This window comes from Grus americana, chromosome Z, assembly GCF_028858705.1.
Source record: "Grus americana isolate bGruAme1 chromosome Z, bGruAme1.mat, whole genome shotgun sequence".
Taxonomy (NCBI): Eukaryota; Metazoa; Chordata; class Aves; order Gruiformes; family Gruidae; genus Grus; species Grus americana.
Genome location: NC_072891.1, coordinates 62708987 through 62948820, shown reverse-complemented (window position 1 = coordinate 62948820; position 239834 = coordinate 62708987). Strand labels below are relative to the sequence as shown.

At 38.0% G+C, this 239834-nt stretch overlaps 1 protein-coding gene across 10 annotated transcripts; it reads right to left on the bottom strand.

Annotated features, from left to right (window-relative positions):
- Positions 1 to 44903: 44903 nt before the first annotated feature.
- Positions 44904 to 231680, bottom strand: FER (FER tyrosine kinase). 10 transcript variants are annotated; one of them, XR_008574637.1, is made up of 21 exons: positions 231560 to 231680; positions 217647 to 217754; positions 212151 to 212409; positions 207825 to 207998; positions 204387 to 204486; positions 189540 to 189723; positions 186925 to 187062; positions 185928 to 186047; positions 176638 to 176760; positions 174383 to 174572; positions 150751 to 150843; positions 143778 to 143981; positions 139775 to 139897; positions 119733 to 119789; positions 116061 to 116176; positions 114363 to 114457; positions 96386 to 96509; positions 61274 to 61428; positions 57690 to 57812; positions 49001 to 53532; positions 44904 to 47605 (listed from the first exon to the last, which is right to left on the bottom strand). XR_008574637.1 is itself a non-coding variant. In XM_054809463.1 (21 exons), exons 4-21 carry the CDS (start codon positions 212355 to 212357, stop codon positions 53390 to 53392), a joined length of 2469 nt encoding a protein of 822 aa, XP_054665438.1. In that variant the 5' UTR covers positions 212358 to 212409; positions 213734 to 213902; positions 217647 to 217754; positions 231560 to 231680; the 3' UTR covers positions 44904 to 53389. The 10 variants fall into 10 exon arrangements, 8 of the variants coding, with proteins under 8 accessions (XP_054665438.1, XP_054665436.1, XP_054665435.1 ...); XM_054809463.1 differs by adding an exon at positions 213734 to 213902 and having other exon boundaries at positions 44904 to 53532; XM_054809461.1 differs by adding an exon at positions 220793 to 220902 and having other exon boundaries at positions 44904 to 53532; positions 231560 to 231591.
- Positions 231681 to 239834: the final 8154 nt, after the last annotated feature.

The following is a 239834-nucleotide window of genomic DNA, read 5'->3' as shown; positions in this document are numbered from 1 at the left end:
TAGATATTCTCAAACCTGATCTTCTCCTACAGTGGGCGGTTCTCCATTCTCCCAGTCCCTGCCTTCTGTGACCTGGGCAGTGTGGCTCAAGCATTTGCCAGTGAAGACTGAGGCAAAGAAGTCATTGAGCACCTCAGCCTTCTCCATATCCTGGGTAACCAGGTCACCCATTTCATTCTGGAGGGGACCCACATTTTCCCTCATCCTCCTTTTCTCACTGACATACCTATAGAAGCTTTTCTTGTTGTCCTTGACATCCCTGGCCAGACTAATTTCTATCAGGGCTTTGGCTTTCCTAACCTGATCCCTGGCTGCTTGGACAGTTTCTCTGTATTCCTCTCAGGCTACCTACCCTTGCTTCCACCCTCTGTAGGCTTCCTTTCTGTGTTTGATTTTGCCCAGGAGCTCCTTGTTCATCCATGCAGGCCTCCAGGCATTTTTCCTCTTTGTTGGGATGCATCGCTCCTGAGCTTGGAGGCGATGACCCTTGAATATTAGCCAGCTGTCTTGGGCCCCTCTTCCTTCCAGGGCTTTGTCCCATGGTATTCTACCAAGCAGATCCCTGAAGAGGCCAAAGTCTGCTCTCCTGAAGTCCAGGGTAGTGAGCTTGCTGCGTGCCCTTCTCGCTGCCCTGAGGATCCTGAATTCCACCATTTCGTGGTCACTGCAGCCAAGGCTGCCCCTGAGCTTGACATCCCCTACCAGGCCCTCATCATTGGTGAGAATAAGGTCCAGCATGTCACCTATCCTCGTTGGCTCCTCTATCACTTGGAGGAGAAAGTTTTCATCAGGAAACTTTCCTGATGTTTCCAGGAACTTCCTGGATAGGTTGCGCTCAGCTGCGTTGTCCCTCCAGCAGATGTCAGGGTGGCTGAAGTCCCCCATAAGGACCAGGGCTTGTCAACGTGAGGCTGCTCCTATCTGCCTATAGAGGGCTTCATCTGCTTGGTCTCCCTGGTCAGGTGGCCTGTAGCAGACCCCTGCTATATTGTCCCCTGCCCCAGCCCTCCCTTTAATCCTGACCCATAGGCTCTTGGTCGGCTCATCATCCATCCCCAGGTGGAGCTCCATGCACTCCAGCTGGTCACTGACATAGAGGGTGACGCCCCCTCCTTGTCTGCCCTGCCTGTCCTTCCTAAAGAGCATGCATAATTCCATCCCAACACTCCAGTCATAGGAGCTATCCCACCACGTCTCTGTAATGCTAATAAGGTCATAGCCTTTCAGGCGCACACATGTCTCCAGCTCTTCTTGTTTATTCCCCATGCTCCGTGTGTTCGTGTAGAGGCATTTCAGTTGTGCCCCCGATGAGGCTGACTTATTGGCTGGGGTGGATGGAATTGTTTTGATGTATCTTCCCAGTGTTGGTTCCTGTTGCATCTGGAGCCCCTGGCTCGTCTCCTCTAGGCTTCGAGCGTGCTGTAGTGCATCCAGCACATCTCTGAGCAATAGGCCAAGGGCCCTTGCCAGCGCCCCCTCCTTCCAACCTGGGCACATCATCCCACAACTTGTCTCTGGCAAGCCTGATGTTATCCCCCTCCCCCTTCAAGCCTAGTTTAAAGCTCTGTCAATGAGCCCCGCTAGTTCCTGGGCGAAGATCCTCTTCCCCCTTTGAGAGAGAGGAATCCCATCAGGGTTCATCAGGCCTGGTGCCGTGTAGGCCACCCCATTGTCAAAGAACCCAAAGTTGTGGCGTTGACACCAGCCACGGAGCCATGCATTTATGGACTGTGTCCGCCTGTTCCACCCAACATTGCTGCCCTTAACTGGAAGGAGGGAGAACAATATTACCTGCACCCCCGAATCCTTCAGTGACTGTCCTAAGAGCCTGAAGTCCCTTTTGATCGCTTTCGTGGTATGTGTCTCTGCTTCATCCCCACCCACATGGAGGAGCAGCAGTGGGTGATAGTCAGAGGGCTGTACTAGGCTGGGGAGTTTCCTAGTGATGTCCTTGACACGGGCCCCAGGGAGGCAGCAAACTTCTCTGAGAGGAGGGTCTGCCCTGCATATCAGGCCCTCTGTACCTTTCAGAAGGGAGTCCCCTACAACTATAAGTCTCCTTTTCTTCATTGTTGGGGTGGTCATGACCCGAGGCATGGGCCTTTTGGGCCTAGCTGCTACCTCTGGAGTAGCTTGACTGTCAAAGGTTTTACTGAAGTCAAGGGAGGCAGCATCCACAGCCTTTCCCTCATCTACTAAGCAGGTCACCTTGTCATAGAAGGAGATCAGGTGAATCAAGCAGGACCTGCCTTTCATAAACCCATGCTGACTGGGCCTGATCACCTGGTTGTCCTGTACATGACATGTGATGCCACTCAGGATGATCTGCTCCATAACCTTCCCTGGCACCAAGGTCAGACTGACAGACCTGTACTTTCCCAGATCCTGCTTCCGGCTCTTCTTGTAGATGGGCATCACGTTGGCTAACCTCCAGCCAACTGGGACCTCCCCAGTTAGACTGGACTGCTGATAAATGATGGAACGTGCCTTGGTGAGCACTTCCACCAGCTTCCTCAGTACCCTTGAGTGCATCCCACCTGGCCCCACAAACTTGTGTGTGTCTAAGTGGTGTAGCAGGTCGCTGACCATTTCCCATTGGATTATGGGGGCTTCATTCTGCTCCCCGACCACCTGTGTCTTCCAGCTCAGGGGGCTGGGTACCCAGGGAACAACTGGTGTTACTGGTAAAGACTGAGGCAAAGAAGGCATGAAGTACCTCAGCCTTTTCCTCATCCTTTGTCACTATGTTTCCAGTGACATCCAACAAACCATGGAGATTCTCTGTAGCCCACCTTCTGCTGCCAATGTATTTATAGTCACTCCAATTACACTCTGCCTGGCCTGCACATAAGCAGAGCGGATAAGCTGTCTCTTTTTGCCTATGTTTGAGCAAGCTGTACCAAAGTAGCTGGATAATCACAAAACCAGTTTTGGCAAAAACTTCATTCCAGAATTTCAATGACAAGTAACAGTAGTGGCTTGCTTGTTTATTATGAAGCTCATTAGATTTTGTGGAAACATGTATGACACCATTTAAATAAAAAGGGAATTCAAATATTACTTTTAATTCATATTAATCATTGGAAACAGTTTGGCATCTTATGGATGAAATTATCAATTGTAGGTTTTTAGTTGTTAAAAACCAAGAAGATCTATTTATTCTGTAACCTCCCAATAAAACTGTTGCCACTGAATGAAGGATACTGCTATTGTTGGTAGACTTGTTCTTGTCCAGAAAGCTAAGATGACAACTAAAACAAACAAAAATAAGCTTCCTATTTGATTACCCAGCTGCTCTTTTACCTTGAAAATATTTTTTTCCTCTTCTTTTCTTGTTGAGGCAGATGTAATAAGGTCCTGTGGAACACTGAAGGTATACAAAGAGAGCCTTCTTTAAACTGAGGCTTGATTGATTAAGGCGGGGAGTTCAATTAGTGAATTGTAGAACAGCTGGCAAATACTAGTGGATAAGGTTCCCTGTCCTGTGTTAGACAGGAGACAAATGGGCTGACAGTCATCTCTGTGTAGCCTTTGGATGTATGAAATGGATATCAAAGGTTAAACCGGTGTCCAGGAGTCCTGAAGTGCCTCTGACTGTTGCTACTGTGTCATTGAAATACTATCCAGACTAACCAAAACAAAATTTGGTACTTGTCAGAACCAAGGAAGTACAAGGCTTCAACATGAGCTCACGTCACATTCCTCACATACAGTTTAATAAAATAATTTTTTAAAAGTTCTCTTACCTGGGTTTGAAAGCAAAATCTGTCAGATGATTTTAGGTGGAGAGAGAGGAGGAAATTTTGCTGAGAAAATGATATATTTGGTATGGATGTAATTTCAGTATACACTCCCAAAGTATATTTCCAGATGTGTTATCTTTTGCTTTGAACTTGCAATGACATCAATCCTGAAAAGGCCCATTCTCTTTTAGTGAATTTAAGACTACTGCTGTATGTGACACATTTTGAAGCAGCAACATCAAGGTTACACTTTTTCATTTGTAAACCAAATGTATGCAGCTGTAGGAATCCTGTTCCACATTCTTCTTTTAATAGGGTAGTCTCTCTGTGGTGGCAGAGTAACTTTGTGAGTACATCTGAATTGATACTGTGAATGTAGCGCTTCTTGCTATAGGTATCCTGTTCTGAAAAATGTCAAAGATGGGAAAAGAAAAACAACCTGAGCTCAGTAATTTGCGATTTACTTTATCTGCATGTTTTCGGAATCCATGCTCTTTCCCCTGTATTTTGTGTTGCTGAGTGTTTTAGGATATCCACAAGGGAAAAGGGATAGGAAAATATGTTGGTTATGTGCAATCCTTTAGTCATTATGGTGCACACAGACAGCTAAGATGCACAATTATTTAGATAAGAGAAGAAATATCACTATGTGGAGAATAAGCCTTTATTCTTTATAGGCTAATAAGCAAAATATATAATTACAGATCCTTGTTGTCCTAAAATTCCACATAATTGTGGGGTTTTTTTCATGGTTAAGCCTCTCCATAGATAGACAATTACCTTGCTCTAAGCCATATATCATAAATAATGATAGACAAAACAAGTAATGATGGTTATTAATGAATAAGTATGAGGGTTTAATGATGTCCTGGGGCCAAAATGTAAAGGGCATGATTTCATGATTTTCATTTGTAACAGAGTTGGTTTGCCCTCCTGAGGCATAAGAAAAGGCTTTCAAGAAGAAGTAAAGGAGTATTAGGTAACAAAAAGGAAGGATCGTGTAAACAGGATTATACTCCAACGTTTCTTCAACAACCTTTAAAGCACAGTAAAAACAACCACAGTTGTGAAGGCGAATTGTCAGACAGGAGCCTTTGAAAAGACCTCAAGGAAATCAATTAAAATTAATATGATGGGAAAGATTATATTTTCCAAGTCAGGTTAGGTATTTTATGTCCCATTTTCTAATTGAAAAGAAGCGAGAGCTACAATTTTAGTGTTGTGACTGTGGTGGTACTGATCAATAATAGCTAGGACCTGTTGTTGTTTGATAGCTTTACAATAGGAAAACCTGCTGAAATAAATACTCTAAGTCAAAGTATTTCTTTATTGTAAATTGAATACCATGACTTGCTAATGTGGAAGATCATCTCTGTCCATGGGTAGTAGAGCTTTCCTGTGTATAGTGGAACTCCCTCCTCTTACTGAAAACAGAAATACACAAAACACTTTTCTAATGCTGCTTTAATGCTGCAGGAGGAAGATGTCAGCTGCAAAACTCTGACACAGATTTGAAAATGCTGTTTGCTTATTCTAGCCAGTGTGGTAGTAGTTGAATCCTATTTAAAGGTGGTAACTTTTAGTTTGCTAGTCAAGGAAGATATTCTTGTCAGTAATACTGTAAACAGGCTCCTCTTAAGCTATTATAGTGAAATGCATTGAAGCCTGTATAGAACCAGTTCTGTATATGCATATGCCTATATCTTCTTTATTGTTTTACATGCCTGAATCACAAGCCACATAAGAACCTAGAAATTTTTGCTTTTATATAAAGAAGAGGGTTTAGTCCTTGTTATTCCAAAGCAACTGTAAAATCACACACAAAAATAGCAGAGCCTAAGTAAAGAGATTGCTACTGAATGGTGAGCATTTGGGACATGAATAGCATTGTGTAAATGGAGAAGCAATGCAAAAGAACAGGCGATTTTCAGCAGTGTTTGCTGCTGGTGTGATAGCCACGGTGCATCTTCAGTTCTCTTTCTCCCTGTAAGACGGCAAGTATTTTGCTTGGAATTTTTCAACAAGTTTCAAATGCACTGGTTTTTTGAACTCTCAGTGAAGAAATGCCCTTCTGGTCCTTTCACTTCATGGTGATTTCTTCTGAAAGTGGACAATGGGAAGCGGAGAAATTGGAACAGAGAAAGTGTGGTCTTTTCAGTGAATCTAAGCGACCCACCTTATCAACCAAGGCCAAATCCAGTAGTGAATGAGGGAGGAGGAAGCCAAAAGAGGAGTGTGGGGCACAATAGTGCTTTTGGCAGCCTTGTCCCACAGCACAAAGCATGCAAGCTCCCCAAGCACCACTGTCTGTCCCAAAGCACTCTCCTAGATCTTCAGAAAAGATGGAGCCTGATCACTACAACGCATTCAAAACTCTCTGGGTCTAAATCTCATGTAAGCCGTGAGACAGTTTTCTTTCCGATGGAGAGGAATAACTTGCATGCATTTGATGTTGTGGACACAGACAGGCCTACATGCCCTGCGGGATAGTAAAGGTAATCTAGTACTGTGTTGATCAGTTACACGTCACCTGCAGAAGGGTCTCTATCTTGAAATATCGCAGCTCCTTCAGGCTGTTTTACTGTATGCTCTCCTACTCTGAGTCGGTTAGCATATCTAATCAAAAGAAAGAAGCATTATTTCATTTGTTGGGTTTTTTTTTCTGTTCTGTTACTGAAAATAGTTTGATGAATGACAGTAAATAGAGGCATATTATTACTAGCATAGTCAGTGTGTGTTAGTGGGAAAGCGTATGAAGACAATATTTTCTCCTTCCATATGTTTCAGGGTAAAGATATCTCTCTGTGCATAATTCAAGCACAGAGTATCAGGAGCAACTTCTGCATGTTTCATTTTCAGAATTAACAGATATTCAAATAGTAACTTATATTTCTGAACAACTATAAATTATTTTTTCTACGTTTTAGGGTTTGTACTTGGAATGCTCATATCTTTAGCAAGTGTTCATCTTCAATCCTTTGTTATGCATGACACCATACATCTGAGGCAGATGACTATATTCTTTCCTGTCCACCTTCTGCATTTTGAACTTATCATCAAGGTAGTATAATCAGTTAACTTGCATTAACATTCTGTTTGCCTTGTTATGCTGCATTTTGGAGCACACTGGAGAGTGCTAGCTAGTCCCGATTCCTCTGGAGTACCAGAAGAACAGATGCATTCAAGGAACATACTGCAATGCAGGGTAGCAGCTCGTCAGAAAGATATTAGACATTATTTCCTGAAGGAAAAAAAGGGGAGCATGTAGTGCTGATCTTTTCCAGGTTTCCATAGTTTTTGCTGCATAATTTCAACACTCACTGGATAATCATCTGAATACTAAGAGATAATACCACAGGTCTAGATTTAAGTACAACATCTGAATAAAGTTTTTTTTCACAGAATAACCTGCCTTCAAAACTGAGATTGCACCCATGTACAACATACAGTGGAATTTCTAGTTTGTAGAAATCCATTCAGGATTTGCATAATCCAACTGAAAATACATCAAATATTGAAGAACTTCTTGAAACATTGTGATCTGTCATTGCATCATGTTAACAACCCCCCCCACACTTTAAAAATAAAAGTATATATGTATGTATACATATATATGTATATAAATGTATATTTATATTTGCTACAGTTAGAACTGATCTCATGCAACTTTTAGCTATCATTCTTATTAACAAACACTATTTATGTCTTCTTGTATTATACAAATTAAGCCTTTGATAATCTAAATCTTCAAAACTGTTGCCACTCTTTCCATGCATAAAATTCAAATATGTTTGCAAACCCCAAATGCAAAAGGCCATTGCTGTTATATGACACACATCCTCATTCAGAGGAAAATTACTTTTTTTTTTTCCTCAGATTGAGTGGTGAGAGCAAAAAAGTTGCTGAGACTTTGTCTGTTTCCTTAAATCAGTGTCTTATCCTCTGTATGTATGACAAATTGATGTATGAGGTGATGATTAATTTTGCAAAATATCAGAGTATGACTTAGAATGGCAAAATGTGCTGAAAAATGTTGTGAAAGTTCAGTTTGAAATCTTAAAAGCATATTCATTGCAAAGACGCTTATATGCCTGCAAGCATTTGCATTCTTTTCTCTGCTACTTAAAAAATTAATGAAGGGAGGATAGCGTTAAATGCTTAAGTGTTAGCCTTCCAGCCTGTAAATGTCTTCATCGTGGACTTATTATGTGTTCTTAACCATGACCACTATCATTATTATCTTTTTTTCTGAGAATCTAATACAACTTGGTAGTGATTTATAGTTCAAAGTGGGGAAGCAGGAGGAGATTAAAGCCTGTCCCTCTGTAACAAAATACAGACTGCAGTGTGGAAGGGAAAATTAAAAGCTTGGAAATTTTCCAGAAATTAAAATAACAACATCACTATCAGTTTTGTGCCTCCTTTTTCAGACAATATTCCCATTGATGTCAGTGAACTAGTGTCATATTAAATATATTTAAATTTTTCTTCACAGTTGTATTATACAATGCAGAAGCATGTCAGTTCTTCTAAAAGCATTTATTTGCCACTAACTGAAGGCATATGCCATTAGTTTTCTTTAGCTACTCATAAAATTTTAGGTTGTGGCTTTTGTAATTTTGACCTGGTAAATTCTAGAACACTTGATAAAGCATTAAGGATCATTGTAGGCAGTACTTTCAGGAAAGAAAAACATTCCATCTCCTACATGCTTGTATAAACTAATGTAAGATTACACAAAACATCAGGCAAGAACCGTTCAGCAAGAGTGGATGGACTGTGTGAGACGGAAATGCCTGCAAAACAAACATGTTTTCAATAAAAATGGGCAGTCTTCGCTTGCCAGATGTCTCTGTGTTATCAGATCACAGAGCAGTAGAGTCATCTTGGCAGAGTTTTCAGGGAGGATGTGAAGGAAGATAAGGCAGAGGCTTTATGAGGTTTGTCAGGTAGCATTGCAGAGGCATTATTATATGAGAAGGCATCTTGGCGCTGGAGGCAGATGTCTCTCTGGCACTGCACAGTAGTGCACTTTGCATGTATTTGCTGCTGCATTTTGTCTTGCAAAATATTTGATTTCAAAAGTCATACTGTTTTAAGTCTTAAGTCTATTCTGTTTTAAGCCTGGCTTAAGTCATACTATTTTAAGGACAGCCGCCTGAGTTGGGGCTTCTGGCTTAAGTTCCCCTAGAATATCTCTTTTCTTTGGTATTTGGAAGCAGATGGTTTGTGCAAAAAGAGCCTCAAAGGTGGCCTCTATTGCTGCACGTAGCCACCAGGAACTTAGTGTGCATCATTACGGAATAATACACTCTTAACTGGTAATCACAATATACTGCTTTTATACTGTCCAAACCATACCTCAAATGTGTTTGGGAATCACCAAACCAGCATTTATTTGAAGAGACAAAGAATGATGGTGAGAGACCATATGATCATGGGTGCAGCCATATGATCATGATCCCACAAGGAGGATATTCACCAAGGTCTTTGCAGCCCTTCTGCCAATGCTGCCCCCCTTCTGAGTGCTGCCTGTGCAACAGCATTCTGCAGGTTTGGTTGGAGATGGCTCATGTGGAGCAACAGGGCTTTGCCTTATTGCCGAATGCATAGAAGGAAGGAGAAGATTTTGCTCCTTGGTGCTCAAAAAAGGATTTGAGCCAACAGCCAGTTTTGTGACTTCCAGTCAAGAATATCTGTGCCCTTCCAAGAGTATTAAAAGCCACAAAAGTTGACTTTGTCTCAGTACTATGTTGTCATACCTGGAAGGATGCAAAAATCATATTGTTTTGGAGGTCATTAAGCAGATGGATTAGTGTTTAGATTTGTGTATTTAAAACCTGGTGCAATTCTACGGTGGCTGTGTGGACTATGTAATTCCAGAATAACTAAATGCAATCTATTATGTTTTTACAAGTGCAAGTAAGTCACAGCATCTGCTTGCACTATTACTAATGTACAGTGTGCATCTGTGCATGTATGTAGACAGGAGAGAAAAGTAAAATGTCGACATTAAGATGAGAGCACAGTGGAAACAGATGGCTCATTCACTTAAACATATACTCTAGTCAACTTCAGTAGAATAAATATCCCTAATAAACTTTCATTGTTAATTATATATGTGACTGAATGTGTATGATAGAATATCCGCATTTTTTTATTGGCTGTAGTCTCAAATTTTTCTCACCAGGGCATACATTAAATTTTATATTTTAAATGAAGAATGAGTACAGTACAATTTCAGACAGCAATTATTTTATTTGTACTAAAATATCAAGATACAGTAGACTTATGTGTTCTTGTTTAAACTTTTATGGCTAGAATGTATACCTGAGTGTCAATCTACATGAATGCACTTGCAACTTGTATATGTAAATACTTAATTGACAATTAGAACATATGTGGGATAACTTCATCTTGCTATATTTTTGAAATGTGTTTTTCATATGTGTTTATTCCTCCATGCTGTCACTTCCATATTTGTCTATTCATCTGAGTAGCACTAAGATCCTGAAACTGAAATTTATGGTAGACAGGTGTCAAAATCAGGTATTGTCTTGATTTCCCTACTTATTGGATAGTTTTTCTATGCATTTGCCTTAATACCAAGACTAATAATAGGCAATAATTGCACTGTCAGACAAACTTGCTTTTGCCTGGTGTCTCTGCCTTAGAAGTAAGGATAATGTCTGCCAGCTGTATATGTCTCAAAGACTGGATTAGTCATAGAGAATTTGGGCTTTTCCTCTAAAGGAGATGACTTGGCCAATAATCTTTAATGTATTTGAATTTATATGATTTACCAAGTCATCTAAATTAAGTAGCAAAATCAAATTCCACTCTCACAAATCTCTGAAAGAATTACCATCTGTGATTTGCAGATCTGTCAGCAAACAGTAACCATGTAACAGCAAACATGCAACCATGGTTAACAAATGTGAAACTTGGTCTTCAAGAGATTTCAAAACCTCAAGCATATGCACAACATACCCTTTGACAAGCTGCTTTTACAATCTGCTGGAAACCGGGTGTAATAGTTGCACAGTATGCCTGCAAAGCCAGCGAACAAAACCCAGTGCTGCATTGAATTAAACAACAGGAACCAGAAATTAGTGTGGAATCCTTGTCTGAAAAACGTGCAATAGCCACAGGCCACTTCATCCCAATTCATAAACGTTTATGAAAGCACAGCTTCACCAGGAATAGAAAGAAACTGAGAAAACTTTCAAAATGGTTTTGCATATGAAAATTAGCATTTTAAACACAATGATGTAACATGAAAACATTTGAGGACAGCTGCATTTTCCTGCACGATGAACTTTGAAAGGAAGTTTCTATTATCTGTTTTACTATCAGGTTAACAGAATAAGTTGCTACAGTGAACACAAAAAGGTCCTTACTAGTGCTTCAGTACTGGTAAATCATAACATTTTGCATACTTTGACTGAGAAAAATGTAGTTCATAATAAATGTGTGATAAAGGAAGAATTTTGCATTTTATTGAAAGAATATAATTGTGTTTGAATGCAGGAAACTCCAAGCTTGAATTTGTTCTGAGCAGTTCGGGCATGTTGATTACAGTATTGTCCTGGTTTTCTGATTTTCAGCTGCGGTAGAGTTAATTTTCACAAGAAGCTGGGAGGGGACACAACCAGGATAACTGACCCAAACTAGCTAAAGGGGTATTCCATACTGTATGATGTCATGCTCAGTATATAATGGGGGCTGGCCGGGGAAGAGGAGTCACTGCTCGGGGATGGGATGGGCACTGGGCTCTAGGGGTGGGCAAATAGCATTGTTATCAGTACTGTTGTTGTTATTTCCCTCTCCCTTTGCTGTCCCAGTAAACTGTCCTTATCCCAACCCACGAGTCTTCCCACTCTCCTCCTCATCCCACCGTGGAGGAGGGGTGAGTGAGCGGCCGTCTGGTGCTCAGCTGCGGCTGGGGCCGAACCACGACAAGTATTAAGAATGTAAATATAATAGACCTACTTGGTAATGAGGTTTGTTGCACGGTACTGAGCAATATTGTTTAGCTTTGGTTTTAACCTTTGCTGCCAAACACTGTACTCACAGAAACAGTCCATGGGGTCTGTGTGTGGTTACGTTCTCCTGCTCCAGCACTCACACTGTAGTTTATGCCTCAGTGTGCATTCCCGTTTGACATGGTGAATCTCCTTTCCACCGACAGGATTGCTCTTGCTTGGAGGAATTAGCAGTCAATACCTCCCTTTTAGCCGTCCCTTACATTAGGATTGCTTACAATGATGGGATTTTTCCATCTCCGTGCTAATGTATTTCAGTCTTTCACAACTCAGTTTGGACTAAATTAATCTCCTGTTAACTATGAATTTATGGGGTTCACAGTAGGGTTTACTCTGGGCCAGTATTTGTAAATTGGATCTGCATAGACACTGGTTCTTTTTTTTCTGTTTTCCAGCTAAACAGCTTGATCCAATGTCATACTGGTCTAGCTAATGTACTCCAGGCTGAGAGCTCGTTGCAGCAGTCGGTTGCTGTCTGACAGTTTGATCCTATTCCAGGTTACAATGTAGGGATATTTAAACTGATGCTGTACTTTCATTTCCTTTTTTTTCTGTTTTGCACCATTGGCAATGTCATGTACATTAACACTGTGTGCAAGAGTGATGTGTATCCAGTAAAAGAGGCTTTCTAAATGACATGGTTTCAGTTGTCAATATATGAACCATTTTAACTTAGCAGTTTTCATAGTCATTTTAGGCATTACAGAATGGAAATGCTTTAAGGAATTTTGACATTAGAAAATCTGCAAAGTGTGTAGCAATTACTTTTCAAATTCACATACACTTAAATATTCACTGCTTTGTTAAGTCAGGGGTATAAAAACAGTTATTTGATACAAGCTCCTTTCTTCATTCTCTAGGTCTGAGAGAGCACATTACTCTTTCCTGCTCTCCCTGTCATCCGGGACCGAATACTTCATCCTCTGTTTCATTCTCATTTGTACCATTCAAGTACTGACTCGTTAATTGGATCTGCATTTACAGAAAGACTGTACTGCAAGTATCACCTCATAAGAGTGCCAAAAGAGAAGAAACTACAATTCCTTCTTCCTCCCTGTTGAAAATTACATTCATCACTGCTTCGAAGTAGCTTGAAGAGCAGGGATGCTGCACTGCTGCACAGCGACACAAACTGAAGTGCTTGACACCCCTTTAGCCTAAAATTACTTTCAGCTATGTTTTCCTAGGCAAATCTCATCATCTTTACTTTCCAAGCCATAAAATGAGACTAATGAGGCTTACTTTAACATGTAAAGCATGGTGTCGGTCCTATACGAGTTATAGTAGACTATACCAACATTTCTACAAGAAATGATAGGTCATGTTCATTTAGAGTTTCACAAAAACAATCAAAAAGGCTTCTTTTTACAGATGTAAGACATTCTGTTAATGACATTTCAGATCTGTGCCTAACATTATGACAAACTATGTCACTTGTATCTGAAAGCCATTTTGAACTCAGTACGATTCCTTTTTTTTTTTTTTAATTTCTGAATACTTTATTTTCTCGCAGATGCCTCATATCTATTTTCCTCCTAATTACTTTAGACCAAGATCATTTCAGAGGCATACATTTACACATGCATAAATTAATTCTTCAGAGTATTAACCTCAGCAACATTATCTTTAAGCCTCACTTAAAAGAGAGCCACCGCTCTGGGAAGGGGGTGGGGACAGAAACCAAGGTTTTCTCTCTGATGTTTTCTGGTTCTTCAACATTTTTATTCTTCAGCACTTAAAAAAACATTGAGCTGAGCTTTGTGGTACTGAGTGATGTATTATCAAGAGGAATGCCTTGAACAAATGGACTTTTGTATGGATGGTTTTTGTAATGATGAGTGGCAAAATTCATAAAGGACCAGGTCTCTTACTGTTTGCTGGTTTAAAGCCGACTGTGGAGGTTCCTGAGTCACCTCTCCATAGGCTCCCTGCATGTTCAGTGGAGAGAGAAGCTGCTCCCAAGGCCCTCTTGGGTGGCTGCTCTCCCTCTCCACTTTTTCCCCAGGTTAGCCTAGACTAGAGCAACTTCATTTAGACATTGAAATGAGGTGCTTAACTATAGCTTCAAACTGGGGTGAGATGGGGAAAGTGCTGTCCTCCAGCTGTGCATCTCTCAGAGCTGCCAGGAATGTGCACATTTTGGGTGGGCTCTACTTTCTTTCTGTAAAGGTGTTTTGATATATTGTACTGCTGGTGTCTGTTAGCATTACATATGAAGATAATGTAGCATCAGCCAGAACAAAAACTGAAGAATGTGTCACTGGAGGTGTGCATTTCAAATAGCTTTAGATCCAAATTATTCTTCTGTTTAGGCCTTCTATTGCTGTAAGCCAGTTGTCCCACATTTGTTTTCAGAAAAGGAAATTTAAGATTAAAAGTGGTAATGGAATCTTGCCCAGAGCTGAACATAGTTACAGGATGCTTAATCCCAGGTTCATGAAGATGTCCTTCTTTTCTATTGCTCAATAAAAAAATTCAATAGCTCGTTTAAAAGTCGGTTGTCCTTTCTGCATCCATGGATTTTTACCTCCACCATTCACCTTCTCCTAACATCCCAGAGAAAAGTAAAAGGCTGTGGCAGTGATTGCTAGGAGGAAATACCAAGAGGGTTAGGGGGGGAAAAAGTCTCATAATAAACTGCAGTACAATTTCTCCTCGATAGGAGACAATTTAGATAAAGTTCATAGAATCTGAAGAACATGATTGGATACAAATTTATCTCATGCACCGATACGTGTTTCCAAATGTTGCATCCAGTGAGAGATGTATGTAAATATAAAGATTCACGGTTATATGTATAAAATATAACTATAACCTTTAACAAATACATACTCTTTTCTCCTGTTATTATTATTTTGCACATGACTGTAATGTTCTGTTCATTGTACCTATGTCTATTTTTTGCTGCTTACATGTGGAAGTGCTTTCCCACATAAAATGAAATCATTTGTATTTTTAAACAGAGTGCACATGAAAATACAAAATTTCTATTATTTGCTTACTGCAACTTTGTTGTTGCCATTGGTCTGGTTGATCTTAAAAAAGAATTTAGATAAATTGTTCTTATATTTCTAATGAAATGAAAAAAAAAAAACCCCACAACCCAAATTCAGCAGTGCTTTAACTGTATTGATATCAGTCTGCTTATCCTTTGTTTTGGCATATTATGTCCAGGCAATGCACCATGTATTTATGCACTAGACAAATAAGTCTCTGCAGCTGTAGGAGAGAGATCATACTGTCCTTCTCAGAACCAGTCCTGTGGTGAGCATCATCAAGAAAAGGAAGAAATCATTGTGCTGAAATGTGTAAAACATTTTCGCTGCAAGCAATGAAAATCAAAGATAGATACATACCTATTACAACTCTTGTAAAAGTGGCAGAAAGTTGAATGCTTTCTATTAACCCTTTGGTTGTTATCACGTTTCTGAGCACTCAGGTATGAGGTGAAAGTATTTTTTGAGAGCAAAAGTGATCTCTCAGGAAAAATGGAAGACATAAGATAGTAGAAACATGGGTATATTATTTGTTTTTCACTGTTCTCTAATCTTCCCATCTTTCCACTATACTGTACGGTGCAGCAATTTTCAGTACTGGATTTCCTTATAAGGTCCTTGAAAATGCATTCTGGATTTGATATGTAGGTCTTATTAGTTTGGGGTCGATACGATTTTTTACTTTTTTTTTTCCAGAAATAGTAAAAAAGGACAAAAAGTAATCTTCATATTAATCTTTGCATAAAAATATATTATCCTCAGCTGTGGATAAGAGGACAGTCATTGGTCCAGCGCTGCTGCAAAGGCAGAGAGGAAAGCATTGCTTTAATCCGTTGTTTTGACACCCACTGCACTATCTATCTATTATTTTGGATTTTTCTCCAGCCAAGTACTGATTTCTTCCTCCACTCTTCCAGTGTTGTGCCCAGTCATGAGATTTTTTGGGGCCTGCTGTTTTCTTAACTTTTCCTCTGCTGTTCCACTAGCTTTTTTTCTTTCCCAAACAGCATTTTTTCCCCCACCAAAACATTTCTCTCCAACTAGCTCACAGAACAGCTGCCCCTTTAGCGTGTTCCCAGGGGAGGCAGAAAGTAGGGGGTTGGCTGCAGCTACCCTGGGCATGCTGCAGCCCCCTGTGCCCACCTGTATCCCTGGCTTCTGCTCCCGGCTGCTCCCAGACAGATGTGAAGCAGAAGGGAGAAGCACAGACAATACTGCCGGTGCCAGCAGCAGCTCCAGGGTTTTTACTCAAACATAGGTGTCTGCAGGCCTTGTTAAGTTTCTGGGAATTAGTTGGTTGGACAGGTGACTCTCTAAATTTTCCTTACTCTGAAAATACTGAAAATAATGTAACAGTGGTGTTTCAGTGTGATTTAAATCACTTCACAGTAAGAGAGTTCTAAATGTCAAATCAAATGTCTCAGTCCACTGTGTGGTACCATACTTCAGTCAGCAGAGCTTTTATGTAGAAAATGCAGTTAAGATTGCTCTTCCCATGAAAACTCCCAGCCGGGATGTGGGTGAGGAAGCCAGTCCCCTTTGGCTTAGAAAAGGGCTGTTGCCGGATGCAGGAGCAGGGGGGGCCCAGACCAGGGGGCCCTTGCCCAGCCTGAGAGACACTGAGCAGTGTGCAATGCCAACAAAAAGTCACCTTCAAAGCTAATAAAAGGAGGCAATTCCTCATGCAACAAGCAGCAGCTTAATCCTTGCCAGGGAAACTTGTGGCTGCAGCATGTGGCCCCATTTACCTGTGCTGTTAATCAGCTTGTTGGCGCTTCCTCACCTTGTCAGATGCTTTTCACAGTTCCTCTCCGGCATGTTGGATTCCCCCCGGGGTGGAGAGTGCTGGCCCTGCTGCCAGCTGCTGCTTCCCAGAGAGCAGCGTCCAGATGTTGAATACATGGGTGCCTGCTCATCAGGCAGTTCTTTTGACTCTGAAATGGAGGAAATCAAGGGGAAAAAGCAAAGAATAAAATTTTCATGAAAAAAATGCAGAAAGATATCTCAGATAAAAATCTGGGCAGCATTAATTATCGCTGTATTTATTTATTAATGGTCTTGCTCATTAGACCACTGATCCACCAAGCGCAGCTCCCCTCTCAGTACCAGGCAGCTGGAAGGGTGCTGTCAGGGGGGGCTGCAGGTTGGGGGTTGGAGCTGGTCTGCATCAACCCCTGACAAACCTGGGGACGGGACCTGCTCAGATGCCTCAGCAGCTGCCTTTGGAAAAGTAAATCCTTTCAAAATGTACTCATGGGCATTATGTCGTAAAAGATTTCAGTGTTGAGAAGTGTAGCACAAGGCTTTTTTTTTTCCTTTGGGGGGGAAAAAGGGATTTTCCTCCAGTTTTCTATGTTTTTGTGCTTCTTTGCTATTAGGCGGTCCTAGAAAAATGAAAATAACTTAGTGTGTAGTAAAATTATTATTTGCTTGTTTGTAAGTTGTACATAAAGTACTGGCTGGTAATAAGGAATGCCTTCTAAGCAATTTGAAGGGGGAGGGGAGAGTCTTTGGAGGGTTGTATGTTTATTGAAAGATGTTTTGGAGTGCACATGCCAATGGTAGTGAAGGAGGTGTAATGTGGTGAGCATAAAAACAAACGTTGCTTGGCCTTGAGAAATCAAAAGCCTCATGTATGAAGTGCTGTTTCTGGCTTTTGCTGATTATTTGTTTTGCACAAGCAGACCAGGGGAGGGAAGTATCCTGCAGATGAACAAAGTGGAAATAAAATCTTAAATATATGTGAAATATTTTTTTCCTCTCTCTCTGAGGATGGTGAGGCAGTGGCCCCGTAAGAGTGGAGCAGCTCTCGCAGGGCTAGGGAGGTGCCCCCGGACCCAGGAGTTGCCAGCAGTGTTAGTCTCATAAAAGTGAACCGCTCACCCTGTTAGGGGCAAGGCAATATCACAGTTGTCTCATGCTGGGTTAAATGAAGGCAACTGCCTGATTTCAGAGCAGCAAGAGTAAACCTCAATGTTGCTCACTGCAGCTCCTGCAAGCACCCAGAGCTCCCACACAAATAAACGTGTTTATTGAGCAGCCTCTTGTACCATGGCCCCCAACAACAGCAAACCCCGGGAAACTTCTGGGAAATTATTTCATAGAATCATAGAATGATTTGTGTTTGAAGGGACCTTTAAAGGTCATCTAGTCAAAGCCCCCTGCAATGAGCAAGGACATCTTCAACTCGATCAGGTTGCTCAGAGCCCCATCCAGCCTGACCTCGAATGCTTCCAGGGATGGGGCATCTACCACCTCTCTGAGCAACCTGTTCCAGTGCCTCACCACCATCATTGTAAAAAAATTCTTCTTTATATCTTGTCTGAATATACCCTCTTTCAGTTTAAAACTATTACCCCTTGTCCTATCGCAAGAGGTCCTACTAAAAAGTCTGTCCCCATCTTTCTTATAAGCCCCCTTTAGGTATTGAAAGGTGGCAATTAGATCTCCCCAGAGCCTTCACTTCTCCAGGATGAACAACCCCAACTCTCTCAAGCCCTTCCTCATAGTAGAGGTGCTCCAGCCCTCTGATCATTTTTGTGGCCCTTCTCCAGACCCGCTCCAACAGGTCCAAGTCCTTCCTGTCCTGAGAGCTCCAGAGCTGGACACAGTACTCCAGGTGAGGTCTCACCAGACAGGAGCAGAGGGGCAGAATCACCTCGCTCAACCTGCTGGCCACTGTTCTTTTCATGCAGCCCAGGATACAGTTGTCTTTCTGGACTGTGAGGGCACATTGTCCAGCATATTAGACCCTCTGTTCCCCTCAGAAGGGAGTCATCTACAACTTTCTTCCTTGATGAAAGGAGGTGGTTGTGATATGGGGAGCAGGTCTTTCTGACCTTGGTGACACCATCATCCACATCATCAGCTGTCTGGCCTTCCACATCCAGAGCCTGTTGTGTAAAGGCGCCTAGGAAGGTGAGGTAAGCAAGGACCTGCCACCCTGAGCATGGGCTTGCCTGCATTCACTCCTTTCCTTTAAGGTCCTGCCTTCTGCCTGGTGGTGGGGGGAGGAGACATGATCCCCTTGATCTTGTTTTTTTTCTGGTGTCTGTCCCTGTTTCTGTCTCAGGGAGGGCAGAGCATGGTTCCAGTAGTCTATCTCTTTCTCAGCCTGCCTGATGCTCCTTAACCTGTCCGCTTGCTCTCATAGCTCTGCCACCAGGCTGAGCACATCATCTACTTGATCACACCTTACACAGCTGTTCTCATTACTGCCAGCTCCTGGAAACTGGGAGTAGAATATGTCAGCAACAACAAAAGCAGCCATAGCTGAAAACGGTGATGAATTACATCATCCGGCACAGGAGGACTTCTCCCTGTTGTAGTCATCACTGCTCTGACCTCAACGCTCACTACTGTGTCTCACTAGCTTGTTAACAGAAAATCGTTAGTGGACAAGGTCTCATAAGGCAAGTTACAGCACAAACTGCTCAGAAGCATAATAAAGACTTTGAAAAATATCAATGGGCCACAAATAAAATCTTGTTATTGATCCTCGACACATGCACATGCGTACACACACACACACACACACACGTATAAACACATTTCAACATTAGCGGGTATTGTATTGAAATGACTAAATGCTACATTTTTCCTTCTTTAAGATGAAATACATTAAAGTCACTTGCTGAGTTCAGGCAGTTTCAGGTTGTAAATAATTGTAAAGTGCTCTGCTTTTTTAAAAAAAAACAAATCTAGGAACCTTGGAGCTTTTTTTCCCTTTTTTTTCCCTTTTTGTTCATTATGGTTTTAAAACAGGTACTGGAAAAGAAATTCTTTTCCCCTTTCATTACTGAACTTGCTAGTTAATGCTACTGTCTGGCAATAATTTCACTTTAAAAAACCCACAAAAACCTTTCTGCTGTAATTCCAGAGACTTTAACATGTTCATTTAATCTCCAAAGACAGAAAGAGTGATTATGATTAGGAAAAAAAATAAAATAGTCCACTCCTATTTTAGTTAAAAAGATGCTGTGTTTGTGCTGGAAATTACTTCAACAGTTTGAATTAAATATGAAATTAATTTCTTTAATGAAACTTATAAAATTTATATTATTAATTTGAATACCTAAAAAGGAGTAAAATAGATTTTTGTTCTAAAACTTTGTGAGGACTGAAATGTGTTTTGTTTCCCATATCACTTATGGTAGTTTTCAGCATGTAACTCACAGGTGCTGTAACATGAGTTCTACAATAAAGCTTCCTCTTAATCTCACGTCACCATCATCTGGGTATTTCTACTTATTTTCTTTTCAAACTTTATCTTGCAGAGATTAGCTGTTGTAATTGTTTTTTTGTTTTTTTTGTTTTTTTTTCCGTTCAAGGAAAGACTTTGGCAAAATATGTGGCATAACATCTGAAGTTTTGAGATACTGTTTCCTTATTTACAAAAGCTAGCCAAGCCGTATGGTCTAGAGATGCTTTATCAGTACATGCTGCAGAGGTAGCCTCTGAGGAGCACGCAGGGGTAACAGCTCTTTTGCCTCATAAATCAACCCCCTTAGCAGCCATTGCAGTTCATTTTTCCCCACATGGGAGTCTTCAGTCTGAAGCTGTTCCGTGCAATGACAGACAAACCTGGACTCTGACCCAGACAGTGTCTGCGTCCCTGCAGTAGTGAATCTGGCGCAAGTCACCTCAGCTCTTTTCTTGTCTGCCTACTTCATTGCTCTTGCCAATAACCAACCTCAGCCCTGGGTGCTTGGCAGCTCTCACTACTCTACTGGACATCTGCAAATTCCAGAGAAGCATCCTCTCTGCAGGAGGGAGTGAGGGAAAAATCTGTGCTGCACTTACGACAGGTCCAGCACAGCATAGAAGCATTATGTTTCTTATTGTGAACTTGAAAAACCATAGTCAGTTACATCTTTACTTATGAATTGCAAACCCTGATACAAAAGCTCACATGCTCTGTTTATCAGTGGGTAGCACACTGTGGAAAGGCCAGTGGGATAAAATAATCCATTAGCAATATGTACTTCTGAGATACTGTCATTCCAGTTTTAAACAGAGGAGAACTGAATCATGGGAGAAACCATTTCCCCAAATCCATACACTGAATTGTGACAGAATCAGAATTAAAACCTCCTGGTCTTCATCATCTTAAGTGTTGTTCCTGCCTTTCATCTGCATCTTTTCTTCTTCCTGCACTGCTGCAGATTTCCTCCACTTTGCGTTTCTTGCTGTTGTGGTGTTCTTTGCCCCAAAAGGTGCAAAACTGTGCTTTGTCCCTCTACTTATTACCTCTCCTTCCTCCAGGTCCCTCATCTCCCACCTTGGACCAATTGACTCATTCCCTTTTCCAGAATTTAGCACAATTAAAACTAAATAGTATTGTACAGCTCCCTGTATGTTTTGGGCTGAAATTGTGACTTATTAGTAATGGCACATCCAAACTGACAAGAGAAAACCAAAATACTTAACAAGCTGACGTAAGGTGATTAACTTTTAAATGGATCTCCATTTCATCTTTCCAGACTGTCAAAGACACCAGGGAGTCTTGCTAGGTAATATTTTTTTCTACATTTTCTTTTCCAAGCTGGAGGTACTCTTGTTCAAATGCTTTTGACTTGTCTTGTGGCTTTTTTTTCCTTTTCTTTTTAAATTATTTTTAAAAAGCAAAAATCTAGTGGTATCACTTAAAGGACAGTTTGGACAAAGTATTGAAAAGGTTCTAATGCAAAATGATGGCTTTTACACTGCTTACATACGACATCCCCTCCTCTCTAATGTTTTCTGGTAATGGCAGTCCTAGAGGGCACAGAATAAACCTGCAATCCTAGAAGCATATTACCCAAGGACTTTTAACTTCAAACCAGTTCAATTGTTGAAATATTGAGAGCTAATGTAATGTGTCTTGTGTTCAAAACTTGGTGCAGCTTATCAGCTTCCATATGGCTTCTTCCACTAATGTTCTTGTCTGAAATCACACCCTGCTCTAAATGATTCTGGTGGGCATGACAGTAAGTGCTAAAGCTGTACCTCATGATATTTGCTAGTACACATTTTGATCAAATGCAGGAAATACATAATCTACAAAGAACTAAACCTATAGTTTCTTACACGTCCAGCTGAAGCATACTTTGGACTAGTGAAAAGTGTCTGCGTGTTTCAGGATAACAAATTGGTGATTTGAAGCACAGGTGATTGGTTATTGCTTTGGAAAAAGTAGCTAGACTTGATTAACAAGACTTCATATAATCTCTAAAGTAAATGATGGCTTTAAATGGTAATTTTCACCTGAGCTGTTGGGCAACTTACTAGAAATAGCTTTGGGATGAGGTAAGGTGTGTGGAAGTGTTACATGTCTGAGTATGTTTCTAATGCTGTCTTTCAGCCTAAGAACAATATGCTGGATTCAGGAAGAAGGCCTTACTTTATCAGAAATGAAACACCATGAATTTGTCTTGCCCGTCATTTCTTAGGGTGGATTTGAGGCCTTTTTGAGGATATGGATCCTCTCCTTTAAGCCCTGTCCTTACCTTGAAGAACCTGTGGTATAAGCCATGTGCCACAGTGACAGCATCCCTTTTTTTTTACTTTGGGTAGTCATGCTGATATCGTTGCAGCTACTTAACCAAGAAAATTTGTGGGGTTTCTTAATTATTATTTGGTTTTGTATGAGGAATGGAAAGAGAAGCTGGTGCTTGCATACATAACAAGCATGACTGAATCCTACCATGCAATGAACAATTCTGCTATCTTTGTCTAACTTCTCCTCCACCCCATCCCAAAACAAAGTCTTCACCAAAGTGGTCCAAACTTAGGCCTTGGTAACAAACATTATTGTCATCTACTATGTACAGCTTATGTTGCAGCAGAAGCTTTTCTTTTCATCTATTTACCAGCACACTTACTGCATAGGTTTAAGTCCTGGAATATGCATACAGAGGTTGTTTTCCACAGCAAAATTGCAATAATCTCCTCATACAGTGGATTTTTTTCCCCCCAGTATTCCAGTCGACATTAAAACTTTATCAAAAGTTAAACAGCACCCTAGCAGCTGTGATGCTGCCAGTCATTGCAGGCTGCATAGGGGTGATGTTTAGTACAGAAATCCTTCTGTACCACCTCCCTGTGCAGTGATCTCCACCAGACCACCCGTTTGCTTTGACTAATGATGGTATAGCCTTTGTTTGAGAATAAGTTGACAAAACTAGTTTTTAAGAGGCAAGAAAATGAGCAATTGCGTTATTTGATGCAGCAAGTTCTTAAACTGATATGGCAAACCCTAGGCCACAAACAGTACCTGAAATCCTAATTCAACACTTCAGACATGTGAACACTGGATGATGTAAATGCAGCAAAGAGGCTGTTTTACTGTTCCTTCACAATCTAGGATCAATGGAAAACAAAAGCAGAGGACATGCATCACAGTCAGAACAACCAGTAATACTTTATGAGGAGGAGGAAAACTTGTGCAGGAATATTTCTGTAAACATCCTGTGCAGCACAGCTGTCACATATCTGGATCAAATAATGTTACAAAGAGACAACAAAAAAGAACATCTGTTTTCATTAACTTGATCTTATCCTCAAAAAAATGGGTGCTTATATATCTCCTATCTTAGCCATACCTCCTAAATATGCAACTACAGCTTTTAAAACAGGATATTGGCCTCTAACACAGGTAAATCATGCTGACCTTCCTTAATGCTTTTGTCATGCTGTAACAGTAGTAGTGCTGATGTGGCTAGAGCCACTATGGATATTGAAAAGGTTGTATCACAATATTAAGCACAGAAAATATTTATTATTAGATAAAGTTAAGAGGCTGTGCTTCTAGACATGCACTTTACTTCTTTCATCCTTCTAACCTGCGCTAGCTCCTCTTGGTTTAGTGCTTTGCTGCACCCAAAACAGCTACTTCTTTTCCCAGGTGAGCTAGTGGGATATTTTGCTTTTCATTCTTCCTTCTTATTTTGCATTTTAAAATCTTGTTCCTGAATCCTCCATAGGATTGCTCATTGAGTTGCAGAGCTAAAATTTAAGCTGGCTATATAGTTGGAATGCCTCTCCTCACATAGAAAACAATCAGCAGAGAAATTAGTTTTTAATCAGAATTTGTGCTGCAGTTGAGAGGACATAGAATTGTAGGATCATAGAATATCCTCAGTTGGAACGGACCCATAAGGATCATCAAGTCCAACTCCTGGCTCCACACAGGACCAGCCGGATCAGAGCATATGACTGAGAGCGTTAGCCAGACGCTTCTTGAACTCAGTCAAGCTCGGTGCTGTGACCCCTTCCCTGGGGAGCCTGTTCCAGTGCCTGACCACCCTCTCAGTGAAGAACCTTTTCCTGATATCCAACCTAAACCTCCCCCCGTTGCAGCTTCATTCTGATTCCTCGGGTTCTATCACTGGTCACCAGAGGGAGGAGATCAGCGCCTGCCCCCTTGCTCCCCCTCGTGAGGAAGCTGTAGGCCGCGATGAGGTCTGCCCTCAGTCTCCTCTTCTCTAGGCTGAACAAACCAAGGGACTTCAGCCTCTCCTCATACATCTTCCCCTCTAGACCCTTCACCATCTTTGTTGCCCTCCTTTGGACACTCTCCAATAGTTTTATGTCCTTTTTGTACTGTGGTGCCCAAAACTGCACGCAGTACTCGAGCTGAGGCCGCACCAGCGCAGTGTAGAGTGGGACAATCACTTCCCTAGACCGGCTAGCAATGCTGTGCTTGATGCACCCCAGGATACAGTTGGCCTTCCTGGCAGCCTGGGCACCCTGTTGACTCCTGTTCAACTTGCTGTCGACCAAGACCCCCAAGTCCCTTTCAGCATGGCTGGTCTCCAGCGTCTCATTGCCCAGTCTGTATGTGTAGCCAGGGTTGCCCCTTCCCAGGTGCAGAATCCGGCACTTGCCCTTGTTAAACCTCATGCGGTTGGTGATTGCCCAGTTCTCCAATCTATCCAGATCTCTCTGCAAGGCCTCTCCACCCTTGATGGAATCGACAGCTCCTCCCAGTTTGGTGTCATGTGGCCCTTGATTAATTTTGTAAGACAGGCAATAGGTTTGCTCAGAAGCTCCTGTGTATTTCTGGGGAATTGCTACATTTATCTGCAGTGTACAGCAGCTATGTCCAGAATAAGGGATGCTTTAGCTTTCAGGGAGGGATGAAGGTTGGTTTTGGAATACTGTGTTGGTTACAAGGGATTGTGCCTCTGGTTGTTTTGCTTTGTTTTGTTTTCAAGAAAGCAATATTTTACTTAAGAGATGCTATTTTTTTTTTTTTCCCCTCTACAGATCTGTTCTGTCCCTGTTGGAAGGTGGAAATGTGTATTTCCAGAAAAGAGAACTTGGAGGATAACTGACAAGTAGCTTTGTCAACCAGAATGCAAAAAACTTGCTGAGCAAAATATTTTCATTGCTAATTTTTAAAAGTGAGGAGGTGGGAACTGAAATGTTCTGGGTAGCCAGAGTTGCCCTCTCCTGAAGATGCTGCAGGAGCAGGGAGAGGTGAAGTATGCTCTGAAAAACATATAGTGAGCTATAAAGAAAAGTTGGGAATGATTCAACAATAGCAGGGGATGTTTTTCCCTGGTTCAAATACAGAAAAAAAACCCCCAAACAACTATTTTATTCCTTCTTCACATAAAATAGACCTTTAGTAGATCAGTTAGATTGTAGTTACTGTAACATCGATTTCAAGCCTTTGCTTCCTGGAAGTACTTTCTCATGTTCTTACAAGGATCATTCCAAAGAACTAACGAAGATTGCATGAAATTTATTTATGAATTTGACAACTTTTTATGTATACGTCTTTCCTTATTTGTTTTCATGTGTGGAATATTATTTTCTTCCTATTTCAATGCCTGTGTTAATGTCCCATTATTCTGGACATTGCATGTAAATATGTAGATGTAACCTTCTCAATGAGAATGCAGGCAGTGGTGGAGGAAACAAGCTGTTGAGGGTCTCAGGCAGAACACTGAGGTGGGAGAAATTAATGTAAAAACAGTGTAAGAGCACACAAGTTGCAAGTTACTTTCCATAAGAAGGGCAGTCTGCCATTCACTTTTAAGTGCATCATTGCTGTTTACCCGCGGGTGGAGAACATCTAAGATCCCTCTTATGTCACATCTAAAACCAAACTTCTGGTCAAGTGTGTTTTGCTTTGTTTTTCTTTTTGAATTTCATCTATCACTCTGCAGGTCTTGTTGGTATCTCTCCTCAGTTACTCAAACCTTCTTCAAAAACCTATTGGCTTGAAATATTATCTGCTCTTTTCCTGTCTGAAAGTGTCTCACAGTCTTTGATGGAAATCTGTAGCAATAAAACTGTTTAATTCTGTACTTCCTGCTGGAGCCTTCAGGCCCCTGTGTCAGGCACCGGACACCTTCAATTTTCAGTGGGAATGTTCAGTTCAGGAGTGACTAACTTTGCCCCACGCTACTGTAGCTGGACTGCAAGTATTTCCTGTATCAATCAGCTAGTGCTAGATCGTTATACAGTGACTGCAGTGCAGTGTTTCTTCCTCTTTTCCCACCTGAATTTGGGTGGTTATTTCCCTCTCATTTTCTTTTCCTTCCTGTCCTGGATTCAGCTGGGATAGAGTTAATTTTCTTCCTAGTAGCTGGTATAGTGCTGTGTTTGGGAATTAGGATGAGAATAATGTTGGTAACACACTGATGGTTTGGTTGTGGCTAGGCAATGTTTACACCAAGTCAAGGATTTCTCAGCTTCTCATGTCCCGCCAGTGAGGGCGCTGGCGGTGCCCAGGAAGCTGGGAGAGAGACACAGCCAGGACAGCTGACCCAAACTGGCCACAGGGATATTCCATACCATAAAATGTCATGCTCAGTATATAACTGGGAGGAAGCTGGCTGGGGGCATGACTGTGGCTTGGGAACTAGCTGAGCATCGGTCAGTGGGTAGTAGGCAATTGTGCTGTGCCTCACTTTTTTTGTATATTCTTGTTGTTGTTGTTATACTTATTATTAATACATATTTTATTATTTTCCTTTTCTGTCCTATTAAACTGCCTTTATCTCCACCCACAAATTTTATCTTTTTTTTCCAATTCTCTCCCCATCCCACAGTGTGTGGGAGCATGAGCGAACAGCTGTGTGGTTCATTTAGCTGCCTGCTGGGTAACAACACTCCCTCTTTGAACTTTCATTTCTCTTCTGTTCTTCCCGTTTTACTTGCCCTGCCTTCCATCTCCCCCTTGCTTTCTTCCTGACTAGATTTAATCTCTATAATGACATTAATTTTTCTTCCCTGAGAAAGCAGGCAAGGGGATCTGGTACTGTAGAAAGGGGGTCAAACATTGGTTTGCATCTGCTGCCTGGTTCTGCATATACAGCGTTCTCCTCTTCCCAACAGCGGGGAGCAAAGCCAGAGCTGTGGTAGCTCCTCTCCCCATCACTGTGTGGGCAGAGGTGCTGACATGGGGATTTGTGTTCTGCGACTCCCAAATCATACGGGAACACTTTCTCCACTGGGCCCAGAACAAGACCATAAGAGCAGGAATGTGGCTTACACTGGAAAAGCAAGTGATGGATCTGTTAGAGTGGGATCTTATTTTGTTCTGCCTTCTTTACTCAAAAAAGTGCAGAAATGTTAGCCCTTTTAACCCTAAACAATGAAAAGATGCCAATCTAACTATTGTCTTGAATTCTTGTGAGTTTGTACAGGGAACAAAACTAACCCTGCAAGAAATGGAATTACATGATTACATAGGACAAAACCATTCTTGCTGTGAGTTTTGGGGAAGTTGACAGCATGCCTTTCTAGAGTACATGTGTTTCTGCAATTTTGCATATGGACCTTTCAGATAAATCAACAGTGAAATCAACTTATGAAACTTTGTACTTTGAAAGCTGGTATTTTGTGCTAGAACATTTGAATACTATTTCCTTTTTCTAAGTTGCTTGTCAATTGTGGCCATAAATATAGACTGAGCAGAATTGGGTGAATAGAATCATTTAATACATTTCAAACAATTTATATTTTATAATGCATGTTCTCGTGTTCTTTTCCCTTTCTTTCTTGTTCATTTTGGCTGTTATGTTGCCTCTTGCATGCTACAGCAGAAGTCCACATTTGTCAGACAGAGTCTTTGGCAGTTCAATGGTCTGTAGATGTTGCTGCTACTGGCAGTGTTTCAGAAGGACCTTTAGGTGTAGCAGGGAAAGATGATTGTGCAGTGTACCGGAGATCAGAGGAGATTTCATTTGTCTCAGTACTTTTGAAGTGCTGCATACATTTATAGCAAGCCTTCTGGAGGCTTTTGCATGTTTCATCATTTTCTTCTTTCAAAAACAGGATGTTCTTTCAAATACTGAATGGTAGATGTTACCAACTATGCATATTGCAGTAACACAGCACCCTAAAATATCATTCCATTTGGCTGTAAGTTGTGTGTAATGAAGAGGAAGACGACTGATTGGTAAGGAAGAAACATAGCAGACAAGTCACTTTTTCTCTGTTTATTACAAAGCATTGTTCCAATTTTCTCACTGTGCAACACCTACCCTTAGGAAGTAACAGGGGTCTTGCCCTGAACCTTCAAGAATTCAGTTTCAATGGATCTGAAGAGGGGTTTTTTGTGTATAAGATCTATTTTAATCTATTGTTATATGAGGTGTATGAAGCCATGTAATTTTTTTTTCCCCAAAAAATATATGACGTAAAAGGAAAAAAGTTGAAACACAAAAGAATTAGGCAAGACTGCTAACCCGCTGCTTTCACCAGCTTGTTCTTCTGTGTGTTGGTAACCTGTAGAAGGGGGAGTGTTTGAATTGCTGTTCAGCTGTGCTCGCAGGAGCAGACACCTCAGTATCACTGTGAAGGACGGCAGGGAAAGGCCAGCCCTCTATCCTGTCCACCTCTGTACCTCCAACGCTACAGACCTGGCATAGCTTTCAAGGAACAGATGTTCAGGATATCAGAAGCCATTTATTCCTACAGCCTGCACAATGTGTATATCGCAGAAAAGTATTACTTACATGGGAACTTGAACTACTATTCTCTGCTATTCTTGATTGGTGGTTTAATGATGCTGGATCACCCTGATGAAGGAAACTGGCCAGGGTTGGAGGAGAGGAACTTTTTCAAGATGAAAGGCAATACTAGCACAAAAATAAAAGAGGATGAATTTGGGAATAGCTAGGAAGCACCTTCTAATCAGAGCAGCAGGTCCAGAAATAAATTTCCCGATGAATAGTGAAGTGTTTAAAAGCATTTATTTTTTAAGAGAGACCTTGATCAGTTTATGAACCAAACTAATGTTTCGTGTATGTGGGAGCTGAAAGTCAGAGTCAGGAGGGCCTGAATTTTTTATTCTTCTTTGTGCTTTCAGTGCAAAGGTTTTAAGACTAATGTGTCCTTTTAAAATTTCCAAACTCTGCACATAATAATATTTTGTTGGAGGCAATTGTTACAGTTTATATTTGGATTTGATTATAGTGCAGGTGTATGTTCTACGATGGTGTTGATGGATATAGCCTAATTGTGCAGGACTTGAAACAATGAACATAAGGACATGAAAATTTTCATAATGAATACACTAAACACTATAAGCAGTGTTTAAACAAATATTCAAAAAGAATTTTAATACCTTATCCATGGTAGCACTATCATAAGAGGAGGGAAGAAAGAGAGAACATACTGATTTGGATGTTGTTTTGTATTTTAACGTGGTTTTCTCAGTAGATCTTCTCTAGTCTCAGAAGTGTAAATTTACTTTTTCAATTTGGTTGTGTGGGATCTGAGAGCTTTTGACTAGTGCTGAAGCAAGGGATGGTTGTGACAGCACTTGCTCATGGTATCTCTATCTATTTTAAAAAAATAAATTTAAACTTCTGTGTCTTTTGGGTACCTAAGTGCAGCATGGATATGGGAAGGAAGGGGTTTCCTATTTGCAAGGAAAATGGTTTCTGGTACCACCAGTAGCTGCTAGGGCATATGGATGGGATGAGTGGGAAGTTACGGGGGTAGTGACAGGGGTAGTGACACATCAACTGCCTTCAATGGTCCTTGCCAAATCAGAGCCTTTGTTTGCCTAGGCTCTAAGAAGAATCTGTAATGTATTTGCAAGACTTGAAACCTGAGCCTGAAGGCAACATAAACATTGAAATAACTTGCCAACAACAGCCAGGCCAATTCCAGTGACAGCAAGGGACAGTCAAAGGGACACAGAAACAGAAGATCACTTGGTTACTTTACTCTTGCAGTTACCAGATATACTGTGTTTGAATGCTCTGCCTGATTTTAAGTGGATTTCTAGTGTAAATGAGCTCTCTGTGATCCTCCTGACCTCAGCTGCTTTATCGGCACCAGCAGCAGCGAGGGACGCTGACTGGCAGCCTTGCTAGGACTCGCTGCTAATGACACCACTTTCACCTGAACCACCTTGGTCACAGCATCCTTAGAAGACCCATCCAAAGCATCCTTAATTCCTGGATGCTACTGCATTTGAAGGTCGTACAAAATTTACCCTTTCCTAAATTCAAAAACAACTAAACTTGTAATGGCATTTTTTATGGAAGAGTTGCTTGCAGCATCAGAGAATGAATGTTGTTTCAGGGTGGAAACTAGTCCACACTGGAACTAGTCCATATAGATTTAATGGTGACACTGAAATGATAACAGAGTTGCACCTTCCCTCCCCCTGCCCCCCCCAAATTTTTCTAACCAGAGCTTACTAAGAAACTCACATGAAGTGCTTTCCTCAGATAAAACTTTGATCTTCATGAATGAGAAATTAAAAAAAGAGAAGACACAGAGGTCAGTTACTGTAAAACTTATTCCCGGTTAAGGTTTCTTTTCTGCAAATGTTTCACTACTCTTTGGAGCCCCATTTTACTGCCTCTGAAGTTGGACATCTGTAAAATCTGTCCCCACAAATTTTACAGATGGGTGAGGGATGTGTGATGAAGAGCGATGGATGAAGCTATGAGTACATCTGGAGAGCAGGCTGCTACCTCGTTGCTGTGAGCCTGGGTGGCCCTGATGGGTGAGTGCCAGCTGCCTGCTAAGCTCCCTGGCCCTGCAGGCTGGCCTCTCCTCCAAGGGCCCTGGGCAGCCCTTGGACGGGGTCTGATTAGCAGGAGGCTGAGCCCCTGCCTGTGGCAACCCAAAGTAAAGGCTCTGCCATCAGTTGCCTTGATTTGGTGTGCGCTGCTGGTCCAGTGGCATCACCGTTTGGTTGGATACTGCTAGTAACAGCGCTGCTCATGCCTAGGTTAATTAAGGCAGGAAGTACAAATTTACAGGGAAGATAATATTATTTATTTTTAAAAAACCCTTTATATTATTGCACTTTTTCTCCCTCATTCATGTTCAGTGTCACTGAAGCACAGTCCAATCATCTGAGCTTGATTTAAAATGTTAGTGTTTGGACAAGAAGGTATTACAGAAGCTCTGTCTCCTCTTGCTCACCTCTATTAATAATTTGCTCTATGCCTTTTTTTAAAACTGGATATGGAGCAAAGTGACAGCCGTGCTCTGTGTGAGTGGGATTTCTCTCAAACAGAAATAATAAGCTGTCACAGAGCTCAAGCACTGTAGCAGAGACTGAAAGAGGCGTTTCAGGAAAAAATGCATATAAAATAAACAAACTTGGAGACTGAAGCGAAGCCTCTTTTTGAGGGAAGCAGTGCCTGTGTTTTGGGAAAGAAGAATAGACAAAAATTGTTGCATTTGAAGATTTCAATAATATTTTTTTACTGAGCATTCATTCATTTTTTGTAACATTAGGACAAGTGAGGAGGCAGTTGAGATGTGGAGGATTTATGGAAGCAGGGTGGGCCATCAATGCAGTGCTTCCAGACTTGTTCCACTGCAAGCTTTGAGAAGGGCTGAGCTTCAGGTGGCTGTGCTCTGGTGCTGATACACCTCTTCCCCCTCCCTCCCCACCGATTTACACTCATGAAACTTAACTACCTTCCTTTTCAGCTCCAGTAGTCACTGAGCTCACAGATAGCAATGCAAAGCCTTCAACATATTGCCCACTATGTGATCAACAGAAAGAAAAGTCAACCTGCATGCAGTGACAAGGGGGAAAGAAAGAGTTATGGGAAAGGAAGGAAAGGTAATGGCTGTAACACCCCTGGCCTACTCTCTCTCCTGGCTGTGCTTGCCTATGGGATGGGATGCCTACAGAAGAAAAATGCCTGATTGAATAATGTTTGCACAGAAACCAACTGTGAAACCCTTGGGCAGCACAGTTAGGATGGGGTTTGTCAAGTGAGTCTCTCGTGATTGTAGTTCTAACGAGAGTTCTGCTGATGTGTTTTTCATCTAGAAAAAACTACGTTGTCTTGTATTCTCCCTCTGTGTGAAGACTGACTGTGAGATTGCACTGAACTGTGGAATAATCTTTGCGAATGCATAAGTAATACGTGCTGACTTAACTTGACAGTTGGTCCTATTTCTTACTAAAAAAAATTTAGTTTCGTTAGGAAAAAATAAAGAAACTGTACAACTGTAAAAGTTGTAGTAAAGACTACAACTCAATACAGGGTTTCACTTTCATTTTGCTTTATTTCTTCTCACAATCATGTAAATTGGTGACTGCCACCTTAAAAAAAAAAAAAAGAAAAAAAAAGCTTTCCCACCACAAAGCTATCAGTAATATCAAACATTGATTGCTACTTGCAACTGGTTACACCTCTTTCTGATTGGGAAGAAAAGATTTGGTGGTGGATACAGGTAGGCTTCTGAGGAGAAGACCTAAATATTAACAAAACCATGAAGATGCTTGAAGAGGTGGGGAGTGGGTCCCTATTGCAATGCTCTGTTTTTTCATGTTGCTGGAATATTTTCCCCTAGCTTTTAACACAAACATTTTGTACAGAGCCACCTAAATCCTTCAACACGTAGTTTGGCATACCACCCATCAAAAGTAGCAGAGTACAGCTGACCTCCTGCATGTGCAGGCAGTGTAGTCAGGAGTTTTACTTGGGTGCATAATTACGAGCTTTTTGATACGCTTGGTGTAAAACAGGTCCATTGCCTTGGAGGGCAAGGTGCCACATGTGTGTTTTCCTCCCCTCCCCTGCCGTCCCCACAACATGGAGCAGCTGTGCAGGTAGAAATTGGGTTTGAGCAGTAGCTCTTACAAGGAATCCTGTGGCTCACAGCCCTGCACTCCTGTGTGGCACTGAGCTTGCCTATGCACTGTAGATTGCTTATGCTACCAGCCCTTTTTCTTTAAAGCTCTCGTTGTGCCTGAGCTGCCTGTCTATAGGCTGTTTCATTAACTTAGAAATTTTAAAACTATATGGTGGCTGTTTTTTGCTCCTCAGAATTTGTATAGATGAGCAAATAAACAACCGTAAGCATGTAATAGGTCCTTCTTCAAAACAAGTAAAAGCATCTCAAATGTCTGAAAATTTAACATCTTTTTAACCTCTGTGTGTGTGTGCGTGCAGTTGCATTTACACAGTTGGAGAAGAATATGGGGGGGGCTACAAAATCTTTTGTTCATGTCACCAACCGCTGTCAGACAGAATGATGAAAGAGCAGGTATTTTCAGGTTTTACTGGGAAGGTGAGGTTGGTGTTACTTTTCATGTCCTGCATAATGCCTCTTACTAGCTTGCACTAGTTTGCTCCCTAAATCAGTATTAAGGACCAGTGCTGGCTATTCAGGATCCTTGTTAAAGAGAGGAATTAAAATCACACAAGAAGCCATTTTGATCAGGAGGACTAGCCAGGCACCTGTCCCTAGGTATCCCTAGCCATTGAATAATTCTGTCCTTTCTTCTGAGGACTCAATCTCCTTTCTCCAGCTTGGTGAGGTCGCTGTGAAGTGACCTGATCTGAATGGCCCAGCTCGTCATCCTTCTGTAATGTTTCTACTTGATATGCTGTAGTGTATTGTCTGTTCTCAGAAACAAGAGCAAAAGAGTACGACTTGGAAGTGTGTTTTCTGAAATACAAATTGCTCTCCCTTGGGAAAAGAATCTTGCTTTCAAAAAGGAGAATGCAAATAACTGTCTGCTTGCTGCATATAGAGTGTCAGTGACATGTGAGTACCGTAATGCCCTCTTCAATCCTAGATTATGGAGTATTTCTTCAGAGGCTCAGCAGAAAACACAGAAAGAAGAGACTCATTCCTAATGAGGCTGTGTTATTATTTTTGAGGGAAAGCAAACTTCCCACATCAAGATAAATCTTTAAGTTTTAGCAACAGATTAGTTCTTGTCTGCAGCTCCCTTTAAAAATATATTTATGACCAATTACATAGTAGGCATGGAATGAGCTTGTTTAGAAATTTAGAAACAAATTACTTCATGACATTTTAGTGAAGTCCAGATGTTAAAAAATTGGCAGGTGATCTGAGAACAAAAGACAAGCACAGTTTAATAATCAAGAAGCAGAATGCAGAAGTGAAGGGGCTGCCTGCTGAGATGAACACCTCTGTGTTGCTCTCAGTATGAGGCAAATGAGATCCAAGCATTGCCTTGAATGTGCAGAACTGAGCTCTGGTACTTTCTGAGAGGAGCAACTGCTGAACCCCATGTTTGGATCCCATGTGCCTTGTCTTCATACCTAGGGCAACAAGAGGAAGAGAAAGGATGCTCAGAGCTAAAAAGCAGGCGCTTTTACCCCCGTTTGGCCACCCCATCTGCGATGGCTGCCAGCTGTAAGGCAGTGTTGCAGTGATGGTCATCGCCAGTTTGGGAACTGCCACTAGAACAGCTGCCATGCTTGCTTGGGGTTACAGCTGTAGGTATGTCAGTAGCATAAAGCTCTGTTTCCCAGCAGTGTCTTGCCAGCTTTTGGCAACAACCAGGACCCTTAACTAAATTACTAGATGGCTGCTCAAGTGTTGGGGAGACCTGAAAAAGGCAGTGTTATTCCACATGGTGTTGCCATCTGTGGCCTCAGTGCTGGAAACAGAACTAGGTGCCAAGATCTCTGCATGGTTGTCTTTGGTTTATATACAGATGTGATGATCCAGGTCTTCAGTGACTTTATCACATCCCATGTAGTGAAAAGAGGGAAGTCACAATATGAACAGTGATAGAATAGGATTGTTGGGTGCTGCATTTAATTTTGCGTCTCTTTAGCATCAGAAGCTTGAAGTTGCATGTTAAAACCTGTGCAGAGAGGATTGTTGGTGTTTTGCTGAACTCATTAAAAAGTGCAGGGACACAGCAGGCCTACAGCAATGTCATGAGGCTTGGGGCTGCGTGCCGAATGTCTGCAGCACACAAGGAGCATGAGGCCTGGCAGTATTTCTATATATTCCCACAGGTGCACTTTTTCTCCTAGCTTATGTTGTTGCTGAATATAGTCTACAGCCTCCATCACTCTTGTCACAATTCTCTCCTCAATGAAACCAACACTATCAGAAAAAACAAAATGCACAGACATCTTTGTACCAGATCAGAACAATGATGCCACTCTCATTCCTTCCTGCTGTTTTCCAAGCATGTCTGGTAATAAGTAATTGAAATGTAAATGCCAGTGAAATCTGATCAGGCACACCTGGGAACCTCAGGAAAGGCTCCCTGGCATTTGGTGCGGGGAGGAGGAGGGCAGCTGAAGTGAGATTTATTTAGAGACTGTTGTCAGAAAAAAATGTACGTCTCAGTACGAATGTGCCCCTGTAAAGAAGGTGGGTGCTTGGTCTTGTAGTTTCCACATTTTCTTCCTTTCCTTTCTGCTTGCTTTCTCTGCTTTGTGAGGAACCACAAGAAATGTAGGTATAACATTCCTGCCCATTTGAAGCATTACAGTAGCCTATCTGACCTCAAAAGACTTGTCACAGTGCAGCTTTTGCTGGAGGCTATATAATGGATGGGTTATTTTCAATGGGAATATGAGAGTCACAAATCATTTCCACACAAAGACCTGAGAAATCACATTATAGACTGAAAGGCCAGTGGAAAGTCAACAAAATGCCCTTGGGCCTGAGCAAACTTTTGTCCTGGATCACAGAGTTTCAGAGAAATAGACTTGGCATTGGAATTTGTTTTTCTGATCCTGCAGTGAAATACTTTTGTTCGATATGAAAATAAATACTTGCTTGCCATTTTGTCGAGATTATCCACTTGTTGGGCCAGCGAAGGACAAAGTCCAAGGCTGGAGCCTCAGACTTACTGGTGGCTGTCGCCACTGAAGGCTCCACAGGGTCTGGGCAGACCCATACTCACAAACTGCTCCTGACTCAGGCGCCTGAGCATGGCCCATGTTTGGGAGCCACGTCACAGACATTGTGTCTCTGTTGGTGCTTGGGCAGCGGTACTGTGTGTAAAAGTTGGGTACGTTAAGCAACAACCAGGCATTAGTTTGTTCTTTAACATGTGAAAGAAGCGAAACTCTAATGAAAGAAAGAAATTCTAAACAGTTTCTAAGAGGAATGCCAATCTTCTTAATGCAGGGTATATGTAATTCATTATGCATTTTGGTGAAATGCAGAGTTCACCTTGCTGTGCAGGCCAGCTGCTCGTTTATAAAATTGATTACGCATTCTCTAAAGCCATCTCTAGGGAGCAACTAAATTGCATCCATCGCTGCCATAGACTTTGATACTGCGGTGGCTGAAGAATATTAATAATAACAAAGAATAAAAGAAAGACAGGGTATGTTCTGATTTCTGATGGTTTTGTCAAATTTTGCTTGCTTCAGAAACTCTTAGAGAAATGTGTTTCTGGCATGTAAGCTGTTGCTAATCTCACAGCCGAAGCATCCCAAGATGTCTTGGAGAGTCAAGGCTACTTTTACGTCAAAGAAGGTAATAATTACGCTGCTTTAAAATTTTCCCCCCATAAAAATTAGGTGCTTGCTTCAAGTAATAATATATTGGCTTTTTGTTTGTGTTGCTTCAGTCTAACTTCACCGTAGCTCTGTGAAGACTAAAATGGAGATGGAGGGGAAGGAACATTCTCTTTGCTCTGCTTAAGGCACCTCCTTTTAGGTGTAAGGTACCAGGGGAGGGGGAGATGTCACAGGCAGGGCTGAGGACGGTGGGCAGCACCTGACCCCGAGCTGTGGCAGAAGCCACCGAGTTGCCCATCTTGGGGTGCCAGGGGCTCATACCAGGGGCAGGGGCATTGTCCCCCACCGGGCTATGACTGCGGCTGTTGAGCTGGGTGTACACATCACCTTTCTCTGATGAAAAGAAGCTGCAAGAGGGGAGGAGAAGGGCTCCTGGCCACCTGGCAGTGCTGTGAGCACCTCTGACACAGACGGGTCTCCCACCTCCTCTTCCAGTCAATGCATAGACTGAGTATTGAAATCAGGCTTTAAGAGATGTGTGTTTGCAGGTAACCATCAGGGCTTAAAATGCCTTATGAATTTGTGGTGATAACACTGTATGACAGGCAAGATCCAGCAACATAGTGTTCTCTCTCTAATATCAAATAGCTGGGTGTAAAACTGCCTGAACTTTGGCTTTTCTGCAATTGTATGGCACAATTCTTTTTCTGAAACATATCCTTAATGAACTATTCTCCACCTCCCCCAGTAAAAGCTCCTGTAAACTAGTGTAGATGAACAGCAGGCTGCAAAGCAGGTACTGCTTACAAGTGGATCATGAACAAAGTGCAAAAAAATTAAAAGGCTGCATGGATTTTCCCATTTCCTAGTTTTAAATTCACTTAAATCTTGTATTTCACAGTGATCTCGTAATTAAAGGAGTTCTAACACTAAACCTAATAATCCCTGAGTGACAGACTGTGGTATATGTTGTTTATGCTTTCCAAAGTCATCTATAGTCTCTGGCTTTCAGGAACTGCTTTCAGGTGGTGTCTTTCAGCTCAGAGGAGAGTGGGACAAACGCGTGGAAGGATGCAGGATGCTGGTGGGAGCCACCGAGGTCCAAGGCAGTGGTGTGCAGGCTGCCGATGGCTGCAGATACTGGGTGTTGAAAGGGGCCAGGTTGAACCTGCTAGGGGAAGGTCTGGTGCTGCCTCCATGCTAGCCGAGTGTCTCACACGTTTCTGGATGTGTTTCCCCATCTAGGAGTCCCAAAATGTGGCTTGTTGCTTTCTCCAGTTTCCTAGCCATAGCTGGAATCGGGTCTGCAGGGAGAGATTATTTGCTTTGTTCACAGAGCCTTAGTAAAGCTTCCCTTGCAGACATGGAGGCTGAAAAAGCCAAGGTCACAGCAGCTGGACAAGGACTTTTGTCCCCACTGGCATCCCCATGCTGTGAAAATAAAAGTTTCATGGGGCCAGAGGAGGGAAGTGTTTGTGCCTGGGCCTTCTGACAGGGATTTTGTTTCTTGTGGGAGGACTGGTTAACCTTGAGGCCCAGTGATTGTCCCAGGGATGTTTAGCATTTGTGTGCTTTACTCCAATGACTGTTTAATGTAAACTCCTACGGGATGCTTACCCAGGGACAGCAGCTGCCACTGCCCTAATCCCTACAACCCTGGGGAGCAACCTTGTCTGTCTGCTGCTCCCAACCAGCGCCTCGGCAGCTATTTCGCAACGCAGGAAAATGTCAGATTTATGAGCGCGGAAGTGCGATTGGTCTCGTGAGCTCCACCCTAAGGCACTTCATGTGCGCAGCCTCGCATGTAACATTTCTGCCTGTGCCCTCTATCAAGAGCCTGGTGTACCCTTTTGAAGGGGCCAACTTTCCAAAAATAAAAAAAAGGGAGGGCAGATGTCAACATCTCTGTTCCTGTCTGGATTAGCTCAGCATGTTTTAGAAGATCAAACAATTTCAAAGGTTTCTTGCCCTGGATAATTTTTTTTTTGTAATTGAGTCTGTCTAGTGGTTACAAGGAGGAGGTTGTTGTGCCATACCCAGCCCCTGCTCTGCAGGCTCTTTACGTACAAGTGTAATTGGTGGGGATGGGAGCTGGTGAGGTTTGGGGGGTGTCTGTGGATAACACTCCACTGCTCAGCTTGTTCAGGAAACCTCAGAAATGGTTACCATAATATGTTGAAGACTTGTCAGAAAAATGCATTTGTGTTCCAGGAGTCTCATATAAATGCCTGTATAAAGAGTGAATCTATCAGGATCAAAAGACAGGTGCTTAGACACAAGTTCAATGTGAATTATTTTCTGTCCTGGAAAGCAAGGCAAACCTGTGTTCCTGTAAAGAAAAAGCGGAGATGAAACATGCTAACTTGTACAAATAACAACTGAAACTCATTGTTTGAGACTATTAAAAGCATCGCTTGTATCTGAAATTTCAGTTACTGTAGGAAAAGGCAGCCATGGCTGACACCCTCTTAAAAGCTGGCCAATTGCTTTTAATAGCAGAGGTCTTTCATAGTTTTCCTCCTTAAACATTATTGCTGTTTAAAAAGGAAAAATAAAAAAGCTTGACAGAGCTGCCAAGTCCGAGGGAGAGCTGGCTGAAGTACATATGGAGCAGGAATCCTGCTATGTACATCACAGCAAGAAAGCAAAATTGTCTGTCTTAAACGATGCTGTACAAAAACTCTGCTGGGACAGCAGTGTCACAGTGGACTGACAGAGAAGCTCTCCTTTTTTAAAAATAGGAGATTTTGGGGTTGGCCCTGTTGCTGCTGATCCACATATGCCCGAAGTGCATGGGTTGCCTGTTTGTGATGAAGTACTCTAAATGACTCGTAACTTGATGTAATGGAAGTACTCACTGTCCTCCCCATTCACTGTCAGCACCAAGTTAGGGCTTTATAGTACGGAGAGTAGGAAGGCATTGCCCTGGTCACAAGAGGGCGTTGGGACCATGCACTTGCTGTGACTTACAATGAAAGAGATGCTCTAGAAACACATCAACTTCTGAAATAAGCTCACTGAAAATATTCCTTACCTCTCATCCTGGACTTCATGCTGTCTTGATTCTAAGCTCAGTGAACACTCCTGTGTGAAACAGGCTGTGATTTTAGAGTCTTGGCAACTTTACTCCCAAATATCCACAGCTAGGGAGAGATGCTAGCAGCCCCACCGTGTGGGAAATGCAGCCCGCAGCCCAAAATCAGGGCAGGTTGCACAAGGGAAAGGCCGGAAGCTGGCTAGCAGGCGACACTGGGCCATACATGTGGCAGTAGGAGAGAGAAGTCATGTCACTGGCTGGGTTTTGGATGAGGCTTACTCAGGAGATGTGCTCTGAAGACCCTCTGTGGTTAGCCCTGAAGGTGAGAGGGACATGGACATGTCTTATTTCAGAAGCATTTGGAGTGCCTGGGAGGGCCTGAAAATGAAAACCTAGAGGGCTTGCTGTACTTCCACCAGTGGAAAATCTGCATGCAGTAGACTGAGTAAGGTCAGATCCAAGAACTAAATCTGCAAATTTGGTTTTATATAAAAAACAGCTTACTTCTGCTTCAAATGCAAGATCAACCACTGAGGCTTCTAAGTGAGGGAGCAGTTTGGTTTCAGCCTGCTTGTCAAGTAAAATTTAGTCTTTGCCTATTGTAAGGACTATAACCAAGCCATGTATGGGTAAAACTTGGAATTGCCCCATTTGTATCACTTGTTGATTGATTATTTTTTTTTTTTTTTTTTTGCACCTGGTTTTCTGTGAATAGCTCTATTTTTGTGTTATGCACCTGATTGAGAGACTGACTTTCTATCCTTCCCCAGGCTTCAGGTGGACTTGACCACCCCTGGTCCACCAGGTTACAACCTCCAGGCCAGGTCCACCTGAAGTCTAGGGAAAGACAGAAAGTCAAGCTATCTCAATAAATCAGCTGTATAGCACAAAAATGATACCTAGTCAGGCCCAGACATTAGAGACCTGACCCTCTGGGTCCATAACTATGAGTGAAATGGAAACTTCATATCTAGCTCTATCATATTAGAATGTGCTCTGATTATATCTGGCTAGATCTAGGTCACTGCCTTTTTTTTCATTTCAAATTCAGGGTTATAGAGTATTGGAAAGAATTTTTTGAACCCACAGTTCAGAAATTTAGATGAGCAAGGGTCTTTAGGAGTCAAAATTTTTATGTAAGGGCTTAGTATTTGTTGAGCTAATATTATAGTGGCTTAACTTCTATGTATTAGTTTTAACAGGATGGGCTTCCATGGCTCCTGATTGCACAGACTAAATTTTAGCAATTGGGTTATCCTACTTACCCCTTCTTTGTGCCTTCTCTTTAGTGAATTACACTTAGCAATGCAAGCTTTTAACAGGAAGTAGAAAAATATTGCAATATACTCCAGCTGTTGCTAATGCAGTCTTGTTTTTCCTTCAGCTGTCAGAGAAATGATACATCATGTGTCGAAAATGTGTGTCAAAGATGCCTGCTTCTTTCCATTACAGCATGGCCAAATGCCAGTCTGTTCTTCTCAGGATTCAAAGCTAGCTAGTAGTTTGATTTTACTCTTCCCTGACTTCTCTTTGCAGAATATGAGGTCATTGAAAGCTGCAGGAGCTTAGTTATTAGAAAATTAGAGCGCAGTGTCTCATTATTCTGAATTCTCAACAGAAAGCTATTTCTTTCGTCCAGCTGTATTTCTGCAGAGTGTGTAGCAGCAGTGCTTTCAGTGTGGCAGACTTGCAAGGAACTGAGGGGGATGGAGGAGGAGATGAATAGTAATGAAACTGCATTAAAGAAGAGCTCTGTGTGTTGCAGGGTTAGTGGTGTCTGCACATCACTGACTTGCATTTTCTCTGTGGTTATCTGTATCATGTTGTTTGAGGTTAAAAATGTACTACTGCAATTCAGCCCATATCAGTGATAATGTATTTTTGCAGTTCTTAAGACTTGAAGGAGGACTGAAATCTAGCTTCAGAGTAGCCTCAGCGAGTGTGTGTGATGGAGACCACACAGTCCTTCAAACTATTTTCATATCAGAAACTTGTAATTCTGGCACTGCCGGAACTTCATACTCAGTGACCTGTGATGGTCCCTAGGCTCCAAACTGGGCAAGTGTGACCTATCGCAGGTTTCCTCAGATCTGTTTGGTTTTGGGGGGTAAATCCACCAAACATCACCCAGGAGCAACATTCATGGAAGTAGACCCAATGGCCCACTAAATTGAAAATGCTGGAAAGGAAACAATCCCCTTCCCAAAACAACTCTCTCCCTCCCTGCTCTTCTGCTAACTCCCCAAATCCCTTACAGCAGGCTGAAGGCAGGCGCACACTTCTGCCTGGAGTCCTCAGCTGTGAGCTTCTTCTGTGTCTCTGAGCAAGATTAATGTCTCTCCCTCATTTAACAAAAACAATATTTCTGCCAAACTTCAAGGGAGGTTTTGTACCTGACTATCAAAACATCTTTGCATGTGCAGTATTTGGATCTGAAAGGAGGGAAGTATGTCTGTCACCTGCAGAGAAGAAGAACTGATCTAGCTTTGACATGCAAACATTGGGTAATTAGAAGAAATTGGACAGATGCAAGCACTGCTATCCAGTATCAACACTTCTGTGCCCAAATGTCTTCTGTGTGGAGTTTTGCCAGTTGTACCAGTTGTACAGTACCCACACGGTTAGGACTCACAAGTCAGCTCGGCAGGAAAAGTCCCAAGTGGAAAACATGAACTGAAATATGAAACGAGGTGTTATGGTTGTGTTGGAATTGGGGCCATTTTGCTACTGCAGACTGCTAGGTTTGTTAGAGGAAGATGTGCCTCAGTGGGTAAACAAGAGCATCTCAAGAATATGGAAATGCTGTGATCTGCCCTTTAAAATGGTCCTTAGGTGCCTAATATCCTTTGAGATCTTCTGAGAAGTCTTATCAACTTAATTGTTTAAACTCCAAGTCCTTTAAATCTACTTCTGAACTGTAAAAAATGTAGGACTGTACAAAGGCCCTTATCACCTTGAAGGCTACTTTCTTTAGCCTCATTCCTAATTAACTGCTGTGACACATCAAATTTGATGACCCTGTGCTGCTCAATGTCTGGCAGTAGCAGGTTTTCCAACAACATGTTTTTATTATTTGGAGGCCAGGCATCAGTGAGCAGAACAGATTTAGTTGCAGTAATCTTTCTAAAATTATCTTGCTAATAAATTAGTCTCTCAGCAGAACTGTACCAGAGCTATGTGCAATCCCACGCTGTGTTGTCTTCTGTTTCAGCACAATCTGGTAAATTCAGGGGGTGAGCTTTGGACTTCTATCTTTCCCATTCATGATTACGGGGATATGGTGGGGAAAACTACTTGAAAGTTTATAGGAGGGAAAATAATATTTTATGTAAAAAAAGATGACCCAAAAACTAGGTACCTCAGGCCTACTTATGAACCATTGCCATAAATTTGCTTCTTTGCTAACTCCTTCTTCAGTCAGGCATCAAGTCTTGCAAATGGCAGTGCTGTGCCAGCACACAGTGTGCTTAATAACACTGTGTAAGGGTACAGGCACACAAACCCCTGTTGTTCTACTCATTGTTGGGTGTTTAAACAAAGTGCATCTGCAGGGAGCATAAAGCTGTGGAAGAAGTTCTATGGGGTATTCATACTTTACGTTAGCCATGAGATCTCAAAAGATCAGTTTAAAATTTTTTAAGGCATAATAATTCTGATTTTTTACCTCAGTCATAATTTTAGTATCACAGTCTTTACATTAAGAAGGGATTATGAAAATCAAAGAAATTGCATCAGTGTGGTGAAAATGGCAATTATTACAGAGATTGGTGTCATTCAAAGTAAAACATAAAGTAGCTTTAAACAATCTGTTTTAAAATGCAACTTGTGTTTAGAATGCGAGTAATACTTTTTTTTTTTTTTTCTTATATAAAGGGAACAGAGCCCTATATTATGTAAAAGAAACAGCATAAAGCTTGGATATGCCTTTAGATTGCTGCATTGCTCTTAACTGGAAGTGCTTGTAGCTTTTGCTTTGCTGTGGGGGTGCAGAATATGCATGTTTGCTCTTCAGTGCTTAGCTTCTTAACACAATTCTGACTTGAAGAGAAACACTTGGTCTAACATCCTCAAAAGTGCAGAGCTCCAGCCCTGAGGTTCTCTGCCTGTTCCAATATGCTGGTCAGTACTGGGACCGGCACTGTTTAACATCTTTGTCGGCGATGTGGACAATGGGATCGAGTGCACCCTCAGCAAGTTTGCTGATGACACCAAGCTGTGTGGTGGGATCGACATGCTGGAGGGAAGGGATGCCATCCAGAGGTACCTTGACAGGCTGGAGAGGTGGGCCTGTGTGAACCACATGAAGTTCAACAAGGCCAAGTGCAAGGTCCTGCACGTGGGTCAGCGCAATTCCAAGCAAAACTGCAGGCTGGGCGAGGAATGGATTGAAAGCAGCCCCGAGGAGAAGGACTTGGGGGTATTGATTGATGAGAAACTCAACAGTGGCAGTGTGCGCTTGCAGCCCAGAAAGCCAACCGTGTCCTGGGCTGCATCAAAACAAGTGTGACCAGCAGGTCCAGGGAGGTGATTCTGCCCCTCTACTCCACTCTTGAGAGGCCCCACCTGGAGTACTGCATCCAGCTCTGGGGGCCCCAGTACAGGAGGGACATGGAGCTGTTGGAGCGAGTCCAGAGGAGGGCCACAAAGTTGATCAGAGGGCTGGAGCACCTCTCCTGTGAGGACAGGCTGAGAGAGTTGGGGTTGTGCAGCCTGGAGAAAAGAAGGCTCCGGGGGAATCTAATTGTGGCTTACCAGTCCCTGAAGGGGCCTACAGGAAAGCTGGAGAGGGACTGTTTATCAGGGAGTGTAGTGACAGGACAAGGGGTAATGGGTTTAAACTGAAGGAGGGTCGATTTAGATGAGATGTTAGAAAGAAATTCTTTACTGTGAGGGTGGTGAGGCACTGGAACAGGTTGCCCAGAGAGGTTGTGGATGCCCCATCCCTGGAAGTGTTTAAGACCAGGTGGATGAGGCTTTGGGCAACGTGGTCTAGTGGAGGGTGTCCCTGCCCATGGCAGGGGGGTTGGAACTAGATGATCTTTGAGGTCCCTTCCAACCCAAACCCTTCTATGATTCTATGATTCTATGAATATGTCCTTTCCCTTCTGTCCAGTAGGTTACTCCAATACCTTCTGATACATAAAAAATAAGCAAGAGTGACAGCCAAACTGTGAGTGAGAATCACACAGATAGTAACTCCAGAAATTGAAAAAAAAAAAAAATCAAATAAAAATGGGTTTTCATCTTTGTGAAATAGAGTATTTTGAATTGTACCTATTCCCAAGAGCAATGTTACTAGAGCTGATCTTCCACTTGATTACAGAAGCAGATGAACAAACACAACCTGTAAATATCAAATAAAATGAGACAGCTTGATACAAATATTTTACATTTATTGGAAGAGTACAGTAAAAAGGGGACTGCAGATTTGTTAGTGGTAACTGGTCCATAGGAAAAGACAAAGGAATATTCAGAAATGATCTGCAGTTTACAAGAATATGGAAATTCTGGTTTTTAACAGCCCAGGAAAATCAAAAGTTAAGCTTGAGTTCAAAAGTGTAACTTTAACGTATATAAAAAATTGGCAAATAAATAAAGTTAAAATGCAGTTCTATTTAAAATTATAAAGGATAGACAACTGGCAACTGTATTACATAGTTATCATTTTCAGACTTGCTTAAAAGCCAGATAAACTCACAAATGTTATTTCCTTTTTTTTTTTTTACATGTGTACTTTTGGGAAGAAGCACCCATTTCCAGTGTCATGTATTATCAATCTGTTTCACAAATATATTATTTTTAAACAACAAAGAGTATAAAAGGTGCTTTACCTGATATTAAACTTGCTGGTGCATGCTTTGGCACAAAATTGAATAGAAATCTAAACACGTTTGCAAACGGTATCTGTGCCCTACTCAAGGTTACTGGTGTCAAAAGTCTTGGGTGTGCTAGTGGGTCAGTGAACCAACCTTCCCTCCTTCCCCAGTGCTCCTCCTCTGTCTCCAGCTGCCTACAATTATACAAAAGAAAAGTAACACATGCAACTGAAAAAACAGCAGTCCTACCAATCTTAGTCCAAGTTTCATCTCTGGAAGTCATTTGAACATGCATATAACCACACACTCCTTTAACAGAAGGGACAAGACAGGTGTTTATTGTTGGCTTTCAGTCCTCAAAATTTCTTTGTAGGAATCTGCTTGCCTTTTGTGTCCTATGTGACGAGCTTATATCATGAGCTTTTTCCTACTACATTTTTTTAGCATTTTAGCAAAAATTACGTGGGATGCTTGGTGGTAAAAACAAGTTAACTTGCCAGTTACAGGTAATGATACAACAAACAGCGGAAACAGATAGGTTTCTAGTTGTTCCATCTATTGAAGACTTTGAATCTGTGACATGACCAAGCAGGAGGTGGAGGGAAGGAAAATAATGCAGAGACTCCCCATTTTACATCACATTTCTGCATTTCGTGACAAAGAAAAAAACATCACTGTTTCTCCTTAAGCGCTACAACTTCAGGTGATTTAAGGCATCAGCCACACTCAGATATGGTAAAATTCCAGTCTCTGGTGGATTAATTGGAGACTCATAGTGAGCGCAGGTGTATTATAGAGGAGCCATGCAGACTGCAAGACCTTCTCTATGGCATCCTGGTTGCATCCACGTGACGTATCAGAATTGCTGACAGCATCTGAATTGGCTACTTGAACTCAGCTGTTCCCTTCCTTGATAAACTAGAGAGGAAGGAAGGTAGTTTTACCTTCCTGTTAAGGTCAAGTCAAATACAAATATTGCTATTGCTGAGATATCTTGAACAAGGAATAGTGCTGTTCTATAAGAGATTTTAATTGAACCAATTACTTTAGTGATATTTAAAATGCATTAAGTCATATCAACTCAGACACCTAGTGAAAGATCAGTTCCCTGTAGACTTTTACTGACTTAGCAATGCTTATCTTCTGAAGTTGCAAGTCTCAGCACTTCATGGTGGTGGTGGTGGGGTATAATTACCATTATAAGTAAATGTTTTATAATGTAAAACATCAAATTTCTAAAAGCAAAATGGATAACAATAATGAAAATTAACATTATTTGGAAAGGTTTTTAAGAAGGAAGTTTATAACAAGGCTTAGTTGGAATTAAGTTGCTGCTTTTGAAGATATTGTTTGGATCTGGTCTGACAGCAAAATAATTTCTTTTTCAAGGAGCATATTTAGCTTTATATTGTTCCCCAGTGGGAGCAGGATGCTCTATATTATAAACTAGGCAGTCAGGAATGTTGCTTTTCTAATGTCTTTTATGATGTGGACAATTCACAGTATATTTAGGGTTTGAAACTTGATTAAAAACATGATTTGAACAATATGTGCTTCACCTCGATTCATAGTTACTTCAGTTTTCATACAAACACATTACCTGTCAAGGTAGAATGCCACTACAATATTTTTGAGTCAAACAAAAGTAGGGATATATTTGAACTTTTCTGTCACAAGAGTAACTTTTCTGAAGTAAATGAAAGGGCACCATCTATGGTACATGGAGCCATCAGAATTAGGAAATGTTTGGGAGATGCAACAGGCCAGATTATTACAGCAGAGCTCAGCTAGAACTGTAAGTTTACTGTAGCCCTTTTCAAAAAGCAGAAAGATTCTTTAATAATTGAAGCAAAAGATCAGTGTGAAATAGTTTACATATCAGTAATCCAAGGATTTTTTCATTACTACTGCATTTAACAATTACGGAGTTCTTTGTATGTTGAGAAAGACCGAGCTGACTGTATATAAAGACAGTAGTGTGGATCTTTTTTTTAGTGGTGGTGATTTCTGGCTCATACTTTCAACATGTGTAATCTAGAAGGAATCACTGATCAATCTGATTTTAAAACATAATTGCCTTAAGTCAATAAAGGGTTTCAACGGAAAAGCATGCGCTGTCTCTCTTACTGTACTTACAAAACTTATGTACTTAACGATAAACATTTGTAGTTCTACAAGTAGGTGACTGTTCCAAATAGTAGCAATTTAGGAACACTTTTTTCCAAATCTTCTTTGCTAGTTGCAATGTGAGTACGAGGTTATCATACTGGTTCACAATTCATATTTACCTATAAACACAAAGCCAGTTATTCCAAGTTTTATTTACAAAGCATTCAATTCTGGAAGGATAGAGGATGAAAGAATGTATTTCTATGTTTTCACTTTATGACCTCAGTCAACTATACTTGAGGGCTTTATTTATCCATTTTTTTGTAAGTATGGCTAACAGTTTTTAATTTGGAGAATGCATACATGATCTGAGATCTATACATGAACTACTCATAGCTATAATCTGAAATAGCTGCAAAATAACAATGCATGTAGCTAGCAATCTAATTAGTCCTTCATCTCACAAAACCCACCCCAAGCCATTGAAAATTCTAATTTAAGTCCTGCCTAGATGATGTCTGAGAAAACGGTATTCAAAAACCAGCTAATAATACCCAACTACCTGAAAATGAAACAACTCAGAGTTAACACCCAAGTTCTACAGGTGGACATACGTTCGTTAGAATTTTATGCCAAAGAGACAGAGGGACATAAGGGTAACATGGTTATTGGTGGAGGTAGCATTCCCTTGGGGAGAATAGTAAATATGTCTCTGAACCTTCCTGTTTTATAGATTAGTAATAGGGCTGAAATACAGAAATTGCTTTTGCTTATTTGACAGAGAATCAAAACGAAGTCAGCTTCTTGAGCCAAATGTGTGAAATTTTGGGGGGATTAGCTGCTGATTTAAAGATAACATCTAGCTTCCAGCTCCTGTTCTGTGTGCTGCTTATTATAATGAACGCACTGACTCTGATAACTGAATGTGGAAGTTACGGAAAATGTGGGAGCTACCATGCAGAACTTGCTGCACTTTTCAATGAGAGAGTCTTCCCTTCCTTGGTCTGAAAGTAAAGTTGGGTGTTAATAATGCGCTAATATACAATGCTGAAAAATATGTAAGAGCTGGAAATCACAGGTACATTATCAGTTTCAGGAAAGAAACTGTGGCAATACTTGAAAGACTGTTCAGAATGTGACAAGTGAAAGGATTCTTCTGTTCTTCTGTTTCAACTTGGAGCTTTCAGCTTGTTAAGCTTTCTTTTTTACTATTTTTAGATTTTTTAGAAAGGAAAGCTATCCTGCGTGAATTCTAGTACAAAATTACAAAAAATATTCTTTGCTGAAGTTACTCAGAAAGAAGCTTGATAGGTTTCTGAGGTTGATGCATTTTTCCTGTAAGTTGTCACTGATGTTTGTTTAAAGACTCCTTTTTTTTTACAGTAAATCTGCAGAGGGAAACTAGAAGAAAACATTTTTTAATAGAGCTGATGTTCCAAATTTACCAGATCACTCTTAAAAATTCATGGTTGCTTGGAACTTGCCCTGTACTTTCCAATTACTAATTAAAATCGTGTATTCCATAAAGTGAAGGACTGCATGAATACAATTCTAAGAAGAAAAAAAATATGTACCATGATTGGCAGTAAGGGTATTCTTCCCTCCACATATGCTGACTGCCTAGCAAGAATGCTTCCAACAATATCACATGTCCTTTGTGCCTGAGGGAAAAAAAATTAATTGGTAAACTGTCTTTTAATAGCAAACTATCTTACGCTCAGTCATAAAAATGTTACAAATCCAAGTGCACTGGCATAACAAACATTTCTATTGCCTACAAACAGGACAGCTGTTATAGAAAGTGGATTCTCTCAATTAGCCTTTCTTTTTATTCCATCTTTATAATGAGTTATCATTACTTGTGACAACCAGCCATTTTCAGAACTACTGTTCTTGAATATCACGTTTGATGACACTATTTACACACTAACTCATCTCTTCAAATATTTCACTATTTCAAATGTGTCAGTGGCACTGCCATTTAGAGGACATGACGGCAATAATAGTGGAAACAAGGCTAGTAGTTAACCAGCACTGTTAGTATCCATGCAGCAGCACATATGGGAAAATTTGGGGAGGAGGAGACATTTTAAAATGCTTCTGAGAGTTGGTTACTCTGTAACCTCATAAAAGTGTTTTTTTTTTCTTTAGTATCTTTACAATGGGTGCAAAAAGGATAACAAAATAGTTATAAGAGATAACAAAAGGACAACTTCATAGTCAGTTTTAGCAATGTGCAGTAATTTTTAGTTATGTCCTTGCAGGATTTGAGTAAGCATAACAGATGGTCAAAGACATGGATGAAAAAATACTTAAGATGAATAACCTAGTATTTCCTTAACCAGTTTTCTGTTTCTCATCAGTAAGATCAGGCTTCCTATTCAAACTGCAGTCCTTACTGATAGCCTTCTGGTGATGCATGTTCCAATAACAACTTCCAATAAAAGTATTTGGCAACTCTGCAAAAAGGCAGATTTTTGTTAAGAAGAAATGCAACATAACTGTATTTGCTAAATGAAAAACTAGTTCATTGGTTTAATTAGAAATTAATGAAAATGTAGATGCCAAAGAGAATGTCTTGGTGGGATGCTGACTATACAAAATCACACTTTGCTGAAGCAAGGTTTGTTTTCAGACAAGACACTTTCCACTATTTTATTTTCCATAAAATTGAAATGCTTAGGAATTCTCATGATTTCGCTGATGACTGAACTCTGAAGCTAACACTTATGCTTCATTTCTACTGACAGCAAAGTAAAGGATGCATTTTTTGCCCACAAACCAATCTTTCTTAAAATGATGAATGCAATTCCTTGGAAAAAGATGAAAATAAGAGAGAAGGTGTTGAATTCCATCTCACGTAACAGGCTGAGGTATTTCTACCTGACCCTTAACAGTATTCAGAGTTTCTCCCATTTAACAGCATAAAAAATTCAGGATTCCCTCAGGCTCCCCCTGGTTGGGACAATGGCGGGGTTAGAACGTACCTGAAACACTACACTTGCAAAAGAGACTGAGTTTTAATTTTTGTGTAATTTCTCTAGGATAAACACAGTACATGACCCAAATGACAAGTATCTGGCTAACCTATGAATAATGCAAGACTAAGTCATCAAAAGTCCACAGAACTCAGATATGGTGGATTTGGTACTTGAATACCACGTCTTTTAAATTTCATTGTATGGCAGGTTTTTTTGTGAACTCCCCTGTAAGAAATTTAAAAAAGCTTAAAACCAGTATCTATAGGTATGGACTTCACTTCCTAAATTGTATAACTGCAATAATTACAAGTGAGGCATGATGAACAAGTTCTGCCACAAACTGCCAAGTTAATGATAAGAAAACTGTTTAAAAATTGAAGAGACATGCACCTGTGTTTAATTTTATTCTATACCTATAAATTCATTCTAGTATTGTACCAAAGAGTTATTATTTTTGAACTGAACTGATGCCTACCTCAGGAATAATAATAAATTTTCTTGCTGCTGTAGAAATCCCATGTTTTAAAAAGTCTTTAAATTTAAACAGAAGTGTGATATGAATTACAAGTGTTAACTATTTCAGAATAAAATATGAGTACAATTTTTATCTTTACGTGAGAGTCTGGATGGTAACTGGTTAATTAAGACAAATAAAACAGTATTTTATTTTATAAAAATAAAACAGTATTTCTTTGCTGTCAAGAGGGCATATAGCAAAGAAACAGTTCATCTCTTTCACAGAAGAAGAATATTAACTCTCCAGAGAAGTTACGAATGCTGACAGAGGAGATACCATTATCCTTAATTGCAGACATTAGTGATGCTTACATAAAGACCTGCCGTTGGATTTTCCGAATGATTATGGAACATTCCTTAAAACTTAGTATACTTGTATTTGCATTAGCATACTAGCAAATTAAGGCACAAACTTTGTGTACTACTGAAAAGCATAGAAACTAACAAGAATGTTGCCCCCTGCTCTTGAAAAATATCTTTGGGCTACTTGGAAGTAGAGAATTAAGTAAATATATCCAGTATGCTTACAAGGAAGCTTAAATTTATGCCACCAAGTTTTCCAAGCACTATACCTTCATGGGTATGTATATGCTTCCTTAGCTCCAAGAAAAAAAATCACTTAAGAAATTCAAGAAGCACTCACCATTCCTTATACTTGGACAGTTACACCTCAAATACAGCTGAAGTGCTCCAGCACGATCATTCATTCTTTTATTTGGACACTAACTCCAATGTAACAGACAAACTCTTCTAGACTACAGATAATTTGGTCACACATGGCCCTTCAACATTACCACTCAGTACTACTATAAATACACTTTAGAGAGCAAAAATGTTGTGGACAACAGAAAAGTCACCTGAACAGAAGTAAAAATGTAATGTAGCCACTGACTTCACTACATCTCAATCCCACTGTAACAATAAAATACAGGGCTAATTAGTATTCCAGACTGTGTCACTTACAGTCCCCATTTCTTACTTGCATTCGCAGCAACTGACATCCCTTGATCCAAAAAAATTTAGTTAATTATTAGAAAAATTGTAAGCACCTTAACTCTGGAACTCGGGCCAGGATACTGTAACTTGTTCTTATTTCTGTGAAGGGCCCTAGAAAATAATTCCTGCAAAGAGGACCCATAGTAACAAACTGTGCCTTTCCTCCCTCCTCTATCTAGTAATTTTTTATTCTTTCTAGTGGATTTTCTCTTTTTTTTTCTTTTTTTTAATATATATATCTATATATATATACACAAGGTTTTTATTCTTGGTGGCATTTAAAACTTGCCTATCCCCAGTCTTTTGAAATCTGACTGCAATGATTTAAAAAAAGCTAGAAGGTTAGTATTTCTACTCTGCCTTGCTCAGCTTGTCAGAGGCTTTAAACATACATCTTTATTTTGGTTTCTTGAACAATTTCCTATAGCCATAGAGAAGTAGTATTTTACTTTGGACACTATGCATGGAATGTACTTTTGCTTAGCATAAACTTTTGTAGATTCCAGCTACATTCTGAGAATTATTACCAATTTAAGGAAAACATCAGGATCAAAAGCAAATCTAGCAATTCACATTCTTTAACTCCTCTAAGATCAATGATATTTGTTATCTGCTGCTATTGTTAGTAAACCTCTTCCTGCTGACCTACTGCTTTTACATGTTCTTTGGAAGGCAGATGATTTGCAGTATACTGTAACGTGTAGTCAAGACTTGGTATTGGGTTTTTTGTTTCTTAAATAAGCATAAGTCATTGTAAAGGAGAAATATTACTGAATTCTGTTGGCTTCGTAGGAAGAAAAGCATTGGCTTAAGTAAATCACATAAAAAATCAGAAGTACTTACTACAGTTTGGTAAGAAATGCACAAGTAACTCAACTTTCTACAAAACAAAACTCTGGATTTCACTGTTCAGTAAGCACGATTGCATCCAGAATCTAACTGACCTTCATCCTTAAAGTGTCAGTTAAAAATATCAGTTGCAGTAAGAATTCAAAAAATATAAAAGTTTCTAGTTGAAATACTTGTCAAAACTGTCTTCAGTTTTAAGGCCAACATGTATGACAGTCACCACATTATAGTACTGCTGGTGATGACATATGGGACAGGGATAGCAGAGCGAGAACACAGGTTAAAGTAGAAAACCTCTGAAAACTGTCACTAGCAGTTACTTGCTGTAAAACAGATAGAAGCCACAGTCCCTTAAATCTATAGTGTGTGCTTTTCTATTTACATGTAACCTAAATGACAATATTACTGTGACTGGATATATAGCATTTTGCAGTATATGTCTTTAATGCAGGTGTAGACATCATTCAAGATGGTACACATGTATATAAGAAAAAGTTAATTTCAAAGTAATCCTAGAAGAATATTGCAAATAATGTTGTATAAACGCATAGTGTTTGAGGGGAAAAAATTATTTCACTGGAAAATAAAGTCCCACACATTGAGTTTGGCACTTGTTTATCACTATGTCACTTTCTTTTTGATTGAAGACAGCTCTTTTTGAACCTCACTGAATTTTGGCCGGTTTTCTGGTTTGTAGTCCCAGCACCTCTGCATTATTTTATATATTTCTTCTGGACATTTTTGCGGTGCTGACATTCGGTAGCCTGGTACACAAAAAAAGGGGAAAATGTTTAGCATTGAAAACTGATGCATATTAACAAATCTAAAAATGACTGAAGTTCAGGATCACTGCATTAAAAAGATCTTCAGGATATGAGGAAAGTCTTCAATATATAACCTATACAAGACAGATAATTATTAAACTAATCAAAGCTCAGGTACCAATGACATTTAAGTTGGGCATGGTAAATTGTCGGTATGCTTCTCAGCCCTAAGGCCACAACCTGCATAGATTTGTTTTCTGTATCTTAGGAGGTAGCTACCCTCTAGGTTTTAATTCTGTTCCCTTTTTACCCCTCACTGAAGAAATTAGTAATAAACATTAAGATGAAAATAAATTTCTTTGCTCTTTTTCAAAATGGATCAACTTTTATTCTCATACCTCTTCCCTTTTTTTGTCTCCTTAAGGAGTTTCCTTCCCACTTGCACTTTATCCATTTATTTTTGCTCTTTCCTGTTTTCTTAACTTACTTCTATATTTTTGCATCATCTTAACTCTCTTACTCTTCTGGTTTGTTTAGACAGGCAGAGGCCTTCCACACCTCTCTTCTGCCAGCAACTGAAGGAGGTCTCTGATTTGGTGATGAGCAGGAGAATGAGCAATCAGTTAAGTAAATTAGCAGCTAATCATGTAGAAGCCACAGACAAGTGGCCGTTCCAGCAATTCATGCATACCCTGGACGAAAGAGATGTACACACAGCAATGAAGGCAACTTCCCAATGAGTAGGAAGCTGGGCAAAAATGCCAGGAGGACTGCGTGGATCAACAAGGATTTCAGCTAGGAATAAAGAAGGAGGGAGAGAGTCACCAGCAATGCTGTTGTGATGAACAGGATGGATGTACAAAGAGCCTGGGGTGATGGGACAGGATGAATGCTGCCTTCAACTCAGCCTTTACTAGCAAGACTGGCCTTCAGGAATGCCAGGCCCCAGAGACCAGGGAGAAAGGCTGGAGCAAGGAAGACGTATGCGTGGTGGAAGAGGACGTGGTCAGGGAATGCTTAAGTAAACTGGACTTGGATAAATCCATGGTCTCCGACAGGATGCACCCGTGAGTGCTGAGGGAGTCGGCTGATGTCACTGCAAGGCCACTCTCAATGATCTTTCATCCATCATAGTAACTGGGAGAAGTGCCTGAAGACTGGAGGAAAGGAAATGTCACTCCTATCTTCAGTAAGGAGGACCCAGGGAACTACAGGCTGGTCAGCCTCACCTTGATCCCCAGGAAGGTGATGGAGCAGCTAATGCTGGAAATGATTTACAGCCATATGAAGGACAAGAAAGTCACAAGCAGTAGTCAGCATGGATTCTTTAACGGCGAGTCATGCTTGACCAACTTGAGAAACTTCTATGATGAAATGACTGGCCTGGTAGATGAGGGGACAGCAGTGGATATTGTCTACCTCAGTCATCGAAGTAAAGGCTTTCAACACTACCTCCTGTAAGATCCTCAAGAAGAAGCTGTTGAAACATGGGCTGGATGAGCAGACAGTGAGGTGGACTGAAAACTGGCTGAATGGCTGGTCCCAGAGGGAGTTGATCACTGGCACAAAGTCTAATTGGAGGCCAGTAACTAGTGGTGTACCCCAGGGGTCAATACTGGGTTCAGTCTTGCTTAACGTCATCATTAATGATCTGGATGATGGGGCAGAGTGCACCTGCAGTAAGTTTGCTGATGACACCAAACTGGCAGGAGGGGCCAATACACCAGGGGGTGGTGCTGCCATCCAGAGGGACCTGGACACGCTGGACACATGGGCTGACAGGAATCTCAGGCAGTTCAACAAGGGGAAGTGCAAAGTCCTTCACCTAGGGAGGAACAACAGTTCACCAGTCACCAGTATATGTTGGGACCACCCAGCTGGAAAGCAGTTTGGCAGAAAGAGACCTGGGGGTCTTGGTGGACACCAAGGGCTAAGCATGCAGCAGCAACATGTCCTTGCAGCAACGAAGGCCAATGGTATCCTGGGCTACGTTAAAAGAAGTGTTGCCAATAGGTTGAGGGAGATGATCTGCCCCCTCTGTTCAGCACCGGTGAGGCCGCACCTGGAGTAGTGCGTCCAGTGCTGGGGTCCCAAGTATAAGAGAGATTTGGACATACTGGCGAGAATCCCACAAAGGGCCACCAAGATGATGAAGGGATTGGAGCATCTCTCACATGAGAAAAGGCTGAGAGGGCTGTGAATGTTCAGTCTGGAGAAGAGGAGGCTCAGGGGAAATCTCTTCAATGTATATAAATACCTGGAGGGAGGGTGCAGAGAAGGAGAGTGCCAGGCTCTTTTCAGTGGTGACAGCACCAGAGGCAATGGGCACAGACTGAAACACAGGAGGTTCCTCCTGAACCTCTGGAAACACTTTTTCCCTGTGAAGGTGACCAATCACTGGCACAGGTTGCCTAGAGAAGTGGTGGAGTCTCAATACTTGGAGATATGCAAAAGCCATCTGGACATGGTTCTGGGCAACTGTCTCTAGATGGCCCTGCTTGAGCAGGGGGGTTGGCACAGCTGACATCCAGAGGTCCCCACAGACCTCAGCCATTCTGTGACACTGTGATTGTATGACTTCACATTTCTATGTGAAACTATGAACTGTTTACCACATGCAGCTCTCTGAGGAAATGACAGGCAGTGGACAGCAAACTGAGTTGTAGGACTCCACAGCTAAATGCAGCTCTGTGACTCCAGACTTACTGCGTAAGTCTCTGCATCTCTCTTTCTAAAGCAGAGTATATATGACACTGGCCTCATACAACAGCTAAATCTGAGAAATAGTTTTTCTTTTTTATATTGCATGCACCTGCTCTAGGTACTGGATTAATGCATGTAACTTCAAAGAAAAACGGATGGGATCTAGGACACTTACAGACAAGATAATATGAAACTATCTACAAATCCTTTTCTTCGCAAAGTTTCCCCTAGAAACTGGTTCTTCAAAACAGTGACAGCAGCAACTACTTTTTGTCCTTATAGTGAAGTGATTCTATACAGTTACTTAGAATTGAAATTATTCTTGTTTAAAGCAAGCATTCAAGTGACTAAATTCACTGAAGGCTCTTACTGATTAGGTAATTGAGATAGATAAGATCAGGAAGAGAATCTGGAGCATCTTAGCTGACTATCCTAAAAGAAAAGCTATTATATACTGAAAACCAAGAAAACAGGCTGATAAAAGAAATGACAATTCCAATTTAAAAAAAAAAATGCTGATGGGCTAACAGGACTATTTTCCCCACAGTATAAATAGCTGAAAAAGTATAAACATACTTCCAGCTCTTTGAATTTTATCAATTTCAAGAGATTATTATTCTCAGTGGATTAAAACAGAATCTCAGTACATAGGTAGTAAGACTTAGTTTTAGAAACACTTCTCAGCTCTCGAAAACATTGGATTTTTTTATTTGGCCTTTTAAGGAGAAACTTTGATGGTCATCCACAGTGATAAAAAACACTGGCAATCTGTATAAATCAGCCAAGTAGTTGTTAGCATTTTTAAAAAAATTGTTTAGCATTTTTGCTAGCTTAGAACCTGTTTACAAATTACAGAGTAGTACTTGGTAGAGGAGGAACAGTTCTGAAATGCCACTAAAGATGATGAAAATAAATCAAAGTCCTGAAAACTTGCTCACAGTTATTTGCTACTTTAAATAAAAGCCTTTTGATTGTTTTGTAGAAGAAGAATGTGGCTTTCAATGCTCAACTAGCTTACTATTCTCCACCATAATTGCTAAATTTTTGTCTGAAATGCTTTAATAGAGAAGATGGAATGATACAGATTTTTTGTTCTGGCAGTTTAGAATATTTATACCTGCATTAGCATAATCTTAAATAATTCATTCTGGTCAAGCCTCTGCTTTGCACAGCTGTAAATCCCTCCTCTCCATCTCACCTTTTAGTTCTGCAACAACAAAAGTCAGCATGCTATAAATCTTCCATTCTTTGAGTCACTGGTCAGTATATTCCTTTTTTGCAAGAAGCCTTTTTATCACACTATTCCTCCCAGAAAGCTAGATTCAGCAATTAAAAAATCTCCTAATATTTTTGGTAAAGTTGCTGGATAATCCATATGTTATTTCTTTGCTATTTAATACTGTATGTCCTTAAGGATCTATACAGTGTTTCTTTGACTCCCTACGAATAATCACCTTTCTCGACTTGTTCTCGTGCTTGTTGGTTGGTCATCCCAGGGTACGGACATACTCCTAAACTGAAGGTCTCCCACAAAAGGATTCCAAAGCTCCATACATCACTCTCAGATGTGTATCTCCCTAAGAAAAGGAGAGAAAACCCACAGCTTAACATGCAGAAAAAGTCTCAGATAATTATGGCTCCAAATTTTCTGTAAAGTATTACATTGGCAAGCTTTAAGCAGAACAAAGCTACTGCTACTAATAATACATTCTGCAGATATCATAGTCTCCTGTATTTGAAATGATAAACAAATTACCTTCAGGTCAATACCTAGGAATAATATAAGCTAACTTAAATTTCTACAATTTGACAGACCTTACCATGTCAGTTATTTTTCATGCAAGCTAAGAATTTCTTTTCTTCATGTACAATTTTTAAAAAAATTTTAATATAAAAGGACAGAAAAAATGTCACACCACGCACCACACTTCCCCACTTTCAATTCAAAAGATATTTTTAAAAATTAGTTTTCCCAGATCCCTAATATAGCATAGCAATGAGTATTCTGAGAGGAGCCACCTTCAACATAGTTTGTAACTGCGAAGAGGCCTTGGTATTATTCACGCTTTGAGAAACTGTTCTCTGAAAATGAAAGCATAGTTGCTTCAAATTGTTTAATTTGGACCCTGAGTAACAAGAAAAAAAATCTGGGCTGCTGGTTCCATTATATTCAGCTATGCTTCAGAGAGAGCAAAATAGATAACTGATAGATAATTGAATTCCAAACCTCTCTGTGTAATGAGAGCTTTATATTATGGTAGAAGGAGAGATCTTGGAGCAGATATTCCTATTGTACCTGATGGATGCACATTAGGAAGGATGGATTCACATCAGAAAGTTAAGGCTCCTAGCCCTTTGCAGCAGCATCTGTGAAAATGTTATCTTAAAAATCCATTTTCAACATTACTTTCATCATTTTTCATGACTCTTTTTCTTTGCTCCATACTATTGCATTGTATATATGTGTCTTTATTCTTTAAAATATACACATGCTTGTGAATGTATTGTTTGTTCATCTCTACTCACTAAACGAACCAAACTAAGCCACTTCTGACTACAAAAAAGGAAAATACATGTAAATTATAGTGCCAGTTGGTGATCTGACAAGTGTTCTGACATCAGAAAGTTCAGTTTACTGTTAAACTAAGTACCACTTACAGCTGTGCTACATTAGCTTGTGCGCCTTGTGGATGGCAATTATGGACATTCACTATCCTTTTTGTAGTAAGATTAGTTTTCTTGTCTATGTATCAATTCTTTTCAGAGTTTGGCATCCAGTAATTAAACACTTTTCACTGAAATCATTCAGAAGATACAAGATAGGTGATTAAGGTTTTTTTTAGAGAAAATACAAGTACTGCACAGTTAATTATCTTTTCCACTATGACATTATCTGGGCAAAAAAAAAAAGGCCTGTTCATTGACAAAAACCCCCTCCACACAGTAATTTATTAACATGACAAACAACTCAAAATCTTTTACTGGAAAAACACACATAATAAATGTGTATTTTAATTTTGAGCGAACAGGAAGCAAAAATACCCTACCTTTGGCCTAAATATGTAATTTTAGGACCTTTTCAAGCATTTTTTTCCACTTGCTGAAGTGATGGACATCATACTGCTCCAAGCAAAAATAATGGTATGGAATGGCACTGAACAGCAAAGGTTCAATCTCTCACCGCACCAGTAGCATCAGGATTTCGTTTATGACTTTAGACACAACTCCCTAGCCACTCCATTTGCCCTAGTCTGGTTTCTAGACTTCATAACTTGTGGTTTTTTAATTTACAGTCTTTTTGTGACTGCTATTGTTTTGTCATATGTAGTGAATCCAAAAGTGACTAAAAAAAATGAACTATTACGTAGTTTCTTAAGCACTGTTTCATTCATGTAATGGTCAAATGACCCTATCTCTCATTTTCTTCCAACCCTTAAATTAAGAACTGACATGGGCAGTGGTTACCAACTAGTTGTGAAATATTGCAGATTTAGTTCCATTTCACTCTGATATCCTTAAATACCTTCAACCTTACCTACACAAATTAATGCAATACTTATAACCATATTATTAGGATGGTAAATAGTAAACCACAAACCAATTATTTTTACTCATGTCTTTCAAGGGAGTGGAAAAAATGATCCTTCAAAAACACACAGAAACCTTCTATGACGTTTTGAAAGTTGAATATTAGACTGCTGAACACATTAACAAATGTTTGAGAGAGCTTATTTTCCAAACACTACAGAAAATCACTTAAAGCTGCTTGAGTAGGCATGCATTTTAGGAAACACAAAATTAGTAAATGTTAAGCAACTATCCTCTCCTCTCCTGTACTATGCAGGAAAAAGAATCAAAAAATACAAAGTGAAGGTGTTGCCACAAGAGCCTCTTTCCTGCTAATTGTAGTCCACTGGAATGCATATGGCTGTGTAGGATACATTTCCATTATATATCAAATAAACTGTATGCATTTCTGAAACAGCAAAAATAAAAATTCAAAACACATTTTATAGTGGAACAAACACTCAAAATAGAAACGTGTGTTCCTCTGTGAACACTAGCAACACTAACACCTCCTAGAATACTTGATAACAAAGGATCAATTACTATAACTAAATTTATTATTAGCCTTCCAAAGGGAAGATCTGCTTTACTGTGTTACTGTGTTATTAACTCCTGCAAAAGTGCTAATGAGAGGAAGCATTTTGCTTTCAATCATAAGTCACAAACTTATGATTTCCAATGCATGATTTGAAAAAAAAAAAGCTTTAAGAGATGGCAGAAATATTTATAGACACTTCAAATGAAGAATTATTTTTTTTCCAAGTACTCAACTAAATAACTGGTTGAGAGAACTACATCCAAAACACAGCATTGTTCATTTAACACACTGCTTCTTCACAGCCCACATTACTTAGAAGAATTTATTTTTTAATATAAGCTAAAAAGCTAAATACAGCACCTTGTGGAACTATTACCCACACAGTATGGACCACTTCCCTCAATAAGAAATAATGGATTATTTTCCCCAAGATAACAGCCTAGCAATATATAAAAATGCAGGAAAAGAAAAGCTGCAGTTAAAAAAAATATAAATCAGTGACTGTACTTTTCTCCAATGCAATGATTTATGTAACAGAATGTTCTAGTGCATTAAAACTTTCTACCATTTTCAAAGAAGTGCTGGAACGAGGACTACCATAAATATGCAGAACTTGCCATTCATTTTGCTAATGATTATGATTTAGATGACTGGTAGTCTACTAGAATGAGTCAGCAACATAACCAAAAGCATTATTTTATTGCTGCATAATAGTAATTTTGATGTTGCTGCCTTATTTTTTTTGAAAGCAAACCAGTATTTTATACATTACTTAGATAAGACTGAAATATTGAAATTATTTTAAACATTATTGATTTGAACTGAACACTAGGAATATGTATACATACTCAAATATTGCCCATGGTGTAGTCCTGGTGATACTTGTGTGGTTTGGGGTTTTTTTTTTTCAAGAACATACAGGTACGTCCTTACCATAGTTGAGAGCTTCTGGAGCAGTCCACTTGATAGGAATCTGCTTTAGTCCTGACGATGAGTACACACCATCATCCTCTTGCCGGGACATTCCAAAATCACTTATTTTCAGAATGTTGCTTTCACCAACCAAGCAGTTCCTTGCAGCCAGGTCTCTAAGTTAGAACAAGAAATAAACCCCCATATTTTTACACATTTGAAAGTACTTGAAGCCATTTAAAATGGCTGAGCCCCTCAGCCAAGATGGTGGTCCCCATTGGAAAACATATTTAAGAAAGGGTAAAAACCACTGCACAGCAGTTGTGGAAAAGAGGAGTGAAGGAGGAAAAAAAAAAGTATGAGAAATAATCCAGTGATTATTTCACCAAGGTCGGTGAAGAAGTGGGGGGAAGAGGTGCTGGAGATGTTGGAGATGCTCCAGGCACCAGAGCAGAGATTCCCCTGCAGCCCGTAGAAGGACCCACGCTGGAGCAGGGGAACAGTGTGAGGAAGGGCAGGCAGCAGAACAGAGCCGTTATGGAGAGATCTCAACCTCCATTCCCCATTCCCCTGTACCTCTTCGTGGGGAGGAGGTGGAGGAGTCGGAAATGAAGGAGTGAAGGTGAGCCTTGGAAGAAGGCAGGGGTGGGGGAAAGGTGCTTCAGTTTTTGTCTTTATTTCTTGCCATCCAACTCTATTTTAATTGGCAATAAATTAAATTAATATTCCCTAAGTCAAGTCTGTTTTGCTGTGATGGTAACTGGTGAGTGATCTCCCTGTCTTTATCTTGACCCACAAGCTTTTCTGTCTTCCCCTGTCCTGTTGAGGAGTGACAGAGCAGCTGGGTGGGTGTTGTGCAGCCAGCCAGAGTCAACCAACCCACCACAACTGCCCTCTGAGGCCACGTAACTAAACCTGCAGATTAACAAATCAGATTTTATGCAAAATGAAACAGAAATTGAAGCAGCACCCTGAAACATGTTCCTATAATTATGAAAGACAGTGAGAAGCAAGAGAATTGACTCCATCTTCTCTCTGCCCATCTTATCTTAGCATTAGAGTTTCCATCAGAAATAAAAAGCTACTCAGTATTACAGGAAAAGGAATTTTGGCTCAGTGATAGATGAGAAGCTCAGAAAATCAATAGCCTTCCTTTCCCTCCCTCCATCTCAAACACATTTTCTTTAGATTAGGAGACAGCCTGTAGTAATACCTGATAAAAAGACCTACTGTGGCTTCTCTATAGCTTACATTTGGAATAATAATACATGCTAATAATCTGTAATTAATATATGTATATTACATTTCATTGTTTCACAATGTATTAAAATACTACATAATAAAATATATGTTATTATTCCCATCTTAATGTAATAAAATACAGGAAATTTTTGAAGGGAGAAAAAACGTTAAACAACAGAATTATATCTATAACATTATGAACATTATGGGCAAAGTATTTTTAAACTAAATTTACAATGTTTGTTTTCAGCTTAAATAGCTAATATGCTTGCAAGTGGCTTGTCTTACATAAATATTCCAGAATAACTACATTAATGTTAATGTTTTGGATTGGAGCTGTAGCATAGTTTTGAAGTAAATCCCTTGAGCACTTAATGCACATTCATTGGTTTTGAAGAATGATTTTGGTGCATGCAAATTAGCTTACTCTTGGAAGAAACTAACCTAGAACTCTGCTCATGGTGTATACCAAGTTTATTTTTACAGTTAACGCAGAAAGAAAGATTTGAACCAATGACAAACAGGTTCAAACACTATGCATGGTGACTATTCATGACAAAAGACTGAACTATAGTTAGTCTAAAGTAAAAGTCCTGAGCCATATATAAGGATGTTAAAGCTTGTACATCTACATCTAATTTGATCAACTAATCCATGTTGATATTGCACTACATTATTTGGTATGTAGACAGAGCTTGTGCTTGAGTGTAAATACTATAATTTGATTTAAGAATTTTAACATGGTGAATTCACACGACTTTTCTGCCACTAAGAACATTTATTGCTCTTGAGCTTCATGCTACAGTGATATAAATGCAGTTATTCTTGCAGTTAGAGAAGATGGACCACTTAAAAACAAGTCTGAAGTCACAGTCTCCAGCTGAAGATATGCACAAATGTATAAAAATGCTCAATAAGCACTATGTTACATAGTTTGATGTTAGCATGTGGTATTGTTTGGTGAAAATAAGAGAGCTGCAAAACAAAATTGAATTGTTATTACATGTACTCAATTCTGTAAAAAGTATCACCATGAAACCTCAAGAATTTATGGCTTAGGTTCCAATCATACTTTAGTCATTAGGTTTTTTATTGTTTTACTCAATATAGTCTAGATTTTGTGACAGACGCACATAAGGAGTGAAAAAAAGTGATGAGATTGTATCTCAAAGAAAATTTACAGAGTTAATTAAAATCATGGACATCTTCCTACCCGAGTCTGACAGCATTTAAACATGTTCTGAGTCAGATTAAGAAAAAGCTATATACTGAGCTGTTTTATATTTATTTCTCATACATAAGTCTGATATTTAGGGAAAATATGTTGTAAATAGTACATTCCACAGAATATCAATAAAATTTTATGAAATAGTGAGCGCCAAGCTATTAACAATAAGATAGAAAAGGATGCATTATGATAAAAATGACTAATACAGCTACAAATAGCAAAGTAAAAGTAGTAGTGCTAGTTATGAGTCTCACAGAATTAATACCTTTTTCTGCTTTTAGCTAAAACTCTCACATTTTTGAAGCTTTAATGCTATGTATTACTTTTAATATATTATTTGTGTTAATAAAGCTTTTTGGGCACTTAATGTTTACTTCTGACTTAAGCAAATTTGCTTTTTCCTTTCTCATGTGTAAGGTAGGCTCCTTCTCTCACTTACTTAGAAAATACGTTAGATGTGATCTTCTCTTTCCCTTTTTCCCTCACTTTAGTCATAGTCTTTTTAAAAGCCTTTTCTAATCCCCCTCTCTTAGACACTTAGTTTTTCACAGATTCACAGAATGGTAGGGGTTGGAAGGGATCTCTAGAGATCATCTAGTCCAATCCTCCTGCTCAAGCAGAATCACCTAGAGCAGGTTGCCCAGGATTGCATCCAGGTGGGTTTTGAATATCTTGAGAGAAGGAGACTCCACAACCTCTCTGAGCAGCCTGTTCCAGTGCTCTGGCACACTCACAGTAAAGAAGTTTTTCCTCATGTTCAGGTGGAACTTCCTGTGTTCCAGTTTGTGCCCATTAACCCTTGTCCTGTCACTGGACACCACTGAGAAGAGTCTGGCCCCATCCTCTAGGCATCCACCCTTCAGATATTTGTAAGCTAAGATATTACTAAGACCCCTTCTCAGTCTTCTCTTCTCCAGGCTAAACAGACCCAGCTCTCTCAGCCTTTCCTCATACGAGAGATGCTCCACTCCCCTAGTCATCCTCGTAGCCCTCTGCTGGACTTTCTCCAGTAGTTCCCTGTTCTTGTACTGGGGAGCCCAGAACTGGACACAGTACTCCAGATGTGGCCTCACCGGGGCAGAGCAGAGGGGGAGGATAACCTACCTCGACCTGCTGGCCACACTTTTCTTCACACCCCAGGATACCATTGGCCTTCTTGGCCACGAGGGCGCACTGCTGGCTCATGGAGAGCTTGCTGTCCACCAGGACTCCCAGGTCCTTCTCCGCAGAGCTTCTACCCAGCAGGTCAACCCCTAACCTGGTATTGGTGCCTGGGGTTGTTCTTCCCTAGGTGCATGACCCTACAACTTGCCCTTATTGAATTTCATATGGTTCCTCTCTGCCCAGTTCTCCAGCCTTTCCAGGTCTCACTGAATGGCAGCACAGCCTTCTGGTCTGTTGGCCACTCCTCCCAGTTTAGTATTGTCCGTGAATTTGCTGAGGGTACACTCTGTTTCTTTTCACAGTTCTTGTGAGAAAACAGAAACCAACAATGTTCAGCAGATCCAGCGATATTTAAAATCATCCTAAATCCTGCCAAAAGTTCTTTTACTTTACACTTTTAATAACTTGCCATTCAGTGGGGTGAAACAGTATGTGTACAATTTCATTCTCAGAGCTCCACCACCAGCCACCTCAGATTCTGCAGTTATACCCATTGTGGGTATATTTTGCACGTTCTTCCCACCCCCCTTCTTTTACTTGTAATTTCTTCACAATGTTTATTTGACTAACATTTATTATTTCATCCCTCAGGCTTATAAATGTCCTGAAAGTTAGAGTGTCTTGTTAGCATTTCTGCTGTCACTTTATATCTGTTTCATCTCTTCAGTGATTTGTTGCTGAATTTTCCAGATTTCCTTATATGTATTTGCATGCTTAAAAGTATTTTTAAAAACATTCCTACACTGAAGGCTACAGCTACATCAAGGGGTTTTTTTTAATTTTTTTACTTTTTTTTATTCTGAGGGTTTGGTTAAGATTTTTCAATATTTTTCAAACAATTTTCCACTGTTTCTCCTCATGTCTGACAGACTTCTTTAAAAGGATGTTCATATTTTTCAGTTTAGATAGATACAAGAGAAAATTACCAAAAAACGCATTTTGGTTACTGTGACTTATTACAGAATTTATAGCCAGCATCTAAAAAAAGGGGGCATTACTTCCATTGCTTCAAATTAATAGCCAACAGCTTTCATTTTCTTCTAGTTTCCAGGATTCTAATTCATTTCAATTTGCTACAGATAGAATGAAATAGCTCTAGTATAACACTGTTAAGACACTTATAAAAAACCCTGTACGTCTTAACCTTCCATATGAGATACACACAATGGGGTTTCATTCAAGTATGTATGATAGATGATATAAGTGAGGGAAAACAAGAAACTGTAAACATATAAGGCTGATGACCGAAAACAGCTATGAGGAGTCAACATTACAGATGACTTCAGTGTTAAGTATTTGTAGTAAATCATGACACATTCTAGATGGCCTTTAAAAAAAACCAAAACCAAAACCAAAACCAAAACCCCAAACAAACAAAATCAACTCTCTTCTACTTGTCTTCTTTTCCCTAAAAAACCAAGTATGTTCTACTTGTTTTCTCTTCTTTCTCCTTAACATTCCCTGAAGCCAACATCCTGAAGAAGCACAGATATAATTGTATAGAATTAGGTGTCTCTGCTTGTGGCATTATTTTTTTCCCTCATACATCATTTGCTACTTGCTGCAGTAATTCCATAAAATCAGTATTTATCTTTAACATAGAAAACAAGAAAATATTCCTTATTTCACATTGTGAAAGCTGTACACATTGGGCACAAATTACACTGAACTGCTATGGAATGAGTTCATTAGTAAAAGAAAAGCTGACTCTTACTATTTATTATCAAGATTACATTGACCAGGAATCACTAATATGGGTTGAATATGCTGAAACTGCAAGAGACAGCTCATAAGACTTTTGCGAAAAATCCATTAGCGAGTTGGAGAGCAAGTAGAGACAATTCGTCTGTGCTGGGAGTTGTACCACCTGGATTCATGTCTGTCAGTAAAGACATATACCTCATAAACTTTTCTCTAAGGACACTCTTATATGCCCTCCCCGCTTCCTTCCACCACCCCAAAAGAACTACAGAGCAAGTAATACCTACTATTTTAATGGAATTCCATCAATTAAAGAAATCAAAACAAGAAAGTAAACTCCTCATTACTAAACCAGCAGGACAGACTGCCTCACTGAACTAATTAGCCATTTTATATCCCCTCTGTGGATCATGCAATTAAAACACTCTCAGGTGATAAAAGCCAGTAATTAATTAGTGAACAGGATCAGTTTATCTACTCTGCACATTTAAGTCAATGAAACTAGTCTATTACCTGATCAAAAAAGAAGGGGCAGCAGGTCTACAAGTGAAACTGTTCTTTTTTTTTTGTGGACTGTAAGACATTACCTCTCCTTCAAACACCTAAGGTACTTTCCAGTGGTGTCTAAATCAAAACACATCTCCTTCAGAACTTTCTTCATATGTATATGCAGCTATTTTTGCTATATGTAGAGAACATAGCAAATGGTATGTGCCTAGTAACAGACTGGGAAAATATTAGAAGGTCAGAAGCACATCCTTCCATGCATTCTATGTTCTCTTCTTCCCCCTTTACACTTTGTTTTACTTCTTTCTTCATATTTCTTCATGTTCCTCAAACAAACCCCAAATGTATTCGGTATCTGAACACAAGCACAAAAACCAGTGTGTATCTAAAAGTGCATTTTATCCACAGAACCTTTATTTCCTCCACCTGTAAGAGTAAAATGTATCCTACATTCCAGAAATAGACTGCATTGCACTGCTCACTGTTATTGTTATGATGGTAAGAGCTATCATATAAAATGATTTATAGCAACTTGGTGAACATATTCCTGTGAACTAAGGCTAGTAAGATCACATTAATCAAAAGGCAAGATTGAAGTAATATAGGCCAAAGAAAAAATAAGAAAATATAAAAGCCCAATAAAGCTTAAGCATCTAAGTTACTTTAATATACTATAACATGGTCAAATTAAAAATTGGTTGGTAAGCTGGAAAACAAAGAATTTACTCATACATGTCAGATGTCTCCAAAATAACAAAACTATGTTCAAATACAAAATATGCTCCTTAGATACTGGAAGGAGTTGTTAACTGTTTTTAAAAATGCTGTAAGGATAAACACACTGTTGAGGATCACAGTGTTCCTACTTCAAAATTCCAGACATTTACGATTATTGTCATCCCCACCCACAAAAACCGTACTTGGTAACTGTTATATTCCTGATTTTCTCTAAGTGTTCTGCTCAGTACATGATAGATTGTGTCATGGTTCACAGTAGTAGATGACAGAAAGCTACAGCATCCCAGTTGGAACTGCAGAGTGGGATGCATTTGGTTCACAAGGACAAAGCATATTGCTTCATCTGTTGAGGACTGCACAGCTTAGTAAGGAAACTACTACTTGCAGTGAACTTAAGCCTCAGTGTCACCCGACAAACCTTCTTGCTATTTACATTTCTACCACTACATTTTTTGAACAAGTGACAGCTGTCCTGGACTGTACAAACACAGTAGGAAAAAACTTCTTCATGAACTGCAGTACAGAAAAATATATTCACATTTTCTGTACCACAGTTTGTTACTGCAAATGCCTTCACACACATACTTGAAAATAAAAATAAGATAAAGTCAGATAACAAGTTTACTTATGGTACAGTCATTTCTGATGAACAAGTATAGTATGAGAATCAGCATTTTTATAGCCTGAAAAATGGTCAGTTACTAATGAACAAATGCACAATTACAGTAAGGTATACCTTGAGGTAGATACAAATATTGGGCATACTAAGTTAGCTACATTATTTAATTATTTTTGTAGAGGAGTAGCAGTACTGACTTTAAGACTTTGAACAGAAAGAACAACTTTCCCCAATATGTTTAAGTTTCAGAGTAAAACTTTGTTTTACTTTTTGAGCAGGAGAGAGATCACTCATATCTCAAAGGGCATAAAGTGTCCCTTTGGAGGTAAAAAAGTGAAGCACAAATGCTATATAATGTTATCATTTCTCACAGCTGTAGTTCCTAATACTTGGTGTTTGGTATAAAGAAGTCTAGTTCTTACATTTGAATAACTGCATTAAGTATGAATCTCAATTTTCATTAAAAAAGAAACCGTTTGAGATGGATGACTGTGAAGAAGAGACTGGAAATGCGTCTGAAGATAAAAGAGGAGTAAAAAGAAATCCATGCTTCCTATTTTCTGAATGTTTTGCCTTTTTAAGTGATGCAGTATTTTTTTAAAAAATGACTGGTAATTCTATATGGATGTGTTGGGTTTGCGTGGCAAAGTTTTGGTAGCAGGGGGACTACAGGGGTGGCTTCTGTGAGAAGCTGCTAGAAGCTTCCCCCATGTCCAACAGAGCCAATGCCAGCCGGCTCCAAGACAGACCCGCCGCTAGCCAAGGCTGAGCCCATCAGCCACGGTGGTAGCACCTCTGGGATAGCACAGTTAAGAAGGGGGAGAAAAACCTAGTGGGAGCTAGAGGAGGAATGAGATGTGAGAAACTCTGCAGACACCAAGGTCAGTGCAGAAGAAGGGGGAGGAGGTGCTCCAGGTGCTGGAGCAGAGATTCCCCTGCAGCCCCCGGAGAAGACCATGGTGAAGCAGGCTGTGCCCCTGCAGCCCATTGAGGTTGATGGTGGAGCAGATATCCACCTGCAGCCCGTGGAGGACCCCACGCTGGAGCAGGTGAAGGCACCTGAAAGAGGCTGTGACCCCGTGGGGGACCCACACTGGAGCAGTCTGGTCCTGAAGGACTGCACCTCGTGGGAGGGACCCACACTGGCACAGTTGGTGAAGAACTGCAGCCCATGGGAAGGACTCACGTTGGAGAAGTTGGTGGAGAACTGTCTCGTGTGGGAGGGACCCCATGGGAGTGAGGAGTCCTCCCCCTGAGGAGGAAGGAGCGGCAAAAACAATGTGTGATGAACTGACCACAACCTCCATTCCCCGTCCCCCTGTGCCACTGGGGGGGAGGAGGGAGAGAAATGGGGAGTGAAATTGAGCCCGGGAAGAAGGGAGGGGTGAGGAGAGGTGGATAATAAATTGGATTGATTTTTTTCTAGGTTGAGCCTGTTTTGCCCATGACAGTAATTGGTGAGTGATCTCTCCCTGTCCTTATCTCAACCCAGGAGCCTCTCATTATATTTTCTCTCCTCTGCCCAGCTGAGGAGGGCAGTGGTAGAACGGCTCTGGGGGGCAGCTGGCATCCAGCCACCACAGTGGAATAGAGTTGAGCTGATCCAGACACCTGCTCTGAAGAGGGACAAGATCACTCCTGCATCTTGGAGCCTTCTCACCTGCTTGCTCTGCATACATTTTTACTAGGAAGAAACCCAGGTTGCTGTCACACATTACAAGGCACTTGTCACTTATCTAATAATGGAGGAAAATTAAGCAATTGTAAACTTATCTGCAGCCCAGAGATGGCTCAAGGAACTATATACATCTATTGACACATTATAAAACTTACACCTTCTTTGAGTTTTAGTCAGCTAAGTTACTATATGTCCTCCATTTGCCTAGTAGGACAAGGTTTCTGTACCAGCTATATTAAAGGAAAAAGTATGGGCATAGTACACAATGAGCAGTTTCTGGAGAGAATCAAAGTAGTACACTGTGAAGATGGAAATGAAGCAATAAATCGACACATCATCTATTCCTCCCACCTCTTTCCTCTTTCTGAGGTTTTCTTCACAACGCCTGCTTCTGGGACAGAAATGTTCCTATCAGCAGCGTCTAAATGTTTTTCATCTGCATGGTTTCTTAACTTTTTCAGAACTTAACAGCTATTGTCTGTATTTTTCTGAACAATTATTTTGAGGAACACTGCATCATAGTCATTTTAGCCTACAAGTCTTCTTTGCATCAATATTCCTGTAGATTTTTATAACCCGTTTTTCCTGTGCACTGCTGATTACCTGTAATGAGCAGCACATTAGGAATGACTAGACTTAGAATGTCTACTGTTCTTTTCTTCCTTTGTACTTTATATCTTGAAACAAAGGTTTGCAATTGAAATTCTTTTGTGTGTCGATTTATTTCATTTGTTCGGCAAGAAAGTTTACCTTATCTTTGTCCGGTGTGAGTAACTTAACAGGGTACATTGTTACTTACTAATTTTGTAGTAATACTCCACCTTCTATAGATAGCTATTTTTCCTTTCTCAAGTTATGGAAATCAAAGATTTACATAGCATACATTTTATAGCCATGAGAAAGCCCTATACAAATTAAGTTTGTACAACCGCGCAGTAACCTGTCCAGCCTCCTCACTTCTCATAAGGTGATGGTTCACACCATGAGAGTGAACTCGAGAAAAAAAAATTACAAAAAGAAATCCTAGTGATAGTCTTAATGGAAACTAAGCATCTGGATAGTCCTAGGACTGGTTGGTAAGTAACTTTAATCCTATAATACTAGGGCAACTGGAAAGTGGAAAACACCTTCTAGAAATCCCCATCAACATGACACACACAAGAATAATACCACTGCTTGATCCCATGCAACCACTCCTACGCTCTTGAAGTTTTTGACAGAAAATTACAGAACATAAGCATAAATATGGATACATTTATGAAATGCATAAGATTTTTAATATTCCTTGAAAATCTATTTGATATTCAACTGAATTATAGGGGAAATGAAGTGTCAAAAAAGTAATTATCCAAGATGGCCCACAACTCAAGTTTACATTTTGTGCTCAAGAAAGTTGCAGTGGACTTAATTCACAATCATAGATGTCTTCCATTTTCAAAATGAGTCATACAAGTAGATTGTACTATTCACAGTAAGGCAAATACCTTTTTCAAGCAAAAATTTCCACAAGTACTGTATCATTCACAGAAGCAACTAAAATGAAACGCAAGAATAGAACATATTGTATTAACAAGTGTATTTTTGTGATAATATCATGGCATTATTCAACCTGTGTGATGACACAAAACTTGCTACAATAATTGTCCTTGCCCTTTTATATAAGGAGGATGCCTCAATTTAGTTCTTAATTCTGAATTTAGTTCTGAATTAATCTCTTCCTTTTTCTATTCTATAGCATAATGTCAAAATATAATCAATTCCTCTGTACAGAGGCATTAAATATTGGTTTAACTTACTAACAAACTTTGTAACATCTGAAGAGGCAGACCAGATATGGTCAAAGATCATATTCCCTTGTGCATTATACATCAGTGATAGAAAAGCTTGCATGCTGAATTTAAAGAAAATGTCTAAAGCAGGGTTGCTTCTAGTGCTGACTTTCTGAAGATTAAGTTTTTTAGAAATTAAATTTCTCATTTTACTAAACAAAGCCATTTTCTAGTCTTAATATTATTATATATTGTATTAAGTTTAAGAAACAGTTGAAGACTTGTAATGAAAAGCAGAGCATGCGAAGTAGACAAAAAACACTGCAAGTGCCCAAGAAACCAAGAAATTCATAAGCATAATTATAATACAGGTTAGCCTTTTCCACCTTTTTCATTAGAATAAAACGAACTAGCCCAATAATACGGTATTTGCAGGGCTTTTCAGGTCTCATTGAAAAAGAAAATATTTTAGAATCTTTGTCTATCCTCTCATGTTAGAATTAAGTACTTACAGCTGCTGTATATCAAAGTTCCCTGCTGAGGCAGGCAACAATTTTAGCCACTACTGATTTTTCAAAAGCTAACACCAACAATATTGTATTCTGGAATAGTTCAAGTTAGCTCTAAATGCATTCCTATTACTTAAATCTACTTTTGCTCCTACCAGCAGACAGGCTTGCATTAAGATTTCAAAAGTAACAGACAAGCATGGACATTTCATTTTTTTTAGGAGATAAGGTATTAAATAGGTACTAGATTGCAAGACACTTTAATGAAGTTAAAAAATGAAAAGCTAATAACCAGGGTACAAAGAAATGAAGCATCCAGCATAATTAAGGTACAAGAGACTACATATTAATGAAAATAATACACAAGGAATACAAAAGAAACCAAATAAATCAGGTCTGATTACAACTCAGGAGGAAAAAACAGCAGAGAAGCAGTAGAATCAAATAGTGTGAGACAAGAGGGTTATGTTGTAGTTCTACACTTTGTGGCTAGAATATAAAAAAAATTTAAAAGTAAGTTATAAAGAAAACCAATAACAAAGAGAGAAGAATCAATGAGGATTTAAAGCAATTATTACATTTTGGGGTTTTCTTACTTAGGAAGGGAAAATTTAAATGAATGGCACAGGTAGCATATGCTAGCTAAGCATTCTTAGCAATGGAATCCAGTTTGACAAAGATACATAATAACAGTTCACTAATTCATAATTTTCTAATCAGTATAAAAACCATTTTGTAATTTGTACCTTACAATATCTACTTTTAGTCAAAAATGATCAACAAATAATTACAGGCATGTTAAGATATTTTAGTATTCCAAAAATAGTCTGTTTTGTAACTGTCATAAAAGAATCTAAAGCAAAGATGAATGAAAATGAAGATGGGTAATAATTTACTAATTATCCTAGACAGCTAAGTAAGATTTGCAGTTAGCATACAGAAATATATAAGAAATTTTACGTGGCTAATATATTGTAGAGAATTATGTACAGAAATTGAAAGGAATAAAATTACCTATTCGTCTTCTGTAAATTAATGAGTTGTTAGGAAATAAATTGAACACCTCTCCCCTTTTTTGTTGCTATTACTTAAAATCTACAATAGGTTTTCTACCAAAAATAAAACATAAAGGTGGAAGAAAAAACTTTGCAATTTTTTGGTAACAAGAGGAAGTAGAAAGTGATGGGATTCTGACAATCTGGGTGGGGTACCTGAAGTAGGAAATGAATCATGATTACATCTCATATTGATAGCAGCAGATGTAACAGGACTGCCGTTGCTTTTGGAAGAGCTGGAGGAACTCACATGTACATGCACGTTCATCCATCATGGTAAGATCTGCCAGCTGGGAAAAGTCAAGGAATGTATGTTAATAAGCCCAGGGGCTCTGGTTTCATCACCCACTGAACTCCATCCTTTTTCTCCTATTAAAACTTCATGCTATCTCATGAAGTCATCTGTTACAAGACTGTCCTTCCCCTGGAAAATCCAGACTTCTATATTTAGAAGAAGCCACCCTGCCTCTGGCTGTTATCTGTCTCCGTTGAAGCATGCTTACTCATGCACAGTGTTGATTGCCCATGGGTCTGGAGTGCTACTGCATCCTCTGTGGACTCAGAAGTTTGTTGGAAGTGCAGGAAACACTTTCCTGTGCTTAATTGAAAGACAGGAATACAATGAACTATTAGAAAACTATGCAAAGCTATGGATTTACTATACCTGGCTACTATTTGGAAATATTTCCACCCACAAAACCATTCTAGCACTACCCTGTAGATACACAGGATCCTCTTTGCTATTTAATGTGTTACATTTAGTTTAGCATTTGCTGTGGGCAAAGGTTATAAAATAACAGAAGTTTAGCTAGTCATTTGCTAAACTCCTAAAATCTTCCTGCATAAAGAGATTATGAATACAAAATTTCTTAAAAGATAAGAGAAAGTGTTACAATACATGGCAACATGCTGAAGTTGCCTGTTTTCACTTAGCAGCTGTGTTAATGATCTGAAGGAAAAATCAAACAGCAATTTAATTAAATTTCCAGATGATATCAAATTAGGAGCTGCTGCAAACAACAGTAAGGGGGAGGGAGGGAGGGAGGGAGGGGAAGGAAGGAAGGAAGGAAGGAAGGAAGGAAGGAAGGAAGGAAGGAAGGAAGGAAGGAAGGAAGGAAGGAAGGAAGGAAGGGAGGGAGGGAGGGAGGGAGGGAGGGAGAAATGTGTGTTGGAAACAACAAAATTAGACTTAACCTGTAAAACAGAAATTAATATATTTTGAAAAATTAAGCCTAAATACAAACATTCGGTAAAATACAAATACTAGTAAGCAATCACGTGGAAAGAAAAGAGAAAGGTATGGACTCTGATTAAATACACGTAATGGAATTAAATTGAGTATAGAAAAATAAGAGCTCATTATCTACTAGATTGTGAGAAAGCTGCCTAGGAAAATTAAGGAATTCTATTTCATTAATGTAATTATTTTAAAAAAAGAAAACCAGTTAAATAGTTGTACAGACCAATGTCAGTTTCAAAGATAAGGACTAAATAAGCTAATACAACTTTTTATTGATTTAAAATAAACATTTGAATTGTCAGGTGTCCTGGAATCTATTTTCATACTATCTGGTATATGGTACACCTCAAAAATGTAGTAAAGTAGGAATAATCCCATGAAGCATTCATTTTCTGAGTGATTGCATTTGTTCATTTTATCATATATGAAAAGATTACTTTTTCAACCAGTCACATACATGCAGACTCTGTATCTTATAAAAAGGGATTGAAGTATATAGTTTTTCCACTTATAACATGAATTCCCCACAGCTCACAGCAAAACAGCTCTAAAATCTAAATAATAAATTAACAAAATCTAAAGAATAAAATCTAAATAATAAATCTACAGATTTTTTATTGTGCATTTATTTCAGTTTAAAGTAGAATGCACAGAAACTGGTATAAACAAAGATAAGATGGCATTTTATCATACTATAAAATAAATCAGGTAACTGCTTGCTAGCGGCTAATTAATTGATAACTGGAGAGCAACATTTTTTGAAAAAAAGCTTTTAAAATAAGTTTAATAATGGACAAAACAACAAAAGTTCAAGTGCAAATTCATGACACAAACTGCTCATTTCTGTACAGAAAAGTAGTACAGATGTTGCCAGCTGGGTGGAGGTAGGTTCCTACAAAGTCAGATGTCAGAATTTTAAATCACTGCCACATTGCCTATATTATTTGTATCAAAGCCTGCATGCACTGCATCTTTACTGTAATGCAGCTCCTACACTCAAAATATTGAGCTGATGTGAAATCTGCTTCTACCAAAAGCATGCCATTTATGGAATCTCAGCATAAGTACTAAAAACTATAGAGAATTCTAAAAAGCTGCTATGCTACGTGGTTGTAATGTTGTGAATTTCCACTGTCAACTTGAATACAATACTGATCATAACCTACAGAAAGTTCAGCAAGCGTGTACTCACAATTAGTGCTTCAAAGCACTAAATCCCATATACAGTCCTTGTAGTACATCAGACTGCCAAGACGTCATCATGAGTTGCTCACAGCATTATTTGCAAGGAGGTGATGAAGCAGGAACTTGAAAGATGGAGGTTTTATTTTAATTATTTTGGATCTTAATCTAAGATCTTTAATAACATGCCACATTCAAAAGGTCATTGATCATTATAGGACAAGAGAGAAATCTCAATGCTTAAAGTAAGAGCTTCCACACAGACAGAGCTTCAGATGGTGGATGCAGGCCTCCAAGCCCCAGGCTGCAGGGCGCACCATCTCTCTGTGCCAGGAGCGATGGCCCTCTGTCCTGCAGGAGGACTGCTGTCTTGAAGGAGCTGTGCTGCCAAGTGGAGGAGTTACAGGAGGAAGTGAGCTATGCAGCATCAGAGAAGATAAAAGGGAGGTGGATAGGATTTTCTCCGAGACGCAACAGCTGGAAGAGCCCCAGATTCCACCTGCAGCAGATGTAAGCAGTGTCTATTGGGCAGTATTAAGGTAAGTGCAGCCTCTGGAGAAGATGAAGCTCTTGAGTTCTGCCTCCAACAGGAATGCTCCTGCCCTACCTAAGGGCTTACAACAACAAACTATGGTCACCAGCCTCAGAGTGGAAGAGTAGCCAGAAATGCCCTCAAGTAAAGGCACTCTAAACCAAGCAAGATCACCAGGAAGAGGTGGTGAGTGATAGTAACAGGCAACTCCCTGCTGTGGGGGACAGAGGCACCCATCTGCTGACCTGATCTATCATTGAGAAGTCTGCTGCCTGCTGGGGGCCAGATCCAGGATGTTGTGGAGGAACTGTCAAAGCTTGCCCAACTCGTTGTTCTTCCATGTGGCCATCCATGATACTGCCAAAGACTACCTGGAGAGTATTGAAAGTGACTACAGAGTTCTGGGGGCAGTAATCAAGGGCATGGCAGCCCAGGTGGTGTCCTCAGTCCTACTGATGAGGAAAAAGGGTACAAGGAGGAGGGGATTGTACTGGTCAATAATTGGCTGTGGAGCTGGTGCTGGTGACAGTTTTGGGTTCTACAACTATGGGACCCTGTTTACAGATCAGCTTCTGCTCGAGACAGATGGGATCCACCTCACTAAGTGGGGCAAAGCTATGTTTGAGAATAGGATGGCTGACCTGATAAGGAAAGCTTTCAGCTAGGAATAAAGAAGGAGGGAGAGAGTCACCAGCAATGCTGTTGTGATGAACAGGATGGATGTACAAAGAGCCTGGGGTGATGGGACAGGATGAATGCTGCCTTCAACTCAGCCTTTACTAGCAAGACTGGCCTTCAGGAATGCCAGGCCCCAGAGACCAGGGAGAAAGGCTGGAGCAAGGAAGACGTATGCGTGGTGGAAGAGGACGTGGTCAGGGAATGCTTAAGTAAACTGGACTTGGATAAATCCATGGTCTCCGACAGGATGCACCCGTGAGTGCTGAGGGAGTCGGCTGATGTCACTGCAAGGCCACTCTCAATGATCTTTCATCCATCATAGTAACTGGGAGAAGTGCCTGAAGACTGGAGGAAAGGAAATGTCACTCCTATCTTCAGTAAGGAGGACCCAGGGAACTACAGGCTGGTCAGCCTCACCTTGATCCCCAGGAAGGTGATGGAGCAGCTAATGCTGGAAATGATTTACAGCCATATGAAGGACAAGAAAGTCACAAGCAGTAGTCAGCATGGATTCTTTAACGGCGAGTCATGCTTGACCAACTTGAGAAACTTCTATGATGAAATGACTGGCCTGGTAGATGAGGGGACAGCAGTGGATATTGTCTACCTCAGTCATCGAAGTAAAGGCTTTCAACACTACCTCCTGTAAGATCCTCAAGAAGAAGCTGTTGAAACATGGGCTGGATGAGCAGACAGTGAGGTGGACTGAAAACTGGCTGAATGGCTGGTCCCAGAGGGAGTTGATCACTGGCACAAAGTCTAATTGGAGGCCAGTAACTAGTGGTGTACCCCAGGGGTCAATACTGGGTTCAGTCTTGCTTAACGTCATCATTAATGATCTGGATGATGGGGCAGAGTGCACGCGCAGCAAATCTACTATGGCTCCTTTCAACAAGCAAAGCAGTAACTTCCTGTCAGTTCTTACTGGTAGCAAATGTTCCTTTCCTGTACATGGTTTAGCTCTGCTGACTTCTTTTCCAAAGTAAAAAGTTTACTGTTCCTGAGCAGAGGATTTATAGGAGGTAAGAAATATTTTGCCCTACTGTTGTAACTAAGCATCTCTGCAATCTTAACCCTGACAAAGTAATTGCAGTAATACAGTATCATCAAAGGTAATCATAATTATTTATAGCTTTGACTTGGGAACATGACTATCTCCTGCTTATTAACACCATTTCTTACAATTATTCTATCTATAAACAGCAGAGAAATTCTGCAAAACTACTCTGCATATCAGTTAACACAGGGGAGTGACACAGAAAAGCGGGACTCAAGAATTGTCTTGGTGACAGGACAAAGTAAATTCCCTTTTTCCATAAAGAATAAAAATATGAGCCTCCTTTAGAAGCACATAGTCAGTAGCTGCAGTTAGTAACTTACTCCACAGGGATTTGAATTGTGTCTAACAGGCACCTCTACATTAGCAAATAATTCAGTGTAAGAGAAGCAGATAAACAGCCTGAAGTAGCTGGTGCTGAAGTTCCTCAGATTTCCATTACATGCAGTTACAGAGGTTTACTTGGGATTAGATGTAGTCTGGTTTCGCATGCTAAACATGGTCCCACACTGTGTGCAGCACAGCTGTCATACAAATTTTGGCTTACTAGCTGCAGGCTTCTTTAGGGAGCAGCATTTTGTCCTTTTCCCTATCCCATCCAGATGTCAGTGGCACATCAGAGCCCCTGCCATTATTGCTCATGGAAGACTCCTCATTATTTCTGCTACTCCTCATAGCATTTTTGAGTTATGTCATTACGCCTGATGACTGTCCTACCTTCCAGCTCCAGGTTTAGACAACATCTACTGCAAGGGGCTCAAAACACAGTAGAGGTGAACTGTGTAGTTTTAAAGAATAGGTTAAAACTATCACAGAAAAATACCTGTTCACTGTCAAATCTAAAAGATTACCAAGCACTGTATCAGTTGCTATAAAATATTCCCCAAAAGGAAGCTGAAGCACTTCAATTCAATAGCTATTTAATAGTTAAAAAAGCAACAACTGCCCATTTAAGGAAAAAGTATGTCTTTCTATTTGACATAGAAAAATCTTCCAGAACTTTTACAGTCTTCTAAGAGTTCTGTCTGCCTCACTCTCTCTGAAGGTTACAATGCTCTCTTGTGGTAGGAAAGATGGTTATTGAGTTAAAAACTTATAAACAACAGTTTCAATTTACAACTGAAGTTGAGCAGTGTTATAGAAGAATAATGACATATACAAAAGTTAAACAAACCCTTTCAAATTAAAATAGATTAATAAATAACCAGGATAAATAAATATATTTGTAACCACAGTAGTATTATTTCGCACTTGAGTTCAGCTAAAATAAGACAACAGGAGCATGGGAGATCCTGTCATCTCAATTATGCCATCTGTTTATGATACTCAGAATTTCCATTCAGGAACATGATAATCTCTAATCATTTCAAGCTAGACAGAGACATTAAACTCAGATCTATAACTAGTTTTTTATCTAAGCAGTTACACTAGCTCCAATAAGGAAAGGGAGGCAAGGGTGGTCTCAGTAAAAGAAAATGAGGAGGGAGTGGGACTTCATGATTCCATCCATGACCCTGCAAAGAGGGTAAGAAACTAGTCCAGGAAATCAAGTGCAAGAGAGGATGGTGTGCACAAGCAATAATGGAAAGAAAGGGTGGCTTCCTGGAAGTGAATGAGAAGTCAGGAAGGTCTATGATACCAAGCAGGAAGGACAATCAATTCATTTGTTAGTGAATGGGAATGGAGATCTTCATAACCATTTAACTATTAAGAAGCAATATTAATAGCAGGAAAGTTTAAAAATTCCTTGCATAAGCATTTGTAAGCTTACTCATCATACTGATCTCCAAAATCCTGACCAGAAATTACTCCAAAAGCAGGAAGCCTTTCGAATCAAGTATTTTTACTTACTCTGCCATCCTAACTCCTATACATATATTTTTAAAACTGGGACTTGGCCCTTATTTCACTGATCTATTTTTATTTCCCAGAATGCATGAGACTTGATGAAGCATCTGACATCCAGTTTTGCCAGGAGCTTTTTCTGTCAGGCTTGAGTGACTCAGCTTAAATCTGTGAACAACAAAATACTGCAACATTGATTCAACAATTCTTACAGCTCCATGTACCTTGATGATCTCCCTCAATCTTCCAAATCAGTTAACATGCTGATAAGGCTTTCTTCACTGCCTGCTGCCTTGCATAAGGGATTTTGAAATAGCCTTTGACAAAGAGTAAGTCCCTATTTCAATCAATACTCACAGTGATATAAAAATGTTTCATAAAAGCATTATTCTTGCACTGTAATCCTGCCAAACAAGATAGAAGGAGGATGAAAACTACAGAGCAATGACAAAAAGTGAGAGAAGGTAACATGCACTTAACTTACTATATGTTTTATTTTACTCATTCTCAGCAACTGTGATTCCTTTAAGATGCATTAAGTTAGCTCTGAATGTTTCTGTGAGCAGTACCTATTGGAAATGAATTTACTTTCAAACTGAGCTGAACGTGCAAAACTTCACCTAAGCTTCTCCCAGCTTTATGAGAAAAATGTCTTGATTCTCAAAGAAAGATCAACAATAAGCTGGAAAACAGCACTTTCTTCATTATTTAATATGTAGAACTATATGCTATCTATGATCATGCAGACGTAATATATTCTCTAAAACATAATGTTTTTCAGTTGCATAAACTTTACAACTAACTTCTTTCATGAATGCACACTAAAACCCTTTCCACATTCTTCCTTCATCAATTTTTCAGTATGCACACAGCCACGCACCTACAATGAATGCCATATTTCGGTGATAAAACTACAGCAATGTAAAGCTCAGAGGCACTTCTGAAAAACCTCGTGAGGCATTGGGAAGAGCTACATTAGAGTAAGGTATATCTTCACTAGTACTATCTGAAAAACATAGTGGACAAACATTTTGTCAAATCCATAAAACAGGTGTAACCTAGTATGCATATATAAATATATATGTGTATGTGTATAAAAATTTCAGAAGGGAAATATGTTTTCCTCATAAAAGCAATTTTGGAATTTATTACTCATTACCATTGACATACAGCCTAAGAATTTTTTATTAAAATGAAAGTAGTTTCCTGTTTGAGACAACTTGGGTGCATTCCTCTTTGGAATGTCAAGAATCAGTATCAGGAATCCAATAAAATATTGAACCAATACATTGTATCTTTGTGCAACATATATTTCCTTTTCTAGAAGCACTAATTAGAATTTTCTGCTATACAAAATAAACCAGGAAAAGTTCTACACCCTAAAGGAAAGAAAACAGTGTACATGAAAGCATGCTTTGGCTTTACCAAACAAACATTGACACACATGCTTACCCTCTGGTCAATCATCTATGCTCAAAGAACTCCTTACCTCATTTCTGAGGTTAGTGGCATTTAGTTGAACGCATTCCTTTTCTCCACTCCAATCCATCTTCTGCTTTTGTCTTATGCTGTCATCTAATTTGTTGTTTATTATCTACCACTAATGCCTTCTTTACCCACTGCAAAAATTAAATCCTGCAGTCCATCTTTCTTTTCGGTACAGACTATCAAAAACATCATTTAAAGATTCTGTGGAAACACCACCAGTGGTATGGTCAGCCACAAACATGGTTTGCATCTCCTGGTTGTGAAGTATTTGGTATCAGACGGTATCTGATAAGGGGGTGTCTGAACTTTCTGAGTAGATTTAATATGAAACTTTGAACTCCAAAATACACTAAATGGAAAAGAATTACTGCTGTAGCTTCATGGCAATGACCATAACAACTTGTTAAATAACATGCACTGAAGTATAGCAAAAGCGGTCATTATGATCTAAGGCCTTATTTCTTTTCCAGTTCAATTCAATGACAATTTTTCTGTTGATTTCAGCATGGCAAGTTGTATTTAATACACTTAGGTAAACACATAATGTGGGTTTTGGAATGTCTCCTGGACTTAGACTTCACATTGTGGCACCAGTTCATTTTTCACTGCATTTTAATAGTAAAATTCTTACTTCAAAGATGGCACACAAACCACTATTTTATTTTAAATAACCAGATAGCCAATGATAACAGCAAATTAATATACTTCTAATTCATGGAATAAAAGTTCATCTGGCTGTAAAAAGTTGCAGTTTTTCATTTACTATTGAATTTCAGCGGGAGGTTAGGTCTCTTGGTGGAATAATGACTTCCCTTGATACCTCTTGATACTTTCAGATTCACACCTTACCATTTCCTTCTAATTATTATTATTATTAAAGCTACAATGTTCTCCAAACTTCACTTTTAAATCCATTCAAAACACACTGTTCAAGGAATAGAGAGTTCTTCAAGAAAGTGGGTAATGGACCTATTCCTGAAACACTATGCAAATATTTACTTTGTTCAACTTTAGGTTGCATTTTTCCTCTCTGGAAGACATTAGGGAATTTCAAAGTTATTTGCAAATTATGTCTTTTCCTACTCAAAGAAACTAGTCTACACAAACTAGCAAAATCTGGAGAAACATGTCTGATGGCATACTGGAACTTCTTGTTCTACCTCTTAAAAGTTCAATAGGTAGTCACAGAAATTAAATTTCTTGTTGAGAGTAATGAAGTCTAAGAGAACACGGAACTGTTAAAAATTAATCCTCTGAAACTAAAGGTAGAAATGTCTAGATGTTGTATATGATAGCAACCTAATTAGTGCTGCACACATATCAAAAGTATATTATTCTTTTTTCTGTACTTGCTTCTGCATAAAGTATATAGGTATGTCCTTTGTCAACAGTTCCAGAGTACACGCTTTTATTGACCTTGTATAACACAAGACAGAAATTCAGAGACTGTGAACTTACGGCTTGTTATTTCCCCAAACAGCAGATGTCACCAAACTTTTTACATTTAACATAGAAAGTAATTACATTTCATCCACTATTCTCCGTTGTAACAAGACTATGAGAGTAGAGAGTACATTTATACTATGTAGGAAAGCTATATGATTTTATGATCACAACAATAGCTTTCACAAACTTTTTTAGAAGTATGCTATTTTTATCTCAGTTTCAATAGCCTGTACTCTCATTTTTTACTTTTTACTTCTTAATTAGACAAAGCCTACTTACTGCGCTCTCATGCAGTAAGTAGATTTATTATTCTAAAAAGATGTTATTCAAATGATTTTGTCTGAATAATATTTGTAAATTCCTAATATTTTTCAAGAAGAAAGTGGTATTCCAGATAAATATAAACAACCCTAACACAATATCATAACATGGAAACACTACAGTTTGTTAAATAGAATAAGGGAGTCTAAGAAAATATGCTTACATTTCTTTTAAACCCATTTGCTTTACTTCTAGTAAAGCTTACTCATTTTTAAGAGAGAATTTTCTGTATCAGGGATTTCTCATGAGAAAAAGCTACACTGACTCAGCTCCACCAAGGCAAAAATTTAAATATTTTTTCATAATACGCATCTTCTATAACAAGAAAAAAATCTACACTTCCTCTGAAATTTCCTATGAATTCCTAAGAATTTCTTCTGATTTCTTACAATAAATATCATCTTTCTATAACTAGCTTATGACATTTAACTTTGCTCCCCACTGTCTATAAAACACTAAGTTTTCTAATGAAAGAACTTTATTTTGGTTTTACACACAAGAAGAACAACCATCTCACAAGAATAAAATAGATACTTCTAAAAGAACAGATCACATAACTATATGCATCATATACAATATTTTACTACAGTTTCTCACAGTATTGTGAACATATACTATGTGTTCTCCTTTTGGACCCTCTGATGAGCCTTGGGACCCAAACATGAGTTCAGCGTGGCAGAAAGACCAGACCATTACCTGAGATTTCTGGGAATGGAGTCATTGTTACTTACTCAAACATGTAAGAGCAGAAATACCAGCTAGCTAGTAAAACAGCTGCGCTCTACCTATGCTGCAACAAGAACAAACAATATTTCATTCCTAATGAATTTTCCTCTTGCAAATTTTTTTCCTCATTCAAGTCTTAGCCAATTATGTAGTAAAACCTAGAAGCGTAGGGACAATGGAAAGGAAAGGTATGGAATCTCAGAATGAGAAGCCCCAGACCATCTGAAAATAAAGAAACTTTTTAAAGTGGGTTTAGGCTCATTCTCTTAACAAATACTATCCCAAAAATGGCACATTTCCTTCCTGCTATATTTGTATACAGTGTATGCTCCTTAGCAAGGATTTCTCAAGTCTCCCCTTCATGATGCCAAATCATCTTCCCATTCTGTCTGCCCAGGAACCCAGCTTCATGCTCAGCCTCACTCCCTCCTATAAATGGGCAGATGCCTGGAGAGTTATCATCATCTCCCATCTGTAAACCGCTCCTACAGCTCCCTCCCCCCAAATATTCTGATTATAGAGCTTCCTTCTCACTGATTTTCAGTTACATTATCATTCAGGCATTGAGGTCCTTGAACGAGGAAAGCTGACCATTTCATTAGAACAAGCATGTGTATTATATGGATATAATTCCTTAAAATTAGTTAATACTGCAAAATACTTAATTTACAAATGAACTTGGATACCATGTTAATACTTATGTTATTAATTCAATATTATTATTCTTATTTTCATTAATCACATCAAGTTACATTAGGTAAATTTTGGTCTGGCAATGTGCCCATGAATGCGCTGAATGGAAACCCCAAGCTATGACCTGGCCCCCCGCCTCAATAACAAAACCTGAGTTAGTACCATGAACTTTCAAGAGAACAAGAGTACTTTTTAGTATTATAAAAAATAGATGTTTTCAGCTACAGATACCACCTCTGGAAGGCCATTCATTTCAGTGCAGACCAGTTCAGAAAGAGGCAAAAGAATGTTCCCAGTTAAGTGGTATATAATAACTTCCATCCAATATAAATTCAGTGAGTGTCATTTCCATTTTCAACATGGCAAACAATATATTATGCTTTCTTTAATGAAGACAGAGCAGAGAGGCCAAAAAACTCTAGTGGCCATGGAAGCCCTGAAATCTAAGGAAATCTTTGGCATGATAGGACAAGACATCAGTTGTGGTGGACTGGCAGGGGCAGTCTGAAGGGAAACGTTGTTCTGCTCTCATCCCCAGTCAAAGGACTTCATTCACCAGGGCTGCTGTATTAGTTTCTTTCAGAAGCACAAAATCTGCAAGTGTTAAATTAAGGTCTTAAGTCACATGTAAGTTACATAAAAATACATGGAACGCTCACAGTGTATACAAAAATACAAAAATTCAGTTCATCGGAATGAAGAAGTTACCTTCTAATGGTAAATCTAACCTCTAATTGCTAACTGAAAGCTGAGCTGTACCAAAACGGAAAGCTAAAGTGGAATCTGTCATACACTTCTAGCTATTGTGAAAAATAATAGATTTGCAGTTATTAGTGAATTCTGTCACCATGTATATTTTTATTACAATAGTTTACTGTCAATATAAGCATTACAATTTTTTTAAAATAACTAGGCCTACAAAATAATTCTGCAATAACACACCAAACAATTTATCTATTACTATCTTTAGTTTAACTCTTCATGACATTTTAAATCATCATCCTAGGAAAAGTGACATACTGAGATTTCAAAGGTCTGAAATAATTGGGATGTTTTTTCCCCATTTTATGGGGAATATATGAAGGATGATATTCAAGCACAAGCTGAATAGGGAGCACTACAGAAAGTTTATTGTAAAATGAAAATATCACCCTCACTGAAACCTTTAACAGACAATTCAAAACACTAATATAAAGAACTATCTTTGGCTGATCATACTGGATCATCCCTGATGCCATTCAGCTGATACATAGACTGTGTATAGGCTAGATATAAGATGAAACCTAAAGGAAATTTCAATTAAATAAGACGAAATGTTGTAACTGCCTTATCAAAAGAAAACTCAATCACAGAAAGGAAAAGTTAATTTCTCTTTGTTTATTTCATATGAAGAAATTTCAATTTGCCATTCCAAACTAAGAAACACCAGAATCTAATATCCTATACTAAACTGGCCTCTGGGAACTATTAATATCAGCCTCAGAATAACCACAGTTAAACAACAACTTTGTTTTGCACTTGTGTTAATAGATGTCTTGATAATTTAATATTTAAAAAGAAGAGTAGCAAATGGTAGAGATAATTGGTACTGCAAATTCCCAATGGCAAACAAAATCTGCCCTAATAGCAGATGATAAAGTAATGTGTTATTCTTAAAAAACCCCAAAAATCCAAGACACCAGAATTTCCAGTTCTATCATTAATGTGTCGAACATTAAGATACTATAATCATAGGTGTAGTCTACTGCTTATTTACATAACACAATAACATCAAAAAGCCAAAATTCAAATATGTATTTCCTATACACTGTGATCACTGACTCCTCTGATAACAGGAATGCATCAAGCATAATTCAGGAATATATGAAAGACAGCATACTGTTATTGAGATAGGATGGTATGCTGAGATTTACAGTAAACAAAAATGTATTCAGACAATTCTTATAACATACTCAGACCATCCAAATCCATGCACCTGTAAGTTTAATTACAAGTCTTCTGCAGCTGTGGCAAAGCTAAATCTGAGATAGCTAATTTGCTTTTAATAGAGGTTGGGGTGAATTTCAGAAAAAGCACACAAGGAGAAACAGTATCAACCTCTACAACAAATACACAGAGTCTGCAAGGAAAAATTATATTCCCGTCCCTTTTAAAATCTTTTGTTTTTCAGCCATGCCAGAATTCAATAGCTGAGGGAAACAGGTAATAGATTAGAAGGGAGTTCACTTTTTATTCAGAGGCAGCTTTTCATCATCATTCACATCCACTTATGTTACACCATACTTAGAATTCAATAATACCTCTAATTTATTAAAATGAGTTTAAAGTATACAATATTAATAATATTTAATTTAATGGGTTTGGATACTTACGTTTCCCCTGGGTTTTTCCTTAATACTTACAGATCAGAATGATACAAGCTCATGAAAGGAAAAAAATAATCATGTTGCTCAAATAAGATTTCAGACAACCAGAAGTACCAATTCAGAACTGATACTGATACAACTTTAATTGTAAATGGATTTCTCTAGGATCAAACCACCTTTACCAATGTGACAGTGGAGACAACTGCAAATTGCAGACCCCCCCCGCCCCTTGAAGACCTTGAAAATCTGTTTTGAAAATCTATTTTAAAAAGCCGAAACCTGGTATATAATACTCTAATCTATTCCTATATGGCAAGCAGAGTGAAGTGTAGCAGTGTTCACCTGTGTCTTCTCCTAGATGAGAGCAGCTAAACAACACTGTATTAGTTATTTTAGGGTTGGAAATGCCACATTTTGAAGAAACACAGTAGTGTGAAAACTACGAAAAATAATTTCCTGGAGTGTTTGAAAGCACTTACACATTTGTATTAATAAATGTTACGGTTCAGAATGCAGTTTTAATAGCCACTGATGAAAAAAGGATCTTGTGCAGACTGACTACCTCAACAGCACTGCACCCTTGAGGCATAGAAAGAGGCTGCTGAAGACCCCAAGTGCCTCGGTACAGCATTAGCAGAGTGTCAGTAAATTCCGCAGCCTTTAGATGGGTGCAGCATTCCTTCTTGCCTTAGAATCAGAGCGCCAAGCAGTGTGGCGAGGGGAGCAGTGCCACTGTTTTGGCAATAGTCAACACCTCCTTAATTTGCTTAGCAACAACTAGGACTCCCAAGAGCTGCTCTTTGAACTAACGTTTTTTGGAAAGAGTTAGCAAACAGATCCTCAGCTACACAACAGAACTGGGAGAAGGAGGGCTTCTGCAAAATTCCTGTGTATTTGCAATCTGGATCATTTGTCCAAATAAACAGTATGCATTTGTAATGGTTCTTCCATTAGTACCTTTTATGACTAATAGACCAAATAACAAATAATCAATAACCTGTGTAAACCTCACAATGCTATAATTGCACAGTATCTTTATAATCTAATAAAGTCAGTGGAAATACTGGTTTTAGTGGAAAAAAGCTCACTAGTTAAGAGGCAACATGGAAGGTTGCATAAAGCATGTCTATATTAAGAAATAAAAGCTCCATACTGGTACTGTAATGTGCCAATCAAATTCAAAGTTTGATTAAAAATTATTTTATAGATTTGACAGAATAAATTCTGGGGGCTTTTTTTAATACTAACAACATACCTACATAAAGTGGCCTACAGAAAGTAACAGTTCTTCATCAAAGTTCCTGTTTATGGTTTTAACTTTAAATAGAACAGAAAATTTTCTAATATTCATCTTGTAAAAATCATGCTTTGAAATGTCATTTTATATAAAGCAGACATCATTTTATAAATAAAGCTTGAAATTATGATTATTCATTACATTTATGTGGTGTTTCAACTGTACTACTGACAATAATTCTCTGAAAGACTTACTCGTTGAAGCATAATCAACTATTATTATTAACGCAACAGTACAGAAATTTTTATTCAGTAATAAATGATTAAATATTTTCTGTGAAAGAAAGCTATACAAATGGAATCTTGCACCATCACTTAATTTTATACATGCAGTTCTGAATGAATCGTAAAAAGGTAATTAATAATGGAAAATTAATGCTTGCACAATAAACCTTGAAGAGTCCATCTAGTGTACAGAAAGGCAAACTCACTCTACCAAAATGTAGTCGTTCTTCATAAATCAGGACAGAAAATTACAGAAACTACAAAAAAGGTCTTAGGTATCGTAATTGCGCAGGAGGAAATGCAGTATTCAAAGACACATGTGCTCAAGAGAATAAGCTACTTCAGAGCAGAACCAAAGCAGCCATTCCACTGAGCACTGAATTACTTGGAGCCTGCCAAAAGGCACAGACAAATATTTAGCTCCTGTCATCCATTGGATTTAGGCAGAGAAATCAAGCAGGCCGGTTCTCCCCTCCCCTTAGGAAGGAGACCTGGAGCTAAACCATCACTCTCTTGCTCCTAGGAGACTTGAATCACTACTGAAACACTAAACTGAACAGCACTTATGCTATATTGAATAGGATCACTTTTCATCCTTTTTGTGGTAGCTGAACTATTGCCCCATGAAGAAGTGGAAGACTCACAGGAAAGGAAAGACTAATGTAACTATTTAGGATAATTCATGGTTATGAAAGAATTCTGACACCACTTTCCAAAATTCTTTACATTAGCAGTTACCAGACTGAACAGGAAAAAGAGTTCTGGCAACACAGTAGATCACATAAACTATATCAGCAACAGGGAAGCAAATATTTTCCTAATAAGTTATATGTAATTAGTATAAATGGTATATATCTAATGAAAACTACAGAAATCCAGAATTAACACTGTATTGGGTTTGTGTGGCAAGGTTTTGGTAGCTGGGGGACTACCGGGGTGGCTTCTGTGAGAAGCTGCTAGAAGCTTCCCCCATGTCCAACAGAGCCAATGCCAGACAGCTCCAAGATGGACCCACCACTGGCCAAGGCCAGGTAGTAGTGCCTCTGGGATAACACAGTTAAGAAGGGGGAATAACTGTGCAACACCAATAGCAGCCAGAGAAAGGAGTGAGATGTGAGAGAAACAACTCTGCAGACACCAAGGTCAGTGCAGAAGAAGGGGGAGGAGGTGCTCCAGGTGCCAGAGCAGAGATGGCCCTGGAGCCCCTGGAGAAGACCATGGTGAGGCAGGCTGTGCCCCTGCAGCCCATGGAGGTCCGTGGTGGAGCAGATATCCACCTGCAGCCCATGGAGGACCCCACGCTGGAGCAGGTGGATGCACCCGAAGGAGGCTGTGACCCTGTGGGAAGCCCACACTGGAGCAGGCTCCTGGCAGGACCTGTGGCCTCGTGGAGAGAGAAGCCCACGCTGGAGCAGGTTTACTGGCAGGACTTGTGACCTCATGGGGAACCCGCGCTGGAGCAGTCTGGTCCTGAAGGTCTGCACCCCATGGGAGGGACCCACACTGGAGCAGTTGGTGAAGAACTGCAGCCCGTGGGAAGGACTCACACTGGAGGAGTTGGTGGAGGACCATCTCCCGTGTGGAGACGCTCCACATGCTGGAGCAGGGGCAGAGTGTGAGGAGTCCTCCCCCTAAGGAGGAAGTAGCGGCAGAAACAATGTGTGATGAACTGACCACACCACCCATTCCCCGTCCCCCAGTGCCGCTGGGGGGAGGAGGGAGAGAAAGGGGAGTGAAATTGAGCCCGGGAAGAAGGGAGGGGTAGGGGGAAGGGTTTTTTTCTTAACGTTTGGTTTTATTTCTCATTACTTGACTCTGATTTGATTGGTAATAAATTAAAATAATTTTCTCCAAGTGGAGCCTGTTTTGCCCGTGACAGTAATTGGTGAATGATCTCTCCCTGTCCTTATCTCGACCCAGGACCCTTTTGTTATATTTTCTCTCCCCTGTCCACCTGAGGAGGGGAGTGATAGAGCAGCTTTGGTAGGCACGTGGCCTCCAGCCGGGGTCAACCCACCGCAAACATCAACAGAGCCAGGACTTCACAGTGTGAAGCTAAACCAGCCACTTTTAGTTTCATGTGGGGTTTGTAACAACTAGAAAACTGAGGCAAAAATAAGCAGTGGTAATATGACTAAAAGTGGAAGAACTGGACCACAGAACATGATCATCTTACCAATGATCACATCTTCTTTAATTCAGAATATGGGAGACTTCCAGAATATAACTGCATTCACTGAAAGGAAAACTTGACTAAGGAATACACCTTGAATGCAGTTAGTCCATATCTTCTCACACATAGTGCATACATTGAAAATAAGTCATTTGAATTGAATACCAACTTCACACTACATTTGGTAGATGCATAGTTGAAGGCTACTGCTGGTAACTTTAGTGAAAAATTGACGTTGGGAATGTTTATTAATTGATGACTTTTAAGATTCTAACTTTTATTATAGCTCTCTCCCAATAATGCATCTTCAAATTTGTTTAATCACAGAATGTTTTGGATTGGAAGGAACCTTTAAAGATCATCTAGTCCAACCTCCCTGCCACAGGCAGGGACATCTTTCATAAGATCAGGTTGCCTCATCCAACCTGGCCTTGAAAACTTCCAGGGATGGGGCATCCACAACTTCCCTGGGCAACCTGTTCCAAGGACTCACCATCCTCACTATAAAAAATTTCTTATGTTCAATATAAACATATTTCAGATTAAAACTGCTTCCCCTTGTCCTGTTGCTACCTGTCACTACAGATAAAAAGTCTTTGTCCTTCTTAGAAAACCCCTTTATGTAGTGGAAGGCCACAAATGAGGTCTGCCTGGAGCCTTCTCTTCTCCAGGCTGAACAATCCCAACTCTCTCAGCCTGTCCTCACAGGAGAGGTGCTCCAGCCCTCTGATCAACTTTGTGGCCCTCCTCTGGACTCGCTCCAACAGCTCAATGTCTCTCCTGTACTGGGGCCCCCAGAGCTGGATGCAGTACTCCACGTGGGGTCTCACAAGAGCAGAGTAGAGGGGCAGGATCACCTCCCTCGACCTGCTGGTCACATCTCTTTTGATGCAGCCCAGGATGCGGTTGGCTTTCCGGGCTGCAAGTGCACATTGCCGGCTCAGGTCCAGATTTTCACCCACCAGCACCCCCAAGTCCTTCTCCACAGGCTGCTCTCAATCCCTTTATCCCCAGCCTGTGTTGATACCATGGGTTGCACTGACCCAGATGCAGGACCTTGCACTTGGCCTTGTTGAACCTCATGCGGTTCACATTAAATTATTTTAAAAAATAAACTGGTTCTCAATATATTTGTAAAAGCTTTTATGGTAAAAATCAATTTATTTCTCAAGTAAAGCAGCGAAACTGTGTGTAGAATGCTATCAAGGAGTACAGTGGCTAACTGAAAAAAAGAAAAATATTTCTGCTCATTTCAATTAGAACTATATATGCATTACTTGTAGTTAAAGCTACAACACAATTTTTGACACAGAAATATTTTCAAGACCTAACTGTCTCCTTGATTTTGAAAGGTTGTACTACCAAATGATAAAAACATAGGAAATCCTACACATAATTGCTTCACTCAGTACTAAAGTATTTTTCCAATTGAGTTCTACCAGAATTTGAATTATTTTCATTACAAAATGACGGTGGTAAAGAGAGGGGAAAATAAAACAAAGAATAGGTATGTCCAAATTCTCTGAATTGGGTAGCTGCAGCTTCTCTCCTATACTCCCATAGGATTGGTTTGGAAACTAAAAATAAATTATGGACAAATGCATTCATCACATGCAATTCAAATACTGGAAATTACAACCACTCATAAATGCTTACTGAACCAACTGAAATTATCACATCTTCATCCTTATCTTGTGTTTCTAATTAACAGAAAAAATGGAACTATCTAAACAATAGCATATGGTAAAAATGAAAAGCAAGAAATAATTCTTCAACCTCATTTTAATTAAATGGAGATGAAATGTCTACATTATTCTGTGTATGTTCAACCACTCTTTTTATTTCTTTTAATAACATCTTTTCATGCAGCTTTTTTTCCCTTTCCTTTCCTTTAAGCCCACTCATTTCTGCTCTTTAAACAGAACAAAGTAAGAGCAAAGAACAAGTGATATCTGGACGCCAGAGGAGATGAAAATGTAGATGAAATAATCACTGACATGCATTAAGCATTCTAAGCCTGACAAATTTTTACTTTATATTTGCACCTACTGAAACACCATAGCTCACATAAAAATAGAAAGCAAAGAGCAGATTAGTTGTTACACTGGCCCCGTTACAGAAAGGCTAAGTCAAAATATGACTCAAATAGCAATTTCAGAGTGTACAGATTCAGGTAGAATTTTAAAATATAAAGGCTAAATATAGGTAGTGCAGCTACAACTAAAAAGTGTCATTAAAATAATTTTAACAAACTGCTGGGCAACCTTTAGTTTCACATTAACAGCAAGTCAAATGCACATAGTACTAAATTATGGTCACCTAAACTACTAAAAAAACCCATGTGAGGATTCTGAGCAAATCTTTAAAACAACAAAGGGAATACTGCAGGAAAACCACAGCATGAAGCAAAATAATTTTGTTTTGCTGCAACCTACCTAAAAGAAACTATTTCTAATTATATATTACTGTTCCTTCTGAAGTAACAGTAATCAAAGCCTATGGACTTTTAAATAAAATAAAAAACATTCTGTTGCTTAGTCCGTTTTCTCTCTAGTTAATTTTCTCACCTTTTTTTTTTACCTGAAAAACACTTTCAGTTGATGAAGTTTCTGACAAAAAAGAACAAGTTTATTGTTCTTTCAAAAAATTACTATTCTTTTTACCTAATGCTAAATCTTCTTCCCACTATGAATTAAATTGTTCCATTCTAATCTAAATGCTCTCAACATTAAATTTACCCATAACTAATTTGTCTTACTTGACCTAAAAAGGAGGGAACAAGGGCTCCCAAATTCCTTGTATAGACCATGCAGATGCATAGCTGCAGCCGAGTAAGGAGAGGCTGAAACTCCAGTGGGGTTCTGAGTCCTGAACACCGAAGAGCTTGCTTACAAAACACTATACAGTTTGACATTTCCCTGCTAGCCTGCCATTCCCTCGTTTAGCCTATTTGCAGCACAGCACCAAGAGTGTTGCGCCCACCAGTGTGCAACAGGTTCACAGTACCCAGCAAGCAACAGATGCTCTGTGCTTCTGTGGCAAACGGGGTTTCTAGACAAATGTCTCTCCAGCCATCCCCCGGGGTTCCCAGAAATCCTGGGTAAATGCTCAAACTCCTTGAATGGGGAACAGACCTAGAAAAAATTTATGTATGCTAATCCTAACAAAATGCAGTTTAGCCTTTGGTAAAACACATTTTAAAACTTTATGAGTGACTTTCCTAGTGTAAGTATTTGCCAATTAAGCTGTATTAGTAACTCAAAAAAAACCCTACCCAGAAATGCCTCTGTAATTACTGCTATAATCACTGAACTTCGTTGGTTGTCCTGATTCAGAAATTTTCATTACGTTTACCTATCAAGTTCAGAAGAATTACCTCATGAATATAATAGGCATATATTATGGCCAACCACATAAAACTGAAAATAATCTTGAATATCTCAAAAAAATAAGATTGGTAAAATCATACTGGAAATGCGTATTTTGATTTATTAACCTGTGTGTTTCATGAAAGTAAGCAGTTTTCCTGAAGATACTGCTGCTTGCTTGGTTGCACTTTAAAACTGTATTTTTTTCAGTATAGGTCTACTAGGAATTTTGTTTCTGCCTTTAAGGCAAGTGGTAGCTTGCTCCGATAATCTCCTGTGACAATCTGTAATAATAATAATAATAATAAACAAATTGAGTGAAGATTTTGAAAGTTAAAAAGTAAACAGGGGGAATGAATTTTTTCCCTACTTCTACCATAGTATGTGCAATCCAAGCTGTCTCTTCGTATGGTAAGACATTGTTACATATACCTTCTCTCTGAAATATATTCTCTGATTCACTATTAGATTTGTAAACACAGCTTAAGCATAGCTGCTCCTATTCACTGCTAACCACCAGAGATACTCTGAAGCCACATTGTCATGTATGGAAATTAAACAGTACTAATCCACATAGATGAGCAGAGATACCCTTTTTCCAGATTGAAGAAAAAAAAAAATAAAAAGGGGAGGTGGGGAGAAGACTTCTACAGAAAAAAATTGTTTCTAAAATTATTTGTATTTTGCAGGCATCACACTGTCATTTCATGAATAAATACTATATTCTTTTTCAGTAATTAAAATTACCAGCTAAGACATTACACAATACAGTTCTAATAAATTTCAGTTATTTAGCTGTTACTTTCCCCCTTGGTTTTATTTTTCTAAGAACACAGGAGTTCTAAACAGGGACTTCTGATTTAACATTGATGTGACAGTTACAGAAATTATTAAGCTCTAGAGCATTTATGAGGCTAGTGTAAATCACTGATGCTGTTGCTTGCTCTGATGTTGTTATTTTCTTGGCAAACAGAGCCAGGCTGAAACACATTCTGCCACAACAGAATGCTGGGACTTTAATCCTATTTTTCCCCATGGTGCTTGCAATACTTTTCTGGGATTTCCCTAAAGGAATATTCCATAGTTTTATACTGTTATTTTTTTTTTCTTTCAGTGTTTCTTATATATCATGATCTTGCAGAAGTGTTTCAATTAACTTGTGTTTCTGAATAGTTTTCTGAGTTTTGGAAACAGCGTAAGATTCTATTTAAGCTTCCTTAAATCAAGTTGAACACAAAAAAAAGAGGAAAAAATATATAATTGACACAGTAATACTAGAAGATTTTATAAATAGGTTTTGAGCTTACTCTTGTTGGAAGAATGTTTTTGAAGATAAATGTACTGTTTGACCTGCACAATTGCAACTGAACAATTCACTGTTGATAAAAATCTAAAAGAAATGCCACTCAGATCTCAAATAACAACATTCATCAGAATGGTGCTAAATATGAAATGGGCTGATGATGTAAGTGAAGTGGCACACAGTCCACCTACACATGTTCTACAACGCAAAGCAGAAGTCACCAATACTACAAATGAAAACTTGTTCTTCATAATTTTTCTGTGAAGTGGATTATTATCATGTTTATGTCTCATATTTCAGCCATATCATTGTAGCCGGGCATATACTGTGATATTCTGAGAGAAAATTACATGGAAATTAAGTACATTCCCATTGACACAAACCGAGTATAAGCAGTACCATGACAGAGTCAAACTGGAGAAAAAACCACAAAATGGAATAGTGGTAACAGAAATAAGGTACCACAAGAGTACAATGCCTGATAATCTCCTACATTTTAGAGAAAGCAGCCCAGGCAATTAAAATTTCAATATATAGAACTCTATAGTTTTTCTCCCTTTTTTATCAGATAAACCAGTGGATTTTTCTAAAACATGCTTCAAATGTAACTTCTTTGTTGTCCATGTAAGTATGTGTAAATTTCAGGCAGAATATAAGCCCCACAGATTGCTTTTTGCCATGATTCATTGTCACTGTATCAGTTATGCTCCTTATAATTCAAATTATTATGGTGAAAAATCATTATTAACTTATATTAATAGCAACAAACTATATAGATCAAATAATGTAGTACTTATTTTTACCCAAATGAACAGAACAGTTTTAAATTAGACGAACAATAGTGACCTTCTTTCAGAAAAAGTGTAGTCTTTTTTCAAAATTGTAGAGATCACTCCTGTTGATAATAAGCACCATATACACTTAAATAGCTAGCATTTCCAATGATCAAAATCACAATTGTGAGGAAAAAAAAATCTTCCTTACCTATGTATGCAATTTTTAGATTCGAGATACGCCATACCAGAAGCAGCATCTAATGAAAATTTCACCAACTGTTTGGTTTTTAGCTCATCCTTCTTTTTTCTTAAAAAGGACAGGAAATCACCTCCTAGAAAAACAGAGAGATGGACAGTGAGACACAACAGATAGGATACTCACATTTATCTCTCTTGAGGGGTGTAAAACCAAACAAAACACAGCAGTTAGCAGTACTCCTCAACCAATCAGTTTGAGGTTAGCCTAAGAAAAAGGAAGGAACTCACCTTTCAAAATGCACTTTCGCTAATTTCCCTTAAATACTAGGTGCTTGAAAGTGAAAACTGCACAGCATGTTTTTGATATACCTAAAATCTCACCAGTGAATATTAAATACAGATTTATATGAAAATTGTTGCCAAAACCAATGGGTAATTTGTGATAAATGTACTTCTCTGATCACAGAATGGTTACTGTGGGGGTTTATTAAATTGTGAATAAATAGATCAGGCTCTATTAGTTACAAGAGAGTAACTGACTTTTAATTGATCATTTGCAGTGGCGTTTCTCAAATTCTACGCTGATGTGTTGGAAGGGTAACAAAGTGTTTTACTTACTGGGCAATGTTAACTGCATATTTCATAGGATCATAGAATCATAGAATGGTTTGGGTTGGAAGGGACCTCAAAGATCATCTAGTTCCAACCCCCCTGCTACATGCAGGGACACCCTCCACTAGACCACGTTGCCCAAAGCCCCATCCAACCTGGTCTTAAACACTTCCAGGCATGGGGCATCCACAACCTCTCTGGGCAACCTGTTCCAGTGCCTCACCACTCTAACAGTAAAGAATTTCTTTCTAACATCTCATCTAAATCTCCCCTCCTTCAGCTTAAACCCATTACCCCTTGTTCTGTCACTACACTCCCTCATAAACAGTCCCTCTCCAGCTTTCCTGTAGGCCCCTTCAGGTACTGGAAGGCCACAATTAGATCTCCGCGGAGCCTTCTTTTCTCCAGGTTGAACAATCCCAACTCTCTCAGCCTGTCCTCACAGGAGAGGTGCTCCAGCCCTCTGATCAGCTTTGTGGCCCTCCTCTGGACTCTCTCCAACAGCTCCATGTCTCTCCTGTACTGGGGCCCCCAGAGCTGGACGCAGTACTCCACGTGGGGTCTCACAAGACCGGACTAGAGGGGCAGGATCACCTCCCTCGACCTGCTGGCAACTGAAGGCAAAGAACTATTATTGTGATTTTACAGTCTTCTGCTTTGGAGGAACAAAGGTGTCCTCTTGCCTGATGAGGGGAAGGGGTCAGCATGCAAGATTTTCAAAAGGGAATTTGTGTTTGCAAAAATGTTTCTGAAAAACTGATTTAGGACAAAGATAAGCCAGGAAGATATTATACAAACACTCCAATGCCACGTTCTCATTGATATACCTGTATTAAAGACATTTTCCTAAAAAAAAAAAGATATTTTCCTTTCTTCCAGGCAAAGACAAAAAATCATAGTGGAGCTTTCCACATCACACTATTTATTTGATAGTGTGTAGCCAGCCATTGTTCTGGTCTTTCTTTCTTTTTTGTTTGCACTGAATTGACTATAGTGATTCTCTCTTGCAAATAATACACTACTACACAATTTCATACACTGCCTTTCTTAGCAATGTGAAAAGACACTACATATTAAAAATTTTATATGAGATTTTCTTGGGGCGGGCATTTCTATTTGTATTTCATACTGGAAGAAATAAAATAAGATAATATTAAAGAAAAAATTCGGATGTTATAAAGCGTAACTGTAATGCCCTTCAAATATTAAGCTGGAGTAATTGTAAAATGGATTAGCAAGTTAAGTGCCAATTTCTTTGTTTATTCACTTTGCCTGGGATCAGGTTCCTTTTAGTACAAACAACCTGGATATGATGGCTTTATAGGCAGTCCCTTAAGGAAAATCCCCAGAAAATAAACACCTGATAAAATACAGATTAAAACCACTATTTCCATTTTGCTTGATTTTTTTTTTTTTTTTGTAAACACAGTAGTACTACAAGCAAGGCAGAAAACACTGTATTTTCACAGAATTGTCTAATAGTTGAGGTTGGCAGGGACCTCTGAAGGTCATCCATGCCAATCCCCCTGCTCAAAAAGGGCCATCTAGAGCCAGTTGCCCAGAACCATGTCCAGATGGCTTTTGAATCTCTCCAAGGACGGAGACTCCACCATATTTCTGGGCAACCTGTGCCAGCATTTGTTCACCCTCACAGGGAAAAAGTGTTTCCAGAGGTTCAGGAGGAACCTCCTGTGTTGCAGTCTGTGCCCATTGCCTCTGGTCCTGTCACTGAAAAGCGTCTGGCTCCTCCTTCTCTGCACCCTCCTTCAGGTATTTATATACATCGATAAGATCCCCCTGAGCCTTCTCTTCTCCAGGCTGAACATTCTGAGCCCTCTCAGCTTTTCCTCATAGGAGGGATGCTCCAGTTCCTTTATCATCTTGGTGGCCCTTTGCTGGTCTCTCTCCAGTATGTCCATGTCTGTCTTGTACTGGGGAGCCCAGCACTGGATGCAGTACTCCAGGTGTGGCCTCACCAGTGCTGAACAGAGGGGAAGGATCACCTCCCTTGACCTGCTGGCAGTATTTTGTTTAACGCAGCCCAGGATTCTGCATTCTTTGCTGCAAGGGCACGTTGCTGGTTCATGTTCAACCCCGGGTGTCCACCAAGACCCCCAGGTCCCTTTCTGCCAAGCTGCTTTGCAGCTGGGCAGCCCCCAGCCTGTGCTGGTGGCTGGTGAACTGTTGTTCCTCCCCAGGGGCAGGACTTTGCACTTCCCCTTGTTGAACTGCCTGAGGTTCCTGTCAGCCCGTGTCTCCAGCCTGTCCACGTCCCTCTGGATGGCAGCACCACCCTCTGGTGTATCAGCCCCTCCTGCCAGTTTCGTGTCATCAGGAAAGTTGCGGAGGGTGCACTCTGCCCCATCATCCAGATCATTAATGAAGATGTCAAACAGGGTTGGACCCAGTAATGGCCCCTGGGTACATCGCTATTTATCAGCCTTCTATTTTCTTAATACTTTGATTCCAATTAAACAGGTGAATAAAATTATCTGATACATTCTTTCTTCATTTTCAAATTTCTGGCAATTTTTAAAAAGCAGTGCACATAACAGCAAAACACAGTCTGTTTAAAGTGTATATGGTCTATTTTCAATTTGTAAGAGTACCAAAGGGTTTGTATAAACCACATAATCCAAAACTATGGATCATCTAGGTATTTAAAATTAGACTGCCATAACACACTGTTAAATTGCAAGCATGAAAGCAAAGGTGAATGATCTTTTTTACTCACAATGCAGCAAATGCTCTCATGTTGGGCCAACCAGAACCTCTCAGGTGAGCAAGCAAATACTGCATCCTGAGTACACCAACAGTGCTGCTGGCATGCACAAAGCCCATGATGCCCTCTGCTCACAGGCTGGGTAACATAGAGGTGGAAAATCAAGAGCTGACTGGATGCCCTTGACTCTAAATCCAATTTGAAATACCCTCTGTTTTACAGAAGATAGTTACACATATTACATCTCCAAAGTCTGACAGGGTGAATCTTGGGATACTGAATTTTAAATTCTAATGAAACCTTAAAAGAACAGAATACAATTGAAAACTGGACTGGGTAAAAATCACCTTTCCTTTAATCTGACAAGTTACTGACATATTCTAGTAACTGGCAAAAAGTAGGTATTGCCAGACAGAAGGAAGATAAACACTCCATCGAAATATGTGTCATTTCTTACACATGTAAACAGAATTATTCTGGTTACAGCAGACAGTTAACAGTATTTTTTAAGCAATTCCCCCCTCCAACACATACAAACAAGCTGATGAAAATTATTTTTTAATATACTGAGAACTCACTGCTCTGTACATAGGAATCATCTTTTAATTAGTTAAGTATAATTATATGCCTTTATAAATGTGAAAGTCTTCGAATCTTGACAAATTGTGGCATTACTTGAATGAGAACAGTAAATTAAGGAAGCTTACAGAAAAAACCCCATATAACACCATCCTAAAAAAACCCCTACTCTCAATCGACCAATGTTCCAATAATGAAAATTGAGAATTTCTAACAACTTACTGCAAGAACCAAAAAGACAGATAAGCTCAGTTTGATGTACTACAAAAAGATGCCTTCTCACACAACCATACTAAAAATGAAGGAACAAGTCCCAAGTAAGAAAGGTTTATTTATAAAAGGTGGTGTAACAACATCAGTGTGAGTCTAAAGTCATATTCCTCACAATTCATATAAACTCTTTATACAAAGGAGTTACTGCTCTCCACAATCAACAGTAAAAAATCTGTTCTCAAATAACAAGCTACTAAAGGTAACAAGGTATCAGAAGAAACGCTAACCACATCCATTACAAAATTCGGAAATAACACATGTTGTAAATTTGTTTCTAATAAGTTCAGGCAATCAGATTAAGATCCTAATTTTCATCAGTTCATTTCTGAGCAGGATTAAAAGCTGCTTAGTTCCTTACACCAGAACTTGTCAAACTCGCGGAGGACAGCCCTGTAACTTCCCACTGCAATCATACCATCAGGAAGTGATTTAGACTTGCTAATTTTCAGTGTTTGGCATGTACTGTAAGAACTTCTGGAGTTTTGAGCAAAATCAGCACAGTATACCTTGAGCTGTATACAGTGTAGTTTATACCTATCATCAAAACACAATTTTGGTAAAATTATCTTGATCTGTCTCAGAGTCTCAATAGCAAAAACAGTCAGCAAAGGTATGTCTTCACTAGCAGTTCTGTTTTCTTCTATCTGTCCTTACACAGAGATGACAAAATTATCTTTTAAATACCCTGTTTAATATTGATTTGAAAGCACTGTTAGTTGCAGACAAAATAAAAGAGCAAAGTGATATACATCTCATTCTGTACAAGATACGTCATTTTAGGTTAAATCTGATTATCCTCATCATTGTGATATCAACATAGGCTTAAGTGTCTGTCCTTTAAATAACAGAAATACTCTTTTAGGTAAATTCTGACTTTTAACATCTACTGTGGCCAATGTTCCAGCTATTCACCTTCATGGGAAAGCATCCACATGAATATCTTCAAAGCTGAGTTAAGAGGATTTCACTGCAAAACCTTCAGTGTAGAACTGTGGCTACGTATCTTTATGTGCTTCTTAAAACAAGTTTAAATACAAAAAAGCCCTAATTCACTATTTGCAGCACGCAGTGTCAGAGCGTTATGTCCAATATAATAGCTGTTGATAAAAATGAAATAAACAGGCCAATTAGACTAAGGAACAACTGAAACAAACTACATGACTACGTAATAGTAACTAATGCTTTCTCTTATATGTGGAATTTCCACCGTATTCTACACAGCTACCAGTTATTCCAGCACACAACACTACCAGGAAATGAGATTTGTTCCAACCACTCTAAGTACTACAGAAGTAATTATACCATTACAGTATTATCACCAAGCAGAAATTGACTGCCTGGTTTCGGTTTACAGAAGGATCAATAACAGTACTGGAGTTCTGCCTAATACGATAGAATTATTTTACTAAGTAGATGACAAAATGTAGTACATAAGCAGAAGCTGCATGAGACAACCTGCTGTAATTAGATTCATCAAAACAGCCCTTCATGAATTTAACTTTGAATGTGAACTATTTCTTATTATATGTAGAAATTTTAAGAGAATGAAAATAGTACATATCAGCATCTTGAAGTACTGGCCATAGTTTATAGCATAAACTTTATGCTGTATGTTAAGTAGTATTTTATGGTAATATAACAGTTCACTTAATGGCGCACACAAAAGTAAGCTAATGTTTTGCAAGAGAAAAGCACCTATCTGTGATCTATGAGAAGAAATCAAAATACAAGAAACAGCAATGAAATATGTTAAACCACTTTACAAAATATTTAATTATGGCAATCTTTGACTTTAATGGCATTAATAATCAACTATGAGTACATACTTCAGTGTTTTCCTGAGCTGGTGCCCAAAATGGTACCTACCTATTTGTTCTAGGCACTCTTGGCATTATTCTGATAAGTGGTGTTGATACTGAACGTAACTAAAATGCAGTTTTGAAATTATTGTAGGAAATCGCCTACTTATTGTTATCTAGATCTATGGACATAAATTATTTATATACTTCTCCATATAGTATCACACCATTTTAATAATTTTATAAATAATTATAGTGTTTTCACATAATAGCAAATATTAAATATTAATATTAAAACAGCTCTGTTAAGCAGCAGTTTGTTTAAAGAGTGCACTTAATTCTTCTTACATTTATACACACATTATTAATCATGCAGATGCAGCATGCTTCTGGCTACACCACTCAATGGGCACCTAACACAGAGGGGCTCCATGATTCAATATTCATAATTATTTTATAACCTATTATAATATTATTGCAATGACCTTTATCTGCACCTGTAAGTATTTATAAATTTGAGGATTTATATGGTCAGTCTTTTGACTAACGTACAGAAATTTAGAGTTTCTTTATTGCCCAGTATCTTAATCCCGTACATATAATCACAAAACCATATCCAAACACAGCTACTTAAACCTACAAATTTAAAAGAGTAAACAAGCATCTGTAGCAATTCTAGTAGAAAGTTTTTTAAGAAAGTAAGCAGATATTTGACATACAATTAAAAAGTGTAAGGGTTTAGAAATGCTGAAGCACTCATTTTCATTCAAATAGTATGCCTTCACTTTTCAACTAATGGAACATTTGTGTCTAATGCAGTGCTTTCCCTTTTTTATTTTATTTTACATAGAAGTGGTAACAGAAACTGTAAATAAACCCAAGGTTTTTCAACTGCCTACAGAGTACTATTGCAAAATCCAGCTAAAACTTCAATTTCCCTGTTAAGTAAAGCAAATAAAAGTTGCTATAATCACGCAAAGTTTTGCCATAGTAATATTAACAATGGTAGTAATGAAGTACAAGTGGAAATGCCTGTATGTGAAAACAAAAGATGAAAGAAAAAACCAAGAGTTAAAAGAATGGTGTGCATTGAGAGCCAAGGACGTGATTAGCTGGATCAAACAGGTAAACACAGAGAATAGGTTGCTTGCACCAGGACCGTGACACGGATGAATTTTTGGCAGAAGACCTTTTGATGAGACCACAACGGAGATGACGCATTAGCACAAAATAACTACACTACAATAAAATGAAGATGAGAAGAAGGTTACAACACATTATATATGCTATTTCACTTCCTTTTAATGGGATGACAAACTATACACACACGACATTCAAAATGAGGAAAACATTAACAATGGTCAGCAACCTTGCCTTATATTTAAGGTGGATCTAATAAGCTAGAGTGTTAAACCAATGATCCTACTACATTAACTACTTATTCCCAAATGGCATAAAAGCCTGTCCAAAACCCAGTCTGTCATCATCTGTCAAGAAGAAACCAGAAATCATAGTGAGACACCAGCAGCCAGCATCCCTTGTCCTCTGTGCTGCACAAAATAATCCTACCCAGACTACTTGGACTCTGTTTTGCTATCGTGGCTATGAAGATATAGGACCCATGAGTGGGTAGATGCAACCTACTTCAGAAATTAACTAAAAGGAAAATCGTCTTCCCCCAGGAAGTCTTTCATTCAGTTTTGTTTCATTAACTCCTATAACTGAATATGCTTAAAAAACAATAATCACTAGCCTTGAAAAGGATTCCAAATTAGGAAGTAGTGATAGCCCATGTGAAACAGAACATACATGAAGAACAGGGTTTTTTTAATCTAAAGAAAAACAATGAACATTTTTTAAATGCAGATACATTAAATAACAGATACTTTTATTTAAAAGTTGTTCCAGGTAAAGCAAAAATAATAACATGAAGAAATATAAACAAATAAAACTAAATAAGATGCATATAGAAGTTCTTGCAGCCACCAAAACACCTTGCTTATTTTTTGTGTTTGGTTGGCTTTAGTTGGTTTTTAAACAGACTTTCTAGTTTCATGTACTTGCTGATTTATTTTTGTACAATCTTGATACAAAATACAGTACCATCAAAGCCTAAAATATTTGAAAAGATAAAAGTCAAACTCTAGTCTCAATATTACAATAAAAGACAAATGTATAGTGGGGCTTTGGTCTTGTTTTATCAAATAGAGAAGCTCTGAGGTGAAAGAAATTCTTAATTACCCCCACCTACACCCCAACAAAGGAATCTGACTGTTCCCCCTCTTCTCTTAATATCCTCACAGCTGGAGAACATGCAGCAAATAGGAAGGCAGAAGCACATATGAATGTACAAGACTAAGAAGGAGGGAAGGGAGGAAGAAGAGATGGAGTCTGTATGTGTGTGTGTCCGTGTGTACTACAAGAGGGCTGGGGAGGAGAGGGTGAAGTTGGACATATATCGAGAGAAGGAATCCATGGCGGGGAGTGTCTGCTTCATAAGGTGATGTGCCCAACCTGAGGGAAGGTGGCAGAGACAGAAGCATGGCACGCTGCAGAGAAGTAGAAACAAAGAAAAATGGCAGCTGGAAGCTTAGCTAAGTGCATGAAGAAAGGATAAAGTAAGAGAGAGATAAAAACTAGAGAAACAGACAGGGGTCATAACTGTGTGAAAAGAAACGGTAGAGTAGACAGAAAGTGGCTTTAGCAACAGCTGGGTATGGAGCCAGATAACTTATTTGACTAAAGTTTATCTTCCAGAGAAAAAAAGAACTGAATCGAAAACAAAGCCAGACAGTCACTATCACTGTTAAAAATCTGCACCTTATCTCTAATTTGAATTTGTCTAGAATTTGACTTTTTTTTTGTTGTTGTTGCATTGATTTTTGACAACATGCATGAAAGACTCAGGATGTGACTCCCAGATGGGACACAGATCTGAAATTTCCTGGCAAAAGTCATCTACTGAGGATGGACAATACAACCAACGGGGCAGATGAGGCAAAGCTTTGTTAAAGTTTTAAGGGATCTCTAAAGAGAAGCAAATGGAAAAAAACCCTGAATGATTTCTATAGAGATGTCACTGTCTGCAGAAGCAGGAAATAGAAAAAAAGCTCACCATACAAAGTAGAAAACACAGCAGCTGAATCACATAATGTGAAACTAAAAGTTAACATTTTTTTCAGCATGAATCAACGTTCCAGGTCTGTGTATGAAATCAGCTGCACCTCACAGACAGCAGCACTAACCTTAGGCTCAGGTAAGCCCCAGCATACATGTACTTCAGCTACCCTTAGCGTCAGCTCTCCTTTATTCAAGACAGTAATTAATTTAGCACAAAAGCTCAGATAATACGGATATTGTATCATATCAACAAATAAATTATACATACTTCAGTCTCAGCACTGAGACTTTGGTTATAAACAGGCTTGTTGGCTTCAATGCAACTAACAGCAGAAATACGTGGAGTCAGCTTTGATTTGGTGCTGTACCCTGAAGTATCACTACATACAGAAAATATGAGTAATTCCACAAAAGTCAGTTAAGATTTAGTAGGTTGTACCAGCTCTACCTCAGCACCAGCTACAATGGATCTATAGATATTTCTCTACTTTATGCCATGTAGCTCTCTTTTCCAACAAAGGCCAAAAAGAGGGCCTGATAGGTCTGGCAGAATACTGGGCTTTACTTGCAAATGCTTCTGACCTAACACACCCCGTGGAAGTAAAAAGTGCAGTAACATACAGAAAGTAGCAATGGAGTCACCTGAGTTTCAGAAGACATGGAGTGAGTAAGCCAAGCTGGACCAAAGCCAACTGCAGGTAACATATCATGAACAGGGTGCAACCCAGAGATTGGGTTAAGAATGGCTTATCAGATCCTGTTATGGGCACTACAGAAATGGCTATGCTCTTTCTGAACATGCCTGGGAGCCAGTGTAGCTGAAATCAAGCAGTGCTGCACCTGAGCTAATAAAACCTGTCACCTCTGAATTGCTTCTGCATCAATGGCATAGGCAATTTGCATCCCAAATGATTCAGTACAAATCTGAACAGGTTACCTTATCCAGTTGCAAAGATGGATGTTACGACCTTGCCGAACTCCACCTTGAAAGCGAGCTACGTATGGCTAGATATAAGCTGAACATACATAGTTGCAACTTAATTCAGACAACCTTCCCACACTATTAGATTACTGGATATTTTCATAGCTGTTTATATACACAAACATAGCGCAACCTGTTTCCAGCTGCAACTGTTCAGCAAATCTACTCTAATGTATGTCAGCATGAGCCTAAATAAAACAAGGAACACAAAATCTGTGCCCTGTTAAGTAGGAGGCTGCTTTTTTTGCAACCATGTATCCATTATCAAATAGGAATTCTATGGTGGTATCAGGAATGCACACCAGTATTCCTGAGAAATGTCTACAATGCATTTAGTATTAGAGTGAAAAATGTCCAGAAATGCACACTGGGGAGGGGGTGTGGGAGTCATACTCGGAGTGGATCACTGATAGACTAAATAAGGCTGATGGCCACAGAGCGGATTTGGAGATGAGAAACAACTCCTTGAAAACTATTCAGAACTGTATAAGAATCTAGTACAGAAAGATTGAATTTTCATAGAATCATAGAATCATTAATGTTGGAAAAGACCTCTTAGATCATCAAGTCCAACCATCAACCCTACACCACCATGCCTACTAAACCATGTCCCAAAGTACCAGGTCTACATGTTTTTTGAACACCTCCAGGGATGGTGATTCCACCACCTCTCTGGGCAGCCTGTTCCAATGCCTGACCACTGTTTCAGTGAAGAAATTTCTCCTAATATCCAATTTAAACCTCCCCTGATGCAACTTGAGGCCATTTCCTCTCATCCTATTGTCCTATTTTCATAGTATCGTAATATATAATATACTTATAATATATTATCATAATATATATGATAGAGGAAGCTAAATTAAGACTCAAAAGACAAGCCAGATTCTTGAACTGCCTATTTTTGAATGCCTGACTTAGCAAAAAGAAAATTCTTTCAAAATATTTCTGGGGATGTAATTTTAACTATGTTGATTATAAAATGTTTAAATATATAGAAACCTGAAACAGAAAATAGGCTACCAGCTTATGATTAAGCACTCCAACAGCTAAAAGGAGTAGGTCACAAAAAATGTGAATACAGGCTTCCTTCTACTCCGTTGAGTGAACCGTTGGACCATATAAAGACGTTTGCATCTACTGTCAATGAGACAAATCCTTCCAGAAAGAGCTGGTGCTGGTGTGATGACAGTGCTTATCTTGACAACCTGTGCACACTCTTTTTGCTGGAAGGAAAGAGGCACCTTCAAAGGTTCTACAAGATAAACTGTTGAAATAGTTACATGAAGTGGTAACTGTACCACAGGATTACATATCTATCTTCAAAATGCCCCGTTCTAGAACACTCAGTTCCTACATCTAAATTAAATTCTCATTTCAGGGCAAGCTAAAATTCAAGTAAATTGAAATGAACATAGAGAAGGAAAAGAAACAATTTTGTGGCTTGGGATTGCTTTTTGCATCTTACAGTTTAGATTTTACTTTGGTTTTCCTTTAAAACTAGGAAGAACAAAAACATTCAAAGTTTAAAGGGACACCTGCAATTTGTTTTTGATTATATGGGAGATTACATGATAAATTAAGAGCAGATGAAAACACAGTTAAGTGATCCCGAGTGTTTCAGTGAATTAAAATCCCTTATTCTCAAAACAGAAATACCATAATGAGACCCATGATCACTAAGAGAGAAGTTGGGACCAGGCAGGTAATAGTGAGGAAGGGTAAAAGAGAAGGGTATTCTAGTTTCTTCTTCTCCTGTCTTTTTCCATGAAAAGATGCTGAGTTTACTCTGAAAGGAGAAAAGAAGAGGAAGCAGGTTTTGTCAACCCCTTCACCATTTTCCTGACAATCTTCTCTATACCCCATCAAAATCCAGCATCCATTTGTCTCAGGTTACAGTCTGGACTCTGGCCAGCTTACAAATAATGCTAGCAGTATTCCAGGCAGTCTCTCTGATCATCATCTAAATTTGCTAAAAATGAGCTGTTATGAAAACTCCTTATGCCCTGTGCAGCCTTAAGAGACACTGGCAAATTATTCTTTTCCTGTTCTGAATACCAAAGCAGCTCCTCATAATTACTTCCCTTTCTTCAGTTTTAAGGTCAACAACACAGGATAAAGCACCAAAAATCCCACTGGGAAAACAGGCACAGAGCAAAGAAAAATTAATAAATTAACGTGGAAAAATGGGTAAAATGCTTTATTTTTTAGATTGATGTGGCATCACAATACTATAAACCATACTTTTACACAAAGTTCTGCTACTCCTCGTATTGGAAACCATCCCTGACAAAGGCTTATCTACATAATAAAAATTCCTGTGGTGAAGGCTACAGACTGCATTCACAGTCTCAAATATGCAGCAACCCTCACTGAACAATTTTAAGACTAATATCCCACCTTTACTACATTACTTTCCAGTTAGGTTAGCCAAATCTATATGCCAATACAAACTCAAGGCTCTATACTAACATCAAGCATTTGACAGATCTCAACATATAAGGTTTCTTTTCCTGATATTCATTAGCAGTTCTCACTTTAACTTCTTCTGTCTTTCTTACGATAAACTGAGTACTTAAAATGTATCACAACAGATTACTAAAAAGTTACTGTATTAAGTTATGAAGTAATCCAGTATTCATATATTTAGATGAGAAGATATCGGAGAAAAACTCCATCAAATACCACCTTTGCAACAAACCTTATCAATCCATCTTAGCTGACATTTCATTATAAAGTACTAAGAAAAAAATGAAGAATATTACAAAGAAAATAACTTATAGCAATGTATATGATTATCAGAGTTCTTCCTAATACTAACAGGTACCAGTAGTCTAATATTTCTAAGCAGAATTTTTGAAAAGTATGAAAATCTTGGGCAGTATACATCAACTTGAGAGTTATACTCTGCTTTCCCTGGAGCAATCTGCATAATTCCTACTCCTTCAATGCAGGATTTAAAATTCACCGCATGATACTGCAATTACAGTAAGATTTATTTCATGGTATTGTAAAATAAAACCTGCCTTTTTGGCATGGAGTTCTTATTAGCTGTGTGCTAACAAAGCATCTGAAATCTGTTCTTGGGCAGTGGAGACAGAAGAAACTGGCAGTCAAATACTGTTTTTCTCAATTCATTAGCCTCACCGGACTCAGAATCAGTAGGGACACTATACGCCCTGTATTCTCTCCAAGTATTGCTGCAAGGTAAAGCTCGGGGTCATAAACCAAGTTTACAGACTCCTTATCTGAGTAACAGCTTACTGTTTAAACACAGTCCTCCACTGGATGCATCCCACTTACTATGCATGTGCTATGCAGATGATCAGCAAATGCTCAACAAATTAGATGGCGTAGCTCACTGTGCAGAGAACTCTACAAGAAATTACACTGATTATGGATCTCACATCCTGTGCTGTGTGGCTCAAGATACCACACCACGTGCCAAGGGAGCTGAGATTACATGAGTGTCTGTATCTAGAAACCAGCACATCTGACTTAACACAAGAGTGCAGAGCGCATGCGCACATACGTTGCTGAGGCCCATTCTAAATTAAAAGTACTAATACAATGCGAAGAGTAGAAGCTAGCAATATGAAATCAGAAACTATAAGCAAAGGACACAGCACAATAAAAGTCCAATTTCTATTAGGAACACAAATGCATGCAAAAAAACAGCATATAAATGCATGGGTGTTGCGCTCCTGAAATTTTCTTTCTTTTTAAGTCTTAATATTTTCAAACTGGTAACTACAGTTGTCATAAAGAGTCATAACTACCAAACAAAAAGAGGAAATCTCTATGAGTTCTCATTAACAAAATGTTTTAATACAAAGATCATTTTCAAATACAGTTGTTTTCTCAGTTGTCTACTAAAAAATTCACAGAAAAAACCTACACCACCGTAAAATTCAGGTTAATTTTTATTACATGGTAGTTTAGAAGCCACACAGCAACTTCAGCATTGGATCCTTGAAAGGATGTGGACACTAGTTCTTTTTAGCTGGTATTTCAATGTAATTTAGGTAAAAAAGAATAAAATCAATTATTTGCAAGAGTGCTTTAGAGGTTATTACAAATTTATCCATTATGCAATCACAAATCAACATTTAAAAACCATCTGCTTTGCTAAACTGCTTTTTCACAGCAGCTAGGTAGCATAACTGAAGCCTGTAAAAAAGATTTATCTATAGATTTCTGTTAACTTACAAATATAAAAAATGTTTATAAGAAAAAATATTTAGAACTCATTGATTCAATTTCAATGGCTATCTTGGCAATTTTGGGAAGGTGAGGAGAGGAGAGGGACAACAATTTGCTTGGGATTTCAAAAATCATTAATTTTATTTTTGGTAACTCTCATCATAAATTCATGAATGGCAGTTTTACGTCACATCTCTTCTATACATGTAACTTTCCATGTATGTATGGAGGACCTTGTTGCTGCTACATACATTTTAGCTTCTATTTTTATATAGCAGGGAATATTTTAATTAGTTTATTTTTTTATTGATTAGAAGAGTAGCTTTTAGAAAGCAATAATAAATTTAAGCTATACAATAAATAAATACTGTCCAACACAAAATAGAAGCAGATATCTCCCAAATAACACTCTTTAGAATACTGATTGGGGGTTTCTTATCAGAAGGTAGCTACTACAACTCATTGAGATTTTTATCTGTGGTATGTGTGTCACAAAGAATAAAAACCAATTGGCAGAATACGCTCTTCTGTATTCAGAGAAACTATTTATTATATGTCTTTACTTGGGCAATAGCACCAGTTGCTTACCTAAAAACAGAAGAACTCAGCTCTTTAAAAATATTCCACTAGCTTCATTCCTATATTAAAATGTATGTTGTCCCATATACATTCTTTAAATGTAAGAAAGAAGCTTATCTTGTGATGGTCATTGGACATATTTTATTAGACAACTGTAAAACACATCTTTGTTAAAATATATTTTATGATCTCTGAGTCCTCAGAAGAAACTGTCTTTCACCAGTTTACTGGAGTCTCTTAACTTGATATAAGAATTATGCACAAATTAATTTTTAAAAATCATTAAGACTCTCAGTCATATGTTTTCAATCTAGTTGGTAAAGCATCCTAAGTCCATGTCATCATCAATGGTACATACCATCATAAAAATATGGTTACAGTAACAAAAAAACTCCAACTTCTATCTTTTCAGGCCTTCTCCCTTCTCAATTTAAAGGACTCCTTTTTTCAGTAAATGTTGTCCGGCAAGCCAGAAGGATTAGAGTAACCTCATCCCAACCAAGTCTAGAAGATGCCATATTCTGCTTAAAGGATGTTCCTCCCCTTCTCATGGGAGGAATCCCTTAAAGAAAAGTTATATAATGCACATATGCATTACATTAAGGTATTTCCCTCATTTCTTGACAGGTGGTGGATTGAGAAAAAGATAACCAAGTTTTTCTGTACTGAAGTAATCTATGATGGATTGACACTGGGTGGACATATACAGTGAGATCACTATGACCAACAGCAAGTAAGTGAATAGTAAGTAAATGATGGCCCTTTCCCATTAACATATAGAATTCCTTATCTACCTTTTCACTTTGGTTATGTTATCCACAACATGCTCTTCGACCTTATTTATTATTTCAATTAATCCTTGCCATGTCACCCATCTTAAAATTTCTTTATCAATGTGATTCTTACTTTAGGACACATCACATCACACAAACCAAGAAAAGGGATGTACCTACAAAGGATAATTGTCTTTGACAACTTGCTTTATTTCTCTGTTATCTATTGGCAACATCTGGGTTATTTTTGCATGTAACAATGGATGCACAGATGCTTAAATATGCATCTGCCACCTTCTCTATTGTTTTCACTGATGTCTATATCCAGATGCATAGTTTTTAATCCCATTTACATTTGCAACAAACGAAAAAGATTTCTCTGCAGAGACAGTTTATGACAGAATCACTAACAGAGTAGCACCGCTCTACATAAAGTGCTAAGTTTCAAGATAAAATTTTAATACCTGCACAAACTAAGAATCTGAATTGAAATCTGAATCTGGAATGAAAAGCAGAATTAGCCACTACTGAGCCACACCATAGCAGCCTCAAAAGACATAGTATGTGTATAGCCTACATGTATCTCGGATATAAAAAAAGTAGAAAAAATGCAAACATTAAGCAGAACTCAGAAAACACAGGAGAAATTCAACATTTTATGGAGATGTTTCTAATTTTTTCCTCAGGAAAAAAACTGTCAGACATTTATTAATTACACACCTTCTCAGCCATACATTTACAGAATACAATTATAAGCTAAAACGTGCTATTTTTAGTTATTAAAAAGAGTATCAGAGTTAAACAGCTTAAACACCTTCAAGTGTAAACATGTTTACGATAAAACACAGACAAAGCAGGTACTGAGAAAGTTAAGTGTTGATCACCAGTCAACAAGCCTACCACTATTCTGTTCTACAAAGGGCAGCATTAAATACCAAATCAGAACACTAATAATTATTATTTTAGGTAATCTCATCCAAACTTGCCATTAGAAAACAGAAAACCAGTAACATCAGAATCACTGCTTCTCTGAACTGATGTAATTAAGTGTTTTGTCCTTCCTCTGCCAACTTCTTCAGAGTTGGTATCCTTATTATTTCTAGCTGATTTTGTTAGTCTCATTGTGTGGTAGCCAAAGTATAAAAGAACATGGAAAGGTGTGATGGCTTGAACATAGTACAGTGTTTATGAGGGCAGGCAAGCAAGGAAGCTATCCAGAGGACATACAGACCAGCAAAACAGGATAAAAATTAAGAAGTTTCTTGCAAATTTAAAGCCAAGAGACAGAAGTAGTTTTGGATAGACTTGGACTGCAAAATAGGCATGGGAATCAGAGAAAGATTCTCGCTAATTCCTCCTTGAATTGTATTAGTAGATTTCAACAACTTGTCCTGGGCTCTGAAAACCCTGAACCAGAATGAAAAAGGTGTCGAAAGATCAGGATTTATTTTTATCTTCAGAGGTGTCTGGAGAAGCCAGTTACCAAAGTATGCCTTAAACCCCAGGACACTGCTTTTAGTCTCTATTTTAATAAAATTAATCATACGTACAAATATAATAATCTAATATAATCTAATTGAATAAAGGCAGAAAATTCCAATAGTTCAAAGATTTCATCAGTACTCTTGTACTAGAGCCAGTACTCAAGAATTATAAACAATCTAAGTCTGTATGAATGAAATGGTTCTTAAAACAGCTTGCTGTATAATTTTGAAGACAAATCCAGTGATATATGAAACAAATACAATGTTGCATATTAAGGCTAGCAAACCCACACATTTTCCAGCTGCTGAGAAAATCAACGAAGAGGTAAAATTGCCCAAAAGCTGTTATCATCATTCCAGCCATTGCTGAATAATATGAACTCAAGATTATAAAAATAAATCACGAGCAACCCATAAACTGAACAATATATTTTGGTAAAGGAAAAAACTCTTATATTACCAAAGATGACCCAAATCTGACTCATTAAAATTGAAAAATTGAAAAACTGAAAGTCATGAAGTTGCTTTAAATACAAGCATCTTAACATTCACTCTTTTTATAATTCTATTGTTAATGGAAGTACCATGTAATATCTCACCAGGAGGAAAATGAAGATAGAGCTGACATACATTTCAGCGAATTCTGTTGCCTTGAATAGCTACAGAAAAACTCACAACAGATCTGTGGATCTCACTCCACTCGAAAGCTGGCAGAATCTAATATTTCCAAAGATTTGCAACACAGGTGACTTTTGAGATCAGTCATAAGAATGCAGATAAAGACAAATAGAAAACAACATATTTTATGTTACAGAAACAATACCTATGAAAATATGCTGCAAAAAAAAAAGGAAAAAAAATTACCTGGAACAAGTTCCATAACAATATAAATAGGCTGTCGTTGTGTGCAAACTCCTATAAGTTTTACAATATTAGGATGATCATACTGTTTGAGTATTCTGCAAAACACACAGTAAGTTTATTATATTAGTAAACTTCATTGTACAAACTGATTAAATATTATAGGAAAATATCTTGAACCCTTAATGTTATTTTAATGGTACATGTCATTACTGTTATCATAAAAAAACCCAATATAACAGATCGATCATCATTCTCTTTGAAACAGAGGGCATACTGATTCACTAATAAATCAAGACTGAACACTATATTATTCTTATTGTAATTTTACCATTTGTCTACATAACATTTGTTTCTATAACTGAAAAATGGCCTGACAGGTTTGCAGTTTCTCAAGAACCCTTGTAATTAAATAGCATTTCAGTGGTGGACCAGAAGCAGAGCTACATGAAAAAAGCAGGCACAGCATGCCTCTACACTTCCCTGCTGCACTTTTCAAATGCACACTCATTCCAATTTTACTTTAAGAGATTAATTAATACAATAAGTTTTAAAAGAATATAAGGATAGCAATTTTAATTTTGTGGATTAAACAAAAACATTTACATCTTCCTACACAATACTTCAATAAGAATGTTTGCAGTCTAAAACAGTATGGTATGATTTATGAGTGAAATGAAGGGCAAGGAAGATTTCTAGAGACCTTGTAACCTAAATGTTTCCTCTACTATTTGCTGACTAAAAGTACCTCCTCTTTTTCCCTTTTTGGCTATGATCAAGAGATCAAATACTAATCTACTAGTATACACATATTTAGTGAAAAATAGCATGTCTTTTTTTTTTTTTCCAGACTAACACTGCTCCATTAGTAACAGGCTGCTTAACAAATGAAACATCTCTGCAGTTGTCAAGTTATGAGCTGTTTAAAATTATTCGATAGATATGGTGGCTGATCTTCACTGTCTAAATGTAGATAGTATCTTTTACTTTTCCATATTGATCATACTAGTTTGGGAGTAAAAATGAAAACATGTGAAGCTTCATAGCAAGAAGGAGCAAGTTAATTTAAACAATTGTGAAATTATCTCAATACACCCCTCTACCTTGAAGTTTCAAAACCTACTTATCTACATCAGTCTATATTCAGAATATTTGGAATATTGTGGCATGATTGTAATTTGAAAAATAAGTATGCAATCACATGCTGCTTGACACAGCATAAATATCTCTACTGGAGTGAACTCTTCTTACAAAAAGAAAATTACCAAATGGGGTCTATAAGGTAGCCACATTTGATCAGCTCCATTAGTCAGGCATGTAAGCTAGGATTTATGACTGTTATAATCATACTTAAATTAAGAGCATTTTTCAGTCTTATCCCAATCCTCATGGCACATCTAAGAAGAAGTTCTAAATATAAGCACTTACAACAACAAAATTGTGTTTCACAGGCACAGCTTGCTTTGCTGAAGAGGTAGTTTCAGCAAGTGCAGTTGCTACTGCATTCACGTTAAAAATGCCTATGTTTAGTTACCAGGGCAACAGTTGTGGAATGTACTGAGGGAGAGAAAAGAAGGAAAAAGTTTGACCACTGCTTCTTGAAATTTTTCTGAAGGTCAGATATTGTAAATCCATCTAGTAATAAAACTTGAAAAAAACTTCACAAGAAGTACATATTTCAATTAAATTTAGAGAACCTACCTGGCTTCTGACAGAAATTTTATTTTCAATTCCTGAGGAAGATCTTCTTTACAAGTTTTTACAGCAACGGGAGTTTTATCCTTTAACGTTCCCTTGTACACCTCACCAAAATTACCCTGAAATCAGAAAAAAAAATCTTCACAAATCTCCAAATAATGCAGACAGCTAATATAACTGGTATGGAACTTCGAAATGTGTTCATGAAGCCAAATGAGGTTTTCTTCCAGTATTGGCCCCTAGGACAATGCAGTACACATAGACATAATACAGCTATTACATGGACACAGCATATGAGTTCTACTTTGACCTTGCTAGAAAGAGAAAAAAAAATATTAATTGTGTAATTACAATTTTCTCATCAACCCTCTTAGTAACTCCTAAAGTCAACAGGCATTGATAGCAGTACTGTTTTTTCCTTATGCTTACTCCTGCACTCTTTCATTTTCACACTATTGTATTTCATCAATAGTTTTTAACTTGCAGTATATAAAAGACCAAAAAATAATCGGTGAAACTAGGAGAAAATACATCAAAATAACAAACCTTCTCATATATACAAGAAAGAAAAAACGCTAAAGAAGAAAAATGAAAACACTGAATATTAATTTTGATCATAAATTAAAAACACTGCAAAAAAAGTACTGTTGTTGAAAAAGTTACATGATCCATCATTTTGTTAAATGCTAAGCTCAGCACCGCTCTATAAAGACAAATATGTAAGGCCTCACATTTGGACAAAACTTCAGAAGGTAGCTCCTTTAAAATCAGACTTTTTAGGTCTTCAACAACATACCCCCAGGATAAGTTGTTTATTTTTTTAGTTTTCATAGAAGAAAACTGATATAATAAAGACCATAGAATAATGTCCATCAGATGTATTTTTTTACTTAAACAAAAACAATAGGAAAATTACTTAGGACACAAGTTGAAGGAAGCAGGAAATTGTGGGGATTATAATAGAACCCTGGTATCAATGAAAAAAGAAAAAAAGAAAAAAAAAAGAAAAAAAGAAAACTGAAGATCTCATACTTTCAGTTAAGTTTTGTATTTCCCAAAGGATAAATACAACTCAATTTCAAATCTACGCCTGATAAATTTCCACTTCTGTGTCCTGGTATCTGGGGCTGCATCTGACTTCAAAAAACAGAAAAACTCTGCTGGAAATGCTTTCCTTTCTTTCCTGAGTGATGAAGATTTCATTACATCATGCATTTGAATACTGTATTGACAAAGGAAGAAGACAAAAAAGAAACTCACAGATAGAAAATACTAATATGCTGCTAGTAACAAGGGAAGAAATTTAGGCCTAAACACAGGTTTCCAGTATTATTTTATATACCCTAGGATAAGGAAGATATAGCTGGCAAGTAAGCCATAAGATCTATGACAGCAATCTGCCCTTCTAAAATAGCACTTCTAGAGGCCAGGACACTACCTCTGATATTTCAAATGGCAAAAGGTGCCCAAAGGTAAGAAGCTGAATCACTCCAGCACACTTTTCCTCTACTCTTGGTCAGCAGTATTGAACAGTGAAAGCTGATCCTACCTTAAAGGAATACTTAAGTATTGAAAAAGCCTTTTTATTTAAAATACTTAATTATTATTACATATATAATTTTTATTACAACATGTTCCTTTCATGTAACTTTCATTTTGTGGGATATCATAGAATTAATACTGAGTAAATAAACAGACCATTTACTCTTGAGGTCAAGGAAAATCTTCATATTTTCTAAAGTTTGTATCCTCTTATGCATCAAGTTTTCACGCTTTTTCTCCTCATCTTTCCCAGGCCACTCAAGATTTTATAGACTCTCAGATTTCTCATTTCCATGGTGAATTGCTGTAGTTTATTTAACATTTTCTCAAACAGATGCCGATGGCCCCGTCATTCTTATCTTTTCTAGTTTGACTATATCTTTTTAGAGACGGATGCATAACAGATTTATACTGTGTTCCAAGAAAGTTTTTACCCTGTTCTGTATTTTTAAAGAACATATCCTTCTATAATAATTTTTAAGCACTGAGTTGTATTTATTGAATATTAAAAATGCTTTGTGCCAAAAACATAGGATCATAGAATCATAGAATGGTTTGGGTTGGAAGGGACCTCAGAGATCATCTAGTTCCAACCCCCCTGCCATGGGCAGGGACACCCTCCACTAGACCAAGTTGCCCAAAGCCCCACCCAACCTGGTCTTAAACACTTCCAGGCATGGGGCATCCACAACCTCTCTGGGCAACCTGTTCCAGTGCCTCACCACCCTCACAGTAAAGAATTTCTTTCTAACATCTCATCTAAATCTACCCTCCTTCAGCTGAAACCCATTACCCCTTGTCCTGTCACTACACTCTCTGATAAACAGCCCCTCTCCAGCTTTCCTGTAGGCCCCTTCAGGTACTGGAAGGCCACAATTAGATCTCCGCGGAGCCTTCTTTTCTCCAGGTTGAACAATCCCAACTCTCTCAGCCTGTCCTCACAGGAGAGGTGCTCCAGCCCTCTGATCAGCTTCGTGGCCCTCCTCTGGACTAGCTCCAACAGCTCCATGTCTCTCCTGTACTGGGGCCCCCAGAGCTGGATGCAGTACTCCAGGTGGGGTCTCTGCAAGAGCAGATGCAATGCACATGTAAATTCAGTGATTTTCACATTGCTTTAACTGTTTTTACTCATCAATTGATATTTATTTTTTAGCAAGACAAAACTTTTCAGTGCCTGAAACATCTTTATTTTTCTCCCTTCATATTATTCTGTTTACGTAAGTGAAACTGTCGCAGTACCTTTATTTTATGCAGACACAGCTCTGTCTACCAGCAGATAATACTTTTTGTAATCTTATGCTGCCAAAGAGATTTTTTCCCTGGGTAACAGAATTTTCTGACAGTATTTAATTCCCCTATTTCTTGAACAGTTTATCAAGTCTTTTAGTGTGTACCATAGCAAGAAGGCAATTATTGCTTTCATTTGTCTCCTCCTTGTTTAAGCCTATTTTTCAGTTTTTGGGAAATCTTTTGGAACACTGTGTCTACAGTGGCACTCCCAACTGTCTTTGTAGGTGCAAAGGTGCTGAAAATGTAAGTGAGGTATGAGGCTTACCTGATTTTAAAGACTTATAGCTCCTAAGCAGAACTCGTGATACAAGCTATGCTATACAAGAGTTAATTTAATACATATAAGATTATGAAGTTACCTAACAATCAATAAATCATACAAAAGCAACGAACATTTGTTTTAACAAATACTGATTTTAATAAATCTTATTAAATCAAATTTTATACATACATAAATTTTATATGTAAATACATAAACATAAATGTTTGTGTTTATATTTTGCAACATTTTTTGTAAGACTACACGAAGTAAAACAGCCACATCACGCTTTATAGAAATCTAGTTAGCTTAAAAGCCTTCCAAAAGAGAAAAATATGTATGCTAGTTCAGTGTGTGCTGAAAGAAAACACTTTCAGCACACAAATTATATAATTGTATCATTTACCAGTAAATGTGATTTACATTTATTTAAAGCGCAATGCTGTCTAGTGTATTACAGTAAAAGAATTGATAAAAAAATTGCATACCACAGTAATTTAAAAGATGAAGCAAATAGGAAATGTATAGGCTTAATGATTACCATATGCTTATTTAGATCTTGTTTAGCTCCCTTAATTACTTACTTTGCCCAGTAATTCTCCCAGTGTGACATCTTCATGATTGAGAACCCATTTCTTATCCTATGGAAAAAAAAAGGAAAGAAGAATTTTCAATCTGTGCAAATATGTAAGATATAGTTTCTATAAGATGCATTTCAGTAGAAATGGAGCTAAAGAAGCATTATATTCAGATCACTCAATCAAAAGCATGCCAGGAAGTTTACTTTCTAAGTGTTATAAAACAGAGTTTAGAAAACTTGCTATACAATAAAATATTGAAATATACCATATACTAAATTTCTATCGGAAGATTAAGCCTACAACATGACAGTATGCAGGTAAATAGAGCACTATGCAAATTTTCACACAAGCTCTGGAAATTATTATCTAGCATCCTGTTTTTAACAAGTACCTCAGTCAAAATCAGGTAAGAAAATTTCATTTTAGTATACAAAATACCTTATTGATAGATTAAAAAAAAAAAATTTTCTCCTCAGTATACATGAAAAAGAACTGTTTTTTCTACCTATTAACCAGACACATATTTGCATCTCTTATGTCTTCTTTGGTAGTTTGAAATACTCCAGGCAACTATAAAAAATGCTAGTTACAGTATCTGTTCAGTGCTGATGACCAACCCTGCAAAAACTCCACAACACCCTAAAGACATATCAAAAACAATTATAAACTTCTTGCTACACAGACATATTTAATAAAGACTTAGCTAAAATGTTGGAGTAGGATATTTTAAGTCTAACCCATATTTACTATTTTTGCATTTCATTTCTCTGTCAGCACCTCATCTACTTACCACCTCACAAACACTATTACTGCTCCTCATGTTAGCAGTAAGGTCCTAAGCAGTCTTTACAATTAATGAAAAAAGCAAATATCTAAACAAGCATATGCCAAGTCATTAAATCATTTCTCATTAAAGCTAACAGAAAACCAAGCCAAACATGTTGGTCTTGAAGCACACCTCATATATCAGATTACCAGGTTTTCTGGACCATGGTCATACATGAAAGCATTACTGACGCACACAGCAGCTAACCAGAGTGAGCCCAGGCCTGTGCTGTGCTGCACAACTCCCTTGGCTGCAGGAAGAGAGCCCGCAGGCAGCTCCCATGGGGTACCAGCCATTGCACCACCTGCCTCGCCTTGCTTGTGTCCAACAGAGCTCCAGGAATTTCTCATGTGGACATCCTTTCTGTTTGCCAGTTGAAATAATGAACAGAGTTGTTTCCTTGTAAGAAAGTCCTCTTACAGCTCAGATGACCAAAATGTGAGAATCTCTGCTACAGGCAGGGACCTCCAAGCATGCTGCGTGTGGATCAGTGGCCCATTCAATGCTACACCACCCGGGGTTCCCACCCTCTAAAGGGATGCGAGACTGTCTATACTATTACCTCCTTACAGTGTTAGCTCTAATAAATAGTATTTCTAATGACTCTGAGTGTCTTTCTTACTGGGATCATAAAAGCACCTCCTGGTGCAAAATGGGATCTTTCCAATGTGTATAAATACCTGATGGCAGAGAATGAAGAAAAGGGAGCCAGATCTTTTCTTCAGTAGTGCTCAGTGACAGGACAAGAGGCAATGGGTACAAATTAGAAAACAGAAAATTCGTTCTGAACATGAGGAAACATGTTTTTAGTGTGAGGGTGGTCAAACACCAGGACAGGTTACTCAGAGAGACTTCAGTCTTCATCTGTGAAGACATTCAAAACCCCACTGGACACAGTCCTGGGAAACCCACAGTAGTTGAACCTGCCTGAGTAGAGGGGTTGGACTATAGAATCTCAACAATACCCTTCCAACCTAAATGAACCTGTGATTCAAAGACAGAGAAAAACCTTCTGTATGTAAACAGACCATAGAATAACAGAATGGTTAGGGTTGGAAGGGACTTTTAAAGATCATCTAGTCCAATCCCCCTGCCATGGGGAGTGACATCTTTCACAAGATCAGGTTGCTCAAAGCTCCATCCAACTTGACCTTGAACACTTCCAATGATGGGGCACCCACAACTTCTTTTCCAGGGTCTCACTACCCTCACTGTAACAAATTTCTTCCTTGTATCCAATCGAAACCTACCCTAATTCAGTTTAAAATCATTACCCCTTGTCCTGTCACTACAGGTCTTGGCAAAAAATATCTGTCTGTCTGTCTTCTAAGTCCCCTTCAAATACTGAAAAGCTGCAATAAGGTCTCCCTGGAGCCTTCACCTCTCCAGGCTGAACAACCCCAACTCTCTAAGCCTGTCCTCAGATGAGAGGTGCTCCAGCCCTCTGATCAACTTCATGTCCCTCCTCTGGACTCACTCCAACAGGTCCATGTCTTTCTTGTACTGGGGACTCCAGACCTGGATACTGTATTCCAGGTGGGGTCTCACATGAGCAGAATCTCCTCCCTTGACATCCTGGTCACACTTCTTTTGATGCAGCCCAGGATATAATTGGCTTTCTGGGCTGTGAGCGCATATTGCTGGCTCATGTCCAAATTTTCACCCACCAGCACCCACAAGTCCTTCTCCACAGGCTGCTCTCAATCCCTTCCTCCCACAGTCTGTAGTGATACTGGGCACTGTCCCAATGCAAGTGCACAACCTTGCACCTGGCCTTGTTCACCTTCATGAGGTCCACAAGGGCCTTGTCCTCAAGCCTGTCAAGTTCCTTCTAGATGGCACATCTTCCCTCTAGTGTATCAACTGCACTGCTCAGCTTGGTGTCATCTGCAAACTTGCTGAGGGTGCACTCAATCCCACTGTCTATGCCATTGATAACAATATTGAACACTCTGAGCCTCAATATGGACCCCTGAGGGACACCACTTGCAACTTATCTCTGTTTGGACATTAAGCCCTTGATTATAACTCTTTGGATGCAGCCACCAAGTCTATTCCTTATACATCAAATATTCCATCCATCAAATCCATCTCTCTACAATTCAGCGACAAGGATTTTGTGTGGGGAATTTGCTCTCTTGTTGTAGTAGCAACTAGTCTGTAATATGCTTGGTCAAGCCATGTTATCTGTCAAGAGCCAGGTATTACATAAGAAAATTTTCTGCCAAAGACTGAATCCTAACAGAAGGCATTGCAACAGTCATCACTGCCTTTAACATATATTCAAATTTAAAAGAAAACGTAGAATGAATAATTATTATTTTTTTGTTGTTAGTGAGACAGATAACCAAAAAGGGAAATTTTGACTCCCTAGGTAAGAAAGTAATTTTAAAAATCATATATATATATACACACATATATATATATACACACACACAGATACACACATGTGTATCTGTGTGTGTGTACATCTATATCCCCTGCCATGGCTGAATTCTAGGTTGCTAGAACAGAACATTGAGTACAACCTGAGTACAAAGCTTCATGAATGACCTTTTGTAACATAAAGCTTGAAATCATCTTAAAAGAATCATCTTTTCAAACTGTGAAAATTATTCTTCCCCTTCAGATGGCAGCTAAAACTTTTAACAAAACGCTCCCCACAGGTAGCACTATGAATCAGCACTATTTCCGCTGACCTACACAACCAGTAAAGTCTGCTGTTAACTTCTAAGGAAGGTGGAGGCTTATACTGACTTATATCTCCCTCTTTTTGCAAGGAGAAAAGTATTCAGCAGGTAATCCAGAGATATTCCAGGTAATTGAAAGAATGAAAGTAGAGAATAATTATGCTGCACAGTGCACCTTGCTGGGAAGATGGCTACTCATTACTATCCTCCACATTTTTTGACTAACATGAATTCTACAGAGAAAAAAAAGGGGGCGAGGGGGAGGGGGAAATAACTGCTATTGCAATTTCTATGGTTTTTTCTTATGTATAACATCAGAAAATCTCACAGACCATTGCTCCTGTAAGCTTTGCTCAGTGCATATTCTAGAAACTCTCTGAATGCCTCTATTCACCCAAACTTCCAGCACATAACTCCTGTCAGCCCCATCACATGAATTCCTGTACCACACCATCATGCTGTGTGATGGGATCCACGCTTTGCCATTCTTCTTCCCCGGGTGGGGCACTGGGAGACTTGCAAGGAAATTCTCAATAACCATCAATGGATATTTTTCCTATAGATAAGATTCTTGCTTAAAACTGCCTCACTGATCAGACATCATAAGTAACATATTTCCTTCATCTCCTCCTTTTGATTTTGCTAAAAATTGTAAATATTCTGCTCACTGATGATTTTCTAGATATTTTTTGCTGATTGGATGCCTCATTCAGAAGCTGCTATACTACAAACAGTGGCATCAAACTGCACAATTTCCTTTACCAGTAAAACTCAAGTTTAAGAAAACAATTTGCAAAGAAAGCTGTAAAGAAAACACACACAAAAAGACTACTTGGAGGTATTAACATAATGGTTTTAAACATTGAAATAAATACTGTAAAAGCCGAAAAAGTTATAGAATTAAGATTTAATGGATTTTTTTTACTGCTTACTTCCAAGGATTCAGTACTTCAGTGAATGACTTTTTGAAAATATTGACGACATGACATTTGAAATGCTTGTTTATGAAGAAAAAGTCTGATGCATTATCCTTCGGAGGACTTATTAAAGAAAATGGCACAATAGACTGGAATCAAATGATCCGTTGAAGGATTTGTTATCACTGTATCAGTACATTAATCACTACCTGTACTTTTCTTTTTATGAAAACTTTTCAGTCATTTATTATACCAGTGTAACCTATTCATTACATTATCATCTGCCAGATTTTTCACAATCAAAGGATTGTTCAGAGTTTGATTGGCTTTGTTACTGAAGTTCTTGTTGTGTGTTTAGAAAAGAAATCTTTATTGAAGAGCATAACACAAATTGTGCTACCCTGCTAGTATCAGTTTCACAAAGTATCAATAGGTGAATATTCATCTCAATGGTACATAAATTGAGAATTTGTTACTTATGAGAGCTTTTTATGAATGGAAATCTTTCATTACTTTTGTAGGTATACAAACTACATCTTAAATTTAGGAGACTCATCACGTGTGTCACTCCTGTGGCTACGTGGCTAAGCCAGCAGACTTAAAAGGAGGCCCGTGCTGCCTGAATGATCCTTTCTGCTTCTAGCTGGAGTATCTTCAGAACTGCTCCTTCACTACTCATCAGGCACAGAACTCAAAAGCAGACACCTAAAGAAAATGAGGCAACCCTTGCCATATTGCATTCTTTTTGACTGCACTTCTTATCATTTATTTAGTCTTTTAACTTGTGTATTTACAGTGGAACCTGACACCAGGAATATTTGCCAAATGATCCATGTGAGATTAGCAGAAGATACATACTGTAATAGAATTAACAGAGCAGAAACTGTAACCCAGAACTTCTGTCTACCTAATTTCTCTCCCCCCACCCATAAGCTTTTCTGTTATGCTCCTCCCTCCTGGTTTCTCTCTCTCAGGTTCAATGAAAGCCTTAAGGACTATGAAAACAGTAATATTTTTCCAATAAGGAAGTATCAAAATACTTCCTCCCTTCCTCTCCCCTGCCTCTTATATAGCCTTCACTTTGTGTGAGTGTTATTGTGGAGCTTCTGGATAAAAAGATGGCAGTCTTCATACTACATCCTATTCCTCTATTTGAAAAGTAAACTAATTCACTGGACATTACTTTTTGAAGAAGGAGAAAAAGTTTAGGTGCTGCAGGACACACCTAACACTGTAAACACTACGCAGAGAGAGGTGCCTAAGCCCTAGTACTAGCTAAGCCTGTAATTTTCTCCTAACATTGTAATTTCCTCCTAAGGCACGTGACTCCTCATGCACTGAGAAGACAGATTGGAAGCCTAACTCAGGGCTTTGTATTCTGTGATGGTAGTGAAGCACTTCCAACTCAGTCCCTAAGTCCATCTGTGAACTCAACTCTGAAGCTGCAGATGGTCCCTCTGTCCCACAGTACCAGTCAAGTTGAAGAAAGCATTTCAAGTAGAAGTATTAAGTTAAAAAAGGCTGGAGCTTCACATGTATTAGAGTTTTATATAGTATCTGAAGGCACCTGTGGAGCAATAGAACCCTTGTTAAACTGCACCATAGCAGTTTCTTCAGCAGACAGTAAGAAAGAATCTAAGAGAAGAGATGCTGTCTTCTACATTACACCAGTGTACAATTCTGGCATCAAAAAAGAAACAAACCCAATTTTCTAATTTGCAATGTGTTAGATAACCATTTAAATACCATTTCAAAAAAAAGTGTCACTGGTTCAGACAATTACCTTTAATTAATAAACTATAATATGAACAGCACCGCAAGGTGGACAGTAACAAGGACAAGACTGTTTCTGCTGCAAGTATGTTGTCTCACTAATTCTGTTCAAATTGCACCAAGTTGAATAAGTCATCATGAATTATTTTTGGATAGCTGCCAATAATTAAATAAATCAATTAAGCACACAAAGGAATAGATGCATATTAGCATATCATAAACAAAAGTTAAAAAATAATGTATTTTTTCTGATCTATGTCTGATCATAAACTTCATGATCTTTTGTAGGTGCTTAATTCTGATTGTGAATAGAATGTAAGTATTTCTCCAGTTAAATGCTATTATTCTACATATTAATCATGCGTGTGAAAGATACTGAAAGTTACAGAAGAAATGTGACAGCAAAATGGGAAATAAAAAATAATCTTTAGTGTAGGTATAGATAAACAGACACTGTAATGCCATCAGTCCAAATCACAGAAATTTTCATTTCAATAGAGTTGCTTCTGAATCAAATAGAGCAAATCCACCACATTTCCATACCTAATCATAAACTAATCTGAATGAGAGAGGACAGAACTCTTGAGACTATTAATGCCATTATTATTCCTCCCCAGAAGGAACCTGCTAATGATGTAGCTCTCTTCTTGTAACACCACTATAAATCTCTCTTTACCTTGTGCTTGTTCAGATTTTTCTGTTGTTAATCTTGGACCACAGAATATAAAAGCACTTTAGACAAATCCAGTGACAGAAATCAGTGCTTGAGCACACTTGTTTGCTATCTTAATGATATACCTCATTTCCAAATGAAATTACTTAAGAAATCCAGAAACTTTACTATACCCTACTTTATTTATGTCCTCTGGTTTCCCCCAGGAGGGAAAACTGAATTACGGGAATGCCATACTTCTTAGCCAAGCACAGTAACTGACTTGGCTCAGCTCAGATAGAGCTTCAGTGCTTCTTGGGAGATAATGTTTTATCAGACACAAGGAGCTACTTGGCAAAAGTATGCCTTCAAGATTCTCTATGAAAGAATACCAAGGAATGAAAAGATACCTAAAGGATAGGAAGGAACCACCTCAAGGTAGACAATTCTTAGGAGGAAAGTGAAAGATGAGCAAGAAGCCTGCTGAGATCGCTCCGGTTAGTTAGGCAAAGGGGTTCTTTTTGTTCCCTGGCTGGGACAGGCATTACTGTCCGCTGAAGCCAAACCCTCTCACCTACTTTGTTCAACGGTGTTACCATTCCCTGCTTATTCTTCCTAGTTAGTTACTGAGCAGCCAGTGCGACAGTGTGTAGTGATGGCTGGCTGCTCCCTGGGCCTGAGCCGCCACAGAGGACCCCTGGCCAGTGCGGCTGAGGCTCACCAGCCAGGACCCACCCCACTGCCCTCCACGAGGGAGCAGGGCAGGCTGGGGTGACAGCCCCAAGTTAGGTCAGCCAAGTCCATGGTGATAAAACAGGTCTGCGGTCAAGCTGGGAAGTCAACCTGTGGGTCAGGGCCAGTGAGGGGAACCAGCGTCAGACACAGCCCCGTGACAGGTTCACTGTGACAAGGCAGCGCCAGGCTGAGCCCAGACGCCAGCCGGGGCTCGGGGTCCAGGACCAGATGGATGGGATGGGTGGCCAGGCATGGGCAGGGATGCAAGGCAGCAGGGGCTGGGGCTTGGCTGGGGCTGAGCAGGAGAGCTTCTGCTGAAAGCAGCTCCCACAGGACAGGGTTTAGCCCTGCCTGGGACCTTCACCTCAAAGGGATGAAGCCTCCAGCTGAGGGCTGGAAGGAGCAGCCCTCAGCTGCATTATTGTATGTTGGTCCTGAGCCCTGGCCAGGAGTGGGGATCCTTTCAGGGCCCTTACTGTGCTACCTCTTTACTAATAACATGTTTGGAGTCCTATCACTGTATCTAACCTTTGGAGATACTGCTAGATCTGTTGGCCAAACACTGAGAAACAAGTTGCCAGCTAGGCAATTCACACAGTGGAGAACTTGATCAGCCTCAACATTAGTACGCTTCCCCAGTGGTCAGGTACTAGCTAAAAGTCATCATACTGAAGGTTTATGTAAACAACAGTTTGGTAGTGAGTACCTTTCCAGACTTTCTGAGGCTATCCAGGATACTTGTTTGTTTTCAACAAAGATAAGCATTTTCAAATGGGAGAATTATTTCAAGAGTTAACTGTAACTCACAAAAAACCCCCCTCAAATAAAACAGGAATTAAAGAAATAAAACCTTCATCTGTGAAAAAGAATACTTCAAAAATAATCAGAAATTTCTCTTTTTATTTGTAAAATAAAGTATTCTGGATACGAGAAGATGTTAGTAAGTTTCATGGTTGTCTGGACCATGGTAAGTTTCAAGCCTTGACCAATCAGCAGGGAATCAATTGTGCATCAGTCCTTTCTTCAGTGGAGATGCAGGTACTGGAGTTGTGCACATGGCCACTGAGGCCACAGCATGAACAGCAGACGGTGACTGTGCAAGATGCAATCTCATTTTTCTTCTTCTGAGCTATGAGACTGAAATGTTATCACTATTACCCTAAATTTCTGCCAAACATGTAAGCTCAAGTGTAAAGTGCAGTTTTGCTCCTGCCTATCTCCCTTAATTAGCAGAAACCACATCAAAGAAATCACAAATTATGCCAGGAAGAAGGCTTACAAATTAGTTGCAGTAAATTATAACAGCTTTCCATTAAATGGAAAGCATAACCCACAATGAATACTTAAGTGTTCAAAATCCCCTAGCATTATTTTTCTATAATTTTCAGTAACAATTTCACTCATTAAGAACTCTAAAATGGTACTTTTTCAAATTAAAAACCAGCAGTCAGGCGATTAGATACTAAACATTTTAAAAACAGACATTTGGGGAATTAGATATGAATTTATAAGCCTCAGCTTAAACACTTGGTTTTAAAAATCTTACAATTTCTAATAGGAAAGCAAAAAAGAAAATGCCACCTGTGCCTGTATTCAGTTTCAGAGTACCATCAAACAAAAACCAGGGTTCTTACCCACACTCCAAAGCAGGATTTTTAAGAGGAAGAATGAGCAAATCCTGATCAGGTTCCATCACAGTATGAATAAATAAGACTTCTATGTTATCATCACTGTTATGTACTTATCTCATGTTCTCTGTCACATTATTTACTCTAGCTAGTTCAGACCATATTAAAATCATAAAGCTAGATGCCATCATCTAATGAAGACAGGATCTATAGCAAATTCTGCCACTACTTTTCATCTTAACAGTAGGTGGAACAAAAACCTCTAGAAATTGGAAACCTTAGTTGATTTATGGAACACCAAAATGACGCAAACAAAAGCAAAACATACTGTTTAACAGCATTGAAAACACAGGACTTCGTAACCTAAGAATCTATCTGATCACAGCACAGAGAATTTACCAAAACCCTAAATATCCCTCCCCCTTCCTCTACCCCAGTAAATTCTTCATTAACATTCCTCTAAAAACCCCATAAAATAGAGGGATATTGTCAGCATCTCATGAGTACAGTGCATAAACATGCATTATGCCTGTTTCTTCATGTTGTAAGCAGAAAAAATGCATTCAGAAAAACATTTTGGAAATTAGTATTTGCTCTCTCTCCTCCAAATGAAATAGAAAATATCAATAGTACAAATTACTGCAGCTAAGAGCAATTTTTCCACAACAACAAAAATGGAAAGTCAATCTTTCATTTTCAGTATTATGGATAATTAGAGTAAGATTCTTTTTATTGGCTAATAAAATCATAATCGCAGATTATTTTTCATCACCTGAGTATTCAAATATCACTTATTAGAACTTGATGAACCAGAGGGGGAAAAAAAAAGAAGAAAGTGAGTAACAGTTGTGTACATGTGGATAGGGCCTATCAATGTGGAAATGAGAAATGATCATCTTAGAGAAGTACTATTTTTCACACCACCTACAGCAGTAGATCTCATGTGCATATCGATTTCATGAATCATAAACTATGTGTTTCAAGTCCTTCAGATTAAGTACAGAAATAAAGGTAGCTAGTGGAAAAGATTTTTCATAAGAACAAGTGATTTTTACAAGCAGGGGTTTGAAAAACCCCACTGACAACTTCTTTAAAACTCTTTCAGAATAAAGATTCATGAGCTGTAAAAATTGTTACAGAAGCTGTTTTGCATTATTATTAGCACTGTATTTAGCCACACTGATGAAACTCAATGTGAGCTGTAAAACAGAATAATAGTGCAGATAAGTTTACCTCCTTGGAAAAAGTTCTATTTCATCTGACTTGTTATTATTCCATAAAAAACCGCTGTGAAGTTCAACCTTTCTGCTAAACCAAATTCTAAATGGTCATAAACCAAGAGGGTAGAACTGAGATTTGCAAAACCTACTATGCAGAGTATAAACTGCAAAAGTGACCTCTGATTAACCACACAGATTTTCTTTCAGCATTCCTTCTTGAAAATCAACAGACAAAATTACTGTAGAAGTCAACATACAAACCCAGTTTTCTTCACATTTTTAGAAGAATGAGCAGTATTTCCCTAAGGTTATATTCTCTTACTCATCAAATAACTGGAAAGATGCTGAGGATATTTCAGGAAAAATACAGGAAAAATAAAGATAAATAAAGAAGGAGGAAAAACAAAACCCCAAAACAAAAAACAACTGAGAAGGAACAAGGCATAGAATGTGAAATCCTTAAGCACAGGAAAAGTCAACTTTATGTCAAAACCATTATATTTCAAACACATTACAGAAACTTATAGCATTCCTCTCTACTTAATGTAGTAAATTCAGCTCCCAAACCAAAGTACTCTGAATCACCTGTTAACCAAATATATGCAAACAGAGACATTATCTGCCCTTTATCAGATATGCCCTCCAAAATAGTGAGTTTTTCTATACAAAGGCAAACAATACTGTGTGATAACACAGCTTTTCATTTAAACATTCTGTATGATTTAGAGAGGAATGCAAAAGCACAGTCATATTATGCATGCATACATAAATACACTCAAATAGTTAAAACAGACTAAAGTATTTTCACATATGCACAAACACATTTTCACTTCTACCCATGTGCATGAAGAGGTATGTACAGCTGGGGTTGGGGTATTACAGATGTATATAAAAATGTCCGAGAGAGTCTCCCTGAGCTAAGTAAGATACTTAACCACATAGATCTTACCATGTAAGATACTTAGTCAGTTCCATCCTGATACAACTTCAAAACATCCAGCTGTTTTCAGTTAGATGGTTTCTTTTTCCCAGGAGATAAAACATTTAACTAATTCTTTCAGCAGCATCCTTGTGCTAAAGTAGACTCTCTGCAAGACTGTTCCTTTATATATCCAACAGTCCTTTCAAAATCATTTTTAAATTATAGTGGTTAGTCTGCAATACCTTTCAAAGAGCTGCAGTTCCACATTAGAGCTTCCACCAAATTGCTATTTTGTTCAAAACAAAAGGCTAAGATACTTCACCCTGTCCCTTCCTAGCCACATCTGCTCATCTTGCATTGGCTTTCATAATCATAGAATCATAGAATCATAGAATGGTTTGGGTTGGAAGGGACCTCAAAGACCATCTAGTTCCAACCCCCCTGCTGCAGGTAGGGACACCCTCCACTAGACCACGTTGCCCAAAGCCTCATCCACCTGGTCTTAAACACTTCCAGGGATGGGGCCTCCACAACCTCTCTGGGCAACCTGTTCCAGTGTCTCACCACCCTCACAGTAAAGAATTTCTTCCTAACATCTCATCTAAATCAACCCTCCTTCAGCTTAAACCCATTACCCCTTGTCCTGTCACTACACTCCCTGATAAACAGTCCCTCTCCAGCTTTCCTGTAGGCCCCCTTCAGGTACTGGTAAGCCACAATTAGACCTCCCTGAAGCCTCCTCTTCTCCAGGCTGAACCCCCCCAACTCTCTCAGCCTGTCCTCACAGGAGAGGTGCTCCAGCCCTCTGATCAGCTTCGTGGCCTCCTCTGGACTCTCTCCAACAGCTCCATGTCTCTCCTGTACTGGGGCCCCCCAGAGCTGGACGCAGTACTCCAGGTGGGGTCTTATGAGGATCACCTCCCTCGACCTGCTGGGCACGCATCTTTTGATGCAGTGCAGGATACGGTTGGCTTTCTGGGCCGCAAGCACCAGATAACATGTTAGAACCACTGAAATAGAATAGAATTAACCTGGCAAAATTTCAAATAAACTGTTATATTAGCTTAATTTGTGATTGGGAAAGAGCAGGAAAAAGGCGAAGTCACATAGAAAGGAAAAGGAAGCGAGAACACCCACCCCTCCCATACATATATACTCCTTTGTGGTACCAGAACCTGTTCACTTGACTCAGCTATAACATGAAACTGCAGCCTTAATTTATGAGATATTTTCTGTGTGAATATCAGCAAGCTCTGCCTGCATTCCAAGCAAGACAGATGATGGCTTTGAATCAGAAGTCATACAACATTATATAAATGCCAATAGTTCAAATGAAGCATGTTGCATTAAGTTTTTTACATCAGATAAACATTGTTCTTTAACAAGATACTGCTATCTTCTCATGTACCACTAACTCATTATTCAGAATAGCAAAAGCACTGGGAAATATCTAGCATCAGAAAAAAAGCCAGTCAACAAAGGACACACAAAGGGAAGTAGTACAGACACACGAAGTGGCTCCACTAAATATTAGCAGATTGTATTATTACTTGTGTACTCTTCTGAATGCCATATTCAGCAAATATTTTTTTTGTCCCGTATTAATAACTTTAGCTTGACAAAATTTTCCTACATGGTCTGTGGCAATCTGCTCTTTGTTGCACCTTACTGTATCTTTTATATTTTTTTTCTAAAATTCAGAAGTCTCAATTAATTATGCAGTGTCCTTCTCAAAGTGTCAGAACTCCTTTTGTACAAACAGGTCTATAACTATGCAAACAAATTTACTATTCATACTTTTTAATTTAAAACATGAACACAGTGAGGTAAGGGAAAAACATCTATATCTACCATTGAACTGCTTTAGCTTGCTTTTATTACTTGAAAGGTACAGTAAGTCTGCAATTTTCTCTGCTGGTCGTTCTGTAAAACACTCTAACTCAGAAAAGATCACCCCTTTCCACTTTGTTCATTTGTAGAAAAGAAATCCACTGAAAGGAGTATTTCAGTTTTCATAAGCATCTGACCCTCACAGAGATCTAGTCCTTCAACGTGCCTTCACAGTAACACAGAAAGGCTGAGGTTTGCAAAGACCTCTGGAGGTCATCTGGTCTAAGCCCCTGCTCAGGCAGGGCCACCTGGAGCCAGTGCACGATGATGTCCAGATGGCCTGTGAATACCTCCAAGGACGGAGACTCCACAAGCACTCTGGGAAGCCTGTGCCAGTGGTCGGTCACCCTCACAGTCTGTGCCCGTTGACTCTGGTCCTGTCACTGAGCGCCACTGAAAAGAGCCTGGCTCCTCTTCCTCTGCACCCTCCCTCAACGTATTTTACATAAACCAGGATGTTCAGCAGAAAAGCAATTTACTACTGCAGTCCTACCCACTTCTAATAAGATTTTATTATTGTGCTGTATTAATGTCTGATTATAAAGCTTCTGAAAAGACATTAAAAAGCCATGGTGCAAAGCCCTAATTTTTACAAGTGTTCCATAAAGGTGTGACTTACACCCAGAATACTACAGAACACAGTCAATCCTTTGATTTTCACATGTACATACAAAATGTTAGCAATAAAATCTGGTAAACCCAAATAATCTTTGCTGAAGGATGCTCTAATTGAAGTAGTTTATTCTCCTAGTTACCAATTTCTGTTAAAAACCCCTTCGTCTGAAATCTTCCATTTAATATTTTTTTTCCCTCCTAACAACATACTTTTTTATTTTTTAGTAAGAATGGTTTACTTCCATCTTCTGCTTCATAAATTTTGGTTCTTTTTCCTATTTCCTACTATTTCAGTTGTGTTTGAGATAATGCCTTTTTGCTCAATTTGCACCTCACATAGAAATATGGTGCTTTCTAACTTCTTATATGAATGTACAGAAAACAGGAATGCACATGCAGTTGAGGTGCCCTTTTAATATTTCTAGGACAAAGATTTTTCTTTAAGAGAATGCTCAGAAATTATACTTTGTTTGCTAAAATGGAATTTGTATTGTTGACAAAATATACTTTTTCTAGGTTTGAGCATAAGCTAATGCTTACACCCTTTAAGAGTATTATCATCCAATTTTATTCTAAACCTGATCATGGAAAGAACTACGATAAAGACAAGACTGAAACAGAAACATTCATTAGAGCAGATTTTTAATGCTATAGCCTTTAGAAAAAAGCTATGGAAAACTTTGATCACTAGAAATAAAACAATCTTTGTTACTCTTTGTGCATGTAGCCTTATGTGCCCCCATTATTACAACATATTATTAAGAGATTGAGAAAAAATTCTCTGCATTTTAAAAGCAGTCAAGATACCTGAACTTATACATAAATTTGATTTAGTACTTTGTTAGTACAAAGAGAAAATTACTCTCTTTTTTCCTTTTTTCTCTTTAGGATGCAACACCTTGACAAGTACAGGCCACCATTATGGAAGATGTATTCTTTTTGTTACCTGACAGAAATATTGCAAACCTCTCTGCTAAAAAACCTTAGAAGAAAATCCTGTAACGACTCTAAATTCTGAGGAAGTAGGAACATAACTGAAATGCACCTCCAGTATTAAGACAGTAAATTCTGTTATCAAATATCAATAGCTGCAGGCTTTTCTTCAGATTCTGGAATAATCTAAAGAACCTACTGAAAAATCTGCCTAAATTCTATTATACTAAAAAAACACTGTGAACTTCCCTGACATATGAATCACAGACCTTCTGCATGATCATAATAAATCTGAATGGCAAATAAGTGGCAAGATTCATTTTATGCTTATGGAATAAATACAGTACTTTTCTATACGTACATCTTTTACATATTATAAATGCTCACTTCTCATTGTGGATTTAATTTCCTTAAAGAAAATAAAATATACATTTTAACATTTAAAAATGCATGTATCAGATTTTAATCATGGTCACAAGAAATACAGCTGTGGGCCAAAAATCAACACACAGAGACCATTCTCAGCATTGCTACAAGCCTGGCCAGATGCATGGGGACCACGCAGGTAATTCACAGTGGTATCCTCTTTGGAGCTACAAACCTAGCCTAGGCAAAATTGTGATAACTGAATCACTCACTGCTATTGCCTGCTTCTTCCTTTCAGCTGAGATTTCTGCTCCTAAAGAGCTGTCCTCAGGTCAAACAAATGCAAGATGATCTTCCTGTAAGGCAGCACCATTACTGCAGTTGTTTCCCTTTTCAGCACCTTAATTCTTTCTTGTCACAAGATGAGAATCTCTAATTGAGTGACAGGACTACTTTGTGATAAACTTGAAGTCTCCTTGCTAAGTCTCTTTGCTTCTCTCCAGCTTCTCACTGCAGGCCTAAGGAGGCTTGCCTGAAAAAGGCTATTCAGCGACCTCCTTCAATTCCTCCATGTCAGCCTTGCTGGCCTGAGAAACACACCTGCACCACAAGCACAGATGTTTTCTGCAACAGTGAACTTCAGCTTGTTTTAGCAAAATAAAGCAAAACCAAAAAAACCCACCTGTAAAACCAACCAACACTAATTTCTTCATCATTTCTTTCCATGTCTAGCTCATTAACGTACTCATATCTTGCAAGACAGTATCATATCTGCACAGAATTCTCACTTCATTTGCAATCTCATTTATCAACATTAGAACCACTACTACAAAATACTTCTTCTTCTTTTCTTTTAACACTTTTCATTCATCTTATATGACATTATTTACGGTTCATCATTTTTCCATGTACATAAAATGTTGGAGGCCATATTACAGGATTCTTTGTCACATCAGAATTTTTAAATGAAAGTTACTGGCAATGAATACATAGCCTAACTCATCTGACAAAGCAGCAGTTAATTTTTTTTCACAAAGTCAGAATTTGAATTTACTACAGAGGATCCAAAGACCAGGACTACATTAGCACTAGTGAAATGGTATCAGATCTCCAGAGTGAAACAGTTGGTGCTGAGGACCTGAAACATACATTTTGGGGTAAAAGCATTATTTTAGACTACATTTCTCCTGATTCTGAAGACTGAGCTTCCTCCCATCAGCAGTTGTGCATCTTCCTATTTCCTTCAGCCAAAAGGAGTAGTTTGAATCCTCGGAGACTGCTAAGTGATGGAAGCATCCCGTTCTAAGTGGCACTGGACAGATTTGCTTCAAAGGTGTATTTCTGATCCAAGTGAAAACATTAATGCAGATATATCCAAATAAAAATGATATTCCTTATTTCCTTGATGATTCTCTTTTCTAGTAGTCAAACTGAAGCATATCCGCAACTTAATATAGGTATCTTAAACATAGAAAATGTATTTCAGAAAATTTAAAAAGCTCCACAACATGAGGTCAAAGATGTTAGAAAGTTAAAATATATCTAATATGGTTAAAATAGCATTTCTACTAATAAAATCCTTGGGTATGCATTGAGGTTACTGAGGGGCTTTATGAACCAGTCATTCAATCACAAATAAATTGAAGAACATAACATGCATTTTTTCTAAAATATTATAAATAAATATGACAGACTTTTCCATTAAAGAAATCACTTGCAAATATCTTTTTAATGCCCTCAGTTTTTCTAATTTAAATTCTATTTTTACAGTATCATTAAAATTCCAAGCAGGCAGATTTGGTCTACATTAAATGGGACATGGGACAAGCCTTTTGTGACACAATTAAGAGTGTTCCTTTCAAGGGCAACATCACAGAAGGTGAACGCTAATTTTACTAATATGGTAAAGGAGGATGAATGACTGTGGGAAGGAAGGGAAGCAAAAACAAACTACGTAGCATAATTTTTGTTCCGTGAAGTTCTCTGTCATATTTAACTTTCACTTTCTAAATAGGTTATTACTGGGACAGCAATTTGCATAAAAAGATTAAAGATTGCACGAAATGTCAAAGATTGCTTTGCAGCTATAATACGAACAAAGAAAAAGCAGCCTTTGGAGATGTCAAATGAATTTTAAAGAAATGATCAAAGATATTCTGATAATAGCATGACATATAAAATACACCCCAAACTAGGTGTCAGAGTGCATATGCTATTTCTGAAAATAACTTAAAATGTCTCCACTTCCCCATATGAAAGCCAGAGCTCCATGTAAATTAAAAAGGAAAGCTCACAACACTATTTTTCTTATTCTGAAATACTTTTTTCCAACAGCTGCTTTTTATCAATGGGATAACTAAAATTGTCATAAAATCATAGCTCAGAATGAAAGGTACTACAAAACAAATCAATTTAAATATTTTTTAAAAGAGCTGCTCTAAAGCAATTTAAATCATCCAGCTAACTCCCTTTTCAATACTGTCTTACTTGGCTCAAATTGCTGGTCATGAAGCACTAAGTACCCAATACATTGGTTTTAATTTACACAAAGTATATAAGTAACTGTCAGACACTCAGATCACATTTCATAAATTCCTGAAAGCCTACATACAATATATGTAATATATATATTTAAAAAACCCTATACAATACAGTTTCCTGTCACCCAATACTCTTCTTAGCACTGTCAGTACTGGACATCCTTTCTGTTACTTCATGTAACCCATTAGAATTAAAGTTGAAAAGTTCATCCACTCTAAAGGCAATACTCTTGAATATTAAGACTGATGCACACCAGCACAAAGGGAGTGATATGACAAAATAAATGAAGTCTTTGTGATTGGATTTTACAGATAGATGCTGATTACTTGCAGCACTTTGGGAAACCTGAGTAGTCAAAATATTTCTTCATTGCAGCTCAAATCAACTATCAACTAGCCATAAAAATAGCATAATCCTAGAGGAAATACTAATATTTCCACTCATTTTAGTTAATACTAACTCAAGTCAACAAGTCCAGAGAGGAGTGCCCCCCCTATAATTTCCCCCCTGAAAATTAAGTCATTGTAGACAGTGACAGTACAAGAGCTATAAAGTCTGCCTTAAAAATTGTCCTCCATCATTCTGTAAGGAGGTTATGATACCTCTGAATGTAGTAGTAGTGGTGTGGATTCAAAGACCCACGACACAGTCATACCTGTCTGCATAGTTACCATCAAGGGATTTAGACTATCCCTATATGCATTTACACCTCAAAGGCCATGAGATCAAGTACAGTACTGGAGAAATGATCAGGAAAATAATTTGGGACCATATTTCATAGTATAGGCGCAGAAAAATTCCTTGACTATACAAAGTTACAAGAAACTATGCATAAATTAAAACTTAACTTTATAAAAAAATGATAGGAAAATGAAACAAAATTGTCAGGAATATGGAACCTCCCTGTCTACAAAGTAAACAACAGAGAATGAAGAGATGGTGTTTTCCAGATGCTGTTTTCCTGTTTAACTTAACAGAGAATAACTAAGAATAATTTCTGTTATCATTTAGTATGTACTAACATACTGCACTACAGTTTTACATTTGCTAAAATAGGGTTGCTCTCACAGAATGTACATTATACAAAGGCAGGAAAAAAGCCAGGAAACAGAAAGGACATTGAACATTTAAAACAAATAGCGTATTATAAAAGACAAAAATCTGCAAACAGGTAAAAAAAAGATTTCATTCTGAGTTCGACAGACCTGTATTTTTAGCTTAAACAGTTCTTATCAAAATACAATTATTCACACATCAAAAATTATGTCCCACACTTTCTTGTATGTTCTACAATGAATTTAAGCAATATTCTACCTTCAAAAAAGTATCAATTTCCTATTCAGCAAGACATTAACCTAAAATATGTATTTAAAAAGCCCCATTCTTTAAATTTTAAAATTATATAAAATATGTAAGCACAGAGCAGTGTAAAAAAAATCACATTAATTTTGAGAAAAGGAATATGCTTTTGTTTCTTAGGATTATTAGCAGAAAAGAACTAGGAACTTGGAGTAGGAAACTTACTCTGAAATATAAATTGTTATGCTTCCTAACATTTTGTACAACACATGGGGTGCTTTACACATGCTTGAAACTAGTACCTTTAAAAAGATCAAGAACAAATGGCTTATACATAGTTAAAACGCGAAGATTTAAGTCGAAAAGAGTTGGCTTATGAATGGAATATCAATTAAGTAGACATTAACTACAAAGCTACTGGAAGAAACCAAGGAGACTCTTAAGCTTTCTAAACAGTCATATAGTTTAATATTTCCAGCCCTTTTTTGTTTCCCTCCTAAGAGACATTCTGCAATAGCTTACTGATTAAAAAGGGAATTTTTATTTCAAATTTGCAATGAAGCTGGAATGACAATACCTTTTTCTGTGTCTGTATAACTTATTTCTGAGATATAAAATAGAGACAAAAGGGATTTGTCTCTTCTAAATTTCCTAAGAACTTTACCACTTAAATCCCGCCATTTCATAAAAAAAATTCCTTCATCACAACTTTTTGGGCAATGAATTACTACTTTCAATTACTTAGTAGTAAAATCCAACTGGGAAACGAAAAAGAAAAGTGGGAAGATATTTTGTGAGATGCTGAATGCCGTTCCTTCAAGATAGTAAAGATTTGTTATAAGAATTGGGATGAAGCATTATTTTAAAGGAACGTGTTGCACAAGGTTGAGAAGGTTGAAAAAGCTCAGAAAAAGAGAGTCACAAAATAAGCAAGAATGAAAAATTCTCTGAGAAGTTGCATAGGAATATATTTAAAAAACAATACAACCACACAAAATTCTTTTCAGTTAAATAGAGTTCTTGGAATGTATGCATTACCTTAACAACAGGATTCAGCAGAACAACACCAGATTTCTTTGTAATAACTTGCTTTGTTGTGTAATGATGTTCTATGAGCTGAGGAATAGTTGGAAACCCAGTTCCTTCAAAACGATACTGATTCTGTATGGAGGTAAAAGGAAATAATTGTTTCTCTACAAGCAGTACTTCAAACAAAAGCACATCACCAAGCTTCCCTCACTAGTAACAAAACAATGTTTGCTTTTACAGAATTAGATTTTTTTTTTACTGATCTATTTAATAGCATTTCTACTGAAATCAATGGAATTATCTTAGGAATATGATACATTCATAAATGCAAAATTACTGCATCATTCATTTAATGCAACATGACAAAGTAACTACTTTTTTAAACTCTTAATTTGAAGATAGGACAGTTAAACTTAAAACTGTGACAGAGTGAAATAAAAATATTCTAAACCAGAAAAAACATCACTAAATTCCTAATTACTTAAAGTTCTAAGAATTACAGAAAATAAACTAAAAAATAAACATCTCACAATAAAAGAAACAGGAGATAAGTAAGACTATCTCACTCAGATCATACTGCATTTACAATGTTTGATAAAATTAATAAATCCTTGGCACACAGTATAAGATGCATGATTGGTCTTTATAAAGGAGTATATACCAGAAGAGTCTATAGCAGCTCAAAACAAAGGAAGGTCATACATGTAATTCATAGAGAAGCTGGGCAAGACAAAATTCCTCCCCTCTCCACTTTGTGAAATTATTTCTATGTACCTAATTAAATACAACAGAATCAACTACATCTCTTAATATTTTCTTAGAAGCATGTAACATTTTCTTAGCAAAGATTACTATGAATATCAGTCTTTCAGGTGTTAAGTGGAAAAAAAAAAGTATTTTCATTGCTTATCTTTGCCCGTACACTTGACAGGGGAAAAAATGGTAAAGAAGTGTTTTATTTCATCCTCCTGAATGTCTTAAATTATACACTGCAGCTGATTGGGAAACAGGATAAAGTCTTGTGCCTATATAAAACTCAGCATCTGCAGTTAGAGAACTCTTCCCACAAGAGAGGAACTGCCGTAAGCCGGCTTGACAATGGCAACAATAAACAAGTAGTGTAATTTTAGAAAGTTAAAGCACAGACGTGATTCAAGTTCATTTACACAACTGGGCAATGAAAAACTCTACCACTGGCATGTAGATTTTTTTCTTTCTAGCCCCCAGGGTTAAATTCCTTGCACAATGCATTGTAAGTTTCTCAGGGGTTAAAGCCTTAAGAATATTGCTGAAATGTGTTATCGCTGTTTGTCAAGACTGCTTGGTGATAGCACCTACTTTTAACATTCCTGGTTCTCTATCATAAAGTGTTTCCATAGTCTGAATACTTTTTGTTGTTTATTTTGTTGTTTAACTTCATTCACTTATTAAATAGTGACTCAGCTTTGATTGACCAGTAATATTAGCTCCCATTCCTTTCAAATAAGCTCCTTCATACCTATTTCTGTGCTGATAATCAAAAAACCCCTGATGTCCTAAGAGTCTCCCTAGCACAATAACCGTACTGCCTATTGTTTCCTCATCCCAGACCCAGCTGCATGCCCACCTGCTGCCTTCTATGTAACATCTCCAGGGCAGACGGTGTTCTTTGATTCCGTGTATTTACACAGGATCCTATTATTAAGATCACTAACAAACAACAATTTGAAAATAGCATAGCCTCAAATAAGCAGCAGTGAAAAACAACAGTAGCCTTGAATGACAGCAGTGAATTTTGATGCTTAAAGCTGAACAATGAAGTCATTTATCACACACGCAGTTTTACTAAGATTAGCCTTTAAAATAATGGTAAAACCAGAGAGAGGATACTTATGCAATTAAAGGATCACTGTTAAAACAGGTTCATGCCCTACTCTGCCCTTCAGTATTTGATTCAGAAGAAAATTTGTATATGGAGACCAGTGGGGACCTGTCAGTGATCCAAGAGCATAATTTGACCAGTCACAGAGAGCTGATTCCCCGTTGTTCATACCAATGCAAACAAACAAATCCCTTGCACTAAACTCTCCTCAAACTTCCCTACCATGTTGATGAATACAATCCCTCTTGTAATATTAGAATAACAATCCCACCGTCTACTAACTCCTTTTCAGAGCCTAATAAGCTTTTTCTCTTTTTACAATTAATGCTTTTTTCACAGTAAATGCAGAAAATTCACCCTATAGGAGCATAAGAAGTCCTGCATTTCTTTAAGAAAAAAAGTTTTAACTTCCACGATTGCCAAGAAAATCTGCCACAAATGAATCCCAAGAGCAGATGAACATAATGCTGTATTACTAAATGTACAAGCAGACAGATCTAGTGACCTGATAATGTTCGGACTGTCCAAGCTATGCAATACCAAACAATATCAGTCTTAAATTTCAAATGTAATTCCTAAGAGAAAGCAGTGAAGTTATGGAAATAAAGATAGCTTGGGGGGGGTGTGTGTGTTTGTGGTTTTTTGTTGTTATTTTTGGTTTTTGGTGGGGGTTTTTTGTGTGTGTGGAAAAAACAATACAAAAAAGTCAGGTACAGGTAGGGGTAGCCTCAAAGTAATACTTATAAAAACCTCCCTCTATTTTAACTGACCTGAAAGTCCAGTCTACATTTTTTGAAGATCTACTTGCTACATACAATGATTTACACAAAACTATTTCACCCATATCAAGTATATGATGTGCATTTATTTCTGCTGGGCCAGGATCAGAGAGCTCCAAGCACCTTGTAGCCTCTGTGTGTCTAGGTACAGGTAATTTTGTTGCTCTTATTTTTTCATTCAGCACTCTGACACATCAAAATAATTTAAGGTCATAAAATCAAAATAAAATAAACACTGACTTGATGTAAAGGTTCACTTCTACAAGGAAAACTCCAGCTGAAAACTAATGAAAACTCCAGCTGGACAAGTGTCAAAAATCATTGATCCTAGAGAAGCCTTTCAACTTCTGTGAAGTTTGAAAAATACCACTGCCTCTCATTAAAAAGAAATAAACCAGGTACACAATATTGACTGCCTCTAGGCATGCTGCATCAGCTGGGCATTTAGATGAGGACATTCCCTCAGTGTGAACATTGTTACATGTCTAAATTTGTGTATTATTCTGTATATGGGAGATTTTTACAAGAGACTGAAATACGTTTTGGCAGCATTACTGAATCAAAACTGAGAATGATTTGTTGCTGTGTCATATGTCAAGAAGAATTTCTAGTAATGTTATGAGAACTGTCATATTTTGAATGAGTCTGAAATTCTGAGAGGTAAAAAGAAAAATACATAATACATTAAAAAACAAGTCATGTATTAAGAAGACTAGAAAGTAATATATTGGATAAAGGCATACAAAAATTAACATATTGTTTAAAATGAAAGTTTTTTGCTAAGTTAGAGCAACAAAAGGATCAATTCTGGTCCTTAGAAAAATACATGCTGTGGAATATCCACAAGCATTTCTGTTATACTGAACAAAACAATATCCATAGGGCTAAAAAGAACAGAAGCATCTCTAGTGCAGCAGGAACTTCAATTCCCAACTGTACAGAAGCCAACATGGATTATTTTCGTCTGTGTGAATGCTTCCATTTTTCAGGAAGATTCAATGGAATCTCTACAGTCTGAATTAAGAGTAGCCTAATTAGCACCAACTATGAAAATGTGTTTAAATATAGATAAATGTACATGCATAAATTAATAGTAACAAGTTCTGGATTTCAAAACATTTACAGAAATATCTTGGCTTTTCAATGTAAGATAAAAGATGTTGAATTATCTCATACTTCATATTTTAATTTTGTTTCACAAAATGACCTTTTCCCCTGATTTCAGCACTGACGGAAATATTTCCAACAGCTTTGATATTTTCATATAAAGGCTAAAGCCATTTGCCATAGTAAATTATATAGATCCTAAATTGTTTAGCTGAAATTATAGACTTCCTAACATTGAATATTCAGTACTGTATCAGAGACGTACATCAGCATATTGTATGATAAAGTGTCTCCGTTGTCCATCTGAAAACACAGAAAGGACATATTCACCAGGTTTCCCGTGGCTCTCTCGCACCAAGAAGTCTCCTTGCTGTTTTAACAGCTCCTGGGCTTCTATTCTTGGAATTGCACCATGATACCAGTCTTGCTCAGCCAGTGGTTTCTCAGTGGTTGATATTACATCAAAGAACTTGGGAAAAATATTGAAGAAAAATGTTACTATAACAGTACATTCTTAGAGTTTACTTTTACATGAAAAGCATGATGAACAACAATAATTTCTATTTCTGTATCTAAATTATGTATTTCTATTAACAAACAAAATCAAGGCTCTTACATTCACACAAAAGGCATACTCATCATCTTCTTTTCTATTACCAAAAAAATTAATATATAAAAAGCAGAAGTTTATGGAACGTCCATAAAACCAAGTAATATTTTTCATCCGGCCTGCTATTTTTCCTAAGCCATATTGACCAACTCTTTCTCACACATACTGACGTGCTATTAACAATTCAAAATGAACCATTTATTTATCCAGACAGAAACTTCTCAAACATAAAAACATAAGAAACTGATTTAGACAAAGGATTTTAATTGGATAAATTGTTTTCATAGAATTTACCAACTGCATCCCAAATCAATTAACAGTTCTATGAGACATTTTTCTTAGCATTTACACTGTAGCACAGAATATACACCTAGGTGTACAGTGCTTATGAACTTTAGCATAGAGTTTCTGAAGGCATAAAGATGGTTAAGAAATTATTTTCACTGGCTATAGATGGAAGGTTGTGAGTTTTAACCTACAATTTCACATATTAATTTTACCAAGTTTCCATTGTTTAAGAAAACACAGAGGAAAACTATATTCTGTTCAGTGACCATTTTAGATTTATTTGGTATGGCTAGACAGACAAGCACTTACTTAAGCTATATGTTATTCAAAATCTTTAGTGCCAGAGCTCATAGAAATTGTTACTGCCAGAGTGGTAACGTTCTGAACAAAATAACACAGTGCATACCGTACCATGAGCTGAACAGATATGGGAATGTGTCCCAGGCAAGCCTGCTGAACTGCATTTTAGGTAACAGCACAAAGACCCACACCTCAGTTAAGCATGATCAAACAGATACACACAAAGCATATGATTCTGAATTAACTTCTCCTACAGCTCTGCCCTGATAAAAAACAGATTTTCTTTGTATCATCAAGGATGATATGATCCCCTACAGGGATGGGGAAAGAGAAAGGAAACACTCCATTGATGCATGCAAGGGAAAAATATTACATGGTGCACCTATGGGCATGGTGGAGGCTATCTGCACATGTAAGGTCTTCCTGGGGAGGTATTTAGGGTTAGATACTTACCTAGACAAAAACTACTAGGAACAATCTCAGACTGTCAGAGTGGGAATGAGTAGACTCAAGAAAGGGAATCTACTCAGACCTTCTTGTTTCCAAATACCTGTAATTCTTTAGCACTTTCATAGTAAAGTTTCTGGTATAAAAAATGCCTTGCCTTTGTCTGTAGGTTCCTGGCTGCCTTTCTATTTCAAGAGGTCTAGTTTAGTCCAGGATCCTGATAGAAAACTGGAGAACATATTTAAAAGAGCCTGACAGAGCCTCATATTCTCAGATGTCGACACTGAGATCCAGAGCCCTGGGGCTGTATCAGGGATAATTTCAGACATGAGGTTTGAGGCCAGCACTGTAACCAATAGACTTACCACTAGAAAGTGTAAGTATGCTCTATTACAGATTTGCTCTATTAGAGATTCAGAGCTACGAAGGACTATGTAAGAAATAACAACAGCTTGAACAGAAAGTGCACAGTCAGAGTTTTTATGAACAAAAGGTACTGTGTTAATCAGCATAGTGAACTATTAAAAGCCCAAGATATTGTTTGGCCGAGAAGGCAATCATATATTTCAATTTCACCAACAGTTAAATACATCTCGGATCAGAGCTGTCTACCACTCTTAAATGACATTAAGTCACTCTGTTTCAGAACTTCCTAAAAGAAAAAATAAGCTTTCAAAATGTATACAGTGTTATTTACTTGAACATTTATTGTTCAAAGATGCCGAGTTTGACTTGCCAGAAAACCCAGACCTCTGTTAAACTATCAAGAAATGTTAAGGGTTTCAGAGTAACAAAGCCCTTCCCACAGAAACACATTTCTACTCAAGAGGAAATGTTTCTAAGCATAGAAGGACAGTTCAGGGTCAATAAACTAGTTCACGATCTTCACAAAGGAAGGTTAAAAAAAATTAAAAATCTGACATGCATCGATTTTATAGCTTTCCTTAAGAGGAAACCACCAAATAATAACACCTGTTTATATTCTAACTGGGTCAAGTCTGAGTCACTGTTTAGACAGTCATGATCACATCCCAGAATGAGACATCTTAAAAGCCTTTATGATAGAGACAGAGCTTATGGAAGAACCACACAGCACTTTAGCTATTGCCAGCTATGGTGTTGTTTATGACACTAACATCAATCTTCCCTCTTCTTTTAAATTTTGTTAAACTGTATTTATTACTTGAGAAGGACACGATGAAAATTCCATAAGGTATCCTCTGCTGACTGTCTCCTACCTTACATGGTAGGAGATGGTGAGGGACTGTTTATCAGGGAGTGTAGTGACAGGACAAGGGGCAATGGGTTTAAGCTGAAGGAGGGGAGATTTAGATGAGATGTTAGAAAGAAATTCTGTACTGTGAGGGTGGTGAGACACTGGAACAGGTTGCCCAGAGAGGTTGTAGATGCCCCATCCCTGGAAGTGTTTATGGCCAGGTTGGATGAGGCTTTGGGCAACGTGGTCTAGTGGAGGGTGTCCCTGCCCATGGCAGGGGGGTTGGAACTAGATGATCTTTGAGGTCCCTTCCAACCCAAACCATTCTATGATTCTACGATTCTATAATCATCTTAATATTGATTTCAACTCAGTTTACACACCTCTTAGTGTAATGTTTCTACTGCATATTACAGTTAGAATTAAACAGTTTAAATACAAGAAAGGCAAGTCTATAAGAAAGATAGAGGAGAAAAAGGTATCCACATTCCCATCTCTTTTCTTTAAACTCTTTTAGTATCAGCAAGCAACTTAATATGACTAATTAGATACCTGAAAGAACAAGTTTGCATTCTAATTGTCAACGTTTTATAATTTCACTTGGGGGATGAGATCTCTTGCTCATTTGTGTGTACTCACTTACAGAAGCACTTAATGATTCAATAGCTTAAATGGAGACATATTTTTCTAAGATTTTTGCTGTTAATTTGACTGGAAGCTAAAAACAAACAATTACTAAAATCATATAGAAGGAAAGGAACTCACACTGTTGGATTTCTACTCTCCCTCTCAACCCCTCCTTTTTTTTGCCTTTTCTTTGTCCTTCAAGTTTTCCATTTATTGCCATATTTCACTCATGGGTTATTGGGGGCATGGGGGGGAAGATGCGACGGTGTGTGGCAGTGAGGGGTGGTGGGGGGGTGTGGGCCCTTACGTACTTCATCACACTTTTCCTTCTGAGAGGCAAATGCCCTCATATACTTCATCATGCTCTTCACAGACCTAGTACTGTCCTCTTTATGTATTCTGAGCCCCCTGTTTTGTCCTCATTTAACAATCCATTGAAACAGCAGTTTTTCTCCAACAGTAAAATGAAGCAGGCCCCAGCTGCTGTATTATTCAAGACAAAAATTGAGCAACCAGCAGTGTATGATTTCTAACTCCAAAAAACTAGATATTATTCCTGCACTTACGCTGTCAATGAAAATAAAGTAATAATGGGAATGTGTCCTGGTTTTGGCTGGTATAGAGTTAGTTTTCTTCCTAATAGCTGGGGGGGGGAGTAAGTGAATGTCTGTGTGGTAGTTTTAGCTGCTGGCTGGGTTAAACCATGACATAATGAGATTTTTTTAAACTAAAAGCTTACTCAGTACTGTATTTTCACATATATTCTGAACTCAAACTTTGCATACTTCCTTATTTTCCATCTGTAAGCAAACAAAAGATTTTGTCAAGACATTTTTTCTCTCCCAGTGTAAATAAAGAGGGGCACAGACACAGATGAGAAAGTATAACAGGAAATTTAGGTTGATAATTTGAGACAAATCCCTATGGAATATCCTGCCTGTAGCCTCAGTGTACCTGGCTCGTTCCCACATGCTAATATACCATCTGAAACCAACATTAATTCCACTATTATAAAATAAACTATAAAAAAGTTATTCTATAAACAATAACAGATGTCTGTGCCAAGCTCAAATGCCTCAGTGACAAAAAAATAGGCAGAAGGGAGAAGCTGGCATTCATGATGCAATTCATTCAGCTTCTTCATTCAGTTTATTCATAGCACTTTACATGAAAGTTGCCCCTTTTCTTGTGTTTTCTCTCCTCATCTGATTAAACTTATGTCTCATGCTATTATGGAAGCTGACTTGCATTTTGTCCCAGAGGGACCACCTGAACTCCTAACCTTGCTGTTTTCTCTTCTAACTATACTTTTTCCCGATATCACCCTTTAACTTCTCATTCTGAGAACATGCAAATCATTTAAGTGCCAACACATAAGTTAAACTCCTGGCTGCTTTCAGAAGTACACAGTTTCTCTACAACTTTCTTCATATGATAAAAAAAAATTGTTTTCTCTAATTATACACAAAATTCAACTTCTCCCACCAATTAAATACAGGACGATGTTTTTAGACTAGCACTACATTTAAACCAAGATCTGGCTCCGCTTTTAAAGTTTCGATATACTTAAAACATACAATATGAAAACAGGAAGTTAACATCACATTTTTAGGCTATATCAGAGGATCAGTACCAGTCCTTCTCCTCCTCTGCTTCGAGATCCTTTTAAATACTGGTCTATTTAAAAAAATATCAAATTCATTTATGTATAATTATTTTATAATATATCTTCAATAATCACTTTGTATACTTTGTTGATGGATAATAAGTTTTAAATACCAGTTCAGCAATAAGCATAGTCAGCAGGAAACAGCCAAGCAGCTGAGCACATTAAGAGCTAAGTACTAATTCGTGAAGGAGATTTGAGCTGTATATGCATGGTTAGCTTTTCTAGCCCACAAGAAATCACTAAATCAAAACACAAAACAAAACTGAAAATTGGTTTATATATTCTGACTTTGAAGCTCCTTTAGGTGTTAGGTAATCAAGGGTACACTTGTTACTCAGATTTTACTTTCTGCCTCAAATGACCCAATTCCAGTCTTGTTTCTCCCAAACATATTCCAAGGCTTCAGCAATCCTACCTACCATGCATCTACACCCACCTTTACACCAACTTCCATGGAATTAATAGTGATATAGATTGGAATGAAAATCAAAATCAGGCACACAGGCTATTTAAAATGACACTTTAATTAAAGCCAATGAAAATTTTGACATTGACTTCCCCTGATTTCATCTTAAACATTTTATCTTGCTGCTTTTCTTGAATTTCTTCTCTTCCCATTTTTCTCTCAAGCAGTTTTATGTAGTATTTTTATTTTTTAAAAACATCATAACAAGTTGTATAACATATACAAATAGAAACAGTTGAAGCGTATGTGTCACCTACACAAAGAACAGAGGTCACAGCAATACACATTTTAATATGCTTTTATTATGAAATTTTGCATCTTTACATCAATTAGAAGCTTTATAAACCAAAGATCATGATAATATGGAGACTTTGTTTCTCTCCAGGGATATTTTAATATTTTAGCAGGGGTCTTCCTATTACTTTTCAAATATGCCATGCATCTTTCACATTTTTCATAGGAAAAGCCTTCCTCTCCTAATTTTATGTCATTATCATATTTATTATTCCCTTCACCACTATCTACAATTTTCCTATGTATAGATATGTATATACACATATAGGTATATATGCAATTGTAATCTGTTCCACACATTCTGAATATTGTGTAGCTTAAATAAAGTTTACTGGGTCCTATAATGGGTCCTTGGATGCAATCCTGCAGCATAAAATAGAAGACCCATTCATTCTAAAGTTTTCTCAAAAGTGCTATTTTGAGCTAATGTTTCAGGTGACTAGATCACAATTCAAAGGCAGTTTTAAAAAGTTTTAAAAATTCTGCCCAATTTTTTTTGTTTTGTTTCGGTTTTGCGTGTTTTCATGGGTTGTTTGGGTTTTTTTGTCCGGTTGGTTTGTTTTTTATGGGTTTTTTTTGTTGGGAGGGTTGGCATGATCACATGTTCCACTTCAGCAAAAAAACAGGAGGAAGGTTTTCAAGTAAAACTTTACACCTTCCTAAGCAGGTGCTCAAGTATTCTAACTAGTCTTGCAAGTTTCTGTATGAAAACTAACAGTTGTAATACAAAAGCAAAAGAAACAAGAAAGTTTCTCTATCCATTAAGGAACCTTAAAAAAAACCAACTAGAAGTAAGAGATACTCAACAACAATTTTTAGTGCGGACTGAAGCAAGATGTGTAATACCTAACTACTTAAATAGTACCAGTTATTGAGGAAGTAGCAGTATTAGCAGTAGCAGCAGCAGCAGTAGTAATACACTGGTGCCTTTATAACAAATACGTGGAATATAATTATTGCAACAATGATTAAAACATGCATGACCATCTGACCTACCACAGAATATCATAATACACTGCATTTTCAGTAAATCAGACTCACTTGGGAAGAGTACTCTTGAAAGTATAGCATTATTCTGAGAGCTGCAAAGAACTTGTAAATTATCTTTTTTTCCTAAAGTGCAACAAGTTGTTCTGACGTACTATTATACGACAATATAATCCGGTCTGCTGATCAATCAGAACAGTGTTTTAATAACATTATTTTAATGTAATTTTTGTCCATGTAGATAGAAATGAATGATGCTTCAGAAAGAAAAATCCTATTTAAGCTGTAAAAATAACAGAATGTAGCACAACACTACCTTACTGATACTACTTACCGACGATGAGCCCAACATAGATTTTGGAGACCGTATAATTCCAGCTATGGAATGACGTATAGTGTCAAATCTTGAGACTTTGTCCTTCTTGTCCTAGGAGAAAAAGCAGTATCTCCAGTGAAAACAAGCAGATCAGTATGATAATTGAATTACTGGAAAACGTGGAATGTAGACTCCTGGACTTTATGTATATAAAAGATAGGGGCCTGAGCCTCTACTGATACAAACCAGTAAGCGTCAACATCAGTGGGATTAAGGTAATTTATATCATTTTAATGGCTGACGAATTCTATAATTCCTTAAATATTTTGTGCAATTATTTTAAGTATCACTATTGTTAACTATAAAGAGAACTGAAATTCTTTTGTACCTAAAAACAAAGGACATAATTCTCAGTTCCCCTGAAACACCTATTATTTTAAAAGGATACTGATTTGAAACTGTGTAATTAAAAAAACCCCATACAGTAAAATTCAAAAATACACACATGCATTATCTTTACTTAATATATGGTGGGTTTTTTTTCCTTTTATTAACATGTTCTTCTCTAATAATACATATACATAACAATACCTGTAAATATTAGTACCAATCAGTGCATGTTATAGGATCCATTTGTTTTGTGGCACTACTGTAAGCCATAGATGCAGCCACCGTCTGGATTTTAAATTCTGTAAGAAGAGGGTTCTAACTGGAACACCGAAACAGCCTTTAAGCATCTCTAGTTCAGTGTAAGTCAATGTAAATTCCAAGATGCTCATAACCTGACATAGTCCAAAGACTGTATATTTCTTCATCTCTGACTTACCATTAGGTCTCAAAATTAATATCAAAGAATCTTTTAAAAAATACAAAAAAGTATTTTTAACACTGACAAACTGAGTTTATTGTTTGTAAATCACCCTCAGATACAGCCAAGATATTTTAATGAGTATCTGCAAAGTAATTGAGCCTGAAGCAGAGAGACCACACATTAACAATCTCATTCTAATTAGCTATAGGTTACCTAAACTGTAAGAAACTGATAATGGAGATGAACTACAACTGTTTGGTAGTGTTACAAAGAAAATTGCTTTTAAGTTTTGGACATACACCCTTGACTGAAGAAAGTGAAAATCAGATAATGTAATAAATGCAGCTCCAGTTTATTCCAGGACTTCCAAATAACCAACAAAATCCATTCATTCTGCATACAGAATAGACCAGTGTTTCAAAATGACTCCCAAATACAATTTAGTTTACAGAACGTAAGTTAAACATTGTCTTAGTAAAATAAACGTATTTATTTATTTAGTAGCAAAATTCTGCAATGTGCCTTAATTTGTATGCTGTGAAAAAAGAGTGCAAAACCCACTCAAATAGTCAAAACACTAATAGAAAGTTTATTAGTCACTGAAATACTAGTTAACTGTGTGCCCACCTACCCATCAATAACATTTTTATTCCTTTTATCAGACTCGAGTAACACTGTATGTCAACTAATTTTCTTACAATAAAAAACACTGTGCTGAGTCCCGTTTTTTATTTTTGTAATATAGATGAAATAAACTAGCTACACAAAGCCAAAAAAAAAAAAATCTCATTAACAACAGCAGTACACAGAGTCTAATTTTACTTGCAGGCTGGGAGTGGAATGATCCACTTATTTCACACATCTCTTCAGAAGTGAGCCATGAGATTTAACTGCAATTAAATGTATACTTCTTATATGACAGGAAACATTAAGTTACCAAAAGATGTATGAATTCCACTACAGTTCCCCTAAACAAACTGGGGAGTTTTCTTTCTCTTTTACACTAATAGCATACTTACCTAATGACAACATCAAACTACAAGTAAGGTTCTACCTTCAGAAGTTTCTCATTATAGAAGAATGTTTTTAACAAGAATGTTTTTTTGACTCAAAGTACCAGAAAGACTCATGGACTGGGCCCCACCAGAGGACTTTCATAAGCACCACCAAATGATACGTAGAGGCTAACAGTCGCATTAAATAGAATGAACATTAAAATGCAGATTTAAGGGATAAACTTTGGCTTTGTTCAAAATGTTTTGCATGCCCTGTTCAAACTGCCATACATTTATCAACACGGTTTAGTATTTTCATAGCACTTTCCCTCTGACATACTGAAACTACTCTGTATCTTACAGTGATGAAGACCCATAATTTGTCTACAAAGCAGGCATTACCAAACACATCACAAACACAACTGTAGCCTGCACTGAGTTTATTTATTCATTTAAGTATTTTTAGGGCACCCTGAAGAAAACTGAAGAGCAGCAACAGTGGTCATTTACTGAATTCTTTTTGCCATTGCCCAGCTGCAGACCACCTTAGAAGGACCCATTAGATCTTGCAGGAAAACAGTTTTCGCAGAGAATAATATATTCAACAGCTTGAAGAGATTTTTTAGTTCGTATTAGGTATACATTTTTTCCTAAACTAGTGTTAACAATACAACCCAGAACAGCCCATCTACTTTTAAATATATATTAAGTGTGTGCATACAATCTTATTAGTTACATCAAGGTGTTATTTTAAGTCTGCTTTCCAATAAAAGGAAACATGCATCACAGCTGTCTTTCAGTGATCTCTACCTTAGCCACATTAAATTTTGAATCTTTCAGCCAAGGCCCTCACAGTTTAGCAAAAGATTTAGTAGATGAAAGGATTATCATAGAATCATAGAATGGTTTGGGTTGGAAGTGACCTCAAAGATCATCTAGTTCCAACTCCCCTGCTACAGGCAGGGACACCCTCCACTAGACCACGTTGCCCAAAGCCTCATGCTTATCTCAGGATATTAAGTTATTTAAAATTTCTGAAGAAAGCTAACAGAGAGCAGAAACTCTCTGTGTCCTCAGGAAGAGAAGTTCATTGTAACTCCATATTCCACAATACTCATTTCAACAAACATCACACATCTGACCAATCAGCACAACCATGCTGGCTATGGAGTCACCACATACGCTTCCAACAAACCCGTAAGACATGTTACTATTTGACTAACAAGCTCAAGAAGGACACTGGAAAGGAATTAGGAGTTCTGCATCAGGGATGCTGTAGAGAGCATTATGGAGTAGTATGCTTGCTAGCATACACAATGCAGCTACTAAAATGTATTAGCTGATTCAGTTTCATTTTGGTTTAAATGAATTACTTACAGAGATATTAGCAAAATGGTTGCATGATTTGTCACTTCCTTTATTTTATACTACACCAATTTCATTAAAAAGAAAACTAATCTGTGGGCCATAATATTTTATGTAATGACTGAATTACTGCAGAATAAATTGTAGTTTACTATTAAGAAGCCAGATATGTAGGAAAATATATACTATCATTAGAGAACATTTTAAATCTATTTCTTTGACTGTGTTTAAATGTACCTGTGGCAGGAGAGCACATCATACAAAGAATTATGAAAAATGCACTGACTGATATTTCTCCTTTAGGATTAGCCACATTTCTAATCACTCTCCAGAATTAATTAAAATTAATCTCCACCAGACTTGGGACTGGCACTTAGAACAGGTCATGAAGTTTCTACCCATTGGACCTAGTGAAACTGCTGAATATCCAACTACTCACCCTGGAATGATGGAAGACTGATGAACTTCTATGTGGAATACAAACAGCTGGTTTATGGGTGGGACTTCTTGTCATTATCCTCCTTGGTACATAATGCAAAGCACTACTACTTTTATTTCCAAATAAAAGGATTTACTAAGACAAATAACTCTTTTATTGAGAAACTGACTGACAGCAACTACCTGTAACCATCAGATTAGAGTGCTCTGTCATATTTTACAAGCAATTGGTTTCAGACATAGCAGTGTTATAATTCTTCTGCCACAAAACAAGGAATGCTGAAACCCTGTTGTACACACCTCATCCAGCCTTTTCATTTCAGTTCTCTTTTTCCTTCTCAATAGTTGAAACAATTACCTCAGCTCTTTTAAAGAGAGGTCACAGCAGAAGACAACCACTCTGGCATTCTTCATTTTACTTTCCATTTTTGTCTTCTGACAAGATTCAGAGAGGAAAAATAAAGCATAAGAACCCAAAACCAAGTGCAAGACTCAGGCCAGTTGAAAACCACAAGGGAAGCACTCCCTACTTTGCCTGGGGATTTCCTCAGGTATATCTTTATATATGATATACAAAAAGCCAAGCTTCTGTGTTCTGTATGTTCACTTTGGGGGATCTTGTGCAACATGATGTCCGGCCAATTTTAATGGATTTTCCACTAGAATTTATCTTCTATGGTCATGCAGTACAACTGTTAGAATCTCCCTTTTGCCAGACATACAGTTCTGTCACTAAGCAAAATCATCGCAGATCTTAGAGTGCATGAAAAATAATACAATACCCCCAGAAGTGTGACACAATCAAAATGACAGGCCATAAGAATCATATTTGTAATGGTATTTTGAATGAACGTGAGCACGACAAAGCAGCAGGGCAAAAAGACTTTGTTTAAAATGAACTGCATTATGTAAAAGCCCAAAAGAGCTTTTTAGCTGTATAAATCCAGAAGAATGGTGTTATCTTAGATGTTATTATAAAATAAAAATAATCTACACTCTTTTTAGAAAAGCAAGGAAGTAAGAAGCTGGAGAGAGAGCTAAGATAAAGATAAAACAGAATAGATGCTTCTGAAAGACAGCCAAATAGTAACACTATCTCGACTGATCAAAAGGGGAAAGATTAGCAATTAGAGGGACAACACACAATGCAGCATATATTGAATATTGCTAAAAACCACTAGCCAGACGTGTACATACAGAAGATATAAATAGCCCAATACTTTAATATTATTCCATTCAAAGAAACACCACCTAATGAGCCAGGTATGAACCATCAGCATGGATACAGCAGTTGAATGTGGGCTTACAAATTAAATTAGCGAACCTTCACAGGAAATTTAGAGGAAATATGAAGAGGACTCTCCAACTGAAAGAGAAAACACTCTCAGAAGAAAAGGAGATTTCAATTAGAAGAACATCATCAGTGATACCTAAAAGATAAGCATGATAGTACTGTTTCTGAGATTTGGTGAGGGAACTGGTCCTCAGAGATTTTGATGAAAACAATTTCAGTACAGTAAAAGAGCTCTAAGATAAAACCAGAAGGGAGGAATTGCTGGTAGTTATTGCAAATTATATGTTCAATGACCATACAGATTAAAAAGACATACCAGACAGTATCTGCCTGAGCAATTAAGATGCTCTCCTTCTCGTAAAGTGAATGCTAGCTTCACTTCTGGTTTGAAGATATGGTTTCCCTGATGAAAAAGGTGACAGAACAACATTCATCTTAAGGTTTCAAATTGAGATAATGGGGAGAACAAGGAATGTTTTTGCTTTTAGAAGGCTGGCATGAGAATGAAGTTTTGTGATTTATAAGCAAGAATTCTTCAAAGAAGCTTTAGAGAAAAAAAATATTTCTGAAAATGATCCTCTGTATTAGTCACTTCAGCAGTGGAGATTAAAAATTATTTAGAAGAGGCTCTAAAAACATATAATAAACTTGGACTATGACTAATTCTGGCCTGCCTAATGATGAGTGGATACACTAACCACAAAATCTTTGTATGTCTATTTTATAGGTATTAGCACATACTAAAGCAGATGTAAATGCTGACACGTATTAAAAGCTGAACATACAGTAGAATATGCCTGATGTCTCTGAAGTCTATGATTTGATTTCAGAAATAAGACTAATCTCATACCTCAAAAGGCTTTTCTTTTTTGCCTTGTTTTTGGTTTTTTTTCTCCTCGATGACATAACTGGGTATCTCAGAAACACCACGTGTATAAAACCAGATAAAGAATCATGCTATCTTTACCAAACAAAACAGGATATTTATAACTATTAACGTGGCACTTGTACACAGAATGAGTTGCTGGCTGAATATGAGCTGATTATTTGAGCTGAGAAGATCATCTACCTTTGGAGCACCTATATGCATTTTCTTAGTTTGCTATTGTAGATATCTAGAATTGGGAGAAGCAACATTGCAAAGCCATGAAGATGTAACATAGAGTTATTAAAAATTAAACCATCCAAAACTAATTAAAAATATCTCAAGTACACTGTGAAAATTAAACAACACAGCTATTCAAAAATCATTTTTTGATAAGGTAACATTTTCTGTTTTAAACACAAATAATACCTTCCAAAGCAGCAGAAATGATGCATGATTGACATACACATGCTGTAAAACACTGCACTGGAAATAAATCAATGTTCCACCTTCTGAATTGCAGAGGGTAGTCTGAAAAACAAGACTTACTAGTGTAAAATTTAAGAATATTTAAGACCAAAGATACATCCCAGGCCATGCCAGTGGCCTAGTGTTCTGTAAGAAAAGGAGAATGATAATTCTGCAGAGCATATCTTTATCTTCTGAAGATCTGTGGTATAAGATCTGCCTTAATTTAGTGTAAAATGTGATGTTTCTACATGTAACAGTCATGGAAGGATTTTCCTTCCCCAAATTTTTTCAGCTGCTTTCTGAATCTATATAAACTATTACAACCCACTGCTGTAGCAAAAGTTGCACAATTTAATTATATGTTTTTGAAGAACACATTTCTCTGCTTGCTTTGAATCATCTGCCTACTGTGGTTATTTGGTGGCCCCTACTTCCTGCTTCTGAAGAGACAGTGAACAACCACTATTCCCTATTCACTTTTTCCACGTCACCCAACACATTGTATACATCTTTATCACATTCCCCTTCAGTCTGCTTTTTCAGGTCTGAAAAGCCCAATCTAGTTATTCACTAATTCTACAGAAGCTCCTTCACATATCTGAGCATTATTTTGCCTTTCTGAATTTTCCTACATCAATTTTGTAATTTAGGGAGCTGAAAATAAAAGTGGTTATGTGGAGCTAGACTCTTCTAGGTAGTACATAGCAAAAGGACAAGCAGCAACAGAAAATCTGCATCAAGAAAAATTCCAGTTAGATACAGGGAAAAAAAATTCACAGTGAGGATGGTGATCAAATACTGAAACAGGTTTCCAAGACAGATTTCCATCACTGGAAATGCTAGAACCTCAACTGCAACAAGGCATTTTGCAGTCTGATATAACATCAAAGATGACCCTGCTCTGAGCAAGAAGCAGGACCAGATGGCCTCCCCGAGATCTCTTTCAATTTTAATTATTCTGCAGTTCTATGGCATTTGGGAAGCAGGTGTACATCAGTTTATATGGTGATGTCATGTTTTCTTCTCTATTCTCTGTTCGTTTCCTGAAAATTTCTAGCATATTTTTTGGTTTTGATCACTAAGTAAATACTGACCTGATATCTTCAGGAAGATTTAGACCTTATTTTGAGTGGTAACTAAGAGTTCATAACTCCTATATGTGAAATCAAGCACTGTTAATACAACCTGGTATGCAGGAATGTAATTACACAATATGATGCAAATATTAAAAATAAAAGGACTGTTAGAAAATATATGTAGAATTTATAACAAGTCAAGGAACTCACTCAACTTGCTATCAAAAAATATTTGCATTATTTGCAAATAAAGTTGTCTGCTTTTGTGATTACTTATATGTATATGATTATTTATATACCAGAATCTTGAAGGTGCAACAGAGGCTAGAAAGTAATTTCTGTTGTTCAGGGAAACAGCATTAAGAAAGAGCATTAAACAAGAGATTGGTGAACTATTTGGAAACAAAAGCCTGAAACGTTTTGGCAGAAAGCCTCCAGGTTTCAGTAACACTCTGTGTGAATAAATTAATTTTTAAAAAAGGAGCACGAAGACTATGATTGACCCTTTGCTTTCTTTTTGAATGACTATCAGAACAGAATGTACAGGTAAGTTGTCTGTACTATGTTTTACGTTTTAATTAGACTTTCAGAGGACCAATTTTTCAAGCTATGTATGAAATGTCAAGGAAATGTCACTTTCATCTCTGAAATGATTAGTAAATCTTCCAAACACACAAATTAGTGGTCTTTAAGGAGGTAGAATACCTCTTAATGGGGGATAGCAATAATGTTTCCAGAGACATGGTACATTTCAATTATTGTATACTAAACAGCCTTTTTATTTAAAAAAAATATAGGATTTTCATTTCACCTAATTATCATCAAGAATGTCAACTATGCTCTGGTGAAGAATGTATTGCACCAAAGCTGAGGCACTGAGATCCTGTGGAATAATTATTTTTGTGGAAGGAAGAAGTAGCCAGAAAAAGGCTTTTGCAAGGCAGACAGAGGTCCCTGAAATTCAGTAAGGAATTCCTGCTTTGTTTAATGAATGTATCTGTACACCATAAATCCTAATGCACCTCCATACACTGATTGCATAATGATGCCAAATAAAGGAGAATTGATTTCAGTAAAGGCAATTTAACAAACCAATTCAGACTTCTGAAAGCTTAGAGCCAACTTTAGAATGAATACATATTTTTCAAAAATTAAGTTTAAATGCCATTACATTATGTAACCTGGGAAACATGTAACAAGGAAAATGAAGGCTTCTGTCCTACGAAAACCTCAGGCTGGTATGTTAAGGTACATATATGAATTGTTTCACTGATTTCAAGAGCACTGTTATTAATCAATAATGCTATTATTAACTGAATGTACAACTAGTTTATTAATTCTTACACTATCACTTTACTAGTTTTAAGTAACGAAAAATGATCAAGTCTCAGTCTGTACAGCACTTGCTATAGCTGTAAGGGAAGTACCTGGTCCTAACATGAACCTTCTCCTCCTTGGTTGTCATTGACACACCAAGAGATCCCTGAATATACACACTAGGCCTCTCTTGATCTAATTCTGTATAATCTCATGAAATTGCAATGAGAGAACATAAAACAGACTACACTGAGTGCTCCTAATTATACTGCAGTACCCAATCTTCACAAAAGCAAGAAAACTTACATCTTCTCACATCCTCTGGCAGCTCACCATTCAAAAAAACAATACGGTGACCTAGCTGCTGGTCAAAGTCACCATCTGTCAGGATAACATTTTGCTCAACATTCAGGCTGTGCTGCTGCTCGAGAAAACCAAGAATCACAACAAGGCAAAGAGCAGTGAATGAACTACTGCCACTGTTCCAGGCAAGAAGTGACCAAAACAACCTGAACCACAGTCAAGAAACAATGCCAGGTAAGAGTATACAAATAGAATGGGAATGTATTACATTTCTTCAAATACCCTCCCTGTTTCCAAATATTTTCATCTTCCTAAGCCAGATATAAATTTCAGCCTAGAAACCAGTGTTTATGGTTTCACAGTTAAATATACTAACAACAGAATAAACAATCAGTGAATCAGTGAGAGTTCATGAATGTGACTTGAAATGTCAAGAATATAACCATAAATTTAAAAACAACATAAAGCTCAAAATATTTTAGAGAAACAATGTTAAAAGATCACAAAACATACAAAGAAAACCAACTGTGAGGAAATTTTATATTTCCATCATGTAAACATTACAGTTTGTCAGATGACTATGAAAAACACATGCTTTATTAGCTGGAAATACATGTGCATTCACAAATCATTTAAAGTTAACAATTCTTAGCAGAATTTTTGATGCAAAGAGGCTAGTTTTATTCTGTACTTTATTACTGTATACATCCAGCTGAAATAGGTTCAGGCATGTATGACCCAAATGCTACAGAAGAACAGAGAAATGCAGTAACACTAGAACTGCTGCCCCAGATTTGTAATCAAGACCAACACTATAGCTGTCATTTGAAGCAATGAAGTCTTCAATATGAAATATGTTTTAAAACTGGTTATATACATGCATACACACACAGAGATTAATCTTATCATCCCCCTTTCAAGCTAAAAAAACAAAAAACAAAACCTGAGCTAGAAAGAAAATTCTTGATAAGGTAATGGCACTAATGGTTTTATTTTAAATACACACATGCATTATGGTGCTTTACTAGCATTTGGAAAACTATGTCTCTATTTGACTAAATTGTGATAAAATATCACTGATCAGTTTTCCTCCATCAAAGATGGACGTTAGTATATAAAATAAATTCTATGTCCTGTTTTCATACACTCATTTCTATGAGTGTTTTCATACACTCATTTTTCCACAGAAAGTATAATGGCAGACAGTGGTTTTGGCACTTGTTAACAAATGACAATATTCTGTAATAGCACTTCCTCACTGGAATAGTAAAACTTTAGGTGGCCAGCAGATAGTGTGACATTTTAAAAAGTTAGCATCTAACTCTTAAAACTCATAAATATTACTTAAGGACTAAGAACTTTATTACAACCACTGACCTAATAAAAAGAGGTAGAGTCATCCCTGCTGACCTATGTTCAAGGGAGCCATCAAAACAGGGCAATTTTAACTGAGGAAAAATTTGGTGAAAGACAGCTATATGGGCTAATAATACAAAGCCGCAGGTGAAGAACCTCTAGGCTACATTTCACATGAGGGATGAACAATTTTACAGTGCAGGTGGGTGAAGTACCAAACCACGCATACAGTGCACCACAGAATGAACTCAGCAGATTAAGCAGATATAAATACAACTTCCAGGCATTTTTATGTGAGGATCCAGACTGTTGAACATGATAAGTGTTGCACAGAATGGCCAAAACCCGTCAATTCCTACTGGTCTCTACAACAGTCAGTAGCTGAATTAAGGAAACGATGAAGATCACCTGCAGCTACCACAAGCATGTTGGTGAACCCCTGGAGAACAGTGTACATGCCAAAGAATGCCACCTGGAACTGGAAATTATCTTTACTAACCATAAACTTAAAATAATAGTAATAGGCTTGCCAGAAATATCTGTATACTTACATACCCCGCAGAATGAGAAAAACAAACCATTCTCCTTTTCTTACTACTAGTAAAACCCTGTGTTCTGGTTATTTTAAACTTCCAAAATTCCAGATAGGAAGCCAAGCCACATTTCAGCAAGGCACAACACATTAAGCATTTTCAATCCTTTATTCCTGATCTGCACAGGCAAAGCTCCTCTGGTCCCACTAACTACAATGTCATCAGTAGCCTGATGAAACATGATCTCATAGAGCAAATCTGTCTGGCAGTTTGTAGGGAGGGGATCAGAAGGCAGCAAAGAGAAAAATTACAGCTATGAGCTACAAGCAGGTGAATTATTGCTGCCATGGAAGCTGGCCAAAAGATGTTCCAGAAAAATACAAGGAATACAGAGCAAAGGTATGGGGTCAATAAGAAGGACTGTTTAGGGGTTTCTTCCTAGAAAGAAGGTGCATAAAGTGAAAACTGAAGCTACAGGAGCAAGTTGTCTGTGCATCAGCCAACACAGAAGAGCACTGTGCCAACTGGGGGTTATGCAGCCCAAAAGATATCCGAATACAGTATTTATAAACATAGCATGAACTGCATACAGCATGCTGTTAGTGACTGCGCTTAGTATACAGGTCAATTACTTTAATTAGAATGCATTACTCAGTAACAGAAGGAATGACATAGCCTTTCCACATCTTACTAAACATATATTCAAAAAGCTGTAGTTTAGCTTTGGTTGCTTTTTAGACACAAACACACACAGTAATGCCTGCTAAAGAAATGTGTCTGACAAATCTAGTGGTGGAATCCAGATTTTAGGCATTTAAGCCCAAGAAAGTCTGGTCCCTGGAAAAGGATTAGAGGCATTGAAACAGCTATAATCTGAAATGCCAACAGCTGCTAGAGGGACAGTGGCCAGAAGTCAACCCGTAAGGAAGGAACAGAGAACAAGAACATCCTCTCTATATTACATGACCTTGAAATCCACAAGTAACTGTACATCCCTCCAGGGTTCACAAGACACCAAGCACTAAATATTCGATAGCTGCAGACTCCCAGGCTGTAGGCAGGGACTTGCAACCCAACTTTAACAGAGGTCTATGCACACCTACAGAAGACAGTACTTCACTGAGGGGGGGATGACCCCCAAATTTCCCCCTAACCTCAAAGAAAGTTCCCACAGGCCTGTGAAGAATCCAGTCACCCCTGCCACACACTACGTGCACTCACCAGAGGTACACTGTTTGTAAGTTTATTATCATACTGTTCCAACAGGTAACATTTGCTGGATTCTGCTCTCTCCACACCGCCACCCAAAACCTGACACCTACCTATGAAGATCCTTCTTACAACTCATTGACTGGCTCTAATTGACTCACTGATTGGCTTTAATGAAGCCACCCTGGCAAATGCTATGTCAAGCAATGTGAAACAGCATTACACATTATGTGATCTGACAGGATCTAAAGACTTTTTCTTCCCTAATAAATAGCGTTATTAAATATAGACTCCCAATAGTATCCTGTTTTGAAAATCATATTGTAAGAGGATGGATTTGCTTTATCAGAGTAAAACAAAGCTTCATGGAGTTAACCCCAAACGGCTTCAGTGAGATGGGACACAACAGGTTCTTAGCCAGATTCACAGTTACGTTAGCTGTATGAAAGAAAAAAACTGATCCTTTCATAAACAGAAAGATTTTATAGTATGACTAGATTCAAATTTCATCAGGTATTTCTGTTTGACAGCTAGCACAGTCAGAATGTGATATTTGCTTTCGGTTTTCACAGATCCCTGCATTAGTTTATTAACAAAATCAGCTTGCATATTAATAGATAAAATGGTAGAGCAACTTTGTGACAGCTGCAACATACAACTTCAGCAGCATATCTGAGGTAGGCTTAATGAATTATCTTTGTAGGGTGCCAATTTAAAATTAAGCTTTTATTTGTATAAGTAATATATACTGGCATAACTACCGGAAATATACTAGTATTTTTGTTCAGAACAGACGTGCATAATACACAAATACCCACTACTTTTTCAAATAAGGGAAACAGCAAATCAACAGATGTTTCTACACATTAAGTAAACGCCACCACAAATACCCACCAATTTAAACAACAGAAGAACAAAAATGTAAATCCAATAAATCGTGTTCAAATTCCACTCTGAGTAAAGCCTATGGTCCACTGAACTCATGTCATAGCTCAGATCACAGCTGCATAAACCATAAACACAAACCAGTTTATTCTGAAAATACAGACATCAAGGAGGAAAGACTCAGTGTGCAAGTCTCAGTAATGGTACCAGAGAGTAACACATTTCCTATCCAAGATGAAGTTCATAAACTGTATCTAGCACAATAAGCCAAAATAAATTAGGTTACATTTCTCCTGCAGAGTTACAAAAAGACTTTGAATTGTTAATGCTCAGTGATCAACAGAAGAAATCTTCAACATGTTTCAGTCATTACTCATTAAAAGGGGACTGTCCAACCAAGGAGTCTCTCCTCAAAGTTCATCAGTATTACCTATTACGCATCCTCAAGCTGCTTGTCAAATCGAAGACCAGCCTTCTCTGTTACAGAAGAAACTTCGAGTCCTCTTCAAATAAGAATCAATAATTGCTACAGATTATGCATATAGGTATACATCTCAATGCGTCAACTTCTTAGTAAGTATGTTGAAAAAAGTAACTGAGATGATACTTCAGTGATCTTGGTTGAAAATCCTTATTTCCTAACTAATTTTTATCAAGATCAAATTGTAGACACAATGATCCATATAAACAGTGTTAATTTACAAATGATACATAGGAATCCCACAGACTGAACAGATCAACCACACAAAAGCAGCAAGGACCTGAAATGGGCCAAAACTTGCTAATACACAGCCACGGCTTTGGATACTACCACAGTGGCTACCAGTAGAACTCTTCTAACAACCACATTGGTGACCCTAAAGAGGATGTTTCCCCAACAAGAATAGCCTTAGAAAAAAACAGTCACATTTTTCAAAAAGCTACTTCATTGCCCCATACAAAAATTACTTGAAGACAAATCATCCCCCCATTAATGGTACCTACGTAGTTGTCATATAGTACTGTAGCCCGGAACTTGCATGAATGATCACTAAACAAGTACAATTACACTGTAATGAGATCCTATTAGGTAGGAAATGCTCACAATTCCCACTTGCAGGTTTGTCTTTTTTACCTCGCCACAGAGATAACAAACATCTCCCCTTTATGCTATAATACCTGCTAACTTTTACAGCAAACTAGTTAACATAATAAAATTGAATTTATATCAGCTGTTCTGAACCTTCATTTTCCTTGAGGATTGGGACTTCTCTTTCAGACTAATGAAAGACTCATGTACCTAAAAGTCTCTTCTTTTTTTTTCCAAGCCAGAAGTTATTTTTTTTTAGTAGAAAACTCTGAATATATCTTCCCTTGCTTAAAAAATATACAAAATTCACATCCTTTTTAAGTACAATGGTATGCCACCACCACAGTGTAATGCCTGCTCAGTCACACCAGCTTCTCCTGTATTGCAACATTCTCTGCTCACCCAGAATGAATTCAGTATAACAATGAACAAGTTCAACTACTCTAGAGAGCTGCTAGCACAGAAGATGAAAACTTCAGGTTACCACTATACAGAAATTGTCAAGACTATCAAGCATCTCATTTTAGTCTCCCTGCCCCAATAAATTCAAGTTACCATTTTTCTCTCTCCTACCTACGGCTCATTGTTTTCATTTTTATCACAAAGTAAATGTTAAATACAGGTTTCCAGAGGGAGATAATTTCAGTTATGTTAGCCATTGTGAAAGTCCACATTGTCACAAATTTTGGCAAAATTAGGTAAAATCAATGTAAAGGGAGAATAACAGAACTTTATATTACATATAAACACAAACATTAGGTGATTTTATTTCATCTTAGTACTTGAAGTCACAATCTGGAACACAAGTAATTTGGAGGAACATCAAAACCAAACATTGGCAGATATAGCTCCTAATTCTTTAAATTCTCAGGCTATATCACTTGTATTCTGTATTTTCCTTCATTATACTATTTATGCTCTGATTTAGCACCTAACACATCACTGTGGCAACATGTTTTGAAAAAGGCAATGCCACAGTCTCATGGAAATATTCTCTCTCATGGAATTATACTGACAACCTGTAAAATAGCACATGCATCTTGAAATTGTCAAGTTGCTTCCATTTTCTCATCCTCTCATTGCAACAATGCTCTACAGAGCAACAAATTAAAGCAGTTATTTCATTCGGCAAGCAAGTAAGCATTTATTGGAATATTAATGTCAGGGTCCTGAGGGCACCGATAGGCTTCAGTGGCCCTGATCAGCTTCACTTGAAGATTCCCACCACCCCTGCCCATGTGCCCACCAGCCCCATTTCTGCTCAGCCCTGAGCACCAAGTCCTGGCCCTGAGCTGTATCATACTACCTGTCTCCAGCTTTGTCTCTGGCCCTGCCTCCTGGATGGATCCTTCATATGTATGTATAGCTTTCTCCAGTCCTGTGTCCTGGATGGACTTTGGACACACATTGTCTTCAGCCATGTCTCTGCCCCTTCCTCCTTTTGTTCCTGTCTGGACTCCTAGTTGGACTCTTAACCTTATTCATTGCTCTGCTGTCTCTGGAGCTGCCCATGGACCCTGTTAACATCTGCTCACACCCCGTGGGATGGCACCCCACCAGTGAGGGCATTGCCCAGCCTGGGGCCACCCCCATCTCCTGGAATACCCCCCCTATTCAAGCAGCTGGCCCTTGTTGGACCCTAACAACCATTTAGGACTCATTTCCTGTCGTGTCTCTGGATACTGCCTATGTGAGGAGATTTTAAAGTGCAATCAAATCTCAAAGAAAGAAAGAAAAGATTTTTCTCCTCATAATTTGATTCACATATATCACAAGTTCCTGTGATACACTGAGACAGGAAATATCTACAATCTCATTTCTCTCAAAATATCGTGTTTATGAAACTTAATAAAGCTGGCAAATATTAATAAGTCAAATGAAATACCTGTTTCAACTGGTTTTAATAACTCCCTAAAAGGGTTACTAGAAAAGAAATAATTTGACTAAGAACTTTACTTGCTCAGGTAAATGCTTATTAGGAACCAAAGAACTAGTTAGGAGCACCTGGTAAAGAGACGATCTAAATTCAGCATCTCACAGATGTGAATTTGAACTTTTTTCCCCAGAATAACCTCCTCTGCTTTCTCTCCAACTGAGAGAATCATAATACCTTCTGGAAAAGGACGTATCTGTTCATTTTGGTTTTGGTTTTTTGTGGTGTTTTTTTTTTTAAGCAAATGTCTTTTATTAAAGGTACCACGTGAGACTAAGGAAAACTTTCAGGTGGGCAAGTCATTCTTAGCTACTCTAACCTGAATTTGGTGGGTTTTGAGTTGTACAGATCTATAACCTAGTTTCCAGACAACAAACTCTTGCTTTCTGCAATTAAAAAGCTTGTAAAAACCCATATGATTAAAAAAAGTATTTTGCTTGCAGAAAAATTCTGCAGTGACTTCCAGAAAATTAACCTGCTTTTGACCCACACAATCTCAAAGATCAGAATATCATTTGATTAAAAACAGAAGTAATTCATCAGAGTTCCAATAGTGTCCCAAAGTGCTTCAATCACTTTTCATGCATTTTGGCTGTGATACTCCAAGCTCTTTTTTTCCTTAGGATGAGGACATTAGTTTCAGAAACTCCTGGATATCTACTATTATCTTCATGCAATTATCATTGCCTTTCTCACACTACCTTAACACAACAGCCAAATAAAGATAATTTTGCTGTGGCCTGTTTCTTTACCTCTCTAAAAAGAAGCTTAAATAACTAATCTTGGAATTTTTGACCAGATTACAGTGACTATCACATCTCACATGGGACTTTCACTTTCCCTAATATTAAAGACTTTTTTGAGCCAAGAACTTCAAAGTGTCTGTTGGAAATCAGGCTTAACCTGTTTGCATATTAGTATCTAGTATTCTTTATAGCTTAGGTTATCCTAGACATCTACATGGGACTGGCAGACATGAGTCACCGCTTGATGTCAGGCAGGAGACCTTAAGCAATCTAAAAATGGCATTAATGTTGATGTTCAGGCACCTGGATCCCAAGAAAATAAAAAATTATCTAGTCTGTATCTTAAGGGTAGTGCTTTGAAAAACGGATTAGATTGCCATTCAGTCTGTAGCAGGCAAGAGCTTCCCCACTTGGCAGAAAAGAGGAGAAGCCACAAAGCAAACCATAAAATCATACACTTCAAGTCTGGCAGTAAACTACCAGTGGCACTAGATTAAAACCATAAATTCTAATTCCAAGGAATATTTTATAGTAGATTTGAAGACTTTTAGAAGCATAATAATTGCATTTAAGAACAACAGTATTTTTAGTCAGCCACTTAGAAAAAAAGAAGAGGAGAGGGATGATTTAAAGCAGCCAAATTCTAACACATTATTTCCTGTGTGTTGTCTAGAGGCTATGAGAAGTTAATAATCACACTAATTTGGTCACATTGCTATGAAAAAGATGCAAGAAACCCATGGTGATAATTCTGGCAGAGAATTACTACTTTCCTCCCAGCACACAGGGAAACATTCCAACATACTGAAACATATGCTGGATAGCAGTATACAATTTCTGTTCAAAGGGAAACTTCTGAGTGAAGCTTTCCTAGTTCACACAGAAGATTTTGACTGAAATAACAAATCCTCAGTAGGTATGCAATGCTGCAACACTACTATGATGAAGCCTTCCTCCTCAAGCAAAATTGAAAGCTCTTGAAATATTTTTGGCAATTCAAGAGAAGTATATGTACTTATCTCAAGTACGTATACTCTCCTTTATACAGAGAGGGTAAAGTAATTCTGCGCTTAAAATATTCTGAGTTTTGTTTACTCTGAATAAGCCACCTCCCTCAGCTCCTCCCAAAGTTCACTCACATTTCTAATTCTGCCTTTCCCAAAGACTAGGTTATTGATAACACTTTTTGATAGGTAATATGCTAAGCTTAATAAATACATAATTTCCAAGCCTTACTCTATGAAAAGATCACTGCCAGGTTAATCTTGTACTTCAGAAGTTTCTCAGCATGTTCACTGGAAATAGGCTTAACAGCTCTACTGACTTTCCACCTTGTAAATTCTGGACCAGTCAGTAATATCCAAGTGGGACAAAGTATGACTGAGTTTATTTGTCTATTACTTAGTATTTCCTTTTGGATTCTTCTTTCTCTGATATGTGTCTGTCAGGCAAGTAGAATTTACAAAGGGAATAAACAGAAGCTAGATCATACTCACTCTGAGAGCAAGAAGAACAAAGTTTATCCTCCACACTTCCTGTAAGCATCTGACATTTGGAGCATTTTTGCTCCATGTTAAGTTCTGGCTGGAAGCCAGAAACACAGGTCTCAGCCAGCAAGCTTGGAAAGTGGCCCAAAGCAAAGATCACTTAGTTGAACTTCAGCTGTTCAGGCATCCAATAAATACAACTGTTTATTTCCAAGTCTTTTATGAATTAATAGGCACAATTTCTACAACATGACTGCACTGGCAGCATTTCCTCTGCTGAGACAAAAATAAGAGCAAGTATAAGGATACCAACACTGCACAGACTTACTTTGGCCCTGTTTCTACTGACAGGAAACTTAAAATCTTGGAATAGCACAGTGGAAGTCTACAAGGTTTATAAATATATAAACTGAAAAACTCTCTTACCACTTCCTAATACATGCCCTCATATAATCTTAGTTTTACAGAAATGTCAAGAGTCACAAATTAGTAGATAATTACTTACATGGACAGATAAACAAGGGAGCTATTTGGCAATGCATTATAAAGCGTAGGAATGCCTCAATTCTTCTGAGTCATTAAGAAAAAAATAATTTTATCTCTAACATCAAGCTTTCTGCTACTGCTGCAATGGCTGTCACAGAACCTAACAGTTTCCCTGCATCTGTTTGAAAATAAAGATCCTATATAACCTGAGACCGTATGGGAAAAGGAGACCCACTAGAGCGTGGGTACATCTCTCAGCAGAATCTGTTTCAGGGCCTTATGATAGATCATATAGAAGGCATTTAATGAAGCATCTTTAATCACATAACCAAATCCTGTAAACACTCTTTCACATCTATGCAACTGACTTTAAAAAATTTAAAACACACAAATTTATTAAATTTGTCAATTATTTATTGAGAATTCTGAAACATTTGCCTCAAACCCAAACTTGCAGAGCATGACTCTAAGACTATTAGTTTGTTGATCACACTGTTAGAAGGAGCACTGAGTCACAGATTCTAGAAAGCAGGGATGGAAATACAAAGCATTCACATTATGTAACTAAAAAGGTACTTTTAGAATAATTTACAAATAATGCAACTAGCACTTTGGCACGGTTTCATGCATTCAATATTTTTTCTTCCATAACCCCTGAGAACTTTTTTATTTGCCACAATCTTCACCAAAAGCTGGCTGATCTTACTTGTAAAGCAATCACTAAGAATAGAATCTCTGAAGCTTTTAAAAAGGAATGATAAATAGTTAAGCCAATTAGATATGCAGTGAACTTTTATATTTTTTTCCTTTGGGATAATTCTGCTACAACAGAGAAAACCGGATTTCAAAAATGTAAAATCTCTAATACCTATTTTCTGTTGCCCCACTGCGTACAGTTTTAAACCGGGCACTCTCCTGGAATGGTGCATTAATAGTAAGCTACATCCCACTGGCTGTATCATGATATCATGATGGTTCAGCTTCTTTCTGCCCTGTGTACATTTCGTGAGTTCACGTTATCAGAGACACTACGGTCTCCTTCCTGACTCATATGCACTCCAGAGCCTTCCATCCTGACAACCAAGCTGTACTGGAAGTGCAGCAGGAGCATATGGAGAAAGAACAGTGACTTTGTACTGTCACTCCATGGGCAGTAAAGCTGCACAGCTCTCTTAGTTGGCTTACATGCTGTTGAAGACTATGCATTAGGGTCTTTCTACATTACAGTTGTATTTTATTATTTGTAAAAAAACCTCAAAAAAATCAAAGAAGACAAAGACAAACCAATATTTCAGATTATTTAGATGTTAGATGAGAACACACATTTTTTCTCCACATTTCTGTGTCTCATATGTGTTTTTTAAACATATATAGTGATGAAAAATTTTGATTATTCAGTCATAACTAATCTTCTGGCACTGAGCTCCACCTGCTGACAAGTCTTTCCAGTATTGCAGAGTCTGCACACCAAGTCTCAGCTTTAACAGTGGTTCCAGTATAATGCTGCAATATGCAAAATAAATCTATAGGAAACATTTGTACAGTGAGAAAACCATATAGTTTTAAATATGTATTCTTAAAACTAATGAGTTTGCACCTTTATAATATTTGGTTTTACCGTGTAAGGAAAAAGGAGAAGATACATTAAAGTGGCATACAGATGTCATCGTATTATTGCCAAACAAAATTAATTACTATTTTATATTAACTAAATCTATTGCCAGGCTTAAGCACTCCCTGAAGACTTCCCATTCTGTAACAACTTCCAAGTCAATACTGATGCTGTAGTTTTAAAGTCTTAATATGAAATGCAAACCACCATCATTGTACTTCATTACCTAAGTAAATGGTTAACTAGCACTGCAATATTCCAAATATTCCTGATTTTTTATTTCTAATCAGATCATTAGATATATAAAAGTTTTGTTATTGTTGTTTTGTTTTAATAATGGTGGACTACTGCCATGCTCTGTTGATCATATTAATAGCAAGAACAGCATATGTGTCTTAGGACAAATGACAGCCCATACATTCATTGACTGAACATCTAAACACTTAAAAATGAGTTCAAGCTTCAAGTTACTGGTTATTTTTTCTAAAATGGCATAATATATAACAATTTGGATACTACATTTTGGAAAAAAAAGCATCTGTTTACAAGGAATAACCAGCTTTTTCTTAGTATCTATCTCCTTGCTTTAATATGAATGTAGAAGAAAAAGTTAGCTATGATTCTCCCAATTACATAGTGCATAGTATCATAACTGCATAAATCTAAGGGCTCAAAGACATTATTTTAAACTCATAGCACCTTCAGCACTAAAATGATCTCTGTCTTGCATGGTTATCTCAGTAGAAAGGGATAAAGACAATATGTTTTATTTTTTCCACATATGATGCCAAATTTTTTAAATGCAATGTTCAGGAATGATAAAAAATAGATTTTTTATTTTTTTTTTTACTCTTTGCTATGCTATGATGATTGAACAAAAAAGAATCATCCAGCAATTTCTTTTTTTTCTTGAAATGTGTACATGAACACCAAAACACAGGTAACATTCTACAAACAATAAAATATATTAACCAAACCAAACCATAGTGGAAGACACATATTTTGTTAAATAAGAAACTTCCTGCAGTTAACAGAGGCAAAAAAGAACAAGGAGATGAAGTTATAACACATATGTAACATCACATTGTCTATAAAAACACATCAAACAGCATTTCAGAATTTCATTCCTTGTTAGTATTCTATTGTACTGTTACCTAATGTAAGAGATGGAAAACAAAACAATTTGCAAACTATTCCACTATGAAACTGGCTGTATTTATATGATACCATATAAATCCTTAAAGGCATACGAAACTTTACGAAGTTGGTTTGTATGTCATATTTTTAATCTTAAATTACCAAAAAAACCCCACTTGTGACTGAACACATGAAAATTTATTTCATATGCATGCTCACAACACAAGTCAATTATGATTTTGTCATTCTTAGGAAAAGAATTTGTAAAAAGAAGTGTTTACAATTAATTTCTGACAAGGAATAAATAACCACATTGAAAAGTAGTATCAGACAACATTTAGATGAACTGCTTTTAGATAAAGAGGAGAAACCAAAACAGATTTGTAGCTGAAGAAACAATGATCCTCCTGAATGACACCAGGATGAGCAATCAGCAGCAAGAACATTTCACTTCTGATCATTTAGCACCTGTATGATTTTAAGGAGTTTTACTAAAAAAAAATCCCATTATAAAAATCAACAGGGTGCTTATTTATACAAACAGCCCATCAGTGTATTATTTTTTCATCTTGAGATACAGTCAAGACTGCCCTCTCAAGGTCCACCAGTTCGAAAAAAGTTTAATTTAGACTGCAGTTGTATCTACCACTTTTTAGTTGATTAAAAACACAGGGTATCAACAGTTAAACAAAACTTAGGTGGTATTTGCCTCTCTTAAATAACTTACTCAAGGGAAATCACCCAGCACTTAAGTCATATTCCATATTTTTCATGGTGCATACAAATTAAGAGATTAAATTCTCTGAAGTCACAATAGTGACTTTTTCCTTACCCTCAGGACGTTTAATATATGCAAAAATGTATTTCTTGCACCATTCTAGAAATATCAGTACGTACCTCTTCCAGTAAAAGAAAGATAAATTATCATAGATAACTTTCATTCAAAAAAAATTAAAAGAGGTCAGAATTCTTCACTGTGTATTGTACATGTATGCAAGGATTATTTTCTTCTACCTATTGAAACAGAGATTTGAGCACCAGAAGACAGACTTTAGTAATCTCGAACTGAGGTGGAAGAATACCATTCTCTTGATTAGACTCAACATCTCAACTAAACCTTACAGACAATATTCACTAGCACTACTACAGGGTATTACATGAAATAACTAACAAGATAGCCTATGCCAAAAAAGATTCCAAGCCTCCTAATCTTTCACAATCATTACCATGATCCTTCCTTTCTCCTTCATCTTTTTGTGCTTTATCAATTCCTCCTAGATCATGACAAGCATACAAGCTTTGTAAAATAATGTTTTGTGCCAGTGAAAACGGGAAACACGTGCCAGTGCCTTGTAAATATTAAACAGTAGTAGTGGAAGCAAGAGAATACTGACAATTAACTATAACTGTAGAATGGGAATGGAAAAAAAGCCAAACCACAAACAGAAAAACAAAAGCATTCCTCTGAGATATAACCATTTCATTATCATTTCACTAAGCTACCGCTCTATGGGCCAAAAGAAATGGCAGGCTAAACCTCTAAAGAAAACAAGTCACAAGCATCTCATATATGTCAAACCTAATCCATAAAAGTAAACACTACTGCCTGTCCCTTTAGTAAACAGGTACTGTTTGTTTGCTTTTTTATGTGGCCTACTATCCCTACACATAGCTGCATACAATTAAGAAAAGGAAGTCACACAAAATATTAGCAAAGTACTCATTTGAAATATATGGGGTCTCACCAATAGCACCAAAGTGCTATTAAGAGCAAGTAAACAATTAAAAATAAGTTGCAAAGAAACAAGTGTTTGCTTCTGTTTAAAGTAATTACAGTACATGAAATCCATTTCTCAATTACACAGTGCGTGCAGTGATTCCAACAGCTTTTACTGTTAGTTTTCTATCTACAACTGTGAATGTATTTCTTCAACACAGCCAATGAAATCACCAATATAGTCAGTCATGTTTGCTAAATCTATGTAAGGATTTACACTTCTGAATATAAAACAGTCTAATGAGAATCTAAGCATTGAGTGTACAGAAGACCAAACCAAGTCCGCAGACATACAGAGGGTGTTACAAGTTCTTTCAACTTCAAAAAAATCACACAACTGAACTGTTTTTCTAAACAAGTCTCCATAAATGCAAAGTGAAGTTTATCCACTTCAGTCATCCTTGCGAGTATCTTGAGACTCTGATCCCAGGACTAAAGTACAATAGCAAGGCTGCACAATTCAGCAAAACAGATGTAAAACTTACCATAGAAGTCACTGATCTGGCATCTTCTTCATAATTCACTACAGGTGGTGGCTCTTTTCCATCATTTTCTTGAACCTTTTGTTCCAGCAGTTCTTTCTGGGCTGCAAATTTTGCCTCAGAGCACCTTAACTGCTGAACTGTTTGCTTAAGTTCTTCCAGCGCTTGCTTTTGGCTCAGCAAGAGTACAATACTGCAGATAAAAATAACAAAGAATTTAAAAATACATGATTTAAAATACATACTTTGTTTCATAAAAGCCAAAAAAAACCAAAAGGCAAAAAATAAAGCATGAAAAGTCCTCAACAGAATTATTTGCTCAAAGGCATAAACACACGAAGCAATTCTAGAAAATTTTCAAAGCTACAAGACAATGCAAACACACACCCATTCTCTTTTCTCAATCTATCACAAAAATCATGCTGTAACACATATCGATGAAGCTACTATTTTCCTCCACTTTTAATTGAATTTATAAACACTGGGGTTCCCTATCCTTTAGAGAAGAAATAAATTTTTAGATTATGATTTTCAGTGATGAGAAATCTGCTGCAATCCACACAGTTGTTGTAATAATAATTTGCACTATTAAACTCACCTTACATCCACAAGGGTGAAGCTCAGCATCTTGGGTGAGGCTCAACAATAACATAGGGTCTAGAGCTCTTGCATTTGGAGTGGACCTCATCACTTTCTTTCCTGACCATAGCCTTGTATTGCACCAACATCATAACCTCTGGCTCAGGAAGCAAGATTTCATTTATTGCTCAACTACCCTTACCTTTCGTCTTGTCTTGCAGCACTGATGCCAGTGCCATATGCTATGACAGCAGTCAAGAACATGCAACAGTTGGACAAGATCTTCTAGGGACCACAAGCACGTGCAAAAAAATCCTGACCACTCTGCACTGTAGCTAAAGGGTGAAAACGGGGTTTGCTGGAGGAAGGCATGACCAAGTACAAATTAGAACTGAAGTGATTTCAGGAAAACTTTTATCTTACAACTAGAAATCTAAGCCAGATTTCATGCCTTTTAACAAGACCTACAGGTACTGGTGCAGTCTGGACTGAAATCAACTCCTCAACACCACAAACACCTGCTACCCACAGCAAGAAACACACAGATGGTCTGAACTATTTTCAGAGAGAGATAACCGATAACAAAACAACACGGGGTGGGGGAGGGGGTGCAAAAACAAAAGAAAAAACCCCAAACTCATCTAGTTCAAATACCGTACAAATACAAAGTTTATCCTTTAAGTAACATGCAGCAAGAAAGGTAAGGCAAGAACCAAAAAATTTGAAAATACACTGTGAGTACATGTGAACATCAACGAAAGAACAGGAAAGTATCTAATCAAAATATTGATATTGTAAATACACATAAGGTTTTGGGTATGAAAGAAATACTACCCAATGTATCAAGCGATAAGATGCCTTCAACAAACAGCTTCAAGACTTCTTCAGTGAATGAAAACAGGATTACCTGGGGACTTGCATTCCAAATTACTGGTAATGTAAACTAATATTTATGACCACGTTACTAAGGTTATGACTGACTGCAACAAGAATCAGAAAAACATCACTACAGACAGACGGCTTCTTTATCTATTGTATTAACTTCAGTTTAGACTGTGATGTGAATATTTTTTCTAACCAGAGGTAGAAAACCTAAAGATCTTGACCAAGAATGATTCTTTATAATAATGTTTTATTTACAGGTCTGTAAAATATTTATCTCTTGCCTTCGTTATTTACTATGCAGTACTACAGGGTATCAGATCTACATTCAGTTTTGTCAAGAAAATGCAACAAAGAATGAACTTAATCTGACAAGTTCCAGACATATTATTGCATAAGAAAGATTACTTCTTGCACAGGATTCTGGAAAAGTCTGTCAAAAATTATATCTACACATGAACTCTGTCAAACAGAGAGGCAATCTGAACTGACTCCTTTTATTCCATCAAGCTGAAGTTTATCATACTAACCAATGGTCCGCTTCTTGAGCCATCCCAACACTATGACAATTATATTAAACTAATGGACCTGCTCAGTTCTGCAATGAATTAGGACTTGCAGTGGGTAAGGGTTATTTTAGAGATGGGAAACTAACTTACGGGTTTTTTTCCCAATAATCACTTCTCACAAAAGCAGAACAAGATTAATGGAGGTTATTTCTTATTTATGTCTCAGGAATTGCTTTATAGACACTTTTCCCTCAAATTATTGTATTTTGAAATTTCATTTTGACTTACTCAGATTTCTTTTCACAAGTCTTAGAAGACTCTTCTATTTTTTTCTCCAGTTCCAACACAAGTTCCTCTTTGCTCAAAAGGGTTTGCTGCGTCTGAATTAGTTCTTCTATTACTGTTTTTAACCTGTAAGACATAGATTTCAGAAATCCATGTTGTGAATATACAAACTGTATATATCTGGGAACACTATATTTTTTTTTCCTGAAGATGAAAAGGAGCATTACTCTTGAAATTATCTTACTCAGTGCTTGGTGACCTTTTTTTCTGGATATACCTTAATATTACATTATTAACCCATATTACTACAGATCCCATACTAGCCACTGTATACATACAAGGCTACACAATGATCTGCTGCCTGCAGGCTCTCCTATCTCGAATTTTTTTTTCCCAGAATGTGTGTTGAGTTCTGTGAATTAATGCCTTCCTAATATACTTCTAATTTATGAGATACTTTATGAAAGATTAAGTAGATGTTAAATAAATACACAGAATCAGTAGTCAAGTTCTATTCATCTCTAGAAATAACAAAAATATAAATTGACACTTTCTGTTATGAGTAATCTGTATATTTTTCTCTACAATTAACTTTTTTTAAAGCCACATAATCTTTGGCAATGTTTAATTCAAAGGAAAAGTAAAACTTGTACAAGAACACTCAATACTAACAGAGAAGGGGTTATTGCACATTAAAACCATTATTGACACTGCAATTATGCTGGCAAACATTCCAATAACTAAGAAGTCACAAATGTACAATAACATTTGCATTCTGAATAATGCAGATAAATGGGCCACATAATGTTGACTTCTAAAATGCATATCAAAATACGTATGTTGACTTCAAGCAATTATTAAGCCAGGAGAACAAATTTTTTTAAAATAAATAAATAAATATGTACACGTTATTTCCTTCTCAGCATTCATCTATCCATCTTTAACTATCTTACCCTGCTTCCCGTGTATTTTCAAGCCCAATTTCAGTAAAACTGTTATTGAAGTAAACAGTAAAATAGTAAACAGAACAAAGGTAAAATACATATAGTACTTACCACTGCACAGTTCTATTGCCCCAAACCATTCCAGATTGGGGAATGACACAGAAGGTCAATTGAGAGTAATTTACATGGACTTTAGATATCTAGGAACCATGTTCCATGCCCTTATATACCAAAGTGTATATCTGATTCTAAACATTGAATTAGTTCTCTCTCCTCCTGATATGTTTTATACAATGTTGGTTAAATATATTCTTTATTCACACAGTCCTGGATCTTATCTTGGAGACTTAAATTACTATTAAAAAAGCCATACAGTGAATGATAAAAGTTTATTTCCCAAATGAATGAGCATCTGCATGCGTTTATTTTGAGATAAGGGAAATACTTAAAACATTTCTCTCAAAGTAATATCCCCACAGCTTCCTTTTTAATAAACATTTTTATTGTTTTTAGGCTATCACAATCTGTATGCTGAACTTCTCAGAAATTACAATTTTCTTACACATTTTAATATCAACTAACTTTTCTCTTTTAATACCTTGAGAAAAAAAGTAATTACCAATTTTGTAACTGCAGATACTTGCTTTTTGATCAGCTTTCTAATCAAAATTTTAATCAAGATTATATTGGCTTAACAGTTGATGTACAGGAAGCAGATGTTACATCTAATGATCAAGCACCAATATTCAAGAAATTAAAACCAAATTAATAAGATTGTTTATCACTGGAAGGTATAAGTGTATACATGCAGAAACAACATATTAAAATATTTTATCATTTCAAAAATATCAGATTTTATATTGCAGCATCATATTGAAATAGAAAGTTGATGTAGTTCTCCCTAAACATTCTGAGATACTTTGGGATGTTTGTTAGAGAAAATAAAACAAAGCAACAACATACACACTGAACTAACTTGTTTCCTTGTATTCAACCTGTATTTTTTGTTTTAAACAATATTTTTTATCCAAATTGGCTAGAAGTGGCATCTCTGCATCTGCCTTGTATCATCTTAGTTGTGGTTTGCCAAAGGAAGTTTCTTGTCACCTTTTCTTTGCCTCCTGGATAAAATCAGTTCAACAGAAGGGGTTTTATTACTAGCGAATTAGTCACCACAATCCTTATTAGCTTTAACAACCACACAGTCCCAAATTGTCAGGCTTCAGTGGCATAAGAACACATAAAATGAGACAAAAAAAAAAAATCCAGAAAGCCGACATCTTCAAACTAGGTTCTGGCCACCTGGAAAGCTACCTTTCATATTTCTTTAGTCGTTAGTACCATTTTGCCTCAAATATCAATAAAAATAAATGCTTGTGCTTACAGAACTTGTATTTCAGAAAACTTTTCAAATTAATTTGGATATTAATTCATATGCCTACTATCAATGCTTACTTCATTCTGGTTGCTTCCTCTTAGTTTTTAATGCATGCGTCTTTGAAGCATAAACTTTTATTCTGTTACACTTTTCAGAATATCTCAATATTAGTCAATGACCGTCATCAACATTTATCAGGAGACATCGTACCTCTCATTACTTAGAAAGGTTAGTGAGTTAACACTGACTTTTAACTACCTCCTTCTGTCACAACTTTATTCATAAAAATAAATTTACCTAAAAATGTAAAAATGAGCCAGTTTTCTCATCATATCTCCTTAAAATATATTTTATGAAAACTTATGAAAGAGTAACTTATGAAAGAGCTGCCCAAGCTCCCGCAACAGGCCCTGCAGCTGCCCAAGCTCCCCCAACAGGCACTGCAGCTACCCAAACCCCTGCAACAGGCACTGTAGCCGAGCCAAAAGATCAACCCATACCAGTATCAGTCGCCCCTATACACAAAAAGAAATACACAAGGAAATCGGTTCGCTTAGTGAAAGATGATGATGAACAGGGACCATCACGAGAACAAGAAGAGCCAGAACCAGAAGTGATCACCCGATCCCTGTCCCTGAGTGAGCTGCGAGATATGCGGAAAGATTTCAGCCGCCTTCCAGGGCAGCACATTATTACCTGGCTGCTCCGCTGCTGGGATAACGGGGCCAGTAGCCTGGAACTGGAGGGCAGGGAGGCCAAGCAGCTAGGACCCTTGTCTAGGGAAGGGGGCATTGACAAGGCAATTGGGAAGAAGGCACAGGCCCTCAGCCTCTGGAGGCGACTCCTGTCAAGTGTGAGGGAAAGGTATCCTTTCAGTGAAGATGTTGTATGTCGGCCAGGCAAGTGGACCACCATGGAGAGAGGTATCCAATATCTAAGGGAATTAGCTGTGTGGGAGATGGTTTATTATGATCCGGACAACACACAGTTGCCCACAGACCCCAATGAAGTCCAGTGTACCCGACCCATGTGGCGAAAATTTGTACAAAGTGCACCATCATCGTACGCCAACTCACTGGCAGTCATCGACTGGAAAAGTGAAGAGGCACCCACAGTGGACAAAGTGGCTGGCCAACTCCGGCAATATGAAGAGAGCCTTTCTTCCTCCCTCGTCTCGGCTGTGGAGAAACTGTCCCAGGACGTCTGGCAACTCAAAGAGGATATATCTTACTCCCCACCTGTACAGACCCCTATTGCAGCTGTTAGGAGTAAGCGTTTTTCTGCTCCAGAGAGGGGATATAGAGCATACACACCACGAGGTATCCTGTGGTTCTATCTGTAGGGGTGGAATGTGTTGGGTTTGCATGGCAAGGTTTTGGCAGCGGGGGGGCTACAGGGGTGGCTTCTGTGAGAAGCTGCTAGAAGCTAGAGCCAATGCCAGCTGGCTCTAAGACAGGCCCGCCGCTGGCCAAGGCCAAGCCAATCAGCTTGTGATAACATATTTAAGAAGAAGAAAAACACTTAGAGAGAGAGAGAGCTTTTGCAGCCGGAGAGAGGAGTGAGAAGATGTAAGAAACTCTGCAGACACTAAGGTCAGTGCAGAAGGAGGGGGAGGAGGTGCTCCAGGCGCCAGAGCAGAGACCCCCCTGCAGCCCATGGTGAAGACCATGGTGAAGCAGGCTGTCCCCCTGCAGCCCATGGAGGAAGGATGAGGGGGTGTAGAGATTCCACTTGCAGCCCGTGGAGGACCCCATGCTGGAGCAGGTGGAGGCACCTGAAGGAGGCTGTGGCCCGTGGGAAGCCCACGCTGGAGCAAGTTCCTGGCCAGACCGGTGGACCCGTGAAGAGGGGAGCCCATGCCAGGGCAGGTTTGCTGGCAGGACTTGTGACCCCATGGGGAACCCCACGCTGGAGCAGTTTGCTCCTGAAGGTCTGCACCCCATGAGAGGGACTCCATGCTGGAGCAGGGGAACGATGAGAGGAGTCCTCTCCCTGAGGATGAAGAAGCGGCAGAAACACCGTGTGATGAACTGACCGTAAACCCCATTCCCTGTCCCCCTGTGCCGCTGACGGGGGGAAAGTTGAAGCCGGGAGTGAAGTTGAGCCCAGGAAGATGGGAGGGGTGGGGGGAGGTGTTTTAAGAGTTGATTTTATTTCTCATTCCTCTACTCTGTTTTGCCTAGTAATAAATTAGACGAATTCCCTCTCTAAGTTCGGTCTGTTTTGCTCATGACAACAATTAGTGAGTGATCTCTCCCTGTCCTTATCTCGACCTACAAGTGCTTCGTTATACCTTTTCTCCCCTGTCTAGTGAACGAGGGGAGTGAGAGAGCGGCTCTGGTGGGCACCTGGCCTCCAGCCAGGGTCAACCCACCACAGTATGTAAAGCTGTCATTCTTCCCTCACACACTCGATAAAATAAACAACTGAACCAAAAATTATTGATTCTGAATCAATATACATCTTTGAATCTATAAAAACTCTGTGAAATAAATCTACCAAGTCTACTGGATTTATTATATTTGGTAGATACTGAAGGTAGTTCTCCTCTGCAGAAACATAATGTAGTACTTTGAAGATCCAAGGCCATGATCCCAATAGTAAATATCAACAGTCAAATTTCTATTGTTTCAGCACATACAGAAATGATTTTTTAAAAGTCATCATCTATGGATAAAGGATGCAATATTTCTAGGCATACACAGTAAGCTGATGCAAACATCTGTAGGGCTTTTTTGACTGCAGTGGTTTTAAAGCAAGACTATAACAAAATATATCTAAAATGCAGTTAACAAGGTATATGAGCAAAGGCAGTTACAGAGAAGTAAACAGTTCTAAAAGGAAGGGTTCTCAGCTGCACTAAAAAGCAATTAAAAAAAAGGACAAAGAGGATAAGAATAAACAGTTTTTACAGTGCCAGGAGCTAGTGGAGCTCCAGAAAAATCTGCACTGCTTACTATGTTCAAAATAATCCAAATGAAAGGACAGTTTAAAAAGTGACAAAGAATGCTGACTGTACAATATTATTTGAGGTAGGTGGAAGGGGCTGAACGTGAAGAATACAAAAGGGTTATTCTGGATCTTATGATACTCAATACCTGGACTGTCATTTAGAATATTAATTTCAATGCAATCAAAATAGGCAAACATAGAGGGGGGGAAAACAATTCAAAGCTTTATTTATGTAGTGAATGGCTCTAAGTTGACTGTTACCACTCAGAAATGAGATCTTGGAATTACAGTAGATGATTCCATGAAAACACTGGCTTGATACATTGCACGGGTCAGAAAATTATTTTCTAGGATTTGATAAAAACGAAGCAGAACAAGAATACAGGAAACCTCAGTATGCCTCTCTCTAAACTATGCATATGGATTACCTGTGCGATTCTGGTCATTCATCTCAAAAACAATGCAGTAACCTTGAAAACATTCAAATAAAGATGACAAGCTTGATAAAGGATATGAGTAAATTTTGTGAAAGGATAGACTAAAGCTAAAGATGGCTCTGAAAAAGAGATCACACAGTAGGACTATGACAGACGTTTACAATATCATGAGCAGAAAGGAGTACATTGCTCCTATTTTCTTTCAAAACAAGAGCTTAAGAGCTATAAAATGAAACGAAGAAGTAGTGGGTTCATATAATATGAAGTTGATCTCTGGAATTTCTTGACCAAAAATTCTGCGGACAACAGATACTTGTACATACTGAACTGACTGGACAAATTCATGAGAGAAAAACACCTCTAAGGTTATTATAAACTACCTCAAAGGTTATTATAAACAAATACTACTTCTGTCTCAAAACATTTCTGAGCTGAAAATTATGGGAGGCTGAGAGATCATTCTGAGGAAACAGCATTGCATGATCATCCTGCTCTTGCTCTCCTCCCTACACTTTTCCCTGTTGGCTAATGTAGAGAGAACTACGTTGGTTAGGTCAGTCTTTGGTCTAACCTAATACAGTCAAACTTTTTCGCTCAGAGTCCTAAATCTATAGCAGAAAGTGAAGGCCTTAAAGACAGCAACACTTAAAAAAGCTATTTGATTCCTGTCCCAAAAATAATATCACACCATAAAATTTCTCTCTCAAATTCATAAGAGAATTTGAAGTGGATGAATGCAAGATTTGTAACAGGACACACTGGAAATTGTATTGAAAATGTAGATGTGTAGGCAAATATGCAGACACACATTTATGAACAAAAATATGCATTTTATCAGAATCATTTACTATAAAGCAGCATTTCATCTCTTAGACATGCTGATGTCTTGTTTCTAAACAATGGGATACAGAAGACAAGCTGAACAAGAAGTTATTTCTCTTTCTGAGCTATGGAAGGCAAAATCTTTCAAAAATTGTAGTATTTTATTGAAAAGTGAGATTCAGTGTGTATTTTTTCCTGTTACTATGCTGAAGTACATCTAGATGTACAGCATTTACATAGTCTAAGCAGGAGTAATCTCAATTTAGTAATAATGCAGAATATATTATAAGCAGAAACATGTTTAAAGGGAAGGCAGGGGCTTTAATTATCAAGAAATCCTTTCATAAGAAAGATGAAGCTGCTTCAGGACTAAGGAGGAGTGACAAAGGATGCTGAAACTTCATTTTAAAAAGGTTATTTCAATACTTATGAAGGAATACATTTACAAAAAGTAATCAGATTGCACAAGAAAAATGAGAAGATGCTTAATGACTTTGAAAAGGAACTAATAAAATCCAGAGATTCTGTCATGTTGAGAAAACACAGTGATAAGAAAAATCTGCAGAAGACACTGCAATGTGTTTACATTTGAAATACCTCACTGCTATTAGGACTCACTATGATTTTCATTTTCAGAAAAACCTACAAGAAAGAAGGATCATAGCTTGATTAAGCAGATGAATTTTTTTAAAAAACTTAAAGAAACCCCACAACACACCATTGATAACTTCTTTGGATCAGTTATGCTTTCTAAAGGAAAAAAACCCTTCAAATAAGCCACACAAGGACTGAAATACAGTAGAGACAACAAAAACATCATCAACCTATACAATTCTGAATTTTCCATTTTAAATTGCTATGATCGATATAAAAAAAAAGGTACAATTAATAGTTGCAATCTCACAAGTGACTCCATCATACCATTTTACATCACAAGCTAAGGCTGGTAAGAAGAACAAGAACATAATAACCTCAGCAGGAGATTTGTTCCCCAGTAACAAATGATTAAAGGTGAAGTTGGTAAAAGTAATGAAAAGATTTAAATAGGCAATATATTAACAAAATACAGAGAGAGATAGTTTATCACCCTGAATAGCTAAAAGCTCCATGAAATGCAATACAACAGCTACATCTGTGTTAGTTATTAATGCATTTTAAAGGTTATAATAATGAATAAGATTTTCCTTTGGAAAACAATAGCAAACACAAAACTAATGAAATAAATATATTCATGAAAATATTCTGCATGGCATTTTAGATCACTGACTACATAACTGTACTCAGTGGTTTCATCAAAAGATTTCAATATTCTTCCTAGAGTACTAAATGTGGAAACACTTTTGGGAAGATGAATCAGTATGTTCCCAAGGAGGATTCATGATGGATTTAGGGCATTGTATAAATTAACTGTCAAGGAGAGGAATATATACTTCAGCAAGGTTTTTGACACCATCTCTCATCACATCCTCATTACCAAGCTTAGGAAGCATGGGTTAGACGAGTGGACAGTGAGGTGGGTAGAGAACTGGCTGAATGGCAGAGCCCAGAGGATTTTGTCATAAGCAGCGCAGAGTCCAGTTGGAGGCCTGTAGATAGTGGTGTGCCCCAGGGATCGGTACTGGGTCCGGCCTTGTTCAACATATTCATCAATGACCTGGACAAGGGGATGGAGTGTACCCTCAGCAAACTTGCTGATGATACTAAACTGGGAGGAGTGGCCAACAGACCAGAAGGCTGTGCTGCCATTCAGTGAGACCTGGAAAGGCTGGAGAATTGTGCAGAGAGGAACCATATGAAATTCAATAAGGGCAAGTTGTAGGGTCATGCACCTAGGGAAGAACAACCCCAGGCACCAATACCAGGTTAGGGGTTGACCTGCTGGGTAGAAGCTCTGCGGAGAAGGACCTGGGAGTCCTGGTGGACAGCAAGCTCTCCATGAGCCAGCAGTGTGCCCTCGTGACCAAGAAGGCCAATGGTATCCTGGGATGCATTAAGAAGAGCATGGCCAGCAGGTCGAGGTAGGTTATCCTCCCCCTCTACTCTGCCCCGGTGAGGCCACATCTGGAGTACTGTGTCCAGTTCTGGGCTCCCCAGTACAAGAACAGGGAACTACTGGAGAAAGTCCAGCAGAGGGCTACGAGGATGACTAGGGGAGTGGAGCATCTCTCGTATGAGGAAAGGCTGAGAGAGCTGGGTCTGTTTAGCCTGGAGAAGAGAAGACTGAGAGGGGGTCTTAGCAATATCTTAGCTTACAAATATCTGAAGCCTAGAGGAAGGGGCTAGACTCTTCTCAGTGGTGCCCAGTGACAGGACAAGGGGCAACAGGCACAAACTGGAATACAGGAAGTTGTTCCAGTGCTCAGAAGACCGAGCACTGGAACAGGCTGCCCAGAGAGGTTGTGGAGCCTCCTTCTCTGGAGATGTTCAAAACCTGCCTGGATGCAATTCCGTGCAACCTGCTCTAGGTGATTCTGCTCTAGCAGAGGGATTGGACTACATGATCTCCAGAGGTCCCTTCTAACCTCTAGCAATCTGTGAATTTGTGTAAAGTGCTGGCAAGTTTTTGAGGGGACTGGGGAGGAGTATTTTGTGCAAAGGAACAATAAAACCAGCATGGAAAAGAGTTCATAGAGTGAAAATATTATTTTCAGAAACCAGACCTCAAAAATGAGGACACAGCTATGCAATGATCTAAGTGAACCTAGATATAATGTATAACAGCATTTCCAAAGGATGAAAGGTTTGTAAAGAAAGACTTACATAACTTGTAAACTTTCTGCTGTTAGATTATTCCACATGATCTCATTAGCTTGAAGATTTTCATTTTCTTCTAGTAAAGACGTATCAAACTCTATTTCTTGTTCAACAACTTCTGATGACCTAATTTAGTAAATAAATGTTATGCTTTCAAAGTTAACATGTATCTTTGAGTAGATCATAAAGCAAATAATTACATTTGAATTATTTTAATAACTAGAATATAGTTAAAATTACATATGAAAGAAAAGGCAGCAACTGGACATATATTCTTTTTCCTCTGAATAAAGAACATAGTTTTAAAATCATACCAGATAATAAAATGGCATATAATTCTTTGAATCAAGATCACAGCATAACCAAGGTTTTCAAGGAGTATCAATCTGAATGGGTTCACTCTTAGGTGAGCCTCCTATAATCCTGCACCTGATAACAGTCATAGGACTATTTCTGCATATACACAGTAACAGTTCAATACATGGCAAATACAGTTTATTTTTAAAGTAAAAAACTTTCTTGCATTATCTGCATACTCTGTAGTATCAGGCACTGCTCAACCTGCAATAACTGCAGAGTACACAGAGGTAGCTAGAGTTCACTTTAAACTAGAATTTGGGCAATAAGAGAAATAAACCAGAGAAACTTAGTTTAGCCCAGAATGCAAACTGCATCCAAATATACAGTAAATTAGCTCACACTGAACCTGGACTGTCATGTATAGTCTCCTTTCAGCACCAAAGTTATAGCTCTTCACATGTAATAACGGTAACTGGAGATGGATGGTTAAAGAAACAGTCAGGTGAAAAACTTGGCTTCCAGCTAGCTTTCTGTACATGCAAGTGAAACAATTTTCAAACTAGGATTAAAGCTTTACAAATAACAATGTAAAAGGAACCAAACACAAACAAATTCAACTCTGATCACTTAAGCAGTGCTGCAGTTTAGTGCAGGGTTTTCTCAAGAAAAAAATGAACTTGCATACCAAGATGAAAATGCATACCTGTGAGTATCTATGAAGTCATTATACTCAGAGTTAGGGTCTATCTGTTCAACCGAGGTCTGGATCTCTTTATGGACATTCACAATCTCTTCTGTAACAAGACTGGTGATCTGGCTATACTCATCCAAGATTCCTTTTCTAGAGAGGAAAAAAAATTCTAGTGTATAACATGGCACTGAAGGCATAGATGGAATTGAAGATGCTTCAAACTTTCAATTTGCTGTTTCTACAAACTCTTGTTGCAACTGGCTAAAAAGGGAAAAAATAAGACAATATATTACTCAAAGAAATAACAGATCAACTGTGGCCTTTTCTTTAAAGACTGGCTATGAGTGAGAAGTCTCTAAGACCATGCTCCTTGTATTGATTTCAGCGCATCTACATACAGAGTGGCTAAACTAAAAACTGTAGAGATTATAAGTAAAAGGAGTGTATACAGCTCATTGATGACGCTATTCTTCACTAAAGCTTTTCATGTTCTGACTGACAAAATATTCTGGCATAAGGCAAAATGAGTCACAAAATAGTGCGCACTTCCTTTAGAAACTGGTTTTCTTGGTTAACTATCTTCTTGCATATATTTCTTTTATCATTTGGTCATTCAGGCAAAAATATGCATAAATCACAAGTTAGCATATATTTACAAGAAAAAATAAAATCAAGCAAAAAGTTCCTGTAAGAAAATACAAGCCACCCAGCCTTGTCTTTACCTGCTTCCAAGAGTGGGAAAAAACAAGTGAATAGGGAACAGTAAAGGAATAGCTAATATTGTGCCACTGCTCTTAATAGCATCCAGTGACACATCCTCAGAACACCTTCCTATTCTCTTTAACTCTTAGCTTTTCATAAATGATCCTTCATCATCACTTCCTATTTCATTTTTATCTTTGACAAACTTGTTAGGTTCCCAGGCTCTGAAGCATGGTGAGGTTTCTTAAAATACTGATGAATTTTGGCCAGCCCAAAGGAACATGGAGAGGAAAAGTATCAATAGATTTTTCGTGGATAAGATCTCAAGTAAGATTTACTCTACAAAAACAGTTATGTGATTGGATTTTTCAATACTGTTTCTGAGGAGAAAACAGACAAGAGAAAGCATTAAATCTTGCCTTGCCTGTGAACAACATGTGTGAAAATGTTCCAGAAAGTAGTTCAGAGTGTGACGATAGGTGAATGTCAACTACAGCAATGCCATACCAAGTAGAAAGAGAATCTATGTCAATTACCCCCCCCAAAAAAAAGTCATTAGCAATATTAATCTATACTTCTTCAAGTTTACCAAACTAATTCATCTGCAAAATCAGGATTATTAAGGAAGTATGCTTCACACAGATGGCCACACCAAGCTCTACATCTGAAATCACCACTTCTTTTTGTATACGAAAGATACTAGAAAGAAGTAATTTTCCAATACATTCGGATCGCACAAAAAAAGTCTAGGTAGTGACAAAAATATTTTTTTACAAGTTTTTACTCCAGATATAGCAAAGGTGAGTGGGTTCAATAGGTTCTTGCTCCATCATAAAACTCTTCATTGAATTTTCATATCTCACAATTCAGAAAAATCACTTTAATTACAGCATACAAATTTAATGCACCCTTTTGCTGTGATTTTACATACAAAATTAAGATTAAAAGGACTGTACAGAGACTACTACAAAGGTCTATTTCATTTCAATACCTGCACAAGAATTAAAGGAATTACTATGATACTGCATAAGGCAGTTAATGGTGTCTGCACCACGTAAGCTTGTAAAGTGTGAAATCCACAACTCTCCCTCACTTCCTCTGTGCTGAAGTCAAGATGAATATAGACTTCAGAGAAGGTAAGAAAGTGAGTTAAAGACAAGTGCCTCACATCTAAATGAATGATACCTACCAAAAAAAGTAATTGCCCTTTCTGTTAGGCTAAGTGATTTAAATAACACCACAGAAAAAGACTCACAGAAAAGACTCCCTAATGAACTCCTATTCTTTCTTCAGGAAAGACAAAGAGGCAGCATGGTGGTTACAAACCAGAAAAGAGGGCTTAAACTTCTCATTGTCTGTTCTCCGAGAGCATCAGTTTGCACATTTTCTATAATGACGTAAAAAATGATCTTTCAGGAAAGAGGTAATTTTATTTTTAAGGTTGGATTCTTTACAGTGAGATCAGGTTTACATGAACCTGTTACTTCTCCTACACATACGATTAACCATGCATCTGCTTGGCCCTCCTCCACAATGACTTTCGAGACAGTTGGCCAGTTTAAATCAAATTCGTTACTGGTGGAATTTCATAAAAATAAGACTACCAGAGAGGCAACAAACTTGCCATAGTACACCAGCTGAAGGACAAAGCATCAGCTCAGCTATAAACACTGCAGTTAATCTGTAAGATTTTAAAGTTTTATGAGAAGATAGTGTCTTGCTAGAATGTTTAAGTAACCACTCAAAACTACTGTCTGCATTATTTGGATAGACTTTTCTATGCACACTTATTGTCAATTGAAAGATGAAAACATCCTTCTTCGTTATCCTTTGATATACAATTAATTAATCACAGTTTATTACTTTCACATAATACTACACATATAAAATTCCGCAAGTTAAAAATATGTAAGAATACGTCTTACAGGGCTTTAATCATTTCTTCTTGCATCTTCTGTAGTGAATCAAGTAACAGAGGAAGTGTAGTATCATAATACTGGTGCTGATGTAACTGTGCTCCTTTCAGTGCCAAGACATACTGATTATGCAACATATGAAGCTTCATAGTGGCTTTATCGCATCGATCTTTGGCTTTCTCAGTCTCCTTTCCTAAGAGAAAACAAAAAAAGACAAATGCACGTGGTGATTTAAAAGTATACAAACTTGCAGATGACATAAATCTCGTAGATTTATGGTAAATTTGCACCTTTTTCTACAGTAGTCTTTTCAAGGTACTTCTCTCAAGAAGGTAAAAACTGACTGGTTTAGGTCATTAGTAAGACCAAATGTCTTGGTTTTCTAATTAAAAAAACCTGCTGTATCTTCTTTGAGCAGAAATGTGACAATGCTTTATCTAAAAGTATATGAACACCACTATATACACAGGTATAAAAATAACGTAACTATGAAGAATAAAGAACAAAATTCATACATGTGACTATGAAAAAGCTAATATTTTATTTGCCTCAGAGCAAACAAACATTTTTAATGAAGAAAGTAAGAGATGTCCAACTAGGTCACATCCATGATTCATTAAAAATTTGTCATTTATTGGGAGCAAAAAATTCTATTGCTACATATCATCCCAATAAAGCAATGGTACAGGCTACATATGAGTAGCTGAAATTTCAGACTATTACTTCTGTCCAAAATGGGCAGCTTCTCTGCTACAACTTAACATTTCCTTATGACTGTTGGTATCCTTATCAGGAGGCTGGCTCTACAATCTCAGCTCTATGCTACTAGAGACCAGAAGTCCTCAAGTTCATGCTGACAAGACCAGTTCAGTGCTGAACCTGAGAGCTACAAGGTACTTCAAGAAGTCACCTATTCTATTCTTTGCCATAGTGACTGGACAACTATGTGGCATATGTTTTTATGACTTTCCTAAGATCTCCAATGACAGATAACTTTGCAGCTTCCTAGTACCATTCAGGTCCAGTGATACGCCAGCTGAAAGCATTTCCCCACCTCCCCTGCCCCTTCACTCTCCAATGTAAATCTTTATTGCTTTAAATTAAACCCTTCCTTACTTCATATGTGCTATGGGTATGAAAAAAAGAGATTCTAGCATCCTCTGCAATCCATCTTTTACATATTAGACTACATACTCTCCTCTTCTGCCCGATCTTCTAAACTTCATAGTAAAGGACCAACAGGTCTTCCCTTGTAAGTCCTGTTGTCTTTTTGCAGTTGACTAGTTCACAATCTTACACAAATGCAACTTCGGTCAAGGCTCAAAGCCAAAGAATAACTTTACATTCTAGATACTTCTAGTTCATAAAAAAAGAAGACGGAAAAGAAAAAAAAAGTAGGTCTTTTTTGAATACCATACAAACATGACATCATTGATTACTTTTGCTTTGGCATCTGATCCTGCCAAGTTACACTATTTTTTTTGAGACTCATCTCTCAGTTTATCAAATTATTTTTAACTCTACAGCTGCCCTTCGGTGCACTTTCAATCCCTTTAAGGTATAGTTATGTCTGGGAATTTAATAAACACACTCTGAAACAAAGTTATGAAACAGTGAAAGACCACCCAAACCTAATCTCAACATATATCCTGCAATTTCTCATAGGATACATTATTCTGACAGGACCTCATTAACAACGATTCTCCAAGCAGCTTTATGCAAACAGTTTTGCATCTTTACTAGGGTATTTTCAACTTGATCATGCATTGCCCTTGCCATAAAAAGATACGAGATTATTTCAACATGATTTCTTACTGAGACACATAAGCTTTTACTCATATGCTTGTTATCTTCTTGATATTTATGAATTGCCTCATTATTTTTCAGGAACTAAAGGCATTTTAAATCATTCATGTATCTGCAATTATCAAGTGCAGATTCACAATTACCTGCACAGATAAACATATGCTAATTAAACCAATCTCATTCAGATCACTATATGTCTTATTAACCTTAAAATAATTTAACTAATAAAAAAGATTGTATTTCAACTTTTCTACCACCTATCACAAAGTAGTTGAGAAAAAAGAAAAAGGAAGCATTCATAGCTAAGTGGCAGAACAGGAGCTTGACAGCAGACCTTGAAAAGCTGAAATTCTGTCATATGAAGAACACACAAAGGACTGTGAACTCAAATAAATTAAAATACAGAAACGCATTAAGGCATGTCGAAAAAAGTTGATGGAAGAACTTGTAAAACAGTAACAAATTCTCTTTCATAACATTGGAGTTGGCAAGCTTGTCAGAAAACGTAAAGGACAGCCACTATATAAAAGGAGCTGGTGGGGAAAAAAATTATTTTTTTTTGCATCTGTGTTCACTATGAAAGACCTTCAGAGATTTCCAGGCTGAAATGTCTCTTTCTGAAAGAGTCGATGAGTCTTCCTCTTCTGAGGTGTCAGAAGAAGAGGTTAGAGAATAAATGAAATACAAAGAAATTATGAGGACTGGATGGTGTGTAGCTCTGGAACTTTAAAGGAACTTGAGAAAGTTTTAGCTGAAATATTATGATTAATTTTCACAGGAGGAAGCAGGCACTCAATGAAGTGCCCCAGGAATATCAGTTGGGTCCTGATACATGAGGTGATAAAGATGATGATGATGTTGTCTGAAGGAAGCAAATAGAGGAACCAATGTTACCTTGCTGCTGCCAGCTAACACACAGTAATAAAAATTACTTTAAAAGGATATTATATCTGTCATTTAATTGAAAACAATCTAACTGCTGACCTAATTTTGTATGTGGAAGGTGCAGATTTCTTACACTATGGTTTAGCTAAATGAACATAGCTACTCTGCACAACAAAGACAAAACACACCTTCAGAGCTGTCACCAGACAAGTGTTTTTCATTTAGGTATTAATGAAACAATCCACTTTCAAAATTTCTGTAAAACTGTTCTGGAGAGAACAATCTCAACTGTCTAAAACTTTTGCCAGAGATAACAGGTTTTGTTTCAGCAAACAATTAAAACTCACGTTTCATGGGAAGACTGTATTTTTTTATTTCACTAAAACATAAAAACATTGCGCTTTTTATTTCTAAATTAGATATAGATCATTTGAAGGAAAAAAATAATTCAACACATCATGCCCAGAATAACACCCCAGAAGTTAGACACCACAAAACATGTGCAAATCTGACACCAGTGTACCAATATAATGTCATGGTATACAATCCGATTTTCACATCTGCCTTGAGGACTAAATTCCTCCTCTATATACATTATTTCTCAGCTGAACACTCAACCAATTTCAGAATAAATGGAAGTATTGTATACACTCAGCTTCTAAATACAGTAGGCTACAGCTTCAACCTGGTCATCTGCAGACCAAGATATACACAATATAGGGTCTTTCTGGAGAATGAGAGGCATGTGAACATGGGGAAGTAACAGAATGTGACTGAAGAGTTTGGAGGGGAAGACGTGAAGTAGTAGTTACAGTATAGAAACTGGATGAAAGAGGAGAGGACAAAGTAGCTGGAAGACAGAGCTGGAAGCACCAAGTTTTGCTTGCCCTGGGCCATTCCCTTCGGAGATACACTGGCCAGGGAAACAGGAAGAGGGAGACAAAGAAGTAGCAGAGGGAGAAATGTTGCATTATCTCCTGGGTTTATCGTATGTTTGGCCACTCCTACTCAAGCATGCTCTAGATTACATAATCCACAATTATCTCCATATGTCATAGTTTAAGTGCTTAAAAACTACAACTTGTCCATGCATATCTTTAAAATACATCCCCCATCAGCTTTCAGCTTACCAGAAATCAGCATATGTCAAATTTTACTGTGTACTACCAGTACAGGCTTCTGACGTATGAACCACAACAAACAGCCTTCAACAGTTAAACTAAACTGAAAATTTACACTAAAAATTATCACAACCACATGACTAGAGACTTATCAGAATGATCTCTCTTTCACAAACCTCATTAATGGCTAAACTATCCTATTCTTCTATCTGCCCTGAGGACTAGATTCCTTTGTTATACAGACACCACCTCAACTAATTGCAAAATAAATCAAATTATCATATACATTCAACTTCTAAATACAGCCTTTGGACCTATAATTAATACAAGAAACACAGCTACATTATTATTTCTGTATTGTAATTTATTTTTTAAAGCAGCAAAACGCAGTGAGGCAGAGTACACAGTTGTTCTACATGTCAATTAGCACAGAGGAAAACATCCGATTTTCTTTATCTGTATAATGAATTTCATAAATAGATCTAATTATCATTCTACTGTCATCAGTTGTTGACAAAACTGTTTCATGTTTATAAAAACTGTGTATACAATGTCACACCATAAACAGTATTATGAACCTTGCAAAATTCAATTATGAAAGCTTGACATTTGCAAAGAAAAGGTTGGCATTCTTTTTAAAATATTCTAGAGAGTCAGGTATTTCAATTTCTAATAAAAACCCTTTTAAGATTTCAGTACATACAGAAGTACAATAGACCCATTCAGAAAAAAATGTTTTAGGGTATTTTCTGTTAAAAAGGCAGATTTGCTATTCCAAAGCTCTTGCAATTGTATTAGTCTCTTGTAGCCTAATATATTCACCTAGAATGGAAGAACTGAAACTGTATAAGATAACCAACTGAGACCAACTGAAAAAAATTTCAGCTCATAATGTTCACTTCATCTTTTTTTAAATAAGCATGATGTCTCAAAGAAACTGACTTTCAGAAAATAAATATTGCAAATATGGAAAACTTTCATACACATTTTGGATTAAAAAGAAATAATTACACTGAAAAGCTCAGGTTTTTACCCCTTGACAACTTTTTCTGGTTTGTTGAAGTCAAGGCTCATATTCCCCCATATGTTCACTACATTTAGTTATCACTGATTTCAGTAAAAGTTAACACTTACGAGGTCTTCAAATTTGCATAACAGATTTTGACATTTTATTCAAACAGCAAAATTCTGACTCTGTGGAACACAGCGTAAAGCACCCACTAATTCACCTAGGGCCAGGATCCACCTCCTGAAGGTTACCTGTAGCGTGACATTGAAGACTCAAGCCAAGACTCAGCACAAACTTAGCTGTTCAGATTTCAAATCCAGCTTAATGATAGCATAGGTTAAAATAATGACTGAAGCTTATATCTACTGTTGTTGCTTCTACAACAGAAAATTGCAGTTAAGCTGCTTTAGTTACAGCCCTTCAACTAAATCTTATGGGCAAGTAAATGCCCAAAGGACAAAATTATTTTCTTAAAGATCTATTTTTTTCAAAGAGAAACAGCATACATTGAAAAACCAAGAGCTCAAACAGAAACATTATGGATTGGCTAACTACAGAAAAATGTCATGAAGAATTCCAAAACTGAATGCAGAAATAAATTATTTCTTTATGTCTATGTTGTAGATCAGCTGCAAGCCAAAAAGCTCAACACTATACTCCAATGGATACACGCTAACATAAGCCCTGAACTTCTGTTTCATTGCAAATATAACAATAATCAGCATTTCAGCTCAGACAAAACCCTATATTAATGACATCCCACTCTACAGAAAGATTATATCTTTTTCTCTTTGTGTTGCTTTGCAACAATGGTAAGAAAAACTGTCAAGATCACCTCCTGAAGTATCAGTTATTAAGCTATTTGTTCTTAAGTTTGCTTTGTTTTTATTTGATTAGTTTCTTTGGGACCTTTGAGGACAGAAAAGGAGGAAAAAAATTTAAAGAACAAAAACTTGCGAAGAGACAGAAGGCTAAAAACTTGTCAACATCTAAACATGTATTCACACTTGAGATGCTCTCTTAAATTTTTGCATCTTTAAGTGTTTGCTCTTAAAAGACAATAAATATCATAACTGCTTTTTAAAGAGGTATAATTGAAATACTAAATAGTTTGTGAAAACAACTTAAATCTGTCAGACTTAGGCACATTTTGGAATGTTGACAATTAGAAAGAATTTCTTGTCCAGTTTTCATAAATCTCAGAAAAAGACTCTGTCTGGAGTCCAATGTTATGGTATTTCAAGAAGGACTGCCCCTTGCCTCTCACTCTTGGGAAATTTAGTGATACCAATAGGTATGACCTTCAGCCATTTGGAAGTGAAGACAAAGTATTCATAAAAGAGGCAATGGAGGTCATTGTAAAGGCTTAGCCCACAACAGATGAATTAACTGTCTGGATTTATAGCTCCTGGCAATGAAACATGAACTTTGGCTTTAGTGCACAGTGAATGCTGTCCCAAGAAGAAACCCATGTCCATCTGACAAAGATAAAAAATTATAAAATTGTATAATTTTATTACACAAGTCCAGTTTTTGAAAATAATTTAATTTAGTCTCAAAAGTAGAGACACACCTGAAATGACAATAGAGGGTTATATACTCCCAATAGAAACACAGTGAGAAGCCTTAAATATGCTAGAACTGTGGGAACAGAAAAGCAGCAGAACTACAGTCGTGTACAGACAAGAATGTATGTCAAGAATTCACATAACTGCCTCTGTAGTTCAGGAATCAGAAAAAGCAAATCCACCCAAATTTGTGTGTATGGGTAAATGTAGGGAAAAACAGCAGAGGCAATGTTATAGTAAATGTGGGCACAATATATTGCCAGGGGAAACCTGGACAGGACCAAAGTGACTACAGAGTTCCAGGGAAGGCCATCAAGGGCATGGGGGCCCACATGGTGTCCTCCTTAATCCTGCCAGTGAGGAAAAGGGTGGGAGGAGGGCACTGACAATACAGGTCAATAAGGAGCTGTGGAGCTGGTGTTGGTAACAGGGTTTTGGATTTTACAGCCATGGGACCCTGTTTGTAGACCACCATCTGCTTGGGAGATAGGAAGCACCTTACTAAGCAGGGTAAAACCATTTTTGCCCATAGAATGGCTGCCCTCATTAGGAGGGCTTTAAACTAGGAATGACGGGGAAGGGAGAGTATGACCTGCGGTCCTGAGGGAGCAATGGACAAGATTGCTGAGCAAAGGGCATGGGGTGGTGTGATGGAAATGAATCGCAAAGCCAGCAAAATGGGTCTTGGGTGGAACCACCTCCAGCACTCGCAAGTGGGCAAGGAGGTTCCTACAAAGCACCACTGTGGAAAAAATCTCCCCAAATCCTCTCCAGGAACTGAACATGCTGGGGTGCCATACTGAAGTGCCTGTACACTACTGCATGCAGCAGGGGGAATAAACATGATGAGTTAAGAGATCTGTGTGCAGTTGCAGGGCTATGACCCTGTCGGGATTGTGGAGGCATGGTGGTATGGCTCCCATGACTGGAGCATTGCAATGGAGAGATGCGGGCTCTTGGGGAAAGACAGGCCAGGAAGACAAGGAGAGGGCATGCCCTTTATGTGAGAGAACAGCTGGAGTGCATGGAGCTCTGCCTGAGCATGTATGAGAAGCCGATGGAGAGCTTATAGGTTAGGAATAAAGACAGCACAGGCTCCCAGTAAAAGCCAAGAAGCTTGACTTCAAATGCTGTGATACTCTAGTGAGGTTATAATACAAAGAATTACAACAACTCTGATTTCAGAAAATTTTAAAATGGAAAAAAAGACGGAGTATCAGGGCTTTTGCTTTTTTTTTTTCTTTTTTTTAATGAAGCAACAATCCTTCTCTGAGAAAATACACAAATCTTCAGCATATAGTAATGTTTCGGACAGAAAAAAACCACTTCTTCCTTTATTTGCTTTAGAATCTTTCATTTTTGTAACCATCAGCTCTAAAGTATAAAGCTGTCAATGCATATAGTGATCTATTAGACGTTTCCCAAGGTTTATGATAGCAGTTTTTCAAATATTTCCCAGAACAGCGTTTATCTTTTCATCTACATATTTTTCAGCATTTTCAATAACAGAGGTAATTTCTGAATATTTTTCTGTCTTCACATTTGTTTATCAATAACAAACCTCTCATATAGTCACTTCCTTATTTATTTCAACTCTGGAGACACACATTTTCACAAAGCATTATTTCATTGTGCCTGGAAAAGAATATTCCTTTATATTATTTGTTTGCATTGTTCTACTGAACACATTCTTTATACTCATGATTGAGATGACCAATAGGTCTTCTTCTAACAACACTTTTAAAGCAATAAAGTATTTTTACATAAAAGAATCCTAAAGCTTGACTTAAATCTGCTTCCCCAGACTGATATGTGGAGGGAATACAAGTGGGACCCTAGCATGATCTTTCTCTTAAGTGAATTTTGGTAAGGACTAGGCACTTTTTAAATTAAAGCACATAATTTTAAAACCTTGATACTTTTACAGTGATATATCAAGCCAATGTAACTATGTATATTCAGGTAATTGATTCACAATACTGAAGAACATATTCTTGAGAAAAAATTATTGCTCCCTGCTTTTGGAGGCAACTCTCTAATTCCTCCATTTCTTCTATTAAGCATTTCCTCATAGTTTGTTCAACTTCCCAAGTCTTCATCACTGAATAGGAAAGACAGCTTGAAGAACTTGCTTTATAGTGGATTATTCTGGATAAATCACCCATTTAACTGATTTTGGGACCTTCCTGACCCAAGTTACCTGCTTAAACTCATTATTTCATGTAACACTACGCACATGTAAATACCATAGCTGATTATGAAAATTATTTCCTCGTGATAGTTCTTACTGATTCCAAGAAAACTGCCAATGACACAACTTTTACCCAGTGACACAACTTTTGAAGCATTGTTTCCCATTCTGAGCCTGGGTTCACTTCCTTTAGAACAGAATAGATTAGATTTCAGTTGGAAGAGACCTACAATGACCATCTAGTCCAACTGCCTGACTTTCAGGGCTGACCAAAAGTTAAAGCATGTTATTAAGAGCATTGTCCAAATGCCTCTCAAACGCTGACAGGCTTGGGGCATTGACCACCTCTCTAGGAAGCCTGTTCCAGTGTTTGACCACTCTCTCAGTAAAGAAATGTTTCCTCATGCCCAGTCTGAACCTCCCCTGGTGCAGCTTTGAACCATTGCCACATGTCCTATCACTGGATCCCAGGGAGAAGAGCTCAGCACCTCCCTCTCCACCTCCCTCCTCAGGAAGCTGTAGAGAGCAACGAGGTCACCCCTCGGCCTCCTCTCCTCCAAACTAGACAAACCCAAAGTCCTCAGCTGCTCCTCACAGGACATGCCTTCCAGCCCTTCAACTGGCTGTGTTCCCCTCCTCCAGACGCATTCAAGGACCTTCACAACGTTCTTAAATGATGGGACCCAGAACTGCACACAACACTCAAGGTGAGGCCTCACCAACACTAAATACAGCGGGACAATCCCCTCCTTTGACTGGCTGGCTATGCCGTGTTTGACGTCCCCCAGGATGGAGTTTGCCCTCTTGGCTGCCAGGGCACACTGCTGGCTCATAGTCAGCTGCTGTCGACCTGCACCGCCAGATCCCTTTCTGCAGGGCTGCTCTCCAGCCACTCCTCTCCCCACTTATATTGTGCCCCAAAGTCAGGAGACTTTATAAATAATTTATACTGATCTACAAAGTATTTTTTATGCAAACTGCTGCAACTAAACTAGGATGGCTTTGACTGTTTGTTCCGTCTCAGGAAGCAAACTCAGAAATTTAGTGAGTGAACAGTCTTACCATCACCCTTCAAATAAAGAGATGCAAATGCAATGCTCTTAATTAACATGGGTTTCACAAGACCAAAATTACAAAGATAGACAGAAAGAAGACAGGATCTTGGCTTTTAATCTCTAGGGACTTTTTTTCCTTTTATGTCTTGCCAGAGGCTTACATGAATGTGTTTCTCCAAGAAATAAAATCGCCCACTCTCTCCTCCATTCAACTTACTTCTGAGAAGAGGATAAGAAGTTTTCCCCAAACCTTATTAAACAAATTAATGACTGAAAATAACAACTAGTTTTGTATATATATTTGTATATACATACAGATTTCAAATTTACAGAATACCAGATCTAAAGTTCTGAGTTAAGAATTAGTTCAATAAAGTTATCTGCTTAATGTTAAGATAAACAAATAACATAGTGTAAAACTAGCAAAAATTAAAGTGCAATCTTTTGAACTGCTGTCAGATTTTTGAGCTAGTAAGCACCACTACTAAATTCTCTCAAACCTATGAGTGCTGGTCTATGAGGATTGAGGAGAGCACATCCTGGGAGTGCATGTCCATGTTGAGTGAAAACAATATGCCCAAGCTGGTCCCACACTCCACAAGAAGTCACCAAGATCTCTGGGCTCTGCACTCCTGAGGATTTCCTGCTCTATAAGCCTTATTTTACACACAGGAAACAACCCTAGCCCTTGCAAGCACGGGTAGTGTCTACGAGTTGAAACACTTACAATAGGGTATTCATTTGAAATGCATCCAGCCTGCTGATGACAGTAAGACAGACTAGTTGAGCCAGTGTTATGTGTTTTGTCTTAACAATATGAGAGTTTCAGTCAAAAATAAACTCAAAAAATACCCTACTAGGAGTTTCCCTGATCTCAGCAACAACTAAAGGCAACACATGCCACCAGGAAATGTAGTAGTATAATCACAATTTTACCAGCATCTCAGCATGAATGCACCAGCCACCTAATAAAAGTATTTTCTGGCCACTCAGCTATTACAACGAATAGTAGGACAATAATTTGATTTAATGAAAACTTTTTTAACAGCTTCCTTATTTATCATAGATATAGCTTATGCTGTCATGCAACTTCAGTACATATCACAGAAGTCACATCAATTCTGAAGCATTAAACCACAAGAGTTGCAGGCATCAGAAAACATTCTTCTAGCAGATGCAATGTTGTATAATGTGCTAGGTGTACTGTTAATATCTCTAGTCTCCTCTAAATCACAACATTGTCAGAGAACACAAGTCAACCTAGGGAAGTCTGGCACAGTATTTTTTTTATGCTGCTGCAGCTCCATAAAATGAAATTAGGAAATTAAATACTTAGAATCAATATATTTTTTCCTTTACTTCAGATCCATTCTGTCACATAAGAATGTTGCAACATAGTTCCTACATTCAATCAGTGATTAACTGATAACAAGAACAAACACCTGTAATGGCTGTATTTACATGAAAACTGTACATTTTGCTAAAGATTACATTGTATTAAAATCCAGTATGAACCTCCCAAAGCTATACTGGCTCCATTCCACCTTGCAATATTAACTGATATAAGAGCAACTATTTCACATTTAAACATCTAACACCAAAATCAGCTTCAAAAATAGATGCTAAATGGTTAAGAATTCATGCTTTTCTTTTTTTTTTTTCATGTAAGGAAAAGAGCAAATTTTTCTTTATGATTTCATGTACTCCTTATTTTTTCTTATTTTTCCTTATTTTTTTTTTCACATCGCAGTACACAGTGTCAAAAAAATCATGGATGAAAACATTAGAAACCCCCGGACACACTCTGAACTACACTTAAAGATGCACAATTCTGCAGAAACAAAAATAATTGTGGAAATAACAAACTTAAGTGGAAGCAACAGTTTCCATTTTGTGTTCTTTACCCATTATTTAAGAAACTTTTTAGGTTTGTGACTTCTTCTTTAGCCAAACAATGTCCTTATCATTTGGCATAAATTTTATTTTGATGTGTTTTCCTGCAGCAGCAACATCAACATGCCACACTCTATTTCCCTTGTTACTCAGCATCACGGACGTCAGCACAGCATTGTAGGCTCAGAGTTGTACACAATCTGTTAGTGTTATTTTGGACCGCTATTGTAGGTTTACACCATTTTTTCTCAATATCACACATCCTAAAGATTTCAGAGGGTTGTCCATTTCATTATTGAAAAACAATTGAGTAAATTTTTATCTCATATTCTTCTCCAATGACCCCAGCATGCCCTATGACCCCAACATCCCCTAATGCCGCAATTCTGCAAAGGAACATGCTGTGCATTCCCAGTACATACTTTTTTCTTTTTTTTTAAACAAAGCTTTCCAATCCAGAAGAGACTAACGGAATCAATCTGTCCGTTGTCCCACTTGCTGAAGTATGCCACATTAGAGAGGCACTGAACCTGCTGGCTTTATCCCCTCTCACCTTGCTTTCCCTCACCATACATTAAACAAACATAAGAATTAAGGACTGAAAAAAAAGCAAAAAGCTATCAACCAACTAAGTAACACCAATTAGAGTGCCTGACACCTGAGGTCTCCATGCCTAAGAACAACCAACCAGGCTGCATTTGTGATTCCCATGGTAATCACCAGTCCAGAAAGGAGCAGCAATGCATGACTAAATTGGGTAAGAGTTAGAACAAACAAGACAAACCAGTCAATTCTGATTGAGACAGCACGCAGACACTGGTGGCCACAACAGGGCAGTGCAAACCAGCCTAAGGACCAAGTGGCAGCCAAGGCTCAGTGGGGCACCCTCCGCAACACAACTGTCCCACTGCTTCCCAGATGCCCAAGCAGAAGCAGTGCTAGCAGAAGGTTCCCTAGAACAGCTCCTGAGCCAGCATCTCAGACACTTGCATCTTTCTCCCGGTCTGGAGAGCGCAAAGCCTTCCATAAGGAAGCTCCTGCATCCTTCAGAAAGCAGTTCCCTTTTCCTCACTATGAAACTATCCAAAAATTCCTACCAGCTGCCTTCCCATTGCACTAACACAAACAAAACTTGTAACTAACCAGTATCATTATTCAGTGCTTAACCCTTATTCTTATTACTCTTCCCACAGGTCCTCTCAGTGTTTTCATCAAAAAGTGAAAACAGCTGCAACCTTGCATTACAGCATCCAACATGTTGATTCAAAGTGACTGTCATGTTAGCTGGCGGAAAGTATGACAAATCATCATGTGCAAGCCCAGGGGCAAAGACAAAGTAGTATGTCATAAGGAATAAATAGTTGTCCCCTTCAACTCTAGAAAGGCAGGGCCAGGCACTGTGATAGAGACTTGGTTTGCCAGAGGAACAGAGTCTGTTGAGAACAGCATTTTACAGAAATGGACCTGGACTGGTTCTTTTAACACATTTCTTGCAAGACCTGGTGCCCAAAGATTTTCATTTTTTTTGTTTAACAAAACATTTTTCAGCTTATTTCCAACACTTGGTTATGTCCTCTCACTGTTCCGGTAAGCACTGTTCCTTCATTTTCAATAATTCTTGAAATCTGAAAAACTGCACCAGTTTGTGTATTAACAAGAATTGTATTTCCTAATAGCATATAGTTTGAATAAGCACTAGTTACTGAACTAATGCCTGGAATAATGAAGCATTACAATTGACTTCCCTAATTTGTTCACTTCACAAACCAGTTTGACAACTTGAGGTCTCAGAAACCCTGTGAAAAAAACATGGATTAAAAAAATACAAACAGCTTGGTTGACCTGCAGTTGATATACAAATATTTGTAAGCAAGAACACAGCCTGGGGAGCAACAGGGAAGAAGCAATCCTGCAATTCTGGGGAGAAAAACCTGCAACATTCTTGTGGAGGTCAGTGTTTGTTAAAACAGATTTACACTAAGATGTTAGGGAAAGTGAAATTAAGTATCAATTGTAATGAGACAAATACTAAATGGAAGCCTGAAAGAGAAGTCAAGGAAATACACACAGGAGAAATAAGTGTCTTAAAAACAGCTTTTGTGTGCTGTCTATATAAAGAAATATTAACTCAGTTAATTAGAACCAGATCAAAACATCACAGCTGAAGACAGTCAAAACACTCTTTGATTTCAATGGGAAAGTTTGGTGCTTCAGGAATGAAGAATGATCAGAGCTGTAACAGGAAGATGGGATAAAAGAACATACAAAGATCACGGCACCCTATTACATTTTCCATATTACATACTGTACATTCCCATGTTAAGTAGTTACATGGGGATAAACCAAGTAACCAAATTAAAGTTATATGTAGAAAACAGCTAGGGAACTGCATGAAATTAACAACTGAGTATGTATTTATATTTTCAAGTGATACAGACATCTGTAAAAGGAAAAAAAAAAAGCCGAAGCTAAACAGTGCTAAGTATAATCTCTTTTATTCCATGCTGTTTTATCATTATATTCACATGTCGGCTACCACTCCACATTTTAGACAAATTTGCAAAGAAAAATATCTTTCTCTCGGCACTGATAGCTACTATATTGCTCTTTGAATTATAGTACCAACAGAACCAAGGAGAATAACTCTTATTTTAGGCAGTCATACAAAAACCTAAAGATGGATCTTGGAATCGTATTTATATACTGCCATCCAATTAAATTTCTCTAAAGAAAGAAAAAAATCTTAGAAATGCACCTAAGAACAATTATTAACAAGATATTTCAATACAACATAGAACAAAGGCTCTCCTTTACATAATCATTAGCATAATTCAACAGGAATCACACATCATTCACCAAAAATCTTTAAAATATCTCGGTGTGCAAATGAATTCCTTTCCTCTTCTGCTTAAGGTTGACAAAGGTCAGGTCCCCTAAACTAACTGATGCTGATGTCACTGCATAATAGGTCACAGGATGCAAGTACACTGCATCTATAACGTAGATGAGACACAGTTGCAACCCACTTACTACTATTACCAGTTCATTTGAGCAATTTTACATTTCAAATACATCCACTGAAGGAATAATCGAAGAACTTAAAAGTATTACAATTTATATTAAAAGAAGGGATAACCTTTATTTTTAAAAAGAGTATCACCAAGTACACGATGACAATTATCCTGTCTTAATTAAGATAGTAAATGAACTTTTATATTGTAATTGAGTTGCTCTAAAATAAAAACATTACCCTGTTTCACTGTAAGAGATTTAGTAGGTTTGAAAAAGGCACTAGTAAATAGATAAAATTAACACAAGTCAGTCATACCTTTAGCCACAGCTTCTTTATACTTTTCTTTGGCAGAATTTACTTCTTTTATTAGTTGTCTATAGCTAGATTTTAGTTTCTCTAGTTCTGTCTTTGTGACCTTTAAGAAAACAGAAATATAAAGAGTATTAAAAATACTTATCCTCAACATATTACAAAACTTCATAGCATGAGTGAAAGAGAATTAACAGGATTTATTTCTCAAAATAAGGATGTTACCACTTTCCATTGGCTTGAGATAATCTGAATAGGATATTACATGGTGTAATAAAATCAAAATCAATAAATGCATGGAATGAAATAAGAGGCCTGAAACAGAGATCCCCATCAAGATCAGTGTAATGAAAAAAGTGCTTAGGCAATCCAGCTTATCATAAACACAATTCCATTTGAATGACAAGGGGAAAAAAACACCAAAAGGATGCTTAATAAATCATACTACATGGAAAAGTTCTATGCATAGAAAGGAATTCCTTTAGCATCCAAAAAAAAAAGAAAGATAGAAGAATTTTTAGATATTACAGTTCATACAAACAGGTAAGAAACAGCAACTGTGCATGAACCAATCTAAGACATAAATCCCTATGAGGAAAAGGAAACAAATAAACAAAAATCAAACTACAGTGCAACACAGCACTCAGGCATCTTTTTGCAGTGGAAGCAGCTCCACTGGACATGACATCTTTGGTCAAAAAATGAAAATAAAGTTGTCTCTTCTATCACTAACTTTCATTCACCATGCGAAAAATTAGTGCACTGTTCAGAAATAATCACAATCATGAACTTGCAAACAAAAGCTAATAACAAACTAGTCACTACAATACCAAAAAGGTGGCATATATAGTAGAGAAAAGTCAAACCTCTGACAAGAAGAAAAATACACTTACAATGGGAAATCATGGAAGAGGAACTTAGTTTAATGCAAGTGCTCCTCTCACTGAATGTGCAGAAAAGGAAGTCCATTCTACAGAAAAATTGTTCCTTTTGCAGCTGGCATGAAGACCGAGTTCACAATTCTCCCTTTTTTCATGAGGCAAGGCCCAGATACCACTACTTTCACCCTCAAGAACAACATCTGGAAACTTAATGGAATTCCTCAAACAGCCAACAAGGCTATTTCTGGGCCAACTGTGCAAAGATTCAATTTAACAGCAGGAACTTTTCTCCACATGAATCCGATATTCTCATCTTGTATTTTTACACACAACTGTTGTTATTATAGACTAACAGAGGTGATATAGGAAAAAGTAACTTTATGAGAAACTTGTATTATAAAGACACCATGAGAAATGTAGAAAAAGATGAAATTAGGAAGTATTGAACACAATTAAGACAAATAACAAGGAACTGCTTCTCTTACAGAAAACTGGAAAATAAAAGGTAGGCCACTAGTATTAAGAAACTTTTGTAACAATTGCAAAATATATTTTAATGATTCTTAGACTGTGTTCTTTCAACAGACCAAAACAAAACCAAGAGCACCTCTGTCCCCAAATAACACTTAAGGAACTAAGATGGTCAAGGATTATCTTAAACCCAGTTCTTATATTAAAAAGTCTTGCCCATCTAACTAGCATAGCACTCTACTTTTTTTTCTTCAAATTTCATGAAGAAAGAAAAAATATCCAATATCTTAATGGGAACTGGAATAAATCAATAAGATATGAGCTTTACTACATTTGTGTAAATGACATGGTATTTCACTGTCCTTAAGAATTTTATCAAAAAGATTCCTCATCAGAGGTGTCTAGAATAAAAATCAATGAGACATATGCATTTCACCTAAAGGAAAACACTTCTTTTTTTCCCCAGCATATCCTGAAGATATGAACTGCACACTGATGTTCACATGGTTTGGATAATGTCCTGGAAAATAATAAGTATTTTGCTTCTGTGTGTAACAAAAGCAGAAATAATACCACAGAACATGAGAAGTATTCTGAATTTCTGGGAACCATTCTATAAGTGCTCCAGTGACACAAAACCTTTGAACAAACAATGTCAGCTAACAATGAAAGAACATATCATATCTAACCAGAATGCTATTCAAATGCTTCTTAGGAAAATCAGGAAGGGAAAAACAAAAAACAAAACAATGCAAGCTTATTCATCAGGATGCAAAACATTTGCATGGCCATGCACCCCATAATTAATTAAAATCAATTTGTTTTGTAATTAATCATCTGGGCAGTGCTCAATATGCACTGTATGTTTTTGGAAAAGCCTTATTTTAAAAGAAACTTTTTAATAGAGATTTTATTAGAGTTAATAAGTTAACAGAAAAAAACCTCGTTTTGCACAGTCTCTTTTAAAAGTATACCGGAACTTCCAGCCGTGTTGTTTCATCTAGCCTTTCTTTCTTACATTTCTCTTTCCATTTCTCCAATTCTGTATGTATTTAATCTCTATTATTTCAAACATATGCTACCAGTTTTTCCTCTTCTTCCATCCTGATTATTTTCAGATGCACCAATCCATAAGTGTTTGTGAGTGATTATTTGGCTTGGAAATTTTATCAGATAAGACAGCCTACTGATCATGCATCAAAAAGGATGTACTCCCCATAGCCAAAACCTGGGGAAGATACCAAGATCCTAGCATATTATGGAAGCAGTCCTGTTATAGTCAACATATTTAACTTAATATATGTTTAGTACTAGTTTAAAGTTCTTCTTATAACCAGCCCAAGAATCTTTTATTCATCAGTCCATAACATTTGTACCATACTACTCAGCTGTTACATTTTAATTACACTACTCCAAATCTCCAACTCTCTGCTGGAAGAAAGAAGAAACAGTGTTTTTCCTTCTCTCAGCAGACTTTTCAGACTATCAATCTGACTTCTGACATTTGCAGTTAAACTTCCCCCAGAGCATCTGAATGAAACTGTGATTTCTGTCAGCTTTACTGACTAGATACAGTGCTTTCAACATAAGCAGGACAACTGACATGTAATAGAAAAGGCCCTGAAGAGTTCCACCTTCAGCCTTAATGTTTGGTTTACACTTGATTTATATTTTAGAATACTGACTAGAATCTTGTCCCCACTTAAAACAGTCTGGACTGTCAAAAGCATCATTAACAAAAGCCTTCAGTGGTCCCAGGGATGTCTAAAGTGGAATGAGAACAGGAAGAGAAATGGAAGAGAAAAGTGTCACACAGAAACATCCTCTACTGGAACAAGAGTATTTCCAGTGCTATCTGTCCATAGAAATTCATATAGAAGAAAGTTTTCCACCTCTGCCTTGTCAGCTAGCAGGGGAGAGAAAACGTCAAGGAAATAATTGAAATTTAAACTAGGCTTTCTACATATCACAAATCACTACTTTTACCACAAATTACTACTTTTAGAGGAACCAAGAAAATCCACTATCAATATATTACATTTTAAATATACAAAACTATAATAAATTTATAAAGCACAGTTGAATAAAATACCTTGTACATCTCTGCTTCAATTTGTTGATGAACACCTACGTAACTCTTCTTAACTTGCTGCTTATCTTTGATCATCATTGTAAGCCTATGCAAAGGCCCAGAATTAAGATCCTCTGCATGTGTCTTCATTATTTTGCTCAGCTGTTCTGTTTGCTGCACCACAAGCAACCAAGACTATAAAAAAGTTAGAACAGAAAAGCACTTACTTATTCTGGGCTACAAACAACCAAACAATGAACATGAACTGCGGGAAAAGATGCATTACTGTTTAAAACAATTCAGAAAAAAAATAGCATTTTAAACTTACCCAAATGCACTTGAGATCTTCTAAAATAAAGTTCTTCCTGCTACAGCAAAAGCATGCCTCAAACTTACTTATAAAATTATAAAAAAGCACCAGAGACAAAAATACAACATTGTATGGACACCGTTCAGCACTGTCCTAGTACTTCTAAACACCGATGAAAGCTTTACAGCCTTTTTTTGGAATACATCCCCCACAGCCCTTTGTTCTCCTGTTTCCCAGCCACAGTTGCTCTGTTCAAGCTGACTTCTCTGCTCTTGTCTAAATACCTCACAGTAATATGCATTTGAGTGGTTACTGCTTAAGAAGATACCATTTCTCAGCTGCTTCATATAACTGACAGCATCAGTCAGGCCACCCGTATTAAAGCATAAGGTGCCAACAGGTTAAGAGACACAAGCAGTTACTTGTCTGTCATAGTAACCTAACATCTTTCTGTACTCTCACAACATCCTTGGCCATTCTGTCAGTCAGTTTTCAGGGAAGTTTAATGTGCTGCATGTGGCTTTGAATTTTGATTAAGAACTGTAAGGTGAACAGAGAGACTTCAATGCCATATATATAAACACAAAATTAAAGTTCAGTTCAAATAAAAGCATTTGTTACCCTAAAGATCCCTGTCACACTTTGCTGATGGAAACAGTATTAGATTCCTTACAGATAACTACCCAATACTGAAGGCTATGCTGTATCTAAAATTTCAGAATGGCTACATGCCATACAATTATCGGGTTTTTAAGGCAGCTAGTATGCTAGTTTTACTAGCATTTGTCTTACTCTTACTAAAGACAGAAATCCACCTTTGATGATCAAAATTTAGAAAATTAATTTGCTTGGTAGCTTTGCAGTTTAATTACTTCTCATATGTAAACATATATACATAATATTTCCATCTCTACATGACAATGCTCCAATGTAAACTGGATTCTAGAGAAGGAAACAAAAGACAGTTAACTCCTGTATGTATTAAACCATCTTTAACCTTTCCTTTAGCTCATAAACATCCCGCAGACTGGCACACAGCTATCTCAGACTGCTTAAAGTGTGGTGTTGTAAAAGGCCATGGCCTAAAGCTTTCCGTCTACGACTGAAAACTGTTTCACCTCTCCATTACAGAACAGTTTCCAAATGACATCAGAAACCATATTGCAAAGCTGCATAGGATAAAAACATCATTAAACATCTGTCTGAGAGAAGTGGGTCATGCAGTTATACAAGAGTTCATAATAGTGCTCTCAGAGGTGAAAATTTAGTCAGAGTTCTCTATTTTCTTTAAGGCTGATTTATTACTGATGAGACAAGTACTGTTTCAATCAACCCTGAAAATCACAGCAAAAGCATTTTTCAACAGGACAAGTACTCTAAAGAAATACTTAGCTTACAATTCAGCAAATGAACCTGGGTAAGTCAGAAACATAGCAAAAACTTCCCTTACCATTTAAAAAAAAAAAAAAATCACTTGCACATTTTCCTGTTCTCTACATCCCTCTAGAAAGAGAACATACAGTGAACACATCGGTTAAACCAGATTTCTGTGTTTTATATGATTATGTTTTATTATTTTAAAATAGGAAAAGCTAAAGTGAAAAGTTATACTTGAGGAAAGGTTTGAAAAAATGAGATTTACATGGGACAGAAAAGCAGCTGGGTGGGGATAGCAGAAAAGGCAAAGCATTTCCTTTCACAGAAAATAACCACAATCCATTAAAAGCAATAACATATAATATTGTTTGGTTTAACAGTATTTTTTAGACATATACACACACAAAAGAACTGTTGGAAAGCACTTAAAAATACTGCTTTTCTAGCATTAGTGGTTGCTGCTGTTATGCCTTCCATTAAGTTTGCTGCCTCTGCATGAAAAAATCATGGGAAAGATTTTCCCTAACACCATTTCTCTCAAAGTGCTCACTCTTGCTGTACACTTAAAAAAATAATAAAAATTAAAAAAAATTAGACAGCTTGACATTTGGCTTTGATGCCACGTAATACCAAAAATTTAATATACAGGTATTTTAAATCTTAGGAGATCTAAGATACTAGATTTATGTCCCATGATATGTGGGTCATACTTCGATTCTGCAAAATGTCAGAAAGAGAGAAAAAGTATCATGACATAGTAAAGTAAATTAGAATGAGGTGCGTAAAGTAATCAATATTCAGACATTTTAACTGCCAAAACTAATAAGACAATGTGTCACTACACAACTTTAAAATCACAGGTAACAGTGAAATTTCAAGGTAAGCCCACACAAAAGATCTGTCAGTAGCATATGAACATTTTTGCTGTTACATAAAGAAGTGGAGGTCACTGTTGGGCTTGAAAGAAAAATGGCACCTCCTTAAGAGAAAAAAAAAAAAAGCAAGGAAAAAAAAGCAAAAATAATCCTGAAAGAACTTGAGTGCCTATGTTCAAAACAAGATTTCAAAATGTGATACACGTGCCTCTCTTCAACCCAAAAAGAACATGGCTTAAGTCAAATCTTCAGCTTTTTAAAATTTATTTGCTCACAGGAAGTGCCCATGTCACTGACATGAACCATCCTAGACTGAGCTAGCTACATGAAAGTTAAGGGTTGTTGGTACATAATAATGCTAAATATTCTGATGCCAATGCTCATTTACTGTTCGAGCCCTAATCTGCTCCGTTTCATCGCCTAAAAGAATTAGAAGACGATTTATCTACCACATAAGAGCAATCCTAGTGGGCAGCAATAGCAAGAATTATTAGTTCTATCACCAATAATTCTATACAAAACTTTGAGATATTACAATAGAAAGCTTGAAGAAAGAAAAGAAACCTTATTTCTGCCAATGTTAGGCTAATGACAATGCTTTAATGTTTATTTACAAAAATCATCACAACTTAATAGCAAAATCAATAACGAACTACATATATGAAACATAACCAGCTGAAAGGCATTTCAAATATATCACCAAAACACACAGATGGGGGGAAAAAAAAAGGTAGTATGTCAATTTACAGTACAAGAACTACTGTGGAAGAGGGAAGCAACAACAGAATTTGCTATAGACAAAACACTGTACAGTGCTACTTTTGGGGCAGCTGAAGAAGGCTAGCTAGATAAACACAGCTTTTAAGTCACACACACCACCACTTTAATCCAGTATAAATCCAGACTGCTGCACAAGGAGCAGTCACATTCCTAATGCTATGCCATAACTAGTACTCCAGCAGCCAACCCATAAGCCCACTACATAAAAACTGCTTTGTCTAAAATTTAACTTGACCCAAAAAGGGTGTTTTCCTGCAGAGAAGAGATCAGGATTCATGCCAGACTGAAGGGACTGTGTTGCCACTGCTACAGCAGAAGGGCCAAGAATTGAAGAAGCCATTAAAACAGAATAGTCTTCTCTAATCAGGAAGGAATCCAAGTCACAAGTGAAGGTTACAAACAGGTGAAATAGAGGAGTTTGCTTCCTCAGTACCTTTACTGGACTTGCTCTAAATCTGAAAATTAATGACTTGGGGAAGGACAGCCTTACCTTTATAAAAAGTCAACACAGTTATGTTAAATTGGATACAAAATAACTTCATAATTATGAGAAACATCCTGAATTAATGTTTTGTTTTTAGAACACACATGGCAGTGTGAATAACAGCTGGAATGCTAGGCTTTGCCTCTATTTCCTGGCATTTTTCTATTTATGTCACAAATTCTATATAACATAAACAATAGGTCCTATTTAACTGTCTTAAAAGAAAAGCTTACTATAGCATACTCTATTTTCAAAACACCAAACAAAGTAGCTGGCTCAACCCAGGAACCTAAAATCCTGAATTTCAGAATTGATTCTCATTCAGATGTTATTTTCAAAGCAAGACTGGAGCTCAACTTCTGCATATTCCCCAGAGGAACTGAAAGAAGGCCATTTTAAATACTTTGGCAACGTTAACTCTCAAGAAGGTTAATGAAAAGGAATCTGACTCAAACAAACAAAAATAAATCCATCACTGTTATTTCCAAGGATATTCCAAATTCAAAATACTTCAGTCTCACCTTGGACACGTTGCTGATATAGTCCAACTGACAAGTGCTCTCTTTATCAACTTGATTACAAAGATTCTGTAAAGTGGAGGCATACTCCTTATCACTTTTTACTCGCATTACCATAAATTTCTTCACTGTTTCCAGCAGTCGTAGTTCCCAGTCTTGCAGTTTTAATAAAGCATCGTGAGAATACTTCAGGTCACCTCCAAACCCCATTTTTTAAGGCGCTATATACCGCACAGGGGAAAATACAGGCTCTTCACCACATCTGAAAGCAGAACAAGGTTTATGAGACACATATTGAAAGAAAAACTTCTAGTATGACAAAGAGCAAGTATTAACATCTAAACCCTGAAACAACTTAACTGTAAGATTAACCACATACATATACCTCCTCAAAACAAACCGAAAGGAGGGTCAGAGCATTCTTTCAAACACACCTCTATGACTGGAAGAGATCTCAGGCCCAGAACTGTCCTTCAGTTTCCACCTGCAAAATGTACCTCCTTAACTTAAAGTGGAGTTATGAGGGAACACATAATAGCATCCAAAAGAGATACTAAAGACCAATCCACATATATAATCAAGTAAGTATAGCTGAATATCTCCAGACAAGAACTGACAACTACACCGTTCCACTCCTGGTGACCCAAAACATTTGCTTCTGGTGTTCACTGTCCTCAGAGCACAGAAAAATCCAAATAAAACATCAGCTCTCAGACTCTGCATCTGTAGGAAATGGATAACTAGTTTGAAGCTGGTTTGCTCCCTAACACTGTGTTAGCAGGCCATTAAACTTGCAGATTCAACCTCCCAAAAATCAGAAAATATCCCAAACGAAGTTCCCCATGCAACCATCCATTGCTTCCATGGGACACACATTAGGGCAGGGTCCCTAAGTTCACGTGATTTTCCCCTAAGGCAGCTCAGTCTTACTGTACCAAATGGTTATCATTTGATAAACAGATAAGAAGTGCTGCCTTATGAAATCCTGTAACACAACTGCAGGTCAAAGACAGCTGCTTGAGCTAGCTTTAAACACCTGTATCTGATACTGATAAACATGCAGCCACATCGTGGAAGACCTGAACCCACACAGACAAGTAATTTCCACAGGTCGCATAGGTTTTGTAATGTGGGCTGAATGTTCTTTCCTGTGTATACACCAAAACACTGTTCTTACAAGAATCGGCTTCAAACTAGGTAAAATAAACTTAGATACACTGCAATTATAGCTCTGGACTGCAGTGCAGACACAACCTGTGTACTGCTTATTCACTAATTCCTGCACTCCAGCCAACTCTTAGCTCTTTTGAACACAGAAGTCCCAAATTCTTCACAGGCTTTAAACTGCCACTTAAATTAGCAGAGTGTTTCACAAACTTTAACAGACTTATCTTCCTAACAGCCCATGGGGCAAAATGAGACTAATAATCTTATTTTACACTAAGAACTGAGACACATAAACTAATGTCAACATTGTACTGGCTAATACTGGTATGTACAAGGCTTAAAGACAGACTTTTCAGAGTGCCTAGCATTTTTAGCATATTAAGTATACAGAAAAAAAAGATGTTACTGGTTTCAGTTACCACATAAAATTTCAGATTTTGGAATCAGAACCTAGAGCGATCTCCACGGTAGCCTGAGTCTCAGGATCGTTCCTCTCTTCCTGCAGTTCCTTGCCTCTGTTAACTCTTCCAGGAAGTTATGGAAATAAGCCTCATCCACTATGTGTTTATTCTCAGAACACAAACCATGCTATGTAATGCAAGAAACATAAAGAAAATAAGAATAGTCCTGTGTTATAATGCATCTATAGAACAGAGAAAAGTCAAGGTTGTATGGGTAACCTGAAATCTATTGCAAGCTTTCATATGTTCTTTAATTTGAAGCTGCATATTTTAGTCAGAAGTCTTGCTCATGGCTAGGAGCTCAGTCGTAAAGAGCAACAGTAAATAATTAACGGTGGCTGTATTTATAAATGATGGATTACGTCATTAGTAGTTGTATTAATGATAACATTTTCACAGTTAAAATTTAAGAACAGTCTTGCAAAACCAGTAATATTTTAGTGAAATGAGTAAAAGAAAAAACCTTAAAGCACCTACTTATTAACAAGACTGGATCTGTTTTTCAACACCCTTTAGACCTATATCCACTTTTGTGAGCAAGTTCATTTTAGTCCTGGCACATTTTAGCACATTACCTAAATATCCTAGCATATTAGCTATGAGAAAAGATAGTATCTCTATTTTCTTACATTCCAGATTCAGAAGAAATAGAATCTCAGGATGAAGTCTGGCCTTGTGCTATGAGTAAAGTGCTGGCTTGTTTGCTTTTACCTGTCTTTTACTGAGACGCAGGAAGGCAAGGGAGGGAGGAAATATTCGCAGCATATGATATTTCAGTCTACTTCTACTGACTCACTGTAGAGCCATAAGATTACAAAAATCAATAGAACAGAAGATCCAACAACATTTCACCCCAGCATCCTAAGCCTCCCTTCAGTAAGTAGTAGTTAGATTTTTTCCAATTACGCTACTAGATGCCTGGGTACATAGACAAAAATCATACACATACTGGACTGTGGTCTTTGTTTTAAATTATTCCATTTACCATGGCAGAAGCAGCACAGCAAAAATTCATTTTGCAAAAGTGATAAAATTCTGATTCAGTAAGACTAACAAGCATAAAGTCTCAGAGCTTACGATTCCCAACCGGGTAAGCCAGCCTCCATACGCCTTCCTTGTAAATTAAGAAAATGTTCAATCTAGACATTCAGGAACTCAAATGCTCCAATATTGTGGAGGTAAAGAAGTGGTGAACAAGTATACGAGACCCAAGCCACTTAACTGTTGATAAGCTAAAACCCAAGACTCTTTAAACCACTTCTAATTTTTTAACACTTTTAAACAACCAAAAACAGTATAGATCACACAGTCACTTACTCGAAGTCAAAACTGCAAGAATTACCAAACACATAAATAAACATGTTCTATGCAATCTGGATTTCAAACACTTTTAAAAAGCACAAGCACATTTAAAAATGCCTACATTCAAAGAGACAATATCTGGCACCAATGCACACAGGTATTTTTCCAAGTTTGGTATCTCCCTGCTTAGTGCACACAGATGAGTTGACAGCTGCCCTACAGGGTCAGACCAGTAGAACAGTATTTCAGTTGGAAGGGACCTACAACGACCACCTGGGCACAATGATCCTTTTAGATCAGCACTCTGTCTCCTACCATGGCACCAGGAGATGCAGTTTAAGGACAGCGAACAAGTTGGGCTGCTATTTGTGGCAATATCCTCCTTGTGCTTCCCTACGTTCACAGCTACTGGAGTACAAAAGAAAAACTAATAGTGCCATTTTTTGGCTTTACCATACAACCTTACAATGTTCATACTGAGCATGTAAGACAAAGATAGATTCCCACCCAGATTTTGCAACCACAGACTACTGCCAAAACTGAGTAGTGCAACAAAATCTGAACCCAGAAAAGATTTACTGTGGAACTAGTAGGAGGTACAGGGAGTTTGAGATACAAACGTACTTTCTACTTCAATGTTGAAAAGATAAAAATATAGTGTGAAAGATATTCAGGGGGAAAAAAAAAAAATCTTTCTCAATAAAACACAGGAAAATATTTTATATTTAAGGAAAAAAACAGAGATGGCATCACATTTTAAAGTAGCTAGATATAGAATTGATGACAATGAACACATGATATGCTAAATTCATACAGAAAAAAAACCCTTCAGGAATTGCTTACTCTTATGTGAAGAGATACTTCCTATTCTGGCACACACCCATGAGGTTCATCTCTTTTTCCACACATGAACAATGCTTGCATAATGTGACATGCCAGTAAAGTCTCAAACTGAATCCTAGCATGTTTTGTAAAAGTAATAAAATCCCAGTGGTATCAAATAGGACAAATGAGTTTCAACTAGTTTATTTTATTATTTTGAAGTGTGAGAGAGAGAAAGATATGTTACTATAAAAATTACTGGATATCCAAATTAGCCAATCAATATTTGGCAAGTTGTAACAGTTAAAATATGTCTCAGAACCAATTCCAAGAAAGTAAGACTTTCTTTTTAGAGTCACTCTCAAAGTAGCAAACTAATCACTGACAGGAAGTAAATACTCAATATACATTCAATATTATACTGTAAATGAGCAACCAGACCTTGAAGAGTTCTAAATTTAAGCACAGTTACTGAAGACAGTTTATGACTTGCCACAACCACCACAGCAGTGCAGTCAGATTCCAAATGAAGCAACGTTAAACTTTGTTAGCATGACAGTGAGAAACTTCAATGACAGTCACATAAACTTTCAATACTGTAACACTCCCCTCAGCAAATAAAGCCAATATTCCAGCACTAGTAGATTCCTGGATTCCAGCAACAACTCTGAAGAAAGTAGTTTTTATAGCCAGCCTACATTTAATTTAGAGATTGCAATCTGTCCCTGACACATGAGAGTGGCCATACTGTGGCAGATCAAAGGTCCTGTGTGTCTGAAAATGACTGAAATCAAATGAGCAGGGAAGAACAGAGCACATATATAGAAATACTTTCCCAGGATGCTCTCCTACCCTTAAAACGACTGGTGCCTTCTGTTATATATTGCCATGAAATATATCCAAGATTGTGATTGCTAATCTTAAAATAACGATGGATCCATATGCATCAGTTGGAACTTGTGGTTTCATAATATCAGTGACAAGGTAAACCACAAAACAGCAGCAGTTGAATTCAGAACAGAAGAGCACAGCTCACATCTGGCCCCTCCAGAAGGAGGAATATGGAATGGGCACGGTATGCAGACAGCATCACTCTCACTCCTGATCTCCTGTCAACTCCCTTGCTCCTAAATCTGCACGGGCTCCAAATCACTTAGCATGGCTTATATTTTGCAGACCCTTTCTAGAAGCATTAAGAATACAGCAAAATCAGAAAAGGAAGAGGACTTGGATTCAGGATACAAATCCTTAAATTCAAGGCTTCTCTACTGACTTAAAAGCAATTTTATAACAGGTGATCAATTTGTTAGACAGTCCATCTTAATTTATGAATGTGAGGCTTACGGTAGTTATATGTCATTAAAACAATGAAATAAATCATTCTTAGCCCTCCATCCACACCTTAAATAAAACTTAGACTGTTAAATAACTGACATTTCTGTTAGTGTAGGATCTACTCCTGGAATGTACAAGACCATGAAACATAAAACACATGCTTTACCTACCTTTTACTTACACTAACCACATATTAAGAGTATTATCTATACATGCACTTGATGCAAAATGTATGGAACACGAACTAGCTGAATTAATGCTTCCATAGAGTTACTGCCATCAACAAACATACAAAGTGGTAATTTAAAGCTAGCCTGATTGTTTTAAAACTAGTCTGAAATATTAGTCCACTCAAGGCAAAACAGGCACCTTATTTTCAGGAGGGCCTTTCTGCAAAACATACCTTACATACCTTAAAAAATTTTCTTCAAGAAACGATCCTTAGTACACTTCTCTTTATGTCAGCAGCTACTTCTTCTGATTTTCACTTCCTGAAATATACTCTTCTTTTCTGGGGACTCTGTGAAAGACAAACAGATCAAACTTTTTTTTATTACTTCAGCATTTTAAAATACATTGCAAAACTTAAACTTAGCTAAGCTGCTTGGCATTTTCAGATTATCACCAGCAGACATATTTTTTTTTAAAAAGATACAGAGTTCAAGAAAACCAAAAGAGAAGACTTCTCAAATGACCGCAATTAGTAGTGTGCTATCACTTCATACACACAATTTTGAGTGAAGAAACAGTTTTGTCTCTACACGTATAACCAAAGATTATTTTTTTTAAAATTCTTGGAATTTCTTATGACACAGTGTATTGTAGACAGAAATTAGATCATTTCATTTATTTTTTATGCCCTTGACAAAACAAAAAGGAAGCCCATTAATAAGGAAAATGGAAGCATGGAAGATCAGAATTCGTTATATGAAAGACAACTTAGCAGGGGTATTTTCACTCTAAGAAAACAAGTGGCAACATAGGAAAGGGACCAAACAAGGCAGAGAAATTTCTTATATGGCTTTAATTACTCCAATATCTATAACAGTAAGAGGTCTGAAAGTTAAGACAACTGCAGCACTAAAATTTCAAGCTGTAGCTCTGAAGTGCAATCTAGGTGAAGCAAACTGCAACAGAAGTTGCAACTGGATCGCTGAGGTTTTATATTAAGAAAAAAGTACATAAAATAAATTAAAAAAAATAAGAAACAGGCTTTGCATATAGCTTACAAGTGCAAGGTATACTGTGCAAGCTGCATCTGGACCAATGTTTAATGTTTACTCACAATCTCATACCAGAATATTTGATGTAAAGTTAAATCTTTAGATGAGACATTCAATATTGGTTTAGCAATGCCCTTGTAAAAGACACATTAAGCAAAACTGAAAGGCAGACATAGTGTGTAAGAGTAAAGAAGAGAGAACTATTTTGCGTACCTCTATTATTTAAAACAAAGCACTAATCATGGACACATAAAATCTTACGAAGGGATAGTTTTAGTTCATATTCAAGCAGACATTATTTAGTATTCCTTTCTGGTTACTTGGTGACATTCTAGAAACAAAGTGCTGCCTAATATAAATACAAAACTTCCACTCTGCATGACCAAAAATAGAAGAGACTAAGTGATGCTTACATTCAGCCACTGCAAAGAAACAGCAGCTATGCAACCAGATACAAAAGGAGAAAAAAACATGCAGCAAGCTAGAAGCATTACAAAATTTTTAGTAACAGATACAGAAATACTTGCTGCAAAGTTGCAAAGCCCAAGAGAAAGTCTTCACCAGCAAAAAATTAAAAGGAAGAGGAAAACATTATAGTAAGTTTGGCTCCAGTTCTCCTATCACAAATACAAACGAGTTGGAAACACAAGAATATCACTGGACAGGAACGTTATTTTCAACCGCTTTCCTGGTTCAAATGGGAAAGTAAAACACATGCTACCACCACCACCTGGGCACATTCAGATTTCAAGCTGATGATAAAGATCTGCATGTGGTACAACGAACCCCTTCTGAAAATTTCATTTATTAAATGGAACAACAGACTGGAGCCACTTAAACACAGATGAGCTGTATCTTCTGTTCTCTACACATAGCCAAAAAGCACAACTTTTTTTTTTTAAAGAACTACTCTATCACATATGTTAGAATGGAGAATTTTGTTTCTCAATATAAAAATAAAATACAAACCCAACTATTCTTCAGAATTCCAATTACTACTAACTTTTTATCTATGTGCATATTTTCATCTGTATACAGGTCGTCAGTAGAATTTAAAACTGGTACTACAAGTCCAATACTCGTCTAATTGATAGATGTATACTAGCTAATACATGGAAGTATAATGAAAGCTTGCCAGTGAATTACACAGCCATCTGTAAGAGACAAATAAAATGTTACAAAATTCCTGTTGCTATTTCTGAGCTCAAACTCGGTAGAATCTGATAGTTATAGCCAGCTTGCTACATCATTGCAATAAATGACTAGATAACGAAGTTATAAAAAAAAAATTAATTACAATAAGATATGGATAGAGCAGAAAACCTAGATGATCTGTTGTTTTCTGAAATTACTGCCAAGACAGTGAAAGCCAATCCCACACCAGATCCATTTTAGACTGGGGATATATAAGGCATTGGCTCAAAACGAAGCATCAGAGAAGCACTTAAAAATATCAAATTAATAGTAAGAATTCACCAAAATCAGGTACTATTCAGCTGAAGTTTTAAAGCATCAAATATGACATTGCCAAACTATTAATTCTGCAAAAACTTAGGCTTAAGGTGAACCAAGAGGAATGAGAGTGGAAAATATATCAAAATTTTTCAGAGCTTGACAAGGCAATCAGGAGAAGCAAAACAAAGACAGTCTGACTTCCACGCCGGGCAAGGTGGTTAAAAACATTTGAAGACTGGAATAGTAGGGAGGAAAAAAATCCAATGCAGCTTTTGTAGAGGAAAGTCATGCTCCACAACTTGAAGAATTCTTTGAAGGAGTCAAGGATCCTGTGGATAAAGGTGTTGGAAGTGGTAGTGGATGAAAGACTTCTAAAATGTTTCTGCTGATGTCTCTCACAGGAAGCTGTTACAGAAGTGAAGACCTTGCAGGGTGAGATTTAAGAGACAAAGATTTACAGGAGAGAGAGTCAGAAGCCTCATCAGAATTTGTGCTAGGACTTTGGCTGCTGTTCAGAACAGTCACCTGCCATATCTGTCATTTCACATATAATCTGTGCTTAAATTTGCAAATTATACAAAATTTTTATGAGCAATCAAAACTGACACATCATTAAAAAATTTGCAGAACCACCCCAGAATACTGAGCAACAAGCATATAAAACAGCAGATGAAGTCACATGTCAGTAAATGCAATGTAACACTCTGGGAGAGAGAACTCTAAGTTATTTAATGCCACTACCAGAAAAAGGTTTGGTAGGCTCTGAACATGTATCTTCAAAAACATTTGTTCAGTGCTTTGAAGTGGTCAGGTTAGAAACAATCCAGAATAACAGACTTCTTTTTAAATGAAGGGAAGAGAGAACATAACATATTCTTACGATGCTGGTAACATTCATGGTGTTCCTATACGTTCAAATTATTCTATCTCATGAAGAATGCAAACAACCAAAAAAGTACAGGTGATATTGATCAGAGTATGGAGCAGCTTCTGCACAAAGAAAGTAAAAAGAATTTTTTAGCTCACAAAACAGGTCAGTATGATGGGGTGTCAGACCAAAGTACAAAAAAAAAAAATCATTATACCACAAAGTGACATGGTATGTGAGATGCCTGAAGTGTTTCGCAGAACAACACAGGAATATCAAATGCAATTTTAAAAAGTTGCTCTTAACTACTTCTTTGCCTAGTAAATAATTAAATAAGAGAATTCAATACCTAAAGACATTTTTGAGACCAAGAAAAAAACAGGTTCAAAAATTCTTATAAAAAATTCATGAAAAAAACAGATGTGTTGAACAGCAGAACTTCCATCTCAAGATGTCTCTAAACTGCAAAAGCAGGACAGGAACTATTATTCTACATTTATGCCAAAAGCCCCTTCTTCTCTGACTGTAGCAAGTACTGGGCTAGATGGACTGCACTTGGTCACACACAAACATCCTCACATAGTGCACTCTCACTCTCTTACCCCTGCAGCTGTATGAAGACCACAGTTTTCCCAAGCACCTCTTGCAGCTGTGATCTCATTAAAAATACATGCAAATAAGAAGCAGTAAGCTCCATCAAAGAACAGGATTTACACTTTTCAGTAGTACAAAAAATGTCACGAACCAGAAAAAGCCCATAAACCGACTCTCAGACCCTCTGCCTAGAATTACAAGACACACTTTCTATTTTCAATATACAAAGTTTTCATTTACTTTAATTCCATTCTTGTTGGAATTCATATCTGAAAACAGTAGTAAGAGACATGATGCAAATAAGTCACTAACAATCAAAGAATCACAGAATCATAGAATGGTTTGGGTTGGAAGGGACCTCAGTCATCTAGTTCCAACCCCCCTGCTGCGGGCAGGGACACCCTCACCAGACCACGTTGCCCAAAGCCCCATCCAACCTGGCCTTGAACACTTCCAGGGAGGGGGCATCCACAACCTCTCTGGGCAACCTGTTCCAGTGCCTCACCACTCTAAAGAATTTCTTCCTAACATCTAATTTAAATTGACCCTCCTTCAGCTTAAACCCATTACCCCTTGTCCTGTCACTACACTCCCTGATAAACAGTCCCTCTCCACCTTTCCTGTAGGCCCCCTCAGGTAGTGGAAGACCGCAATTAGATCTCCCTGGAGCCTTCTCTTCCCCAGGCTGAAGAACTCCAATTTTCTCAGCCTGTCCTCATAGCAGAGGTGCTCCAGCCCTCTGATCAACTTCGTGGCCCTCCTCTGGACTCTCTCCAACAGCTCAGTGTCTCTCCTGTACTGGGGCCCCCAGAGCTGGATGCATTACTCCAGGTGGGGTCTCACCAGGGCAGAGCAGAAGTGCAGAATCACCTCCCTCAACCTGCTGGTACTACATCATGTAGGTGTAAGGCTTACAATCTGAAGACACTACCTAATTCTTTCCCCTTCCACCAAAGAACCACATATACTTACCTATTGCAGAGAGATTTTTGTCAAGACTTGGTCTTCTCAGCCTATCTGATTTAGTATTCCCCGCCCTTAGCACAAGGAAAAAGTTTCTCAATGATCAAATCTCACCCTCCTCATCCTATGACTGAGGATCAGAGAGAAGTGACTAGCCACTTCTTTTCAACCTGATTATCCTATTTTTTTTATTAAACAATTCTAATTATTTCAATCTTACATTTTAAATCATTTTCTAGACCACTGCTGTCCTCTGAACACCCTCCAATTGGTTCCCATCTCACTGAGAGTTCAGAACATAAAACAGTGGGGTACCATAGAACCCACCAACTTTGAGAAGAGCAGAGAGATAGCTCAAAACTACTTCTGAGCTCCTGTCCAAGTGCTTTAACCTCTTCCTAACAGCATGATACTGTGTCCTTCTTAGTTTGTGACCCAAAAATTCCAAGTAATTTTCCACACAACTGCACCTTAGCCTGTTTCCTCCCCCATCACATACCCATGCAGTCCAGCCTACACAGTGCATTGCTTTCTTGCTCACTGACACCCTGATTTGTTCCAGATGATGTCTCCCATTTGCCAAGATTATTCTAAATAGCAATCTCATTCTCCACCACACCTGCATTTGTTCCCAGCTCCCCATGGCCTGAAAACTTCCTCAGCACGCCCTTTATTTTATCACCTCAGGCCTCACATGAAAAATGTGCCATGGGAAGAGCTGCCATTTGGTAGTGAACCATGTGGAAAGTGCTCTTAAGGCGCAGTTACTCCATCAGTGTTCCTTCCATCCTGTAGAAGTTTCTACCTCACAGTCATGGGTAAATAGCAAGGCAGATGCTGGAGACAATCTTACCAGGCAGAAGAGTACAAGAAGGTGAAGGCAGCTACACGTTAGGAAAAGCAGAGCTAGGCTGGCTGCCACAAGTCACACTCTGCCACCGTGTCTCAGGACTCAGTTCTGTGCTCTTGTTAACTTTGAAAAAGGCAGTGCCACATACAAAATAATAGACACACACCTTGCTTTCAAAGGGTAAATGCACCTAGTTACTTGTTACCCTCCACATGCTTAAAAGTAGAGAGCTTTCCTTCCTGTATTTTTCCAGGAATTAAACTTTCCTTAAATTAAGTTCCAAGCCACAAGAAAAGCACAGCCCCAGTAAAGAGTACCTGACCAACTCATTTTCACTGATCTCTCAATTCTGCAGTGTTGCAATGTTTATCTCCACACTAGATCTTAACAGAAAAACAGATTGAGCAGGATGAGGCTGATAAAAATGATTCTCATGTGGCAGGCATTGCATTCCAGTATCTCCAACCCTAAGTTCTACTGGCTAAAGAAAAATACAATGCTAAAATGATCGGAAGTTGGCCACAAACTCAAAAAACTAGATACACACATCAGTGTCTCAGGCTCATTTTAAACTGTATGTTATATAGTGTATTAAAGAAACTTCTGAACAAACAAGAGCAAAAAAAAGACAACTAAAGCATTGCATTTTCAAAAGATTTCTTGTCTTAGATGAATAGAGAAGATGGAAAAACTGCTAGGAAAAGTGGCAGCAAGAGTCAACACTGAAATTAAAAAGCAGCTTGTTGACTAATGAGTTAGTCTATGCACAGTTAACATCTTTGCTGATTTCTTTCATTCAATTAGATGCCAGTTTCTCCAGTTTGAAGGTAGGAAGTAGTCTTCTTTATCTGGAAATTTCTTCCTATGGCCCAACATCAGTTGGAATTTCTCACTGCAGCCAAAATAATTAGATTAAAAACCTGCCATTAGTCTGTAATATATGACAATACTGGTCTCCTCAGGAGAAACATAATCTGGTTCCAAGTATTTATCGTTCTTTGAAAAGAAATTCAAAGAGTAATCAGGGTGTTGCTTCTTCTTTCCTCCTTCATTAAACTAATTACATCCTTCTGGTTCATTAAACCCTCTACTTCGTTAATTCGCTCTTCATTCAGTCTTCTTGAGGTCACTTATCTCCTTGGCACCATTGTATCACATTTAATGTAGCTTGATTACACAGTATTCTGTACAGAAAACCATCCCAAGAGGAACACAGGTCCATGAGGAAGAGAGTCCAGTCCCTTCCCAAAAGCTGATATTCCAGACTATGCACAGCAGGGAATATATCGTCTAGTTCAGTGAAAGGTGTTGCATCAAAAATACCTGTTTGCTATTCCTGAGCTGACTTCTTCACATGCTCCATATTCAAAAAGATACTCACTGTGATAATTCTCTCTGTTAAATGGGATACAGTTACTGTCACCATAAAGGTAGAGTCACCAGAAAGACAGATGACTGAGCTATGCATTTGCACCTTCTTAAACACTTGCAGGGCATAACAAATTTAAATACATACATTTTACAAATATATACCAGGGCTAACTTTTCAAGATACATGAAGAAACCTACCCTATCTTTTTAGATCCAGCCAGTTTTGTTTGGGTATCATCAGCCTTCCCAGTTACAAAGACGACTCCTTCTGAAGGGTATTAGTCTCATTTGAAAATGTATAAATCAATCAAGCTTTAATTAATGGATGTTATAACAGTTAAAAGTTGTGGATGTTTAACCTTCAGGTCTCTGGAAAAATGGTACTGAAGCACATATGAGAAAAAAAAAGTATGCTTGGCCTCTTCACACGAGTATTGTTTTCATATATAAGATTCAGCATAGCATCTTTAGTGCAACAGATATAATTTTTTATCGCTAGTCTTTCATTCTGTATATTCTTTCCAGAAATGATACCAAGCAGCTAACTTTTCATTTACAAGGCCAATGTTCTTCAGCACGTAGCATCAATCATGGATATTCTTCAGGAAAAAAAAAAAAATAGGGATGACAATAATGTTTGTATTGTAGGCAAGGATTATTTAGGTCCCTCAGAATTCTTGCATACTCTGAGACAACTGAAGGCAATTTGACTGACTGCATCTTTAAACCTGAAATCCTAACTTAATCCGAGAAAAATTCTGTAGAGAGACATAAGTCATCCTATTGTAATAGTCAAATGTTAACAACCATCTGCTTAATCCCTGCTTTGGAAATGGCAGCTCCCACCTGCTGAAAGCAGACTAACCACATGCACACTGCAAATCCCTACATCTCCACTAGGCTCCTCAAGTGATGAAATGCTACAGCACAAGAGATCACTGTGTCACAGCCCATCAGAATGATGTTTTAGCAGCATGATACACAGGGTATGCAGTGCATGCTTTGTGGAAACATGAAGCCTTAGGTTTGAGGACACAAGGCATACAGGGATACGATGCTTCTGGAAGACTGTTCTGCATAGGACGCTAACCTGCTCCAGTGTGCATCCTTACTGTGGCTGGAGCAGAGCCTGGAGAAAACAATCCCACCAGCTGTGGGCAGGTTTCCTTTCAGATGGTACCAGCTGGCTCCAGAAAAAGAGTTAGAAAGCATGCAGCATGGAAAACTAAGAGGCCATAGAGGAAGACAAGGACTGAATCAAACTGAGATTTTGATCTCAAAAAGGATGTAATTACCTCCTCATATAAAAAAGAATCATTTAGATAAATTACATGATCTAGATGCCAGTTAAATTGGTTAAAATAGTAGCTTCAGATTTACTTAACACATCCACTGATGAGAGATTTCACGCTCCAATTTCAACATTCACCTAATCCAAAAAGTAGAACTGGGTATTAAAAGGCCTTCCTCTATCTTTGTTACAGACCTTTAACTCTTTATAATTCTTTGGGTTTTTGGCTGCACACTTCAACTGCTAACATTTTTCTGTATTTGGTGAATCAGGCATTTCATTTTATCTGGTGAACTTCAGTTATCACATCTGCTGAACTGGTAAACAACCATATTATGGAAATTACAGAAAAGATATTCTCCTTGGGAGAAAACAAATCATTCACAGCATCAACATACAACAAATATACTCATACCAACAATAAACATGTTTTACTGATTCCATGCTTTATATCTTTCAATCAGTAAAAAGGTGCTCCTGTTTTATGATTTTCCTTAAAATTGGCTAAAAAACATTTCCCACAACACTTTGCTGAAGGGATAGCACAATTGTTTTAAAATACCATTATTTACAGTGCTTAAGCTTTCACATTTTTAAAACTAAGCCAGTTCACTTGACTGCACCCCTTATCTGGAATTCCTGAAACTTACTTGGGATACAAATGCTGTGGGGCACTATTTTACATTCATGACCATTTCAAAGCAGAAGCTACACCTAGGAAGTCAGATGCTATCTGAAAGAAACCCAAAACATTAAAGAAAGCTTTTACATAATTCACAAAAGCTGTATTTTAACAGACACAGCGGCAGTACACTACACTAAACAGATTTTAACAAACTTGAACAATTTAATAGCAGACAGGACAAGCTTTAGGTATTCAAAGATTAAGAAGGTTTATCCTAAGACCCTACTCTTATTTGTTTATAGGTTCACCAAAGGTGAATTTTGTGATTTACCAGCCCAGTGGCTAACAACCTCCACCAGCAGAGCCATTATTAATATGTTATTTGTCTGAGCATTAAAGCACTAAATATTCAATATAATTATTCCTGCCTTTATTAAATAACCATTAAATCTATGCCCTTTTCCACTCTGGTCTGCTTTGTACTGAGAAAAACAATTTGTTACTACCATTCTCAGTTTGAACAGCAAACATTATAAACGTGATGACAAACCAAAATGCTGTCAATGTATGGAATAAGATTTTCCAATTTCTCTAAACCAAAAAGTTAGGCATAAACAGAACTGAAGAAAAGCAGCAAAGCTGACAAATCAAGTACTGAAATTAAGAGATTCACAAATTGAGGTTGAAAACCTAAATGCCACCATCTTTGGAATATGCATTATGTGATCGTGTAATTACTTCCACAGTGCTTTTCTCCATAAATGCCTGACTCATTTATTACAGACGACGGAGTGCTCTGGGGATGATTCAGCATTCTGTCAGAGGGGCTCATCTTCAGGACTCTGTCACACTCATTGCTGTAGTTGTATGTCTCCCAGTTTCTAAACAGGCAATTTCAGGGAACAAAGTGCTCATGATTAATGCACTTTAACACTATTCTGGCTTCTATTTCTGCTTCTGGCAAAGAATACTTACATAATATGCAACAATTCACTAACTTTTCACAGGTTGCCCCTACTTAAAAGGTAATTGATTTTTCAGTAGGTCTTAATTATGGTAATTTATTTTAATGCTTATGCTTAATTTCTTAACGTCTCAGGTCCTCACGTTAAAATAAATCGTTTCCAAAACCATAATATGGAAAAAACGTTGTGAGACTCTAAGATCAAATGATGACAATTACAATTGAGCTACTGAAAGGACTGTCTTCAGACCAAGATTCAAATATTGTATAGAAAAATACCTAATACTAATAAACTACTAAGTAGTTATTTGTTAAGTATTTTCATTACTAGTACTTAATAAGGAAGGGTTCCAAATGGACTACAGTACTGTGCAAGCAAGACTGTAAAGCATACCTAAAGGACTGATTAAAAATACGTATGCCATGTTTTTATTTCTCCCTTAACAGTTGAAAGTTGCGTGTGATCATCTTAATAAAGAGCCATGTCACAGAAAAGTCTCACAGTATGCAACTAGTGCTGTTACTCCACGTTCACTCTATCAATAACAGAAGGGCAAGATTTGTTCCAAGTAGTAACTCTCAGCAGAAAATAAGAGCAACCGTACCAGAAAGCCTAATGAAATACCCTTGCTGCTCAAGGTGCAAGTTCAGAACATAGACAAGATTAAGCAGCCAGAGCTGTGTTGTAACAAGCCAACTAATACATCTCAAAGATCAGGAATTCTGACAAACCTGTACAACTGGCCAGGAAACAGTCACTGAACCACAGTATGGTTATCAGCATGGAGAGTTGTCTCTACACATTACTATGACACTCATCTGTGTGTTGTGAGCAAGTTAGTAACCAGCTCAGATGTGGGAAAGTTTGAAATTGTATGTGGTTAAACCATTTGGCATTTTCCCTCTAGTTGTAGAAAGCAGGAATGCAAAAGCAGCTGGTGACTATAGAGAAAATGGTAATCTGAGATCCAAAGTAGAATGATGTTATGAACTACAATTCACTCAGATTAATAACAGCATTAAGTCTTAATTTATTGGGAATTTATTTTTATCATCATCAGGGAAACACATAGGACTGGAAAAATCCCTATTACTTCAGACTCATTACACTCAAAACCAACCTGAACTCTGCATTTCAACTCGCAGAGGAATTAGAAAAGATTACAGTCATCCTCTCAAATATGCTTTCATGCTATGAGATGACAGGAATCAAAATCCTCCATCCCTTGAAGTTGTCCTAAAAGAAAAAATAAGGAAAAAAAAAAAAACCCACAAAAAAGCCATTTTAGAAGCACCCTTGCAGGTTTTTACGAACCATTTCCAAAACTTCTTATGCACTATACGTGACCACACACCATAGGTCTTAAAACAAAACGTAACTATCTTCTCTCAAACCCCAGAAACAAAGCTATGAATTCCACTGATTCACTACTAAAAAAAGTTTCCAAAATAAATCTTTCCAAAGAAATGCTACAGTTACCTAACACAAATGTTATACAGCAGAAACTTGCTGTGTATTTGCATGCCCAGTATTTTAAACCCTTTAACTCCCTAATAAAATGGTGACCACTCAACAATTCCAAGACTATCTCTACTGTATGATAAACCTCTCCACTAAGTTTTCAAAATCCATTTTTATAACACGAATATGTCAACACTATAATTAAGACAGTACTAAGTGGACAGTTTTATCTTAAGATAGGAGCATATATGCTGTTTGATTCCTGCTGGAATTAACTTAGGCTTTCCTCCTTTCTCTTGCTGCTGCTCCTCCTCCCCTCTAAGCAGAAGACTCTCCTTTCCTCTTCCTAAACCCACTTCCCACACACTGCAAAAAAACCCCTCCCTCCCTGTGCAGTGATGACCTCATGCTGCTAGCCCAGCTCCTTGTATGCAGCAACTCCGGGCTTGCTGCCAGCTTTCTCCGCCTTCAGGCTGAGACGGCAACATACCTTTCTTCATCCTGCTGCTTCCCAGCTGAAAGAGCATCGAGCAGCAGCAAGCGGAGGGGGCAAGCCGGGCAGGAAGAGGGTGTCTCCGAATGGACAGATCGCCGGACGCCCGCCCCAGGCTCGCGTCTGGCGTAAACCCACTTCATGTGAGCAAAGCACCTCTCCTCTCCATTGCGTCAAGAGCTAAACTGAACTCTGAACATTGTCAAGCATGGAAATACATCCTACATTTCCTAATTGAAGTGCAACCCACATAGCTGAATCTTGCTTCCCCGTGTTAAATCTTTTCATTCCAGTGAGGCCAATGTTACCTCTCCTCTTCTCTTAAAAAAGACCCATCTTATCTTAGTATCACTCTAAAATCCTCCCACCCCTTCTTCAGCCTGTCTTTACTTTCAAGTGTCTCCTCAGAATGACTTCTATATGATCACTTTACACACTGGCAATCCAAATATCACCTGAAAAAAGAACCTTCCTTTGAAAGATTCAGTTGTGACAGGAAATTATAGTTGTAGGAAAGCAGGAAAGGGTCTTGGTGGTGCTTAAGAGAGCTTTTGCTCAGTTAAAAAGTAACCTTGTGCATGCAAGACTTGATTCTCTCCTTCAAAGAAATATCCCCAAAGCTCAACTCTTCTGGGGTTAATGTTCCATGCGTATTTTAAACTTGTGACAGTACTGACAATTTGCTTCAACACAATAAAAGGAATTTATAAAAGGGGAGAACATAAATCTGTCTGAGCAACAATAATCATTACTGTAATTCAACCTGTATGTCCATCATTTGCAATTTGCTTTGACTGTGAGTGGATTAGAAGAATGAATGTCCCACCTCCTTGAGTCTTCCAAAGACTAGCACATACATGTAGTAAACTGTATCAGTCACCTCTATTATATATTATTTAGTAGGAACAATTAACTGAAAATAATACCCAGTAAATTCTTTTGGTTTTAAATCAAAGTTTCAGACGTTAACCAGGTTTTTGTTACATTGCAACTTAAAAGAAGCTGCATTAAAATACAGCAGAGCATCAAAGTCTCTTTATGTAACTTTGTTACAAAGTGGGGAAAAGTTACATCAACTACTTGAAAAGCACTGCCGCTTTCCTGCAAACAGAACAGGAGTTGGTTTGTTTTAAAGTAAACCAAAATCCTAGGTGTTCACATAGGACATGTCACTTCTAAGGGTGTATGCTCATGTAAATTCAAACAAAACAGAAACATACTTAAACGTGAAAAGGGAAGTTTAATGCCCTTCAATATATTTCATTCTCAAATACCAAATATGTGAGCGTTTAGGACCCCCGCATGTACCAAACCCACAAACACACAAAGCATAAAAATGCACATGAAAAAGCCTGGGCAGCAGCACTAAGAAGGCCCTATCTATGCAAGCTCTAAATCTAACGTGCAAGTTAGGACAGACGCTAAGTTGTACAGCATTGTCACGGGGAGAAAGGGAAGGCGGAACAAAACCAGGAGCGCTGCGTTTATTGAGGGAGGGTCTGACACACATCGCAGTTTCAAGCGGTGGCTGGCGTGTCCTCCCGTTATTTGCAGCAGTTACAGCCCGGCCAGCGTGCCGTGGCGCAGCCGGAGCACAGGAGCGGAACAGACATGCCGGGCACCGGCAGGGACAGGCGCCGCAGGAATCGGACCGAGTCAACCCTTTCCCTCCCTTCGCCCCCTTGCCCGGACCCCGCCGGCCCGGGGGCCGGCCCGGGGGCCCGCCCCGACCCCGCGCAGGGCCCCGCGTTCCCGGCCCGACGGCAGCCCCAGGGGCGGGGATCCGCACCCGCCGCGCTGCCTGGCCCGCCGGGGCGGAGCCGCCGCCGGGCGAGAGGCGCCCCTGACGTCTCCCCGCGCCACCGCCGTGGGAGGCGACCGGATGCCGCCACAACCACAGCCGCCACAGCCACAGCCGCCGCCGCCACCCCCTCAAGGGAAAGCGCAAGCGGTGCCGGCCCGGCCCCGCCCCGCCCAGCCCAGCCCGCCCGCAGGTAAATCCCCGCGCGGGGCCTACCCGCCCCCCTGCACCGGCTGCCTGCTGGGCGGGCGGGCAGGACACGACCAGCGGTGGGGGCGGCCGCGGCCGCCCCTTGGCCCGGGCACCGCTCCCCGGGCGCGGACACCAGCGGCGGCGCCGCCACGCCGCGCACGGCACATACCTACCTGACAAGCCGAGCCCCTCCGCCACCGCGGGCGTCACGGCCCCACCAGCGCCACGTGACCGGCGTGGGCCAATCAGCGTCTGGCTCCTCTCTCCCTCCCAGCCAATCCGAACGTTCTCGGGATTAGAGACGTACTGCATCCGGCTACCAGTCAGCGACGGATGATGCGCTACCGCTGCCGCCTCCCGGCTCGGAGAGATGGCGCGATTGGAAGGGAGCCGTGGCGCTCCATGGCGTGCGGGGCTACCCCTCCTCGCTCCCCCTCCGGCGCGCGGGGCGTCTGTATCCCAGCAACGGTTTTGCTCACAATTTCTCGTTTTAAAAGACAGGCCTAGACATACCTTAAGATTAGTGGAGAATGGGCACAGAAAGTTAGATTCAAGGCTTAATAACTGGTAAGGAATATTTACATAATTGCAACAGTACAGTACAATGTATGCCGTGTTTAAAATACTTGTATAATTTCTCTGCTGTTTATTACTTGATCATGGAAATGTAGGTGCGAACATAAAAGAAATACATGAGACTAAAAGAAGGCAAGTCCTGATAACTCCTGGATGTCGCAGCTTATGGACAGGAGTCTGATATTTTGTTACATCATCAACTCAGCAGCAGGGACAGGTAATGAAAAGAAAAAAAGGGAAAAAGAAAACATGACAAAACATAGAAAAGAGCTGTTATACTAACTTAACAGGATTAAGGAAACGTCACGAACATTGAAGTGTTATATGTTGTCTTCTGTAACAGATTATGTTTCAAGAAAATGAAGAATTAAATTTTATTAGTAATAACAAAGTGATACCATGCTGTATTTCATACATACGGAAGAACAGAAGAACATAACAGGTTAGATCAGAGTTACAGACAAGGGGTTGCCAGTCACTGGTATTTAGGCAGGAGTCTAAAAAACAGGATGTGGGCATAGCAGTCATATTCCAATCCATGGCTTCTTAAGCTAGAATTTACTTTTAGACCAGAGTGTTTCAAAAGCACTAGTGAAACTTCACAGTGTGTAGTTTTCTACCTCTATTTAAGCTATTTATACCTTTTTCTTCCAAAACATCTTATAGAAATAATTTCCTTTATTTGCCTTTTTATCAACTCGAAAGAATTACTTTCTTTTGTACCTCATCCATATGCACCTTGAGGCAAGTTGAGACCTGTATACAGTTAGAAGCAAGTTTGCATAATACTGCATGCACGTCGAAGAAAAAAGTCAAAAGCTATTTAATTGTAGTAGAAAGTGGTTTTTAAGATTTAATTTACATTTGGATAGTTTTCTCAGTCTTCCAGTTCTGCACACTCATTCCCATACATGATTTCTTTTGCCCCATTCCTACCTGGCCAGACCCAGGACCCACTGTCTAACTCTGGAAGTGGAAAGACTAAGTCCTAAAAGTATTCAAAGGAGACAAAAAGGATGAGGAAAATGAACGTGCTTTTGCTTCACCACATTCTCTCAATCCCCGGACATACTTTCTTCCAGTCCCCCCCCTTTGCTCCTACATGTTAAATCCTACACATTGAATCTATAGGTTCATTCTAAACGAAAGCTGATCAATATCAGTACTTTAAACCTGCAGGTTTGGGCAACAGGGGTATTGAAGCATTGTTTTCAGACCTTATTGCAAAATTGCCTCCAGAGAAACTCAGCAGGTACCTGGACACATGCTGAGTCCTGTGGTGCAACATCTCAACACCTACCAGGCAGAGCGTTTCACTGCTCAAGTAGCTGAAACAATATCAGCAGTCTAGTAAAAATACCAGAAAAATCCAGTTTAGTATCCTGGGTCTGTCTTCTCCTCTCACACGACTCATCTTCTGTAAGCTCATGCTTTAATTTCTGCTGGCCTCCCAAATACCAGAGAATTTTCACTCTTTCTGTCATAATCTATTCACCCATCATTATGACTCTAGAAATGCCGGAAGATTTGCTCCTTGGATAGTAAAACTCTTGTCCTATGAAGTTAAGCTCTAGGTTTCAAGAATCCTTTTCTTTTTGTTCTTCTGTTTGCAGCAACTCTTTTGGTACATTGGCAGTCTAAAATTCAATCAGCACATTTTCATAATTTTGAACGCTTCTTTTGTACTTTTATCTAATTTCTTTGTTTATGGCTCATTGCCTAAAATTTCTGTATGTGACATGCAAGTTATCTGCTTTATATTGCTGATACTCATGTTGAAAAACCTTATTCTTGAGGGACAGATACTGTAGCATTATATTACTTCAAGAATGGTAACAACTTTAAATTAAATTACATGCCTGAAGGGGAAATACAAATGCAGGAAAGAGAGAGAGGGAGAGTTCCTCATTATCACTCCTTCAAAATGCTGAAGTAAAATGGGGTCATTGCAAAATCCAATATAAAAAAAAATCTCCTGGATATACTAAATAATTCTATTATGTACAAGTTGGTAATACAGAGAAGTTATTATAGAGGTATACTCAGAATAAAAGATTGCAAAGAGATGTCTGTGAGGGATAAAAATAATAAATTGAGAAAAAAATCCCCAGTAATTTCAGGCTTTTGATCAACAATATGGTTCCTTGATCCCCAATAAGGGCATATTAATTCATTCCTGTTGAGTTAGATTTGCTACAGTTCCTTCATGATTAGGCACAAATGAGTATCTTTTTCTAAACTATTGTAAAAAAAAAATGCAGTTTACCATTTTACTGATTCTTTCACTATTTACTATCATTATTATTGTAAAGAAATACAGTAAAGAGTTTAAGTAACTACATGAAATGTGTATTAAAGCACTGGAGCTTTTGTGTCAGAAACAGAATACTGTTATTACCACTGTTATGAAAATTACTCTCATTCTTCTATTACATATTTAGATAATAACATCATAAAACTCAGACATGCTAAAGCAATGAAACAAGAAAAAGCATGTGAGTACAGAGCTGAGCAAACAGCTGAACTTTCTTTACACCTCTGCCATAGACAGTCTACTCATGCAAAGCTCTCTCTGCCTCAGTATTTCTATCTGTAAATGGCAATATCAATACTTTCCTTGAGGGATGATAGAAGATGTAGATTGTTAATATTTATAAAGCATGTTCAAATTGTTGTAGGGAAAAGGTAAAGAAATGCAAATAATAGTATGCAGAATAAGGATATTTTAGTTCTTCTACCATTTGTTATAAAGGTCTAATTTTCATATTCTTTTTACAGATTTTCATTATTACTTGCTATTTTTCTCTTCTCTACCCTTCTTTTTCTCCCACCCCCATTTTGTACTTCATATTTTGAATTTCAATGTCTGTTGCTATGACAACACCACGATCTGACTAGTGCTGCCTTCAGACCCTTTGCAAATCTACGCTGTGCTATTTAAAACTACACATTTTGTTTTAAAGATGCCTGGAGATTTCCTTAGAAAAAACTGACAGGGTTTTCCCAATCATAAGTTATGGTGCAGATTTGCATTCCTAAATCCTAGTACCTGCCATTGCTTTTTTATCCCTGTACACATTACTTTGAATAATTGTCTCTCTCGGGCATAGTGGCTAAATAGAAGATGGTGAGATTAACAGAAGTAAGAATATTTGTCAGCCTTTCCATATATGTAAATATATATATATACACACACACACACACACAAATACATATACAAGTAGGCAGGCACATGTACAGGTACACAATTTGTTTTTCAGCTTTGTGTGAGCTGAAATCTGCCACAGGACTTCTCAGGGAAGTAAAAGAAGCCAGCAAGTTCTGTTTAATTTTAAAATAATGAATTAAAACTCAGCAGATATAAGGAAAGATTATCAATGATGTGAGGGAATTCAAGTTGTGGTTTCATTCTTAGAAGAAGCTACTGATCCTTGCTGATGCCTGAATGCAAAAAAACCAACCCATGTAATGGAGAAGACACCCATAATCTGAAGCTAAGGACAAGCATTCAAATCTCTGATTTCCTAAGGCTATTTAAATTCCTGATAAATTTACTGCTGTTATCATTAATTAGAGTCATAGGCTGCAACCTAATAGGTGGTCACAGATGCGCTGCTCAAGTACTGGAACAGACACACTGTAATTTAAATGTGGGATCTAAATGATGCACTGCATCAACTAGTGATAAGGGAGGGGACAGAAGTCTCATAGGTAAGTTCCTGAGCATTTAGACCAATTTGAAAAATAATTACAGAGTCCGTGCAAAGTCATTACAAACACTGGGACCCCATTCCTAATATGACCAGCCCTGGTTTTATCCTGTACATCAGATGGCTTTCCAGGCGGACATACTTTTCATTTTCCTACCTCTAGCTCTATGGATGATGCATTGCTAATCAATGATATTATGCTCCTGACTGGTAAAGAAAAAAAAAAAAAAAAGAGTGCAATCCACTGTTAAAATTTGTTTCAAATTCCTCTTCAGTTGCTGACTGAAGAGCTAGTTATTATTCTTAAGCTTGAGGAATAATAATGTCTCAGCTAAATGTGTCTCCTTGAAACTCAAGGGATTTATATCTTGCTGCTTCCTTACCTGGATTGGAGAAAGGTGTGAATGTTTACGATTCACACAGTACAGAACACACCTTAAAAGAGTTCAGCAGTGTTAAGGCAAATTAATTTTCCAACTGCAAGAAAGCATGATAGCCATACATTGGTGTACCTAAGTAAAATTACACTGAACTTCATGTTGGTATTTTCTCTTGGACTGTAGATTCATGACGTGAAATCTTTGGATACAATACCTTAAGTCCGTATTGCTCCCTCTGCCACCTTTCTACTACCACGTATGCCCCTCCTCTGTCTTCAGCGTGCCGTTCCCTCACTTCAGCCCCCAGAAATGTTTATGCAACTGTTCTGCAAAGTAGATAAGGGAGATGACCCAGCTTAAAAAATAGTCTTGCTCTTATTTTTAAATATACATAATTTCTTCATGTATGTTCTTAGGCTTTTTTAAACCAGATGTGTTCCCAATCTGGTTAACGCCACAGCCAGACAACTAGTTAGGCTAGCAGAACTCAGCCACACAAGGCTGGGTATGAGCAGTCAGGTAAACAGGGTGACTGTGGAAATACCTCAGTCTACTATTGCCACTAAAGAGTACAATTCCTGAAGTGGCAGGCTGAGATTACCTTTTTGGTGGTGTCATACTGGTCCTCGAAGCCTGGGATAGGAAATCCATCTCTTTTTCAGTGTATTTGGTCACTGCCTTATCTACTCTGAGGAGAAGACAGTAGTATAATGCACATGTAAGCTACTTTATATACTTAAATAAATCATGGCCTTCACTGTGCATACATTCGTATGAAACAGTTGTCAGTATGTTAAAGAAAAAACCAAACACCTTGAGGACAAATTCCAGCTTAAGGTATTCTTGCCTCTCTCCCACAATGCACATTCCTTCTCCTGTGCTGCAGTATGCTACTGCTCTAGGTTGTGCTGACACAATGTTGGTAGGATTACATTCTGAACAAAACTGATAAGCTTAAATAAAATCCTGCAAACAAACAAAAAAATCTTTAAGAGAGGATTTGTTTATCCATGATCTAGAAGTTGAGCCTTTGCCTTGAGACATCAGCATGTTTTTCAGAATAGGTTGATGGTTTAATCCATCTGAACAGGTTATGATTATACCTACTATGGTGAAGGACAGTAGTCTTTCTAAAATGTAAGCAGCAGCAGAATATAAAAGTCAACATCTTGATTAACTCGAAAATCCCCAAGAAGGCAGACGGGGAACAGAAGGGAGAGTTTATAAGATTACACATTTCTTAGATGTTCTTCCTTTAAGGAAAAGCTTTTAGGATGAACAGTTTGTACAAATCGGTACCCACAGCACCATGGTTGGTTAAGTGACTTGACATCTTTATAGGTGAATGATGAAGAGAGGTGTTTCTCAGAGTTAGTGTACCAGTAGATGTAACTCTTCCTCTAAATTTCTCCCTAGACCTAACAAACAAGTTGCACACACCTGGTTTGTGGAATTAAATTACTCTTTACTTACTTTTATTTTAACCTTTGTCTGGTGCCAAGGGTAATTTTACCATTAAAACCTATATAAATCTTTTCTTCACTTTCTCATTTCCATATGTTGGAGGTTTTTTTCTGAGTGAGCTATAAGTTGCCCCATATTTTAAAATTTTGGGTTTGCTACCAATATAGAGCTCAAGGAAAGAGCCAAAGTATTATAGTTGCCCTAATGTCAGAAACATCTTATTAAAATCCCATTTCTTTTCATATCAGAGCTGTCCTGTCTGGCAATATTTTTCAGTACCTATTAGTAAGAATACCTGGAGGGATACCATGTCATTGCAAACTACAGAGCAGGAGAATTTAGGAAGAGACAACACTGGAGTTCCCAAGCAAAAAATGTCAATTTCATCATTATTTACTTTGAAGCTTTTATGGAGAGATACAGGAATTTTCTTTAGAAGGTCTCTAAAATGGAATTTCTTCTTATCAGAAAGTGCTTTGGGTTTCTGGAGCTCAGTCCCCTGTGATACTTTACACATCATTACTTTTCTTGAAGCAGAGTGTATTCACAACTAAAATTGTCCTTTCAGTATTACACAGCACAGCAGTAATAACTGGGTACAAAGAGCTACCTGCCACACAGTTTCTGTCTCTGAGAGTCCATCTCAAACCTCTTCCAACTATATAAGACCTCAGATATTCTTGCCTGGAAAGACTAGCTAGTCAGGTCTGTGAATAAACATACATACATTAACAAGTAGATTCTCTCAGAAAGTAAATTGGGGAAAAAAAAAAAAAAAAGAAAAAGAGGGAAAGGACATCAATAGCTTTCTCAGATTTTAATACAAACTCTTCTATTACTACATGCTACTGGTAAAATTATAGCAAGTTGATTAGCTGTTAGCCCTGGAAATGAAGCTGGTGCTTCCTGGCATATCTAACATGTCGTGCCACTGGACATTTAATGAGTATTTAGCAGATTGTACCACGTTTATACAGTTTAGATAGACCCTGGCAGTCTTACACAATCTTTGAAGGATGAGTAAGTACATGCACAGTTTTTCATGAGACCTTTGGTCAGTGAATCACACTGAAACCAGCAGTAGAATTTGCAAAAATGAGTTTTATGCAACAGCAATCATTATTCCACATAGTGGGAAGCTTTTCCTGTAAGGTACTGATACCCTGCATATTGAAGCCAATGTATATTGACATCAGTGGAGTGGGAGCACATCCAACAGCCAACACAATGAATTCCACAGCTTGCAGCAGTATACACCAAATGAAAACCAGGCAGATATCCATCTTCTAGCTTTGAACACCTGCAGGTGAATCTGTAACAAATTGATTAGTAGTTTTTACTTTTTTACCCTTGTCTAATCAGCTACAGTAAATCAATTGTGCCCTCTAGAATCCAAAGCAGGATAAGACAAGTTTCTGACTTGATTCAATTTCATTATTTAAATATGAAAGTCAGCAGAAGATATTTTAAAGGAAAAATATATGAAAATAGTTTGCTTTGTTTCATAAATGTTAACCTCATGTCCATTTTATTCATATTGTATGTAATTATAAATACTATTTCTTGTAAAACACAAGATTTTTCCCTGTTCTAATAGATACTGTATGATTATGTTGATACTATTTTTGTAGAAACTGCACTAAAATTGTTGACGTAAGTGCAGAGAATAAAATGTCTGTAGCTTATCAGCATTCCTCACTGTTAAATATCAAATTACGGAAATTGCTTGGTGAGTTTATATTAAATATCTGGAACAGTGTTTGTGCTTAGCTAAAAAATAATCTTTTTTAACTGTAGGAAATACTGTTTTGATCTGATTTATTATGATCCCTTTAGGTAATCAGGCTAGCACATTTAAAGACACATTGTGTTTGCTTCATCTGAGTCTCTTTTTATATAATTTATAAATGCAACAACATGCTTAACCTTGAAAAGAATGAGTGTAGCAAGACTGGTCCTGCCACAGTATGGTGAGTTTACTTATTGCAGAAGACTAAATGGATGTTCAAATAAAAGTATATAATGCAAAATTTCGGTTGGCACCTTTTCTATAGATCACCCAAATAAACATTCTAAATATCAATGTCTCACATTATTGTTCTGTCTCAGTTCAAGCAAGACATGGCAGCTTTATTATCTTGAACTCCCTCTATAATAATTGGGAGAACTGTGAACCCCACAAGTATTTATCGCCTTGTTCCCAGACACCTATATTTAAGCATTTGAGTTGTGAGTGCAGAGCACTAGCCACCTCAAAATGTAATCCAGACTAGCCAGAGGCCAGAGAACAGTGAGGGCCAGCTGCTTCGTAAGGGCCA

What these genes read in the sequence shown, in the direction of transcription:
- FER (XM_054809463.1), bottom strand. Translation starts at nt 212,357, where the DNA reads ATGGGGTTTGGAGGTGACCTGAAGTATTCTCACGATGCTTTATTAAAA. An exon ending in GACTTCATAGATACTCACAG is followed by an intron (nt 186,048 to 186,924) that starts GTATGCATTTTC and finishes TTACTAAATTAG; the next exon opens with GTCATCAGAAGTTGTTGAAC. An exon ending in GCAGAAAGTTTACAAGTTAT is followed by an intron (nt 176,761 to 185,927) that starts GTAAGTCTTTCT and finishes TATGTCTTACAG; the next exon opens with GTTAAAAACAGTAATAGAAG.